The sequence below is a fragment of the Biomphalaria glabrata genome, chromosome 13, assembly GCF_947242115.1.
Source record: "Biomphalaria glabrata chromosome 13, xgBioGlab47.1, whole genome shotgun sequence".
In the NCBI taxonomy this organism is placed as follows: domain Eukaryota; kingdom Metazoa; phylum Mollusca; class Gastropoda; family Planorbidae; genus Biomphalaria; species Biomphalaria glabrata.
The window spans coordinates 30,214,466-30,429,865 of record NC_074723.1 but is presented as its reverse complement, the minus strand read 5'-3'; the positions used below and the strand labels follow the sequence as shown (position 1 = coordinate 30,429,865).

Genomic DNA, 215,400 nt, shown 5'->3' with positions numbered 1-215,400 from the left:
CTGACCAGACGTCTGTCTAGATGTGTGGGTATATCTCCAGAGGTAGAGATGAACAACTCCCACCCCCTTTTATTTGTTTAGTCCATCACATTGAGTTTATTTATAGGCAGGTAACCACAAGTTAAATACGATGGACGTAGGTTTAATGTCAGCGTATTGACACTCTCTAGTAGTCACACCTTTCGAGGGAACTGAGTTTTTTTACTTAGTAGTTAATTTTTATTGGGGGGGGGCTGGACTACAAGAGCCACACCTCTAAGGTGACCAGGTATATTTCTAGATGAACATCTCCCTCCCCCTTTTATTTGTTTAGCCCATCACATTGAGTTCATTGATTGACAGGTGAACCCAAGTCAGATACGATGGACGTAAGCACTCTCTAGAGGTCACACGAGGGAACTAGGTTTGTTATTGGGGGGGTGGACTAGACTTTACATTATAAATTCGTATTACATACGTTACAGCGATGTCTGGCACACTTTAAAAGCTTGTCTTGACCTTTGAGTGGTCTAGTAACCATGTAGTATTTCTTAACTATGTCAAGCTGATTGTCTAGATGTGCGGGTATATCTCCAGAGGTAGAGATGAGCAACCCCCACCTCTTTTTGTTTGTTTAGTCCATAACATTGAGTTCACAGATAGGCAGCTGACCACATTAAGCCAGATGTGACTTTCTAGAAGTCACATCTTATGAGGGAACTGAGTTTGTTTACTTGGAAAAGAATTTTTATTAGGGGCGGGACTACAAGCCAAATCTCCATAAGGTTACTCTGGTATGAGTGTGTTTATTATGAGATAGGTTGTCAATCAAGGGTCTGGACCACAACCCACACCTTTTATACTATTGGCAGGGACAATAAGTTTGTTTACTTATAGTCTCAATTAGGAGGCTGGACTACAAGCCAAACAGACACTGACCAGGGGTATCTTTAATTAAAGGGAGGGCTCAAGAGACTCAACACGCTCAACTTCTTATTTGTTTAATCCATGACAATGTATTGATAGACATTGACCATTCTTAAGCCAGAATGGATTAACGCAGATTGTTGAGAAACATTGACACTGTCTAGAGGTGACTAGATGATGAGACTAAGTTTGTTTACTTGGAGAGAAATGTCATTTAGGGCGCTGAACACACGTTCGTTGCACAATAAAATAAAACAAATATGTGCATGTGTGCGTGTATGTATTTTTTCCCCTTGTATTAAAACTTTTAGAAAGAAAACTAATATCATTGTTTTAATCTATTGACTTAATATATTAAGGAAAACCTTACAGTAACATTTAACATCGCAGAAAAAAAATTGATCTAAAGCACCACAATTAGATCTAGCAAACAAAGAAAAAATATGCTGGAATATTAAGAAACACTTGACCTCTGTAACTAAGGTACAGATATAATTTATCTATATGCTTGACTGACCATACCATTGTGTTATCTTTTTTCGCCTGCACACTAAACACTATTGCGAATGCCCAAGAACAAAAACGCGTGATGGTCAACACCATCATCTATACACACTACACTAGGACTACATGTGTAGGCTCACTACGTCTATCTGACCAGATTGTTACTATCAGTCGAACACAGAGTCTATTTATGTTTTTTTTTTTTGGTACGGAGGGTGTGAATGCGTTTTTTTTTTCTTCTATAGTTGATTTTCCTGATTTTCTTAGATCTATATAACAGTAGATCTAAACATAGATACCAATAATAGGCCTACAGACTACAATTAAATCTATGCTTCGCAACATTTAAGGCTCAGGCTATGAGTAGGTATAATAGATGTTCCTGCTGTTAATAAAATATCGTTTGCCGCAAATGGATTAATAAATATATGACCTACTACGCTTCAGATTCCAACTATTAACTAACAGCTATCAGTATTAAGCCCTTGAAACCAGAACCAGAAGCAGTCTTTGGACTTAAAATTACAAGTCTGATGACCAGTTGTTGGTCAGAAATTCTTGAACACATACATCCAACCACCATACAAGCCAGATGAGAGATTTACATTAGTAACTAGTTAAATATATACTAACATATTTTACATTGACCCTCCAACACACAGCCTTTATGGTTGGTGGCCTCGTACATGCTACACAGATAAATTTTTGTTTATAAATACTGTTAAGCTTGAATAAATCAATCAGTAACAGAGTTTAAAACAATAAGGTATATAAAAGGAAAAAAAATAATACCAACAAATATAGGTATGTTATTTAACAGTTTCGTAAAATGCTCAGCAATACAAGCTATTTACAAGACACTTAGGTATTCGGCTCCGGCTCCGGCCCCGGCCGAATATCAAATTTTACTATCCGGTCATATCCGGCTCCGGCCGGATATCAAAAAGTACTATCCGGTGCACCCCTAATTTTTATCTTCTTATATAATACAGACGTTACTTCAAAAAAGAAGATGATTACGTCCTACGATTCATGCATTTAGTCATGCATATTAACCAATGACTTAAATTCTGCCAAGTCACTGGTTTTCCTGGCTAGCTCAGGCAACCCATTCCATGCTCTAATAGCACTAGGGAAGGAGTATTTGTACAAATTTGTCCTAGCATATGGGTTTCAGGATTTTTAGGGCGCCCCAAGACCACCAAACTCTAATGGGTACCTGACATTAGTTAGGGAAAAGTAAAGACGGTCGGTCATTGTGCTTGCCACATGACATCCTCATTAAATGTCAACCACTAAAACAGATGACCTTTACATCATCTGCCCTAGATTATATAATATTTACAGCAGATTTTTATTGAATTAATACATTTTTACTACCTTTACTGTAAATGGACCTTTGTTTTTGGTGACTTGGCTGTGAGAGATTTGGCTCTTGCGATATGAAGGGAGAATGACCCTTGAGGGTTTATGGGTTCAATATGGCCTAGATTATGCTAATGTGCCAAAAACAAAAAGTATCAATTATCGTTTGCCCTACATCGCAAGGTCTGAGAAGGGAATTAACTTTTTAGGACAAAAGCAAAAAATCTATCTATCTATATATATATATATAATTCTCTTCTTCCCTCAAGAGTTTGGACGAGAAGCAAGAAGTAAAGGAAAGATCACTCTTTTATTTCTGCGGAGTCACCCCACGAAATAACAAGACTGTAAAACCCTGCCCACTCCAATCCACATTCGTCCTTACGGGAGGTTTGGACTTAAAAGTAAACTATCTTCAACTCTGAAGAAACATCCGAAACTTGTAAAACATTTTACAAACACTAAATAGCAGGGCTGGACTTAAGCATCTTGAGGCCCTATTCGAAATGGATTTCGCGGGGCCAAATTTGGGTAGGGAAGAGGACAATAAGTGAAATTTAGGAATTTGAAAATAAATTCGTCTATGCATTTTATTCATTCTTTACTACGTACAGAATTAGGCTACTTTACGCTCGAGCCTTGCGCGTAGCAAGGTCATACAGTATATCATAATAATTCTGTTTCCTACATAGATCCTGCTCAATAGCAAGAATTACCAAATGTTTCAATCTATCTTTGAGAATTGTTGACCTCAAGTAATTCTTCATTAGTTGGAGGCGCGAGAAGCTTATTTCACCTGATTACACAATTTCGGAAGATTTCCAGGAGCTCCTGGTAAATCGACAGGAGGGCGCGGGAAATCTGTTTTAAGTTATAAAATTGTTTAATTTAACAATTTATACACCTTGAATTAGAGCGCGTCCTATGAAAGTGCGGATCCTTTGAAAGTGGGGGTCCACTGCGGTCGCATAGATTGCAGTGGCCTAAGACCGGCCATGCAAAATAGCGGCGTATGCTACGCCGCCGGTCGACTAGTTGTGGTATAATTATATTTCTTTATTTTATTATTACATTCTTAAAGCCCGTATAGACCCCACTATGGGCGCTGGGGTAAGTGGGGCACATGTGAAATTTCTTAATGCTTGGGGGGGGGGGGTGCCACTGGTAAAAGTTTGAGAAACACTGGTATAGCCTGAAAAGGAAAGCCTCAAATTGGAAGCCAACTGTTGGCAATACGAAACAAACGACAACCGTGGCGTGTCATGTACATGGGCAAGTAATTCTAGCAAACAAATTACATTTTTACAAAAGTAGTTACCAGGGGCATAGTTTATGAGTAACAAGATTACAAAGAGAGTTTGTGTTATCACACATGCTCAGAGGCGGCCCTCGTCGGAGTCAGATCCGCCTATTCGCAAGAAATATTCAAGACGTGATTTAATTTTGATGGTCAAAAGTAATAATGTTTCAAAGATTCATTTTCTGTTTTACATGTTTCGGATGATCCTTCGATCTAAGTTAAAAATAATTAGCCTCTCGCTGGACGACGGAGGATGGCAGCGAGCAGGATATGAACCCTGCCTGGTCGTGCAGTTTGCGCGCTGGACTGTCGTTAGGATTTATCGATGGTCCCTGGTTCAAAACCTGCCCTCTCCCATCCCCCGTCGTACTGCGGGAAGTTTAAAAATTGGACTTGGAAGTAAACTATCTTCAACTCTGAAGGTACATCCGAAACATGTAAAACAACAAACAAATAACCCGGGACCGTCGAGATAATCAGTTCAGCACGCTAACTGCATGACCAGGCATTGATCTTAACTTAATAACAAACTGGTTACAAACTAATAGCCTATTATTGATAAAGAGATATATTACACATTACGGCATGACTTCTACCGGATATGCAGGCCTACAATATGTTAGACGAGCGATTTTAAAAAATGTGCGTGATATTTACATACAAAGTGCATTCTTAGCCTTTATTAACAAACATAATCTTTTCTTTTAATTTTAGCAGCTAGTTGACCAGAAAAGGCACCTTTATTTATATTTGTTGTGAACATCTCTTGTACATTATATAAATATATTTGACTTGGTGATTCTGAAAATACACAGGAGGGTGTAGTAGTCTATATTAACATATTGTAACATTGCCTCCATTACATTTACGTAATTGTTTTAGAATTGGTGTATTTTTATGAACAGATCGCTTGCATAATTAATTTTATAAACTAAACGGTTTGCTTTTAGAAAACCTTATTTGCACCTAAACTTTTCAAGCCGCCTCGCAAGGTGAAATAATATTTTTCATTTCTCTTCTTATTTTCGAGATCTGAGTGTGACAGACGGACATTTTGCACAAACCTAATAGCGGCTTTTCCCCTTACGGGGGCCGCTAAGAAACGAGACGATGAGTATAAATATCTACAAGCATGATCATCTTGGTTATTAGAAATTATTTCCATTTCTAAATATAGGCCTATGTATTCAAAGCCAAACCTTTCACCAATTTTTTAAACTAAAAGACTTGAAACGGCCCGACATTAATTAAAAACAATTAATTCGAATTCTAGGTGTACCGTATTTAACTATGCGAAATGGTACGAGGCCCAAAAAAGATGTATAAGCCCCTTCCCCCTAAAAATATAAATAAAAAAAGCAAAAGAAAAAGATTACCCTATTAATAACAAAGCTTTTTAAAGAGGAAAACCGCCAATTACTGCTATTTATCTGAAAATGGCAGAGTTGATCTCCCTTTCTGATAAATAAAACCAAATTAATTAATTAATTCTAATCGATAAACTAATTGGTTAATTTTTGGATTGATTTGTGTATTGAAATAGACTATGAATAATTATACAAATTTCAACTTGATCTGAGAATGGGAAGGGGGTGAAACAATGTGCCAAAACAAAATTAGGGGAATAAATCCATATATACATCAAAATCTCTCATTAAGTACCATTTATCAAACAAAAAAATAATCATCAATAATTAATTGACTAGTTGATATAATATTTTGATTGATTCATGTCTTGTCAAGTTCAAACCCTTCTTTTACCACATACACAAACAGAGTTGATATTAGGCTTTGTAAAAATACATCAAATGTGTAACTGACTTAAATCTCCCTAATATTAATTATGCAATACCGTATAGGTTTGTTGTCCGAAAAGAAGGCGCGGTGGTTGAGCGGTAAAGCGCTTAGCTGCTGAACCGGGGGTCCCGGTTTCGAATCCTGGTGACGACTGGGATTTTTAATTTCGGGATCTTTTGGGGCCTCTAAGTTCACTCAGCTCTAATAGGTGCCTGACATTAGTTGGGGAAAAATAAAGCTGGTCACATGACACCCCCGTTAACCGTAAGCCACAGAAAAAGATTATTAAAAACGTTTTTTATTTCCTTTTTGAATGCATTCAGCACTATTAGAATTTGTCAAGCCGGCGTGTTTTAGCATTGGGCTATGTTCTATCTGAGAACTCGCACAAATAGAATGTTTATTTGTCTGTTGTTAATTTAGAAATAATTGTTACTTTAAAAAAAAAGCTTTTAAGTTGGAGTGTGACTGCGTGATTATTGTCCGTCGCTAAGTTTGAACATTTTCCATCTAAAACAAAATTATAATGAATAACGATTACATATAATTGGTTAAACAATCTTTTTGACTTATGTGTTGTCATCGGCAATGAATAATTGTATAACGTTTTAACTTGAGCCAAGAACTGGGAAGGGGGAGAAATAACGTGTAAAAGATATTTAACAGACAGATAGATGGAGTGAGTCGGAGTTAATATGAGCTTGGTAACAACCAAAATATTCGGTCACTGTTAATCTAGTAGCCTTTTTATATAGATCTATGTTGCTATGAATATTCACATTTGACTAAGAGTAACACCCTTTAGTAAAATCACTAAATTTAGAAAGCCTTCAGGACAAAAGACGCAAAAGTAAAGTAGCAATTATACATAAAATACTGAACCATAATCTTCAAATACAAAAACAAAATTTAATAAAATACTCTGAAAGACACAAAGATAAAGGCACATTGCTTGTCCCATATGCTAGGACAAATTTGTACAAATACTCCTTCTTCCCTATAGTGCTATTAGAGCATGGAATGGGGTTGCCTGAGCTAGCCAGGAAAACCAGTGACTTGGCAGAATTTAAGTCATTGGTTAATATGCATGACTAAATGCATGACGTAATCATCTTCTTTTTTGAAGTAACGTCTGTATTATATAAGATAAGATATCGCTAGAATCAAGTTGTTGTTTTTTACGCTTGAGAAACGATGCTCCATCATGTATAAAATCCTACTCCCCACACCCACCCATTATTTACTAACTGCCCACGGTATATTTTAAAATCAAATTACATATTCCATCCTATTATGACCCTGACCCACTTCAGTACCGCTTCTCCCCCTTTCTGGCTTTCCCCAAAGCCCTCAAATAATTTCCCCCTTCTTTTCTAACCAATCAGAGGTAAGGACAAACTAATGGGATTTCCCGCTAGTGCTCGGGAGGTCACAAAGCGTAATAAGGAATGTGTTTTATTTCGGTACTAAAAAGTGATGCCGTGTCGCTAGGTCACTAAGTATAACATGTTACAGTTTATAATTTTATATAGCTGAAACGAATGGTTCAAAAGACGAACACCGGCTTGAAGTCTTCTAGAAACTAGATCTATCGTAGCGTGAATTTAATTATTGTTCCTTTTGACAAACCGTAATAAGGATTTTGTTTTATTTTGGTACTAAAAAGTGATGCGTAGCGAGGTCACCAAGTATAACATGTTACAGTTTATAAGTTTATATAGCTGAAACGAATGGTTCAAAAGACAAACGACGGCTTGAAGTCTTCTAGAAACTAGATCTATCGTAGTGTGAATTTGATTATTCTTCCTTTTGATCGATTTGCACATAAAATCAATATATCTAAAATAAGGCAAGCTAGATAAGCGTCTACTGCCTACTATTGGTGTATTACCAGACTACAGAACGCTATATCGAGGGCTACAGGACTAAAGAAAGTAAGTGTAGATCAACTTTTTTTTTTTTATTAACATATCTAATCTTTTCTTATCTTAAAATGTACACACAATCTCTCTCTCTCTCTCTCTCTCTCTCTCTCTCTCTCTCTCTATCTATCTACCTACCTACCTACCTACCTACCTACCTACCTATCTATCTATCTATCTATCTATCTATCTATCTATCTATCTATCTATCTATCTATCTATCTATCTATCTATCTATCTATCTATCTATCTATATCTATCTATCTATCTATCTATCTATCTATCTATCTATCTATCTATCTATCTATCTATCTATCTATCTATCTATCTATATGGACAATGGTTATGCTTGCCCTGGGTGTGGCAAAATATGTAGGTCACAGCTAGGGCTGCGCAGCCTTGGGAAATACTGCATTCCTCACTGATCTTCGGACTGGAAGACTAGCCTTATTATATATATATATATATATATATATATATATATATATAGAGAGAGAGAGAGAGAGAGAGAGAGAGAGAAGCTGACCCCAAACTGTATCGGCACTGCCGTTCCTTTGGATACATCAGCTGCGTGGATAAGGGGGGGGGGGAGGAAACTGATGTGTGGGCGACATTCATCTCATTTCCATGAGATGATCCATAGTCGCTTCGCGACTGAAGGAAGCCATTGATTGAAAGAAGCTAATTACATCGCTAATTACATCGCAATTACATTGCATAATATCCTTGTGTTAAATTAGTCTTGTACGTTACTTGGAGACTCTACGAAGTTAGTTGTTTTCCTGTTTCAAGCAACCAGTTGCATGCTCTCAAGGCATAAGGGAAGAAGGAGCACTTGTGAGAATTTGTCCTCGCAAATGGAATAAGAAAAGTGCCTTTATCTTTGTTTCTGAGATTTTTATTATGTTATGTTTTTTTTTTAATTACTTTTGTATAACGAGTCATTCATGCTATAGTGTATTAAGTGCATTATGGTCCAATCTATGTTGTGGATATGTGCGTCTGTACTATACGTGGCGATGAGCTATCGGTCTAAACTGCCCACAGGTTGCGACGTTGCAGATCAGTGTTGAGGGATTCTATAACAAATGGTCTCGCATCAATCATCTCATACATCATTACAGATTATTCATATTTATTCTAACCAAAAAAAAAAATCAAATGTACGCGCGTAGCCTATGTGTTGCACTAGAGCGGCAGGACATATAATCATTTGTGGAGACTGCATAATTATAGCTCATGTCCCGATATTTAATTTTTTGAGGAGATATATCGTTTAGGTGAATGGATAAAAGAAATCCTCGTTACGAAATGAAGTAATTTATTCCTTCAGGTACATCTCATGAAACGATTAAACACTTACTATATGTACCAAGAAATAATACACTTTACAATTTAAATTCACTAATAGATTCACTAAAGTAGACTGTCAGGGGTATGTAGGGATAGATTGAATGTATTGTTTATTCGTTGTCACTTGGGTATGAAAGAGTTATATCCCTTTGTTTATGTACTTCTATGTTACGAATGTGAGAAGTGTTCCATATGGTGTGAACTGAATAGTCGTCCTTGTATGTGAGAGAGTCAGTGTGGTCTTTGTTTTCCGTCCGAGAAGGTTGGAAACTTGTTTGTTGGACTGGTGTTTGTGCAATCCAGTGATGCCCGAAATACGGCCCGCGGGCCAGATCAGGCCCGCGACGTTGTTTTATCCGGCCCGCTGAAACGTCGCTACAAAGAGTATAATATTCTCTCCCTTTTCTTTACCAACCTTAGGGCCCCGACTCAGTCTCTGATGGACTGGTACCGTGACATTTAACATTTGTAGGCTTATGAAACGGGAGAGCCAAAGAAACTAAATGTGATTTCTGAATTTAGAATCTAAAAGGAAAAGAGAACGGATCTTTACATTTTGGTGGAGCATGGTAATAAGCCAACATATTTGTTTTGTTAAAGTGTGGCCGTTTAAAAAAACAACAACATATACACGGATTACAAAACAAATATGACGTCATTCTTGGTTTGAGCCGCCATTAAAAGATTGTTAGACTACGCCTAAAGATTGGAGGATCTTCGGGAATATTTAGCAAATAAAGAGACAAGAAAAATGAGTCGTTGGTAAAGCTAGCTGCAATGCCGCTCACATTTTAAGTTTTCTAAATGAAGCCGGTTTCCGAAGCGTAAAAAAAAAAAAAAGATATAAAATAAAATAGCAATATCCCATTAATGAATGTAAGTACCTGATTCACAAGTTTCCAATAAAATTGTTTCAGGTCAATTTCATTTCGTTTTTTGTACATTTTCGGTCATGTGTCTCGCGACACGAGTGTCGGTCATTAAAATGGCCCTCAGGTCTAATTAGATTGGGCATCACTGGTGTAGTCATTTGTTATCTTAAAGTAGAAGACAAGTGTTTGTTTGCTTATTGGTATTACTGAGTGTTTTCTATATAAAAATAACAAACTTGTAAATTTCATGATAAAGTTCTTCTGGATTTCTTTTGAAATATATTTGTTATCAATAAGTGTTTACTATTGATTTATAGTAATCGTTCGTAAGTAATCCCTAGTGAGCCAAGAAAAGAATCTGAAATATACTTAACATGAAGCTTGAAACTTGCGGACTGAACAGACCCTTATATAAGATTTTATCTTCTATAGGTTTTTTTTTTAAAAACCAAAACCTTCTTTAAGCAAAAGTGAATTTAAAAAATTACTTTCTTATTATGTCCCCCCCACATTTTGTACACTCCTGTGTAGAAACTCGAAGCTACTAGAAGCCAAAATGTAAAAATAAAAAAGAAATATCTTGTTTAAACATCATGTGTCAGTATGATTGTGCAGATTCATCCCAAAAATCTATAAATCTAACCCTAATATATCCGATTTTTTTTCTATTGATTGCGTCTACTTTGCAAAAAATATATAACAAAATCTCCCACTAAAAACTACTATAGATTATGTCTTTTTAACACTATATAACGAGCAATGGTTTACCTTATCAATATAAAAAAATCATATTTACACATTTTTTGTTTATCAGACATCTATAATGCTACTCACCTACGTTGTCATTGGTGCTGTGACTATATTCCTTGTCAAGTATCTGGTGAAATATTTGAAATTCAGACGAGCCTATTTCAAATTGCCATCAAGACCGAACTATCGATACACAACAGGAACACTTCATCAGGTAATTATATAACAATAAGATTTAAAAAAATAAATAAATTCGGAAACCAAGCGCTTTGCCACTCAGCCAAGTGGTTTGTGCTATTTATTCTACACCCTCTCACAAATCATAATCTCGCTTGTTGTTGATTTCTTCAATGTTTTATATGTCATACTTGTATCTGTTTGTTCTTTTGCAAAGTATCCTGGCCACAACGAAGATGGCTTGGCCTTTGACTACAGCAACACCGAGAAGTACATCTACTTTCATGTGGTGTGGCTGGGGCCTCTTGTCCCAGCGATCTTCGCTTTTCACCCAGACGTCATTCGACCAGTGTTGAAATCTTCAGGTAGTGAAACAGTTGATAATATCAGCATATTCACCTTTTCCTCACACCCAATTATGCATTTTTTTTCACCATTATAAAAAATAGCTTTTCAAAACATGTATTTAGATTTATTTAGATTAAACATTGAGGGAAACAATAATATAGCTTCGCAGAGAGTTTACAATCCCAGGTGCACAGTCATTAGTAACTAGAAAATAATTTTAAAATACTTTTTAAAAAAGCCTATAGTAAGTGCAATTGTATTAATTAGTTTCATCACTCGTGTAATTAAAATGTATAAATCTAGAATAACAAAAAAAAAAAAAATTTGTGTGATTAGAAATAATTGTATCACTTGTTTTGGTTTAACAGATTTCTTGCTCGTAGCTATCTCAATAAGCTATAATCCTATCACATATAATCCTATCACCTATAATCCTATCACCTATAATCCTATCGACTATAATCCTATCACCTATGATCCTATCACATATATTCCTATCAGCTATAATCCTATCGACTATAATCCTATCACATATAATCCTATCACCTATAATTCTATCGACTATAATCCTGTCACCTATAATCCTATCACCTATAATCCTATCACATATAATACTATCACATATAATCCTATCACCTATAATCCTATCAACTATAATCCTGTCACCTATATCCTATCACATATAATCCTATCACATATAATCCTATCACCTATAATCCTATCACCTATAATTCTATCACCTATAATCCTATCACCTATAATCCTATCGACTATAATCCTATCGACTATAATCCTATCACCTATGATCCTATCACATATATTCCTATCAGCTATAATCCTATCGACTATAATCCTATCACCTATAATCCTATCACCTATAATTCTATCACCTATAATCCTATCACCTATAATTCTATCACCTATAATCCTATCACCTATAATCCTATCACCTATAATTCTATCGCCTATAATCCTATCACCTATAATCCTATCAGCTATAATCCTATCACCTATAATCATATCACCTATAATCCTATCACCTATAATCCTATCAGCTATAATCCTATCACCTATAATCCTATCACCTATAATCCTATCAGCTATAATCCTATCACCTATAATCATATCAGCTATAATCCTATCGACTATAATCCTATCAACTATAATCCCATCACCTATAATCCTATCACCTATAATCCTATCACCTATAGTCCTATCACCTATAATCCTATAATCCTATCACCTATAATCCTATAATCCTATCACCTATAATCCTATCAATAATCTGGACCAGATGGGAAAATGGGGGAGGGGGATTCTTTTTTGTTGTCACGTACAAGAAATAATTGTGCAAAATTTTAAGGAGCCCTTCTTGTCAGACGCTGGATGGCTGCCTGGTCGTGCGGTTTGCGCGCTGGACTGTCGTTCGGATTTATCGACGGTCGAGGGTTCAAACCCTGTCCGCTCCCATCCCCCGTCGTCCTGCGGGAGGTTTGGACTAGGAAGTAAACTATCTTCAACTCTGAAGGAACATCCGAAACATGTAAAACAGAAACAGCTTTCCAGTTTAGACGCCAGTTACTCGCCTTTGTCCTTTCTCTTGTTTCTGATAGCGGTTTTACCGGACCAATATCTGAGCCACACGTGAAGGCCATGAGTAGCACTGGTTGTCATAGTCCAATGATGCCCGAAATACGGCCCGCGGGCTAGATGGTTCCATCCGGCCCTTTGAAATGTCAGCACAAAATGTAGGAAATCCACCACCCCACTTTAAAAATAAAACGGTATTCTAAAACAAGTTAGACGGTATTTTTTGGTTTTAGGGCGCAAATAAAAGATTGTTAAACTACGCCTACAGATTGGCGGATCGATGAGAATGTTTATCAAAAAGTGACTAGAAAATGAATCTGTTGTAAATCTAGCTACAATGTTGCTCAAATTTTAAGTAGAGAAATGAAGCCATTTTTTGACGAGTGGTAAATGATATACTTGCTAATTTATTTATTAATTAATGTAAGAACTAGATCCACTGATAATCATCTCTAAATTAGTCTATGTAGCATGAGCTACGTCCTTGTCCTTTATATTTCAATCATATATACTTCTAGATCTATACCATTTTTTTTTTCATCTTCAGCACCGAAGTCCCGCAACTCTTACTTTTCAACATCTTATGACATGGGTGTCCGTTGGCTGGGCGAAGGTTTGTTAATAGCCAATGGAGCAAAGTGGGCCAGAAGTCGTCGTCTGCTGACTCCGGCCTTTCATTTTGATATATTGCGCCAATACGTGGACATCTACAATCAATGCGGGGATCTGTTAATTGTAAGTATTTTATTTTCAGTCCATGGTGCGGATGATGTAAAGCTTATCTGATTCTCAGGACGTCTGCTAACGAGGGTGTCATATGGCCAGCACAACTGCTTTCCCCAAATTATTTCAGGCACATTAAATTTGGGTGAACTTATGGGTTCAAAATCCCAGTCTTTCTCAGGATTCGAACTCGTGGTTCTTTGGTTTGAAAGTCAAGCGCTTTACCGCTCGCTTTCCCACTCAGCAACGCCTTCCTAAATTACAAGTTTATCAAGGGTCTATAGACAGACAAACGTTGAGATCATATAAAACCTAAATGTGAAGATGTGATTACGAATTGATCCTCAAATGTGTTTTGTATAAAACTTGGTTTATAATCAGGGCCGGATTTAAGTATGTGGACGCACAGAGGAAGGATTTTTGTGTAGGCCCCTACAATTTTTCAAATTCAACTAAAGATCCACCTATGAATGAACAGACTTGGATCTAAAAGCAAGCTATAGTTAAGTAGAAAGAAATAGAGTTCTTGTAAATTTAATCTCACTTTCCTTTAAAAAATTTAATATGCATATTTTATTTAAAAGTATACATTTTTTAATTTTTGGACCCCCCCCCCAAAAAAAAAAAAAAAAAAAAAACTTAAGTTTCTAACTCGCAGAAAATTCGGATATATTTTTATCTCTTTTGTGGAAGCCCCTTTCTTGTGGAGTCCCCGGGTCTGTAACCCGACTTCCCTCCTTTAAATCCGATCCTATTTATAATATATTATTAATTATACTCGTATCTCATTAATATAGAGCCCAAATTAACCAGTGGTTGCTGGCGTGACGGCATACTTTTAAAGATAAAAGTGTATCTATTTCATGAATAATTTTACTGAAGTAAAATAGGTGTGCCTACTTCTGTTAGTTTTCTATTAGAAAACAAGTAAGTACAAATTATTTGCGTTTGTTTGTTGTAAAATGTTTGACATGTTTCGGATGTTCCTTTAGAGTTGAAGATAGTTTACTTCCTAGTCCAAACCTCCCGCAGGACGACGGGGGATGGGAGCGGGCCGGGTTTGAACCCGGGACTATCGATAAATCCAAACGTGCAAACCGCACGACCAGGCAGCCATACCTAAATCCGACCATTTATTACATAAACATTTTTAATTGTGTTTCAGGCTAGGATGAAAGAAACAGCAAAGAGCAACCAGTCGTTTGACCTGTATCCACTAATCAATCTGGATGCTCTGGACATAATTTTAAGATGTGCCTTCTCTTACAAGTCAAACTGTCAAGTTACAAAGTAATTCTCTTTTCTAAGAAGAGAGAGAGATAGAGAGAGAGAGATAGAGAGAGAGAGAGAAGAAAGAGATAAAATAAAAGAGGGAGAGAGAGAGGGAGGGAGACAGAGGGAATAAAAGGAGGAGGTTGAGGGGAAAAGAAAAAGAGAAAGGAAAGAGAGAGAGAGAGAGAGATGGATGGAGTGAGGGAGAGATGGATGGAGTGAAGGAGAGATGGATGGAGTGAAGGAGAGATGGATGGAGTGAAGGAGAGATGGATTTAAGGAGAGATGGATGGAGTGAAGGAGAGATGGATGGAGTGAAGGAAAGATGGATAGAGTGAAGGAGAGATGGATGGAGTGAAGGAGAGATGGATGGAGTGAGGGAGAGATGGATGGAGTGATTGAGAGATGGATGGAGTGAGGGAGAGATGGATGGAGTGAGGGTTTAATAGAAAAGGAGAGAGGGAGAGAGAAATAATGCAAATCGAGGCCTATGCCTGTACGTAGACTGGGAAGCCCAAAGAAAGGCTGCTGCTAGATATTTGTTTACTTCATCAGCACAAACCCTAGATGAACGGGATACAACCTATGGTGCCCTGGGCCCTGGGCGAGTGCCGTATGATGCCACGAAATATTTGTACAATGGGCTGACGGTCAGTGATGGTGACTAAAGATTCTCTCTATCGGGTGCCCCTTATCTGTTGCTTCACTCTCCACCCCCCTAATTCCACCTCTACCTTGAACTGCTGCTCCCCCCCCCTCCCAATTGAGGTGATTTTGCTCATTCCGAATCGGAGACATTTTTTTTTCATCAAATGGACAGTGTTAAGTATAGATGTACATACAAAAGATTCCTTCAATCCCCAAAGTCTCTAAGCTCTGTGTTAATTTGGCATGTTTCTAATATCTTGTTCACATTCCCTATTCCAAACTAATTTAGCTAATATATTATATTATGTTTAACTAATCAACCAATTACGTCACTTGACAGTGCTGCAAGTGATTATTCGACGGTGATTGGACAACTTCAAACTCTTTGGGCAGAGAGAGCAATGTAAGTAGTGATTATATATATGTATATATATATATATATTCGATTTTTGCAAATCTTTTTTTTTTTATACGTAGAACATATTTAAATGCTTTCTGCTTTTTGCTTGGAGTATTATTATCCTATATTGATTTTACATATCTTTAAATATTTTTTAAATATCTTTCTTTTCCGCAGAAATCCATTTTACTTAAATGAATTCATCTATAGCTTGACGTCAAAGGGGAGAAAGTTTTATCAACTCTGTGACACTGCCCACAAAGTTGCGGAAGAAATTATAAATAAAAGAAAGAAGGAATTGGTACTTTTATTTATACATTCACTTAAGAAAATACATTTTGGGGGGGAGGGAGAAAGGGGTTAAGACAGGAAAAGAAAGGAAAATGTACAGACTTTAAACATTTAAATTTTATATCCATTACCACATTCGGCTATAACAACCAGTAAGTTTCGGGCAGGAGGGGCTCTTAGCCTAGGCTGGCTACACACTTAGGAAAAGGATAACTCTGAATTCAAACCTCTGCTGCCCTGTTCTGACTTCCAGCTAAACCCAATCATTGGAAAAGCTTCAGGAGTCAGCACTGAGGAAAAAATCTGGATCCGGGAACTATTATGCAGCTTGCAGCCTGCTACATCGCTGATCCCAAACCCACCATCTCCGTGGAGTGGGGGGGGGAACTGCTTTGTGGGGCGACATCATTCTAACCATACCTAATGCCAGCAGTCATTTATTTGAGTTGATCCGTAGTCGATTTGCAACTGAAGGAGGCTGTAGATGGACTTTTAAATCTTGAAAGTTCCATAGACATTTCAATCTTTATTGACTATCATTATGAACACACTCTGCCTGTCTGGTATAGTTTTGTACGCGCCATTCTCAGATCAAGTTGAGTTTTTTTTTGCATAATTATTCATAGTCCATGACAGTACACGAATCAATAAAAAATTAACGAACTTAGTAAATTACTCGTAATAACTTGCTTTTGTTTTATATAGTAAAAGGGGAGATTATTTCTACAGTATTGATATATATATATATATATGACTGTCATTTCGCAGCTCTTCCCGTTGGACAAGCTTTTCTAAAGAGTTTTTTTTTTTAATGTATATTTAGTACGCTGCTGGTGTATGATTACTATTTGCTTGAGTGATTACGTGATGATGCTTAAGTAAACTTGTACGGGCGGATTACAGTGCAGTTGATCCTTATATTGGAGTGGACAGCAAGCATAAAAATAAATGGAACTCTTAATGACGAATATACACATGAAGTATGCCTTTAAGACATGTATCTGATCACCGATCTTGTATCTCATCACGGGTCCTGTATCTCGGGTCACGGGTCCTATATCTCTGTCTCTATCAAAATGTAAACCCAATGAAGGCTCTACGCTCATTGTGTTTACTAATAACTAATTAATAGTCCCTTGCGATAGCTACCTTCACATTTATATAGTATACTACGTATAGCCATATTTCTAGATAGTTACTGACGCTTATAAAACTTATAATTACCTTCCCGTGATTCCATTTGTACAAAGCTTATATATCAGCACACTCTGTCCGTCAGTCTGTCTTGTAAAAAAGTGTGTACACGTGATTTCTCCCTCTGATCAAGCTGAAGCTTAATACAATTATTCATTGACATAGACAAGACATGAATCAATAAAATAAAGTAACCAAATAGACAATTAATTACTGGCAATTCATTATTCTGTTTAATAGCAACAAAAAAAAAACCTAATACTTTAGTATTCTTAAGGTATGGCTAAATTTTTTTGGTTTAGTCCCCTTAAATAATTGTTAACGATATTTCTCCCTCACGCATTCTCCGATCAAGTTGATATTTTAAACAATTATTTATTTTCCCTAAATAAATATGACTAAATAAACAAAATACTCAATTAGTCAGTTAATTGTTGGTAGTTAATTATTTTGCTTGATATCGAATAAGGGAAATAGCTTGTACATTATTGGTAGATATAGTTTTAAGACGGAATTCTTCACTTTCAGATAGGCCTTTTTTTTTGTTTGTTTTTTTAATGATTTTAAAAAATATTTTGCTTGTTTAAACCCTAAATCTAGTTTATATATTACATTTATCTTAGGAAAATGATTCTACCCCAGTGCAGCAACACAAAGTGAAAGATTTTCTGGACACACTTCTGACAGCCAGAGACGAGGAAGGGGCAGGACTTAGTCTCCTGGAGATAAGAAATGAAGTGGACACATTCTTATTTGAAGGTAAAACTTTGTTCATCAAATGAAGAACTTTCCTTACCATTTTGTTCAATTATTTAAAACTATGTTAAAACTATAAAAACAATAGCAGTTTTTTTTCTTTTCTGTCAGGCCATGACACAACTGCCAGTGGCATGACGTGGACACTGTATTCACTGGCACAGCATCCTGAAAACCAGGAGAGAGTTTATCAGGAGATTATGGATGTTCTTCAAGGGAGAGAACAACTAGAGTGGTAATATATACAAAATAGCTTTAGCTGAAATCAAACGTTATGTATCATTAAATTGGCGTATTGACGGTATTATAAATTGTAACGATTCTCTCTCCTAATCAGGCCTTCTGCAAACAACGCTCAACACAATACATCAAACACAAGAACTTGAAAACAAGAGTTCCAGAATAATCTGGTACTTTAATTGAGTAAATAAATAAATAACAACCAATGCGACTTAATTAACAAGACAATTAACAAACCATAAATGTTACACTGTACATCACCGTACTGCCGAACTAAACTCTACTGTCTCTCTATCTCATCCTGGACTAGTACTGCTTCACTTGAGGACTCCCCGGACTGACCTCACGACCAACAGTCCCGGTTTCCTCGCTGTCCTGAGCTCCTTACACGCACTGTCTCTCGTCCACTATGACTTTCGATCACATGACCATAACCGAGACCATTCGTTTTAGAAGGCCACAACACGGACCTGCAACGTCACAAACTGTGGGAAGTTTTGACCAATAGATTGTAGCCACGTCACAGGTCTGTACGATGTAGCTATTTGTCTATCTTCCCACAGGTTGTGACTTTACAAGTCATTTTTCATACCCTTTATAACGATTGGTCTCGCCATTACATAGGTCATATTTGTGTGTACTAGTAGTACAGTCCCTTGTCCATTGACAGCCCATGACCTGTGTCATTTGAATGAGTCACATGCGTCAGCAGGTCGCACACACAATAAAACCTATGGCTCCGCCAATACAGCTCCGCGTGCATAGGCGCCACATAATAGGAATATGAAGAAATTCATCTCAGTGTCCCAGCCTTCTGGACCGTAGGACTGCATTACGTACATGGTGTGACCCAACCCAGTAATTATTACATACATTCTTAAACTTCAAACTGGACTAGATGTGAAGAGCTCCCGATCCACGCATGCCAATTGAGAGACATCCTTTTCGACAGTCCTCTCAGCAGCCAATGGGAAATAAGCAAATGTAGCCCATTAAGCTGTCTGATTCCCTAATGCACTTTTCCCAAGGTTCCTTGTGAATATATTTTTTTGTTTCAGGAGTGACCTGCCTAAACTTGAGTTCACGACAATGTGTATTAAAGAGGGGCTTAGACTTCACGCCCCTGTACCCTTCATTGAGAGGACCATCACTGAAGATTGCAATGTCCATGGTCACATCATACCTGCAGGTAGGACTTCTATTTAAATTAGTCTGAGGATTAAAAAATAATAATTTTGTGTTGTGCGTCTATAATTCTATAAGCTTGTTCACTTTCTTATGAGTTTGATAGGGGGAGATGAAGGGAGTATCTTGAAGGAGGTTTCTCTGTTGCCTTCATTGACTCAGAGGCGCGGTGGCTGTGTGGTAACGCACTTGGTTTCCGAGCCGGAGTCTCTGGTTCGAATCCTGGTGAGACTAGGATTTTTAATCTCGGGATCTTTATGGCACCTCTAAGTCTAGCTCTAATGGCCACCTCGTTTCTTTTTCTTTCTCTTGGCTAAGGCCGCTTCGTTTCTTTTGCTCTCGTTCTCGAAAAACAATGGGTGATCCCGGATAACATCGGATAACATCGGATAACTTCGGATAACTTCGGATATCATCGATTAACATCGGATAACATCGGATAACTTCGGATAACATCGGATAACATCGGGACGCATTCCTGGACCTTAGATCATGGGTTCTCTAACGACTTTGTCGTGACAACATTTGAAACGTACTAAAACTATTTTCCCACTAAAACAGTTACTACATGTATTCACAGGAAGCAGAGTTTGTATCCAGATCTATGCCCTCCATCACAACCCCCATGTCTGGGAGGATCCTCACGAATACAGACCTGAACGTTTTCATCCAGACGATCAGAAAAAAATGGATCCTTTTCAGTTTGTGCCATTCTCTGCAGGGTCAAGGTAACTAATAGCCAGGTGCCCAGGTCGATCGTTTTAGCTTTACATTGGCTTTTATTTCTGGAGATATTTGCTTTGATTTGGAAATGTAACAGCCACTTTAATAAAATAACATGACATAACAACAGTAAAAACTACAAAACAATTACTATAATTAATAGTTCAATTTAAAAAAAACAAAACAACTACAAACTCCAAAGATTAGTCTAATACATTTATTTCATATAAGTATTCCCAAACTTCAACACAATAACAGTGGCGTATCTAGGTTGAGGTTAAGGGGGGGGGAAGAATTAGAAAATCCACCCGGGTCCCTACTTGAGGAAGGGGGCCTCAAATGAGTGTTCAATTTTTTGTTATTACATTAAATATTAAATATTATGCAAAACGCAGGAACCCCCAAAGAGGTCGATTCCCCGGACCTCCAAAATGATGACCAATTCCTAGCTACGTCACTGCGCATTATTAAACATTACATATCTACAACCACAATGCCAAATAACAAAGCAAAAGCTGAACTATTCGATATTTTTCTCCAGGAACTGTATAGGACAAAACTTCGCAATGAATGAAATGAAAGTCACGATATGTAAAGTGATTCAAAAGTAAGTGGTTTTTATTGTCAAATTTTTTTTATTCACATAATTCTTTACTTAGTTTAAGACCAAAGAACACCAATTTATTTAGACCAAAAAAAAAAATTCTACTTGCCCTTTTCTCGTTAGGGTAGAGAATTATCTAGTTTGATTTTCATATACCTGTATAATGCTCATGTAGTTTTTCAGAAATAGGGTGTTGGGTGTCAGGGATATCTGATATTGTGTTGATTGTTCTGGAGTAGAGTATACTTGTATCATTTTTCTGTCTTTAGGGGGTTCATTGGTTAGGTAGTATGTCTTTGATATCAAATAATATTTCTATTACTGTTATCATATTTTTAGGTTAATCACTTTTCAATTGTTTATGATTTAATACTTGTGAATTATGATAACTTACAAATAAAAACATATTAAAAAAAAAAAAAAAAAAAGGCCCACAAAAGAGGCAAGATGGCCCATAAAAGAGGCATATAAAGTCCAAAAAAGAGGCAAAGAAAAGAGGCATAAAGCCCAAGGATTCCTATGATGATAAAGCTAAAACTGAATAGCGCAAATTCTGAGGTTTCCTTTTAAAAAAAAAAAAAAAAAAAAAAAAAAAAAAAAAAAAAAGTAAATATACGTACACAAAAAATCAGGCATTCAGTTTTGAAATAAAGATTAAAATATATTTACTTGTATTTTATGACTTGATAATCCTAAAGTACATTGATCTATATGAGTCATAGTTTCCCGTTTTTCTTTGCAATGTAGGCGAATCGGAAAAGGTTTTGGTTGCTACTCTGAATGGCATGGGTTTGAAATAGGAGTTCGTGATTTTCCTAAAAAATAATAAATAAATAGCAACATTATTTCAGAGTAACTGGGATTAGTCAACTCTCTCTCCGCCTTTACCCTTTCCCCTCTCAAAAGTGAAAGTCATCAGTTTATAAGTTCTTTTATGCGGCCATATGGGTGGCTGCCTCGTCGAGTAGTATCCGCTACGAACAGTCATCTCTTTTGCCCCCAGTTCAAATCCAGCTCGCTGCCATCCCTCACCGTTCAACAACAGGTTTGAACAAGTACGTACTAATCTTTTGTTCTGAACGCTTTCGAAATATAGAAATAAAAATGTATCATGTCATTTTAAGGCTATTTTGTTTTTACAAAGCTTTTATCAGCTCACTCTATCTATCTGTCTGTCTGTCTGTCTGTAAAAGTAAAACTAAAGTTTCCCCTTTCAGACCTGGCGATCAATGGGGAAGATGATGTTAAGGTCATCAGTTGCTTTGGCCAACGGTTAAAGAGCAGGATGTCATGTGACCAGCACAAAGACCAACCGCCTTCACTTTTCCCCAACTAAAGTCAGGTACCCATTAGAGTTGGGTGGACTCAGGGGCGCCCTAAAAATCCCGAAATTGAAAATCCCAGTCTTCATCAAGATTTGATCCCAGGTTCGGAAGCCAAGCGCTTAACCCCTCAGCCACCGCGCCCCCTGTCTGTCTGGGAAAAAGCTTGCACACGTTATTTCTTTCCTATCCATTCTCTGATCAAGCTGAAACTTTGCACAATTATTCATTGACATAGACAAGACATGAATCAATGTACAAAAAAAAAAGTAAACAATACGACAGTACTTACTGATAATCCATATTTGTTTCCGCAAGGTTGTCATTGCCGGAAGTGGTAATGGATGTAAGCATTCCACTACCTATAAAATGCTTCCTAATGGCAAAGGTGACTCAAATAGCCTCTGACAACCAGTCCAACTCCTGGCCCTCATGTGTGGCTCAGATATTGAGTCCGACGGAACTGTTATCACTAACAGGAGAAGGGGCAAAAGCGAGTAACTGGCGCCTTAACCAGTAAGCTTCGGGCAGGAGGAGCTCGTTAGCCATGGCTGGCTACCCACCTAGGAGAAGGAAAACTCTGAATTCAAACCTCTGTTGCCTTGCAGCTATACCCAATCATGGGAAAGGCTTCGGGAGTCAACCCTGAGGAAAAATCAGGAGCTGGCGACCCTAAGGCAGTTTGCAGCACCCAGTGCTACACTCTGGCAGAACCTGCGACGCCGCTGACCCCAAACTGTATCGGCACTGCCGTTCCTTTTGGATACATCAGCTGCATGGAGTGGGGGGAACTGATGTGTGGGCGACATCGTTCCGACCACAACTTATGCCCAGGCATTCATCTCATTTCCATGAGATGATCCATAGTCGCTTCGCGACTGAAGGAGGCCATATAATCCATATTTATTTTAACAGCAACAAAGGAAACTAATACTCTAGTATTCACAGATATGGCTATTTTGTGTGTGTGTGGATTTAGTCCCCTTAAATAGTTGTAACGCTATTTCTCCCTCTCGCATTCTCCGATCAAGTTGATACTTCAAACAATTATTTATAGTATCTAACAAAACATGAATCAATAAACAAAAATACTCTATTAGTTAATTAATTATTGATAACTAATTATTTGTTAAATTTCAAATATGGGAAATAATTGTACATTATTTGTAGATATAGTTTTGAGGACGGAGTTCTTCGTGTTTAGCTAAGCTTTTTTAAAATGAATTTTTGTATTTTCCTTGGTAAGGTTATTTGATGCTTTTTAGAGGTCACATGGTGTTATTTACAAGCTTATTGGATGTTTTTATAAAGGTTATTTGATGTTATTTTTGGGTAACTTGTTGTTTTCCTGTTTTACATTTCAGCTTTAAGCTCAGCCTTGACCCTTCCCAGACAGCACGTAGGATGCCCATCGTCACAATGAAGCCAGAGAAAGGAGCCTTTGTCTATGCAACCATTAGAGAATAAATTTATGTTTATAAGTCCTTGTAAAACAAAATTTATGTTTATAAGTCCTTGTAAAACAAAATTTATGTTTATAGGTCCTTGTAAAACAAGATTCATGTTTTTAAGCCCTTGTAAAACAAAATTCTTTTGTTTTTAGGGGCAATGGGAAGGAAGTTTGCTTGTCTCAAAAGACCAGAAACAGTTGTTAAACTTCAGCTTTGATGAAATTCTTATTGCATTTGTATTAATTATAGATTTTATAGGGGCTGGTGCGTTTGGTTAACAAACTAAAATGGGCAATTAAAAAATTTCTTGAAGTCTGGATTTATTTTGAGTCTTATTTCAATATGGCGGACACCTGCACCGCTGATGTGGTACAGAGAAGGAATATGTGTGTGTTTCCCTGGTGTGCTCGGCCCTGGCCTCGCTTCTCATTTGAGCGCCTTGGGATATGAGCCCTCGGTAATAGCGATGTAATAATTTACGGCTGCTTGGGTCTTTCCCAGACAGAAGTTTGTTTAGACAGGCAGATGGAGGCAAGATTTCATAGGCTTAGACAGGGGCGTAGTTAGTAATTTTCCATCATTTAGGGGTTCGGGGTGGGGCTTGACTTCTTTGGAACCCCTTCATTTTGCGTAATATTTAATGTAAAAAAACACTCATTTGCCCTGGGGGATTGTCCAGTTCTCCCCTTCCTCCCCCACCATAGCTACGCCAATGGGCTTAGAGTTATAAGATGTTTAGACTCAACTTATATGACTATTACAAAGAAGAAGATAGCCCTTAAAAAGGTGAGCGAGTTCTTTCCGAATTAACTATTACTGTAGAGTAGAAAAGGATGACGACAAGCGAGTCTCAAATTCTGGACATCGGGTCTAAAGCAAATACAAACGAAGTTATTTGATCACAATCCTCCTGTATGGACATCACTTCTGAATGCGAAAAATATGGAAACTGAGATAAAATGTATAAATACTTTATTTTCTTCTTTACAAATATGAACTGCTTTGAGATCTATTATTTTTATTATTAAGAAGAGCATTTGTATTGACGCTTTTGAAACAGGGTAGTTTATTAAAAAAAATACTGCACAAAGACTCCACATTCTTAGATCCGGCCCTGCTGGAAATTTTTTAAACATGTATATACTTTCTATTCTGTTCTAAATATAATGTCTATACTGTGTTAGATGTGAGATGGTGTGTAAAAAAATAAATTATTTGTCATTTGTAATTGTTGATTTTTTATTTTTGTAAACTAAATACAAACTTTCTATCTATAAATTTTGTCACTGTTATGGAGTGTGCTTGTATAAATTATAAATTTTATAGGGGCTCCTGCGTTTGGTGAACAAAAGAAAATATGGAGTGTGCTTGTGTGTGCGTGTTTGTATTGGCTGAGGATTACTGATGCAATCTTTGAGTTGGATTATTTCAGATGAGTTTATTGCTTAGTCGTTTTTTTGTTTGTTTGTTTGTTTATTTGCGTTAGAATTAGTGACTGATGTTAATACATTATAAGAAAGTTTTGACAGCAGTAGTTTTGAAAAATATCTTATAAATGATCTTCAATCTTCACCTTCAATAAAGTCCAGTAGGGGGAATCGTAACCGAAGCCGCCATTATCCCGTCGATCGTTAGAAAGACTTTTATCCAACGAACAAGCCTGAACATGGGGCTTTTCACCCCTGTCCTGTCTGAGGGCAGTGACGGCCATGAATCGAGTAAGGCGACCTTACCACGTACACGGTGCACCACGCCTTGTTCCTGGGTCCCACTCGCTATAAGTATCCGAGTTCAGCGCTAACCATTCAATGATTGTCTCATATAATTGGATGGTTGCCTGGTGGTGCGGTTTGCGCGCTGGTCTGTTGTTTGGATTTATCGATTGTCCCGGGTTCAAACCCTGCCCGCTCCCATCCCCCGTCGTCCTACGTGAGGTTTGGACTATGAAGTAAACTATCTTCAACTCTGAAGGAACATCCGAAACATGTAAAACATTTTACAAACATTCTTATACTGTAACCGCCACTGTTTCTTGCAGGGACATCCACTCCAGCTAAACGGCGCATTGATGTCGGCCCCCTTTGTGAAACGACGTGGCGGACTTTTTGGACTAGGGTGCTGGCTATTTGTTTCATTCCCACCCCGAGTGAAATTATAAAAAGAAAAAGAGAATATAATTACGTCCAACAGGTATCCCTTTATTAATCTAGTCGTAATTATGCACATTTAGAGCTCTACTATATTTTTTAAGTCATTTAAAAAAAAAAAGATTAACTATAACGTAAATATAATTTTATTCAAACTGTATGAACCAATACATAATAAAATAAAATTTATGTATATTCACGAAAATATAGGATTGTTTTTTTCGATGATACTATGTAACAGAATATAATCTCTTAATAAATTTTCAATGTTTTATTTGTTAAACCTAAATATCGTCGGCACCTGAAGCTGTTGTTTCGATAAAAACTGTTACATTAGTTTAATATTATTTAATAATCTTAAAATTAAATTTCTCAAGACCAGAGGATAAGGGTCCTGTATAAATGACGTTTTTATGAATAACATCAAAAGAAAAAAAACTATATAAATAAAACATAATTTCCGCTTGGGACACAGAACACTAATATGATTCTTTGTGAACATGAACAGGTTGGAAGGAATCTTTAGTTCATCATGTATGTCTGTGCTTTTGTCCAGGCACACTCTAAAAGCGCTTGTAGCATAAGCCACATTCACGGAACCAAAAGTGAGTCTTTAATTTTATAACGCAAAGGTCTACAACAAGAAATTTCCTACAAGAGGATAACAGGTGTACTACAAAAAGGCCATAGCAACTTTTGCGGTCTCGCACTTTCATAGGCCCCGCATTTTTGATAGTTATAAATTATTGAATTAAACCACGCTCTTCTTGCCCTGCTCTCAGAGAGCTCAGACGAAAATGAGTATTTCAGAGAAATAGAACTCATTAAAAAATACTATATAGATAATTTTTCTTATTAAATGTAAAAAAGAAACAAAAAAAAACACAAAAAAAAAACAAAGAAATGATAATCGATTTTCTTAGGGAAATGAAGGAAAATGATATTGTTTCTGTAGCTGGAGAGAACATTGAAATAGTGCAAACTTTTAAATACCTTGGTACTATCCTACACGATAAACTAAATTTTACTGCAAATACTGATTATATCAGCAAAAAAGAGTAGCAAAAAATTACGATTACTGAGAAAACTGTCCTCGTTTAATGTTAGCGAAAAAGCCTTGGCTATGTTTTATCAAGCTCACATCTGCAATATTTTAAGTTTTAGTATCACTGCCTGGTATGGCAATCTGAGCATTAAAAATAAAAATAAACTTCATAAAATCCTAAATGCTGCTGGTAAAATCATTGGCACCCCCCCCCCCATCATTTCGGGCAGCTGATTGAGACAAATATTTATAAAAAAGCTAAAGAGATTCTAGAGATAAAAAATCACCCTTTGGGTCAGGATTTTATGATTTTACCATCACAAAAGAGATACAAGACACCGATAGCAAAAGAAGCAGACTCTTTTGTTCCCCTGGCAATCAAATCAGTAAATAGAAATAATCTGATATAAACTTTTCATATGTGAATTATGAGTGAGTCTGGTGTGAATGTACAATTTGTCTTTTTTTATAGTTAAAAGGTTTTGTTTGGTGTTGTGACGATTTCTGTTTATGTATTTCTTGGTAATACATCTTATTGTTGATTACACAGAATCATCACACACAGAAGATTATATTAATAATATGATAATTCACTGAAGAAGCATCTGTATTCTCTCAAAAGTTCTTTAATAAACTTCTTCAGATTGCATAAACTTCTCAATTCGATAACCACTTGACGTAATTCTTCATAACAAAAAACTTACAGATACAACAAAAACTTCAACTAGCATAACTTCAAATAATGTAACTTCAACTAATGGACCCGCAAATGTTTAAACTCATACCAACACAAGACCGTTACTGAGCAAAGACCGTTACAATGCTAGGACCCCGACTAACTCACTTTCCCCTAATTTATATTTTTCTCAATCGTACTTTCCAGAATCATAGAAACTTCTCCCCTTATTATTTTATTAAATGTGACCTTCTAGAATAAATCTAGTAGCAGACGTAGGCTTTTTTCTCCCTTTATCTTTTTCTCTGATTGGATGACTAAAATTAACTTAATTACACTTGTCAACTTTGCCTTGACCTGGGCTTCTAGAAAATGGTCGAAATAGGTCAGTCTCGACTCGTTACAGGTGTAATGCACTAATTGTTAAACAAATTTCATTACGGACAATAAAAATTATTATTATTATTATTATAACTTATATATAATAACATGGTTTCCGCGGCATCCTGATTGAAAGTGGGAAGCGTGGTTGAGAGGCCAAGTACGCTTGAACTTGGCCTGGCTACCTATAGAGGGGGCTCAAGGTTCGACGCCCGACTCGAGCAGAGTTGTGTTTACTGTGAGCCTAAAGGCAGCACGGAAAACCTTCTCCCAGATACCCCCTTTCCCCACTGGCCCACAAATGAGATTGAACCATAGCGCTCTGAACATGCTATAAGCATGAAAGTAGCGCTACATAAACGCTATTATTATTAATTTTTTTTTTTCCAGGGCCTCCTATAAGGTCCTGGAAATCTCCTGAAATGAGTAAAATCTCTTGACCCACAAATTCCTAGCTACATCACTGAGACGTAGCAGAGACGAGGATTTGCATACATCCCTTCTAAATGGATATTTGTGAGTTAGATATCTACTTCAATGGGCTGCTGATTTGTTCTTTGCCAAATTTCTCCATTCGAGATCTTGTCTGGCCACTCTATATCATGTGTCTTTATTCATTTTCTAATTCCAGCTTTGAATATTAAAGTTTTCCTTCAATTTTAAAATGGAATGTCCGCTAATTAACCACAAGTATCCACTCTGATGATTGGTAATGATTGTGTCGTTGATTGTTTATCTTAAAATAATGATTTTGTTTTGACCACGCAACACACGCGTCACAGAAACAAACAGAGACGGTACAATGACAATGGGATGTGTAGCCAAGAGGCAAAAATCGCTTGGCTAGCAATCAAGGCGACTCGAGTTCGAACCTCAAATCGGGCTCAGATTTCTCGGCTGAGCTCGTCAAGGCAAAATGTAAACTCTGTTCCATATAACTCCTCCACTCACTGGTCGACAAAAAAAAAAGACTGGACATAGCGCACTGGACAGGCTATATGCATGAAAGATGATTTATAAATTAGTGATTAGACCATAGCACACTAAGCAGGTTATATGTATGAAAGATGATTTAAAAATTAGAGATTAGACCATAGCACACTGAGCAGGCTAAATGCATGAAAGATTATCTATAAATTAGAGATTAGACCATAGCGCACTAAGCAGGCTATATGTCTAAAAGATGATTTATAAATTAGAGATTAGACAATAGTTTACTGAGCAGGCTATATGTCTGACAGATGATTTATAAATTAGAAATTAGACCATAGCGCACTGAGCAGGCTATATGCATGAAAGAAGATCTATAAATTAGAAACTAGACCATAGCGCACTGAGCAGGCTATATGCATAAAAGATGATCTATAAATTAGAGATAAGACCATAGCGCACTGAGCAGGCTATATGCATGAAAGATGATCTATAAATTAAAAAATAGACCATAGCGCACTGAGCAAGCTATATGCATGAAAGATGATCTATAAATTAGAAACTAGACCATAGCGCACTGAGTAGGCTATATGCATGAAAGATGATCTATAAATTAGAGATAAGACCATAGCGCACTGAGCAGGCTATATGCATGAAAGATGATCTATAAATTAAAAAATAGACCATAGCGCACTGAGCAAGCAATATGCATTAAGGATGATCTATAAATTAGAAACTAGACCATAGCGCACTGAGCAGGCTATATGCATGAAAGATGATCTATAAATTAAAAACTAGACCATAGCGCACTGAGCAGACTATACGCTTGAGAGATGATTTATAAATTAGAGATAAGACCATTGCGCACTGAGCAGGCTATATGCATGAAAGATGATCTATAAATTAGAAATAAGACCATAGCGCTCTGAGCAGGCTATATGCATGAAAGATGATCTATAAATTAGAGATAAGACCATTGCGCACTGAGCAGGCTATACGCTTGAGAGATGATCTATAAATTAGAAACTAGACCATAGCGAACTGAGCAGACATTACGCTTGAAAGATGATCTATAAATTAGAAACTAGACCATAGCGCACTGAGCAGGTTATATGCATGAAAGAAGATCTAAAAATTAGAAACTAGAACATAGCGCACTGAGCAGGCTATATGCACGAAAGATGATTTATAAATTAGAGATAAGACCATTGCGCACTGAGGAGGCTATACGCTTGAGAGATGATCTATAAATTAGAAACTAGACCATAGCGCACTGAGTGCATGAAAGATGATCTATAAATTAGAGACAAGACCATTGCGCACTGAGCAGGCTATATGCATGAAAGATGATCTATAAATTAAAAAATAGACCATAGCGCACTGAGCAAGCTATATGCATGAAAGATGATCTATAAATTAGAAACTAGACCATAGCGCACATAGTAGGCTATATGCATGAAAGATGATCTATAAATTAGAAACTAGACCATTGCGCACATAGCAGGCTATATGCATGAAAGATGATCTATAAATTAGAAACTAGACCATAGCGCACTGAGTAGGCTATATGCATGAAAGATGATCTATAAATTAGAAATAAGACCATAGCGCACTGAGCAGACATTACGCTTGAAAGATGATCTATAAATTAGAAACTAGACCATAGCGCACTGAGCAGGCTATATGCATGAAAGAAGATCTATAAATTAGAAACTAGACCATAGCGCACTGAGCAGGCTATATGCATGAAAGATGATCTATAAATTAGAGATAAGACCATTGCGCACTGATCATGCTATACGCTTGAGAGATGATCTATAAATTAGAAACTAGACCATAGTGCACTGAGTGCATGAAAGATGATCTATAAATTAGAGATAAGACCATTGCGCACTGAGCAGGCTATATGCATGAAAGATGATCTATAAATTAAAAAATAGACCATAGCGCACTGAGCAAGCAATATGCATTAAAGATGATCTATAAATTAGAAACTAAACCATAGCGCACTGAGTAGGCTATATGCATTAAAGATGATCTATGAATTAGAAACTAGACCATAGCGCACTGAGCAGGCTATATGCATGAAAGATGATCTATAAATTAGAAATAAGACCATAGCGCACTGAGCAGGCTATACGCTTGAGAGATGATCTATAAATTAGAGATAAGACCATTGCGCACTGAGCAGGCTATATGCATGAAAGATGATCTATAAATTAGAAATAAGACCATAGCGCACTGAGCAGGCTATACGCTTGAGAGATGATCTATAAATTAGAGATAAGACCATTGCGCACTGAGCAGGCTATATGCATGAAAGATGATCTATAAATTAGAAATAAGACCATAGCGCTCTGAGCAGGCTATATGCATGAAAGATATTCTATAAATTAGAGATAAGACCATTGCGCACTGAGCAGGCTATACGCTTGAGAGATGATCTATAAATTAGAAACTAGACCATTGCGCACTGAGCAGGCTATACGCTTGAGAGATGATCTATAAATTAGAAACTAGACCATAGCGCACTGAGCAGACATTACGCTTGAAAGATGATCTATAAATTAGAAACTAGACCATAGCGCACTGAGCAGGTTATATGCATGAAAGAAGATCTAAAAATTAGAAACTAGAACATAGCGCACTGAGCAGGCTATATGCACGAAAGATGATTTATAAATTAGAGATAAGACCATTGCGCACTGAGGAGGCTATACGCTTGAGAGATGATCTATAAATTAGAAACTAGACCATAGCGCACTGAGTGCATGAAAGATGATCTATAAATTAGAGACAAGACCATTGCGCACTGAGCAGGCTATATGCATGAAAGATGATCTATAAATTAAAAAATAGACCATAGCGCACTGAGCAAGCTATATGCATGAAAGATGATCTATAAATTAGAAACTAGACCATAACGCACATAGTAGGCTATATGCATGAAAGATGATCTATAAATTAGAAACTAGACCATTGCGCACATAGCAGGCTATATGCATGAAAGATGATCTATAAATTAGAAACTAGACCATAGCGCACTGAGTAGGCTATATGCATGAAAGATGATCTATAAATTAGAAATAAGACCATAGCGCACTGAGCAGGCTATACGCTTGAGAGATGATCTATAAATTAGAGATAAGACCATTGCGCACTGAGCAGGCTATATGCATGAAAGATGATCTATAAATTAGAAATAAGACCATAGCGCACTGAGCAGGCTATACGCTTGAGAGATGATCTATAAATTAGAGATAAGACCATTGCGCACTGAGCAGGCTATATGCATGAAAGATGATCTATAAATTAGAAATAAGACCATAGCGCACTGAGCAGGCTATACGCTTGAGAGATGATCTATAAATTAGAGATAAGACCATTGCGCACTGAGCAGGCTATATGCATGAAAGATGATCTATAAATTAGAAACTAGACCATAGCGCACTGAGTAGGCTATATGCATGAAAGATGATCTATAAATTAGAAATAAGATCATAGCGCACTGAGCAGGCTATATGCATGAAAGATGATCTATAAATTAGAAACTAGACCATAGCGCACTGAGCAGGCTATACGCTTGAGAGATGAGCTGCAGAAATGAAAATGAAAGCTGGAAAGAAAAAGAAATCGGAAGAAAAAAAAAAGAGAAAGTCAAAAGTTGGGAGAACAACAAACAGACATTGTTACAAACAGACATTGTCACGGCAACTCCATAGGAGACACAAACACCTTCCATATTTCTTCTGAAAACGCCAGTGTGACACGTCCTATCTCATAACCTCCTCGCAAAGCCTGCTTTATTTTTCTCCACACTCCTCTCATAGCCTCCTTTATTTTACTCCACACTCCTTTCATAGCCTCCTTTATTTTACTCCACACTCCTCTCATAGCCTCCTTTATTTTACTCCACACTCCTCTCATAGCCTCCTTTATTTTACTCCACACTCCTCTTATAGCCTCCTTTATTTTACTCCACACTCCTCTTATAGCCTCCTTTATTTTACTCCACACTCCTCTTATAGCCTCCTTTATTTTACTCCACACTCCTCTCATAGCCTCTTTTGTTTTACTCCACATTCCTCTCATTGCCTCTTTTGTTTTACTCTACACTCCTCTCATTGCCTCTTTTGTTCTTGTTCACACTCCTTTCATAGCCTCTTTTGTTTGTTCCACACTCCTCTCATAGCCTCTTTTGTTTGTTCCACACTCCTCTCATAGCCTCTTTTGTTTGTTCCACACTCCTCTCATTGCCTCTTTTGTTCTTGTCCACACTCCTCTCATAGCCTCTTTTGTTTGTTCCACACTCCTCTCATAGCCTCTTTTGTTTGTTCCACACTCCTCTCATAGCCTCTTTTGTTTGTTCCACACTCCTCTCATAGCCTCTTTTGTTTGTTCCACACTCCTCTCATAGCCTCTTTTGTTTGTTCCACACTCCTCTCATTGCCTCTTTTGTTCTTGTCCACACTCCTCTCATAGCCTCTTTTGTTTGTTCCACACTCCTCACATAACCTCCTGTGGCGCTTGATGCACTTGTAGACTATCCCCAAACGGGATGCAGACAATCTGTGTTTTATTTTTAGGAAAATATTGTTTCATAGAAACCTACTGACCTATTTAGGATAAAGGGTCATGATGAAACAGTAAACTTTACTTCTGCTAAGCAGCTTATATAAGTGCATGCCTTTTACTTTCAGTTTGACAATGTAAGCACCTTAGAAAGGGACAAAATCAAAGAACTAGAAACCAAAACCAGCTCACCCTTTTTTTGTTTTACTGAACTCTTGTATATAAGTCATTGTCCCAAGTAACGTGTTGTTCCGCAGATCCAGCATCTCTCTACATATTTGTATTGCATTACCATGAAGACCCTGCATCTGGTGCTTGCCCTCTGCGCTTTTACAACAGTGCTCTGTTCAAGTAAGTTTTTACTAAATTTATTAGTGGCCCTAAAGTTGCGCTGTCTGTCTGTCACGCTTGGTTCTTAAAATGTAAAAATGCTAATGAAAATCTATTTGCATCCTATTTTATAGCGTGCAAAGTTTGAAAGTGTGCCGATTTTTTTTTTTTTTTAAATAATTATGCAAGCCCCTTTTTTTTTCATAAAAATAAACCGCTTTTAAAAACAATGCATAAAAGTAAGAGAGTTTATAATTAGGAAGGGAAATAATTATTTATTTTTTAACCTTATTTCATACAATTTTCATATTTAGTAAAATAATGTTTTGAAAATTGTTGAAATAATATAATATGTATAATATTTGTGTGTCACTGTAAGTATAAGCCACTAACAATGAACAGATAACTTTTAAAAAAATAGGAAGCAAGCTATATGTATATATTTTTACTATTTATTCTAAAATTTAGTAGGCATTGATACGTGTTTTTACTTTGATTATATAATTTTTTTATGGTACATAATATTAATTGTGTTGTAATTAAAGCCTTCAGGCCCTCACCTAACGGGAGAATTGTTTTCAGAGTCAAGAAATGACACAACTGCCCTTTGTCACTAGTAACAAAATGATCATTTAATCACATCCGTCTGTCGTACGCACTTACCAGAACTCCACTGTTGACAACAATCTCTCATTCCTTTGTCCTCTAAAAACTCACGCAATTTTCACCCAGTCGAATTCGGGCAGGCGACAAGCAGTGCGTGTGAGTGGGTGCAACTGGTGGCAGGCAATATGACTTAAAATAAACTTTTTGTTTGAAGGTAGGTAGTATTGGGGTGGGCAGTATCTGATAGTGCTGTTGAAAACTGTCTGCATTGCGGACCCTTGTGCGGATCTGTAGGGAGCAGCTTCTTAGTTTGTATGCAAATCTATATATATAATTCTTTTCATGGCTCAAGAGTTTGGGCACGCAAGAAGTAAAGGAAAGATCACTCTTTTATTTCTGCAAGTCGTACTAGAGTTATCCTACGAAAATAAGAAGGGGGGGGGAGGACAAGTAGTATTCACCCGTCAAAAATAGCAGGGCCGGACTTAACCGTTGTGACCAAAAGGTCATGGAAATATCACTCTTTTTTATTTTTACCCCAAGTAGTTTTAGCGGCAAACAAAAGAGGGTGGCAGGAGAACAAATAATCTACTCTGTATTCACCCGTCACTAAATAGCATGGCCGGAATTCATGCAGTTTATCATAAAAATTATATTTCCTACATAGATCACGCTCAATAGCCAGAATTACCAAACGTTTCAATCTATCTACGAGAATTGTTGACCTCAATTAATTCTTCATTAGTTTGAGGCGAAAGCTCCTTTCGCCAGATTTCACAATTACTGGTATTGCATAATGCCTTTTTTTATCACGCGTAGGATTGGCGTTTTCCATTTTGAATGACACCCCAAAATGAGAATTTTTTGACTATATATTTCAGGAGATTTTTTTTATCTGCTTTTCCCTTATTAATTATAAAATTAAACCATTTTATAACTTATAACAGATTTCCCGCGGCCGCCTGATTTACCAGGAGCTCCTTGAAATCTCCTGAAATTGCAAAATTTACGAAAAGTCCAGGAAATTTCCGGAAATTATTAAAATCTTTATAAAATTCATACAAATCGTAAGGTAACTCTAGTCCGTCCGACCTGCAGAAATAAAAGAGTGATCTTTCCTTTACTTATTGCGTGTCCAAAGTCTTGAGCCATGAAGAGAATTATAAATTTAGATAATCAAATAAAAACGATCTCCCAGTGGCTGAATTGATGAATACAAATTATCCTAGGCACACGCATAAGACAGTTTCAAAATCATTGGTTCGATACACGATTTTGAATTATGTTCTTCTTTAACTCTTTCTCTCCGTAATTATTTACCACATTCTGGTGGAATCAACGTTGGTATCGCCATCCCAGTAGTGGAGAGTTAAAATATTATTATTTTTTTTTTATTTTATAGTTGTACAATGGAGGTATATATTGTTTTTTTTTTAAATGCATTTTAAAATGTTTTTCTTGTTTAGTAAAAAAAAAAAAAATATTTATTTAGAGTTTTTGTCAGTGGCGTAAATACGGTGGGGGAGGGGTCGGGAGAATTTGAAAATTCCCCCGGGCCTCTGCTTGAGAGGGGCCCCCAAATGAGTGATGTTGTTTTTTACATTAATTATTAAATATTACGCAAAATGCAGAGGCCCTTGAAAAGGTCAAGCCTCCCCCCTCCAAATGATGGAAAATTCCTAGCTGCGTCCCAGTGTTATGTAATGTTTTGTTACGCGTGATGAGTTAAAATTGTTTTTTTTTTTTATTACTTAAAGGTCCGACAGTAATCTTTACTGCCAACTCTGAGACAGTAAAAGAGCAGTTCCAGCCGTTGATACTGAGTTGTTCAGTTAAGGTAGGCCTATTAGAAACAGGTAACACAAACAAAAGCTGCATCGTCTGCATTGAAATCTTGGCGCCATGTATTTCCAGCATGTTATCTCTTCCTCTTTCCTTGGTGAGCGGGGGGGGGGGTTACATGTCAGGGTTCGTCTTGTAATGTTGGATGCAAGCTTACGAAAGGTGTAACCTATCCATCCCCAGCGTCACTTAAGGATACTGACTTCAGTGGGCTGCTGCTTTGTTTTGTTTTTTGCTACAGTTCTTCCAAACATAATTAACTAGACTTTTTATTGACCAATATATACAGCTTTTAATACCGAGAGCATAAGCTAAATAGTTTTCACTTACGCAGCTTTCGACGCATAATGCTCATCTCCTGGCGGGATCGCTTTTCCACTCAGGACGTTCTGGCATTGGTCAGCATGCACAGTATCTAAGCCCTATTGACATAGAGAAGACTCGGACACGGACACGTTATCCGCATGCTAGATGGAAGAATTCCTAAAGACATCGACAATGCTGAGCTTTTGATGGAAGTCAGACCCAGCGGCCGCACAAGACTAACATACAGAGATGTCTGCAAGCGAAACACGAGAGATACAGACATCAATGAAAGTATGTGGGAGGCAATAGCTCAAGACTGGACAGAATGGAGACAGACTTTGTGTGCTGGAAAGAACTTTGCCGAGTGCAAAAATAACGAAGCTGCCTTAGTCAAGAGAAAGAAAAGAAAGCTGCCATGTCAGCTAGCCCTAAAACATGCATATACATACACAAACTGTGGCTGCTCCAGAATTGGCTTAATTAGCCGCTCCTTAGTCTGCCTCGTCCCAAGGTGAAACTGAAACCAGCGACTCATCTAGGTGCATCCATTTTCTTCCGAGACATAAACCTTATACAGTCAATGCAATAATAGTAAGGCTTTGTCTGAAACATTAATGAGGAATGCAATTTTAACGATGGCTACGCAGCCCCAGCTGTGACCTGCATATTTTGAACACATCCAGGGCACAGTCAATGTAGTTATACGCATAAGCACACATGAAAGAGCAGCATGTTTCACTTCACTTTAAAATCTACAGTCAGTACACGTAGACTACGTTGTCCTGGTTCTTGTCTTTGTCTAACCCAGGGGTTCTCAATCTGTGGGTCGCGACCCCCTTGGGGGTCGATTGACGATTTGCCAGGGGTCGCCTAAGACCATCCAAAATATGGATTGTTATTGTATATTGCTGTATGTGTGTGGGTGGGGGGGGTCGCGGCAGAGTGGGGGATTGTAAAAAGGGGTCGCCGAGCATAAAAGGTTGAGAACCGCTGGTCTAACCCTTCAGCTCCCTTACATCAGCCGTTCACCACCTTTTATGCACTCGATGCATCAATCTTACTTTAAGTTTCATTAGAAATCCTCAGCCAAATTATGTTTGAATCAATCCAAGACTATCTGTGCTAGAATGATGGTCCCCTTCAACTATCCTTTAGCCTTGTGGAACCGTTGGGGAGCCACACATGATCTGTCGATCATCTTTCTCCATTCCTCTCTGTCTTTTGCTTTGAGTACAATCTCTTTCAATGGCAGGCCAAGCCATTCTTATCTTATCTTATATAATAGAGACGTTACTTCAAAAAAGAAGATGATTACGTCCTACGCGTCATGCATTTAGTTATGCAAATTAACCAATGACTTAAATTCTGTCAAGTCACTGGTTTTCCTGGCTAGCTCAGGCAACCCATTCCATGCTCTAATAGCACTAGGGAAGAAGGAGTATTTGTACAAATTTGTCCTAGCATATGGGACGAGGAATGTGCCTTTATCTTTGTGTCTTTCAGAGTATTTCTCTGTCTGCCTCTACTTCTTCTTCCTGGTACTGTTTCCTAGAGGAGGGTCTTTGCTAGCCGTAAGGACCTCGTGATATGCCATGGAGTTTTACTTTCGCCTTTTTTTTGACAGTGGCCAGTAGGTCATCGCAAACCCAAAATAGCATACATAGAATTGTGAAGACAAACTAGTCATATTGATTATACATACCGACTGACTTGATTGTCTACTGGATTGTATCCCTTGTTATATAGTTTACGAATGCTGGTTTTTACAAAGCATATTATCAAAGCTAATACCACAAAGTGTCTACACGCTATTTTTCCCACACCCATTCTCGGGTCAAGTTGAAACTTCGCACAATTATTCATTGGCGTAGACAAGACATGAATCAATAATAAATAAAAGCAAACATATAGTCAATTATTTACTGGTCATTCATTTTTGTTTGTTTGATACCAACAAGGGAAACTATTCCTTCAGTACTCACAGATATGGCTAAATTTGTTGGGTTTAGTCCCCTTAAATAATTGTTAACGCTTTCTTTCCCTCACTTATTCTCCGATCACGTTGATACTTTTGTTACGTGCGCATGTTAATGTAAATGTGAAATGGTGCGAATGCGTGTTGAACGGAGAGGAGAAAAGAAAATGGAGAAAATAGAAACGAAATAGTGTTCTAGTGTTCATGAGAATTAAAATGAGTTCTAAGCGATGACGTTGTTGTTTTAGTGTTAATGTACTGTTTAAAGAGTCTCATGCTAGAAAGGAACGTAACAAGTGGCGCCCAACGTAAAGGTAAAACCTACGTAGTCCTTTATACACAGTTGATCTCCTGTCAACAGATAGTAGAGATATCATATTATATAGTCTAGATCTAGTGATAGGATACTATTCAATTTGATTAATAGTAATAGAAAATGGCGGACAAGGCTGAGGTAGCAGCGTTGAAAGAAGAGGGAAGGTTGTTAGAGCTTGAAGGGGCAGAACTAAGAAAATACGTACAAGAAAGGTTGATGGAGAGGGAGAGATTAGCAATGGAAAGAGAAAAAGAAAAGGAGAGATTAGCAATGGAAAGAGAAAAAGAAAAGGAGAGATTAGACATGGAGGACAAAAGAGAAAGAGAAAAAGAAAAGGAAAGATTAGACAAGGAGGACAAAAGAGAAAGAGAAAAGATAGCCATTGAAAGGGAAAAGAAAAACGAATTAGTTGCCATTGAAAGAGAGAGATTGGCGTTCGAAAAAGAGACGGCCGAGAAAAAGTTAAAAACCACCCAAGAAAAAGAGAGTGATAAAAGAAAAGGGGAAACTACAGGGAACAAACTAGCAAAGTATAAAGGTGCAATATTCGAAGAAGCTAAAATGGACATAGACATTTTTTTGAAGAAATTTGAAATTGAAATGAGGGAACTTGAATACCCCGAAGACAAATGGTCATTCTTATTATCGAAGTCATTCGTAGCAGAGGTCCCATCGAAGATATGCATGAACCAGAGCAGCTATAGCGTGGTGAAAGAACAATTACTACGAACGTACGGAAAAACAGAGGCGTATTACCGTGAACAATTTGTTAACTGTGCGATAGAAACAAATGATGACCCACAGACATTCCTGGACAGAATGACCAGTAGTTTTGAAAATTGGACTGAAACCGCTAAAATAGAAAAGACCTTTGACGGTTTAAAGACATTTCTAATGATAGACAAAGCAATTTATGAGTGTCAGGAGGAATTAAAAATATTTTTGTTGGAGAGGAAACCAAAAGCCATAGAAGACATAGTGAGACTGATAAGGGCTTATAAAGTGGCACATCCCGATAAGAAACTATCCAGAGGCAGTGACATAGAAGAAATAGTTGCATTTAACAGAACAAGAGATACACGTGACAACTACATCAACAATGGAAGACGATTTAGATATGATGAACAAAATAGATTTAGAGGACAAGGAAGGAACCAAATGGGTAGTAGACAAGGACATTTTTATAGTAACCGAGGGCGATACCAAAGAAATGTACAGGGAAGATACGTCGGAGTGAGAGATAGAAGAGATCAAAGCCTTTCAATGTTAACATGTGCAGGAAGCCTTGAGTATTTTGAGACTTTCGTGGGAAACAAAATAGCAAGGACGATACGAGATTCAGGCAGTACAATTGTGGGTGTTAATAAGAAATTAGTAGAAGAACAAGAATATACCGGCAAAACCAGGAATTGTGTGATGTTTGATGGGAAGACTGTACAATTACCAGTTGCTAGAATTAAAATTGATACACCATATTTTACTGTAATTGTGGATGCATGTGTAATAGACCATGCTCATATTGATTTGATTATTGGAAATATTCCAGGTATAAAGAATTGCAATGAAAAGGATATGGGAAATTGGAAGAAGTGTTTCGGAATGAGTATTACTCGATCCAAATGTAAGGACCTGGATGCAGGAGATCTGGAAAAATTATTTCAGTTACCAGATAAGAAAAAAAAAAAGAAGGATTAATAGGAAACTCAGAAACATTAGAACTTAATGATGTAGTATTCAACAAGGAAAGGTTTATTACAGAACAAAAAAATGACCCAGAGATGCGTCAGTTGGCCCAGAAAGGAGGTAGAGGAGGAAGATTTTATATAGAAAGAGGAATTTTGGTAAGAGAAATTGAGTCACAAGGAAGAAAAATTATACAGGTTGTTGTACCAGCTGAATTTAGAAATGTTATATTGAAGAATGGGCATGATGAAACATATGCAGGCCACATGGGAATTCACAAAACAAAACAAAGAATATTTAGGGACTTTTATTGGCCATCTATTAGCAAAGACATCAAAAATTATGTGTTGTCGTGCAAAGTTTGTCAAATGAAAGGCACTAAAAAAATCAGAGCTCCATTACAAAAGGTAGATATACCAGAAAGGCCATTTAGGAAGATTGCGATTGATTTGATTGGACCCATGCCGGTGATATCAAATAGGGGTCATCGATATATTCTAACTGTAATAGACGTTTGCTCAAGATGGCCAGAAGCGATCCCACTAAAAAGAATTGAAGCCAGTGATATAGTTCAAGCGTTATATACACTATTTACACGGTTTGGATTTCCTGAAGAGGTACTGTCAGATAGGGGCACACAGTTCCACTGCCAACTAACGACAACATTTTTGAAAATGTTTGGAATTCGGCAACGGTTTACAGCCCCGTACCACCCGCAGAGCAACGGTATTTGTGAACATTTTAACTGTACGTTAAAGAAGGCGTTGTCGAAAGTAGCAGATGACAATCCCAAAGAATGGGATGTGGCATTACCCTCAATCCTTTTCGCATACAGAGAGAGCCGTAACGAAACCACGGGGTATTCGCCATTTCAGATGATTTATGGAGGAAATCCAAGAGGCCCAATGGCAATCCTAAAAGAACTAATACTCCCACAAGAACATGTTGGAAATAAAGAAAGTTACGATATAGTGACAGAAACTAGAAATAAAGTAATAAAGGCTTGTGAGGAAGCGAGCAAACATGTGCTTGATAAAAATGAACTAACACAGTCTAGGGTGAATGAACACAGGAAATTGACCAAACTAGAAGTAGGTCAAGATGTTTTGGTATTACTAAAGGATAAGGAGAATGTACTATTCACGAAATGGTTGGGTCCTTATAAGGTAACAAGGAAAATTAGTGATGTGGATTATGAAATTAATATTGATTCAAGGCTGAAAATATTTCATGTGGATATGCTAAAAGAATTAAGGTCGAAACAAAAAAGTGAAAAAAGCAGTAAAGAAGATCCATTGGTCATAGGTACATCCGTGAGTGTAGACATTGAGACAGAAGAAAGATTGGGACACATAGAAACAATTTCAACTGATGCCAGTCAAACATGGAAAGATGTGGAAGTGAAGGGAATCTCGTCAGACAGAGCTAAGGAAGTAACAACATTATTGGAAGATTTTAAGAATATTTTTACAGATTTACCAGGAAAAACGAATATCATAGAACATGATATCAAATTAACAGGCAGAGTTCCAAATAAACTACCTCAATATGCTGTACCATTGCATCACAGAGAAGCATTACAGAAAGAAATAAATGAACTACTTCAATTGGGAGTGATAGAACCATCTAATTCGTCATGTGCTGCACCAGTTGTACTGGTTAAAAAAAAATGTGGTAACATTAGACTGTGTGTAGATTACCGCCAACTAAATAAAGTTACAGAATTTGACCCATTCCCAATGCCACAGGCAGAGGAAATGTTTACTAAATTGAAAAAAGCGAAAATTTTCACCACGTTGGACCTTTCTAGAGGATACTGGCAAGTACCTCTAAAGGAAGAAGCTAAACCACTATCCGCATTTAAGACACCATTCGGAGTCTATCAGTGGAATGTGATGAGTTTTGGCTTAGTAAATGCCCCAGCCACTTTTAACAGGATGATGGCAAAGATACTGGGCCACAGAAGAGACACTATTTGCTATTTGGATGACATCTGCATCTTCAGTGAGGACTGGAACGAACACTTACAGAGTCTAAGAGAGATATTTGCTATTATCAAGGAAAACAATCTGACATTGAAACCAACAAAAATAAAAATTGGACTTAGTGAAATTCCTTTTTTGGGATACAAGATAAAAAATGAATCAATTACACCACTGGAAGAAACAGTTGCAAAAATAATGGATATTAGTGTACCAAAAACAAAAAAACAAATTAGAAGCCTTTTAGGTCTATGCAATTTTTATAGAAAATTTGTTCCAAAATTTGCAGAAATGATTGAACCTCTTACAAATCTTACCAAGAAAGGGAAATCTAACATTATAGTTTGGTCTGAACAATGTCAAAGATCGCTAGACAAGATTAAGAGGGTGTTTTCTGAAAACCCAATATTAAAATTGCCCGATAGTACTAGAGAATTTATTTTGGCAACGGATGCTTCATCCATAGCTATAGGGGGCTGTTTGATGCAAGAGTATAGTGGAATTGCACACCCTGTTTTTTATGTAAGCAGGAAACTAACCCTTGCAGAGTTAAACTATGCAACTATTGAAAAAGAGGGGCTGGCAATTGTGTGGTGCATAACAAAGCTAAGTTTTTATCTGATGGGGGCTAAATTCCAATTATGGACTGATCATGCTCCGTTGGCATTTATTAATTTAAATAAATGTGGTAATAATAGAATTGCTAGGTGGGCATTACAACTGATGGACTATAAATTTGAGATCAAGACAATACCAGGGAAAGAAAATGTTGTGGCAGATACATTATCACGATGTACTTAGGTTGGTGAGATTGTGTAGGGTATATAATGATTACTTACATGCTGTTAAGAATTAATCTATTTTATTGTTTACAATTGTAAATTCTGGCACGGAGTGTAGTAGATATTCCACAGAGGATTTTCCAATTGGGAGTATACACAACAATGATTAGTGAACAGATATAGATTTAAATTGAATTATAGGCGGGGAGTGGTATTAACGAAATCTGCATGATTACATAGAGATATGCATAGATATATATATGTGTCAATTGTTCATAATAACAATTAGTATTGTGATTGTTACTGTCACAATGGGTGAATATAAATGCTATATGTTAAATCTAATGTTAGAATTGTATTGGTATTAATATGTCATTGTGTATGATTTTGTTTTGTAGTACATTATGGTTCTCTATGTTACAGAGAATTTAAAGTAGTTTTAACTTGGAATAGGCTGATAAGATATGTGACAATTTATATTTTGGACGTTCGATGTACATCGAACTTGTTAAACAGGGGGGGTGTTACGTGCGCATGTTAATGTAAATGTGAAATGGTGCGAATGCGTGTTGAACGGAGAGGAGAAAAGAAAATGGAGAAAATAGAAACGAAATAGTGTTCTAGTGTTCATGAGAATTAAAATGAGTTCTAAGCGATGACGTTGTTGTTTTAGTGTTAATGTACTGTTTAAAGAGTCTCATGCTAGAAAGGAACGTAACAACTTTAAACATTTATTTATTGTACCTGGCAAAACGTGAATTAAAAAACAACTAGAGAATTAATTATTAGTAATTTATTATTTTGTTTGATATTAAATAAGGGACATAACTTGTACTTTATTGATAAGTTTTAAGTGCGGAGATGTTTCCATTTAGATTTTTTTATACCTTTTCTTATTGTTGGTTAAATCTCGTATAAAATCTTCCCTTCTAGTTCTAATTTTTAGGCTCAATTCTAGAAGTTTTGTCATATTTTCCCATGGAGTCTAAAGACTAGATGAACTCCCTTAGTTCTTGTTATGTTTGTGAAATGTTTACCTATGTTTCAGGTGTCCGGTAATAATCCAATCCAAGATGCAAATGTTCACCTCTTGTACATACTGCACGGTAAGGACATAATAGATCATCATTGACATCTTATAAAGATGTCGCTTTTGTTATACAAGTCAATTACGTAAACATAAACTAATGTGCTAAGACGTGAATATTTTTTTCCCCCTCTCTTTTAATTAGAAACAAAAAGAATCATCGCCCGCATTTCTAAAGACCAACCGGTGGGTACAAGCCAAAACCCTGGCTCTATTCAAGTTCAAGGACAAATCAACGAGAATCAAGCAATGCACTCGTATCTTCAGGTCACTTGGACAAATCCGAAATTCACAGATTCTGGGAAATATTTCTGTCTGGCACATGTCAGGAACTCTACAAGCCAAGATAATGTGCTAGATGCTGATATTACAATAAATGTTGGGAAATTAACTACAGATGACTTGACCATGGTCGTGAGTCGTCTGCTCGAACGTGTGGATGAAGGCAAAGTAAAACAGGAGGAAAACAGGCAAAAAATATTGAGTGTCGAAGAAGACTTAACAGATCGTCTGGTAAATACGACTACAGTAGTGAGTCGTCTGCTAGAACGCGTGAATAATGGCGAAGAAAAACAAGATGAAAACAGTCGAAAACTATTGAAAATGGAAGAAAATGTCTACAATCTTATTGCTAATTTGTCTCGTATTCAAGAAGCGTTGAATCAAAACATTGAAAAGGGTAATTATTATTCTAAATACTACTAATAATAATCTCTATTAGAAATTTATTCAATGAATAAACAAAAATTACAAACATTCAACACACATCTAATCATGCAAACATAAAATTAAAAGTCGGTATAGAAGTCACTATCTCATTGACTTAATTTTGGTAGCAAATAAGTTTGTTCATATTTTTTTTTTGTTCGTATTTATGCACACACACGGCCCACTATAATGATTTCATGCGAGGGGCTATGCCTGGGGATCTTAAAATTTAGTATATTTAGAATAAAAAAATAATAGTTTATTGATGTCAAAATATAGAAACTGTTTGAAATAAATGGTGTTTGGAATCAAATAATGTGTGTCAAATTTGTTTGAATTAAATGAAAACACTGGTCTCTTTGGCCTTAAATATAATAACAAATATAGGTCAGGGGTACAAATATAAGTAGTCATCCTTATTTTCCTTAAACTAAAGAAGATTTTGATACTTCATTTTCTTTTCTATGTCAAACCATTTTCAAATAATGCGCTGTCAAAGTCAAACTTTTAAATTTTGGCCTATAGGTGTTCGAAAAGCATAAACTACTCTCTCTCTCTCCCTCTCCCTCTCTCTCTCTCCCTCTCTCTCTCTCTCTCTCTCTCTCTCTCTCTCTCTATATATATATATATATATATATATATATATATATATATATTTATGTATTCATCTCTATATATAATTCTCTTCATGGCTCAACCATTTCTGACACCACCAAGAAGTCATAGAAAAATCACACTTTTATTTCTGCAAGTCGGAGAAGAGTTACCCCACGGGCAAAAAAAAAAGAGGAGGGGGGGGGGGAGAAAGAACAAATGGTATTTACCCGTCCATAAATAGCAGGGTCGGACTTAACCCTTGTGGGGCCCTATGCGAAACGGAACCAGTTTGGTTAGAAATACGGATAATATGTGACAATTTTGTATTAGAAAATGAATTCGTCTTTGCATTTTATTCATTCTTTACTACGCAAAGAATTACATTACGAGCCTTGCGAGTAGCAAGTAGCGAGTAGCCGAGTCATACAGTATATCATAAAAATTCTGTTTCCTACATAGATCACACTCAGTAGCAAAAATAACCAAAATTTTTCAATTAATCTTTGAGAATCGTTGACCTAATTCTATATTAATTTGAAGCGCGAGAAGCTTCTTTCACCAGATTGCACAATTACGGGTAGGCTATTATATAATGTCATTTTTTTTTTATCGCGCGTAGGATTGGCGTTTTCCATATTGAATGACACCCCAAAATAACAATTTTTGTCTATATATTTCAGGAGATTTTTATGAGTTTTCAAAAAGATTTTAATAATTTCCTGAAATTTAGAGGACTTCTTTTTTTTTATATTTTGCGATTTCATGAAATTTCCAGTATCTCCTGTTAAATCGGTCGCGGGAAATTTGTTATAAGATATAAAATGGTGCCCACTGCATAGTTGCAGTGGCCTAAGGCCGGCCCTGCAAAGTAGCGACGTATGCTAAGCTGTGGTTCGACTGGTTTATATATATTTACCATCAATGTTCGTAATGAATCCTCATTACAAGTTCGTTCTTTTTTTTATTTTTCTTAGAATTAAGCCTTTAGTAGGATAGGCTCATTCTAAAGCAGCGGTTCTCAACCATTTAAGCTCGGCGACCCCTTTTACAATCCCCCTCTTTGCTGCGACCCCTCCACAAACACACACAGCACTAGAAGAAGAGACAAAAACAATCTCTATTTTTTCGATGGTCTTAGGCGACCCCTGGCAAATCGTCAATCGACTCCAAAGAGGGTCGCGACGCACAGGTTGAGAACCCCTTTTCTAAAGGAAGTGAATGACAGCAGATACCTCTTCATTACTGCTAAACGGACCGGGGGTCGCTGCTAGCGAGCGGAGTTTGGACCTTCAAAAAAAAGGTGACTGCAAAGCAATGTCCTGCCATTGTTCTGACGAAAATAAAGTTTATAAATGGAGCCCAGAGGCTGGTAACAAAGCAGCTAAATGTGTAAAATGTTCCCAACTAAAGGGGGTGGGGAATTAATTTTTAGATTGTCTGAAATCATGACGCCCCACTACATATATCTATCTATATATTTCTCTTCTTCCCTCAACAGTTTAAATGAGAAGTAAAGGAAAGATCACTCTCCTATTTCTGCGGATCGTCCACGAGAAAACAAAGGGGGGGGGGGGGGGAGAACACGTAGTCACAACATAGCAGGGCCGGGCCGTTGCAATATCACTTTTTTTTTTTTTCATTTCTACCTCACGTTAAAACAAAAAGGGAGGAGGGAATTAATCTACTCTGTAGTAACTATCGAGGCGACAGAGCACGCTCAAGAGTTTGGACACTATGGAAAGATCACTCTTTTAATTTTGCAACTCGGACATAGGGAGTTATCCTAGGTAATTTTAGAGACAAAAAAAAAAGAGGGGGGGGGAAGTTGTATTCATCCGTCACTAAATAGCAGAACCGGACTAAACCATTGTAGAGCCCTATGCGAAACGGATTTCGCGGGGGCCAAGTTTGGGTAAGGATACGGATGATAAGTGAAAATTAAGAGTTTGTATTAGAAAATAAATTCGTCTTTGCATTTTATTCATTCTTTACTAAGTAAAGAATTACTTTACGAGCCTTGCGTGTAGCGAAGTCAAACAGTACATCATAAAAATTCTATTTCCTACATAGATCACGCTCAATAGCAAGAATTACCAAATGTTTCAATCTATCTACTAGAATTGTTGATCTTAAGTAATTCTTCATTAGTTGGAGGCGCGAGAAGCTTCTTTCACTAGATTCCACAATTGCGGGTATTGCATAATGCCGTTTTTTTTTAATCGCGCGTAGGATTGGTGTTTTCCATATTGAATGACAAGCTAAAATGACAATTTTCGTCTATATATTTCAGGAGATTTGTATGAGTTTTCAAAAGATTTTAATAATTTCCGGATATTTCCAGGACTTTTTCGTATATTTTGCAATTTCAGGAGATTTCCAGGCTCTCTTGTTAAATCGACAGGAGGCCTCGGGAAATCTGTTAAAGTTATAAAATGGTTTAATTTTATAATTAATACACCTAAAATTAGCGCGGGTCCTATAAAAGTGCGGGGCCCACTGCGGTGGCATAGGTTGCAGTGGTCTAAGGTCGGCCCTGCAAAATAGCGGCGTATGCTACGCCGCAGGTCGACTAGTATACTATATTTTTATATATATACTAAATATACAATGATAGTTTTTTAAATACAAATATTATAAAATAAATACTGACACACATACACACTTTTGAAAGAGCACCATTGTTTTATGTAAACGTCAAGTAAGAAAGTGACGGTTTGATGAGCTTTTAAGATTTCACAACTAAAAACTAATTAGCAAAAATCTAACAAACCTTTATTGTATACACAATTACACAGTTGGTCAATTATCCAATATATATATAAACTTCAAATTTCAGCAACACTCAAAATGGAAACCACTACAATTACTACTTCTAGAGGTAATTGCAAGCGTGGCTTTGACAAGATTACATATGGTCAGCTCTTTGCTTGTGTCTGGGTGTCATCTGCTCCGCTGGATTTCTTTGGTGCTAGAGGCAGCTGCAAAGGTTAACTCCCTCTCTCTCTTTATCTATCTATCTATCTATCTATCTATCTATCTATCTATCTATCTATCTATCTATCTATCTATCTATCTATCTATCTATATCTATCTATCTATCTATCTATCTATCTATCTATCTATCTATCTATCTATCTATCTATCTATCTATCTATCTGTATGTCTGTATGTCTGTCTGTCTCTTTATATATATATATGACTTGTTACTAGTACTCTTATTATTAAAATGTTTAATTTTTAAAATATGAATTATATTTATATTTAATCTCATTTTTTAGTTTTGTCTGTGTAAGATTTAATTATAGCACAAACATAAAAGTTGAGGTTGTCAATTGTAGTCAAACTAAATTTTCATTTGATTGGATCAATAAAAATTATCTTTTCTTATCTTTAAAAAAAACACACGAAATTATTGATGAATGTCTATTTAATATATAAAGTAGAAAGTATGTATGTATGCCCCCGCATAGAAATCAAAACCGTTTCACCAATCTTGGCAGAAATGTTCCTTGAGTACTAACTTAGACCGTAGTGTATGTATTGTAGCCCTAAAACTAACTTAAGACCTTCAAAAAAAAAGTTGCCCAACTCTATAAAAGTATTGTATCTTATAAATCTAGGCCATGTTTACATGCTGTGTCTAAAAGAGTGGTCACGCATGCGCAGAGATGAAAATCTCTAGACAAAAATTAGCTCTCATTCAAGAAAACATAATTTTGTTATTTTACACATGAACATACAAATAAGTGTCTATTCATTTCATTATTTGATGCACAATTAAAATTTGAGTTTACAAAACATTTTTTTTTACATAAAATCGTTTGCTCTAAATGCGAATAGCTTTAGCCGCATTGACTCACTTTTCGTAGCTCGCGCGCACCATTACTTGGGCCGCGTAGTGATACGAATGAAATTAACGCCAGAGGTCATAATATTTGGCATCATAAAGGCATATTAATAAACTAATAAACTACTTACATAATACAATTTACTTCCCAATGTGTTTTTTTAAAGCATTTAAGCCTACAGTTACAGATTCGGTTTAATTTTAAGTCTTTATTTTCAATTTACTTTTTTCCTTAAGATTTACTATAGCGCATTTAGACTTCTTGGCAACTTAACAACGAAATGATGAATGAAACACGGCTAATGTATCTAGGTCAACAAAATACACCTAGGTCGACACAAGCTCACATCACAGTGTTTATAGTCTTTTACTAAAATAGGCTCAAAGTTTTTTTTTATTTATTGACTAGACTACTGCGGCATTCAAATTGTTTAGATTCTAAGTCTAGAGCTACATAAACTTAAACTATCAATGTTATATAAACAATTACATTCACGGATTTGATTTGATTATAAAATTTATTTTATTGCTTTTTGTCACCTACACGCCTGCAGTATTCACCAAGGCAACACGTTTTGAGGTCATGAACTTTCGACTATAAATAAATATAAAAACAGATGTTGGCTTTTGACTAATAAATTGAATAAACTCTATTTTGCGTTATATTTAGATCATTGAGAGTTCAATATTTTACTCACTTAAATATACGTTTGACTATACTTTTAAATTTAATTAAGAATACATACACATTTAGATCTAAAATCTACTTCCATTTTATAAAATGTTAACAAGACAGCGAGATTTACCACTAGATCTATATTTTTACTTATTTTAGATCTGCACTATTAAAACTTATACAGAAAACATTTTACCTTCTATTGGTAGGTACTATTTGTCTACGTATAGCTTACATCATGGAAACAAAAAACAAACAAAAACATATTTATTTTATAAGTAGATCTAGGTCTAGAATATAGATCTGTACACAATCATTCTCCGCTTGGGTAAACTATCTCTGTCATTAATGTAGCCTTTAGATGATACTTATCTTACTAGAAATGTCTAGATCTAGAAAGTCTAGATCTACTTATTAACTTACGCTTTATACATAATAATTAAAAAAAATATTACTTACTTATAACATTATTATTTCGTTTAATTGTTTACAAAACACTCTCAGTGACTACATCGAAAGTGATACGCAAATATGGCTAGTTTGATATAATTTGAAACTTTAGTACAATGTAAAACTAGTAAGGTTATTACACATTGAAAAAATAATTAATATTTCTTTCGTTTGTTACTTAAATAGTATGCCAACCATTTGTTTATCTTTGCAGCTTTAGGGGCCCATCTGATGACACTTAAGACTAGAGACAAATTCAACCTGCTAGCAACAAATAATGTTGGAAATAAAGAGTTTTACATTGGTCTAACAGACTTTGTAACGGAGGGTATATTTAGATGGACAGACGACGATTCTATCAGCAATCTGAGTTCTATACAAAGTTTCTTCAGGACTGGTATGTGCTTATTATTATTATTATTTTAAATTTAAAACTGCGAATATTTTTTTTTCATTCAGATGAACATACTGTTCTAACTTTGATTGTCGGTGCGGATAGGGGTAGTAGAAGTGTGTGAGTAGTCAGCCGAAGCCAACCCCCCCCCCCCTGGCCAGAGCAAGACTTGAGGTCAAACGTGATGAATGGTGACAGTCAGCAGCGATGACTGGCGAAATTTCAAGATACACCTAAAATGAACACTTCTCAGTCACCTTAAATAGGTCACGCGATCAACCAGAAGGGTCGAGCGCGGTTCTAGAAAGCCTTCTGGGATCCTATATAAAGAGCGATGGTTTCGCAGTCCAAGAGTTCACTAGACGGCCTGGTTTAGGCTTAGATCAGTGAGGTACAGTGGTGTGCTACCGTGTAGCGCATCACGACGGATCGGTGCGGATTATAGTAAGGACACCTCGCGAGTACAAGACAACATCTTGACCTTCATCTGCGATCAAGTCCGAGACAGCGAGCTTATTGTGTGAAGTTAGGTATGAACAGTGAAACCCAGAGCTAATCCGGAACGAAGCGGAGAGGCCAGTGGTGTTTGATACTGCGGCACAAGAGTTGATACGGCGATACGATTGTTAACGTGAGATATTTGTACAGCCAGTGTTACGTGTTGCCAACTGTACAGTATTGGCTGTGATTTTATTGGACATTAAAGTGTTACGTTACTTTGGCGTCCTGAGTAGTCACGTTCTTTGAACTGGCTGTTTCGTGGTTTGCAGTTTGCAGAGAGCCTGGATAGTGAAAATCGAAACAATACGCTCTCTCTAAGAGATGCTTTTGGCGACTCCGAAGGAAAAAACAGCTTTTAGTTTTATGTGATCAGTCCGGATGTTATCACCGCACCAGTACATGTTATACAGAAGGAGGTAGGATTTAGTTGGATGATGGTCCGTACTCCATAGCTTTTGATATATTTGTGCTGAAAACGTGCCTTGTTATCTGCATTGTTTTCCAAATTTTCCTAAATTTGGACCCTTTTTAGACCGCCCCTGAGTTTGCTTGAAAACACAAACTCTCTTTATAAACTCAATTACATATGTAACACATCCAGTCCTTTGTATTTTACTGTAAAATAGAGCGATTTATAGAGTAAACGTATTTTTTAAAACTGTCTCTTAGCCTCATTACTACTAACAAATATACACTATCTTTGGCTGAGCGTTAAAGCTTTTGGTTTCCGAACTGAGTATTCCGGGTTCGAATCCTGGTGAAGACTGGTATTTTTAATTTCGGGATTTTAGTGCGTCTCAAAGTCCTCTCAGCTCTAATGGGTACCTGACATTATTTAGGGAAATGTAAGGGCGGTTGGTCGTTGTGCTGGCCACATGCCACCCTCGTTAACCGTGGGCCACAAACACAAATGACCTTTACATCATCCGTCCCATAGAGCGCACGGTCTGTAAGGGGGACTTTACTTACTTACTTTTACTTGTAATTATAAGCAAGTGTGTATCTCAGAAACACACATTCTGTTAGGCTTCATAAAACACATTGACTATTCTTGTATGTATCTGTTAATAAAGTAGGTCCTAATATATTTATATTTTTTTTAGTTGTTATTCTTTCATTAAATTTGATACCTTGTTCTAGCTTCTTAATGGCAGTACCGGTACTAATAATTAAGAATTCTCTGGAATGAATTTTAATGCTTACTTTCAACATACATAAAAACATTTTAAATTTTATATTTTTCTATCCAGGCGAACCGAACGACCATGCCGGCAACGAAGATTGTGTCGCCTATTACCCAAACGAAAAGCTATTGAATGACGTCAACTGCTTCGGACAGAGCCATTATATTTGTGAACAGCCAATTTAGGAATCAGAACATTAACAATTTTTTTTTTTGAAATAAAATTATTTAGGTTTTTAAGAAATAGAATTCGCCATTTGTTTTCAAACTTTTTTGATGTAAGGATTAAACTGCGTACACTAAATATTTTGAATAAATTGTAGAAAAAAAAGTTTCCCCTTTCAGACCTTGAGGTCTATAGGTCATCTCTGTCTATGACCCACTTTAACGAGGGTACAATGTGACCGGAACAGCGAACAACCGCCTTTACTTTTCCCCTACTAATGTCAGGTACCCACTGAAGCTAGGTGGACTCAATGGCGCCCTAAAAATCTCGAAATTAAAAATCCCAGTCTTCAGCAGGATTTAAACCCGGGACCATCGCTTTACCACCCAGCCATCTTGCCTCCTTTAAATAAACTGCATTTGTTTAATGATCTTATTTTAAAATGTTGAAGTAGCTCTCCTATTTAGGATTTACATCTACGGCAGATTACTGAACATAGCCACTCTTTCGGGTGTACAGGCTATAGTTTTAATAAGCTATGTATATCACATTGTATATGATAATTAATTTTTTTACACACATAGCAACAGTAAAGTCACATTTCTAAATTATTTCATTTTTAGCACAACAGGATTTATAGCGTTTTTTTTTTTTTTTTTTTTTTTAAGGAAACCTCAGAATTTGCGCTATTCAGTTTTAGCTTTATCATCATAGGAATCCTTGGGCTTTATGCCTCTTTTCTTTGCCTCTTTTTTGGGCTTTATATGCCTCCTTTATGGGCCATCTTGCCTCTTTTGTGGGCTTTTTTTTAATATGTTTTTATTTGTAAGTTACCATAATTCACAAGTATTAAATCATAAACAATTGAAAAGTGATTAACCTAAAAATATAATAACAGTAATAGAAATATTATTTAATATCAAAGACATACTACCTAACCAATGAACCCCCTAAAGACAGAAAAATGATACAAGTATACTCTACTCCAGAACAATCAACACAATATCAGATATCCCTGACCCCCAACACACTATAGCGTTTAAGTTGGCAACAGCTCTTTTTTTTCCCCCCTTATATAATATGACCCATCTATGTTTGAAATTTCGCCCAGTCTTCTTTTTCTTTTTTCTGCTATTCTTTGAGTTCGCTTATTTTGCATGTTTATCATTACTGCCATTGTTTTGTAGAAACACATTGTTGCTTGATGTTTTGAATATAAACATTGTTACGGTCGTAGCGCAGCACGGTGTGCATGAATAATGGTGCAAATTTGTGTAATGAATGGAAGGGATGTTGAAAAGGGGAAGCCGGGAGAAATTGACAGGAAGAGAAATGAAATGTTCGTATTTACATAACTTGTTGTAATATTAAAGTATTTATAGAGTAATAACCTGAGAGTCTATTATTATTTCAAAGAGACTTGTGTTGTAACAAACAAGAATTAATTAGTTTCTTTATTTTTTTTAAAAATCAGAATAAACGCTTATAATCTTGTACCCTCGTTTATTTATTTAGTTATGTTATGAGGGGAAAATGTGCAGGCCGCAACTGTGTGTTGCGTTGCCATGTGAAGCTTTGTACTCATCCTTAATCTTTATTTGCTAGTGAAGAATAGAATGGGTTGCCTGAGTCAGACAAGAAAACAAATGACTTGGTAGAATTTAAGTCATTGGTTAACATGACTACATTCACGGTGTGTGGGACATTAACATCATCTTTTTTTTTTTTTTTGAATTAACGTCTGTAAAGAAACATTTGAGTCGAGTGCGGGGATTCCCCAATGAAATCGTGTTCAAAATAAAAAGATAATTACGTTTTGAAAATTATAATTGTCAAACCAATTTTCACCGTGTGGCCAATAAGGCCGTTATTTTGTTTTCCAATGACATATATAAACTGTCTAATTTCTAGGAAGATCATTGTTAAAACAGCCGTCCACTGAGTGTTCAACCATACTGAACCCATGAACTTGGCTCAACATGGCTTAGCATGGGCAAGGTGTTGAGAAAATGGGGTCTCTATGAAATTATGTCCCTTGAAGGACATGCCTGTGAATTTGTTACTAATATTTCTGATGAAGAGTGAAAGACTTCATGTTTTTTTTTTATCAATATCAAGAAAAATGTATACACATAATAATAATGATTTTGCAAGCCAATAAGAGGATTTGTAACAAACAAAAAATAACTATGCTTGTCAACTCAGTGATAGATAGGCTACTCGAGAACATAAGGTCAGTACTAATGAACAAAGCGAAACCGAAATGAAAGCCAAAGGTCACTTCCTGAAACCAGAAACATTCGCGGTAACGCTTCGCAGCTAAACACCACCAACCCTTTTTTTTTTACTTTCTACGTTTAGTGCGTTTTAATATAAGTTTCTTTTTCTTTTAATTGGTTAGGAAAACACAAAGCTTTACTACTTTACAGTTTGCGGGTCAAGGTTGTTTTTGGAAAGTAGGTCACATGTTAGCAGACTACTTATCCTTTTTTTTTTCCACGTCACCGCGTAATATTGTGATGTATTTCGTAGAAACGCGGAGCTCAAAATAATAATAATAAAAACAAGATTACAAAAAGAGTTTGTGTTATCACACAAACTCAAAGGCGGCCCTCGTCGTATCCCTATCGGATCCGCCTATACGCAAGGAATATTATTAAGAAAGAGATATATTACACACTACGGCGTGACATTTACCGGAAATGTACAATGTCAGACGAGCGATCTTAGATAATCTTTTCTGTTTTCTCTACGTTGTGTAACATTGTTAGTTATCATGACCCCAATTTGTTTTAGACCTATAGCAATAATGTAACGACACAAGACGATGAGCCAAGACGTTATCTCACTATTATCTAAGCAGGATTGCTATATGCGGCCCTCAAACACCTATAGAAACCAGGAGTGCTCACAGATATTATTTAAAAAAAAATACAAATATATTAAAAATAAATAATTCTAATAATCTGTTGATACTTCTGATTCTTCCACTTATGATGAAGAAGCTAAAGAAACATTGTCTATACATGCAATTTTAAAACGTTTGAAGTATACGAGAATTATTTTTATTAGCAATAGCAATATTTCGAAACATTCAGTCAAAGACATAAACTCAGGTCAGTAATTATTCATTACTATAAAGAACTGTGTTGAATGTACAGGGTTGGCTTGAAACAAGATGGTAAGGGTAACGACTGAAAAATTATTCCAACCATAAACTCGACACTGGAAAGTTAGCGTCAAGCTTCATTGAATACCAAACACGTTATTCATTCCATTATCTCAGCGATCAAACTTATCAGAGCTAGGGGTCTTAACCACAGGCATTTCCAAGAAGTACTTGAAGATTTGGAAACAAAACATTTCGAAGTTCGGTAGCACAGTAATGTCCGTTGGCTTAGCATGGGCAAGGTATTGAGAATATGGGATCTTAATGAAATTATGTCCCTTGAAGGACATAACTGTGAATTTGTTACTAATATTTCTAATGAAGAGTGAAAGACGACATGTTTTCTTATCAATTTCTCTCAAAATGTAAACACATAATAATTCTTTTCAAACAAAGTTCTCCCATTACTCTAGCAAGCAAGTGAAAACAGGTTTTGTCATTTTCCTTTGCTGAAACGTGAAACTATTTCTAGTGAAATGGTTGAAAAGTACAATACTTTTTTTGGATTCCTAGATTGCAGACTTTGAAGGCTACTTTTAAGACGTCATTTTTATATACCGTCAGCTCACCATTTAGTGTTGTAGTGCAGAAGCTGATTCAGCTCCAAAGGACATAACTTAGTTCAGAAAGATCCAATGGACCAATTGATTTGGGCCGCAGCCCGCGATCGTGGAAAATAGAATTCATTGTTCTTGCTACGCGTAAAGACCCCTAGCTCTGATAAGTTTGATCACTGAGATAATATGTTTGATATTCAAACTTGCTTAAACTTCTCGTTTAGAGTTTATGGTTGGGATATTGTTATTTAATTTATTAAATAAAACTGTTTTTCTCACTCAAATCATGGGGCCCATCAGTTGTTACACTCGCCATCTTGCTTCAAGGCAATCGAACACTTTCAACACAGTTCTTCACAGCATTGAATAAATACCTACCTGAGAATCAGAAGTTTTAATGGTTTCTATAGATATTTAAATGTATTTATTTTTAATACCTTTGCTTTTTTTATGTGTATAACCTTCGGGCACACTTGATTTCCGTAGATGTCCGCGACCAGCATAAAACACTCCGGCAATGCCCATATATTGCCCACCACTGTCATACAGGTTTATTAAAAATGTATGTTACCTCAGTACTTTAAATTCATTGCACTTGCAAACCTGTTCAGTGAAAACGAAACTAGACCAGGTTGAAGTCAGGCAGGGATGACTCAGCACAAAATGTTCGTATCTGTCGACCTTCTATTGTAAGGTGCCCGAAATTGCGTTGATATAACTCAAGGGTTCTCAACCTGTGGGTCACAACCCCCTTGGATGTCGCCTAAGGCCACCGAAAAAGGAGATTTTTGTCTATATAAAACTTGACATTGTACACAATTGTTCATGGGCAGATACATTTATTTTTACTATTATTGTCACTTGAGAATAGATGTTGCAAATAACGGAATCAGAATCATTCCAAATTTTAATTTTTTAATTGCCCCAGCATCAGTATTTGTAACATTCGAAGTTACTGTTCATCAAACGGTCTGACGAACAGCAATGTGACACACCATTCCGGAATCAGATGTATTATTTCTTTCAGAAGATTTATGCACGCAATTAAAAAATCTGATTTGTTTATAATTAGTAATACGCCATCATTTTATAGACCCTTACTAGCGTTATGGAACACTCCGTGAAAAATAATTGTCAAGAAAAGAAAATATAATGACGATTTGTTAAGATATGGTTTTACTTCAATAGTTAAAGCAGGACTTGAGAAACCTCGATGCGCCCATTGAAACGACGTGTTTTTTTTTTATCAGAATCAATGAATGTGAACAACATGAAACGCCATTTTTATATCAAACATCTGAGATATGCCAACAACGACATATAGTATTTGAAATATAAAGCGAGTCAAGAAGATAAGACTTTACTGCTGGCAACTACAATAAACGAAATATAGCAGTCGTTAACTCTTTCTCTCCGTAATTATTTACCACATTCTGGGGGAATCAACGCTGGTATCGTCAGTTAGGAGAGAAAGAGTTAAAGCTTCTTTTGTGGTGGCCTTTATAATTGTAAAAGCTTTGAAACCTCACATTATTGCTGATGACTTCTAGTTGTTGTGGAAATCTAGGCCGTTCCACTGAAGAAAACACTTGTTTGTGTGTGTGTGTGTCGTGAGGATAGGAGAATAATGAATCGTATATACAGCGCAGGGGGGGGGGGAAAGGAGTGGGGGCATTATAATGCTGGCAATTCGAGATAGCATTTCTTTTCAGGTTGAAAGCTGATGGGCCAAAGAAGTGTGTTTTGAGCCTTTCTATTGTAGGATGAAAAGACAAAGAGATTGGACCTTTGGTTGTTTTCAAATTAATTTTGTACAGTGCCTCTCACTTCATAGTACACTTAGTGTGTTCAGGTCTGATCTCTCTTGTGGACTTGGCAAAGGAAAAAAAAAAGGGGGGGGTATCTTTTGGCACTCAGCGCAAACTTAAACTCAAGCGGGATTCGAACTCATTAAGTCCCCAGTCAACGGGTTTACGCCTCTCACCCCGCACATTTTGTGAAATGAAAAAAAAAAAGTAAAAGTTTCCCTTTCAGACCTTGTGGTCTATAGGGCAGATGATGTAAAGGTCATCTGTTTCTGTAGCCTACGGTTAACGAGGGTGTCATGTGGACAGCACAACGACCAACTGCATTCACTTTTCCAAAACTAATGTCAGGTACCCATTAGAGCTGGGTGGACTCAGAGGCGCCCGAAGATCCCGAAATAAAAAATCCCAGACTTCACCAGGATTCGAACCCCGGACCCCGGTTCGGTAGCCAAGCGCTTTACCGCTCAGCCAAGCGCCTCCTGAAATGACAAATGCCAAAATTAATTGCTGAAGGCAGTTTTCATGGAAACAAAGAGTTGTGGCAGGGATTGAAAAGATCTTATCTTATCTTATAAATCACAGACGTTACTTCAAAAGGGAAGAAAATTACACGTATCGATGTGTCAATCAAGCCGTTCATGTTAGTCAGTGATATAAACTCTACTATGTCGTTGATTTTCCTGGCTAAATTAGGAAGCCCTATCCGATGCTTCAATAGCACTACAGAAGAAGGAGCACTTGTACGAATTTGTCCTAGCATATGAAATAAGAAATGTACCTTTATCTTTGTGTCTTTTTAATAGTTCTCTAGATCTATCTATCTTTCTTTAAACGTATGCCTGAACTTTGTCTGTAGCCAGGGCGGACTGGTTGTCGAAATCGGCCCGGGCATTTCTATACAATTCGGCCCACAAATTGTATACAATATGATGGACTAACTTAACCTGTCCTCCGGATCATTACGTTATGTTATTATGTATCAATAACTGTATCCATGAATACAATTAACTATATATCTTTATAAGCCTTGTGTTGTTGTTTTTTAATCGTTAAGTGCATAGGTCCTAAACGGATGAAGCCTACTAGTAGCCTACCACTTTCTACGGATGTAGGCTATCATATTATTTTCGAAAAGGTGTTAGATTTAATTAGCATTACACTGTTGAGCCAATTTGGGTAACGGCCCAACGGGCATTTGCCTGAATGCCTATATAGTCAGTCCGCCCCTGCCTGCTGCCAACTTAGCAACTGCACTGTCAAATAACTTATCATAAATCTACACATTTCGTAATGCCAGCTTGAACTTTGGTCTTATTTTGTTTCCCAGCTGCTAACGTCCAGCTGAAGGAGAGTACAACGTTCATTTGTTTATAACCTGGCCCTCTCTCTCTCTCTCTCTCTTCTTATCAGCTGTTAACAGCACAGTGCACGCAGGCTAACTCTTGTTTAACTCTTGTGTATGACTCGTTTACATATTTAAGGTAAGTAGCCAATTCGTATCACAGTTTTGCATACGTATGCTTTAAAAGATCGGTTGCTAATTAACATTTGCAAAAAAAATAAACAGAATAACCAGAATCGTAACATTACTGGCAATAAACTAGAACTTGAAATTATATTCGAAAATATAATTCCACATAAAAACTCTCACCTCTTTAATATCAACGAAACAATCTCTTAACTTACGCAGCATGTTTTGGAGGGTGAAGTTCCCATCCAGAAGTTACTATCTGCAGTATTTAGTATTACTTAGATGATACTATTTGACATCTTTCAACAATTAATACTAAAACTCTGTCGTTTCCAAGTTGAGTCAAAATTATAAAGAAGAAAGAAATACGTCTTACATTACACTTTAAATTATTGACAGTGATAGTTCAATGAGTGTATTTTGTATTCCATGAACCATTGCACTGTAATTATAAACACTGTGAAATGAGTGTAGGCCAATGTAAATCTGATCTTATATAATGCAGACGTTACTTCAAGAAAGAAGATAATTCGGTCCTACGCGTCATGCATCTAGTCATGCATGTCCACCAATGACAAACACCACTCAGGTTTTAAATGAAATGTTCTACTTTTCCAAAAAATGAATCAACTTTCTGATATACATCTCGTGTTGTAGTCGTTTCTAGTGACTTGCAAAAGAGAAACTCGTCTTAAAATCATTTCTATACCTAAACCCTAACCCATACCTCTAGTAGTAAAAAGTAAAGCTCCCCTTTCAGACCTTGTGGTCTATAGGGCAGACGATGTAAAGGTCATCTGTTTTTGTGGCCTGCGGTTAACAAGGGTGTCATGTGGCCAGCACAACGACCAACCGCCTTTACTTTTCCCTAACTAATGTAAGGTAGCCATTAGAGCTGGGTGGACTCAGAGGCGCTCGAAGATCCCGAAATTAAAAATCCCAGTCTTCACCAGGATTCGAACCCCGGTCCCCGGTTCGGAAGCCAAGCGCTTTACCGCTCAGCCTCCGCGCCTCTAACCTTCTTCCATTCGGTCTCCATGTCTGCAAAGCTCAGATGTTAAATATCTCTAGAACGTTGCAGCTATTTAGGTCACAGAGATTCTGATTATAGAACTTCCTTACATACTGTAAATAAATCAACGTAATATTTTCTGTTTTTAATTTTTTTGGACTAGTTAAACTATAACCTATTATTAGCTATAATTTCTATTCACTTTCGTCATGACGTTACCATAGAAATTATAACCACAATTCTGCATCGTTGCGCTTTGCTTAAATTCCACATAAAAACTCTCACCTCTTTAATATCAACGAAACAATCTCTTAACTTACGCAGCATTTTTTGGAGGGTGAAGTTCCCATCCAGAAGTTACTATCTGCAGTATTTAGTATTACTTAGATGATACTATTTGACATCTTTCAACAATTAATACTAAAACTCTGTCGTTTCCAAGTTGAGTCAAAATTATAAAGAAGAAAGAAATACGTCTTACATTACACTTTAAATTATTGACAGTGATAGTTCAATGAGTGTATTTTGTATTCCATGAACCATTGCACTGTAATTATAAACACTGTGAAATGAGTGTAGGCCAATGTAAATCTGATCTTATATAATGCAGACGTTACTTCAAGAAAGAAGATAATTTGGTCCTACGCGTCATGCATCTAGTCATGCATGTCCACCAATGACAAACACCACTCAGGTTTTAAATGAAATGTTCTACTTTTCCAAAAAATGAATCAACTTTCTGATATACATCTCGTGTTGTAGTCGTTTCTAGTGACTTGCAAAAGAGAAACTCGTCTTAAAATCATTTCTATACCTAAACCCTAACCCATACCTCTAGTAGTAAAAAGTAAAGCTCCCCTTTCAGACCTTGTGGTCTATAGGGCAGACGATGTAAAGGTCATCTGTTTTTTGTGGCCTGCGGTTAACAAGGGTGTCATGTGGCCAGCACAACGACCAACCGCCTTTACTTTTCCCTAACTAATGTAAGGTAGCCATTAGAGCTGGGTGGACTCAGAGGCGCTCGAAGATCCCGAAATTAAAAATCCCAGTCTTCACCAGGATTCGAACCCCGGTCCCCGGTTCGGAAGCCAAGCGCTTTACCGCTCAGCCTCCGCGCCTCTAACCTTCTTCCAATCGGTCTCCATGTCTGCAAAGCTCAGATGTTAAATATCTCTAGAACGTTGCAGCTATTTAGGTCACAGAGATTCTGATTATAGAACTTCCTTACATACTGTAAATAAATCAACGTAATATTTTCTGTTTTTAATTTTTTTGGACTAGTTAAACTATAACCTATTATTAGCTATAATTTCTATTCACTTTCGTCATGACGTTACCATAGAAATTATAACCACAATTCTGCATCGTTGCGCTTTGCTTAAATTAACATTTATTTAAACTTTAAAAAAAAATTATATATATTCTGCGACAATTAATATGTTTGAAATCATTCGGATTTAGTTACCTATCCTTCAAAAACAAAAACACAAAAATATTAACTTTCAATGGAAAAACTTTGCACAATGTAAAGTTTTACAAGTTAGAATAGAGTCGAGATACACACACTCACACAAAATAATACACAATTTCGATGGTCTTGGGCGACCTCCGGCAAATTGTAATTCGACCCCCCAAGGGGGTCGCGACTCACAGGTTGAGAACCCCCTGATCTAAAAGATGACCCTTCCTTAAATAAATTCAACTTATTTCGTATCCAGAATGTAAGATTGGACTCCACAGCTAGCTTCCTCCGCATTGAGAAGTAATTTTCTTTCTGAATGCTTTGTCTTTGTCATGGTTGACTGCATCTTCAGTCCAGTCATTTTGGTCAAAGAAGTAGGTCAGAAATTATATTATATTTATGACTTTTTGTAAGTCAGGGTTTAGTGTTAAAGTTATAACTAATAATGAAATAACTATTTCTTTGGCTTATTTTAATTGGTGCAAATTAGTTTCTGATTATAGAAGATTTAGAAGATTTAGCTGTGAGGGATATTTTACAGCAATAGCATTTTGTCACGTAAGTGCTACTTAGGTTCTATGCATCATTTCCTATTGTTGATGGATGTCTTCGTTGGTTGGTAGCTCCAAACAGTCCAGCTAAACCTCTAAATAAATTAGCTAGTTCAAAACTCTTGAATAAAGCTTGAAAAGTTATTTGAAAAAACAAACAAACTCGACTTTTATTGGTAAATATGTACAGCATTTAATTTCAATTTAGACATATAAAGAAACATAAGGAAAATAACAAGATGTTGAGCGATTTAAAGTTGAAGGATTTAAAATATATTTCAACTAATCTAGGAAGCTATAATGAACACACAACGTTACACCTTGTTTCTCTTACTTCAAGTGAGCTTAGTCGTTAATAAAGGCCTGAACACTGATCTGCGACGTCGTAACCCGTGGGCTGTGGAAACCAATAGCTTGTTGGCACGTTGTACAGTCCTGTAACGTGGCAACGAGATATTGGTCTCCTCTTCCCACAGGCTGCAACGTTGCAGGTCAGTGTTCAGGCCTTCTGTGACGGTAGGTCCCTCTTCAACTCCCCGTTCATTATCCATTCATTCCCTTTTTATAAAGTCGTCTGCATCAATCCAACTCAAAGGTTACATCAGAAGACATCAGCCAATACGTACATGTAGTTTATAAAGGCCTACTCCCTTCTCATAGATTTATTTTGTTTATATTTACAGCCATCTAGAATGTTTTTCACATACATAGTCCTAGCCCTGGTGACTTTCGTCATTGGCAAGTATCTGAGAAAATTTATACGGATGAGGCAAATATTTTCTAAGCTACCATCTCGTTCTGACTACAGTTATATTACTGGTACACTACACAAGGTAATATTTGCTAATTTCATTCAGCATTCTTTGAACAATAATTATTTTTTACAAAGCTTATATCAACTCTATTTTCGAAAGTTGGCACATAGTGCAAACATATATATATATATATATATATATATATATATATATATATATATATATATATATATATATATATATATATATATATATATATATATATATATATATTATATATATACATATATATTATATATACATTATACACTACATCTACACCAAATTTCGGATTCATTTGAAATTTTGCTTACATATTTCTTTTACCTGACAACAAAAGAATCGATAAATAAAAATAACAGATTAGTTAATTAGCTATTGGTAATTAATTATTTTGTTTGATATCTTGAACAAAGGAAGAAATCGTACTTGACAGATGTGGTGGTATAAGTTGAATTAGTTCCCTTTGAGGACTCTTGAACCCATTGGTGATCATTTTTTTTATGTATTTAAAAAACGATCATGTAAACATTCACCCAGATTCCGCCTTCTTGCCTCTTTCATTCCCAACTGGTCCAGACAAGCGATAGGATCATAGAGCATTGAGAAAGCTAAACGCTAAATAAAAATATTTCTAATCGCACAGATTATTATTATCTATTTAAGTCAGCTGTAAGTGTAGTTTCCTGACCCAAACTAATAGATGCTATTACACTTAATATAAGCTTTGGTTTGTTTTTGTTAAGTATTTTTTTTCTTGTTTTTAATCTGCAATAACGACTTTAATAACCAACCACCTACCATAATGTAATATAAAATAAAACAAGAAACAAGGGAATTCCCTTTTAGTTTCAAGTCTTTCATTTACCCCTATCGAGGTTAAGAGGCTAAGTACGCTTCAACTTCGCTTGGCTGTGAAAGGGGCTCCAGGTTTGACACCCGACTCGGGCAGCGTTGTGTTTACTGAGCGCCTAAAGGCAGCACGGAAAACCAACTCCTAGATACCCCCTCCCCACCCCCCAACTGGTCCACAAATGAGATTGGACCAAAGCGCTCTGTTTGTAAAAAAAAATGTTTTACATGTTTCGGATGTTCCTTCAGAGTTGAAGATAGTTTACTTCCTAGTCCAAACCTCCCGCAGGACGACGGGGGTTGGGAGCGAGCAGTGTTTGAACCCTCGACCGTCGATAAATCCGAACGACAATCCAGCGCGCAAACGGCACGACCAGGCAGCCATCCTGAGTATGCTATAAGCATGAAAGTAGCGCAATATAAAAGCTATAATTTAATATTGATGCTGAGATGATAGATAATATTAAAATTTGCAATTCGGATAGGAACACACCATCTAAATTACAAGTAAAAAATAAATTAGATAATAAATTAGATAGAACTTGAAACTAAAATATACGGCAAAGCTCTGATGACCGGCCACTGTGTCTGGTTCTGAAAAATCAAGTGTGAAGATTAGAGAAAATGACTATGTTAAAAACTTTTAAGGAAAATCCCTAATAGACTTATTGTAGTTATTTCAACCAGAATTTAAAGTCACTGATTAACATGCATGACTAGATTAACGTAGGACGTAATTATCTTCTTTTATGAAGTAACGTCTGCAATCTATAAGATGACTAGATTTAAACATAATACAGGCATTTGAAGAGTAAATTAAGCGAAATATAAACAAGGTTACAAAGACAGTTCGTGTGGAAACACAAACTCAAAATCGGCCCCCGAAGTGGTCCACCAAGGCAGGTAAAAAGGCAGCTTTTAATATTTTTAGAAAGAACATCAGAATGAAATTCTATCAAAGACAAACGACAGAGAAGAATGTGGAAAGAAAGTTGATAGATCTTGTGTGGTGCCCCAACGGTCTAGAAGACCAAGGGATATGTGGAGGTGAAGGTGATGTTAAATGTGAACCTGGCCTAACTGATGTTTTATAATGAATATCTAATTGATCTGTTTTGTAAAGGGTCAATCTCTTATTCAAAGCCTCTATAACTATATAAATTTCCTTCAAAAATAAAATATGAAAAACTACTTATTAATTATTGTTTACCCTATTGCATAAGTCATATGCATGCATACTAAATAGATTTTTTCTCTTTAAAAAAAAGTAAAGAAAAATTATATTGTGTTTTAAATGGAGTAGTTAGTATGACAGAACTTACTTAACTTAGCAATAAAATTTTTACAAAAAATCAGAAACTGTTTGCATAAATGTGTTAAACATATGGTAAATATTTACTTCCCTTACTAAATAGGCTCCCGTGTTTGTTACGATTAATAGTGAATAGTTGTAACAGTGGTGTATTTTTATGAAAAAAACTGCTTGCATAGGTGATTTTAAAAATTAAATTTTTTACTTTTAGAAAGGAAAAAAGTTGTCGTTGCATCAGAACTTTGAATGGTCTAAAATATTATGATTTCGCATTTTCATTATCTTTTCTAGTTTACGAGTTTAAGGTAAAAGTTCCCCCTTTAAGACCTTGTGGTCTATAGGTCAGATGATGTAAAGGTCATCCGTTTCTGTTGCCTATAATTAACGAGAGTGTCATGTGGCCAGCACAACGACCAACCGCCTTTCCCTTTCCCCAACTAATGTCAGGTACCCTTTAGAGCTGAGTGTACTCAGAGACGCCCAGTATTTCGAAATTAAAAATCCCAGTCTTCACCAAGATTCGAACACGGAACCCCCGGCTCAGAAGCCAGCGCTTTACCATATAAGCTTTGAAAACAAAATATTTTTAAACTAAAGCCGAGATGCAAAAGCTAAGAACGCGCTAACAATGTTCTCTATTAGCCTATTAACTCTTTCTCTCCTAACTGACGATACCAGCGTTGATTCCACCAGAATGTGGTAAATAATTACAGAGAGAAAGGGTTAATACAAAGTTATAATAAAATTGAGGCCCACTGTTGATTTAGTTCTTTCACCATTACGGTCAGAATCGTCTGTGTACCCAGGATACACAACTTCGCGATACAAAGACATCTCTCTTCACCTGTATTCACCTATTCAATCTTGAAACTATTCATTCGTCCACCGTCACTATGAACGCTAGCCCAAAGTCTTGTCCCAAATACAGTGCTGTCTATTTAATAGTGTGCATAAAACTGATGATGCCGAAAGTAATAATTATGATCCTTCACCTCAGTGGATATTGGAGATTTTCACGACATACTTTACAATGTCAAGGACGCTTAATTGTACCTTAATGCTGCCGACGATGTAAAAAAAATTGGTCTAGAATTGTAAGTGTAATTTTGTTATGAAATGCACTGGCCTATACTATATCCGAGTGTAGCTGATTTGTCTTACATAAGTATTAAGTTGTGCCCACTGACCTATGAATATTCTACCTAGACTGGAAAACGGAAACAAATTCTTATCCGATTGTGATAAGTTCACAGACCTATATATATATTTATATATTGATATGTACGTTACTCAGTTCAAGCTGAAAGGGAAGTCGCACCGAATCTAGAAAAATGGATCTTTTCTGTCTTAGTAATGATCTTTAGTTTTCAAAGCTTAAAATTAATGCAATACCATTTTGTGGATTTTAAATACAATGGGCTATTATTAATATTAATAACAGAACTATGTATTTATTCTTTACGCAGATCTATGATATAAACCCATTTCCTGTTAGTTTCCATTGAGATGATGTTTTAAAAATCCTAGATCGAAATAACATTATCTCATGAATTTAGATTACACATTGATTACCTAGATCTTTCTAGATCTAGATTATGTATCTAAAATTACAAAATAAAAAATATGAGACGAGAGTGTTCTTATATTCGATGTTCAATTACATAGGTTAGAGTTGAAGAAACAAACAACTTCTTATAGGCCTAACTACTTGACAAAACAACGCTTTGTTTCAGCTTTTTGGAAGTTTTTCACGACATTTGTGTGTAGTGTTAGAGATGTTATGTATGAAATAAAAGAGATATAAAAGTCTTGTTCTATGATAAGCTTGTCATTTTCTGGTGATCTAATAGTCTTGTTCTATGATAAGCTTGTCATGTTCTGGGGTTCTAATAGTCTTGTTCTATGATAAGCTTGTCATGTTCTGGGGTTCTAATAGTCTTGTTCTATGATACGTTTGTCATGTTCTGGGGTTCTAATAGTCTTGTTCTATGATCAGCTTGTCAAGTTCTGGGGATCTAAAAGTCTTGTTCTATGATAAGCTTGTCATGTTCTGGGGTTCTAATAGTCTTGTTCTATGATACGTTTGTCATGTTCTGGGGTTCTAATAGTCTTGTTCTATGATAAGTTTGTCATGTTCTGGGGATCTAATAGTCTTGTTCTATGATCAGCTTGTCATGTTCTGGGGTTCTAATAGTCTTGTTCTATGATCAGTTTGTCATTTTCTGGGGATCTAATTGTCTTGTTCTATGATCAGCTTGTCATGTTCTGGGGATCTAATAGTCTTGTTCTATGACCAACTAATAATGTTCTGGGGATCTCACATTCTTGCTCTTAGAATCTATTTTTGTTGTTCCTGGGATCAGTTAATCACGTTTTAGGAATCTTCTGGAGATCTTTGGATCAGGTTGAAACAATCTACTAGTATTTTTCTATGAATTTATCAATTACTATTTTTCTGAAGATTTATTGCTCTTTCTTATGGATCTCTCAACTTTGACAAAAGCACTACTAGTTTTAGTCTTTAGTCTGAGAATCTATTTATATTGTTCCTTCATATTCACCTATCCCTGTTAAACCACACAAGAGTTGTAGACCGTCTTTCTCTATTCCTCTCTATCTTTTGCCTTTGGTAGAATCTCTTTCAGTGGCAGGAACGTCTATTCTTTTATGTTGTCTTCCCATCGCTTTCTCTGTCTGCCTCTTCTTCTTTTTTTCCTGGAACTGTTCCCTAAAGGAAGGTCTTTGCGAGCCCTGAGGACCTTGTATCTTGTTCTAGGTTTTTGTTTTGTTTTGTTCTGGGGTTCTGGAGATCAACTAGTCGTCTTTTGCGATCTGTTGTTTTATTCAAGGGCTCTATTAGTCTTTGGGCAGACAATTTTATACAAACATTTTCTCGTGAAACGAGCCGAAAACATTTATTGTTTTGTAGCTAAGTTTTTAAAAGATATTATTGTTAGTTTGCCAGGTGTTCCAGCATGTAGATACCAAACTTTAAAAAAAACAACAACCTACAAACATTCAGTTTTTGGTTACTTTTAAGTTGGTACTGACCACTTTTATTTCAGATATGAAAATACTTTTCTCAAAGTTCCAGTGTTTATATTGCTATATCATTGCAAACAAGTTAGAACAAATGATTTAAAATAACAAGTAGGCCTAGTACTTAGAAATATTCAAATTTTAAAGATAAGTTATCTAATTGTTGATTATAACATTGACTCAAGGAGCCTGTTTGCGTTGGGGAATAAGAAAAGCCTTCTTTCAATGTTTTAAGTCTTTCAAGTTTACATTGTATCCATTGATACCCAACATTGCTCCTACTGTGTTATTTAATAAACACTTTCAATAAAACGAATCTTTGGCATATTTATAATGTTGTCATTTTCGTTACCGACTTTTATCGTGGGGCATTAAAGCAATCTAACATATGTGGCAATGAAGCAATCTTTCTTATGTGACAATGGAGCAATCTTTCTAATCTGACATTGTAGCAATTTTTCTTATGTGGCAATGAAGCAATTTTTCTTGTATGACATTGAAGCAATCTTTCTTATGTGGCAATGAGGCAATCTTTCTAAAGTGGCATAGAAATAATTTTTCTTATTTGGCAAGGAACCTAATCTTTCTTATGTGGCAATGAAGCAATCTTTATAAAGTAGTAGTAGTGTGTTTTTTTTTTGTTTCCTGTAAATAAAATAAAATATTCCTCTTCATTTACATGTCCAGAGTCCAGTGCAAACTATAGTTTATATTTCCTTTTTTTTCTTTCGATAATCGAACTCCGGTGTATTTCTCTACTTCACTTTTGCGTTTTTTTTTCTAACGGAATAAGCACTTATGAATTGAATAAGATAAGATAAGATAAGATAATAATAAAATAATTGCATTGGTCCAAACAAATAGAATTCCAGTCGTCCACCTCAGCATTAGGCCTACTTCTATCACTAAAACAATGAAGATGCAAACACGGAAGCTGTTCGTTCGATTCTAGTATTTAAAATATCAAATGGCAACGTTAGCTGTCAATCAAATCCCGACTTAAAGGCCGTACTGATCCACTCAAATGACCCGATCTATCTAAGTCCACCCTAAATCAAAGATGTATTTATTTATTAGGAAGCGTGGTCGAGAGGCTAAGTACGTTTAAGCTAAGCCCCCCCTATAAAGGGGGATCGAGGCTCGAGCAGGGTTGTGTTTACTGAGCGACTAAAGGCAGCACGGAAATCCTTCTCCCAGATACCCCCTCCCCCCTTGGTCCACAAATGAGATGGACCTCATTCACCAATCGTAAACAAACAACATTTAGTCCATTGGACTGTAGCTCTCTGAGCATGCTATTAGCATGAAAGTAGCGCTACATAAAAGCTATATTTTTTTTTTGTGTTACTATTACTTTTTCCCTCGGTAGCTTTAATGTACCAGCGTTTCTCAAACTGTAACACCACAGTTAGGTGCTTCCCCGTTGTCTTAAAGAAAAAAAAAGTTCAGGGGGGGGAGGGTCAAGCTAATCTATTTATTTTTCAAGTAAATTTATATTTGTCTTGTCACTCACATGGCACAATTATTCTACAATTATACATATTCATGATTATTCTTAGTTATAGAATTAGTAGCATGCATTGAATGCTTTTTTAACAATTATAAATGGGGACACAATTACCAAAAAAAAAATTACCTTATTTACAAACATTTACCTTTTTTTATAAGTAAAAACACGTGTGTAATATGTATTTAAATTTTTAACATAACTAATCAAATGTACACTATAAGTTTATAATATATAAAGATTAATTTAAGTAGATTAAAAATAAGATTAAAGAACTGTTTATAAATGAAATGCATTTGTGACCTGTTTTTAGTTCTTGTCAATTATATACTGTTAAACGGCATATTCAATCACTCTATACATAAGGAGATAATAATTTTTACATGATATCGCCTATCAATTAGAAGTGATATGATTACTACCTTGAGGATGAGTAAGAAATTTTCCAGGTCTCAAGGGAGGCAATCCAAAACTATCAAAAGAAGGGAGGGGAAAAAATATTATGACATGAACCTTGTTCTTTCTTTAGGAAGGCTTGCTGCATTCTCATCCACAAACATACCGAAAGTGCTGGAATATAGGTCTTTGAAATGTTTTCTGTTTGTTCATAAGAAAGTGCTTTGTTTTTAGATATATTCATCTAGATTATCATTAGTATCAAATAAGATATGTTAATTTATAGAAATAAAATCTTGCAAGCAAGTGAGGCAAGAGTGAACAGAAAGAATTACCATTGTTGTTAATATTACTCATTATGTTGCATTAATTGATATGTATATCTAATCATGATTTTTACTGTGTTAAAATGTTGAAGTTTGACTAACTACATTTTCTAAAATTAAATATGTAAATGTGTTTAGTTTTTGTCTTTCTTTGGTGTAATAAAAAAAAACAAGCCAAACAAAAAAACAAAACAAAAAGAGGCAGAGAACCCCCCAAAAACAGGCTAAGGAAGCCCACAACAGGCTAAGGAAGCCCACACTAGAGGCTAAGGAAGCCCACACTAGAGGCTAAGGAAGCCCACAATAGAGGCAAGTAAAAGAGGCAAAAGCCCAAGGATGTAACAGCTGGATGTCACAAGCAAAATGTATCATGAGAAAGCAAAAACAACATAAAACTGTTTAAAAAGCATAATCTAACCATACTTATGAAACAATTCTTTAAATATTGAACTAGATATCTAAATGAGTTTAATCGAGACCTTCGTCATAGAATGCCCGAACACTGACCAGCAACGTCGCAACATGAACATGTCACCAGTTTAGACCAATAGCTTGTTACCACGTCACAGGTCTGTACAAAGTGGAGACGAGCCACTGGTCACCACTGGACACAAGTTGCGGGGTCAGCGTTGAAGCCTTCTTTTACGAATATTCTCGGTTAAATCATCATGATAATTGGCCTTAATAGAATGTACCTTGACAGTATCCAGGATTAAACGAGGCTGGCCTTGACTTTGAGGTCAAAAGTTCAGAAGAGTTCAAGTACTTCCATGTGGTATGGTTTGGACCACTGGTGCCAATTGTCAACCTGTTCCACCCAGACTCTGTTCGTCAGGTGGTCAAATCTTCCGGTTAGTCTTCAAGACCTTAACTTCTTTACTTATTTTTTTTAGTATAGCAATTGTTCCAAACCAACCGGAAGGCTGTATCATTTCTGACACGCGTTTCACGAACTACATTATCTCAATTGTTCCAAACCATCCGGAAGGCCGTATCATTTCTGACACGCGTTTCACGAACTACATTAACTCAAATTTTTATAAAAGTCTAATGAAACTGAGCCTCTGTAGTCTTGTTAAACTAATTCGGAAGTTTCAAGTAGCCAGACATTATTTATGATTTTTTTGGTTCAGCAAGAATTAGAATCTTATCTTATAAAATTGACGTTACCCCAAACAATACAATAATTACGTCCTACGCGTCATGCATCTAGTAATGCATGTTAGCCAATGACTTAAATTCTGCCAAGTTATTGGTTTTTCTTTGCTGGTCCAGGCTACTCATTCCAAGCTCTAATAGCATTATATGCAGGGGCGGACTGGCTATATGGGCAGTCAGGTAAATGCCCGGTGGGCCGGTACCCAAATGGCACTTATCAAATTGATATAGGTTTATAAAACGTTATAAAAGTGCCCTCTGAGCGTTCTGTGAACAAAAATTCTTTCACAGCTCCTTCAGTGTAATGCTATATTAATCTAACACATTTTTCGAAATATTGTGATAGTGTACATCCGTAGATAGTGCTACTAGTAGGCTTCATCCTTTTTAGAGCCTACACATTTAGCGATTAAAAAGCAACATAAGGCCTATATTTCTATAAAGATTTAGAGTTCGCTGTATGCATGCATATCGATACATTATTAAACCTAACATAATAAGTTTGAAGATAGGCCTAGAATTGGGTATGGTAAACAAGTTATGGGCCGGAATGTATAGAAATGTCCGGCCGATTTCGACACCCAGTCCAGTCCGACCCTGCATATATGCTATCGCTTTTCAATTTTAGCAATTTACATGTTTAGTACTTTACATTCTAGCACTTTTCACAATTTACATACTAAGCACTGTACTTGTTTAGCACTTTACTTTTTTTTAACACTCTACATGCTTAGCGTTATACATACGTACACATTCATACTGAGCATTTTATTTATTTAAAAGTGTACTCATTTAGCGCCCTACACGATTAACATTACACATACATACACTTTACACACTCAGCACTTTACTTGTTTAGCACTCTACATGTGTAACACTCTACATGTTTAGAACTCTATATGTTTAGCACTCTACATGTTTAGCACTCTACATGTTTAGCACTCTACATATTTAGCACTCTACAAGAGCTATTTTCTTTTAAAGCACCAAAGCCTCGAAGCTCTTACCTAGCATCGGGATACGACATGCTGACTCGTTGGCTGGGTGAAGGTTTGTTGATAGCCAATGGGGCAAAGTGGGCCAGAAGTCGTCGTCTGCTGACTCCCGCCTTTCATTTTGATATATTGAAACAATACGTAGACGTTTACAACCAGAGTGGAGATTTGTTGATCGTAAGTTGTTAGTCTCTAGTTCTATGTTGTTAGACGTTATTCACGAATTATCTTATCTTATAAAACACAGACGTTACTTCAAAAAAAAAAGATAATTACACGACAATTACGTCTTACGAATGAGCCTAGGTCAATCTAATGGTAATAAACGTCTTCTACTGTCTATAACAGGGGTTCTCAACCTGTGGATTGCGACCCCTTTGTGGGTCGATTGACGATTTGCCAGGGGTCGCCTAAGACCATCGAAAAAATGGATATTTGGGCCTATTCTTCTATTGCTGTGTGGGGGGGGGGGGGGGGTCGCGGCAGAGTGGGGGATTGTAAAAAGGGGTCGCCGAGCCTAAAAGGTTGAGAACCGCTGGTCTATAATATAATATATTACATGTACCCTGCGGGCCGCGGCACCACTGCCTTTTCTTTAGAGGAAATTATCCTGAACATTTTCTTTTGAATCTTATCTTTAAAATTACAGAAGTTACTTCAACAAAAAGATCATTTCGTCCCAAGCTGACCCATGACTTAATTAGAGACTAAAACTTATTGGTTTTACTGGCTACATCAGCCAGCCTGTTCCATGCTCCAATGGCACCAGGGAAGTAAGAATTTGTCCCAGCATAGAGAATAAGAAATGTGCCTTAGATCAAATCAAAGTATCATGTTTTTATTCATTCGACCATCATTCGTCTTTAGACCATAGCGTCAGATTTCGTTTTCTGTAGATAAACTTAGTATGCCAGTCATACATAGAACAAATACATTTTTATAAGCATTTTCTCTTCATCAAAGTTTGTCAAATTAATATATTTCCCAAATATCCTATGGATAACTCTTCATTTTGTCATTTCTTTTTCTCTTTCTTTTAGGAAAAGATGAAGAAACTTTCCAAGACAGATCAATCCTTTGACCTGTACCCACTGATTAATCTAGACGCGCTAGATATCATTTTAAGATGTGCTTTCTCTTACAAGTCCAATTGTCAGACCAAAGAGTAAGGTATTTTTTTAAATCTTAATTCTATATTTAGATTTATTAAGCTTCGTTCTGTTAATTGAATTCTAGGACTCAGCGCAGACACCTCGCACCGATTGAAAGTAATGGCTTCTCGTTGTGCTGGCTACATGACACCCTTGTTATCCGACGGTCAAAAAAAACAACAGAAGACCATAACATCATCTGCCCTATAGTTCGCAAGGTCTGAAAGGGGAATTATACTTTCTGATTCCACTCTTCAATTTACCGTCAATGCAATTCTTGAAGAACAAAGGATTAAAAGCGCATCAATAAGCAGAGGGGCCACTTCTTCGCCTGGTCATGCCAGCTTTTACTGCGCTATATTTTCATTCTTCTATTGTTACCTAAATATTTACTTTCGCTTATTAAGCCGGATTTATGACTTCGGGAGTATATTTTCAATAACTGTTATATTTATATGGTAAGGAGTCCCTATATCAGGATCTCAGCAAACTCTACAGAATGATATAACCAAATTGACAAGTCGGTCTCCAAAATAACTTAGCACTATAATGTGTAATATTAATTACTTCACAGCTAATGCTGTACAATTGGCAACACAAAACTCTGACTGATCAATTGCTTCACCGTAGATACTGTACTTAAACAAACTCTACTGGCCTCTCTGTCTTGTCCTGGATTCTACTTTACCGGACCGACTTCATAATGGGCTCACTGTACCAGACTTAATCTGAATCATCCTGCACCTCCGCTCTTTACGCAGCGTTCCCCAGGGCCTTCTCAAATACGCTCGAGCATCGCCAGTTCATTCTAGATGATCACATCACGGGTGATTTACAATGGAAGTGTTCACACGAACAGGCCTGTGTAACACTTGTCAGCTGATAGTACACATGGATGGCTGCCTGGTCTTGCGGTTTGCGCGCTGGACTGTCGTTCGGGTTTATCGATGGTCTCGGGTTTAAACCCAGCCCACTCCCATCCCCCATCTTCCTGCGGGAAGACTTGTTTTCTTGACTCAAGTCACTTTATATACTGTATGTGTCGCTTTATATACTGTATGTGTCACTTTATATACTGTATGTGTCACTTTATATACTGTATGTGTCACTTTATATACTGTATGTGTCGCTTTATATACTGTATGTGTCACTTTATATACTGTATGTGTCGCTTTATATACTGTATGTGTCACTTTATATACTGTATGTGTCGCTTTATATACTGTATGTGTCACTTTATATACTGTATGTGTCACTTTATATACTGTATGTGTCACTTTATATACTGTATGTGTCGCTTTATATACTGTATGTGTCACTTTATATACTGTATGTGTCGCTTTATATACTGTATGTGTCGCTTTATATACTGTATGTCGTTGTCGGCATAGCTCAGATGTTTGATATCAAAATGACGTTTCATGTTGTTCAGATTCATTGATGCTGATAAAAAAAACCACGTCGTTACAAATGACGCATCGAGGTTTCGTAAGTCCTGCTTTAACTTTTGAAGTAAAACCATATCTTAAATAGATTACATAGGTGGCCCCCGTCGGAGTCGGATCTCTATCGGATCCGCCTATTCGCAAGGAATATTATAGACAATATTTTATTTTGATTGTCAAAAGAAATAATGTTTCAAAAATTCATTTTCCTCTGTAAAAACAAAAATGTTTTTTTTTTCTGTATTACATGTTTCGGATGTTTGGATTTAAAATAATTAACTTCTCGTTGGACATCGGAGGATGGCGGCGAGCAGGGTATAACCCAGCCTGGCCGTGCAGTTTGCGTGCTGGACTGTCGTTTGGATTTACCCGCTCCCATCCCCCGTCGTCCTGCGGAAGGTTTGGACTAAGAAATAATCTTCAACTCTTTAGGGAACATCTGAAATATGTAAAACAAAAAAAAAAAAAAAAAAACAATGACTACCCCTACCAGCGTTGCCGCTTCAGAGATAACAATTTTCGTATGTTATATAAATCATAAGAAGCTTGGTTTGAATGTTTTGTATTCACTTTTCTTTATCATAAAAAAAACTTTTTAATTTGTGTTTATTTTTGTCTCAGAAAGTCACCAGACGATTACTCTACAGTCATAGAAAAAATACAGCTCATGGCCGGAGATAGGTTCTTGTGAGTCCCAGATAATCTATTTAAAAATCTCTCGTAGTCTTAAGTATTAAAACATTCATTAATCTCTATAGCACCTATAACATGAAGAAGTCATCCAGGTGATTGAGTAATTTTTTAGGTTGTTGTTTTTTTACTTTTGCATGTTGCGAATATATAATTCATAAACTTTAACATAAGAGAACATAACAATATTACAAAGAGAGTTTGTGTTATTACACAAACTCAGAAGTAGCCTCAGACAGGTCCGGTCATGGATCCGAAGTGAAGGTAGGCAAACAGGTTTCAACATTTTCAGCTAGAATATCAGAAGCTATGAACTAAAATATACCACATAGCTCCCTCTCTAAATACAAAACGCAAGAGGTCCAGCCTGTCGTCTTCCTAAATATGGCCTTTGTATACAACTGATGATTTTCAACATCTAGAACAAGAGAGGAAAAATTTTATGGCGTTATGGTTCTGAAAGGATCATCTCAGTTTTGTTGTCTTATGTGGTAATGTGGTATATATCAGTGGCGTCACTAGGTCAGTGGCCCCCGGTGCGGTTAGCGCAGCATGTCACACCCCCTAAAAACTTAATCGACTTTTCCCAATAGAAATTCATTTTGTTGAACCAATACATAAGCTAATTACCTATTTTCAACGACTTTTGCACAATTGTAAAATTAGTCAATTCTATTTGAAAACCCTACTGTTTATGACAGTTTTGCATATTTTACAATGTATATTTATTAAAATGACCTAAACATGTTTCCTTTGTTGGACTTTTAGACGAAAACGTTATAATATTACACTGACTCATTCAAACTTTTACCGCCATCTAAAGGGGAAAATGTAACTTTGCCGCTACCTTAGTCATCTATTGGTCTCGGGGAGCGCATATAGATCATCTATCAAGGTCCGTTGCGAAGCCCCAGGCACCAAGTATTTTTCAGTATTTCTGAGCTTCAGAAACCCATTTATAAACATCATGTACAATTTCTACTAGAAATAAGTTTGCAGGTCAAACAAAAAATCATTTAGGAAGAGATGAACGTGCCCTATCTGAAGTGTGAGATACATTCGAGGCAGTGTTTCTCAAACTTTTACCGTTGGCTCCCCCGCCCACTAAATTTTTTTTTTCAGAAATAGTGCTATGTACATAATTTTAAACTGTTTTGTATAACCGAAAAAGTTCTTTCTGGAGATAGTATTAGAGAGACATAAGGTTCCCTATCCATTCAGCAAGATGGTCTGTTGAAGCGCCGTTAGCTCCTCCAAGTGTTTTCCTTCGTTCTCAGCTTGTGTCGTCTTCAATGCATTTTTCTTTTCGTAGTAAGAAGAGCCTATGTCAATGTTAAATTATAACATAGTGAGACGTTTCGATAAAGAAATATTTTCTTGGAACCTGATCTCACTATTTATACTAGTTTTAAAAAAAAAGTTGCTCAAATTAAGTCTATTAAAGAAGGAGGCAGCATTGGCCAATACTTTATGCGAGAGATGTTCAAGGTACATTTAGCGCACGCATGTCTTAAGATCATCTTCATGTTCAGTAAGAAGCCTTGCCTCGAACTTTTTAGTTTTTGTCACACGAAGGTCGTCAACATAACGATGTTAAACACTTAAGAGAATTTTGACCATTCTGAAACGAGAATTTTGACCATTCTGAAGAGAGAATTTTGACCATTCTGAAAAGAGAATTTTGACCATTCTGAAAAGAGAATTTTGACCATTCTGACCATTCAAAAAGAATCACGTCATCAGAGACGTTTAGAGATGTCTTCTTCAAAAAGTTTTAAATCGATATTTTTGCAGACGCCTCACACAAAATTGGTAAACATTTTTAAAGATCCTAATTAGTAGATGATACGAAGTGTTTATCTTACACTATTTTAACTTTTTAAACATTGATAATGTCATTTCTCTGGGTTAATAGTCACAATTTGATAGATAACTACAATGAACAGACAACTTGTTAATTTAACCCGTGTAAAATGATTTGAATTTTTTTCACCCCCCCCCCCAACTCTTCCCATTGGTTAAGACGTCGAGCCCTCATGAGAGAACGTTGACACCCATCCCAAGGGGTGCCCCCACCCCCACACCCACCACGGCTTGAGGAACGCTGCAATAGTTCATGCGATTTTGTAATTTGCTTGTTGTCCTCTGTTGAGCGAGGAAGGGAATTGTATATACAGATACAGTTATGTCTAAAATAAAATATATTGATCTAGATTAGTACTAGATATGCCTAGACAAATTTGGGTATATATCTTATGATTTATTTATTATTGAATTTTCTAGTTTTTTGCCGATATTCAATTTTTCCATTCGGGTGTTACCCTCCTAATGGGTGTCACCCGGTGCGGACCGCACCCCATAGTGACGTCACTGGTATATATTTTATTCCGTGACAACTTTTTAAGTCGTAAGAATTAAGAACTAAATGAAACACAAAATGTATGTGTAAAAAGTAATTTTTATTCCTATTCAGAAAACCACATTACTTCAGCGAGTTTATTTATAGCTTCACGTCTCAAGGGAGAGAATTCTATAGGCTGTGTGATGTCGCCCACAAAGTAGCAGAGGAAGTAATAGAAAAAAGAAGGAAAGAACTGGTAAAATGTTTTCTTTATTCACAAAGTAGCTGACAAGACGAACAAACTGGATTTTCCATTTATGAAATAAACTTTCATTACCGTCATTTCCATATGCAATGCATAGAAATACATATACACATGCACGATTTGGTAGCCATTAAAACTGAACTTTATTATTTTCTGCAAAAATATATATTCAATATTATTCAAATTATAAGAAAATTTTACATCATTTAAATCATTCCAGTGATCCGGATTATTCAAATCATTGCATTCATACACATCTTATAGACTTATAAGATCTGAAAAAGTAAACATTGATTTTATACCTTATTGAACTCACAAAGTAAACATTGATTTTATACCTTATTGATCGGTAAAGGACACAGGGGCGGACTGGCTATATGGGCATTCGGGCAAATGCCCGTTGGGTCGGTATCCAAATGGGCCGGTAGGACCACAGTAAGCATGTTCTTTTTTTGAAATCACGTCTGTATTTTATAAGATAAGGGCCGCATGGATGCCCCTGTTAAATGTTTTATAGTATTCCTTTTTCAGGGGAAGGGGCTTCTGAGCGAAGTTTTTTTTAAAAATCTTTTACAGACTCTACTAAGGCCTTCTTATTTAATCTTAACACATTTTCCGAAATAATGTAATAGCCTACATCCAAGAGCTTCATCCTTTTAGGGCGTATAGACTTTGCAATTAAAAAGCAACCTTAAGTCTTTATTCTTTATAAGGACATAGTGTTCACTGTAAGCATGTGTACAGCTATCGATACATTATCAAATTTAACATAATGATTTTGAGGACAGGTAGTCTTAGAACTGGATGTCAATTTTATAAAATATAAATTATGGGCCGGATGGTATAGAAATGCCCGGGACGATTTTTTGATACCCAGTTCACCCCTGGTAAAGGTAAACATTGATTTTATACCTTATTAAACTTATCATGGTTAATAGATCTAAAAATATTTTAGCATTGATTTTAAGCTATTCTCCACTGAAATTCATCGTTAACGTTCCCAGGAAACTGATCCAACTCTAATGCATCAGGGCAAAGTAAGAGACTTTTTAGACACGCTGCTGACAGCTCGAGATGAAGATGGTGCTGGGCTGAGTCTGTTGGAGATACGAAATGAAGTTGACACTTTCTTATTTGAAGGTAATACACACACAAACACACACATCTCTACCATCTGTGTAGTCTAAATTCCTTTGATAATATCATTAAGAGATAATTTATACTAAAAATAGATAATCCCCAAAATAACAATCCATTTTTTTACAAAGCGTATATCAACTCAATATATCTGTCTGTCTGGTAAAAAAGATTTTTTTCTATACTTTGCTTGTTACCTCGCTAATGCTCCGTCAGTCTGTCTGTCTGGTGCGCGTTATTTCTCCCACTTCCCATTCTCGGATGAAGATGAAACTTTGCACAATTATTGATTGTCCAGGTCAGCAGCTGATCTTAGTAGGAAATCACGAGTGAGGCCGGTCCATTTTGTTACGATGTCCAGCCAGCTTTTCTTTGGACGGATCCTTTCTTCGTGCTTCCTCCACTGTACCTTGAAGGATGACATTTGATAGTCATGCCCTTAAATATGAACAAGCCAGCTCAGCTTTCGTCTCTTTTCTTATCTTATAAAATACAGACGTTACTTCAAAAAAAGAAGATGATTACGCCCTTTACGTCATGCATTTAGTCATGCATGTTAACCCATGACTTCAAGTTCAGTACATTTAGGTCTAGTTACAAATTAGTCATGCATGTTAACCCATGACTTCAAGTTCAGTACATTTAGGTCTAGTTACAAATTAGTCATGCATGTTAACCCATGACTTCAAGTTCAGTACATTTAGGTCTAGTTACAAATTAGTCATGCATGTTAACCCATGACTTCAAGCTCAGTACATTTAGGTCTAGTTACAAATTAGTCATGCATGTTAACCCATGACTTCAAGTTCAGTACATTTAGGTCTAGTTACAAATTAGTCATGCATGTTAACCCATGACTTCAAGTTCAGTACATTTAGGTCTAGTTACAAATTAGTCATGCATGTTAACCCATGACTTCAAGCTCAGTACATTTAGGTCTAGTTACAAATTAGTCATGCATGTTAACCCATGACTTCAAGCTCAGTACATTTAGGTCTAGTTACAAATTAGTCATGCATGTTAACCCATGACTTCAAGCTCAGTACATTTAGGTCTAGTTACAAATTAGTCATGCATGTTAACCCATGACTTCAAGCTCAGTACATTTAGGTCTAGTTACAAATTAGTCATGCATGTTAACCCATGACTTCAAGCTCAGTACATTTAGGTCTAGTTACAAATTAGTCATGCATGTTAACCCATGACTTCAAGCTCAGTACATTTAGGTCTAGTTACAAATTAGTCATGCATGTTAACCCATGACTTCAAGCTCAGTACATTTAGGTCTAGTTACAAATTAGTCATGCATGTTAACCCATGACTTCAAGTTCAGTACATTTAGGTCTAGTTACAAATTAGTCATGCATGTTAACCCATGACTTCAAGTTCAGTACATTTAGGTCTAGTTACCAACATTTATTTTCGTATGATTGGTCAAGTTCTCTAATCTTATTTGTACCCTTATTTTTCCATACTCCACCCCCCCCTTAAAATATTTTTTATTAAGCATTAAATAATCTAATTTAAAATAGTTTTTCTCTCGTCATAATGCCAGGGCATGACACAACTGCCAGTGGCATGACATGGACGCTATACTCTTTGGCAAAACATCCTGAATACCAGGAGAGAGTTTATCAAGAAATTATGGATGTACTTCAAGGGAGAGAAAACTTAGAGTGGTATACCATATTCATAATTTTATAACGCTCATTTCATGTTCATTAGTGTAAACATACACAGTGGCGTAGCTAGGACGAATGGGAGGAGGGTCCAAATTTGAAAATCCAACCGGGCCCCCACTTTAGGGTCTCCCCAAATGAGTGTCAAAATTGTGTTATTACTTTAAATATTACACCATTATCTCATGATGTTGAATGTCATAATACAGGGGGCCCATAAATAGGTCAAGCCACCCCATCCCCCAAATCCTTAGCTACGCCACTGAACATACAATTTGATTAAATTCTGACCAGTTTTCTCTCCCATGGTCTGTTTCCAGTAAAAAAAAATCTTACGTTTTTAACGATGGCTCTATATTGTAATCTTTGGATTGGAAGTTGAGAGATCGACATCTCAACCCGCATTACCGTCTCTCTCTCTCTCTCACTCTCTCTCTCTCTCTCTCTCTCTCTCTCTCCAATCACACACACACGCATTATGTCTGATTCACGCAACTTTTCGGTCTTTTTTTTGAAAATTTATTTATTTATCATGAATAGACGTACCGATTATTTTTTTTTTTTAAAAATCATATTTAGCAGTTTCTAAACTTTATTGATGGTCTACAGTGTCGTGAATTGTTTTCTTTAACATGTGGGGCTTAAAGATACTACCGACAGTACCCGGATTTTGGAAGTGCTGGGTTGTTGGAAACAGTTTCCCGTTAGGAAGGGGTGGGGCGAGCATTTCAAACGTATTTACCTCAAACGTTAAACATCGCCACCTGCACAATCAAAGTTTTGAATCTGCCATTGAACAGCCATTTCCTTGGGCCAGTGTTTAACCCTTGAAGTGCTGGGCTATTTTACAATGAGTGCATTCAAAATGGAATTACAATTGTCATGTTTAGAGGCTAAACTACCTCACGCGTTTTAAGGGTTAAACACACACACATACACCAAAGTGACGCTTTCATTGCATTGGGCAAGAAAACATAAAATATATTTATATATATTTTAAAAAGACGATACCCGCATTATACAACTTATAGAGCGATTGTTTTTCTCCAAATAACTAATGAATGTTAGATTAAAAAACGATGGATCATTTCTTACTTCGCTACCTCCTCCCCCCGAGAAAGAATCCTGGTCAAGCGAATGTAGGTCCTATAGATCTACTACACTTAATAATATTCTAATGATATGCCTTTTAGATCTAGACTTACAAAACGATGCGAACAAAAATCCTGAATATTAATTATTAAGCTAAAGAATAAATAATGCATTACATTCGTAAATTCTCGAATGCCATAGTCCTTTCAAGAACGCGATAGTCCTTTCAAAACCGATGTTGGATTTAGACCTAGATCTCGTTCTCTAGCCAAATTTAAATATAATTTATTTTTTTAGTTGTTTTACTTGAAAAAAAAAAGATAACTGTTTTCCCCGTGTGATCAACAAGTTGCTATTTCTTTTCTCAGCGATATATATATATCAACTGTTAACTTTCTAGAAGAAAAAATGTTTCAGATTCTTTTGAAATCAGCGTCCAGTTTCCACCCTTAAGCCATCCACCCTTTATGATGTTCTGACTTGAATAGAGGTATCAGGGGCGGACTGGCTATATGGGCATTCGGGCAAATGCCCGGTGGGCTGGTACCCAAATGGGCCTGTTGGGCCACCGAAACGGCCGCATGGATGCCTCTATGACACGTATAAAATTGTTAAAGGTTTTATACTATTCTCTTATAAAAGTGACTATCTGAACGTCGTGATTAAAGAAATCGTTTACAGACTCTACAATGTTTAGACTAATTAAATCTAACACATTCTCCGATATAATGTAATAGTCTACATCCTACACTTAGCAACTAATTAGCAACATAAGATCTATATTTCTAATTAAGATATAGAAGATGTTTACAAATATCGATACATTATCCAACTTAAAATAATGATTTTGAGGATAGGTAGACCTAGAGCTAGTAGAACTGGATGCCCTGATATCCAATTAGTGGGCCGGATTGTATAGAATCGCCCGGGCCGATTTTTACATCCAGTCCGCCCCTGAAAGGTATTGTAAAAAAAAAAATATGTCACATAAAAAGTGGTAATTAAATTAATTATTAGCCATTTCCATACATTTCGTTTCAGGAGTGACCTGTCTAAACTCGAGTTCACAACCATGTGTATCAAAGAAAGCTTACGTCTAAATGCCACAGTGCCTGTTATAGAAAGGAAACTTGCCGAAGATTGTGTTATTCAAGGCTACACATTGCCTGCAGGTCAAGCCATGACGAATGTCAGATTATCACATTAAACTTAAGCGTAGTTGTGTCAATTAGTTTGGATCAGTCATGTAATCTAATTTGTAATATAATAATAATTTAATACATCTGTGCGACTAGAAATGGGCAATGTTGGACAAGTCCGTTTCGTTTCTTTGATTAAAAAGTATTGGGCCGGAAGTCGCTTTTTTCCTTATATATCTTTGCATTTTTCAGTTCTCTTTTTAAATTAAACTGACATTATTATGCTATAATTTTAAGTGTGCCTGATAGAGAAAAAAATTCTGCACAAAAATACGGGTAGTTGGGATAAAACCCGATACAGGGTTATAAAAATAAAAGACCTGAAACTAGCGCGTGAAATTACACATTTACAGAACTTTATTTGATGAGTATTTTACCCAAAATCTGTGTAGTTTTTTTTAGTACTATCTTATTTCAAGTACCCGGTATTTTCCGATACACAATTTCATACACAAAATAATTGTTGAAAAAAAAATTGTAGTGATTTTAAACTTTAAATGATTACTTAAAAAGGTGATAGCTTTATAAATGTAGGCCTTTAAGATCGTAAGCTTTATGCTCAATATAGCCTGCATTGGGGGATGAGCGTGTTTAAAGAGGTCTTTCCCAAGCATTCATAAGTGCAGTTAAACTCATTAAATACCTTTTATCGATGAAAACCTATTAAATGGGAAAGTTGATCATCTTAAATAACCTATTTAAATCCAATTCTAATAAGCATAATGCATAATCCCCTAATATAGGCCTACTACAGAAGGCTACAGTAACTCAAAAGTATATTCCTCTATTACCAGGCAGCCGAGTAAGTATTCAGATCTATGCCCTCCATCACAATCCCCATGTCTGGGAAGAGCCTTTTGAATACAAGCCAGAAAGATTCCATCCTGACAATCAGAAGAACATGGACCCGTTCCAGTTTCTTCCATTCTCTGCTGGATCAAGGTATACCTACAGTTCTAGCAATGTCTAGATTTACTAAATGCTGCTGACAAATCGGACTATATTTCTCATTGCGTGGACCCTGTACTACTTTTTAAAAAATTGAAGATGCTTAGGAGATCCTTCTGTTCTTGTTTTATTAAGCATTTCTGTGGCCTACGGTTTATGAGGGTGTCATGTGGCCGGCACAACGACTAACCGCCTTTACTTTTCCCCAACTAATGTCAGGTACCCATTAGAGCTGGGTGGACTCAGAGGCGCCAAAAAAATCCCGAAATTGAACAGCCCAGTCTTCGTCGGAATTCGAATCCGGGACTCCAGGTTCTGAAGCCAAGCGCTTAGCCGCTCAGCCACCGCGCCTCTCAATAATTGGTTTCTCCTCTATCAGGCCTTCTGCAAACACTGCTAAACACAACACAGCACATCTAATACAAAAACTTGACAACAAGAGCTTGAAGTAACAAAGTGGCGGTTTAATTACAAATACATCAACAGCCAATTCAACACACAGTAACTTCAAATTGATTAGTTGTACTTAACAGAACTGCCTAACTTAACATTACAAGTCTCTCTCACTCGTACAGCTACATTTTCAAGGACTCACAAGGTATCGCACCGTCCTTACTGCTTGCTGACCTGGACTCCACTCGTCTGTAAAAGCTTTTTGGTCACGTGACCATAACATTGGTCATATTGCGTGCATTAGCAGTAATGTCCCTTGTTGAACAGCCCTTGACCTGTGTGATTGGCCTGAAACGTGACCTCGGTGATGAAGGCGCCGCCTGAATCATGTGTGTCAGTAGGCCGCACACATTAACTCTTGCAGTCCGCCACTAGGGTTATAACAATAATAATAGGTGCCTGCTTAACTTTGATGAAGTAAATCTGGTAGGTCTTGCTAGCCACATGACACCTTCGTTAACCTTTAGCCATTGGAGATTTTCACGATTAACTTGACAACCGTGAGGTCGTTAAATTAAATGTAGCTAATGCAAATTGAATTTAAAAAAAAATTGAGATGTAATTTTAACCATATCTCAATGCGTGGCAGTTAAATCTTCGTCTCGAGCCTCCTTTATTACCACGAGTTAGTTTCCCCTTTTGTTTTTCAATAAGTTGTAAGTCATTGAGTGAATACATACTTTTACATTATTGAAATTATATTATTGTGTGCCTGAAAACTCTTTATCGACTAATTCTATCTTTACCCGAAAACTCTTTATTAGATAATTCTATCTCTATGTTTACCTGTAAACTATTTTATCACCTTTGTGTTTATTTCATATTATTTTGATTTATCTTCAGAAACTGTATTGGCCAAAATTTTGCCATGAACGAGATGAAAGTAACGATAAGTAAAGTAATTCAAAAGTAAGTATTATATAAGATAAGATAAGATAAGTTCTATCAACTGTGTCATGTTTGATTTATCTTACTTCATTGTATTTTATATAAAGACTAGCGGTCACTAGCCGGATATTCCCCGCGGCCTGCGGTCCTTAGTTTGGGTATTACTGATCTAGTGTATTGAATTTAAATCTGTCAAACTTGACGAATAATCATTTTACAATTTTTAAAATCTGCCAAGAAATTAAAAGTAGAGTGTGAAAATGGGTTTACCCGTTAAGCCGACATGTTCACATCTAATATAAAGTACTGTCAAAATGGGTTTATTCGAATAGTTTAAAAGTTTCTTTCTTTAATAGAGATATATTTAGCTATTTTGATGTTATTTTTGGGGTTTCCGGTTGAAGGAGGGACATTAAACATACTTACTATGGTCTCCGCCATGATCTATACAAATTTTATACCAAGTTTTATGAACTTTGTTTATAATTTCGTTTCATTTTGTTTCTAACCTTCTAAGTTGTTATACATTTTTACTTGTAAGTTTGTTTTTTAATAGGTTATCTCATTCCATGTATTAACATGCAACCTTAAGAATAACCACACATTTATAATATATATAGTAGATTAGATCAACATTAATTTTGCGCAACGTAACCGATTTTGATTTCTATGCGGGAACATACATACATAAGCCTACATAGGCTACATATACCTAACTTCCGGATTTATATATTAAATTTATTAGATCAACCTAAATGTGGACTCTAATAGATACGAACTTAAGTATTTAAAAAGAAGTCATTTTGTCGTAGGTAAATATCACACAACTTCTAAGATAAGGTCATCCGCTTCACAAAGAGGGAATTATGTTTCAAAAAAAAATATGTTCCTTTTTCTTATATACAGATTTTTAAAAATTTTGTAATGATCTGGAAATGAACACAAAGCCTAATTAAAGATAATGATAATTCAATGTCAGACATAGTTTTTATTTATTTCAGCTTTCAACTAAGTTTAGATCCTGGCTACGAGGCTCTTAGGTTGCCAGTTGTGACTATGAAGTCAGAGAAGGGAGTTTTTGTTCGCGCCAAAGCAAGACGATAAAGACAGAATTTTTTTCAACTTAAACTCTAAAAGCAATTTATAATGTTTAAACTATTACTATAAGGATGTTATTTAGAGCTAAACATGTTAAATTGTCAAACTTGATCTAATTATTGTAAATAAAAAGCATTTTACATTACTATATAATACATAAAAGACTTTCCTTGTCTTTTCTTCTGGATCACTATGAAGCTTCATGCTAAATATAAACACATTTTACGACATAAGGTAGATAAGTGCACCAGAAAAGACAGAACGCTTTTAAAAATCGAGGGTACAATTTTTTTTTATAAAGAATTCTGGAACTTTGTAAATAATTTCGTTTAATTTTGTTTCTAGCCTTCTAAGTTATAAATTTTTACTTGTAAGTATTTTTTTAAAATAGGTTGTCTCATACCATATATAAATAAGCAACCTTAAGAATAACCACACATTTGTAATATATATAGTAGATTGAATCAACATGAGTACAGTGGGGAAGACAGTAGTGGTAGCATTATATGAATCATTTTATAAAGAAGTTAATATAATTGAAAGTTCTCTTGATAGCCTTTTACCATAGAAAACGATGAAACAAGCTTGATATATGTGTTTCAATGTAACAAAAGGGCTATTAACTTAAATTGTTAAATAGAAAAAATCTACTTTAGTGAGGCATTTAAATCCCTGTAAACTGTGGTTCAGTGCCACCCTCTCCATGATCAGTTGTTCAGCACTGCCGTACAAAGTGTTGGTTATGTTGGGCTGTAGTGGTAGTAGGGTCTGCCTAAGGTGGATTAGGAAAGGGCATTCAAAGAGGATATGGTTTACGGTTTTATAATGGTTGGCGCATTGTTTACAAAGGGTTAGGTGTGTAGAATTTATTTTGTTAAGATGGTAATTTAAGAGGTGTGTCTCCTGTTCTTAGTTGAAAAACCGTTAATTGTTCTTTGCGGGGGAGGAAGTTAATACTGTCCAGTTTTTTTGGCATGGTCATTTCTTTGTATAGTCATCTACACATTATGTGTTCGTAATATTGGATGACTAAAAACTTCCTGCTGTACTTAAAATCTTACAATTATTGATATCTACTGTTTAATATGTAGAAGAAAAGTAAAATCTTAAAAACATGTTAACTTTTGTTGTTGCTTTTTTTTTTCTTTAATGTGTTTGCTAAATAAAATTTGTGTATATTATCTTATTGTCTTGCGCATTGTTTATGTAAATTTCTACTTCCGGGACCATCGAGATAGATAGTACAGAGCTCAAACGACCAGGACGTCATCCAATTATGGTCAAAATATTGGGCTTTGATCAAGCGTTTAGGGCATCTGTATCCAGAAAGGGTAGTTATCCAGAGCACAAACAGTGCAGCCGCGAGAATTATGGCAGCCTGCGTGAGAAATTTTAAAAATGCCACTTATATTTTTCTAGAAAACAATTGCGACTTTACATTATGGACTTTATTATTTGCATATACTTCTGAACACTTATTGCTAATCATTGAATTAAAAAAGTAAAAGTTTCTCTTTCAGACCTTGCAATTTATACGACTCATCTGTTTCTGTGGTCCATGGTTAACAAGGTTGTCATGGGGCCAGCACAACGACACACTGCCTTTATTTTTCCCCAACCAAATGTCAGGTACCTAATATAGAGGCGCCTTAAAGATTCCGAAAATAAAAATCGCTTGTCTTCATTCACTCATTGAAATAGTTCCCCTTTCAGACCTTGCAATTAATAGGACAAATGATGTAAAGTTCATCTGATTCTTTGGTTCATGGTTCACAAGGGTGTCATGTGGCCAGCACAATGACCAACCGCATTTACTCTTCTCCAACTAATGTCAGGCCACCTTTACCACTCGATCACTATGTCAACTGTGTGCTGTGGCTAAGCGCTTGCTATCCGAACCTGTGTTCGTATCTTGGTGAAGACAGATTTTGAATTTCTGGAATTTTAAGGCGCCCACGAGTCCACCCAACTCTAACGGGTGCCCGACTTAAGGTGGGGGAAAATAAAGGCAGTTGGTTGTTTTGCTGGCCACATGGCAGCCTCATTAATCATAGGCCAAAGAAACTGTTGACCTTAACATCATCAGTCTAATTACTCCAATACATCAAATACACCATAAGGAACTTCACTTTTACTACGCTTACTACTACTAATAAACAAAGCAACAAAACTAAAGCAAATTGAGAAATACTTTTAGTTTTCAACAACAACATCAATACAAAAGACTAGAAACATTCTGATTAAATCATACTTAAAATGAGTTGTAATTTATATTTCCATGCCTCGCCTGTAGGATGAAATTCTTGTAAGTTAATACTGGGGAGTGTGGACTGTTAAGTCAACAGCCATCAATGAGTATCATCTCTTTAGAAAAGTCCAAAATCTCACGCTTCAATGGGATCTGAACTCCACATCTTTTGGTCCCGAGACCAAGTCATTTACAAATGAGCCACCACAAATGATACCTCTTAAATTGACTGACCAAAGAATAATCTAAGACCTTTTGGTCTTATAATAAAAGTAATATTTTCCTGTCTAGGAGTGGCAATCATATTCCAGTAGAATACAAATAGTTTGAAGTGGAAAGTACCAGGAATTGACTTCAGATTAAAAGAGATATACCCTTAAAAAAGGGAAACAATTGAATAAAAGTCAAGTAAAAGGCTATGATCTTTTGTATATGAGTTGTGTATTTAATCTTCAAAAAAAAAGTTTTGAGCAACTTGATGCCATTCTAATATAACAATTGAAAGTGAGTATAACACAGTCCAATTGGTCTGGTGCAGGAGAGGGGCTGGGGATGAGACCTCTCTCACTAAACATATCCACTCAGACTAAAATACCATAAGCCCTGCAAACACACAGTAAGATGCTAGAAATCAATCAATAGCAGCGGAATGAAGAGTGAGTACTATAAACCGGCTGGCTTGTTATGGGCATGTGAAAAGGTATAGAGCCCCAGATAATGTTCAATGTTTCTTTTTTATTTAGAGTTATCAGTAACCGGTCTCAACCAAGTTCACTAAGACTAAGACTAAGACTAAGACTGCTTTATTGATCCTTACGGAAATTTGTTGTGATTACAAGGACTCGTTTCTCATATAAAGACAACACAACAGAAAAATACACATAAATACAACAGACAACATAAAGAGTTCATTCAGCGACTACACACAGGTATCTTGGTGCATTTCATGTTCCCTGATCAATGAGTGGCGGTGATAGAGTCTGACCGAGTGAGGTACGAACGAGTTTTTGTAACTAACTACTTTTTCAATAAGAACAAAGAAGAGTATTCAAATCAAGCAATACCACAATTTAAAGTTAAACAAGTTTGCATAATCAGGATTTCAATGTTTTTACCAGGTGCTGTGCTCATACCCGAATGGGTTCCTAATATTTTTAGTATTAAGCTATGCAGTTAGACCTTGAAGGCCTCAAAGCATTAGCATGCAACAAAAACAAGGCGATTTTACCATAAAATTGACATCAAAACAGAATACTTGTATGTAGCTAAATCATTGAAGAATGTGAAAAATGTCATGAATATAACATGAAAAACATAAAAATACTTTTTTTTTTAAAGAGACAATACCTCCTTTATGCATCTTATACAGCTATTATGTTGCTCTTAATAACTATTAAATGCTAGATATAAATAAAAAGAAAATTTTTTACCCCGTCCCATTTCCTTCCCTCCCACCCCAAATCCCCTCTGCCGAGAATAAATTCTTATTAAGCGAAGGTATAAACGTACTAGACTATATTATAATGATAGGCTTTTATATCAAGACTAAGAAGACTCACACAACATGTTCCTGAACATCAACTTATTAAACTCTTGAATTAATGGGGCAGAATTACCCGAAGAGTATAGACTGTTCAAGAAAAAGATTTTCTAGTTTTCCGGCTAAATTTCTATTATTTTTCTATACTTTGAAAACTTATGACAAGCTAGAGTACTCTCATTGTGATCAACGAGATCCTTTTCCTTGTGATATATATAAACTGTCAAATTTCTAGGAAAATCATTAGAGCTGTTTTTGAGAATTGCTCCCACCCACTCTTTGCCCACCTATAGGGTTCACCTCCAAAAGAGTGACTTGAATAGAGGTATTGTAATAATACAATTATTTAAAGATACAATTATTTCAGTAACAAAATTACTTTTATAGTATATTCATAGCTTCAGCTACATACTTGTTATAGTTTGTTTTTTTTTTCAATAAAAATACCTAAAATTAATTTTAGATACGGTTCTTTTCTATGATTTACATTTCTTTAATTGAATTTACAAATTGGAAAAAAAAATAGGCCATTCTTTCTATCGATGTGCTGCGTAGATGAAGGTACCTTTCTCTGCTTTCATAGTGACTGTAGGAGTGCGACGAGCTTTCTGGTCAGGGTCTAATCTCAGTTTGAAACTGGCAAAAGATTTAAAAGAATCTTGTTTATGAGGGAACACTGACATAATCAAATATGAAAGTAATTAAATTTAATTATCTTGTTATCTTATCTCATAAATTGCAGACGCTCCTTCAAAAGATAATTTCATACAAAGGGAAAAAAGCAAAAACATAAAAAATCTTTAAAAACAAAAAAAAAGCTTATCTAAAGGGGAACAACTTCATCCTTAAAACTATATCTACTAATAATATAGAAGTTATTTCCCTTAATTGATATCTACAAAAAAAAAAATTAATAACCAATAATTAATTAACTAATTCAGTATTTTTGTTATTGATTTATGTTCTGATAGGTACAAGAAATAATTGTTTAAAGTATCAACTTGATCACAGAAGTTAATTATATAAGTGGACTAAACCCAAACAAATTTAGCCATATATGTGAATATTGAAGTATTAGTTTCTTTGTTGCTATTAGACAAAATAATTACTAGCAATTAATCGTCTAATTGATTACTTTTTTTTTTACTGATTCATGTCTTGTCAATGTCGAAAAACTTTTGTGCGAAGTTTCAACTTGATACAAGAATGGGTGTGGGAAATATAACATATACACACTTTTTACCAGCCAGAAAAGAGTTGATAGAAGTTTTGTAATGAAGTAAAACTGTCTATACAATAATTAGTATTTTACTTTTATTTTACTTACTTTTTTATAATTCTACCAATTGTGGTTTTCATTTCATTCATTGCAAAGTTCTGACCTATACAATTTCTGGAAATACAAATATAACATCTATTTAGGAAATGATGCTGATTGCATGCTGATTTATTTTCAGTTGTTAAGCAGTGCCATACTGAGTGTTGGATATGTCAGTATAGAAGGAAAGGAGATTTATTAGCCAAGCTAGGTTCCAAACTGGACCAAACTGCTTGAGCAGGCTCAGGTGACTGTTTGCAAATGGATGAGAGAGAAGTGGCAACGGAACTGGGAAAATGGAAGCACAAGCAGGGAGGTATGGAAGAATCTGAAGGGACCCACTAAATCGGACAAATGGTGGCAACTAGACTGGAAAGAACAGGTAATGATTGCCAGGTTCAGAACAGGGCACTGCCCAATCAGAGCATACTTTGCCAAATTCAAGGCAAACTTTGACTTGCACTGTTGACTCTGTCAACTACACAAATAGACGATTGACCATCTGCCATACGAATGTGCAGTAGTACATAAAAACAATGGCAATCTGAGGGGAATATCTGGTATGCATGGTGAGTTAGCTCTGTATGGAGACAGGTCAACTCTACAAAAACGTGCCACCTTCACTGTCCAGGTTGTCAGAGAATAGTGTTCATTACATGGCGCCTCCCATGGATATGTCGTGTGGTTGTGGTAATAGAGTCTATCTAAAATGAATTAAATTGGAGTATTTAATAAGGATGACTGACAGTCCTCTCCAAGATTTAATCTTACAGTTCAACATTACAATCTGTATATTTTTAGTATTATAAATACAACAAAAATCTGTAGAAAAGATTTTTTTTAAATCTCCTTAGTTGCTGCATGAAAACTTAGCAAACAATCTAATCTCATAAAAAAAAAAAAAATTTTGAGGTGCAAGTGTCAAACATTAGTTTTAGGTTAGTTTTCTCAAGTTACAAGATTTTAAGAAACAAGATTTATATATCAATAGAAGGGTGTTATTATTCATTACCTAGGTCCTGCAGAGAATGGCACAAACTGAAATGGGTCCATGTTTTTTTGATTGTCTGGATGAAATCTTTCAGGCTTGTATTCAAGAGGGTCTTCCCATACATGGGGATTATGATGAAGTATCCATATGTGGACAGCAGTTCTAGTTCCTACAAAGTTAATTAAGAAATGTTTTAAGCCAATACAAAAAATTCTGTTTCACCATTAAAAAATAGTACAGTAATTTTTCAGTTGAGAATTCAAGTTTTACAAGCTAGATTTGTTTAAAATCATTTCTTTTTCTGAGTGCAGCTTTCATACTTGTAGCATGCTCAGTGTGCTATGGTCTTATTTCTTTCATGGACATGTGTGGGGATGAGGTATCTGGGGGAGGCGATATCTGGGAGGTTTCCATGCTGCTTTTAGGTGCACAGCTAAAACACCACAGCTCAAGCTGGGATTCAAACTCAAGCCTCCTAGATAAGTATAAGTGGTTTTTACAGCTCGGGCACATATCCTAATGCTTAAACTTATATGACTTCATCTTTAAAATGTGCAGACTTTTCTTCACAATTTTTTATTGTCTTGTGCACACACACATGAATATGTTTTATAACTTTTTTTAAGACCCAAATTACATTCGATTTAACTTTTGTGAGAGGTTCTTCCCTCCCTTTTATAGCATGCACAAATAGAACACATTTTTTTCTACTTAAACTAATCATTCCTTATTAAAAAATAATTTAACTTTTGCAATTTTCTGTTGTACAGAGCTTGTCTACAGAGTGATTTTACTATCTCACTTAAATTACATTTTATTGTAATGATTTTAAATACCTGGATTAGTTAACATATGTCATCAAGCACTAAGCTAACCTGCAGGTATAGTATATCCATTAACCTTCACATCTTCTGTCAGTTTGCGCTCAATGAATGGAACAGCTGCGTGGAGTCGTAACCCTTCCTTTATACACATTGTGGTGAACTCAAGCTTAGGTAGGTCAGACCTGCAGTATCAAAAGTTGCAACGCCGTTAGGATCAATTAGAAATATATAGGCATCTTGTATTACATTTCATGTGTTTGATATCCACAATCTATATATATGGAGTATGTAAAGACATGATTTTCATTCATAATGATGCAAGACCAAACAAAGGATTTCCAATTCTAATTTAGTAAAAACTAGTATCACCTTACAAATAAAAAAAAAACTAAAATATATTGAATTAACTTAAAAATGTAGTTTGTTCCCATCAATATCACATTAATTGTTTAAAACTCCTAGAAGTCATAACTTAAGTGAGTTACTGATTGAGAAGCTACAATGTTGGTGTTAGGATAGGATGACTATATGATGTAGTACTAGATATTCAACTCAAGAAAACATTAAGAAACTGGAACAGACACAAAATAGAGCAGTGCTATTCATAAGAAACGAATATTCACATTTGACTAAAGTAACACCTTTAGAAAAATCACTAAATTTAGAAAGCCTTCAGAGTGGAAGACTCAAAAGTAAAGAAGCAATTATACATAAAACACTGAACCATAATCTTCAAATACCAGAACAAAATTTAATAAAATACTCAGAAAGACACAAAGATAAAGGCACATTCCTTGTTCCATATTATGCTAGGACAAATTTGTACAAAGGCTCCTTCTTCCCTAGTGCTATTAGTGCATGGAATGTTATGCCTGAGCTAGCCAGGAAAACCAGGTACTTGGAAGAATTTAGGTCATTGGTTTATATCCATGACTGAATGCATGACGCGTAGGACGTTATCATCTTCTTTTTTGAAGTAATGTCTGTATTTTATAAGATAAGATAAGATATGCACAGTGGACTGAGAACATGGCGGTGTTTGAGACGTCTAATAATCTGCTAGTGAGGACAGTCTTGAACATTCATTTCAATCTTTTGAGATTTGCCAACTGTTTATTTTGGTGGTACACTGAGATTTTTAATTAAGTTAAGATAGTATTTTAAGAAACACTGTACTTGATCATGCAACTGTTTCTCTCACAAAAAAGAAGTATTGTTTTTCCTCTTTTTTTTCTGATACAAGTAGAAGTAAAGATAATAAACCAATTGTTTTTACAACTATTTTCATATAAAATGACACATGATTTCATAATAGATTTTTGTATACATTTAGGTAAAATATAAATAAAATAAAAAAAAAAGATTTAATACAAAAACTGTTATTCTGGATTGACATCTCAGATGGTTCCAGGTTTGAACCCTGCCCATCCCAAAGCCTGCTGTCCTGCAGGCTTAGGTTAGGATGTAATCTAATAATCTTCCATTCTGAAGAAAAGTCAAACATTTTACAACAACCAAATAAATGTCATAAGAAACTTGATATGCACAAACTGTTGAGGTTAGAAAACAATTGCAAATGCATGATGTGAGACCAAAAGATTAAAAAATAATGATATTGGACTAGAAGATATAGCATTCTTTGCTGCTCATGGCATAATATAAAACCCTTACCATTCTATGTATTCTTTATCTTGTAATACATCCACAATCTCCTCATAAACTTTCTCCTGGTACTCTGGGTGTTCAGCTAGGGCATACAATGTCCAGGTCATACCACTAGCTGTGGTGTCATGACCTTAAGTAAAAAAAAAATAAAAAAATTAAGATGCAGAACTAAATATATATAAAAAAAAGGAAATGATTGATGTACTGCAGAGTAGAAACATTTTAACAGAAAGGGAACCATTACTGAATGCGTTTTATTATATCAGTTGCTGTTCTTATGTAGCTTTAGTCCTAACTATATGTTCACAACATGTTAGATATATATATATATGTAGTATTAACTCATTTGCATTAGAGCTCTACTATGAAGCTCTACTATGTTCACAACATGTTAGATATATATGTAGTGTTAACTCATATGCATTAGAGCCTTACTATAAAGACATGGTTTTTTAATAATAATAAAAAAGTAAAGTTCCTCTTTCAGACCTTGCAATCAATAGGGCAGATGATGTAGCAGTCAGCTGTTTCTTTGGCCCTAAGGTTAACGGGGGTTTTGTGGTCATCACAATGACCTACGGCCTTTACTTTACCCAAAAATGTCTACCCATTAGAGCTGGGTGGAATCAGAGGGGCCCAAAGATCCTGAAATTAAAAATCCCAGTCTTCACCATGATTCAAACATGGAACCCCTAGTTTTGGAAGCCAAGCGCTTCACCGCTCAGCGACCACACCTGGTTTTTAATATAAGTGTTTCAATGTGTATAACAGTTTTCCTCTGAGATCTAGAGGGTTAAATTATTATTATATCATAGTCTATGAGGACCACATTTGTCATCCATGAAACTGAGGACTTGGCTGTGCATTTCTGTGTATCTGCATGTTACTGCTGAGAACTACTGAACCAAAATGCTCATCCACAAAATAGGTTTAATACTGCAGCAAATGATTGAATAAGCAGCTGTTACTTTCCACATTAATTTTTATATTTCCCCACTCATCCACATTACTTATTACACAAAACATAGAAAATTAAAAACTTCTTAGATCTACCATTGCATTTCTTGTTGGTTTATATATGTCTATATTTTTTTTTTAAATTACCTTCAAATAAGAATGTGTCAACCTCATTTCTGATCTCTAATGGACTCAAACCTTGTCCGTCTTCATCTCTGGCAGTCAGTAATGTGTCCAGAAAATCTTTACATTTTTTATTTGACACTAAATCAGGATCTGATGCCTTTCAAAACACACAGAAAATTAAAAAAACAAAACTATTTTAAATTTAATACTGGTACATGATAAAAGTAAAAATGAACAAAATTCTAGTCAATTATTTTGTTATGGAAACTATTTATCTCGAATTTTGTCTTGTAAGTTTTAGAAATGTATTCAGAAATAAACATTATTATATCCTATCCAAAATATCCTACAAGATGGAGATGATGTTAAGATGACTGGTTGCGGGTATGTGCGCTGAACTAACGTTAAGTCATCCTGATGGTCCACATTGATATTATACCTACTGCCATCCCCAGTCATCCTGATGGTCCACATTGATATTATACCCACTGCCATCCCCAGTTATCCTGATGGTCCACATTGATATTATGCCCACTGCCATCCCCAGTCATCCTGATGGTCCACATTGATATTATACCCACTGCCATCCCCAGTTATCCTGATGGTCCACATTGATATTATACCCACTGCCATCCCCAGTTATCCTGATGGACCACATTGATATTATGCCCACTGCCATCCCCAGTGTTCCACAAAACCAGGGGGAGGGGGGCATCTATTTTTGATTTAGACGTAAAAAAATAATACATAAAAAAAAATGTATGTTTAAGTCTAAGTAATTATTAATAGTTAACATCTTCAACCCATTTTGTATTTATTAAAGAGGAAAAAATTAGGTATTCGTAAATCATTTAAAGTTATATTAATTTAACACTTAAATTAACATTTCCTTTTCTATGAAACAAAATATCACAGATTTTATTAATGCTTTATACAAGTAACAAACCAAATGTCTTTTCTATTTCAAAGTTCACTAACCAATTCAAGTTTCCTTTTTTCTATAACTTCCTCTGCTTGCTTGTGCGCAATGTCACACAATTCGTAAAACCGTTTCCCTTGTGCTGTCAGACTGTATATAAACTCTAGATGCAGGTGTGGCTTTCTGTGATTGATTTAAAAATAACCACATAATGGCAATGCCTTTGATTGTAAAGATTAAGGATGACAGCAGTGATATAAAAATAATATTAGTGATAAAGTAAATATTATTTCTTAATTTCTATAGGGACAATGCAATGGCGTCACAATTGCATACAACCTTAATTACTCTGTACAGCAAATTTAAGTGTGATTAGAGCTAAAATAAATTTCTTTATGCCATAAAAAAATGTGTAAACAAGGATTTATATATTCAAAACACTAAGCTATTATTTTTAAAAAAAGATCATTCAATAGAATATGTAGCCTACTTACACTACTGACATCAAAAGAAAATACGAAGGAATATGATCTTAATTTTAAATTGATAATTTCAGGTACAATCATATAGTGAAAAAGTGAAAATATAATGTCATGAAAATAATAAAAGATTAATTGATTCCCTTTAAGTTTCAACTTTGTTTGATTTCATAATTATGTTTGCCCAAAAAATAGAAAAAAAAATGTAATTCAACACATGAATTTAATTTCTATTTCATTTACTAGTTGAGAAAGTAATATAATTTTAACAACTATTATGGCTATAAATGTAGAGCGAAAACAGAACCAAAATAAATGACTATAGGCCTACGTACAAAGCTCTACCTGACCATAACGATTGTAGTTCAGCAATTGCAGTAGTATATTTATTTTTAGACCTGGGAAAAGAAAAGTTAATTTGTATTATTGTTTTTGTTATTAGCTATTTAATGCAACCATCAACCTATCCATTCAACAAGTAATCAACAATATAATATATATATATATACACACACACACACAATCTCAAAGCAAATATCAAAACGCTTACTGGTATAATTACAATACTGTACCAGATGAAAGAAATCAAGGGGAAACAGAAGAAGCCATTGTTTGTTAACATTATTTGTTTGTTTTACACATTTTGGATGTTCCTTCAGATATGAGGGTAATTACATCCTAGCTCAACCCTCCTGCAAGCTGGCGAAGAATGGTGATGAGTAGGGCTAAAACCCTGAACCATAATTGTCATCCAATGACAGCCCAGAGCACTAACCACACAGTCAATCATTACAGAGAGGAACATCCTATAATTTACATTCATAAAAACTGAAAACATAATACCAGAATAGGAGATACCAAAAATTGGTTAAAGAGTTTTGATTGCAGTTGATCAATTAACCCATCCTTATCAGGTCACCATTTAGAAGACACTAAAGAGAGGAAAACTATAACAACCATTTTGTAGTTCCTAGCAAGTGCTTTGATTTAGAAAAACAAAAGAGTCAAGCCTCCAACCCACACCCTAAACATCACTGCTTCTATTGCCTTGTAGCATTACACTTGAGTAAGATTGACTTTTATACTCACCCTCTGGTCTGGCAATCTGACTGATAAGAAAATGCACACCTCAAGATGATGTCCAAGGCATCCAGATTGATCAGATTATACATGTCAAAAGACTGCCCATTTTTTGCAAACTCACCAATTTTGTCCTAAACAATGTTTGTAGTCATATCAAAAATGAGTTAGTCATGTTGAAAGTAAGAAGTCCAATTATTAAAATAATAATGTAGTTATGTTACAACTAAGTACTATTACAAACAAGTTGGTCATGATATGGATAACTTAAGTCATGAATGTGTTAGTCAAGTTACAATTTAGCAGGTAAACTAAAGACCTATTCACTATCAAACAATGGTTTTAACTGGAATGCTATGAACAATTCCTGAGATATAATTCCTTGACCGTAGAAGAAGAATACAAAACAAAGTTTAACAAGAAAACTAATAGTAAAAGAGCATGAAGAAAGGACAGGTCTGTCTCTTCTTTTACATGCCAATGCAGATGGAAATTGATGGTAAGGGATTGGGAACCTAGTTTGTAGCCTATGTATCTGTGATGATTTCTATTTATTTATTTCTTGATATTTCTTCTTATATTAATATGAATTATTGATCAAACAGAATCATCACACTAGAGATTACATGAATGAGTTGATAATACACTAAAGAAACATCTGTGTTCTCTGTTAACTTCTTTAATAAACTTCTTTAAATTACACATATAAGTGAATTCTCAATTCAATAATGTGAATTAAATATCTTCATAAAATGAAACTTTCTAATACTACAACTTAAACTGATATAATTAATTACTGAAATAACTTTATGATACAAATTCAATTAAAGTAACTTTAACTGCTGGACACCCAATCGTGTAAACATAAGACCATTACTATCAAAAAACATTAAAATGCGAGGAACCCAACTGACTAACTTTCTCCTAATTTATACTTTTCTAAATTGTACTTTCCAGATTCATAAAAACTTCTCCCCTAAACATTTTATTAACTGTGACCTTCTAGAAGCTGACGTATGCTATTTTTTTACCTTAACCTCTTTCTCTGATTGGATGACTATAATTAACATGTTTACTCTGGGCTTCTAGAAACTGGTCGAATTAGGTCACAGCAACGACTCGTGACAGTATCCATTTTTTCCAGAATTAATACTGAACTAATAGTTATAAGCTAAAAACACTCACATTAAGGATGTCAGCACACTGATTATACACCTCCACATAAGGCTTTAAAATGTCAAAATGAAAAGCAGGTGTCAGTAGCCTTCGACTACGGGCCCACTTTTCTCCATTGGCAATAAGAAGTCCTTCTCCAAGCCACCGAATCCCCATGTCATAGGGACTAGAGCAATATGGGTTTCTTGTTTTTGGTGCTGAAATGATATATATAAGATAATTTTAGAATGATACATATTTATTTAGTGACTTTTGGGTATTATCAGAAACGATTAGTGCCATTTAATCTAAACAAATTAAAAGAAGAAAATCCAGCAACAATGGAGGATATTATCAGTGGCATAGCTAGGGTGGGGGAGGAGGAGGAAATTTGAAAATCCCCCAGACCCTCACTTGAGGGGGCCCCAAATGAATGTTATTTTCATTAAAAATTAAATATTATGCAAAATGCAGGGGCCCCCAGAAAAGTCAAGCCCCCTGGGCCCCCAAACAATGGAAAATTCCTAGCTACGCCCCTGGATATTATAAAATAGAATATTTTGGTACACAGTTCATGTTTAGATAATCCAAGAATGAACCCTAATCCTTTTGTAAATGAGCAGATAGAACTGTTGAGAATATCTCTAAAAGCTAAGTATTGAGAACAATTACATTAAACTAGTTTATTTTAACTAAAGCCAAACAATAAACAGGATGTTACCACATAGCTACTGAACACTTATGCTGATCTCCCTTTTACAAAATATAACAATAACAAAAATCTCCAAAAAGAAACATAACGTACCTGATGATTTGAGAATGGTCTTTACAACATCTGGATGGTAAGTGATGACTGCTGGGATGAATGGACCTGCCCACACCAAGTGGAAGTAGCAATACTTTTTGGCATTTTCAAAATCAAAATTGAGACCTTCTTCATTATTTCCTGGGAACTAAGCAAAAAAATAAATTTGAAGACCTCTTAAGAAGGCAACTTTGTGAGATTAAAAAAAAAAAGAGGTTATTGTAAACCATGAAAACCATTAGTTTTAACATGTTTTTATTGACATGTTATCCTAATTTACTATCCAATTTATCATGTATACCAAGGCAATTTTCAATCTTTGAAATTGATAAAGGGAGAACACTAGAGAATAAAAAAAACAAAACTTTATAATGTATTTGTGTTGAAAGCTTTTTATACGATTTTTAAAAAAATACATATGCCATTATAATGCCAATACATATGTGTGTTAGTGTATCCTGGAATCTCAAGGCCCTACTTGCTTTGAGGGCTATTTTCTTTCTTTTGAGTAGCATTTTATAGGATTACTTAAAAATATGACAGTAAATATGCTTATTTTCTGCAATGACCCTTTACATTTAGATTCTGATTCAGATCTAGAACTAAGAGACAGTATAGATCACATTTCTTTAATTCCAGAGAATCTAGAAGCCCTAGATTTTGACTTAGATCAAAATCTAGCCTCTAGCTGTTTAGAACCACAAAGACATGTACATGTAAAAATGACATGAAACAATTTCTTATTGATAAACATTTTTGTTTGGATGTTTCTTCAGAACTGAAGATAATCTATAAATACTAGCCCAAAACTCCCGCATGAAAAGGGGGGGGGGGGAGTGGACTGTGTTTGAACCCGGCACCACTGAACAAATAACAGTCCAGAGTTACCACACAAACATCCTATTGGCTACCTATTGGGTCAGTACAAGAGAAAAAGATTCAGGTGTTAGAAAAAGTAAGCATGCATAGCAAGAGGTGTAAAATGATGGGTCTAGACTTATTGGCGACTAGTCATAGTGGAGTTGGATGACAAAATTGTGAACACAACTGCAGCAATACAAGAACTAAAATCTTGACAGGGTGATTTCAATTCAAGGATATAAATAGATATAATACATGACATTTAGGCTTCAGTCTTTTCTGTATAATTGCTACTTTACTTTTGAGTCTTCTCTCCTGAAGGCTTTCTAAATTTAGAGATTTTACTAAAGGTTTTACTCTAGTCAAATGTGAATATTCGTTTGTTATGAATGTCACTGTTCTATTTTGTGACTGTACCAGTTTCTTAATATTTTATTGAGTTGAGGGTCCCGAACAGAGGACGCATATTTTATTATTGGCCTTACCAAGGTTAGATAACATTTTAGTTTTATGTTCTTATTTGATTTATAGACATTTCTTTTAATAAACCCTAATGCTTTGTTTGATTTGTTAATAGTTTCATCAATATGGGAATTCTATGACAGTTTTTCATTTATTATAACACCTAGGTATTTTGCTTTTTTAGTCTGTGTTAATGGTTTACCATGAATAAGATAAATGAAATTTATTTTAGTTTTTTTTGTTACTCTTAATAACTGACATTTATCTGGGTGAAAAGCCAATGCTAAAATTGTATTCCCATTTCTGCAATTCATATAATTCTCTTTGTAAAATTTCTGTAACTTGTTTTGTTTTTATTGTTCTATATATTATGCAATCGTCTGCAAATAATCTGACTTTTTTTCATGAACTAATGCAATTTGGTAAGTCATTTATGTTAATTAATGAAAAGTATATATAGTTGATTTAATAGTCAAAGATTTAAATTTGGTAAACAAAATAGTCTAGTTATAACTTTCGGTAACTTCAAATAAATAAATAAAACCACCACAAACAATCATCCCCTGGCCACACCCAAAAGGTGTCTAGGTAAGGATGTTTTAGAAATGTGATTTTCTGTACAGTTAATGAGAGTCAATCAATTAATACTCATGTTCAAGATGACAATGTATAAGAGTTTACCTACCATGTGCAATGTTCCAGTCAGGTAGCTATAGTTTGGTATAGTTGGCAGCTTGAAGTATGCTTTACGGTAGTAATAGATCTTTAAGGCATACTTGACAACAAAGTATGCCAATATGGCGGATATAATGTAGGTGACTAGCATATTTCACTGAAATCAAATAATAAATAAATAAAAAAATAGAGATTGAAAAAAATAGCAACAATAATATGACAAAAGTTCGTGCAGTCAATCACGTTCTTAGCTTCCGTCAGTCACGAAGCTACTATGTATCTCAAGGAAATCAGGTCTGGGTATTAGAGAACAGGGCAGCCGCGAGGGTTGTGGCCGCCTGCGTGCGAAGTTAAAAAATGCCGCCCCCCTTTTTTTTTAGAAAAAAATTTATTAAGACTGAGTTGGACACTGTACATTAAGCGCTCTTTGATTTAATCCATTTTTGTACCATTTCTTTTTCTTTTCCTATTCGCATCGTTGTCGTATCCCCATTCCCTCTAAGATTTTTTATTTTCAATTTTAACTTTGCATTTTTTTGTAAAGAATGTAATGAAAAAGAAAGTAAACTATGTTTTAAATATAACACACTTTTTAGGTTTTATTTTTCATTTATATGTATAGAATCCAAATTTAGGTAATGAAATTTCACTAAAATGAGTCAGTTTCACAAACCTATATATAATATGTTTATAATCAGTTGTTTTTTCCGAATAGTGTTGCAAAAGTTTCTTCATGGAAATAGAATCGAAGATGCGGCAGGTCTTCGCTCAAGTCGGTAAAGGGTTTGATTCCGGGCGGGACTCGGCGCTAAACGTCTGCTGGCCTTTTTCTCTTAGTAAGAAGAGAGAATTTTTAAAAGGCTAATATTAATGTGTTTTCTTTCAGAACGCACTATTCATCCTAATAAAAAAAAAGTCGAGGGCCATATTAAATCTAATAATAAAGAGGCAGCCCTGGCCAATAGTATTATGCGAGGGACATTCTAGCTAGGCCTAAATATTGCGTACGTACGTCTGTAATGGGCGTGAGCTTTTTAACAATATTCTTCGTGTTAAGTAAGACGTCTCTGTCGCGGAGGTTTTTTTTCACACAAAAGTCGTCACTATTATAAAGTGCAATAGGCGGAAGAAATTCGACTATTCTGAGACAAAATAAAATCCAGAAGAATAGCACTAGCGGAGACGTTTTAAAATGTTTTCTTGAAAACGTTTTGACCCATATTGTTGCTTAAGCGCCTCGCAAAAAGCGGTTTACATTTAAAACAATCTTATTAGAAGATAAAACGCCGTCTCCTACTTAAGAAATTTTATTTTTTGAACATGTAATTTTACTAATATTCAAATAAATTACACTGAAAATAAAACATGTTTTCGCCGCCCCCTCTCTTTGTTGTTAGTTGGTCGTTGACTTGTCGCTACATACAGCTAGCTAGTACAACTGAACCAATGAAGACGTTTTATATAAATAAGCTTTAAATAACTTGAACAAACTTCTTATGTAAACAAAAAACAATATAATTTTTATTACAATTTTCACAGATTTAAATTGAGATAGAGATCTAATATTGATGAAATTTACTGATATTTAAACGAAATCTAGCTCACCACAAAATAACGTCTATATTCTTTCAAGTTTCAAGATTGTCTGCCGTTTTACATTTGAATTATGCTAATTTCATCATCTTAAATGCATAACCACCAATCAATCGCTTAACCTCTTCTTAACGCCGCCTAGGAAACACACACACTCTACAACACCTCTTTTTGTCAGGAAGTTGCGCCCCCTCCCCCCAATTCGAGATACAACGTGACAATGTTTTAAAATTGACTTTCTAAAATTCTAATTACTAGATCTATCTACAGGGCGGGCTATTCAACTCAAAACAAATATTACAAACAACCCACGAAAATTCAAAGTCAGGAAAGAGTCGGCGCTTATGGAAAAACCCGTGGGAAACCCTCGCGTTTTTCTTCTTAAGTTTCCAAAATAACTTCTTATTGTGCAAATGTCGTCTCTACCCCCCTCCTCCTAGTGTTCAAAGGATAATGGAATCAGTAGAATTTAAATAAAATATTTTTTTTTTAAATTATTAAACCAAAAATTTAAAGAAAAATTATTCTTGGAAATGATTTGGCCGCCCCTTACATTCGGCCGCCTGCGTGCAATGCACACCTTGCACAATAGGTAGCGGCGGCTCTGTTAGAGATGGTCGGAACGATTTCACCCACACAGCAGTTTTCCCTCTTCTAAGCAGCTGATGTATGTAAAGGAACGGTAGGTGCCAATAGATTTTAGGATCAGCTATATCATCAATTGCATTGCTAGGGATTTGGAGGGAACTGGGGGGGGGGGCTTGGCCTCTTTAGGGACTTTCGCATTTGGCCTCCCCTCTCTTAGCTATATGGCACTGAATATCATTCAGGATGTATTATAGACCCGTGATCAATCTGTCTTAAGAGTCACCAAGTCCTGATTTTTTCATCAGCCTTGATTTCCGAAGCCTTTGCCGTGTTTGGGTACAGCTGCAAGCAGCAGAGGTTTAAATTCTGAGTTTTCCTTCTTCTAAAGTGGTATCCAGTCCAAGAGAACAGGTTTAGGCTCCTTTGCAGCTACTCGCCTTTGCTCCTTCTCCTGACATTCCGCAGGACCAATATCTAGGCCACACGTGAGGGCCAGGAGCAGGACTGGTTGTTAGATCTAGAAGCATTATAACATATGCAAGTTATTGGAAGAATTTTTTAGGCACCGGTATTGGAGTTCTGATATCCATTACCACTTCCGGCAAAGCAACCTTATGAACCCTAATTTATGAATAATTTACAAATAATCACACACACACACACACACAAATACACATAGAAACCTTATAAAATACTTTGAAAGACAAAATGATTTAGGCTCATGTTTCTTATTCCACATGCTGGGACATAGTGGTACAAGTAGCTATGCGTACTTTCTTTCATATAGTGATTAGTGACTGGAGCGGATAGCCCGAATCAGTACAATCAATGACTTGGAAAGATTTTTCTCTTATAAGCTTGCAAGACTAAGTTTATAATAATGTTATTGTTTATCTTATCTTATAAAATACAGACGTTACTTAAAAAACAACAACAGAAGATTCTAAGCGTCATGCGTCTGTTTGAAGGAACGCCATAACTTAAAAGTTAAGATAAATAACCATCAGCAGTGTAATTCACTTTGCCATCACCTGCTGGTATGATAATACTTCACTAGCACAAAGACTTAGACTAAATAGACTAATTAAAAAAGCATCGTATATCACTCGAACACAGCTACCATCTATTGAGGAGCTTTTTCATACAAGATGCCTTTCCAAAACACTCACGATTCTTAAAGATAACCTGCACCCATTAACCACTGTTGCATAACCACTAATAACCACTGTTACATAAGATCTGAACGAAGTGGTCGTCTCCTTTCCATTAGGACTAAAACAGAAAGATTTAAAAACTCCTTTATCCCACTATCGGTCAGAGTGTTACAAGATCTAATTAGAAGTCTAATTTATAAAGCGCTGGTTATGAGTGTGTATATATTTTCGTGTGTAAATGTTGTTCATATTTGCATCTATATTGTTATTGTTACAGTAGTTACGCTGGGGTTGCCAATTGTAATCAAACTGAATTTCCATTTGATTGGATCAATAAAAATTATCATATCTTATCTTATCTAAATACAAGCCCAAATATTTAAAAGAAACATATTATGGCTGAATGTATTTTTAAACAAGATTACAAAGAGAGTTTGTGTTACACAAACTCAGAGGCGGCCCCCGTCGAAGTCGGATCCCTGTCGGATCTGCCTATTCGCAAAGAATATTCAAGAGGTTATTTAATTTTGATGGTCAAAAGTAATAATGTTTCAAAGATTCATTTGCCGTTGTAAAAAATGTTTTTTTTTGTTTTGTTTTACATGTTTCGGGTGTTCCTCCTAAGTTTAAAATAATTCACTTCTCGCTGGATGATGGAGGATGGCAACAAGCAGCCTGGTCGTACAGTCTGCGTGCTGGATTGTCGTTCGGATTTATCGATGGTCCCTGGTTCAAACCCTGCATGCTCCCACCCCCCGTCGTCCTACTGGAGGTTTGTAATTAAAAAACAAAAAAAGGAAAAGAACAGAGATCAACAGAGATATCGGCATTTTTATTTAAATGGAAATAGAATGAGGATGTAGATCTACCTATATTAAACTTCTGATTTAGCTCTCTACTAGATCTAGATCTAAAATATGAACTTGGAATAATGTAGCTGTAATTTAGATAAGATTTGTGTAAAAAAATATCCTAGATAATCTATCAATAGACTGAATGCAACATTAAATTTAAAAATAGTATATTAGTTTTAGTATATTATAACAATGCATTATTATCAAAACGTTTGGAAATCAAAATCTACACTTTAAGTCTAGAAATTGAAATTCTACATCTTAATTTAGTCTATTTTAGTCTAAACTAGATCTAGAAATCTAAAATAATTTTAATTAGAATATAAATCCAGATCTAGATATACTGTAATAAAAATCTAGATCTAGTTTAAATCAAGATATCATTCCTTTTTTAAATGCGAGTCACATAACGAGGCTTAATAAACATTACTATACCGAGTTCTTTTAGCATTTCATTTAAAGAATTAATTCCATATAACGTCAGAGGGAAAAAAACACTACGTCACACGGCCTAGCTAGACTAAAAATCGCCTTCATCAATACGAGCCATTTATCGAGTGTTTATAGCCATTGGTGCATCGAGTGCGTTCTTTTAGCATTTCATTTAAAGAATTAGTTCCATATGACGTCAAAGGAAAAAAAAACACTACGTCACACGGCCTAGCTAGACTAAAAAAACGCCTTCATCAATACGAGCCATTTATTGAGTGTTCATAGACATTGGTGTACCGAGTGCTTTCTTTAAGCATTTCATTTAAAGAATTAGTTCCATATGACGTCAAAGGAAAAAAAAAACTACGTCACACGGCCTAGCTAGACTAAAAATCGCCTTCATTAATACGAGCCATTTATTGAGTGTTCATAGACATTGGTGCACCGAGTGCGTTCTTTTAGAATTTCATTTAAAGAATTCATTCCATATGACGTCAAAGGAAAAAAAAAACTACGTCACACGGCCTAGCTAGACTAAAAATCGCCTTCATCAATACGAGCCATTTATCGAGTGTTCATAGACATTGGTGCACAGAGTGCGTTCTTTTAGCATTTCACTTAAAGAATTCATTCCATGTGACGTCAAAGGAAAAAAAAACACTACGCCACACGGCTTAGTTAGACTAAAATATGTTTTCATTACTACGAGCAATTTTTCGAGGGTTAATAGACATTGGTGCAACGAGTGCGTTCTTTTAGCATTACATTTAAAGAGTCCATTCATATGACGTCAAAGAAAAAAAATTCCATTACCTCACAATAGGCTAGTATCGGTACCATAAAAAAATGTCTTTATTTACACGAGATATTTAAGGAGGGTTCATAGACATTGGTGCACTGAGTTCTAATAGAATTTATTTAAAGAGGATCAATGCCGCATTGTTTTTGCGTTTTTTGTCTGTCAGTCGGTCTGTCCGTCATCTTAATATAAAAAATCAACAACTAAAAGCTATTAAAAATTGATTAACCTTTATTTTACGTTTCAAAACATCGCAATAATTTTAGGTATAAACACAATTGATTTAAGTTTATATATTAGATTGTTCCGGAATTTTGTATAAATAGTAAAAGAAAAAGAGAATTCCAGATAAATGTAATAGCGTTAATTAAATTTGTTGGATGGTCTCTTATAAAAATTAGAAGAACTACAGCCTTGTACTTTGGTGTTTGGGTGTTGTTTTCCTTAAAAATCGGAACATAATATTAACGATAATTAGATTTTTTTATTTTTTAGGTAGAAAATTAATTAAACTGTGTGAGAGAAGTGAGTTAAAATATTTTTCATAAAAATCCGGAATAACATTATTTCGTAAATGAGAAGATTATTTGTTTATTAATTAGAAGAAGGAGTTCAAACAGTTATTTGGCGTTAGAAGATTTTTAAATAAATTCGGAAATTTTTGGCGACGATTTGTAAGAAAATGTATGTAATGTAAGTTGATTTCTTTTCAAAACATAATCCGGAACATTCTTTATTGATTACAAAACTTTTATGTTATGTTTCAGCAAAAAAATTAAATGTCTAAAAAGTGATTTTCAGTTAAAATTAGAAGAGCGCATGAGGCGCCCTGACCGCACTTCCCCATGGTGGAGGCTGTCCAGGCCTGAGCAAGCTATTATAGCACAGTGCAGGACAGACCACTGTCCTGTTGGCTCATATTTCTCGCGGCTATGGCCAAATTTTGATTCACTCTGCCCCCGCTGTAAGGAAGAAGAGGAAACCGTGCCTCATATTCTGTTTGACTGCCCCAGACTTGCTGATCTCCGTCTCGACAGGTCTGGTAAACCCAAAATTCTCGACCTGTATGGTGACATTAATGCACTACGCAAGACAGCAGGGTTTCTGTCCAGGGCTTTTGCAAGAGAGGATTTGAGCCTCTCAAGCCCTCACTCTAATGGAGTTTGATGGTGATGATAATTCAATGCGTATTTCTTGTTCTTTTATTTTCCTTTTGTTTTCTATTTCATTTGGGGCCACCCTATCTACTTCGTCTATGGCCTCATATTCGCTTTGCCTAGGACCCAAGGCCGGCCCTGAATGTAACAATGTTTTTATAAGACGCAAGTCAAGGCGAATAATTAGAATATCGATTATTTATATACACGAACGAAACCAAATGGCTAAGATCTCTACAGGCTTATTTTTAATATATAGTTATAGAATAACAATCTACAGAAAACAAACACTTCGTTAGCGGTATGGATATAGTAGACTAAAATAAAATAATGAAAGTAAAATAATAATAATAATAGTTAGTAATTAACAAGGTAGGGCCTAAAAATCGTGATCTAAAATTGAAATTAATTAAGGAAATTTAAAAATATAAAATAACGGAACAAAATTCACATTAAATTAAGAATATTAGCTAAAATAAAAGCTAAAAAAATATGTATGAACAGAAATTGAACTAATAATTATCATGAATAGGACAAGCGAGTTTAAAACAGAAAATTATATGTTAGTTTTAATCATTAATCATACTCCATTTTAGTTTTCAACATCCATCTATTTCACTTTGTATTTTTATTTGTTTGTTTATAAGTTTCCTGAAATGATTGAATTTAAAGGTTCTTTAAAACATGCTATGTTGAGTTCAATTAGATTGGGAATGTTTTGGGGGCCCTCTGTATTGTGGAGTGTATGTGCGTGTTTCTGATGCAACAATTAGTAAAGGTGAGCGAAAGGTTTGGTTGTGTAGGCTGAGTAGATTCTGATGAAATCACGATGTCTGTTACATAAACAGAAGAGTGAGGGTTGAAGTGGGAGAACAAGTGAGAGACGGGTTAGAGCAAGACGTGTATACAGTGGTGTAGCTAAGGTGGGGGGAGGTGGGTCCAAATTCAAAATCCACACCGGGCCCCCACTTGATGGATCCATCAAATCAATGTCCTAAGTTTTGTTGACATTTAATATTACACCACTGCCATTTAATCTTGCTGGAGTCAAAAATACTAGACAGTATTGATCTAGAATCTAGATGATATTATAGATGACCTTTGTTGAACAGCAAGCACGACTTGAGGCGATATGAATTGTACCAATTGGAATTTAGACATATTTCATTTACTAAGTACATTATCTCAAGCAATGATGTCGAATGTCAAATTGCAGGGACCCCTAAAAAGGTCAGGTTCCCCCTCCCGTGCCCCCAAATCCCTAGCAACGCCACTGCCCGTATAGGCTACATTTATGTTGAAGTTGATATATATTTTTTTTTCGCCGGGGGGGGGGGGGGAAATCCTGGCAACGCCCATGCCCAAAACACAAAAAAATGCAAAACGTCTAAAGACTTTATCTAGCGTTTGGACGTCTTTGTTTTAGATCCGCCGTTGCCTCTTGTACTCGTAAATGCAAAGCATTCACATTTTGACCTCTAAAATAATCTTTCTTCTGTGCTGTGGTCTACATACCAGCAACTGGAGCTGAGCTTAAGGTCAAAAAGTGTAACTAAAAGTAGTTATCTTGGTGTCTTGAATTCACTGATTGGTTGGATAACAAAAAGACATTGATCAAGTTCAACAACATTGACTAAATATGCATGTTCATCTATACCTCTTCCAAAACCGTTTTCCATATGCATATACAAAAAAAAAAAAACAACAGCTACGATTGCAGTCTCAAAAACAACATACTGACTACATGCATAAATGCAAACTAGTATGTATGTCAGGGGTTCCAAACCTGTGGGTCGCGACCCCCTTGGGGGAGCCGAATGGCAATTGGCCGGGGGTCGCCCAAGACCATTGTGAATATGGATTTTTTTTTTCTCTATTTCGACTCTTGTAAAATTTGACACTGTACAAAGTTTTTCATTGGAAGTTAATATCCTTTTGTTGTTGTTTGTGAAGGAGTGATTCAAATATATTAATTGTCGCAACATACATATTACATATTTTTACTAGTTTAAAGTAATGTAACATTAAGCATAGCGCAACGATGTGGAGTCGTAGTTATTATTTGTATGGTAACATCGTGACGATAGTGAACTGAGATTCTAGCTAATAAATACGTTCTCGATGAAATAGTCCATGAAATAGTTTCATCAGGGAAGAACCCGTGGAAGTTAAACATTAAGAGCAAAAAATATTACGTATATTTATTTACGGTTTGGTTTTACTTCGTAAGCGGGAATTGAAAAATTCCTGTGCATCATTTGTAACAAAGCTTTAAAATGAGAATCCCTGTAACCTAAATAACTGCAGCGTTCTATTGATATTCAACATCTGAGCTTTGCAGACATGGAGACCAAGTAATGTAGAGGTATGTTTAGGCATAGAAATGATTTATAAGACGAGCTTCTCTTTTGCAAACCACTGGAAACGACTACAACACGAGATGTATATCAGAAAGTTGATTCATTTTTTTTGGAAAAAGTAGAATATCTCATTGAAAACTAGTAGTGATGTTTGTATAGATGGCACAGGAAGTTGGCCAGTATGACGGTCTAGATTTCAACGTCTGCTACTGAATGAGTCACCGAAAGTCATCGGAGCTTCCCGAAATCGACGTATAGTAGAAACGAAGACACAGCCCAATGATTACAAGAAGGAATGAAAAACTTCACTACAAGGACCTAAAGCAGCATGTTTCGAGTTGTCTGATAATAGTCCGATACATCACAATGTAACTTCACATTGACAAACAAACTGTGACGGCGGTTCTCCAGGTTTCTGCTCCATGTTGCCAAATGTATCAACTCTCTATGAGGAAAATGACATGAAACAAATCAAATGATAATTGTGAAAGAACATTTGTGAATGCTTGCGGACGATATTTCATCATACTCTCCAAATCTGACACAGCTTGCACTTGCCAGAAGTCCATTCACAGTCAAAAGTTGAAAGTGTTCCGGAGACAGAAAGAGTTTATTGAACTCATTAATAGAGATGTAGCGAAAAATGATTTCATTTAAATGTCAGTAATACAAATCTGGATTTTGTGTTTGCACCCTCCTCTTTCATTTTCAATACTATATTTTTGGGTAACTTGGGTTTACCAGCCGTTTATTAATCAAGTATAGCTAAATACAGAAGAAAAAAAAACTTGATGCAGAAAACATCCTAATTTGGGTGAAACATAAACAATAAGAAACTGTTGCAACAATAGTAGCAATGTAGTTTACTATTACCCTAAGAACTATCCATGCTCCTCCAAGCTTTTGAAATAGTCACCTACGTATGGAACATGGATACGGTGGATACCAAATGGAAAAGTTGATGAATGCACGCCATAACATTGTATTTACTTGGAATTCAACTTTATGAAGAAATATATTTCAAGACTAGATGGCGATGATATATTGTTTTGTCATTAAAGATACACATTTTGAAACTACATTCACATCTGGACTACGTTTTCTACCATTCGCACAAGCACAGTTACTTGGACATAGAAAAACGAAAATAATTTTACTTTTGGGGGGTCGCCGCATAATTGGGTATAGCAAAAAGGGGTCGACGAACTAAAAAGGTTGAGAACCGCTGCACTAGAGCATTGCATGGGTTGCATGAATCAGGCTTAATCATCAAAGAAAACCAATAATTTTGCAGCTTAGTCTCTAATTAATATGCAAGACTAGATTAACAAATGATATGCTTACCGCAGGGCATAATTATATTTTCTTAGGAAGCAGCCTATAGCGTCTGTAATACTGTATTTTATAAGCTACACGACCGCTTACGAATGAAGCGTTTGATAGCCTATTTATCATTTCATTATATATAAGGTCCACATAATTTAGACTAGAGGTAGGAATACACAGAATTAAACCAAAGAAATCATAGCGTTTCAAGCAAAACAAAAAAAGAATTCTTTGTAAACGCTATGAGCGCGCAGACCAAAACATATAAACAAACCTAAACCTAGAAATTTAGATCAAGGCTTAAACCTAGGCACTAGATCAGCGGGTCTCAACCTTTTAAGACCGGCGACCCCTTTTAACAAATACCCCACTCTGCCGCGACCCCCCCCCCCCACACACACACACATACAGAAATAGAAGAGTAGACAATAACAATCCATATTTTTGATGGTCTTAGGCGACCCCTGGCAAATCGTCAATCGACCCCCAAGGGGGTCGCGATCCACAGGTTGAGAACCCCTGCACAAGATCTTTTATTGTTTCATTAACAACTTCCAGGAACCTAGATCTAAAAGTAGTTTTCAAAATGCATGTAGCTAAATCGCAAACAGTAGAGATTTTGCTAGCGGTTTAGTGATAGGCATATATAATGACAATAATGTATCAAACACAAATATCGACTTAGCGGTTGATCTACGTGCTTAGAAGGCGTCGTATGGTAAAACTAAACTTTATTATTTAAACAAACAAACAAAAAATACAATCATTATGCCTAAACACTGATAGGCCCAAATATAAATCACACATGCAATAGATTACAGTTCTGTATGTAGATCTAGATCTTATGAACAAAGGAAACAACTGAATGTATCCAAAAAATCTCAAATGTTACTTTTTCACGTAGGACCAGTAGTTTTATACATTAGGCTACATTTAGATCTCGTCTAGGTATATTTTATAGGGAAACAGAAAAAACAACTTCACTTCTGCTACTCACGGCAATTTTGTTCCCTGTTGCCTTATTGTTGATTAGTCTCTACTCAGAGACCAGGCCAGTGTGTTAATATTGACCTCTGACCTCTTTCTACACGCTACTCTTTTGATATACGTCTACAGAGAAGAAAAAAAAAAACTTGGCCTACTTTTCAAGCCACAGTTACATCGCGTGTAAAAACGGGGGGAAAAATGTACGCTTGACACAAATACGTCCGAGTACCGGGCTGTCTTCAATACGAGACAAATATTGGGGAAAAAAAAAAGTCTTAGTTGTTTGATTCGATGTTTTACGCTTCAGTTCATCGGGTGGAGTAGTTTCCGACTGTCATCAGGATGGGCCCAAGTTCAAACCTTCCCCGCCTCCATCTCATTGTGCGGAAGAAGGTTAGGACTTTGACGTTAATGGTCTTCGCTTCACAAGGAATAGTCGCAAATTTAAAAAAATAAAATACACGTTCTGTTTTAAAACTAAATGTCCAAACTTTCAAATGTCTAGGAAGTAGGCCTACAATTAATTTAAAAAATGAGCTACTAACAGAAATAAAGGAAATAATAGCAGGAGGCAACAGAGCATTTTATAGCACCCACCATTTACTTAAGAGCAAAAAAATATTAAGGAAAACCAAGAAAATGATATAAAAACCCTAATAAGACCAGCAGCAATGTATGCAAGTGAGACCTGGACATTGACAAAGACAACCGAAAATCTACTAAATACTTGGTAAGGAAAAATTCTTAGGAAAATCTATGGAGCTATACAAGATGAAACAGGGCGGAGGACACGCACTAACTATGAGATATATCAATAGTATGAAGACCCAGCGATGGTGACCGAAATAAAGAAGAACAGACGACGTTGGGCAGGTCACCTTGATAGAATGTCAGAAAACAGAGGAGCGAAAATTGTATACAGGCAAAAACCAAAAGGCAGGCGACCCAAAGGCAGACCCCGAATGCGATGGATAAATGATGCGGAGGAAGAACAACAGCTTGGGGTTAAGGAGTGGTGACGAAAGGCCCAGGAGAGATCTGAATGGAGGGATGTGTTGAAGCAAACCAGAGCCCTCCATGGGCTGTAGCGCCACTGGGATGGATGGATGGATTGATGAATGGATGTCTTCAAACCAAACTTATATATCTCTTGAGAAGAAAAACATTTATTTCTATATCACATTATATCGTTTTTCATATTTCTACATCATCCATTGTTTCATTGCCTAGACTTGCTTCACATTTGTATGAATTAGTTTTCTTTATATTAGACTGCCGTCCCAGGCTTAGTGAACACAGAAGTGACATAGAGACATTAGATAACTCTACAATCTTCCATGTCCATAGACTCTTCGCTAGCAGAGTGGTTACCGCGTTGGCTTGAGAAGCCTAATAATGCTTTAGCCCACAAGATCTAATTCAGGTCGTTTACCTTTAAAAAAAATACATTTAAAAAGCGATCAACTAGATACCACGTACTTTCTACTCCTACCTCTTTCCAAATGGTCCAGACAAATTCTTTTTCCTCGTTCACATTTTTATGTTAAAGCGTTCAGATGACTAGACCAATACATGAGATGAACTGCGCAGTGGTTTCCAAATCAGGGAGCTCTCCATATAGTTTTCTTTCTATTGGGGTGTTTTGGGGCCAGTGTCTTTTAGGGGCCTCTTGGTAAAGAGAGCAGTTTTGGAGGACATGGTCAGCATTATCTGGTGGAACTCCACATGGGTAGATTTCCAGACAAATTATAGAATCATAGCGTATTGAGAAAGCTAAAAGCATGAAATTAGTAAAAAAAAATATATTACTAATCTTACACTAGTCAAAGTTTCAACTTGATCTGAGAATGGCTGTAGGAGAAATAACGTGTACACACTTTGTACATAAAACACTGAACCATCTTCAAATACAAAAACAAAATTTAATAAAATACTCTGAAAGACACAAAGATAAAGGCACACTCCTCGTCCCATATGCTAGGACAAATTTGTACAAATACTCCTTCTTCCCTAGTGCTATTAGAGCATGGAATGGGTTGCCTGAGCTAGCCAGGAAAACCAGTGACTTAGCAGAATTTAAGTCATTGGTTAATATGCATGACTAAATGTATGACACGTAGGACGTAATCATCTTCTTTTTTGAAGTAACGTCTGTATTATATAAGTTATATAGTCAGTTGATATAAGCTTTGTAAAAAGATATCGAGTTTTGTTCGGGACCTCACAAGTGATCGTCACACTCACCATTGCTGGTTCTAATGACGTCTGGTTGAGAACCACAGGTTTATGGAGATTTCAGGGGGGGGGGAAGCATTGAAAGGAAGAATAACCAATAATTTTAAAAAATTACATTTACAGTTCAAATAATGAAGTCAACAAAACATCCACGTTTTATTAGTCATAGAAAAAAAAAGGAGATAAAACCCTGTTGTTGTTTTTTTACCCAGGATATTCGTTATTAGCATGACCAGACACTCTAATGAGCCATGCTTTTACCATTTCTAATGGTCCACCCAGTTAGTCAATCTGTCATGAATGCTCCACTCTACAGGTCACATAAGTCAGACGATATACACACCTGCATGATTTACATTTACCACCTACGAGAAATCAAACAAGTGTTTGCTAGATTTTTTTTTTTTTGATTTTTTGAGGTCTGCGTAACAAAGAATGAACTGTAACATGTTACAATTTTAAAACCTTGGTCTCTTCTTTAGATTTATCAGCACAGCGTATTGGGTACAGTTTAAATCTAAAATTAGAAATGTAAATTGTTCTAATTAAAACGTAATATCTTTGTTTAGAAAAATGATTAGCCTACTGTTTATCTGCGAGCGCTTTATTTTTCTCTCCAAAACAGCAAAGAAAATCATAACTCTTTTAAATAAAACGTAATATCTTTGTTTAGAAAAATGATTAGCCTACTGTTTATGTGCGAGCGCTTTATTTCTTCTCTCCAAAACAGCAAAGGAAATCATAACTCTTTATGGAGCTGTACTTGGCGTGGCCAGTCAATTTATTTAATATCTGAAATAAAACTAATTAAGGTCGAGTTTTTTTTTTTTTATTGTACAATCTGGGGGCAGTCAGGACCAGTAGCTCGTTGCCACATCAAAAGTCTGTCCTCAGATTTCGACGTTACAGGTCGATTTTGTGGAAATATTTGGCTGGCGATTTAAAAAAAAAAAAAAGCTACGCTTTAAACGCCAAGAGAAGTTCAAATTGCAGGTCCCGGGGCTTATTTTCTTTTACAAACCTTATATTATTTGTCTGATTAAAAATAATTTAGTGCACGTTATTTCTCTGACATAGATTCTCTGATCAAGTTGAAACTTTGCACAATTATTTATTGCCATAGTCAAGATATAAATCAATTTAAAAAAAGATTAGCCAATTAATTACTAGTAAATATTTTTTTATAGTAAAAAGGGACATTAATCTTTCATTTTTACATATCTGACTAAATATGTAGGGTTTGGTTTCCTTTTAAATAATTGTAGGTACACATTATTTCTCCCACACTCATTCTCCGATCAAACAATTGTGTATTGTACCTAACAATGCATGAATCCATTTACAAAATTAACCAATTAGTCAATTAATGTCCTTAAAAAAATACGTCAAATCAAATCATTAAATAAGAACAATCTGGTATAAACTTTGTCACATGTAAATTATGAATGAGTCTGGTGTGAATGCACACTTTGGTTTCTTATAGTTATAATGTTTTTTGTTTGGTGTAATGCACAAATTGTAAGACATATTTCCATACGGACAGTAAAGATTATTATTATTATTATTATTATTGAATATGGCAAATTAAAGTCTACCTTAGTGAGAGATTTAGTTCTGCCTGGCCGTGGACTGTCGTATGGATCTATCGATGGTCCCGGGTTCAAACTCTGCCCGCTCCCATCCCCCGTCGTCCTGCGGGAGGTTTGTACAATGAAGTAAACTATCTCCAACTCTGAAGGAACATCCGAAACATGTCAAACAAAACAAACATTCTACTTAAATAAGCTCATTTATTTTTGTTGTATCTTCACTATAATTGTATGTTTTTCTCTGGAGATGTGTTTCGTATTAACCAAATTATATTTTATAAAAACTCAACTGACTCCCTTCCCATGAGTCCAATAAATTATATTCTATAAGTCGACAGACATTTTATTCTCCTAGTAAACGCATCTCCAAGGAAGATAACCAAAGAAAATTATAAGGTATTCGAGTTTTTTCCAGTACTCTCCCTTGAGAGTCTCTTTATTCCCTCCCCCTTTATTTTATTTTTATTTCCGCACGATAACTTGATCTATATTTAAAGATCCATACCATAATTATAATGATAGAAACAGTGATTGGAGTATTTAGAGCTATATTTAGATATAGATCTAGATCTAAGTAGGTTTATATAGTCTAGTATTACTAGACAATAGCCATCTACATCTATAAACGATTCTAGATTAAATATATAGGCCTATCTATTAATTAGTCAATTAGAATAAAATATCTGTAATTGTCTAGTAGTGTTGTGCGTCGCACTTGGAACACTAAGGCCAGCCGGCGCCTTCGACGGAGGTCACGGGCCAGCAGAAGCTCCCTTTCACCAGCCTGAATTGGGGGATTGCGGGTTCCCCTTTCCCGCCACCATGTCCGACCGGAGGGGGGGGGGGTGAGACTCGGGGTTAAACTTTGAGTTATGTTTATGCGTTCACTTCCAATGGACACGGACACTCCGGACTCGCGGGCTAGAGACGCGGCTGGAGGCCGTAACACTGCGTTACCCCTTCGTATTCGTATAGGCCTACTGTAGGCCTACCAGGGTAACCGTGCGGGGTACGCCATTGATGTAACGGCCCCTTGATGTTTTACATCCCCGCACAGTGCAATGGCGATGCTCTCGCACCCCCTTAGGCACTCCCCTCAATTGCCTCATACACCCGGGCCGTTTCCACCCGGGCGCCATGAAGAGGCAGGGCATTTAACCGGCGCCTTGGACATTGTCACGGAGGTCACGATTTAACCCGTGAGAATAATATATATATCTTAATCTAAAATTCTAGGCCTATATATTGACTAGATTGTCTAGATCTAGACTATATATATATAATTTTATATTAGGCTAATCATTGTGGACTATGGGCTCTATATTCTATATAGGCCTATAAAGATCTATATATCAAGAATCAATATCAAAATTATTTTAGATCGGATCATAGTAGTTAAATCGTATTTCAAGTTTAGATTATAGATTGTTGAGTGGATCTAGACTAGTGCCTATATTTTAGAGCTAGAATATAGGGAATATATAGATCAAGATCTATCTCCCTTATTCTAAATCTAGGCCTACATAGATTGTCATGCATTCATAGATCTAGTCTAGTAGTAGTAGTAGGCTAATAGGCCTACTAATCTAGTTAGATCTGTAGTGTATTCTAGTTTAGTAGGTATAATTAATTAAATAAGACCTCTATAATATAGCTAGGTCTAGAATCTAGATCTAGACTAGGTAATAAAACAATCTATCTAGATCTAGACTAGATAATTATAGGTATGTCATGGATTTTTTTTTAATAGATGCTATCATCTAGCAGCTAGATAAAGTCTAGAGTTAGAGTCTATTAAAACTATTATAGTCTATAGATCTTGACCTATATAGAATTAGAATTAGACTAATTAGATCTATACTATAGAGAGATAGACTCTATGACTATCTTGTAGAAGTCTAGATTAGGTAAGCCTATATTTTATATCTAGGCACACGCCTAACTACTATCATAACTATCTTAATCTAGATTCTAGATCTGGACTAAGTCTAAACACTAATAGTTAGACTATAAGTTATTGTCTGTTGTTGGTGTTATATAGTCAATAGTTATATTTCTATAGGCCTATAATTATGAAAATTCGTTTAATAGACGTAGATTTAATCTAGGTTTAGAGCTACAAGACCAGATCTAGTCTTGTTCTTATGTTTTCATATAGTTGATGTTCTTGATATATAATATACATCTATCTAGAATCTAGATCTAGACTAGTCTAGACCTAGATCTAGTACTGGAAGTAGGTATAGATCAGTACGCTCTGAAATACGCTATAAATAGCTGTAGTTCTGTTCACCCTGTACTAGTTTTTATGCCGTGTTTCAAATTGCTGAGTTGTTGTAAGGTAGCGTGGCCGAGCGGTCTAAGGCGCTGGTTTTAGGCACCAGTCTCTTCGGAGGCGTGGGTTCGAATCCCACCGCTGCCATGATTTTTTATATTTTTTTTTGTTTTTTTTTAAATAAAAAAAAAACAAACTTGATTGCCTCACATAACATATTTTTCAATCAATCATAGCTTATGCTACTATCACAGTACTTTTCTTCGTGGAGGAGTGGAGCGTCGTTGGATGTAAGGCTTTTCACCCAACATACTGGGATCTACATTCATGTTTAATTACAAAGGAAAAAATTTTTAATAATATGTCCATACCATAGACATTAATAAATATAGACTGCTTGAAGGAAGTAACTTCATGTAACTTGAAAACATGTATATCTATTGCATTCGGATTTCCGAATTATGAAAAATTGCATGATCTTCATTCTTAGAGATTAAGCAAAACTACACTGCCTCCTTATTTACAATATATATATAGTAGATTCTTATATTAGGCACACCGTATTCGGGAACTAGGTCAAATTTTTATTTTATTTTTTTATTTGGTGACGGTTTAACTTACAAAAAAACTGAAAGCAGATTCTTATTCTGCAACTAAAGGACTATAAAAATAGCTGTGTTTCTTTGAATTACCACTCATAGTCAAGATTTTATTTTAAAATAAATCAGGTCACTTCATGCTCCTATAATAAACGCAGTTTTTGTGCTTTCTCCTTCAGCACACATCGAGCACCGTTAAGAAACACCACTATGTTATTGCTAATAAATTATATCTGTGTTAATTAAAAATTATTTAGATTGTATTAAAAGAAGTAGATTCACTTCTGCAATATGTATTTATAGTATATTGCCTCTCTCTCTCTCTCTCTCTATATATATATATATATATATATGCCTACCTATATAATCTATGTGTAGAAACAGAAATAAATCTATATAATTATAGATCTATAAATTAATTATTATAATGTAACAAACATGATATTTTCAACTAGGCTACATGTATTCACTTCTCTTTCTTTTAATTCCCATCCAAGGACCCTCTTCTTTTCATAATTTGGATGTTCGTTTTGTTACATCCCCTCCCTCCCATAGATGCTTATAATTCTTTTCATGACTCTCTCCCCCTTCCCTCCACTGCCTGTATGATAGGTTGTGACACTACACGCTTAGTGTATACCTCTCCTCACCACCAGCGCTCGCCTGGCGTGATCACCTGCAGTGGGCATGGTCTCTGGCTTCAAATTAGCAGCCCGCACTTTTTCTTTCATTCATAAATTATATATTCTAGATATCTCGATCTAGGTCACATTTATTTATTGAAAAAAATCATAGATTTATTAATCCCAATAATATTTCTTATTACGATTTTGCCTTGTGCACTATAGGAGAATGTGTTTAATTCATTATTATTCATTGAAACACCTCCTTTTTTAATTTTATTTAACAGCTAACAGTATGAATGTGATTGGAATGTCTTTCTAAAGATGTTTGGAAGCTTATTTTGATAGATCCACCAGCCTACGATCAAACAGGCTCATAATATAGCCTTCATCCCTTATCTGCGTATGAATTGCCGGGGGAGGTTTAAACAATAGCTTTACATACTTGGTTACCGAGAATCTAAAAAACTGCCATCTGCTTTGGAAAAGCGGAACAAAAATACAGGAACTTATCTTAAATTGGACATGCACTGTCCCGAAACATCGTTTTTAGCTCCAAACATAAAAACAAATTAATTATAAACAAAAAAAGCGACGTGTTTCTAAAAGGAGAATTTGATGAGCTGTGCCGAATATAAGAAGCTACTACATGGATAAAAAAAAAACACTAGTGAAAATATTGTAATACTTATATAGGTTATGGCTGAAATAGATATGAATACTTAACTTTTATACTGCTCATAAATGCTGTATAATAAAGTACACAAAATTGCAAGTCACAAATTTTCGTTTCATAAAACTCTTTAATCGACCAGTGTATATTTATTTATGTCTATGGTCCATACAAATCCGAAACATTTGTGAAAATTATTTTTTTTCCTCTTTTGTTTTTTTGAAACGATTGTTGTGTCGCTGTACATCGATTCAATCTTTCCTTTTAACTCTTTCTCTCCTAACTGACGATACCAACGTTGATTCCACCAGAATGTGGTAAATAATTACGGAGAGAAAGAGTTAACGAAACCCTGATTGGGAGTATAATAGATCAATCTGTTGACTTTATCTTCATCAGGTGACCCTCAGTAAAAAAAAAACAACAAAAAAACTCTCTAGTTTTTAAAGGCTTCTCAGCTCTTTCTTGTCCTCTCAGCTTCATTTAGTTCAGCGATTCTCAAACTGTCGTTCGCGGACTCCCATGGGTCCACGATTTGATCGTGGGATGTCCTTGAAAGATGAAAAATACACACAATTAAAATTATTCGTTTAAAAGCCAGTTTATCTGATCGGATAGTTTTAATAATAATCTGGCTCCTCACTACTGATTAATATCTCTGTTATATTACGTAGTATTCAATGCCGACCTAAACTGTCTTAAACCATATTCATTCTTCACCTCGATATACTCATGATTGGGTGTGGAACTCTTTTGTGTGTGTACAACGTCAGATTTCAAACACAGATGATTCCATGTCAACACAAGACCAGCTTATTGAGGAACAAAAGCCAGTATTTAAACAAGGATAGTGCAAATGCTGGTTTAAAAAATATATACATTTATTTCTGCATTAGTGGGATGCGTGGCAGAGAGGCTAAGTACGCTAGAATCTGGCTTGGTAATGAAGGGGGCGGTTCGACACCCGACTCGAGCAGAGTTGTGTTTAATGAGCGCCTAAAGGCAGCACGGATAAACCTTCTCCCAGATACCCCCTTCCCACACCCGCCCACAAATGAGATTGGACCACAGCGCTCTGAGCATGCTATAAGCATGAAAGTAGCGCTATGTAAATGCTATAATCATTGTATTACAAAAAAAAATTGTTGACAGTTTTCGATATTTTTGTTTCGTAGAGTGTGGGTTCAGTGCCACTACGAAAGTCATCACTATTAAAAAGAAACCGACTAGAAGTTTGTGCTAGTTTAGATTTGTTGTTGCTACTTACAAACATCGAGCCATACATACATACACTCATATCGTTAACCTTATCGAAGTCATTAATTTGTTAACATTTTATTTGAAACAAAAGTTATAATTTTAATAAACACTCCTTTAACATTTTCAATTTATATACTATGCATTTATGTAGCTTTATTCACTTAGGGGTCCGTGGGCAAGTTTTGATTATCTAAAAGGGTTCCCTGGTTAAAAGCGTTTAAGAACCTCTGATCTAGTACACTGCGTCGCCATGTTCCTTTTCAGGGTTTGTGAAAATGTCATTACCTGTACAGTTTCTTAGTGATGTTTTGTGATTTTGTTTTCTTTATGGTTTCTGTAAGTTTTTTTTCCCTCCATGAACAGGTTGTTAGCTTACATGTATTGCACAAATCTTATTTTCCTAGCAAGGGAGGAAATTCATGTTATTTTCGGTATACCACTGTTTAATACAGAGTTGTCTTTCTTGCTATAGCATGTAGAAGTTAAAAATAAAAACTGGTAACAAAACAGTCTCGTATGGAACTATTCACTATCATTATTTCTTCTGGCTTTTATACCTCTCTTGTAGAAAGACATGAACATTTTCTGGGGTTTCGCCCAATTACTTAAACAACTGGAGAAGGGCTTTGTGACTTTGCAATAGAAAAAAAATGGAAATAAAACATCTAAGAGAACATAGGGTATACGGAAACGGTATGAATATTGTTATGACTTTGCCATGCGCACCGCCATCCAAGATAGTGCAGAAAGAAGGTGCGCACTATCAGTGACCAGACAAGTCGGATGTTGACATTTGAGACTAACGATTTCCGCCCAAGTCTAGAGCCAATATGGAGATGCTGTGCTCAAGGCAGATGTCCTTTGTGTTTGTCATGTCTCAGTGTAAATAAACGTCAATGTCCTCGTTGAGTTGCCTCACTTAAGTTATTACAATATGAAAGGGAAAAAAAAGTTCTATAAAAAATGGATTTAAATTAAGTGGTGCCTTTGGTCCAGCTCAAGTGCTATACATTTCTTTTTCTAGAAAAAAAAAAGGGGGGGGGCGTCATTTTTAAAATTTCGCACTCAGGCGGCCACAACCCTCGTTGCGGCCCTGGATGCAGGGGATTACGTTGTTGCATCTGAGGGGTAGCTTATAGATCGGTTTCCGCTAACCCTAACCTTGCTACGCTGTGCATGTTTTAATTGACAAAATAAAGGCCGCAGGATACACAATTGAGACCAAAGGAAAATCCACTATCGAGGACATATACTGCACTTCTCAGTTCTCAATATTATTACTTATTATTACTTTTGGAGTTCATACATTTAAATTTATGCAAATTGTAAAAAAAACCAATAAATATCAAAAATACTAAATGTATAATAATCAAAGTAAATTAACTACTATATATCATAGTTTGGATTATCTTCATCTAGATTCTAGAAGTAGTTAAAAAAATACTATTGTAAAAGTGTTTCCCCCCCCCCCCCCGACTGACCATTTTTTCCACGTGAGAACTTTCTGAATTTTCTTTATGCTTGGAGGCGAAACGGTGTGTTGATGTGTTATGTAGCGCCAGTTATGATTGATGATTTTTCGACTGACTTCTTGAATCTGTTTTTTTTTTGTGTGTGTGAATAGGGATTGTACATTTTATTAGGAGAACTGTGAAATTATTTCTTACTAGTCGACCAGCGAGACGCCGCTAATTTGCAGGGCCGGCTTAGGTCACTGCAACCTATGCGACCGCAGTGGGCCCCGTACTTTCATAGGACCCGCTCTAATTCAATGTGTATAAATTATTAAATTAAACCATTTTATAACTTAAAACATATTTTCCGCGCCCACCTGTCGATTTACCAGGAGCTCCTGGAAATCTCCCGAAATTGCAAAATATACGAAAAAGTCCATAACATATACGGACATATATAGACAAAATTTGTCATTTTGGGGTGTTATTCAATATGGAATCCTACGCGCGATAAATAAAAACGGCATTATGCATTAGCCGTAATTGTGGAATCTGGTGAAAGAAGCTTCTCGCGCCTCAAACTAATGAAGAATTACTTGAGGTCAACAATTCTCAAAGATAGATTGAAACATTTGGTAATTCATGCTATTGAGCGTGATCTATGTAGGAAACATAATTATTATGATATACTGTATGACTTTGCTACACGCAAGGCTCGTAAAGTAATTCTGTACGTAGAATAAATAAAATGCATAAACGAATTTATTTTCTAATACAAACTCTTAAATTTCACTTTTTGTCCGCTTCCCTACCCAAACTTGGCCCCGCAATGGTTAAGTCCGGTGCTGCTATTTAGTGTTTGTAAAATGTTTGCTTGTAAAATGTTTTACATCTTACAGATGTTCATTCAGAGTTGACGATAGTTTACTTCCTAGTCCAAACCTCCCGCAGGACGAAGGGGGATGGGAGCGGGCAGGATTTGACAGTCCAGTGCGCAGCCATCCTTATCGACGTGTGAATACCCACTTGTTCCCCCCATCTCTTGTTTTTTCTTGGGGTGACTATCCGCAGAAATAAGAAAGTGATCTTTCCTTTACTTCTTCTTCTCGTCCAAAAAGTACTAAATATATTGAATGGCTCTCCTGAAAGATTTGCTAGAAGATGTTTAGCCATTTGTTCGATAGACATTGTGTAGGTCAGTGATGCCCAAAGTACGGCCTGCGGGCCAGATCCGGCCCGTGACGTGAGTCCATCCGGCCCGCCGAAATGTCGGCACAAGGTGTAGAAAATCCCCCCTTTTTCCAAAAAAAAAAATTGTAAAAATGTATCTTTACTTACGTTAGGGGCTTAGGGCCCTCAATTTTTCATCTTTTCTTTCTTTTTAGCTTTATCTCTTTATTTTTTTCTTTTGATCTTTTTCTCTCTTTTTTCTTTTATGTTTTTTTCTTTATTTTTTTTCTTTTGATCTTTTTCTCTCTTTTTTCTTTTATGTTTTTTCTTTATTTTTCTCTTTTTTATCTTTCTCGCTTGAATTTTATTTCTTTATCTTGATCTCGCTTTATATTTATAGTCTTAGCTTTTTATCCATCCTGTTCTACTTTGTTACTATTAGGTTCAGTTTGAACATATCGCATCCACCTACACCAGTGATGCCCAACCTAATTCGACCCGCGGGTCATTTTTATTTCCGACACTCGTGTCGCGGGCCACATGAAAAAAAAAGTAGGCCTAAAAAAACGATATTAACTTAAAACCCGTAGATCCTGTGCTTCATTAATTAATGGGATATTTGAAATGTATCTTTTTTTCCCCGCGTCAGAAGATGGCTTTATTTCTCTACTTAAAATATCAACAAGATATGGCTTCATTCCTCTACTTAGAATATGAGCAACATTGTAGCTAGCTTTACATCCGAGTCATTTTCCTGTCTTTTTGGTAAATATTCCCATCGATCCTCCAATTTCTAGGCTTAGTTTAACAATCTTTTATTCGCGGCTAAAACCAAGAATGCCGTCATATTTGTTTCATAATCTGGTTTATATGTTGTTGTTTTATTTTAAATAGCTACACATTCTTTATGAAACAAGTGTGTTGGCTTATTATCATGTTCCACAAAAAAAGTAAAGAACCGTTCACTTTTCCTGGTAGAAAACGTACATTCTACACTCAGACACCTATTTCATAAACGCACAAAAGTTAAATGTCATGGCATTTATTTCAAAGCTTGTGTACTTGTGTTTTGAATGGTCTTCTAAACAGGCTATGAAAAGACTCAATTCATTTTTCTTTACCCTGTATTGCAGTCTTTTTTGCACCACTGATGATTCCTTCACAACCCTCCCTCCATCGCTCATCCGCCCATTCTACATCGTTTCCTCTGTCTGCCTATTCTTCTTTTCACTGGTTCTGTTCTCTGCATAAAAGTCTGCGATCCTGAGAATCTCGTTAAATGGCAGTACAGTCTAATTTTCTTTTTTGGCCCTATCACCATTGTGATCATGTTACGGATTTCCACGTTTGTAGAATGAGAGAATAATCAGAAAACAAAGATGTGTCTCTTTCTACCTTTCACGTGAGCAGTCATCAACTGGCTCTCCTTGCTCGTGTAAACATTCCGTTCATATCGCATGCCGAACAGTGCACCTGGTGAGCACCGTAAGCGTCGGCTCAAGAGGTATTACAATATGAAATTTAATCCCAGCTTAATATTAGCCGGCATTACAATAAAATCTTAGAACTAGTCGTCAGTTACACTTTATCTTTGTATGCCACGGCTCACTGACTTATATACAAACACTAGCTATGTGTTATCTGCGGCTTGAGGCTCTTAATTTGCGTATCACTGTCGATATAGTTACTGAGAGTGTTTTGTAAACAAGTAAACGAAATAATAATGTTATAAGTAAAGCGAATGCATGAATGTAAAAATAGTATGAATGGAGCTATCAAAATAGCTAATCGACCAGAATCCATTTTTTTAAATAAAAACATTTGCTTGTAGGCCTACATATATTTGATTAAAATATGAAATGAAGATTTTGTATTCTGTATGTTCATGTTTTAAAGTATAAAGCAGATCCATCATCTTTGAATTACATCTTGAGTTAGAGATAGATCTAGATCTAGACTAATCTAGTTTCCCTTCAAATATTGGTTTGGATAAAGAGTTCGTTATGCGCGTGTATGGAGGCTCCGCTCTGCCTTATGCGTGACCTTTTTTGATAGATGTACGCGATTTATGAATGGAGTTATTAAAAAGTAGGCCTATGTCAACACAACTTCGCAGCTATATCGAACGAATGTATGGAAAATGCTTTAGAAAAACATATTTAAACGTTAATGTTATTAAAATATAAAATGAATGGACTATAATTAGTATGTTCATGTGTTAAAGTATAAAACTATCTTTGCGAAGCGAATTTCTATCATCTTAGAATTGAATTAGAGTTTAAAATAGAATAAAAAAATGTGTAACATTTCGGGTATTGTCTATTATACGTCAGGAATTGTAAATTCGCAAATATAAGTAATGAATTTATGTAAAAATGCTTTTGAAACACAAATTTAAAGGTTTACTTTATTAAATAATGAAATCAATAGACTATATCTTGTATTTTAATGTGCCAAAGTAAAAAAAAAACTATCTGTGCAAAGTTTAGTTCTTCAAATTAGATCTAGATCTCCTTTCGATTTTTTTCTCATGAAAACATGGTAAACACGGCCTAGTTTCATAAAATACAATACTTTCATAGGTTTTTTTTTGAGGGTCTTAAGTTAAGTTTGTTTTAGGGCTACTATACATACGTCAAGGTTCCAGTTAGCACCCAAAGAACATTTACGCCAAGTTTTATCAAGATTGGTCAAAGAGTTTTGATTTCTATTCGTAACATATACACATACGCCTTTCTACTTTCTAGTATAGAAGATACTGATATTTCATAATGCTATTACCGGTACAGAGAAATCGAAGGGGAGTAACGTGCGATAATTACGTCGCAATTAAGATCAAACACATATGACCCTTTTATTAATGGCTGGCGCGCTCTTTCAAGTCGGAGCTAAGAGGATGATATATTTAACATTAGAGGGAAAAAAAGTGTGTTGAAGATCACAGGACGTCTCTAAGTGAGAGAAAGTTGATGTGTTGTAAACATGAGATGAAAGAAAATTGTAAACAAGATATTAGTTGTCTTCTCTCTGTCTCTCTCTGTCACTCTCACGCACTCTCTCTCTAAATTTAATTCTCTCAACTTTCTATTTCTAAATTTTGTCTTAACGATTTCTGTCTCATTCTTCATCTCTTTATCTTTCACCCCTTCTTTTTAAATCTTTCTCTCATTTTTTCATCTTTTGCTCACATTGATTTAGTTTTCTTTATCTTTCTTTACTTATCTTTCTTTATCTTTCTCTATTTACAATTCTATCTTTGTCTTTCTCTCTACAAATTTCTATCTTTGTCTTTTTCTTTCCTTTTATCTATCTCTCTTTCTCTTTTTATGTTTCTCGTTTTATCTTAATATCATTAGCTCTCTATCCCCCCCCCCTACATTCTTTATTTTTATCTCTTTATCTTTTCTTTTTTAACAGTAAAGTAAAGTTCCCCTTTCAGACCTTGTGGTCTATAGGGCAGATGATGTAAAGGTCATCTGTTTCTGTGGCCTACGGTTAATAAGGGTGTCATGTGGCCAGCACAACGACCAACCGCCTATACTTTTCCCCAACTAATGTCAGGTACCCATTAGAGCTGGGTGGACTCAGAGGCGCCCGAAGATCCCGAAATTAAAAATCCCAGTCTTCACCAGGATTCAAACCCCGGTCCCCGGTTCGGAAGCCAAGCGCTTTACCGCTCAGCCACCGCGCCTCCTCTTCTTGTTTAACAGCCTTTTATTTCCTTTGCTCTCCTCTCTTCTTGTTTTTTTTTTCTGTCAACTTTTTTCTCCCTCACGCTTTTTCTCCTCCTTTTGTCTTTTTCTCTCTATTTCTCTTTCCCCATCTCTCTCTAATTTTTCCCACTCTCTATCTCTCTTTCTATCTTTCGTTATATTTTTCTCTTTAATTGTTTTCTTCTTCTTCCTCTTTTACTTCGCTTACCCTCCCTTCATTCCCATCTCTCTTTCATGTTATCTACTATCCTCCCTTCTCTTTTTTTGCACTCCTGATAGATGAAGAGAACATTTAGAATGAAACTGATAAAGACATATTTCCTCAAGGATAACAAATATATGATTAATAGTTCTATTATTATTATTATTATTATCATTATATTATTATTATTGTTATTACTATTGTTATTATTATCATTATATTATTATTATTGTTATTACTATTGTTATTATTATCATTATATTATTATTATTGTTATTACTATTGTTATTATTATCATTATATTATTATTATTGTTATTACTATTGTTATTATTATCATTATATTATTATTATTGTTATTACTATTGTTATTATTATCATTATTATTGTTATTAATACTATTATTATCATTATTGTTTTTAGTATTATTATTATATTATTAATTACTATTGTTATCACTATTGTTATTACTATTGTTATTATTATTGTTTTTTCTAATATTACTATTATAATTGTTATTATTATTATTATTATTATTATTACTTAAGAAATGAGGAAACAGTCATTCTCTGGCACTGTCGGGGTAAAAGCTCAAGGCAAAGAAAAAAATTCATTGTAGTCCCCTTCACTGTGTCAACAGAAGAATGTATGACTCTGTAGATCTAAATGCGTTTCAACTTTTTGGTCGACAAACACTCCCCTACTTCAGCTGCTCATCATTGCATTAGTCACTTACTGCACTACTGCTCACACCTTTGTATGAACTGGAAACAATGCCCCTCAGCTGTTGTTGTTGACACGAACCAAGCTACTCTAGATTTAGAGGTTTTTTTTGCACTTTTAAGTTTTGACGTATACTCTCTGTCTCTGTCTCTCTTTCACACACACACACATACATGGACACATACACACACTATTAGAAAACTAAAACTGTTGAGCAACGAACTGTGAACAGTCTGGTTCAGGAGGCGAGGTGTTGTTATTTGTTTCTTTTCTTTTTCTCACAGCTGCCTTCGGCCACCAGCAGGCTCACCCCATGGCACTTGGAATACATGGTTTTGATTCAATGATTAATGAGTGATTGTTTCTGTGTAAAAGACTAATGAGTGATTGTCTTTGAGGCAAAGATTAATGAGGGATTGTCATTGAGTCAAGGATTAATGAGTGATTGTTTTTGAGTCAAAAATTAATGAGGGATTGTTTTTGAGTCAAAGATTAATGAGGGATTGTCTTTGAGTCAAGTATTAATGAGTGATTGTCTTTGAGTCAAGGATTGATGAGTGATTGTTTTTGAGTCAAAGATTAATAAAGTGATTTTTTGTGTGTGTTCTCTCAGACGACAAGCTAAAATAAATGGAAATAATTCAGCTTATATCACTACTTCAGTCAAGTACTATTTCTTTTTCTTGTTTGAGATACCAAACAAAACAATTAATTACCAATAGTTAATTAACTAATTTTTTTTATATTGATTCTTGTGTTGTCAGGTAAAAATAATTGAGCTTGATCCGAGATTGGGTGTGCATTTTTTATTTTTTTATGTGTGTTCATCTTATGTGCGTTATATTTGTTGGTATAAACATTATTGTCAGTATAGTGGGAGAAATAACGTGTTCAAAGTTTTAGTCAGACAGACAGAGTGAGTGGATATAAGGTTTGTAAAAAAAAAGGTTTCTTTCTCTACCATCAAAGTAAATTTCACCTTTTCCTTCGTAAATGTTTCATTTCGTTAAAGACTCTTGTGTTCCTAAATGTGGTTGAGGGATATCATGAAAGACTAAAATTTTCATAACAAATTTGATTTTAACTTTTACCACTTAAATGTCTCCACATATGTCGTAATCTTTAAAAAAAAGTAATTTATTCTTGTATATATTTACCACTTAAACGAAACTAAAGTGTGCTTAAAAATAGATTATATTAAGATCATGTGTAATCGCAATTAGTACGACATATAATATGTAAGATAGAAAATAATAATAATACATTTATGTATAATAACAATGTTTTCCTTCTTTAATTCCAAAAGGTAGAAAAAAAAAGCGCTACATCGATCTGAGACTAAGATAATTGGTGTAAATGACAGATTGGTAATTTCTGTCAGACAAGAGAAAACTTAACAGGATATAAAATAGAAGTGATGAGAGAAAACATGAACAAAACACTACGTTTGCCATCATGCGTTTATATGATACAACTTTCACGTCATAAATGTATTTATCGTGACAACACAGCTTGATAGGCCTACAACTAGTGATATAAAGATAACGATTTACCGTTTATTATGTAACCTGACCACATTATTTCTTTTGGCTTAACTCAGATTCAACAGAATCTTTATGGTGTAATATCATCCATTATAAAGAATGGCCTCGTCTCTGCAGTATTGTATATCTCATGAGACAACCTTTTACCGATGCAACTTAAGAGGCCAATCCTTGATACACAGCTGTTGTCACAAAAAAATTGAAATGGTTTGGTCTCTATCAATCAACTTTTGATTATTTTTTTTTATCAAGGATTTCTCGATCAGGTTCATTGGTTGCTTCATTATAAGGCTCACATCACTGCCCCACATCCCCGTAGATGATGTTGTCTACGCTTGGCTGACTATGTAAGAGGACAATTTTTCTGTTTCAGTTGTATCCATTTATTTCAGCTTAGGGTAAGGTGACCAGACAAAGGAACACCCAGAGGAGGACAAAAAGGAGGACACAGCCTGACAAAGGAGGACACACTAAAACAAGACAAAGTGAACTTTAAGAACTAGATCTGGGATGATACTGAACTAAAACATTTCAGCCTATCAAAGGCTGTAAAATTTGATTATATCATAATTCTCAGACACAACACAACCTTTCCCAGTTGTACATCATTAGGGCGCAAACGTACTTGTGGAAATCAATGCATGACATTTTTGTGTGTGTTCCGACTGTACATTGTGAGATAAGTGCCTCTCACTAGAGGATGTGTTTCCCTTTTTGCCCACTGCGTGTTGATTAGCAAAAAAACAACAACAACAACAAAAAAAAAACAACAACAAACAAGCTTTTTAACTTTATTATTATGCTTTGGAGTGTAAAATAAACACTAGCAGATCTTGCTGTATTACGAGTCACTGGTTTCTTTTGAATATTCTTGAAAAAAAACACCTGTTCAAGTGGGAGTTTGTCAAAAAACAAATTATCACCTTACAGCTGTCTAGTGGTAGGTGCAATTCATTCAGAAGGTTAAAAAAAAATAAAGCCGATGGATGGGTAGTACCCAGTTGTTGTGATTTTAGCCGGAAATTTCTATACTTTATGCCAAAGCCTGTCGGGCGAAGGACAGGACCTTAAAACGGAGGACATGGCCTCCTTTTCACGGACGTCTGGTTACCCTAGCCCAGAGGCATATAATTTCCAGACACATTTTTCCAAGGGCAGCATCAATCAATGATTGAAAAAATCATTTCATCATATATCTCTTTTTATGACTCACTGTGACAGAACTGTCAAGGGAAGAAATAGCACCGCGGCACGTACCGGAAATGGTCCGCGGGCCGTAGTTTTTATCATTACTGGTCAATACGAAATAATGGCTATGAGAGAAAAAAATAATGCGCATTGTTTAATTAGATTTAACGATAAGAAGAGAATACAATGGATATTATAAAATAGAACGGATTTTATGATGACAAAAGGGATATCCAGCTCCCCAATCCGCCGCCGAAAAAATGTACAAAATTTTTGAGAGAGAGAGAGAGAGAGAGAGAGAGAGAGAGAGATAGAGAGAGATAGAGAGAGAGAGAGTGAGTGAGTGAGTGAGTGTGTGTGTGTGTGTGTGTCTGTGTGTCTGTGTATCTGTGTGTGTGTGTGTGTCCGTCCGTCCGTCCCCAATTAAGTGCTAATTAAATCCTTCCCCTTCATATTTTTTCCCGTTTTTTTTTTGTGTGCTAAAGTTTAAACTATACCGCATGTTAAAAGAAAACATTTTGGCTGTTTATACCGACGAATAAAACGAACATAAAATGCACAAACATTAAACAAAAAAAATGAAAACAAAGTAAAGAAACACGCATACGCGCACGTACACAGACGAATGCAAACACACACGCAAAACAGACATTTTTTTTTTTTTTGGTTCTTATCTTGGCACTGACCCATATAAGAATGATCAGTCACGCCAGTGTTTAATTAATTTCAGTACAAAACAGCGGCGTGTGGCCTAAGAAAGATCTCGATTGTTTCTAGTGGAAGAAAGAGGAGACAAGAGGCATAAACATGTGAGAAGGTAATCATAGCAATTATAAAAGTCTGTTCTTCCTCAGCTTCAGCAACATTCAGAGAATGGAAGAATGGACGATGGAGGGAGCTTGTGAAAGAGTCATCAGAGGAGCCCGAATGAAAACCATATAGGGTATAAAGAAAAATATTTAGATTTGACATGATTTTAGTATGATTGGTGTGCTGGCCTCATAACATCTGAGTCAACCTCGGGCCATATCGCTTTATCGCCTGTTTATAAGACCATTGAAAACACAAGTACACAAGTATAAAGGTAATCTGTTTCAATGGCCTACGGTTAACAAGGGTGTTATGTGGCCAGCACAACGACCAACCGCCTTTACTTTTCCCCAACTAATGTCAGGTACCCATTAGAGCTGGGTGAACTAAGAGGAACGCAATCTACACCAAGATTCAAACCCGGGACCCTCGATTCGAAAGCCAGGCGCTTTACCGCTCAGCCACCGCGCCTCCTCTCCGTTGCCATACTTGATCTTTATTTTAATTTACCTCCAACTAATGTCAGATTAAAACTGGCACCCAAAGAGCCCGAATTTAATCATCACAGAATTCGAACCCCGGACTTCCGGTTGGAAAGCCAAACGCTTCTATTTCTTTTTATTTTCTTTTCTGCTCCAGCAAATGTGCGAAAATATTCTACAAGAGTAATCAGAAAGTAGTAAGTTATCACTAGAGGAATGTTTCCACTTGGTCAGATTCAGACCCGAGACTTTCACATGAAATGAACACGAAGAGTTCTTAGTGAACACTGAACGCTGCATGTCACAGTGATCCTCAAACAATGCTGTGACAGATCTCTCTTCCTTTTCCTACCTGTCTCATGTCCTCTCTTTCTTTTTCTTTCTCTATCTTCCTTTCTCTTTTTCTTCCTTTTTTTTCTCTCTCTCCTCCACTCCATTCTTTTCCTACCTGTTACGTTTGCTGCCGATCACTTCTGGGAAGTCCTAAAATAAATAAGCCAATCAAATCCATCACACACATATCACGTGTAACAAGCAGTAGAAAGCTCATCAAGAGGCTCGTGGAAAGGTTTTCAGAAGTCAAACTTGCAATAAATTCAATTTAAGTCAATGGCGAGAGAGCCAGGTACGAATAATTAAGAAAGATTTATGATCAGCCTAACTGCTGCTAAAAATCTCCACATGTAGAGCAGATGTCAAGGATAAAGTGCGATAGACCAGGTGCAGCTCCGATGATCTTTCATTAGGCCTAATAACACAACTCATTTACTGAATTTTGAAGTTTTATTTACTCAAGAAAAACATAATAATAATAATAATAATATATCAATTAGTTTTTTTTTTTTTTTTTGTAGAATGTTATCGAGGGATGGGATTTACAGTATGTTACCTAAGTCATGTAGCTATATATGTAATCAAAATAGATAAATAAATCTGTGCTATAGATATAGTTATACCATGTCTGTTTAGCTTTCTCAATGCGCTATGTCTGGACCAGTTGTGAAAACGGGAGGGGGGATAGTTAGTGGTATCTTTGTGAATGTTTACATGATGTTTTTTTTAATGCATAAAAAATGTTCACTCAGGTCTCAACATTTCTCAAGGAGACTAATTCAACTTATAGCACCACATCTGTCAAGTGCGATTTCTTTCCCTTGTTCAAGATACCAGAGAAACAAATTGTTTACTTATAGTTAATTCATTAATTGTTCTTTTTTAATTGATTTTTTTGTATTGTCAGGTAAAAGGCAAAATTTCATCTTGATCCGAGATTGGTTTTGGGAGAAATAACGTGTACAAAGTTTTACCTGACAGAGTGAGCTGATTTAATTTTTGTAAAAAACAACACAAAATCAGAATAGTGGTCCTTTACTGAGCCAGATTTAAATATCTTAGGATATCTTATGGATATAATTATTTTTAAGGGTCCATTTTTCGAAGACTTTAATTAAAATAAACTTAACTTTTAATTTTGGAAAATTAAATTTAGGTACATTGATACAAAGTAGACCTTTACGCATGTATCTTTCTGAAGCTATAAATGGCGCATATACATATTTCAAAATAATATTTTACATATGTAACAAGCATTAAATATATTATTGGTGAATTTTCCATAGTAAATAAATAAACGAAATACTGCTTTGATTGTATCATTTGAATCAAAGTGGCTTCAGCAAGGAATAAGTTATGCTTTTTTAATGACTTCATTTTAGTCATACTGGCATTTAAGAAAAATACAGCAATAGGATCCAGAAAGAAAATCTCGAGAAATGAAAGATTGTAAAAATTAGTATACTAGACTCACTGAGAAGCAACAGTTTAAAAAAAAAAAGCGAAATTAAAATCTTCCCCTTAAATAGTTGTCTTAGTCAAGCTGAAAACAAAATTCATTATTGACCACGGACTTGCAATCATTCGCCTTTTTATTATGACTGGTAATTTTCTTCTCAATTTGATTAGAAGTGAGAATAAAAATGCGAAATAAATAAACTCATTACAAGGCGAACATTGTTGACAATGTAATACTGCTCACTAGGAAACAAATGTTGATATTTCAGCTACAGAAAGCATGAAAGGTAAATTAACCTTCCCCACCCCTATCCCCCTTACTCTCCTTGATGAAAACTAAAAAGTGAAAGTAAACATTGACACATCGATCTATTTACCTGCATACCTGTATGTAACGGGGTGGGGCCTACTAGGGAGCTAGTGGGACGACAGGTGTGTGTTCACATCTGCTAGCCATCATCATATGGCCTGGCCTATGTAAGAGTAAGCACATTTACAAAAACACAAAAAAAAACCCGATTTGTTTATTCAACAGGTATATAAATAAATTCATTAGTCGTGTCATAGTGACACAGTGCTGAACATTTGTTTTCTTAACGTATGAGATAGTTTTTAAAAACAAATGATTTTCATAATATTTAGATATACAAAGAGAGGTCGGGTTAGCTGCCTGGTCGTGTGGTAAGCGCTAAGGACTGTCGTCATTTGGGTCCCGAGTTGGAACACAGCCTACTGCAAGAGACCCCCGAAATGTATAAAACAAGCTTTTTAAGCAAGCTAAATATAAAGAAAAATTGTCATAAGGGAATAACTCCACATTTACACTTACATATCTCAATTCTGTAAAATTATGTCCTTTTTTCGATATCAAGCAAAGTCAATTAATAAATAGTAATTAATTATTTGGTTAATTTTTTTTATTGATTCTTGTGTTGTCTGCGACAGTAAATAATTGTGCAAAGTTTTAACTTGATGCGACAATTTGAAGTGGTAGAGCTAATGTGTTTAAATATTGTATCAGACGGATATGCAGACATCAAGAGTTAATATAATCTCTGTAGCAATCACAGATAGACAGACAGACAAACAGAAAGGCACAGACAGAGAGTTAGTTTATATAAGCTTTGTAATGATATTTAACATAAACTGAAGTGTAGAGGAATGCACTCAAAACTTCACGTTTCTGTCTACAGCAGGGGTTCTCAACCTGTGGGTCGCGACCCCTTTAGGGCTCGATTGACCATTTGCCAGGGGTCGCCTAAGACCATCGAAAATATGGATTGTTTTTGTCTATCCTTCTATTGCTGTATGTATGTGTGTGTCGGGGGGTCGCGGCAGAGTGGAGGATTGTAAAAAGGGGTCGCCGAGCTTAAAAGGTTGGGAACCGCTGGTCTACAGTAACTACTTCTCGCTTGACAGAAAGGTCAAGAGCATTCTATGGAACACATAGATTCGATACACACTCAACACATCAGTACAGCTAAGGACATAGTTTGTACATAACGAATGGTGGTGTTATTATTATAGTGCCTCCTACTGATCAAAAGAACTGTTTATCATTTAGAGAGTTGGTTGAACCAAGACGATGCCTTATAGCAGGCCTAAACACTGACCTGCAACGTCACTACCTGTAGGCAGTTTAGACTAATAGTTTGTTTGTACATAACAGATGGTGGTGTTATTATAATGCCTCTGTACATAACAGATGGTGGTGTTATTATAATGCCTCCTACTGGTACGATGATCAAAGGAAATATTTATCATTTAGAGAGTTGGTTGAACCAAGACAATGCCTTATAGCAGGTCTAAACACTGACCTGCTACGTTACAACTTGTGGGCAGTTTAGACTAATGGCTCGTTTCACGTCTGTACGTCGATACTGTCCACAGGTAGTGACGTTGAAGGTCAGTGTTGAGGTGTTCTCGGTTGAACTATTGGTCCTGAGCAGCGCTGTTGGCGTTGATTCTACACCATATAACATCAATAATAAAAAAAAAAATGTTTGAGAAGGAGCAACGTATTGCGAAGCTTATATCAACTCTCGCGGTCTGTCCGTCTATTTGTCTGTCTGGTAAAAAGTTTGTATTTGAACAAGTTATTTCTCCCACATCCATTCTCGAATCAAGTTGAAACTGTGGACAATTATTCGTTGACATAAACAAGACATGATTAACAAAATGAACCAATTAGTTAATTACTCATTTTTTATACCTACAAGGAAAATTAATCCTTCAGTGTTCACAGATATGGCTAAATATATAGGGTTGCATCCTCTCAGATGATTGAACACTTATTTTTCCAACTTCCATTCTTGGATCAAGTTGAACCTTAAAACTATTATTTATTGCACCTATCCAAACATGAATAAATGTAAAACTTGGGCAATTAGTCAATTAATTATTTCATATAAGTTGTAAGTGTGGAGTGCTTACCCTTACAAAGGCTCTCTTTTTTTTTTTTTTTGATTTTTTTTTAAATATCGTCCTTGTTTCAATGTATAACTAAAAAAAATAAAGTTTCTCCTTTCAAACCTTTCCATCTATAGGTCAGATGTCATTAGTTTCTGTGGTCAACGGTTAACGAGCAAGGTGTTATGTGGCCAGCACAACGATAAACCGCCTTTACTTTCCCCAACTAAAGTTAGATACCCATTAGAGTTGGGTAGACTCAGCCGCGCTCCTAAAAATCCCGAAATTCAAAATCACAGTCTTCACCGAGATTCGAACCCAGGACCCCAGTTTCGTAAATCAAGCACTTCACCAGTCAGCCACCTCACCCCCCAATGTATAACTGATGGCATGTAAATTGTGTTTAGCATGAGAAAGCGCCATTGTCTGTTCTAATGTCGTGTTGACCAGGTGTTGTTTGGTGTTATCTTTTGTGTTATCTTCTGGAACACAGGTGAGCTCATTACATATCTACATTGTTTACCACATAGGCCAGGCGCACACAAGAATTCTTCTGAAGACGCAGGCTTTGTGCGATCATACGTCTACAGACATATAGCTCTATAACTTGTGGTCTATCTGACTCTATCAGATGACGTCTTAAGACAGCTGTCTAACTTTGTTGACGTTTTTATTTGTTCTATGACGTTCTCAAGATATACTCTTTAAAACTTCTCCCTCCAGAGCTTCCATTAAGATGGGAAGACGATGTCAAGGTCACATGTTTCTAATGTCAAAGGTTGACGAGAATGTCGTGTGACAAGCAGAAAAACAAAGATGTTAATTTTTTAAAACAAATATTAGTTACTCATTAGAGTCACGGAGGCTGAGCGGTAAAGCGCTTGGCTTTCGAACCGAGGGTACGGGGTTCAAATCCTGGTGAAGACTGGGATTTTTAATTTCGCCTCTGAGTCCACCCAGCTCTAATGGGTACCTGACATAAGTTGGGGAAAAGTAAAGGCGGTTGGTCGTAGTGATGGGCACATAACATCCTCGTTAACCGTAGGCCACATAAACAGGCGACCTTTACGTCATCTGCCCTATAGACCACAAGGTCTGAAAGGGGAACTCCTTAGAAGCTAAAATCTGTTGGTACTAGAATGTGGAAGTCACCTACAACCGATCTCTGGAGTGAGATTGCCGCCTTAAAAGCCTAACGGCGAGCGACGACTTAAGTGCAAGTTAGACTTCTTAAATTAGGCTCTAACTAAAACCTTTGCGTACATTAAAATCTTCGTCCAGCTTCATTTGAAACTAGCTAACTTAAAAAAAAAATATTAAAATCTTATTATAAAGGAAAGAACTGCACATTTTTAGTCATATATCCCAATACTAAAAGATTTATTTCTCTTTTTGTATATCAAACAAAATTAATTAATTAACACTAATTAATTCCAGGCTAGGTGGCTAGGTGGCTTCCTAATTTCGAGATCTTTAGTTTTTCTCTTAATCCCCCCAGCTCTAATGGGCACCTGACATAAGTTTGGGAAAAGTAAAGGTCGTTGTGCTGGCCAGATGACACCCTCGTCAACCATTGACCACAGAAACAGATGTTCGGTACGTCATTGGCCCTATAGGTCGCAAGGTCTGAAATCGGAACTTCTTTTGTTTTTCAATTAATTAATTAATTGGCTATTTTTTTTATTGACTCAAGCTTTGTTAGGGATAATAAATAATTGTGGGAAAGTTTTAACTTGATCCCAGAACAGGAAGTGGAGAGATGACCTGAAAAAAAAAATTACCAGACCAGGGACGGTGTCGAAATCGGCCTCGGCATAAATATACTGTGCGGTCCACATATCAAGTACCATACTAAGGGCACATATTCGTGTCGGTTCTCCTACATATGTTGGGTTTAAATGCATAAAACTTATATATATAAATGCAACGTGATGTTTTGTGTACATGTTTTAGATTTTATATTCAAGCAGAGAAAAGGGGCGATAACAAATCTCCATGGGTTGCTTTAATTAGAGAGAAATATCAAATCTTTTCAGTCTCTTTGTAAGATTAAAAGCAGCTCAAAAGCGGTCCACTAGGCATCTGCCCGAAAGCCTGTATAGCCATTCCGCCACTGTACCAGACAGTCAGACCGAGTGAGTTGATACAAGCTTTGTAAACATTTTCCTTATTGTCCTATGAGTGTATTTGCATGGCCATGTGTATACTTGAATACATCATTAAGTTATATTCCGATAATGTTTAAAGTTTCTGAACTATTTGCACTCCTCTGAGTGACCCTATGGCTAATCAGAATTTAGGCAGAAACGAAATTTAAAAACCAATTGCTTATTGGATGATAACAGTGTTTACATTGGATGTCTGTTCCATATAATCCGCAGGCTACATCGCTCATTCTTATGACGTCATATTCTAGGCAGGAAAGTCGCAGAAGAAACCCGAAGTTATGTTTAAAAAAAACAACAACAGTTTTGGCTGACTTATAAATCTAGAACTGTGGTTGGCAACCTTTTTGTATCGAGGGCCGCATTAAAAATATTTTGGAAATGGTGAGGGGCCGCATATATATATTTTCGGTCTGGAAGACAAGGTTTCCAAGCAAACAGCGAAACGATAAGTTGTTTTTTTCTCTGCATAATATTCCCTAGGTATGCATCATAGCCAACTATGGGGATACTACCATGATGTAGCGGGCTGAATAGGAAAGGCAGAAAGAATTTTCCAAAGGCTGCAGCCTGTTTAAACAAGCCAAACCATTTGACTTGACACGATAAAACATCTACTTAACATAATCGTCATACCAACAGAAACATATTCATACGATACAAGGAAGTCGTCTGCCAAAATTGAGAAAAGACCAAAATGGCTAAGACGGATTTTAGTACTCAGATATAGAGATCGAGCCTCAAACACGGAAACTCTATGGCCTCCTGTGAGTCGACCACTTAATGAGGAAGTGATAGAGCGTCTCCGACAAAATGAACTACGCATACCAAGAGTTGCGATGACATGGAGGCCAATACGAGGAAAGCGCAAAAAAAGGACGTCCTCGTTCAACTTTGGCCACACGTTCATGGAGGTCCTTAGAGCGATGGACTCCAGGTTGGAAGAGGCTTCAGGTATTGCCAGTGACAGATCATTTATGGAGATAGAACATCCCGCATTGGACGGCAAGCTAAGTCTAAGTCTGTATAATATTTTAGATGTTTTTAGTTTTTACTGGTTAGGGCGATACTCTTTTCTAACTTCGCCAAAATAATGGACATTTTAGTAAGTAGTACAATATATGTAACTCTTTTTCTACCTTGGGATCTTTGCAGGTAAAACTCATCTGTTTCTGTGGCCGATGGTTAACGAGGGTATTATGCTTCCTGCACAACGACCCAGCGAAAATCAGGTATAACTTCTCAACATTGCGAAAAGACAAAAGCAGAGCTGGTTCAGCCATATTGTGAGACTCACTGTCAAAAGTCGTCCTTCAAGGTACAGTGGAGCGAGCAAGAAGAACGGGCCATCCGAAGAAAAGCTGGCTGGACAACTTGAAAGAATGGACCGGCCTCAATCTGCTAGGGAGAACTGCTTACCGGGAAAAGTACAGAGATTTGGTTACGCAAATTGTGACAGCACAACTGCGAAGCAAGGCAAAGTGACTTATGATGATGACAATAATGATGATAATGTTTATGTAGAATTGTAGATGATGGTGATAATGAAAATGATGATAATGATGATGATGATGATGATGATGATGATGATCATGATGATGATGATAATGATTACAGACACACAGACGGACACACAGTAAAATAACAACTATTACACATCTCAGTCAAGCTTGTCTCTCTATTAAATTCCTCTCCTCACTCCTCTCTCTCTCTCTCTCTCTCTGTCTCTTCTCAAGGTCTCTTTCTTGTACTCTGGCCTTACTTCATCTTGTAGTGACCTTTATGTCCGTTTCTCTTAATGACCACTTCTCTGTTCATCCGTTCGTCTTAATGACACATTCTGCGTTCTGTCCATCCGTATCTTCGAAGTGATCTTCTGTCCATTAAAATCTACAAATACAAAAAAAAAACTACGTGCTTCTAGGTGACTGTATTTTATTTTGTCTGAGCGTTCTTCCTGTCTTTCACTAAACTACAAATCACGGCAAATGGATTCAGGCTATATTTAGCTCAAAGATCAAGGGATGTAACTTTTGATGTGTGTCTTGTAGTTTTTAATGGACCCGCACTGCAATTGTGACCCCTTTGTGACCGATTTAATTCAATCTAATCGGCAAAGAGAGTTTTTTTTCCTATTGCAATGTCCTTGAATAGTTTTATTTTAATCAACATTTTCTTTTTTTTTTAATTTCATTTTTTTAAGAAAGAAAAAATAAGCTAATTAACTCTATTTACAGGTTTTATGAAGACATTAATTCTATATCTGTCAATCATTCTGACGTCCCTAAAAAAGATATTCAAATAAGGTTACCTCTAATTCTCTGTCAGTTGGCAGGATAAGGTAAATATAAACAAAATTTATCATTAAATACACATATGACGCGCTGAATTTCGCATTTAAAAACACGTGTGTAACTTTAGGTCACGTAGTGCACAAGGCAAGCTCTCAAGAGAAGTGTAAACAAGAAGGTTTACTTACACCTTGGCTTCTAGAAAGTTCAAGATGCTGCACAACATCTACCTAGAGATTTAGAAATTTACTTTTAAAACTAAATGGATATATTTTTTTCTCTTAATTTTATTAAACGGTGGTCAATGATTTTCTATTCTTTATTATTTCTTAACATACTTAGCAAGACATCGTGGGGTCCAATCTACAAACTATTAAAAAAAAAACGCAAAAATAAAACTCTATGACCATATTATAATGTCTTCGGGGCTCGCATAGACCTTCCTTCAGAGAACAGTACCAGGAAAAAGAAGACGAGGCAGAGAAAGCGATGAGAAGACAACATAAAAGAATGAATGGGTCTGTCATTGAAGGAGATTCTGAGACAAAAGAAAGAGAAGAAGGGAGAAAGACGGTCGACATATCAAGTGTGGTGCCCCTTTCAGACTTTACACGATCAATGTGAGGAATAATGTAAGTTAGTGTCATCTTTCTCTGTGGCCCACGTTTAAATGAGGCCGACGGAGAAAGCGATAGGAGGACAACATAAAAGAATGAACGGGCCTGCCATTGAAATAGGTTCTAACCAAGGCATAAGACAGAGAGAAATGGAGAAAGACGGCCGAAGAGCTTTGCATGGTGCCGCAACGGTCCAATAGACACAATAAAGGTAAAAAAAAAATCTGAAAACATTCTAATGTTCTGACCAAAGTTTTCACGTTAACTGTGTTCTACATAAACTGACAAATGTCAGTGAAAATCGCTAGAGCCGCTTTCTAATTATAATAACATTGTCTTTCTAACTTTTGGAACCCACGAAGAGAGAGAAAGTCTTTAGAAACTAATTATACACAAAATACTATGTAATTAAGACGTATTTAAAATAATGATCGGAGGCGCGGTGGTGAGCGGTAAAGCGCTTGGCTCCCGAACCAGGGCTTCCGGGTTCGAGTCCTGGTAAAGACTGGGATTTTCAATTTCGGGATTTTTAAGTTTAGAACCTTTAGGCGCCTCTGAGTCAACCCAGCTCTCATGGATACCTGACATTAGTTGTGGAAAAGTAAAGGCGGGGAACTTGACTTAAATAATGATCAATTATACAATAACTGTATAAGTCATTTAAAATCTAAATAATGAAACATGACAGTAAATTTCTTGGCTATAAAATTACAACACTAAGAAAAGTATTTTTCAGACGAAGCGAATTTTTCTTTTCAAAGTAGCTCGTGAGAACGAAAAACTCAATGGAGTCAATTGATTGTTGCTTATATTTTTTTTTGTTTAGTCTCGACTATGCGTTGGTCATAAAGGAATAAAAATAAAAAAACACTAAAAATTACATCTAAAAATGACTTATTTTAAGCGTCGTTGCGTCAATTTATTTGGATCAGTCATGTAATGAAATTTGTAATTGATGTAAACAATAATAAATCTGTGCGATTACAAATATTTGTTACCAAATGTTTTTGTTTAGCGCAATTTTATGCTTTTAACTTTCTCAATACGCTATGATCCTATCACGTGTCTGGACCAGTTGGGAAAAGGGTGGAGGAAATAGGAGTTTGGGGTGATCACTTTTTAAATGCATTTATTTTAAAAAAAAAAGGTGAAGGACCTGAATTCGAACACAAGAGCTAAAGCCCCCACAGCCTGTTCAAGCCCATACACAAACCGTTGTGCCGCTGTGGGTGAATGTCTGTGTTGAACACTAAAACTATTAAGAACTGAATTCGAGTGGCCATATAAATGGGTCCACCTGCCCACAAAAATCTACCAAGTAGTGGTTCTCTCAACCTTTCTACTTGAGAAATGGATAATAAACAGAAGACAACTACAACGTCTTGTACGCTTTCACCAAAGTTGTCCGCGCTCCATCAAGGACATACGATGGTAAGAAAGCATCACAAATAGCGCTGTTCTTGCGAATACAGGCATGGACAGTTTAGAGGGTTCCACGACAATTCGTTCACCAGACATTTCGTTCACCCGACAATTCGTTAACGCGACTATTCGCTCACGGACTATTCGCTCACAGACAACTTGTTCACCGACAGTTGGTTCACGACAAATCGTTCACGCGACAAATCGTTCACTAACAATTCGGTGAACAATGTCTGGTGAACGAATAGTCGCGTGAACGAAAAGTCGTGAATGATTTGTCGGTGAACGAAATGTCAGCGAACGAATTGTCGTGTCCCCAGTTTAGAGGGACTGCTTTGGTGAACAGGCCACGTATACCGTTTGGGGGACGACCGTATGCCAAAGGAAATCTTTTTTGGTGAGATGAAAGGTGGTCGGCGTAACAGAGGTGACCCAAGAAATGATTTGAAGACCAGCTTAGGCACCAACTTGCTTTAACGGACATAGAAGAGAGCACCTGACATCCGGCTTCCGAAGGAGACAGCTGGCCTCGGGATACACATTTGAAACTAAAAGAAAATCCGCTGCCGATGACAGAAAAAGACGAAAAAAAGAGAACCCAAATCGACCATCGTTGGACAACGGTTTTGTGTGCGCTGGAAGTGGCAAAATATTTAGGTCGAAGCTGGGACTGAGTGCAACGTGAAACTCCGTACATCTCATTAATCTTCGGGCTTGGAGAAAATCTTTATTTTTATAGTAACCGTAATATTTCAAGAGGAGATAATTGGCTTACACTGTAACCCAATAGGCCAAGTGCCAAACCTATTCATGTGATAACACTCTCAAATCAAAGAAATCTATTTTTGCGATATGTCATTTCAATCAAAAATCACTTGTGCAAATGTCAATGTCAGTAGTGAGCTGTGTATGGTTGTATGTGTGCGTGTGTGTGGTCTGTCGTCTGCAAAGTAAAATTAATTTGAAAAACAATAAAGACATAAAAAAACACAAAATAAAATAACTATTTTAAAAAAGCTGATATTTAGCATTCATGTGTGATAACCTAGATATAAATCTGTGCGACAGAAATGATCCTATCACTTGTCTAAACCAGTTGGGAAAGGGGAAGGGAAGAAGAGGGTATCTGGGTGAATGTTTATTTGTGTATTGTCAGGTTAAAGAAATAATTGTGCGAAATTTCCGCTTAATCCGAGATAGGGTGTGGTAGAAATAACGTGTAATTTTTTTTTACCAGACAGACAAACAGACAGAGTGAGTTGATATAAGATTTGTAATAAAAAAAAAATAATAATAAAAATTATAAAGAATGTCCGGGCCTCGCCTCTGAATGGATGTTTACTAAAATCTTACTTATCATCTATTGACCAAAACCAGGCTATCGGCACTACGCCTTGTCAGCGAGTTGAAAACCTCACAAAGCCTTGACAGACATCTTTCAAATAAATTTAATAACACAATCTGTCTCTGAGAATCTCTAGACCGCAACTTTCCCCACACACACACACTCACACACACACCACACACGCACACATCCCTCTGAGCGTAAGAGTGCGAAGTAATCGTGTGGTCAGACAAAGCAGAGAGATGACGACTTAAGATTGTAACATCCAATCATTCAACATGCGATGTTATCGACATCCGAGATGTTTGCTCTAAAGAAAGAGCCAGGTAATTGGAAACAAAAACAAATCTCTAGTCGCAGAAACACTTTTATTTACGACACTGAATTCTTTGTGCCCGTAAACATAGAACTATATAGACTGGCTGTCAGGAATTGATTTCATTGGATGAAAGACACATTTTTCTGTGTATAAAAATATGATCTTCAATTTTGAAAATGAATTTATTCACTCAATCTTGATATAGATCTATTTTTGTAGAACAGTTTCCCAGATCTATGTCCGACGTTTCATCACTTCCAATTGTTGGAGATTCTAGGAATACTCCTTTTTATTAGAACACCTAAATAAGCTTAACTCAAAACAATTTTACAACAAAAATGGTTATAATGACCGCCTGCCATAATAGTAAATTTTAGATCTACAGAAAAAATATTGAGCTTAAAATATAGATGTAGGCAATGACTATTTTATACTACTGGTAGTCGTTGTATAATACAAAACTCTATCTGCCAAAACTTTGAGAGAGACAAAATCTATACTTTGGACCTGTCTGTAGGCATTTTTATTTTAAGTTCCCCTTTTCAGACACTGTGGTCTATGGGGGCAGATGATGTAAAGGTCATCTGTTTCAGTGGCCTACGGTTAATGAGGGTGTCGCGTGGCCATCACAACGACCTTTACTTTTTCCCAAGTAAAATGTCAGGTACCCATTAGAGCTAGGTAGATTTAGAGGCGCCCAAAGATCCCGAAATTAAAAATCCCAGTCTTCACTAGAATTCGAACCCGGGATCCATGGTTCGGAAGCCAAGCGCTTTACCAGTCAGCCACCGCGCCTCATAGTCTATATATAGGTCTATGTTTATATTATAAGGAACAAAAAATAATATGATTACTACTTCCTAGCTGAAACGTCCCGCAAGACGTCAGGATGTTTGGGTTTGAATAAGGGAGCCTTTTGAAATGCTCTTTCAGACAACAAGGCACCCGTGCATTTTGTTTGGGCCAGAAGTTATTTTGTACAAGTTTGGATTTATGATTTCTGTAATTTTGTAAATTATAAGTTTTTATTGAAACATTTCAAATGAAACAAAAGTCTTAAACGAGGCTTTAAGCTTGAGGAAAGAGATAAAGAGAGAGAAAGTAAGAGAAACAAAGAGAGAGAGAGAAAGAGAGAGACAGAAAGAGAGAGAGAGAGAGAGAAAGAGAGAGAGAAAGAGAGAGAGAGAGACAAAGCGAGAGAGACGAGACAAAGAGAGAGAGAAAGAGAGAGAAAGAAAGAAAGAGAGAGAAACAGAGAAAGAGAGATAGAGAAAGAGAGAGAGAAAGAGAGAAAGAAAGAAAGAGAGAAAAATAGAGAGGAAAATAGAGAGAAAGAGTGAGAAAGTGAGAAAGAGAGTGATAGAGAGAGAAAGAGAGAAAAGCGAGAGGAAGTGACAAAAAGAACAGAAAATGAGCACAACTATCCAAGTAATCACTTTTAATATAAATTTAATTTACCTAATCCAACGTAACAAAAAATGAAGCCATTGATTTTTTCGATTGATTTTTTAAATAGGCCTCTAAAAAAAATCTTTTTATAAGAACATTTTTATATTTTTAATTCGATTAGGCCAGAATTTGGGTAAGTTGCTTTTTTTTTCCTTTCTGTTAATTTGCCTTGACCTAAATTCATCTTTTCTTTTGCCCAGGATTTTTACAAATCTTTCCTTGACCTTCACACGCACACACCCTCCCCCTTTATGCTGTACTGGCAGTGAAACGGGAATGTCTATAGGGATTAATATTAACAAGTACATTTGTATCGTTATCTGACATGATGAATTGAAAGTATTTGACAATGACAGTAAGCCAGTTGGCTCGATGGCAACTCTTTTAGTCCAGGACAACGTCAAACGCTGTTGTTTTTTTTTTGGTAAAGTGACATCGAAAAGAGGCTGGAAGCGGAGGGGCGCAAGGGGGCTAGGTGTAGGTAAAGGTAGCTCTGTTAGACGTTGCGATCTTTGGGAGTAGACGGTTTGAATCTCAACTGTTTATTTGGAAAACGGTTAACAAGGGTTTCTTGTGAGAAGCACAACGACAGACAGCCTGTATTTCCCCCAACGCTTCAGATTCTCTTTAGAGTTGGGGCGTCTTAGAAAAGTATGTCAGATTGTCTTTAGATTTGGGGTGTCTTAGAAAAGTATGTCAGATTGTCTTTAGATTTGGGGCGTCTTAGAAAAGTATGTCAGATTCTCTTTAAAGTTGGGGCGTCTTAGAAAAGTATGTCAGATTCTCTTTAGAGTTGGGGCGTCTTAGAAAAGTATGTCAGATTGTCTTTAGATTTGGGGCGTCTTAGAAAAGTATGTCAGATTCTCTTTAGATTTTTGGCGTCTTAGAAAAGTCAAAGTCCAATATTTTAGCTTTCAACGAAACTCGAAATGGAACTACTCGGAGCAAAACTAAAGAAAATCCTAACAATGGATTAGAGATTCTATAGAACAGTGATTCCCAACCTAATTCAACCTGCGGGCCAATTTAATTTCCAACATTCGTGTCGAGGGCCACATGACCGAAAAGGTAGAAAAACGAAATGAAATAGACCTAAAACAATTTTATTCGCGGCTCAAACCAAGAATGCGTAATAGGCCTATTTGTTTTATAAAGCCGTTTATATGTGATTTAAAAAAGAAAACAGTCTCTTTTCTTTACATATCAAATATGTTGACTTATTATCTTCCAAAAGACCTGTTCACTATTTCTGGTAGATTCTAAATTCCACTTGAAGTTGATTCAACTCTCCCATTTCATAAACGTACAAATGGCCCGCGGGCCGTATTTTGGGCATCACTGCTATAGAAGGTATCACTTACAAAGACTGCATCACAAACGAGGAGATCACAACTGCTATTGGGCCCTATGTTGACCTGCTGACCACTGGAACAAAAAGCAAACGAAAACTTTAAGGCCATATGACGAAGTTCTCAGGGCTAGAATGACCTTCCTTTGGGGAACAGTACCAAAAAAAAAGAAGTAGAGGCTGACGGAGCGATGAGAAGACAACAACAAAAAAAACGGATTGAAAAAGATTCTAACTAGGGCAAAAGACAGAGAAGAATGGTGAAAGAATGTTGACAGATCACGTGTGTTGCCCCAACGGACTTAAAGGATAGGTGAAGTTAGTAAAGGTAAAACTAAATTTCAATGTAGAACACAATGAAATAGCAAGATGTCGAACGGTTTAAAATAAAGTTCACATCAATTTAAAATCTTGCTACAATCAATGTAAAGCATAATGTAAGTAAATGTTATCTTTCTCTGTGGCCCACGTTTAATGAAGGTATGATGTAGCCAGCCCTACAACTAACCACCTTAACGTTTTCACATTGGGTTAGGGGGGACTCAGGGGAGCCCTAAATATAACAAAATTCAAAACCCCAGTCTCAGGGACTGCATAATGCACCTTGTGCAGAAGTTTCGAGGACAAATATTACCGTTTTACGTTCCGGAATCGGTCCGCGGGCCGTAATTTGTGCGTCACTGACCTACCAAGAATGCTCATAATATCTGTTTAAAAACACGTTCGCTCTTATTGCTTTGACCTGCTCTTATATAAACGGGTTAAGCCTAGTGTATAAATCATAATACAAGTCATTCTAGTGTTCAGAAAAATTAAAAAATAGAAACGCACTATAGAGGCTTGTTATAAGATTTATCTAAGCCATGGGAGATATGCCAATGAAAAACAACGTGGCAATACAAAAGAGTTGATTGTGTTAGGAGACATTGCCTGGTAAATATATTGCGACAATGATTTTCTTTATTAAATTTGTTAGCATGAGACAAAGGCTAAAAAAACATTTATTTATATTAATGCGTCGATGGAGGCGCGGTGGCTGAGAGGTAAAGCGCTTGGCTTCCGAACCGAAATCCCGGCTTCGAATCCTGGTGAAGATAGGGATTTTTAATTTCGGGATCTTTGGGCACCTCTGAGTCCACCCAGCTCTAATATGTACCTGACATTAGTTAGGAAAAAGTAAAGGCGGTTGGTCGTTGTGCTGGCCACATGACACCCTCGTTAACCGTTGGCCACAGAAACAGATGACCTTTACATCATCTGCCCTATAGACCACAAGGAATAAAAGGGGAACTTTACTTTTTTATAATGCTTCGACAACTGTACGTTTGTTCTATATCTTTAAAGAAATATGGCCCTTATGTTGATATAGCCTTTATGTTGATACAGCCCTTATGTTGATACAGCCCTTATGTTGATATAGCCCTTATGTTGATACAGCCCTTATGTTGATACAACCCTTATGTTGATATAGCCCTTATGTTGATACAGCCCTTATGTTGATATAGCCCTTTAGTTGATATAGCCCTTATGTTGTTATAGCCCTTATGTTGAAATAGCCTTTATGTTGATATAGTCCTTATGTTGATATAGCCCTTATGTTGATATAGCCCTTATGTTGATATAGCCCCTATGTTGATATAGCCCCTATGTTGATATAGCCCCTATGTTGATATAGCCCCTATGTTGATATAGCCCTTATGTTGATATAGCCCCTATGTTGATATAGTCCCTATGTTGATATAGCCCCTATGTTGATATAGCCCCTATGTTGATATAGCCCCTATGTTGATATAGCCCCTATGTTGATATAGCCCTTATGTTGATATAGCCCCTATGTTGATATAGTCCCTATGTTGATATAGCCCCTATGTTGATATAGCCCCTATGTTGATATAGCCCCTATGTTGATTTAGCCCCTATGTTGATATAGCCCTTATGTTGCTTTTTTATCGCCTTTTCATCGCTAATAGGACGAAGCCTGCTGGTAGCACTGTCTACGGATGAAGACTGTTACATATCCTCCTTGATTGCCCCAGATACCAGGATATCAGAGGGAACTATTTTGGAGCAGATGACTTAAAAACACTGATCATGCTGATCTTCGGAAAATACTGAGCTTTATCCAGGAGGTGGGGTTGACTACAAAAATTTGATTTGAGATTGGGCAAAGTAATTGTAAATATATACATATTTACAAGACCTTTTTATTAAATTATATAAATTTTGACTATCGAAGTCGTAAAACGTTTAGCACTTGAGCTATAAAGGGGGAAGTAACCCATGAGGGATTATGGGCACGACATGACCTAAATTGTGCCGATGTACCAAAAAAAAAAAAAAAATCAAATATATCAGATTAAATAAGTATCACACAGTAGAGTCTGTAAAAGATTTTTTTTTTTACATGACGCTCAGATCGCTGCTTACATGAGAGAATATCATAAAGCCTTTAACGTGGTGTCATTCATGAAGATCTTTAGGTGGTCCTACCAGCCCATTTTGGGTACCGGACCTCCGGGCATTAGACCGAATGCCCTTATAGCCAGTCCGCCACTTGCCATTAATATATCACCTTTGATAATTGTGTAACAGTATTTAGAATTGCATTTTTTTTAGAAATCAGATATTTCTATTTCGATACATACCTTTCTCGTCATGAAGTGGAATATATATATATATAAAGAAGAAGAGGATCTATGAAAGAGAGAATAGGTTTTAGTATAAGAATGGACATTAAATTTTTAATATATTATGGGCTGAAAGTGTGTTAGGAAATTAATCAATGAGTGGCCGTTTCATTGGCACTAAAAGAAAAGAAGCTTAAAGGTTTCCATCGTAAATAAACAAGCGAAAGATAAAAAAAAAATCCTTTTTAAAATAAACAAAGCTTATCTAAGGGAAAGAACTTCGCAATTACAACTACATCGCTCAATAATGTAGAAGTTATTTTCATTTTTTGATATTAAACAAAATAATTAATTACTAATTATTAATTGACAAATTGGTGACTTTGTTTTTCGTTAATGTCTTGTCTATGTCAATAAATAGTTGTTCAAAGTTTCTGTATCTTCCCAGATAGGGTTTGAGAGATATAACGTGTACAAACTTTTACCAGACAGACAGACAGGCAGACAGACTATAGACAGTCAGACAGATAGAAAGACAGACAGACAGATAGACAGATAGACAGAGAGAAAGACAGAAAGACAGAGTGAGTTAATATAAGCTTTGTAAAAATATATACATGGGATAAAATCAAAGGGCCTAGACGGTGCTTTCAATCTGTGTACATTTACCATCAATACAGCAGAAGTAAAAAAAGAAACAAGTAAAATATTAAAATACTAAAAAAAAAAACTTATGTAAAGGAAAGTAACGCAAAAACACTGCCATACTTCTCAATACTGCAAGATTGAATTCCCTTTTGATACATAAATATTAAAAATTAACGACTTAGTGATAAAATAATTGATAATTTTTTGTATTGCCTCATACGTCGTTAGGGACAATGAATAATGGCGCAAAGTTTCAACTTGATCCGAGAACGGAAAGATGGGAAAATAGTGTGTATAGCATTTGTATCAGACCGGACAGACAGATGGAGTGAGTTTGATATAAGCTTGGTAAAAAGACTGACCCTACCAAAGAATCAGATAAAATAATAAAACTTCCAGATCAATGATTGCTGGGTGCATGGATCATAAACTCAGATAATGAAAATGGTCTAAATCTAAAGAATAAAAAAATATTCTAAATTTGATTTTGTGTCATGAAAACTCAAAGCCTTGTTAACTCCTGGTTAATTCTGGATTGTCTCTAGCCGTCGAAGGGAAGATAATATCTTTACTGTGCATGAAGATAACATCCTACAGCTTTAAGTCTAAGCTTTTTAATAGAAGACATAAGTAAAATAAATATAGACAGTCAGTTATACAGATTGAGATTCTATTTATTGAAAGGAAATACGGAGGCGCGGTGGCTGAGCGGTAAAGCGATTGACTTCCAAGCCGAGGTCCGGAATCTTCGGGCGCCTCTGAGTCCACCCAGCTCTAATGGTTACCTGGAATTAGTTGGGGAAAAGTATAGGCGGTTGGTCGTTGTGCTGGCCACATGACACCCTCGTCAACCGTAGGCCAAATAAAGAGATGAACTTAACATCATCTACCATATAGATCTCAAGGCCTGAAAAGAGAATTTTAATATTTAAGTTTAATTTAGCTTCAGTGACATTGTTTATTTATTGCCTAAAAAATCTCCAATAACAATTTAGAAATCCGCAAATTCAATCCGCCTAGGAACTTCCTTTTTTTTTTCAGTCTTTAGAAGCTCATGCAAACTAAGCGCTTGGCTACCGAATCTGGGATCCTGGGTTCGAATCTCGGTGAAGACTGGGACTTTGAATTTCGTGATTTTTATGGCACCCTTGAGTCCACCCAACACTACATTCAACCTGACTTTAGTTGGGGAAAGTAAAGGCAGTTGGTCGTTGGGCTTGCAACTTGACAGAATGTTCGGTAACCGTTGGTTATAGAAACAGATGACCTTATCATCATTCCCGTAAATTGCAAGATCTGAAAGGGAAACTTTTACTTCTTTTTTTAAGCTAGAAGCTACACATTTTTTTTTGTTAACCCAAAGTAACTGCTTTTTGCGTGTTTCGATATTGTCTTAGGACTAGAGAAACAAGAGAAGCTAACAGACATGAGCGATTAGTCTTTAATACGTTGTCTGCTTGATGGGGAAAGTGTCAAGGATTTTCTCTTATTACTAACTAAGATTACGAGAAAGACTCTTCGATCACAGGAGTAGGAAGGAGAGAGGGGGGGGGGAAGAAAGGAGAGAAGGAGGTGTCGACCACGGAGAAGGAGGATTTAGTCCAAACCAGCAGGAGGGTAATTTACAAGAAGACTTGTAAACAAAATTCTGTTGAAGTTTGCTTCATTTCAAACACAAACTGGGTCGTTAGACCTGCACAGTTCGTTAGACCCGCACAGTTCGTTAGACCTGCACAGTTCGTTCACCTGTAAAAAACTAAAACATTTATTCTCGGGCTGAGCTGTCGTCCAGAATAATTACAAGCAACCGTGGGGGGGGGGGGGGGAGGGGTGTATTTAGAGTATTTACTGAGGTTTATAGAGCATGTCCTCCCCCATTCGAGTTTTATGAAGTTCTAAACCGCTTATAGTTGGCATCAACTTCACACTTGGTTATTGACGCATTCACCAATAAAAGCAGCGATGTTTACTGAAGCACTAAAGTAATAATTACCACACTGTGGCATTTTAAGTCTCGAGAGACGATTTTTTTCCCCCGCGCAATTCCCATGTGGCTTAGGAGGCGGATTGAGACAAAAGCACGGTCATAAGTTCTGCATTTAAAATCACTTGAGATATGAGCTCCAATCGGGAACAGAGCCTTCTCTCAGAAGAAACGCATTAGTCAGCGCCTATTTGTTGATGGTAGCATTAGAACGCCAGTAGATAACTAAACCGCTGTAGGTATATTATATTTTAACTTCTAAAACTTGAACTCACTTGAATAACGTATTTTCTGAACAATGCTAAAGATAAATTTTATGAAAATATAGATAAAAGCAACTTGTAATGAAATGCAGTAAATATATTAGACTTTAATAATAATATAAAATGGTATTTTGAACAAAATCTAATAGCTCGTTGCCACGTAGTACAGATCTGTACACATTTAATTACATGACTGATACAAGTACGATTAATATAATTTTTTTTTCTAAAAAAATATTTTTAATGTTTTTTTTTTAATTTTTGTTTTGTAAGTCTAAAGACCGAAACTCTTTAAATTGTAACAAGGATGAGTTACATTTTTTTTGTTAAGTTTTGAAGGAAAAGTGCACAGTTCTCATTTCGCAATGTGAAGTAGAACAACACTCTAGAAGACGCTAATTGACCACATGCGTGAATAGTGTCAAGAATGTGAAATGGAAATCACATGCTGATGCCGAGATGTAACTCATTAACCTGCTAGAATTCAAACGTTTCGTTTTGAAGCAGAGATGTACACAGAAAGTTGTAGTTGTGTACGTACTAAGAGGTCTCTCTCACTGTCAGTAGCGTTTTTTTTTTGTTTTTTTTTTTTTGTTTTTCTAAAGCATTTTTACATAGATCTACATTCGTTCGCCAATGTTTTCATAAAAAAATTGAATTCAGGTCAATTAGCTATTTTTAGCTCCATTCATAATATTTTTTTATGCATGAATTCATACATTCGCTTTAATTCTAACATTATTTTCTTTAATTGTTTCTAATGCACTATATCAGTGGCCCCGCTGGCAGTGTATGACAGATTTCATGGGCATGCAAGAAATGTCAAAATGTTAAGTCGTTCAAGCCCAGTTTCATAGTTTTCATTTCAGGTTGCAAACGACAGAGTTGGATGACGTCAGCATGCTTCTAGTCTCATCTGGCCCAGATGATATTACGATAGAACATTGTTCAGAGATGCAGTCCTAAAAAAAGAAGCCTCATCTCATCTGACCCAGATGATATTGCGATAGAACATTGTTCAGAGATGCAGTCCTAAAAAAAGAAGCCTCATCTCATCTGACCCAGATGATATTGCGATAGAACATTGTTCAGAGATGCAGTCCTAAAAAAAGAAGCCTCATCTCATCTGGCCCAGATGATATTATTACGATAGAACATTGTTCAGAGATGTAATCCTAAAAAAGAAGCCTCATCTCATATGGCCCAGATGATATCATTACGAAAGAACATTGTCCAGAGATGCAGTCCTAAAAAAGAAGCCTCATCTCATATGGCCCAGATGATATCATTACGATAGAACATTGTTCAGAGATGCAGTCCTAAAAAAGAAGCCTCATCTCATTTGGCCCAGATGATATTGCGATAGAACATTGTTCAGAGATGCAGTCCTAAAAAAAGAAGCCTCATCTCATATGGCCCAGATGATATCATTACGATAGAACATTGTTCAGAGATGCAGTCCTAAAAAAGAAGCCTCATCTCATCTGGCCCAGATGATATTATTACGATAGAACATTGTTCAGAGATGTAATCCTAAAAAAGAAGCCTCATCTCATATGGCCCAGATGATATCATTACGATAGAACATTGTTCAGAGATGCAGTCCTAAAAAAAGAAGCCTTATCTCATCTGACCCAGATGATATTGCGATAGAACATTGTTCAGAGATGCAGTCCTAAAAAATAAGCCTCATCTCATCTGGCCCAGATGATATTATTACGATAGAACATTGTTCAGAGATGTAATCCTAAAAAAGAAGCCTCATCTCATCTGGCCTAGATGATATCATTACGATAGAACATTGTTCAGAGATGTAATCCTAAAAAAGAAGCCTCATCTCATATGGCGCAGATGATATCATTATGATAGAACATTGTTCAGAGATGTAATCCTAAAAAAGAAGCCTCATCTCATCTGGCCTAGATGATATTGCGATAGAACATTGTTCAGAGATGTAATCCTAAAAAAGAAGCCTCATCTCATATGGCCCAGATGATATCATTACGATAGAACATTGTTCAGAGATGCCATCCTAAAAAAAGAAGCCTCAATACATCTGACCCAGATGATATTGCGATAGAAAATTGTTCAGAGATGCCTTCCTAAAAAAGAAGCCTCATCTCATCTGGCCCAGATGACATTGCGATAGAACATTGTTCAGAGATGCCATCCTAAAAAAGAAGCCTCATCTCATCTGGCCCAGATGATATTGCGATAGAACATTGTTCAGAGATGCCTTCCTAAAAAAGAAGCCTCATCTCATCTGATCCAGATGATATTGCGATAGAACATTGTTCAGAGATGCCTTCCTAAAAAAGAAGCCTCATCTCATCTGGCCCAGATGATATTGCGATAGAACATTGTTCAGAGATGTAATCCTAAAAAAGAAGCCTCATCTCATCTGGCCTAGATGATATCATTACGATATAACATTGTTCAGAGATGTAATCCTAAAAAAGAAGCCTCATCTCATCTGGCCTAGATGATATTGCGATAGAACATTGTTCAGAGATGTAATCCTAAAAAAGAAGCCTCATCTCATATGGCCCAGATGATATCATTACGATAGAACATTGTTCAGAGATGCCATCCTAAAAAAAAAGCCTCATCTCATCTGGCCCAGATGATATTGCGATAGAAAATTGTTCAGAGATGCAATCCTAAAAAAGAAGCCTCATCCTATCTGGCCCAGATGATATTGCGATAAAACATTGTTCAGAGATGCCTTCCTAAAAAGAAGCCTCATCTCATCTGGCCCAGATGACATTGCGATAGAACATTGTTCAGAGATGCCATCCTAAAAAAGAAGCCTCATCTCATCTGGCCCAGATGATATTGCGATAGAACATTGTTTAGAGTTGCCTTCCTAAAAAAGAAGCCTCATCTCATCTGGCCCAGATGACATTGCGATAGAACATTGTTCAGAGATGCCATCCTAAAAAAGAAGCCTCATCTCATCTGGCCCAGATGATATTGCGATAGAACATTGTTCAGAGATGCAATCCTAAAAAAGAAGCCTCATCCTATCTGGCCCAGATGATATTGCGATAAAACATTGTTCAGAGATGCCTTCCTAAAAAGAAGCCTCATCTCATCTGGCCCAGATGACATTGCGATAGAACATTGTTCAGAGATGCCATCCTAAAAAAGAAGCCTCATCTCATCTGGCCCAGATGATATTGCGATAGAACATTGTTTAGAGAAGCCTTCCTAAAAAAGAAGCCTCATCTCATCTGGCCCAGATGATATTGCGATAGAACATTGTTAAGAGATGCCTTCCTTAAAAAGAAGCCTCATCTCATCTGGCCCAGATGATATTGCGATAGAACATTGTTCAGAGATGCCTTCCTAAAAAAGAAGCCTCATCTCATCTGGCCTAGATGATATTGCGATAGAACATTGTTCAGAGATGTAATCCTAAAAAAGAAGCCTCATCTCATATGGCCCAGATGATATCATTACGATAGAACATTGTTCAGAGATGCCATCCTAAAAAAGAAGCCTCATCTCATCTGGCCCAGATGATATTGCGATAGAAAATTGTTCAGAGATGCAATCCTAAAAAATAAGCCTCATCTCATCTGGCCCAGATGATATTATTACGATAGAACATTGTTCAGAGATGTAATCCTAAAAAAGAAGCCTCATCTCATCTGGCCTAGATGATATCATTACGATAGAACATTGTTCAGAGATGTAATCCTAAAAAAGAAGCCTCATCTCATATGGCGCAGATGATATCATTATGATAGAACATTGTTCAGAGATGTAATCCTAAAAAAGAAGCCTCATCTCATCTGGCCTAGATGATATTGCGATAGAACATTGTTCAGAGATGTAATCCTAAAAAAGAAGCCTCATCTCATATGGCCCAGATGATATCATTACGATAGAACATTGTTCAGAGATGCCATCCTAAAAAAAGAAGCCTCAATACATCTGACCCAGATGATATTGCGATAGAAAATTGTTCAGAGATGCCTTCCTAAAAAAGAAGCCTCATCTCATCTGGCCCAGATGACATTGCGATAGAACATTGTTCAGAGATGCCATCCTAAAAAAGAAGCCTCATCTCATCTGGCCCAGATGATATTGCGATAGAACATTGTTCAGAGATGCCTTCCTAAAAAAGAAGCCTCATCTCATCTGATCCAGATGATATTGCGATAGAACATTGTTCAGAGATGCCTTCCTAAAAAAGAAGCCTCATCTCATCTGGCCCAGATGATATTGCGATAGAACATTGTTCAGAGATGCCTTCCTAAAAAAGAAGCCTCATCTCATCTGGCCCAGATGATATTGCGATAGAACATTGTTCAGAGATGCCTTCCTAAAAAAGAAGCCTCATCTCATCTGGCCTAGATGATATTGCGATAGAACATTGTTCAGAGATGTAATCCTAAAAAAGAAGCCTCATCTCATATGGCCCAGATGATATCATTACGATAGAACATTGTTCAGAGATGCCATCCTAAAAAAGAAGCCTCATCTCATCTGGCCCAGATGATATTGCGATAGAAAATTGTTCAGAGATGCAATCCTAAAAAAGAAGCCTCATCCTATCTGGCCCAGATGATATTGCGATAAAACATTGTTCAGAGATGCCTTCCTAAAAAGAAGCCTCATCTCATCTGGCCCAGATGACATTGCGATAGAACATTGTTCAGAGATGCCATCCTAAAAAAGAAGCCTCATCTCATCTGGCCCAGATGATATTGCGATAGAACATTGTTTAGAGATGCCTTCCTAAAAAAGAAGCCTCATCTCATCTGGCCCAGATGACATTGCGATAGAACATTGTTCAGAGATGCCTTCCTAAAAAAGAAGCCTCATCTCATCTGGCCCAAATGATATTGCGATAGAACATTGTTCAGAGATGTAATCCTAAAAAAGAAGCCTCATCTCATCTGGCCCAGATGATATTGCGATAGAACATTGTTCAGAGATGCCTTCCTAAAAAAGAAGCCTCATCTCATCTGGCCCAGATGATATTGCGATAGAACATTGTTAAGAGATGCCTTCCTTAAAAAGAAGCCTCATCTCATCTGGCCCAGATGATATTGCGATAGAACATTGTTCAGAGTTGCCTTCCTAAAAAAGAAGCCTCATCTCATCTGGCCTAGATGATATTGCGATAGAACATTGTTCAGAGATGTAATCCTAAAAAAGAAGCCTCATCTCATATGGCCCAGATGATATCATTACGATAGAACATTGTTCAGAGATGCCATCCTAAAAAAGAAGCCTCATCTCATCTGGCCCAGATGATATTGCGATAGAAAATTGTTCAGAGATGCAATCCTAAAAAAGAAGCCTCATCCTATCTGGCCCAGATGATATTGCGATAAAACATTGTTCAGAGATGCCTTCCTAAAAAGAAGCCTCATCTCATCTGGCTCAGATGACATTGCGATAGAACATTGTTCAGAGATGCCTTCCTAAAAAAGAAGCCTCATCTCATCTGGCCCAGATGATATTGCGATAGAACATTGTTTAGAGATGCCTTCCTAAAAAAGAAGCCTCATCTCATCTGGCCCAGATGACATTGCGATAGAACATTGTTCAGAGATGCCATCCCAAAAAAAGAAGCCTCATCTCATCTGGCCCAGATGATATTGCGATAGAACATTGTTCAGAGATGCCTTCCTAAAAAAGAAGCCTCATCTCATCTGGCCCAGATGATATTGCGATACAACATTGTTCAGAGATGCCATCCTAAAAAAGAAGCCTCATCTCATCTGGCCCAGATGATATTGCGATAGAACATTGTTCAGAGATGTAATCCTAAAAAAGAAGCCTCATCTCATCTGGTCCAGATGATATTGCGATAGAACATTGTTCAGAGATGCCTTCCTAAAAAAGAAGCCTCATCTCATCTGGCCCAGATGATATTGCGATAGAACATTGTTAAGAGATGCCTTCCTTAAAAAGAAGCCTCATCTCATCTGGCCCAGATGATATTGCGATAGAACATTGTTCAGAGATGCCTTCCTAAAAAAGAAGCCTCATCTCATCTGACCCAGATGATATTGCGATACAACATTGTTCCTTTAAAGATGCAATCCTAAAAAGAAGCATTTCATAACGACGTTTCAAGTCTGTGTTCAATGCGACATTTGACTGCTTATTTTAAATGGACTACTACCTGGGATTTGGTTGTTGGTTTTTTGTTGGTGTTGTTTTTATTTTCCATTTTATCATCAAGTTTTCCAAACATTTTATTGACATGCACGTCATTTCTCACTTCGTCTGTATCAATTTGTTCAGCATAGAGGTCATTTTTTAAATTTTGATTGATCAAAAATCATTGTACAATTGATATGAAACAGAGCAGGTTGGCTTCACTTGGTATTCTTGCCATTGGGAAACAGACAAACGTTTAGACTGACTTGTTACTGACTTTCTACTTAGAGGGCAAGAAAAATGTTTGTAAATAAATGTTGGGTCTATTTTCTGTTCAATAATGAACGTAGAATCAGACAAGAGTTTGTATCAATGTTTGATATATTACACCTACAAGTGTTTTCGTAATGAAAATGTGTACAGTGGGAAATAGAAAAAAAATTATTATAATAAAAATAAAATATTGCTTTTATATAGCGCTACTTTCATACTTAAAGCATGCTCAGAGCGCTTTGGTCCAATCTCGTTTGTGGACCAGTTGGGGAACGGGGCATCTAGGAGAAGGTTTTCCGTGCTGCCTTTAGGCGCTAAGTAAACGCAACTCTGCCCGAGTCGGGTGTCGAACCTCGAGCCCCCTTCTAGGTAGCCAAGACAAGCCAAGTTCAAGCGCACTTAGCCTCTCGACCACGCTTCCCACTATCACATATTTAATTTGTACAAATGTACACATGTTTGTCAAAATGTTGTATATGCTTCAGATGTTTCGAGTCCAACCTCGAGGCCCCTTCATAGGTCGCCAATCCAAGCCAAGTTCAATCGTACTTAGCTTTCCAGTAATAGAACTCATAAAACATTTCTTTATTTATTTGAAACACCTTTAGGTTGTTTAAATTCTGCTAAGAAAATTGTACAAATACGACTTTAAATACACATAACTTGTTGAAGTCTTAACTGAATCAAACGTAGTGACATAATAAGGCCTACGTATTAAAAAAAAGGCTACACTAGGGTTCGGAAAGTCTTTTGGTAAATGTGCCAATAGTTCATATTACTCAATTGTTTTGTCACAAACCACATTCGTCTTATTATGGGAAAAAAGGGGCCCCACGGATACCCTGATACGCCACAGAACAGTATTGCAGCACGTTGACTCGGGAACTTGAGAGAGACCAATACATAGAATGTCAGGAGAAAACCTCCCTCTAGATATATTTAAACACAAAAAACATATAAAGACTTTAAAACTTTAACTTATCTATATCAAAATTGTTAGAAACATTTCCTAGTTTTATAAGTTTGTATATATTTGTAATTATGAGAAATTATGCAACACATTAAAGAGTCGAACAAGAAATCTATATATATATAGTCAAAGTCAAAGTCAAAGAGCTAGCTAGTACTACTGTGAAGTACATATTTTGTACGCAACTTTTTAAAACATATTTCAGAATATAAATAATTAAAAAACTTTTTTTGCTCAAACCAGGTATCGAACTCTTGATTTCGACACCGTCAGCTCTTTGTACGAATGGTGATACTCAGCAGGAAATGTATAATTAAGCACTAATGTATTAGTAGCTTGCTTAAATTATATAGAAATATAGAACTAGATCTAGACTTCTGATTTAGAGCTCTTAAGATCTAGTCTAGATCTAGATCTACTTCTACACTAGTTAATTTTGTCCTGGGCTTTATACAGTTTATCGTGACTGGATTACACTGGCGGATACAGAGGGGGGGGGGGGGCGGTACTAATGTTGATAATATATACTGCGTAAATGAAAAAACAACATAGAGTTAAGACCTATTACGCAGTCAAATGTGTCTGCTGACCAGGTGCCTACTGACCAGGTGTTTACCTTATCGCAATGAGGGCGAAATGACGCCTGCTTTGATCTTTATAGCGCTTACGGAGGATTTCTCTTTTGCGCCATTTACCTTTAAGTTAAATAAGTAAAGTTCCCCTTTCAGACCTTACGATGTATAGGGCAGTTGAGTAAATGTCGTCTGATTCTGCGGCCCACATTTAACGAGGGTTTCACGTGGCCAACACAAAGACTAACTTACTTTTTGTCTTTACACAGAGGCATCCTAAAGATCTCGAAATTAAAATCCTAGCCTTCATCAGGATTCGAACCCGAGACACCCTATTCAGAATCCAAGCCCCTTACCACCTAGCCACTGAGCCCCGTCCCTCACTAATCTCGCCCCCCCCCCCAAAAAAAAAAGATCGCTTTTGGCATGTGGTCCATATATATATTAAGTAATGTCACAGGTACAACGGTAACCTAATTGTAATGTACATATTTTAATGGTGCAACTAAGCTGAAATTTCAATTGTTTTTATTTTCGATTTGTCATTATCTTTGATGGAAGACAGAAAATTCTGAAATGTGTCACACCATTCAGTTCATTTTCTTGAGAGACCAAATGAGAACTTGTGTCAGTGCGCAACTTGTTCGGTCTGAACAATCTATCCATTGCAGAATAATAAATTTCAATTTCAACATTAATCCAAACACGTAATCTTAAAAATTACATATCACATTCGCTTTGCATGGTAATCAATGATGCGTCGTCCTATTTGATGACCAGAGACACACTCCAGGCTACTTATATTAATGGAAAGAATAACATTTTTACTAGTCATTTGGTTTCTACATGTAAACAGCAATCTGGCAAAACGTTTCATGGAGACACCATTGTAACTGGTCTAGTATTCAACACTACTAGAAGATGGGTACTGGAAAAGACAATCTCACTCTACAAAGAATCTCAGACGAGGCTAGAATGTTAGAAACGGCTACGGCATGCCTTAACTTACAATTCAACAAGTACGCTAATTTCACATCTACAAACAACCATATTTAGCCTTGAGACAACATGGGGTAGTCCATCGTATTACAGTAATTGCGATAACTGAGTAAATTTTTTAGTTGCTTCAATTTTATGAATATTTACATATATTGCTTTTATTTGTGCGTAAATCTAAAATAGATTACATCTAGATTCTTGTTCTAGACTAGAGTTTAATCCGAACTTTAGCTTTATTATTGAATCTAATAATATACACACCAATAACTAATCACAGAAGTATTATTTCCTCACTTCTCGAATCAGAAAATGCGTATAATCTAGCAGAAGACGGGTTCGATTTCCGAGTTCAATAAAATTTTTATTTTTTATTTTTAAAAGTATTTTATTACACTTGAAGCTTTAAAATGGTGGTATTGTCTTTTTTAAAAATACATTTTTAAAAAATGTTTTACTTTTTACTATGTAGTTTAAATTTTAATTGGTATTCTTTAGTTTGGAAAATACTTTGATTATTCTGGCTTTAACATTTTCTCTTTTCTGTCCACAATGATGTTGTTATGACACAAGACTCTTCAAAATAATAATACACTCTCAGGTTTTATTCTAGCAATACTTTAATATTATAATAATGTAAGTAAACATCAGCATTTCATCTCTCTTCCTGTCACTTTTTCCCGGCTTCCTCTTTTTTGTACATCCCTTCCATTCATTACACCAATTCGCACCTTTATTCATGCACACCATGCTGCGCTACGACCGTAACAGATGTGTATACCAAGGCTTATGATATGTATAGCAAGGCTTATGATATGTATAGCAAGGCTTATGATATGTATAGCAAGTCTTATGATATGTATAGCAAGGCTTATGATATGTATACCAAGGCTTATGATATGTATAGCAAGGCTTATGATATGTATAGCAAGGCTTATGATATGTATAGCAAGGCTTATGATATGTATACCAAGGCTTATGATATGTATAGCAAGGCTTATGATATGTATAGCAAGGCTTATGATATGTATAGCAAGGCTTATGATATGTATAGCAAGGCTTATGATATGTATACCAAGGCTTATGATATGTATACCAAGGCTTATGATATGTATAGCAAGGCTTATGATATGTATAGCAAGGCTTATGATATGTATAGCAAGGCTTATGATATGTATAGCAAGGCTTATGATATGTATACCAAGGCTTATGATATGAATAGCAAGGCTTATGATATGTATACCAAGGCTTATGATATGTATAGCAAGGCTTATGATTCTTTGTTTTTATTCGGCTATTTGATATAATTGTTTTTATTGCGAACGTTTGAACAGCTGCTTGTATTTTCTATCTGTATTATTTATCTCTTCCACTATATCTGTATTATTTATCTCTACCACTATAACTGTATTATTTATCTCTACCACTATAACTGTATTATTTATCTCTACCACTATAACTGTATTATTTATCTCTACCACTATAACTGTATTATTTATCTCTTCCACTATATCTCTATTATTTATCTCTTCCACTATATCTCTATTATTTATCTCTACCACTATAACTGTATTATTTATCTCTTCCACTATAACTGTATTATTTATCTCTTCCACTATAACTGTATTATTTATCTCTACCACTATAACTGTATTATTTATCTCTACCACTATAACTGTATTATTTATCTCTACCACTATAACTGTATTATTTATCTCTACCACTATAACTGTATTATTTATCTCTACCACTATAACTGTATTATTTATCTCTACCACTATAACTGTATTATTTATCTCTACCACTATAACTGTATTATTTATCTCTACCACTATAACTGTATTATTTATCTCTACCACTATAACTGTATTATTTATCTCTACCACTATAACTGTATTATTTATCTCTACCACTATAACGAACATCTAAACTACGAAAGCGAAAAGAAAGAACTATTATAACTGACAAACATTAATCAAACCACCCTGACCCTAACATTGTAACTATAGAAAACAAAATATGCGCCAACTAATATTAAGGTAGTCAGTAGGGGTGATGATGCAACTACTTCTACACATTTTGTGCACTAGACACACATCTATTGTGTATGGGATGAGGTAAGGTTAGGGCTGTTGATAACTTGTATTACAGAGCTTTTGTTATTCGTTTTTGAAATGATTGAAGCTTGCATTTTTACTTGCATTGCTCGCCAAACAGATGGGCACCTTTTCGGGGGGCCGCATCGGAGTTTCTGTGAAAACATAAACTCTCTCTTTATTTTTTTCGATTTATGATTCTCTTAAAGGACGGGAAGATGTAAGAAAGAATATGATAAGTACAATCTGGGGAACGATATTTTTTGTTTTTCAATAATTCAAACTATGCAAACAATATACTCAAGGGACATAATAAATAAAAATAGTAAGCATATAGACTCAGGGGAGATAATCAAACTGTCGTAGCAGGGTGTTTATTGTTTTTGAAGCCTTAACTCAGGGCGTGGTGTCCTCTCTCCCCTCCATTCGCCGCAACTTCATTAAATGTAAACACAAATACCATGAAGCTGCCAGGAGGCTGATGATGAACTCATCCATGAAGAGTGTTCAATCATCGATTTGAATTCCAACACGCATCCTTGGGGCGAACGTAACAACCGCATGTCTGCCCGCACCGGGTAAATTGTTTACAGAACTTCTTTTCATAAATAACTATGTGTACATCGTTTTCATCCTCTCGCTAGAAAAAAAAGTTCCATAAATTTGACATAATTTTCACACTACGGAACGTAGACCTGATTGGAAGGATGAGGGTGGAAGTCTAGAAGAGATGAACACTGGGAGTTATCTCACTTGGGCTGTAAGGCGAAAGTTATCAAAATCAATATCACTTTAGAAAAACATTAAAGGAATGTAGCATGTCTGACAAAGAGAGAGAGAGAGAGAGAGAGAGAAAGGGAGGCGAAAGGTAAAAAAAAAAAGAGAGAAAACGAGAGTTAAAGAGTGAGAGAAAGAGGGAGAGAGATGAATTGTTGGATGGATTGATGGATAGATAGATAGATAGATAGATAGATAGATAGATAGATAGATAGATAGATAGATAGATAAAAGATAGACGGACAGACAGACAGACAGACAGATAGACAGATAGATAGATAGATAGATAGATAGATAGATAGATAGATAGATAGATAGATAGATAGATAGAAAGACAAACAGACAGACAGACGGACAGACGGACAGATAGAACTGGAGAGAGAGTGAGAGAGCTAAAGAGTAGGAAGAGAAAAATCAAGATAGAAAAACATACATACAAACATTCATACATACATACATACATACATACATAGATGTACACATTTTAAAGGAAGCAAACATTCACTCCCTATCTCTCTCTCTCTCTCACGCACATGAGACACACACACACACAGACAGAGAGAAGAGTTGTGTATGCAAATCATAATGGGAAAAGATCGCTCAAACCTGAGGGGAGTCACGCCAATCAAAATCTAAATTTAGAATTGTTTGGGGGAAGTAACTCTCACCAACAGCTGATGAAGTTAGAAACAAAATAGTAAAATAAATCAGTCTATAGTTCAGGAACTCTTGCGCTTTGACAGCCGTCAATATGAAACTCATAGTAATCAGTCATGACTCGTGGTCATCTTCATAGACTGCTGGTAATCAGACTTGTTAGCGTCCTGGACTGTCTTTTGGTCTCTTTCTCTCTTACTCTGCTCAGCTCTATGAATTGTTTACTTGGACCAAGTCTTTTTCTTGACATAATGTATGTACTTGATAGCCTGGTTCTTCGTTCTGACTTTCTCTCTTATTCTCTCCCTTTATCTCTCTCTCTCTCTCTCACTTTACAATTCCCCTCCCTCTCTCTTGTTTTCTATTTCTTTCTTTCTCTCCCTCACTCTTCTTATCGCTTCCTTCATTCCTCTTTTTCTCTTTGCCTATCCCACTACCTTACACTCCCTGCCTCAGTGGTTCGGTCTCTCACTCTCTCTTGCATTATCTTTAAATCTTTCTCTCTCTTGTTCTCTTTTCTCTCTGTCTCCCGCACAGTCATTCTCTTGATTACTTTCTCTCTTATCTCTATTTATACATTCCTCACTCACATTCATTCTCTCTTTCTCTCTTTTTCATCTCTCTGTTTCTCTCTCTCTTTCATCTCTCTGTTTCTCTCTCTCTTTCATCTCTCTGTTTCTCTCTCTCTTTCATCTCTCTCTCTCTTTCTCTCTCTCTTTCTCTCTTTCATCTCTCTCTCTCTTTCATCACTCTCTCTCTCTCTTTCATCACTCTCTCTCTCTTTCATCACTCTCTCTCTCTTTCATCACTCTCTCTCTCTCTTTCATCTCTCTCTCTTTCATCTCTCTCTCTTTCATCTCTCTCTCTTTCATCACTCTCTCTCTCTCTTTCATCTCTCTCTTTCATCTCTCTCTCTCTCTTTCATCACTCTCTCTCTCTTTCATCACTCTCTCTCTCTCTCTTTCATCTCTCTCTCTTTCATCTCTCTCTCTTTCATCACTCTCTCTCTCTCACTTTTATCTCTCTCTCTCTCTTTCATCACTCTCTCTCTTTCATCTCTCTCTCTCTCTTCCATCTCTCTCTCTCTCTCTCTCTCACTTTCATCACTCTCTCTCTCTTTCATCTCTCTCTCTCTTTGATCACTCTCTCTCTCTTTCATCACTCTCTCTCTTTCATCTCTCTCTCTCTTCCATCTCTCTCTCTCTCTCTCTCTCACTTTCATCACTCTCTCTCTCTTTCATCACTCTCTCTCTTTCATCTCTTTCTCTCTCTTTTTCATCACTCTCTCTCTCTCTTTCATCTGTCTCTCTCTCTTCTTCATCACTCTCTCTCTCTCTCAAGTTCATCTCTATCTCTCTCTCTCTCTCTCTTTCATCACTCTCTCTCTCTTTCATCTCTATCTCTCTCTTTCATCTCTCTCTCTCTCTCGCTTTCATCACTCTCTCTCTTTCATCACTCTTTCTCTCTCCCTCTTTCATCTCTCTCTCTCTCTCTCTCTCTTTCATCTCTCTCTCTCTCTTTCATCTCTCTCTCTCACTTCCATCTCTCACTCTCTCACTTTCATCTCTCTCTCTCTCTCTTTCATCTCTCTCTCTTTCATCTCTCTCTTTCATCACTCTCTCTTTCATCTCTCTCTCTTTCACCTCTCTCTCTCTCTTTCATCTCTTTCTCTTTCATCTCTCTCTCTTTCATCTCTCTCTCTCTCTCTTTCATCTATTTCATCTCTCTCTCTTTCATCTCTCTCTCTCTTTCATCTCTCTCTTTCATCTCTCTCTCTTTCATCACTCTGTTTTATTCACTTTCTCTGGTAAAAATGAATTTTCGTCTCTTTTAAACAATTAAAATTAAAGGTTTCTCTTCTTTCAATGTGCTCATTTTTAACAGTTAGAAGCTAGTTGGTCTAGGTTCTAGAGCTTTCTCTGTCTAGCGCAGACTTTGCAGTATACATTTCTTCGGCATCTCCCGTTTGTTTCCAAGTCTTATACCTTGACCTTCAGGTGACCTCAGGTTATCCATCTCATTCTGTCCTTGCACGAGTGTCTCAAGTGTCCTGTGCTGTCAGTGTACTTTCAGACTAACACGCTGGACGTTTTGTCATTGCATTTCCAGATTGGTCTGATTTCAACATTCATTTTGTTTTTCTTATAAAGCCGTTGTGCTGGCAACAGAGTGCGCTCGTCAACTGCTAAACAATGAAAAATTGTCTAATTAATCTTCTATAAACCAATTTTATAATCTTCCTTGTCTGATTCGCTACCCATGAACTCATTAATACTTTAGAAACAAGTACAGATATACATATATATATATTGGGGTGATAGGTGTATCAGAAATAAATACTACAATTTAAATATAGTAATACTATTATAACTTTTGTGTGCCAGATCTGTCCGTCAGTCAATCATGTTTAGATATCAAAAACTGAAACAAAGAAAAAATAAAGTTACGAATCTCCCTATAAATCTATGATCTAGATGTAATCTGTATTAGATTTACGTAAAAATATAAGTCAGGTTTATAGTATGACCCCATAAACTTGAAGGAACTTTAAATTTAATATAAAAAAAAACTCAATTATCGCACAATATGGGTACACCACGGCTGACTACGCAATGTTTTTTTTTTTCATTGAATAATTCCAATGATAGGCCTGTGAATCTAGACTTGGAAGACGATGCGCGAAATGTTCCTGAACATTAATTTATTAAACTCTTAAATTAAAAAAAAAAAAAAGATTTTGTAATCCGAAAATTCCCGATAGCGATAGTCCTTTAAAAACCCAGATCTAGATCTCAAGCCAAATTTAAATATCAATATATGACTCAACTGTTTAGACACCAAGAAGTAAGGGAAAGATAACTCTTTAATTTCAGCAAGTCGGACTAGAGTTACCCCATGAAAAAAAGAGAGGGGAGGAGAATAAGTTGTATTCAACCGTCACTAAATAGCAGGGCCGGACTTAACCATTGTGACCAAGAAGTCATGGAAATATCACTCTTTTAATCATTTCTAGCCCACGTAACTTTAGCGGCGAAAAAAAAGAGGGGGGGGGGGACATGTAATCTACTCTGTATTGACCCGTCACTAAATAGCAGGGCCAACTCAACCGTTGTTGGGCCCTATGCGAAACGGATTTCACGAAGCCAAGTTTGGGTAGGATACGGATAATAAGTGAAAATTAAGAGTTTGTAATAGAGAATAAATTCGTCTTTGTATTTTATTCATTTTTTACTACGTACAGAATTACTTGACGGGCCTTGCGTGTAGCGAATTCATACGGTATATCATAAAAATTCTATTTCCTACGTAGCAAGAATTACCAAATGTTTCAACCATCTTTGAGAATTGTTGACCTCAAGTAATCTCGTGGTCTCGAGAAACATACTTTACAAGATTACACAATTACGGTTATTGGACAATGCCGTTTTTTTTTATTGCGCGAATGATTTTGTGTTTACCATTTTTAATAACACCCAAAAATGACAGTTTTGTCTATATTTCAGGAGATTTTAATGAGTTTTCAAATGATTTTCATAATTTCCGAAGATTTCCAAGTCTTTTTCGTACATTTTGCTATTTCAGGAGATTTCCAGGAGCTCCTGGTAAATCAGGCGGCCGCGGGAAAGTTATAGAAATGTTTAATTTAATAATTTACACGTTAAATTAACGCGGGTCCTATGAAAAAGTGGGACCCACTGGTTGCAGTGGCCTAAGGCCGGCCCTGAAAAATAGCGGCGTATGCTACGCTATGGGTTGACTAATTTATTTTATTTTTTACTTGAGAAATGATAACAGTGAAACTAGAGTTTTTCACGTGTGGTCAACGAGCTAGTAATTTTTTTTTTCGTAAAGCCATTTTTGAGCTCAGCGTTTAGGTTCCTCAGCCCTCCATCAAGTTCTTGCTGGAATAGAGGTATTTAAGTAAATATTTTAAAATCATTCGGTTTTCTTCGGCGGCGGTAAGTGCCGACCCACCTGTTCTTTCGGAATGCCTATAATGTCAGTCGGCCTCTCGGTTTGGGGGGGGGGGGGGGGTCAGCGAGAAAAAAAAAATGTCAACAAAAACAAAAGCTGTTATTTAGGCCGAAACGAAATATCACGTGACTGCTTCAACCAATGAGCGCCATCCGTCATACCGCCCAAAAAAATCTATTCGGAAAGAACTGAAGTGTGCAAAGAAAACAAAATAAGATTCACGAAATGTGGACTCTATCAAAGTGTAATCATAGTCATCTCCTCCCTACTCCCCCCCTAACCACACACACACACACACACACACATACACTCTCACACCTCTTCCGCTCTTGTCACTTCCTCCCTCCCCCGCACTCTTTCTGTCCGCCACGAGTATGATTGAGTCAAAGATTTCGCCCCGAGATCTCGTGCTCCGCTGATGGCGTCGGTCGATACGAGTTCACTTAGGAAACAAACAAGGCCTGATTTGTCAAAGTTGAAACTTTATTTCCCTTCTCATTAAAACAAACAGCTTTCTGGTGAGCCATATTCGATACATGTAGGTTAATTGAAAGCGTCCGCGTATTACCCTACAAAATTGTCACCTTTTCAATAATAATAATAATAATCTTTATTGTCCGTGAGGAAATTTGTCTTATAGTGTGTGTGTTACAATACAAACAAACATTAATTTAAATAAATAAATTAGATTGGACCATACAGCTCTGAGCATTCTATAAGCTATATAAAAGCCGTAGCCAAAAGAAAATCCGCTGCCGAGGACAGACGTAGACGGCAAAAAGAAAATCTTAATCGACCACCGGTGGACAATGGTTAGGCTTGTTCTGTAGTGGCAAAATATGTAGGTGACATCTGGGGCTGCGTAGCCACGGGAAATAATGCATTCCTTATTAATCTTCGGACAAGCCTTATTATTAATACTAGTCTTAGGCCACTGCAACTTATGCGGCCGAAGGATCCGCACTTTCATGTGACCAGAGCTAATTCAATGTGTATATATTATTAAATTAAACCATTTTATTACTTAAAACAGATTTCCCTCGCTCTCCTGTCGATTTACCAGGAGCTCCTAGAAATCTCCCGAAATCGCAAAATAAAAGAAAAATTCCTTAAAATATACGGAAATATATAAATAAATATTGTCATTTTGGGGTGTCTGAACTACTGAATGCGTGCAGGGTAATTTAATATATAGTTAGAATGTCAGGAGATTAAATCCTCCCTCTAGATAAAAATGATAACAAAACAGCGTTGTTTCATACAAAAAAAAATTAAATATTTTAAGTATATATATATTAAATGTATTCACAATTTTATAGTTCTTAGTAGTCTGAATAAACTTGTAATGATAATAAATTAACCATTGTGGGGCCCTATGCGAAATGGATTTCGTGGAGCCAAGTTTGGGTAGGGATACGGATAATAAGTGAAAATTAAGAGTTTGTATTAGAAAATAAATTTATCTTTGCATTATATTTATTCTTTACTACTTACAGAATTACTTTACGAGCCTTGAGTGTATTGAAGTCATATAGTATATATGACTAGTCGACCGGCGGCGTAGCATACGCAGCTATCTTGCAGGGCCGGCCTTAGGTCACTGCAACCTATACGAACCTTGAGGATCTTGTGATATGCATATCTTATCTTATATAATACAGACGTTACTTCAAAAAAGAAGATGATTACGTCCTACGCGTCATGCATTTAGTCATGCATATTAACCAATGACTTAAATTCTGCCAAGTCACTGGTTTTCCTGGATAGCTCAGGCAACCCATTCCATGCTCTAATAGCACTAGGGAAGAAGGAGTATTTGTACAAATTTGTCCTAGCATATGGCTATAGAGTTTGAGTTTTAGGGCATTGTGGGTTCCAATCATTGTGCCATTCATGTCTCTAATCTCGTTGAATGTGTTTGTTCCTAGTTCCTCTCACTGGTTAGTCAACACTTGAGGGGTTTCTAGACGGATTGTACTTTTGGGTTGTCATTCAATATGGAAAACGCTAATCCTACTAGCGATTAAAAAATAAGGCATTGTGAGCTTTCATGTAATAAAAATAATAGTGCGAATGTTAACCAAAACAGTAAGTTCCAATACTTAATTTAATGTAATAGTCAAATCATAGTCAAATGCATTTAAATATAGATCTAAATCTACCTCAATATCTTTAAAAAAAAAATCAAAAGCGATATTTTGCTAGTCGATAGTAAATCTAAAAGGCAGGTCTGAATATTTGTGTTCTCTCTAGCTCATTAGTAACTTCTATTGTAGATGGCTAATAAAGTTAATTTGATCGTTATTTTGTAACTTAGTAAAGGTTGAATAAAATGCGAAGACCAATTTTTTTTCTAACAATATATCGTCATTTTCACTGATTATCCATATCCCTACCCAGACTAGGCCCCGCGCAATTCGTTTCGCATAGGGCCCCGCAATCTGTAGGACCGGCCCAGTTTCTAGTGGTCACTTCGGACAGGACAAGAGTGAGAGAGATTCCTGTATAGTTTCGCGAGAGCAAATACTCCCAGAATGACCGCTGAATCAAATACCTGCTTCAATGATTTGACACGTCAAATGCGAGCTATTTGTGACAAACTAGTTAGGGCAATAGCTAATGTCCATATTTTGACCCTTTTCTTTGAAATAATCCATGGTCGTTCTACAACTGAAGGAGGCCATAGTAACTGTAGCTCCGCCCCGTCCAACAAGCACGTGCCTATCAAATTAAAACATAGCTTTTTTTTTTTGTATGTGCCCAGAATAAACTCATGTTGGTGTGGAGCCTCTTCGTTGTGAAAAGATCAAGCTTGATCTGTCGAATATATTAAGAAGTTGAGACCTTCAAGTATCGGTTGCATTGTAACCTTTATTCCATGATTCGGCATTAATATCTAATGCCGCCAACGTTTAATTGTTCCATTGTTCGTCTCTATTTTATAGCTAAATTTTTCATGATTGCTAATGTATTCAGACTATTAACAAGGCTTGTCTTTAAGTCCAAAGATTACTGAGGAATGCAGTATTTTCCGTGGCTGCGAAGCCCCAGCTGTAACCTACATATTTTGCCACAAGCAGTGCAAGTATAACCATTGTCCGCAGGTGGTCAATTTAGATTTTCTTTTCGCCGTCTGTGTTTTTCCTCGGCAGCAGATTTTCTTTTGGTCTCAAATGCGGTCTTCGTGAGTGACCTCCAGCTGTCTCGTTCTGAGGCCGCATGCAATCAAGGTGCTCTCTAATATGTCAGCTAAGGCAAGTTTACACCTAAACTGATCTTCGAAGCGTTTCCGTGGGGTGCCTCTGTTACGTCGACCACCTTTTAGCTTACCAAAAAAGACTGCTTTTGGCATACGTTCGTCTCCCATACGGGGTATTTAGACTATTAAATCCGAGGAAAAAGTAAGTACAAATATATATATACTTAAAAACATTAAATCTTATTTGCGTGAGATGAATACAGTAATTGGATATTTATTGCGATGTTAGATTCCATTCGAAATGTCTCTAGCAGACAATGGTTGATATGTAGATGTCGAGAAAGAACGCATGTTGGTATAAAATCATTGAGTAGCATTTAACGTCTTGTGAGGTTATGTTTTTCCTTTGCCATCTCTTCTGTGACTAAATAGTCCAATCCTTGATACACATCTGCGATCGCAGGTTGAGCATAAGTAATCACCAGGCGCCGTTGCATTTTCACCTTCTTTTTACTATATTTGTGTATTTGCATCTGCAACATCAAATTCTGTCAAAACATGTGTATCAGCACTAAGAGTATCAGATATACCCCAACAATAAACCTTGGGTCACTGCAAAAATAAAACGGGAAATCATCAAAAAGAAAAGAGCATATATGAGTGGCGATGGACAGACAAGGAAAAGAGCTCAACGAAATCTTAACGTCGTTCTTGAGGAAGGGAGGAGAAACTACCGCACCAAGCTGGAAGACACGATTAAGACAAGTGACATGAGAAAGGCGTGGGGCATCATGAACAAAATGGCAGTAGCACAAGTCAAAAGTAAAAATAATCTTGCTACAAGAGACGAAGAAACAGCCAACGAGTTAACTGATTTCAATTGTCGCTTCGACACGAAAGATTTTAATTCGAAACTACTGTTCCTGGTTTCCACTTAGAATTAAGTTGCATTCTGACTGCCGTTCCGTCTTGTAGTGGATTATGACTCTTCACCCCTTTCCTCTAGTCATAATAATGTTTCTGAGACTATTTCTCGGAGTCAAAGTGTTTCTTCACCACCTTGAGAACAGGTGTCTTAGGTGTGAGTATTTCCTCGCTCGAAGGTAACATATTTCTGGGTCGGCGTCCCATGAGTAATTGTGATGGCGACAAACACAAAATCCTGACACAAAGGGTGATTTTTTATTTCGAAGATCTTGTTAGCTTTTTTTATAGATGTTTGTCTCAAACAACGGCCCAAATGGGGTTTGTTTTTTGCCAATGATTTTACCAGCAACATTTAGGGTTCTATAAAGTTTATTTTTATTTTTAATGCTCAGATTGCCATACCAGGCAGTGATATTGATACTTAAAATATTTCAGATGTGAGCGTGATAAAACATAGCCAAGGCCTTTTCGCTAAAATTAAACGAGGACAGTTTTTTTTAGTAATCGTAGTCTTTGCTGCCCATTTTTTGCTCATATAATCAGTATTTGCAGTAAAATTTAGTTTATTGTCTAGCACTTACTTCCATTGTGTCTAAATGTTTAGAAAAATTGGTTAAAATGTTTCTTGTGAATGATCTTTGTACCAAAAGGGTAAAGGTGTAGATGATGCCTTCCTAAATATTTTAAATTGTGTCTACAAACATCTGGACTTACCGAACACTTATGTAAGATTGCTCTTTATTGATTTCTCATCAGCTTTTAACACTATACAACTTCATTTACTCATTGAAAAGATGAAAGCGTTGAAGATTAGTCCATACATAATACTATGGGTTAATGGAACATTCTGATATAAACTTTGTCACACGTAAATTATGAGTGAGTCTGGTGTGAATGTACATTTTGGTTTCTTATAGTTATAATGTTTATTGTTTGGTGTAATAAATAAATTGTAAGACAAATTTTCATACGGCCAATAAAAATTATTATTATTATTATGTTAGAAATGAACGAGTAGTCATTCTCTGGCGCTGCCAGGGTCGAGTTTCGCTAAAGAGAAACAAAATTCATCGTAGTCCCTTTAACAGTTTCCACTGAGGAATTTTCTGGTGATGTGGCAGGTCTGCAGCAGTACTGCCCTCTGACAGGCAACGAAGATGTTCCTAGGAATGTTAAGGGCCTTGAAGGTGTCTGTGAGGTCAGTTGTTATTATCCCCTCGGTTGATATAACAATGGGGTATATTGTTATTTTGGACAATTTCCATAGACGCTTAATCTCCAAGCCTAGGTTCCCATATTTTCTTTGTTTTTCTATCTCAGTTTTTCGTAAATTATGAGACAGTGGTACGGCGATATCGATAAAGGTAGCGGTTTTTTCTTTTTTATCGATGAACAGCAGATCCGGGCGATTGAAATCTACCGTTTTGTCGGTGAGAATAGGCCTATCCCAGTACAGCAGATGTTCAGTAGACTCGAGAACCTCTTGCGGAGAGTATTTATAATAAGGGGGAGTGTCCTTACCGATCAATTTGTACGTCAAAGACAGGTGTTGGTGTATTAACTTTGCAACTTGGTTATGGCGACCTAGGTAGGCTGATTCTGATAGGGCTGGACATCCTGCCATAATGTGTTCAATCGACTCGCCCACATTTCCACATTTTCGGCATTTGTCGACAACATTATTATTATTATTATTATTAATCTGGGATCCTTCTTTTATGTTTGCTCTCCATGTGAATCTATCCAGTAACTTTTGTTCCCAGCTGCTTGTGTCGATTTTGAAGAGCTCCATTTTTGGTTTGGAATCACTTCGTTGTCAAAGGACCAAGTTTGATCTATCGCATATATTAAGAAATTTGGGCCCTGAAGTATCGGTTAAATTGCAACTCATAGCCCATGATTCGACCTTGGAATCTCCGCCACAAATAGCGCTGATACCGGGGAAGCTTTTATTTCATTTAAATAGTTGCCCATCTATGTAAAAGTCTAGCCATTGTGTCCCTGTGACGCTAGTAACAAGTCCCTTAGAAATATTTCTAACACTTGAAATTTCTCGCAGCGAAGGACAGTTTTGACTTCTGCTTTTCCATCCCCCCCTGGGAATTTTTTAAAAGTCCAACTAAACAATGAGATTCCAGTCCGATTTGTAGATGACTGGCATTAAAGTGAATAGATAGAGCTCTATAATTTGTAAGGCGTGCCCATAAGGTTTTCGTAAGTAGATTTCCAACAATCCAACAAGCTTCTCGATGTCCTCGTCTTTCAAGTGTTGAGAGAACAAGAACCCAGACAATGACTTCGTTCGGTTTTACAGGTAAGTGCGGCAGCAATACGAAGGAATGCTCCGTAAGCAAACATGTTCTGGGTAGGATGCACGATTCTAATCAATAAAGAAACCTGTAACTGCGGCATAACTAGGGTATTTCATGTCTAGGGCCGTTGCTCCCACCAAGAAAAAAAAACGAATTAAAACACTGTCTATGAGGCTAAAGGGTAAGCTTTAATTTAACACGCAATGAGATTGTTGATAATGGTCGTTGACTTGTATCACCAAACTGCTGGTAAAAAAACTAAACCGTTGTAAGCGTAATATATTTTAATAAATAAAACTAAAATAGATTGAGTAACTTCTGTTTGTGAACAAACTAAAATCACTTTATTTATAATATTAATTTATAATCGTCAACTCTGAAGGAACATCCGAAACATTAAAACAAACATCAGACTAGTGCACACATGAAATGACAGTAGTAAACTTTAGTTGTAACATTTGTTAACAAAATCAAAAGCAAACTACAATAACAACCATTCAGACTCAGGTTCTGGAGTCGTCTGTCCTAAGACTAAGTGACGATAATGCCACCTATGTTGCATCATTGTGACGAGATGTTTAATTAGTTATTATTTGGGCTTGTTTGTTTAAGTCTAGGGGAAATTTTATTAATTTTATCCCGCTCACATATAAGATTTTGTACAGGCACACCGCAACTAACAGTAAGAACAGACCAATATTATACGTTTATAAATAAATATAATTTAATAAATGAAAGTTTACAAAAGAAAATGATCAAATAAAATTATAATTAAGAAATGAAATGAAGGTGCTAATATCTAACATAACTGCCCATCATGGATTGCTAATTGGTGAGTGATTGTAAGAGAAGAGTGTTCCTATGTCTGCTACTTATTTTCTTAGCTGCTTGCCCGTGGGTCGTCTTCTGGCGGTCGAAGGACTGGCACTCAGAAGGATGAGTCATCCGGCTCTGTCTTAGGACGTAAGCTCGGGATGTTCTCTATGCTGTAGGTAAGCTGGCTCTAGGGTGAGGCCGCTGCCTATTTAGCAGTAGAGAGGGTTGGTGCTGCAGACTAAGTTGTAGTTGGACGATCTTCTCAGCTGTGATCTCTAGCTCGTAGAGAGCCGCCCTAACTCAACACCAGTTTATCTTCTGCTGCGAAGGTTGCTCTAATCTGTCGGCATTAGGCAATAGCTATTGGGCAGTGGACAGTTTGGGCCGGGTACTGGGCAGATGATACTGGGCAGTATAGGGCACTGTGGACACTGGGCAATATATTAAGGCTAAGGACAGTAGGCAATGCCTTCTTGCTAACAGGTATATAATTGGGGGGGGGGGTATCTGGTGTGGTCTGCTCGGGTTACAGCTTTGGGTGGAGATCTGGTAGTTATAGCAGTCGGGTGTAGCAATCATGTGTAGCAATCGGAGGTAGCAACCAGGCTGGGGATAAGACAGACAATTAGGAACCTCCTAAAGACATTGAGTAGGGATTCCCATATGCCTTGCAATCAATCAGATGTAGGCATTGGTATCAATCCCAATAAGGCATTTAAGAAAATTAAGTATAAAATCTTAAAGCATGCATATAACTCAATAACAACAAAATTCAAGTAAGATAACCACAATAAAAGTGTTATCATACAATGTAGGATGATACTAGTCAAGATTCATCCATTAAATTTGATTACGACGATAAGTAATCAGTTATAGTACAATGGGGAATGAGCATATTATGTACTAAAGGATAAGATGAAAATAAAATACTAGGGATCGAGATACAGTATGAGGGTTTGATATAATTGATCAAAATTATTTTCATCCAAGGAACTATAAGTTCACAAGCGTGTGAGACATAATAATATGTATGAGGGATATAATAGAAATGTGAAATGATTAATTTCACATGGGCTCTGTAAGTTTAGAGCACTGTGATCTAGGTTCTTAGACAGTACTTAGATTCACGAAAGGTTATTGTTTACATCAATCACTAAAATACAGGAATGGATGAAACATAACAAATCAAATATAATAACTATGGCTTCAAACGTAGACAACCGTAGCGGCATTAATAATACTATATGAAGATATAGCATTGACATAGAATAGCACAATGTACATACATAATAAAGTCATAATGTAATGACGGGGAACGTTGTTGTGTACTAATGTGTACTCACACATTCCTATAACATAAAATAAGTATAGTACAATGTTTACACTTACCCGTTTGTCCCTAATGAAACCTCACAACTAAACTTCCTAACAGAGGAGACTGTATGAATCCTAGCGGGCCTAACTTGGAATGCTTTGGTCCCTCTTTATATATAGATGGGACTTTTCGTTTAACGGGTGGGGAAGAAAGCTAGCTGATTTCCTCACATGTATCGATGTACCGGAGATGTCAGGCGTCAGGTCAGATTTATGGTCAATATTCGTTGCCTACTGTGAGAGTAAAGTCTTAAGCGAATATGTATCTGTCCAGCCCGAGTGCAATGCTATTCTTAGAGCGATGCGTATCCTGCGGGGGGGGGGGGGGGAATAGGTGTGAAAAGTTATTAGGCCGCTGCGTGCAGCGACTATTGTGTGCTGGTGACCTGATGAACAGCGGTCAAAATTAAAAGTTAGCCCTAGAGAGGCTAGTTGATGTTTTATGTCGAGATTCGTCCCGTGAGAAACAGTGCGAGGGGAGATAAATCCTAAAAGAAATTAGTTAGGGGTGGACAAGAAAATAATTGTTTTAAGTTAAAAATAAAAGTTTCCCACGATTTGCTGGGAAAAACTCAAATGAACTTTTGCATGCAAGTTTCGTATCGTCACAATCATTTACAACCAATCCCTAACCTATTCCCACCGTCAATATATAAACACGCGCACACACTCCATAACACCAATAAATCAGAATCTCCGGTTCACTGGATGCCCTTTACCGCATGATAACCAGTGCACACCACCCAGACATTGCTAGATGCGCCTCTGAACTAGTGAATGCGTGCAGTTTAATATACTATAATGTTAACATGTCAGGAGAATAAATCCTCCCTCTAGATAAATATGAAAACAAAACAGCGTAGTTTCAGATAAAAAAGTTTTAATATTTTAAGTATATATATATTAAATGTTTTCACAATTTCATAGTTCTTAGTTGTCTGAATAAACTTTTAATGATTAGAAATTAAGCCAAAAAAATAGACACAAAAAAAAAACACAAAAAAACATTAAGATAAAAACATAATACTATTAAAATTTCATCTCTTAATAATTTATCTTCCTTTTTCGATAATTATATAATTATTTTTTTGCTAATAAGATTTTGCATATCAAACAAAATAGTTGATTGCCAATATATTGATTAGTAATCGTTTATGTTTTTCTTTCTATTGATAATTTTTGAACCGAACCGAATCCGAACTTAAAAACTGATTGGTACTAACCTACTCTCTCTCTCTCTATCTCTCTTTCTCTCTATCCCTTAGTCTGTTGGACCGTTGAGGCACCAAGCAAGACACGTCGAACATACTGGCCGATTCCTTTGGGGAGGGGGGAGGGCGATAAGGGCGATAAATACAGGCGTATTGAACAAATTTAACAACCTACATATGTCTTTTTTCGGCTGCTAACTTCAAAGGCTCAATCTAAATTTGTAGAGTTATCTTTTCTTTTCAAGAAACACATCTGTTTTAATTGCAATGTATATGGTCTATAAAATGACATAATATATTTTAAAAGGAAAACGTGATTCAAATGGTTTTTAAATATCGGACACTTTGTGCACGTCAAAAGAGTTGAATATCTAAACAGCGTTGAGCCATTGTTCTATTGGTGTTTAATTCTGACCAAAAAAGCTTACTGCAAGAGGTCTCGTTTAACATCAAGAAAATATGAAGATAAATACGCGTAATAAAAATATACTTACACTACATGTATCTCAATTGTCACTCTTCAATATCAGCCTTGCCCCCACGTACTTTATTTTACTAAATCTGCCTTTTTCAATAGCTGTGAATGTCGGGAGAATGCGCTTCTGGTAGTAAAGAACGCAAGAAAACGCTTGGCGTCGGGACTCCGCCCCAAACCTTGCAGGGGGAGTACAGCACTCCCCAAGACCCACTAGCTGACAAGTGAAGGGCCACCAACTTGACTTTTTGCCGAAGTTTGAGAAACACTGATTTAGTTGTAATATCTCCACTTTTTTTTTCTTCTATATAAATATGCGGCCAGCATTTATAAAGCGAGGATTGGACTTAACAGTCATTTTTGAGTTCATAGGATATGAGAAATGTGTTCGCCTTCGATCACGAAGGTTTATATACATATATATATATATATATATATATATATATATATATATATATATATATATATATATATATATATATATATATATATATATATATATATATATATATATTTCAAGGTCTACATATATATAGGGAACACTTTGACAGTTATTTTTCATTTTTGGAAAATTCAGCTGGATCATCTTCTTTTGATTCACAGCGAATGATACCATAGCATTTAATATTTGTGTGTTAATGAAATATGAGAGTCGAAGAAACGAAAAGTCGACTCTGAATGTAGAAACTACCAGGAAAAGTTGAACAGAGCTTTGCCTTTTTATAGAGCACGAAAATAAGCCAAATCTTTATTGGTATAGAGATGTTTATGGCTGTTTATAAATAACGTAACTTTAACAAGATTCCAAAGAGAGTTTGTGTTATAACACAAACTCAGAGGCGGCCCCTGTCGGATCCGCCTATTCGCAATGAATATTCAATACGATATTTAATTTTTATTTTGTCAAAATAATAATGTTTCAAAGAATCATTTGCCTGTGTAAAAAATGTTCTTTCCGTTTTACATGTTTCAGATGTTTGGTTTTAAAAATAATTAACTTCTCGCTGGACGACGGAGGATGGCGACGAGCAGGGTATAACCCATCCTGGTCATGCAGTTTGGGCGCTGGACTGTCGTTCGGATTTATCGATGGTCCCTGATTCAAACCCTGCCCGCTCCCATCCCCCATCGTCCTGCTAAAGGTTTCGACTAGGAAGTAAACTATCTTCAACTCTGAAGGAACATCCGAAACTTTAAAACAAACAAACAAACAACCCGGGACTGTTGACATAATCAGTTCAGCACGCTAACTGCTCGACGGCATTGCTTTTAACTTAATAACAAACTGGTTATAAACTAATATCCTATTATCCGTAAAGAGATATACTACACATTTAATTTTTTAATTCTTTATACTTTACTATTTGTGTAATGTGAGAACTTAATATAGTAATTTTAAAAATCCCACAAAAAAGGCAGGAGGGCCCAAAGAGGCATATAAAGCCCAAAAAAGAGGCAAAGAAAAGAGGCCTAAGGCCCAATGATTAATATGATGAATAGCGCAAATACTGAGGTTTCCTTTAAAGAAAAATCTAGAGGGAGGATTTATTCTCCTGACATTCTAACAAATTATTAAATTACCCTTGCACGAACATAGGGTGGGCTGAAGCTTGCGAACACCCCATTAGTGGGTGCCTCGGATGCATAATGAAGATAAATTATTTAGAGATAAAATTGTAATATTATTATCATAATTGTTATATTTCTAATTTTCTCTCTTTATTCGGCTTAATTTGTTATTATTACAAGTTTATTCAGACTACTAAGAACTATGAAATTGTGAAAACATTTAATATATATATACGCGCTATCCCCTACCTACGAACCTGCAATAATACTACAATCAATGTAGTGTTGGTGATTGTATTACAAGTATATGATAGGGAATGTTCCAAAGAAACAGACATTTCTTAACACGAGTTTATCGTCTCAGAAAATACAAGAAGCTGACCTGTTTCCATCTTTAAGACACTATTGCCTGCCTTCTGTATTTCATATGTCTTCATATTTGTTTTGTTATTCGTTTGTTATCTCAAAGGAATAGGATTTTTTTTCTCGTTTTCATTTCAACTTGATCAGAAAATGGCAACTGCTGAAGTTACCAACAAGGAAAAGAAGCTAGAGCCTAGAGCCCCCAAATAGCTTTGGCTCCCCAAAAATGACTCCACAGATTCTTCTTCTTCTTCGTTCTTTCGGTGATTATTTCAATCATTTCGAAGAAAGAAGTGGGAACTTATGTTGATTACAAGGGGCCCCATATCTCAAAAATTCTAAATCCAGCCCTGGAAAAAACCCTGTAATGTCGATGATTATTGCCAATTTCTTTGCCTTTAAATAATTTATTTATTACTATTAATAATAATATCTTTTTAAAAAAGGAGGATTTATTCTCCTGACATTCTAATAAATATTTAGATTACCCTATAGACATCTGTGGAGAATTTTAATTTAGCTGTTAGATATTTATTGAGTAGTCAGCAGCCGAAAAAAAAACCATATGTAAGTTGTTAATTTCGTTCAATACGCCTGTATTTATCGCCCTTATCGCCCCCCCCCCCCCACACCTTTTGGATCCGCCAGTATGTTCGACGTGTCTTGCTTGGTGCCTCAACGGTCCAACAGACTAAGGGATAGAGATAGAGAAAGAAAGAGAGAGAGAGAAGGTTTGTACCAATCGGAAGTAAAGTTCGGATTCGGTTCGGTTCTGTCGTAAGTGAGTTTGAGTTCGGTTCGTGCTCGGTTCGTTTCCCATCACTAATTTAATAAACCTAAGAAAAAAATGTAATCAATAAAAAAAAAAACATAAACAATTACTAATCAATTTCTTGGTAACTAACTATTTTGTTTGATATAGATAATCATATTATTGGCAATTTTTTTTTTAATTATCGAAAAACAGAGGATAAATTATTGAGAGATGAAATTGTATTATCTTCATTGTTCTATTATTTCGTAACTCTTTTTTTTTTTTTGGCTTAATTTCTTTCCATTACAAGTTTATTCAGACTACTAAAAACTATGAAATTGTGAAGACATTTAATATATATATATATATATATATATATATATATATATATATATATATATATATATATATATATATATATACATATAATAATAAATATATCACACTAGGCAATGTGGCTGGAAGATAAATTCTCCTGACATTCATACATTTTATTTAATAACTCTTGCACGCACGTAAGGCGGGCTGAAGCTTGCGACCACAACAAAAAAAGGGGGCGGGGGCCTTGGAGTCGAGGGCTGCGTAAGCGCTATCCCCTACCTACGAACTTGTGAGCATATCACTGTAAATGTAGTGTTGTGATTGTATTACAGGTATATGCTAGGGAATGTTCCAAAGAAACAGACATTTCTTAACACGAGTTTATCGTCTCACAAAATACAAGCAGCTGACCTGTTTCTTTAAGAGACACTATTGCCTATTTCAATTTAAAAAAAAATAAATCTGTCACTAATATAAATTCGTAATATATGCTATAAATTAAATTCTTATATTCTTTGATGTCCTATGAAATCCTAAGCAATAATTATAAAAAGGAGACAGGACTTATACCTGCATAGTCGTAGTAACCAAAACGTGCCCCCGGTGCAAGAAACCTTAGTGGAGGCCCTCCCCCCCAACCCTACCCCTATTGTCCAGTCCTAATTCGAAAAGTTGCTTTCGTGTTCTCCTAGTTCTAAATGTCAGTGGACATGGCGAATAGAAAGTCTCTAAAGTCCCCCATACAGAACAGGCGTAGAACGTAATCATCTTATATATATATATCATGGGCGTAGCCAGGATTTTTTTCGGGGGGGGGGGGGTTGGGGGGATTTTTTTCTCCCCCTCCTGCGCTAAAAAAAATATTTATATCTATGTATGTGTGTGTGTATATAATCTTTATTACATTCTGACCCATCATTCTTTCGGAAGTCGCTTATTGTGTCCTAGAATAGGTTCTTCCTGGAGTTAGTGGGTACATTCAACTACATTGTAGACTCCCCGCCAATTCATCAAGCACTATTTCTGATATTGAAAGCCAACAAAATGCATATTCTGAGGTATCTACAGCGCATTTTCCTGCTATTAAAAAGTTTTATTTCAAAAACCTAATGTGCTATTCTTACTGACTTTGACCCTCCCGCGTCGTTCAGCGCATTTGCCGTCAAGTTGTTTCCACAAAAATCTGTCACTGGAAATGTCTGAAGCCTCTTCCCACATGCTTCGCGGACCTCCATGAATGAGTGGCGCCAAGTTGTACTAGGATGTCATCGCAATACTTCTTATGCGTAATTCAGTTTGTCGGAGAACATGTCCCGCAAACCTCATGCGACGCTCTGTCACAACCTCACTATGGGGTCGACTCCCAGTTCGGCATAGGATTTCCTTAGATTACACCCAATCTCTATAACTGACTTCTAAAATCTGTCTTTGTTGAGCCAAATTTAGTGGTTTTCAATTTCGGCCGATGAATATTCACTGCACTTTATTAATTGAGCCCCAACACTGAAATCTGTAACCTCTCTTGAATTTGCTCTTGGAATTAAGTGACTGTAGTTTAGATTTTATATCGAAAAAGGAAGTTTTATCGTCAAAATCATCTGTTGGGGGTTTTAAACAAAAATATCTCTGGAGTTTTTTTTTTTTATTCAAAACCCCTTTTAGCTACGGTCATAGAATTTGGTGACTGTAGTTTGCTTTAGATCACAATTTAGATCAATGCAACTTCAAAAATAACCTAACATACACATCCATAACATTAAAGAAGATTACCCATCACAAATGGAAGTTCTCAATCAGACACAGCAGAAATAAATACCTATCACTGTTAATATTAATAGCTGGAGATGTAGAGTCAAATCCAGGGCCTAGATCAAAAGATAGATGCAACATCTGCAAAAAAGTATGCACCATGAAACAGAAAGCCATTCAATGTGACACCTGGGATGAATGGTACCATGCATCATGTCTCCATATGAATACACCTGTGTATTATGCCTTAGGCAACAAAAACGCATCATGGCACTGTGTACCGTGTGGGTTACCTCAGTTTACATCAGGACTGTTTGATTCCTTTGATGCGGACACTTCTAACCCATACAACATCCTAAACACCATCCCAAACCAAACTAACCGACCACTAGCCAGATCCACTCCTGTCAAACCTAAATCTACTAAAATTAATACAACAGCCTCACTAAACAAACCTACTAAAGAAGTAATACCAAAATACCTTAAAACTTTAGTAAAAAATTTTCAAAGCATTAGGAACAAAACAGCAGACTTAGAAATTTTATTAGAATGTCAGAAACCAGACATAATTTCAGGAACAGAAACTTAGCTACATCTTGAAATTTATAATGCAGAAATGTTCAATAGTAATTGTGAAATTTTTAGAAAAGATAGGGCTGATAATCATGGAGGAGTTATTTTAGCAATAAAAAACACTCTTATAGCAGAAGAAATTACCTTACCTAACTCAAAAAATATATAATCAACATTTTGTAAAATTAATACCACCTCAACATCCCTAATAATAGGCAGCATTTACAGACCACCAAATTCTAGTTTAGAATACATGCAGAAACTATGTAATCAGATTACTACACTTAAAGAGACAAATAAAAATGCAGTTTCTTGGATTATGGGTGATTTCAACCTGCCTAACATAAATTGGAAAACACTAACCATAGATAAACACCAAAACCTTAAGGACATAAATGAGCTTTTCATAGAAACTTTACACAACCTAAGTTTAGATCAAATCATTAAAAAGCCAACTAGATTAAACCGCACATTAGATCTCTTCTTAACCAACAGACCTGGATTAGTAGTTAGTAGTTGATTATGATATTATCCCTGGTCTATCAGACCATGAGATCATAAAAATACACAGTCAGATAAAAGCAGTAGCCAAAACAAAACCCAAAAGAAAAATCTTACTCTGGAATAAATGTAACCTAACACAACTACACCAAGCTGCATTAAACTTTCAACAAACATTCTTATTAGAAAAAGACATTAACCAACCAGTCGATGACCTCTGGAATTTCATTAAAAACCATCTTAAAAGCATTATAGAAAATCATATACCAACAAAATAAGAACGAAACAAGATAAATAAATGCTGGTTTAATAATAGACTAAAGAAGCTTTGTAAACAGAAGGAAAACCTATATAGAAAATTTAAAGAAATTAAGACAGAAAGAGTTTACAAAAAGTATATACAAATTAAACACTTAACCCAAAAAGTAAGCCGACAGCTGCAGAGTGAATACATAAACAATGTAATATCTAAAGATAACAACAAAAACCTATGTTCATACATCAGGTCTAAGAAAATGGAAACAACAGGCATAGCGCCATTAAAAAATGAACATAACATAATACATAATGATAATGAAACTAAAGCAAACATTCTAAACAAATACTTTGCATCAGCATTCTCAGCCCCAGGAGACAAAGACATATTACTGAATTTGAACCAAGTAGACAACATAGAAGATATAGTAGTACAAGAAAATGGAATTCAAAAACTATTAGCCAACACCAAACCAAATAAAGCGTCTGGTCCTGATGGTATTCCAGCTAGATTACTCAAAGAACTAAGCAATGAGCTAGCCCCAGTGTTCAAAATACTCTTTCAGGCATCGCTTAACCAGGGCAGAGTACCAAAGGACTGGAAAGAAGCTAATGTCACCCCCTTATTTAAAAAAGGAGAAAAATCTGACCCAGGAAACTACAGAGCAGTATCACTTACCACATGTAAAAATCCTAGTACAAATAATATGTAACATCATAAACCACTTAGACAAACATAATGTCCTCACCTCATACCAACATGGCTTTAGGAAATATAGATCATGTGAAACACAACTAATAGGACTAATTGATGATTTTTCAAAAGGTTTAGATAATAGTGAACAAATAGATGCTATCTTACTAGATTTTTCAAAGGCTTTTGACAAAGTTCACCACCATAGTTTGCTTAGAAAATTAAAATATTTCGGCATTAATGGTCCACTGCATCAGTGGATTAAAGATTTTCTGATAGGGAAAGAACAAACTGTAATAATAAATGGCTCTAAATCAACACCGATAACAGTAAACTCAGGTGTACCTCAAGGAACAGTCTTGGGTCCACTACTATTTTAATTTACATAAATGATTTACCAAATTGCATTACTTCAGGAACAAAAGTCAGATTATTTGCAGACGATTGCATAATATATAGAAGAATAAAAACAACACACTATATTAGATGAATTACAGAAATGGGAATCAAATTGGAGCATGTCTTTCCACCCAGAAAAATGTCAGTTGTTAAGAGTAACAAAAAAAACTAAAACAAATTAATTCCACTTATCTTATTCATGGCAAACCAGTAACACAGACTAAAAACGCAAAATACCTAGGTGTTATAATAAATAAAAAAAAATGTCATGGAATCCACATATTGATGAAACTATAAAAAAAAATCAAACAAAGCATTAGGGTTTATTAAAAGAAATTTCTATAAATCAAATAAGAACATAAAACTAAAATGTTATTTAACCTTGGTTATGCCAATAATAGAATATGCATCCTCCGTTTGGGACCCCTCAACTCAAGAAAACATTAAGAAACAGACACAAAATAGACCATTGAGATTCATAACAAACGAATATTCACATTTGACTAGAGTAACACCTTTAGTAAAATCACTAAATTTAGAAAGCCTTCAGGATAGAAGACTCAAAAGTAAAGTAGCAATTATACATAAAACACTGAACCATCTTCAAATACAAAAACAAAATTTAATAAAATACTCTGAAAGACACAAAGATAAAGGCACACTCCTCGTCCCATATGCTAGGACAAATTTGTACAAATACTCCTTCTTCCCTAGTGCTATTAGAGCATGGAATGGGTTGCCTGAGCTAGCCAGGAAAACCAGTGACTTGGCAGAATTTAAGTCATTGATTAATAAGCATGACTAAATGTATGACGCGTAGGACGTAATCATCTTCTTTTTTGAAGTAACGTCTGTATTATATAAGATAAGATAAGATTAGAATAATATTGAAGAGAGAGGATTTCCACCTCAAAAGGCTCTGTAGGGGAATTTTAAAACTTAAAACCATCTGGATAGGGTTTTAAACTTTAAAAAAAGCAATCTGTTTAAAACTTAAAACCATCTGGATAGGGTTTTAAACTTTAAAAAAAGCAATCTGTAGGAGAGAGATTTAAACTCAAAACCCCCAATTGGCTTGGCTACGCTCAAATAATTTTAGTGTGTAATTTGCTTTTTTTTATATTGAAGAGGTATTTTTTAGCATCAAACCACTCTGAAGGAGGTTTAAACTCATAACTTCTCAACGTTCATAGCATTTTGAGTGTGTAATTTGCCTTTTTCTTACATTGAAGAATTATTTTTTAGCTTCAAACACCCCTTAGAAGTCTAAACCCCTTTGGCTACGCTCATAGATTTCTGAGTTAGTAATTTTATTTATTTTTATATTGAAGAGGTACTTTTTAGCTTCAAACTCTACTGGAGTGGAGTTTAAACTCAAAACCCCTTTGAATACACTCATAACATTTTGAATATAAAATTATTTGTTTTTAATATTAAAGAGTTATTTTTTTACCTTCAAACCACTCTTGGGGGGGGGGGTTAAACTCAAAACTTGAGTCAAATTCCATTTAGCTACACTCATAACATTTTGTGCGTAATTCGCTTTTTTATACCGGGTATTAAAGAGGTATTTTTTAGCTTTTTAGCGAAGTTTTTAGAAGGCCACCTCGGGAACTAGGGAACCGATTCAAGCAGCTCGTGTGTCAGGAGAAGACCTCCCTCTAGATATATTACAACAAAAGAACACTAGAAAGGATATAAACCTTACTGAAGATGGTGTGGGGGTTAACTCAAAACCGCTTTGGCTACACTCATAGAATTTTGAGTGTGTAATTTTCTTTTTTTATATTGAAGAGGGGATTTATCGTAAATTTTGGAGGGGGTTTAAAAATCAAAATCTTCCTTAACTGTGTTCGTGAAATTTGGGGATTGTCGTTTGCAATTTTTTTTGTTTTGTTTTATAGAAGAGGGGAATTAAACTGCAAAAAACCCTTTTAGGGGTGTTTTTAACTCAAATCCCCCTGGTAGGGGGGTTTTAAACTCAAGCCTTTCTGTTAGGGGTTTTTAAACTCAAACCCACATGGTAGGGGTTTTTAAACTCAAACCCCCTGGTAGGGTTTTTTAAACTCAAGGCCCCCTGGTAGGGGTTTTTAAACTCAAGGCCCCCTGGTAGGGGGTTTTAAACTCAAAACCTCATTTGCTGTGCTAGGGTAAGTGATGGTTTAGTTTTAAAATCTCACCTAAAATAAACAAAATCACGTGGGGGGGGGAGATTTCATTTGGGAGGGGGAGTTGAACCCCAAACCCCCTTGCTACGCCCATGATATATATATATAATAAGAATTGCTCGCTTTAGTGTATAGGATGGTTATTTTAAGAAAGATTTGGATTTGAAAATGTTTTATTCATAAGAAATAAGCATAAGAGTAGCGATTAACATGAGTTCTGAAACCAAATATTTTTTTCCAGACATTTAGAGTAGAATCAGGGCGTTGCATTATTGTTCTGAATCAGAACGAATTTACAAACAAGTGTTTTGAGCACATTTTATCACCTACAAATATTTTTTTAATATTAGTTTTTGAAGACATTGTTTCGACGGCGACACTTAAAGCCTTAATCTAAAGCTGCGGGGTATCTTATCTATTCAAGAAACAATTCGATTGGGCGAGTCTCTCAAGCCTGCTGCTAAATCGTGGGTTTTTATCGTATAAAATATCGTAGGGGTTTTAAAATCAAAATTCCTTTTGGGATTGTCTTTTGCATTTCACTTCGCCCATGATGGCGATATCCATATCACAAGATACTCAAGGCTAGCACAAGATTTCAGGAAAAACAGAAAGTCAGAGAAAGCGATGGGAAGATAACCTAAAAGAATGGATGGAAGGACCTGTCATTGAAGGAGATTCTCACCAAGGCACAAGACGGAGAATGGAACTTTTGTGGTGCCTCAACGGACAAGGGGATGGGTAAGGATGAAGATGAGTTGGTGGGTTCAGTCGAATGTGTGGATGTTTAGAATTAAATGGCATGCCCAATAAGCGTCGCGAAGTTTTGGGAAGGCCACCTCGGGAACTAGGGAACCAATTCAAGCAGCTCGTGTGTCAGGAGAAGTCCTCCCTCTAGATATATCACAACAACAGAACACTTTAAAGGATTTAAAACTTTAGTATTTATATATCATAATTGTTTTAACTATTTTCTAGTTTTTAAAAGTTTGAATAAATTTGTACTTATGAGAAATTAAGCTACACAATAACGAATCGAACAAGAAAAACTATTATAAAGAACATATTTTTAAAAAGAAGTTACCTCATTTACGCAACTTTTGAAAAGAAAAAAATATTTAAAAAAATTGATTAAAAAAAACTTTTTTTGCTCATACCGGGTATCGAACTTCCGCTTTCGACACCGTCAGCTCTTTGTACGAATGATGATACTCAGCAGGAAATGTATAATTAAAGCACAAATGTATTAGTAGCTTGCTTAAATTAGATAGAACTAGATCTAGACTACTGATTTAGAACTCTTAGATCTAGTCTAGATCTAGATCTACTGCTACGCTCGTCAATTTTTTTCCCAGGCTTGCCTAAAAGTATTGGGCTATTATTCACTTGGACGAAAGTCTTTGTAGTGTTACGTTTCAAAATGTTACGTTCAGACATTAATATTGCAATTAGTATATACATTTAGTTTATAGTACGAAACATCAAGTGAAGCAAAATCTCTAAGTTAAAAGGTTAAACATGCAATTTGTAACAAGGTAAAATGGCAAATTTTTTTCCAAAGAGACTTAAAAAACATTGATTTAGTATTAGAAGCGTTTCCGTGGGGCATCTCTGTTACACCGACCACCTTTGAGCTCACTAAAAAAGATTGCCTTTGGCATATGTTCGTCACTGCCCAGCGTGACTGTCGGACTCTATGAAGCTCATGCCGTGGTTTTACCGAGGTTTATAGTTAAACTAAGAGAGGCGGCAGAGTACACAAAGTCGTTGACAGCGATTTAGAAATATCATGTTCAGTGTGAGCAAGTAAGGCGTTCAGAAGCTGTGTCAAGAACATTTCCTTTGTTTTGGTATGGGACAGTAGACTTCTAAGCTTGAACATATTGTAATAATTCACCAGTATTAACAGGAATTTATAGGCTCCTACCACATTGCATATACAACCGATTTGTTTCTTGAAAAGATAAGATAACCTACAAGACTAGATTACGGAATTAAGCATAACAACCAAAAAAGAAATACAGTAGTTGGTGTTATAGAATGTCTTCGTTTTTTTGATGGTGTAGAATGATGAAACCATGAGCAAATCTGTCCTAATTTATGTGGGTGAGAGACAGTTCAGAGACGTACAGACGTGTATTTGTAGAGAGTTAAAATACTTAAAATATCATTTAATTGTGTTACTATTAGATCTAGATCTCATCTCAAGTTGAATCTGTCTATATTGTTAGTAAAAGTTCTATTAAGACTAAGACTAAGACTGCTTTATTGATCCTTACGGAAATTTGTTGTGATTACAAGGACTCGTTTCTCATATAAAGACAACACAACAGAAAAATACACATAAATACAACAGACAACATAAAGAGTTCATTCAGCGACTACACACAGGTATCTTGGTGCATTTCATGTTCCCTGATCAATGAGTGGCGGTGATAGAGTCTGACCGAGTGAGGTACGAACGAGTTTTTGTACCGCTCCGTTCTTGTTTTGATTGACAGCAGTCGCCCACTTCGCGACGACCTGGCGTAGTTCTGATGGAGCGGGTGGCCGTTGTCTTCCAAGATTTTTTCGATTTTTCTTAGGCACGTTTGTTCAAAAAGTTCCTTTAAATGTGGTAATGTTGTGAGTGTAATTTTTGATGCTTTTTTAATGATGTTTTCTAGACGTTGCAACAGTTTAGATGAGGCGTTGCCTTGCCAACAACTTATTCCGTATGTTAGCAGATTTTGTACTGTCGCGCCGTAAAATGTCTCAAGGATCTTCTTGTTTAATTTAAAACTGTTGAGTTTGTATAGAAAAAAGAGTCGCTGGGCTGTTTTCTTTGTCAGAGTTCCAAGGTGGTCTTCCCATGAAAGCTTGTTGTTGATGATAATGCCTAGATATTTATATGCCTTTACTTGTTCTATAGATGTAGTGTTTATTTGCAGTTCACGTATAGTTTGTTTTTTCTTTCTAAAATCTATTATAAGTTCTTTAGTTTTTGTTACATTCAGTTCTAGAAAGTTGTCGGTGCACCAGTTTGTAAACTCTTCTATCGAGCTTCGATACTGAGTTTCGTCTCCTGAAATAAGACCGACTATCGCAGTATCATCAGCGAATTTAATGAGTTTAACTGAGTCATAGATGCTAATATTGAGTATTTGTTCACATACGAAGTTTGTTCAAGTTATTTAAGTTCCACAATAAAAAAAAAAAACAGCAAAACAGTTTTAAAAATTTTGTAAATTTATCTAAAGGGAAGAGCTTCAATATCTCTACCATAAATTTCAATAGTGCTAGAATAAACTTCCTTCTTTTTTATTATTATAAAACAACATTAAAAATGGCCACTAATTGATTCGTATTGTATTGTCATCCACTTTGAATAATTTTGCAAAATGTCAACATGATCTGAGAATGGAAGGTAGGAGGGAAAAAACTATTATAAAACCTAATAAGCGGCATAAATGAATAAATCCACACAATAAATACAGTCACATGCCTCAATAAGTAGCATTTATTTACCTTAATCGATATAAAACAAAAATATAACCCAAAATTGATGAACTAATTTAAATATTTCGATTGACCCAATAAATAACTGTGTAATGTTTCAACTTCATTACAGAATGAATGTGGGAGAAATAACGCGAACAAAATAAAAGTGTACCAGACAGAGTGTGAGTTGCTATACACTTTGTAAAACTATAATAGGCCCACATTGGCTTATTTATACTAGCTGAACGGAGCTACACCGAGTGAGTTTTAAAAGAGGGGAAAACATTAGCAAAGAGACATGAAACGATAGAGAATGATTGACGAGAAAGAGACAGAGAATGATTGACATAAAGAGGAAAGAGATTGAGAATGATTGACAGATAGAGGAAAGAGATTGAGAATGATTGATAGAGGAAAGAGACAGAGAATGATTGACAAATAAAGGAAAGAGAGAATGATTGACAGATAGAGGAAAGAGATAAAGATTGTTTGACAAATAGAGGAAAGAGATAAAGAATAATTGACAGATAGAGGAAAGAGAGAATGATTGACAGATAGAGGAAAGAGATAAAGATTGATTGACAGATAGAGGAAAGGGAGAATGATTGACAGATAAGGAAAGAGATAAAGAATGATTGACAGATAGAGGAAAGAGAGAATGATTGACAGATAGAGGAAAGAGATAAAGAATGATTGACAGATAGAGGAAAGGCAGAATGATTGACAGATAGAGGAAAGAGATAAAGAATGTTTGACAGATAGAGGAAAGAGAGAATGATTGACAGATAGAGGAAAGAGATAAAGAATGATTGACAGATACAGGAAAGGGAGAATGATTGACAGATTGAGGAAAGAGATAAAGAATGATTGACAGATACAGGAAAGAGATAAAGAGCGATTGACAGATAGAGGAAAGAGAGAATGATTGACAGATAGAGGAAAGAGAGAATGATTGACAGATAGAGGAAAGAGAGAATGATTGACAGACAGAGGAAAAGGACAGAGAATGAGCAATATATATATAGAGAGAGAAAAGTCAGAAAATTAAAATAGATGGAAGAGTGTGGTAAAGAGACAGATGGGAAAATATAGGAAAGAGTGAAAGAGAAGAAAAAGATTGAGAGAAGTCATTGTGGTAACACAAGGGAAATAATTTTTATGAAAATGAACGGAAAAAAAACAGAGTTCTGGTTCCTTATCTGTCCAAACAATAACGTTTAATGCATGCAAATTTAAATATGTCCTGCCTGGCAAGAACTTTTCAATATCAACGTGAACTGGCAAGCACGCATATTGGCTTGCAAATGATTGCACTTTACTTGACATGGGAGAAAACAATCTGGCCCTATGTTGGCAGTGTAATGGACCTTTGTTTTTTTACATCACCCAAACTTGATCGACTGATGTACAGGAGGAACGTGTTTACAGAACAGACAATATTAAATGTTAGAGATAGATGTTATTAATATCAACTTGTGTATAAATAATAAGAGAAGTGAATTTATTTTTACAACATTATTGGATGTATTCTACTTCCTTGTCCAAGTAAGTTGACAGTAACATATTGCCTGTCCAGGTAAGTTGTCAGTAACATATTGCCTGTCCAGTTAAGTAGTCAGTAACATATTGCCTGTCCAAGTAAGTTGACAGTAACATATTGCCTGTCCAGGTAAGTTGTCAGTAACATATTCCCTGTCCAGGTAAGTTGTCAGTAACATATTGCCTGTCCAAGTAAGTTGTCAGTAACATATTCCCTGTCCAGGTAAGTTGTCAGTAACATATTCCCTGTCAAGGTAAGTTGTCAGTAACATATTGCCTGTCCAAGTAAAAAGACAGTAACATATTGCCTGTCCAAGTAAGTTGTCAGTAACATATTGCCTGTCCAAGTAAGTTGACAGTAACATATTGCCTGTCCAGGTAAGTTGTCAGTAACATATTGCCTGTCCAAGTAAAAAGACAGTAACATATTGCCTGTCCAGGTAAGTTGTCAGTAACATATTGCCTGTCCAAGTAAGTTGACAGTAACATATTGCCTGTCCAAGTAAGTTGTCAGTAACATATTGCCTGTCCAAGTAAGTTGACAGTAAGATATTCCTTGTCCAAGTAAAAAGACAGTAACATATTGCCTGTCCAAGTAAGTTGACAGTAACATATTGCCTGTCCAGGTAAGTTGTCAGTAACATATTGCCTGTCCAAGTAAGTTGACAGTAACATATTGCCTGTCCAAGTAAGTTGACAGTAACATATTGCCTGTCCAAGTAAGTTGTCAGTAACATATTGCCTGTCCAAGTAAGTTGGCAGTAACATATTGCCTGTCCAAGTAAGTTGGCAGTAACATATTGCCTGTCCAAGTAAGTTGACAGTAGCATATTGCCTTTCTAAGAAGGTTGATAATAACCTACTTCCTGTTAAATTAAATTGTCATTAACATTACTACCAGTTCAAGTGAATAACATTATTGTCTGTCCAAATAAATTTACGGTAACCTACTTCCTGTTCAACTAAGTTGACAGTAACATAATTTTGAAATCTCGAGTTAAATATAATTTACATGTACGTCAAATACTCCCGCAGGACGACTGGGGCGGCAGTGCAGGGGACAGAGTTTAAACCCGGAACCATATAGAAGACTGAACGACAGTCCAAAGTGCATACCGCACCAGGGGCGGACTGGGTATCAAAATCGGCCCGGGCATTACCATATAAACCGGCCCACAAATAGTATGTCATATATTTTCGGTGTGGAGGGATTTTTACCCCACTCCGCAATTTATATATAATATACATATTAGTGTGTGTGTATATATAATTAATCTTTATTACATTCTGATCTTTCATTCTTTCAAACGTTTTTTCTACCCTAGAATACTCTCTTCCTATAATTAGTGGAGAGACAGTACAGGACAGCTAGGGAGTCTGGGGGAGCGCTGTGAGCTCCCCTAGTGGGGTCCGGGCGAAGCCCCGGAACCAAGCATCATTTCCGTTATTTTAAGCTTTAAAAAATTCATATTCTGAGGTATGTACAGTGCAATTAGCCGGCTACTCTTCCGCTAAAAAAAAAATTAAAAACTATATTTGCTGGAGTTCAGCGACTGTTAGAAAATGGCAAAATGCTTTAGTTTTTGTATTGGAGAGGGGAGGGTAACCACAAAACCCCTTTTGGCTACGCTCATGAAATTTGGTAACTGCAGTTTGCTTAAGTTGGCTGCACTGGGGCAGTAAGTAAAGTTTCCCTTTCAGACAATTAGGTCTGAAGCAAGTGATGGTTTGAACCCCTCCCATCCGACTACGCCCATGTGTTATATTATAGGTGTAAGCCTAATTCTCTACAAAATATATAAAGTTTGAAAACGCATCGAAAACTGAATGGATGCATTCTTAGGATTACATAATGTATTGTATTTATAAATGTAGGCCTATGTAGTCTGGAAACTATAAACAATACAATAGCAGACTAATGAGTTTGAACCTTTGGTATTACTTATAGATCAAAAATGTCATTCTTTACCATAATATAAGTAGTCTTGAGTGTTTCTATGGCCATCGAATAGGACGATACATCACTGATGAGCATATAAACCGTAGCAGATACGTGATTCTTCAACAACTTTAGTTTAAAGTCTTCGTTAATATCCTTGATGGACGAAAGAAAATTCTGAAATGTGTCATACCAGTGAGTCCATTTTTCTGAGGCCAGAGGAGCATTAGGATCAATGTCCAACTCTTTCGGTCTGAGTAATTTATCCATTGTAGATTAAGGAATCCAACACTAATCCAGCTACATAATTTCGTCGAATAAATTGTAATGAAACAACAAATACTAGTATACCAATACCATGGCTTTATTCGACAAAATTAGACTCTACAGTAAACAGTGAATGAAACCAGCACGTCTCGCATAACACTGATGCAGTCTATACATACACACACACACACTGGACATGAAACACACACACTGGGTATGACCTTCTGACACACTGGACGCACGGAGAAAATCAACCCAGTTACACTACACTGACGTTTCTTAAAAAAATAAGATAGTTACGTCCTACGCATTTCATATGTCAATCTAGTCATGCATCTGTGACTTAAAATATGTTAAATCATTTGTTTCCTGGCTGACTCAGGCTACCCATTCCATTAAAAGATAAGAGAAAGCAGAACGGTTTAAGAGGTACTTACTTATTGTGAAAAGCTCTTGCTTCGTCCTAGTACATTCTCAAAAACGCGATTTGTATATATATGAATATACCAAACCCATTATTTAAAATATAAATTACATCTCCTTTCATTAAATATCGGATGTGACAGCGCTATATAAATTATTGTAATAATTTTTATCATTAATGACTTCCTACTTTCATACTAAGCATAAATTTGCCATTTATTATAATATTATAAAAATTTATTTAGATCTAGATTTATTTTTTAATTAAATGATATTTTTTTGTGAGCCTTAAGTGTAGTATTTTTAGATCTATATTATTAAAAATAAACAAAAACAAACTTACTTTTTGTTTTCAAATCGCAGAAACTAGAGCTTTATGCCCATATTGAGCTGTGATTAAGTTGGGTGGTTTGCAATTTCGCGGCTGTGTGTATGTGTTCAGGTTAATTTCTATTAAGTATTGTTAAAGAGCTAATTGTAGCGCCTATTGTTTTTTGTTGTTTTTTTTTTGCTGAGTTATATCAATGTTTTCTAACATATCCTCTCTCATCCCTCTTTTTTCGTTAACTGACAATGGAACCATCAGAAGACAGGGGGAGGGAAGGAGAAAAAAAATGGGAGCGCCATCGTGGAGGTCCATGCCGACCAGCCAAATGATTAGGCCAAACACAGCCTCGAAGACATCAAAGAAGTCCATGCCGCTTGTGCATAGCAAAAAGTACAGTCTAACGTTTTGCAAATGATAATACGTACAGTGTATAGTGTATTTTTCTATATTCTTGTTTAATTTCAAACAAAATTAATTGCAATAATAATTAAAAAAAAACAACAAGAAAACGTGTTCGGGCTTTTGTGTCTTGCTGCTGTCACTTTTTTTTAAATTTTGTCTGCATTGAAATTTTTTTTTCTTTGGTCGCGTCCAGACCGGCCCATTTGGGACCGGACCACCGGGCATTTGCCCGTTTGCCTATATAGCCAGTCCGCCCCTGTACCGCGCGACTACGTAGCGACCCTAACTGTGCTCGAAGTAAATGATGATGTGTATTAGGGGACAGGATTTTTTAACTCAGTGTCAGCATCGATGAGATTAGATTTATAGATTAAAAGATCAATTGCTTTTTTTATGAGGTCAGTGACTTGGTGGCAAGAATTTTACAAACAAATATTGGAACATGCGAAACGAGTTGTGGTTCTTAGGAATAGTTGAATATGGTCTTAAAATGACATTTTCGGTATCGAGATGTTCATCAGTTTCAGTAAAGACAGCATCTTATGACCTGTATATTCTAAGCGGCTGTTACCTTTTAACAGTTCACCTTGTCATAAAAACAAACACGTGGCTGGACGCTACCAATCAAATCGTTTATTTCGTATATAAAGAGTCATACAGTTATGTTGTTTCGCATTTCGGTATAAATTGATACGTATACAATCAATATACTGTTACATTAGTCCGGGACAATCGAGTCGACCGAACAAAATATCAGCGCGCATACGGAACGGCCGTGCAACCATCTATACTTATAAGCATGTGTCAGCGTAGTTGGATTAAGCTCTGAGAATGTCCAATGGTAACGCAATGGATAACTTGAAGCTGGAGCAAATTAAACAAGATTACAAAGAGAGTTTGTGTTACACAAACTCAGAGGCGGCCCCCGTCGAAGTCGGATCCCTGTCGGATCTGCATATTCGCAAATAATATTCAAGAGGTGATTTAATTTTGATGGTCAAAAGTAATAATGTTTCAAAGATTCATTTGCCGTAAATTTAAATTTAAATTAAATAAAAATTTTTAGATTAGTTTTAGTATATTAAAACATTGCAATATTGATCAAAACGTTTGGAAATGAAAATCTACACTTTTTTTTTACACTTTAAGTTTAGAAATTGAAATTCTATATCTTAATCTAGTCTATTTTAGTCTAAACTAGATCTAGAAATTCTAGATCTAGACTCTAAAATAATTTTAATTAGAATATAAATCCAGATCTAGATATAGCCTACTGTAGGCCTAATAAAAATCTAGATCTAGTTTAAAAAATCTAGAATAGATCTAAATCAAGATATTCCTTTTTAAAACGCGAGTTACATAAAGAGGCTTAATAAACATTACTATACCGAGTTCTTTTTTCATTTCATTTGAAGAATTAATTCCATATAACGTCAGAGGGAAAAAAAACACTACGTCACACGGCCTAGCTAGACTAAAAATCGCCTTCATCATTACGAGCCATTTATCGAGTGTTCATAGACATTGGTGCACCGAGTGCGTTCTTTTAGCATTTCTTTTAAAGAATTCATTCCATATGACGTCAAAGGAAAAAAAAACACTACGTCACACGGCCTAGCTAGAATAAAAATCGCCTTCATCATTACGAGCCATTTATCGAGTGTTCATAGACATTGGTGCACCGAGTGCGTTCTTTTAACATTACATTTAAAGAGTCCATTCATATGACGTCAAAGAAAAAAAATTCCATTACCTCACAATAGGCTAGTACCGGTACCCTAAAAAAATGTCTTTATTTACACGAGATATTTGACGAGGGTTCATATACATTGGTGCACTGAGTTCTAATATAATTTATTTAAAGAGGATCAAAGCCGCATTGTTTTTGCGTTTTGTCTGTCAGTCGGTCTGTCCGTCATCTTGATATAAAAAAAACAACAACTAAAAGTTATTAAAAATTGATTAACCTTTATTTTACGTTTCAAAACATCGCAATAATTTTTAGGTATGAACACAATTGAAAAGATTATATAATAGATTGTTCCGGATGTTTGTATAAATAGTAAAAGAAAAAGAGAATTTCAGATAAATGTAATACCGTTAATTAAATTTTTTGGATGGTCTCGTATAAAAATTAGATGTACTACAGCCATGTGGAGAGATTTTCATACCTTACTTTGGTGTTTGGATTCTGTTTTCCTTAAAAATCGGAACATAATATTAACGATAATTAGATTTTTTAATGTTTTAGGTAGAAAGTTAAATGTACTGTAAGAGAGTAGTGAGTTAAAATATTTTTCATAAAAATCCGAAAAAACACTATTTCGTAAATGAGAAGATTATTTATTTGTTAATTAGAAGAGAGGAGTTGAAACAATTATTTGGCGTTAGTAGATTTTTAAATAAATTCGGAAATTTCTGGCGACGATTTGTAAGAAACAAAATCCGGATCATTCTTTATCGATTACAAAACTTCTATGTTATGTTTCAGCAAGAAAATTAAATGTCTAAAAAGTAATTTTCAGTAATCAATTCTAGTAAATTACTTTTTTTTAAAGCCCTGAACAACATATTGTCGATATTTTTAAAATTTGTTTAAAGATGAAAATACGGAACAATTTGATATTGATAACCAAATAATAGTGACGCATTGTCAAATAATATAAGTGTAATATTAGTAAATTATGCGATTTCAAACAATCATTAGGCATAATTCATGTTTTATAAAACAATATCCGGAACATTTTTACACTTAATGAAATATAAGTCAGTATAGAGATTTTGATTTAGCATTAATATGCTATTTACATAAAAAACGGATCAACATATTATTGATAATGTGTTTTTGCAACGTTTAAGAATGGAAATTGAATGTAATATAAATTAGAAGAGCAAACAAACATTTGATGGGGTTGATTAGTTTTGCAAAAAAAAAAAATCCGGAACAATCAATTTTTAGATACTTAAAACTATTGAGATGTTACGGGAGGAACATTAAAGGGTAAATCAGATTTTCAATAGCTTTTAGAGTTCTAGTTTTTTTAATCTAATCGTGACGGACAGACCGACCAACAGACAAAACGCACAAAAATAATATTCTTTTATTCGGGTAGGGGCACTAAACAAAAAATAAATAAATAAGGAATTGGTCTAGTACCTGATTATGTTGCGACGTTACGCTACTGCACGAAGATCGCTGCATAAAAAGTCCATTAAAAAAAATGTGCATGATATTTACATACAAAGTGCATTATTAGCCTTTATAAACAAAGAGAAATGTTTTCTTTTAATTTTAGCAGCTAGTTGACCAGAAAAAACATCTTTAACTATTATTTATATTTGTTGTAAACATTTCCTGAACATTTTTAAAATATATTTGACTTTGAGATACTGAAAATACACAAAAATTGTCTATCTTTGTTAGCATACTGTAACATTGCCTCCCTTACATTTACGTAATTGTTTTAGAATTGGTGTATTTTTATGAAAAAATCGCTTGCATAATTAATTTTATAAATTAAACGGTTTGCTTTTAGAAAACCAAAAGTAGCCGTTGCACCTTAACTTTTCAAGCCGCATTTAATGATGAAATAATATTTTTCATATCTCTTCTAGTTTTCGAGATCTGAGTGTGACAGACGGACAGACGGACAGACGGACATTTTGCACAAACCTAATAGCGGCTTTTTCCCCTTACGGGGGTCGCTAAAAAAGAAAAAAAAAACTGCATTGGCGCGCAAGAAATCTGGCGATCGTTCAGTACCTTGCCAAAAAAATAATTCGCGTATTTCGTGGGAGAACAGAGAAAATGTACGTGCCAAACAAAGATCAGTTGTTAGGCTTGGTTGAGATGCTTGACGAATTTGACCCAACATTGCAACATGATGCAAGAACATCGGCAAAGTAAGAACGCGCGATGCTCACGACCAGTACCTGGGATATAGGACTCAAAAACGAGCTTCTAGACCTTGGTGGCATATTTTCCAGTCATCCTTGACTGCACGCTTGATGTCAGCCACAAAGAACACATCTTTTTACATAGCGTTAAGGTGGAGACCACTTTGAGTTTATGTCGTTCAAATGCCAATAGTACAGTACTTACGCCAGATAGTGTTTTGTAACAACAGTAAGGCCTTCATCATTATTGGCGGACGTGGTATAATATATATATATATAGTCTTCTCTTAGGCCCAGGGCCCTGCGCACTGCTAAGGCCGCCTCTGGCAGCACGTAAAACCTTTTCCCAGATACCCCCTCCCCCACTGATCCGGAAACTAGATTTGACCAAAGCGCTTTGGGCATGCTATAAGCACGAAAATTGCGTTATATAAAATCTATTTAAAAAAATAAATTGGCCAAAAAAGTAGCCTGAAGCTATCTTTATTATTTCCAAGTTGTTGTTTTTTGACAGTAAATTTCACCTGGTGAAATGTGACAAGTCATTTAAACTACTACTTGACACTTGACAGGCAAAAAGAACAGAATGCCGTTTGAAACATCGAAGGTTGCAAAATATCGTGAGTTCATTGTCCTTGTAAGTTCACGTTAAACTTGGTCAAATGACAAAGGATTACTGAAAAGGGATAGCACTATGGTGACTCTTCAAATGTTTCACTAATCAATTTTTCTATTGGAAGAAAGATACTACGTTACTTAGTCTTTAAAACTCGCTCGAAGACTTCTCCTTCAGTACGCCTTATTACTTATGTTATCTAAATGACCAATTTTTTTCTAGATTAATTTACGGTTTCAAAACAAATTTTCTTATCCGAACATACTGTGATGATTGTATCTGTATATAGCATTGTCGTTAGTTAGCAGTTGCTTGGTCGTAATTTAGGGCGAATTCTATGTTTATTTGTTATGATTTCATTACATCCCTTTCAAGTGTTATTATTGTTGTCAATGACCTGAGTTTTAGACTTATAGTAGAAGTACTACCGAAGGCAGATTCATAGTTTGTTGTATGTTTAATAGTTCCACATTGGATGGTGTTATTTACATTTACAGCTCATTCTGATTCATTTGATTAAATTGATATTTCTGTTAATTAAACTCCTGGCGTTTCTTTGAATTATTATACGGCGTACAATTTGTATGTCCATGTCAGAGCCATACCAGTTCACAACTCATACTTTGTCCATGTCAGAGCCATACCAGTTCACAACTCATATTTTGTCCATGTCAGAGCCTTACCAGTTCACAACTCATACTTTGTCCTTGTCAGAGCCATACCAGTTCACAACTCATACTTTGTCCTTGTCAGAGCCATACCAGTTCACAACTCATATTTATGTCCATGTCAGAGCCATACCAGTTCACAACTCATATTTTTGTCCTTGTCAGAGCCATACCAGTTCACAACTCATACTTTGTCCTTGTCAGAGCCATACCAGTTCACAACTCATATTTATGTCCATGTCAGAGCCATACCAGTTCACAACTCATATTTTTGTCCATGTCAGAGCCATACCAGTTCACAACTCATATTTTTGTCCATGTCAGAGCCATACAAGTTCACAACTCATATTTTTGTCCATGTCAGAGCCATACCAGTTCACAACTCATACTTTGTCCTTGTCAGAGCCATACCAGTTCACAACTCATATTTATGTCCATGTCAGAGTCACACCAGTTCACAACTCATATTTTTGTCCTTGTCAGAGCCATACCAGTTCACAACTCATACTTTGTCCTTGTCAGAGCCATACCAGTTCACAACTCATATTTTTGTCCATGTCAGAGCCATACCAGTTCACAACTCATATTTTTGTCCATGTCAGAGCCATACAAGTTCACAACTCATATTTTTGTCCATGTCAGAGCCATACCAGTTCACAACTCATACTTTGTCCTTGTCAGAGCCATACCAGTTCACAACTCATATTTATGTCCATGTCAGAGCCATACCAGTTCACAACTCATATTTTTGTCCATGTCAGAGCCATACCAGTTCACAACTCATACTTTGTCCATGTCAGAGCCATACCAGTTCACAACTCATATTTTTGTCCATGTCAGAGCCATACCAGTTCACAACTCATATTTTTGTCCATGTCAGAGCCATACCCGTTCACAACTCATATTTTTGTCCATGTCAGAGCCTAACCAGTTCACAACTCATATTTTTGTCCATGTCAGAGACATACCAGTTCACAACTCATATTTTCACAAAGTTAAACCCTTCACACAATTGTTCATTGACATATACAACACGTGAATCAATAAAAAAATACTTTACCAATTACTGCTACTTTTTTTATAATACCAACAAGTGAATATAATCCTGCAGTATTCACAGAAACCGCAAAGAGTTTCGTCCCCTTAGATAATTGTGCACGTACTTTCTCCCTCACCCATTCTCGAATCAAGTTGAACCTTGAAATAATTATTTATTGTAGCTAACAAAACATGAGTCAGTACAAAACAATTAACCAGTCAATTAATTACTGGCAATAAAATATTTAGTTTGATATAAAAAAAAGGAAATAACTTCTACATTATTAAGAGGTATAGTTGTTAGTGCAGAGTTCTTTCCCTTACATAAGTTTTGTTGTTGTTTTTTTGTTGTTTTTATTATTGTATGTAATTGGTTCCAGCCACACGCTGCTTTGTTAGCGAAACCTTTTAGAGTCTCTTATTTCCTGATCCCAGAACTATTTCAATTCTTTTATACCCGTACTATTTCTGTAGCTTGACTCCAAACACATCTCTTTGTGTTCAACACAGCTACTGGTCGCTTCAACCAAAGGGAGTTAGAATACAACTGTTAGGAAGTTGTGGAGGATCCATTGAACGAGATCTAGTTCGCGATAACAACTTCGCTAAGTGTGATTTGTTTGATTGCTAGAGTCAACAAGACGGATTGGGATATGTCGGTCGAAATCACCGGTCCAAACTTCCTACGTCCTTATTTTGGGGAGTTATTTTTAAACAGAAGAAGGAAAGCTATTTTTGAACAAACACACGCGTTATATATATTTTATAAGTTGTAATTTTTTCCTTTCTCACTAGAAACAATGTCACGTAATTTAAGACTACCTGATTTTGCGTCAATAATTATACAGATTTCCAAACCTTGTCTTAAAAAAGGTTAACAATCATTTCCACTAGCAGCCTATAAATTCTCTCTGGTGGCTTGGTTTCGCTGGGTTCGACTCTTGGGTCTTGAATTTCGTTGTTTGTAAAAGGCGCCTTGAATCCATACAAGTCTAATGAGTGTATTACATTATTTTGAGAAAGCAAAAGTAGTTGGTCGTTGTGCTAGCCACTTGATATTCTCGCACACCTTTCTGAAGTGTATAAGTTCCCCTTCTAGACAATGTGATGTAAACGTCATTTGTTTCTGTGGCCCACGGCCCAAAGATCCCGAAATCAAAATCCCAGTAGTAACAGGATTCAAACCCAGGACCCCGGTTCGGGAGCCAAGCGCGCCTCCATCTGAAATGCATACTTTACTTTTTACTTTTTTTTTTATAGAGGGGCTGCGCATGCGTGTTTTGAGGCTGGATCGCTCGTGATTTGTAAAATCCCTGTGTTATTGGGTGTGTGTGTGTGTGTGTGTGGGTGGGTGTGGGTGTGTGTATGTGTTTAAAAGGTGATTAGGAAGAGAGCAAGTAATTGTGTTAGTTGTAGACAGCATTAATTTAATGTTAGTTTTGTGGAATGATGCAAGATAAACGGCGATGTCGTAAGCTGTGCTAAGTACGTCAGACGACTGCAGTGTGCTAGGGTGTAAAGACGTGTTTTTATTGTGAGATTTGTTTTAGTCTAGCGCTATTTCATACTTTTAGCTTTCTCAATACGCTATAATCAGATTACTTATCTGGACCAGTAGGGAAAAAAAAGGGGGGGGGGAGTGAGTGTCACTAAAGGGAAAAATAGGGATTATATATCCTTCTGCCTCAAAGGCCGATATATGAAGATGGCCCAGGCTAGTATTTTATTTAATTCTATTCAAACTGTGACGCATATACACACGTAGACCATCCAATCAACTACAACGTCCAACATTGGCTATCTAGCAGAGGAAGAAGACTTTCCTACTAAACAGCTCTCCACTACCTCATACGATACTATAGTCTTCAGTTACAACTCCCCCCCCCTCTCTCTCTCTCTCTTCGCTCCTTGGAACCTCCAATTATAATTATTTTTTTTTAGACAAAGACATTTGACTTCATTTAAGCGACACCGACACATACACGCACACACACCGACACATACACGCGCACACACACCGACACATACACGCACACACACCGACACATACACGCACACACACCGACACATACACGCACACACGCACACCGACACATACACACACACACACACTGACACATACACGCACACACACCGACACATACACACACCGACACATACACACACACACACCGACACATACACACACCGACACATACACACACACACCGACACATACGCACGCACACACACCGACACATACGCACGCACACACCGACACATACACGCACACACACCGACACATACACACACCGACACATACACGCGCACACACCGACACATACACGCACACATCGACACATACACGCACACACCTAGACACACACACACCGACACATACACGCACGCACACAGACACATACATACACACAGACACTTACCGACACATACACGCACACACCGAGACACACACATACACACACACACGCACGCACACACTGACACATACACGCATCATATTCTCTTCACGTTATTTCTAAAGTTCCTATTTCAGACCTTGTGGTCTACAGGGCAGATGGTGCAAAGGTCATTTGTTTTTCTGGCCTACGTTAAACGAGAGTGTCAAGTGGCCAGCACAACGACCAGCCGCCTTTACTTTTTTCCCAAGTAATGTCAGGTACCCATTAGACCGGGTCTCAGAGGAGCCCGAATATCCCAAAATTAAAAATCTCAGACTTAACCGGGATTCGAACCCCCCGACCCCGGTTCGGAAGCAAAGCGCTTTGCCTCTCAGCTACCGCACCGCCTCCCGTTATTTCTAGTATCATTTTTACTTATCCTCCACCCCCCCCCCCACATTCGTACACTTTATAACTTTTCTTCGTCTTCTCAGTTCAAGTTTTATTTCGACCGTACCTCCAAACTACTGGCCCGAATAGCACAGTCCACAGCAGCCCTTTCAAAACTGAAAATAATTTGGAAAGACAAGGGCTTGGCCCTTGGCACCAAAATCATACTGATGCGCCCCATGGTCATGGCCACATTTTTATATGCTTGCGAGTTTTGGACGCTGACTGCAGAGCTAGAGAGGAGGATCCTAGCAATGGAACTGAGATGCTACAGAAAGATCCTAGGCATCACTTTCAAAGACAGCATCACAAACCAAGAGATTAAAGACAGGGTTACTGAAGCGATCGGACCCCATGATGACCTGCTAACTATTGTAAAGAAACGCACGCTTAAAATATATGGCCATATTACAAGATCCACTGGGCTTGCAAAGACCTTCCTTCAGGGAACAGTACCAGGAAAAAGAAGAATAGGCAGACAGAGAAAGCGATGGGAGGACAACATAAAAGAATGGACGGGCCTGCCATTGAAAGAGGTTTTAAACAAGGCAAAAGACAGAGTGGAATGAAGAAAGACGGTCGACTAATCTTGCAACGGTCCAACAGACTAAGGGAGCGGTAAAGGTACAGGTACTTCCCCCCCCCCCACGAACACAAATATATAACAGTGACACGCACATACACACAGTGGCACACACACAGTGGCACATACACATACAAACACTTTAAAACTTCTCGGCCCATTTTATACCAATCACAACTTGTAACGTTTTAAGCATCCTCCGATTGATGGACTGTTAAACACGTGTCACGCCTAAAGAAAAAAAAAAAAAACATTACATAGCATCCGGCCTTTTGGGGAAATAACAAAAATAAAATACAAAGGTTTGATAGAAAGCTTGCGGTATTTCGCGAAACGCGGTCCTCAAGTTAGAATATGTCAAAACTAATACTTAGCAAGTGTCTAGGAGGTTAAAGAAACCTGTGTACGAAATTCCATACAAATCCGTACTTCAGATTTCTTGATCAATAGTCAGTCAGTGGTATTTTACGAATATATTATAGATTAGTAACAGTCCTTACAGCAGTCTATGGCATTTTACGTCTTGTGTGACTAAAGAGGCCAATTCTTGATACACAGCTGCGGTCGCAGGTCGGACATATTTAATCACCAGGCGCCGTTGCATTTTCACCCTTCATTCTGCTTCTGTGAGTCCTTGCAGCACTATTTCATACTCGTGTCATCTCCTTGTCTCTGAGATCCATAGCATGTGGGCCTACCTGTGCCATGAGATGATGAGACGTATATCTCAATACTTACAGCAGGGTGTCAGAAGTTGGGTCGTGGCTTTGTGTCTTCCAGTTGCAAATCTAAAGCCCCCCCCCCCCCCAAACTATCCACCTTTCACCCACCTCCTGTCAGGCCATCACTGCAAGACCGATAACTCAATATTTGAAGTTCAGAAGGACTGTTTTGTATGGGAGTCCTGGTGATAATCTCCCGTAAAAATGTCATCAATTAGATGCGTTGCATTAATTTCACGCTTAACGCGTGACCTGCCACGCCCCCTTTCCCGCCTCATTTTCATGGAGAGACTTTTAAAAAATTCGTTTTTTTTTAAGCTTTTTAAGTGCGTTATAATTATCCATTTATGCAGCGTGTAAACAGGCGTGTAAATCAGACATGTTGAAATGTTCAGCTGACTAGGCTAATGGAACATAGCGTTTGATTGGGTTTGAAGTTCAGATAGTCTGTTAAAAAAAGACTTCACTTTCTCTCTCAGCTTTCTCTCTAACTACCTCTCTCTCTCTCTTTCTCTCTCTCTCCCTTCTCTCTCCCTCCCTCCCACTTTCTCTCTCCCTCACCACTCTCTCTTTCTCTCTCTTTGGACGCGTGTTTGCGTTGACACTTCGATTAATTCAGATATACTGAAATTTAGATTCTATATTTGCAATGTCAGTGCAAAGATCGTAGTTTTTTTTTCCTGTTTATTTTTGTTGTTGTTGTTTTGTAAGTAATAATGTCAACAGGTTTGATTCCGTTATAACTCTCTACAAGTCTTAAAAGTCAATGTTTGTACAACGTCTTCACAGAATCAAGCGACCTTTTTTTTCTTAAATCGGTTTTTACAAAAGTACACTTATATTTTCACTCTGGTGTCAACCTACGTGCTCGTGTGGACCCCAATTGGCCATGAGTCATGGGCTCTAGCACAATGAACACCTTCGTGCAATGGTTGTTACACCACGGGGCTGTGGGTCCCTAATGGCCGTGGGCCCGGGTTCATCGAACCCATTCGCGCCATGAATGCTACGCCGCTGAGCTAATGGCTGAACCACTGAGCCCCCCTATACTCCCACGCTCTATTGGAAAACTGACCGGCATAAAAACGATTGCTTTGAAAAACAAAATGGACGTAGCCATGTTATTTATGTCTCTGTTTAAACTATCCCAGTCGACGATTCGGTCATTGATTAATGGTCTGTAGAATGGCCAATGGTCGGCGTGGGAGTCTAACAATACACATCATGTCAACACACACCTAGTTAACAAGTGCAAAGGTTAACGACATCCCTCACATGTGTGTGTGTTTGTGTGTGTGTGTTGTAGATGAATACAATTTAGTTCTAATATGAGATATTTAGAGATGTAACAGGTTCATGAGGTGTGCAGATTAATAATGACCTAATCCTCTGTTTAATGTCTTTTTGTTACCGATGTAGCAAAACTTTAGCACTTATCTAACACCTATTCTAGCATGTTATCATCTATCTAGCATGCTAGCACAAATTGAATACGTTAGCACCTATCTTGCACCTATCCAGCATCTTTATAGCGCCTTAGTAGTAACTAGCAATTCTCTAGCACCTATATACCTCTTTTGCACTATTTAGCACCAATGTAATGCGTTGGCATCAATCTAGCACCTATTTAGCAAATTATCATCTATCTAGCACCTGTCAATGATCTACTAACTATGGCTAGTGCGATAGCACCTAAAGTAATGAAAATTTTGTCTTTCCTTGCGATCTATAGGTCAGATGATGTAAAGGTCATCCTTATCTGTGGTGTTATGTGGCCAGCACAATGACCACCCGCCCTTTACTTTCCCCCAACTAATGTCAGATGTCCATTAGAGCTGGCTGGACTAGTGGGCCCATAAGATCCCGAAATTAAAAATCCTAGTCGTCACTGAGATTCGAACCCAGGACCCTTCGAAAAGCCAAATGTTTCACCACTCAGCCACCGCGCCTCCGCGTAAGCTCCTACCTAGCACCAATCTAACATGACAGCATCACTCTACTCCTTTTTTAGCACTTGAGCACCAATACAACAACAATCTAGCTTGATAGCACCCAGTACATATACAACACCCAATTAGCACTTATCTAGCACCTATTTAGCACTCTATACAGCAGTGCCTGTCTGTCACCCGTAGATTGAAGATTATTATATCCTGGCCTATGGCAGGATGGCGGCGGATGAAATTGAGACCACCGTCCAGAGAGCGCATACCAAAACGAATCAGGCCAGTTTCCAGCTTGGAAAATGCTCTGGTGATTTAACTCCAGGATTATTGCATGCGCTCTATCATTGATATAATGTGCAAGACCGCACTACAAACAGCGATGTCTTTGCGAACGACGGTATGGACAGTATAGGGGGATTTCTTATGGTCCGGCAGTTACATTTATCAGGACATGTATCCCGTATTGGGGACGAAAGTATGCCAATGACAGTCTTTTATTTTTTGGTGAGCTAAAAAGTAGCCGTCGTTACAGAGGTTCCCAGCGGAAACGATTTAAAGAACAACTTAGGCGCTAACTTGCTTTAGCTGTCCTAGAAAAGAGCATCTTGTTGAATGCGGCCTCAGAACGAGAAAGCTGAAGGTCACTCACAAAGGCCGCGGGAAACACATTTGAGACCAAAAGAAAATCCGCTGCCGAGGACACATGCAGAAGACGAAAAGAAAATCTTAATCGACCACCGGCGGACAATGGTTAAGCTTGCCATGGATGTGGCAAAATATGTAGGTCACAGCTGGGCTGCGTAGCCACGTTAAATAAAGACAAGCTTTCTTTTTATTGCCTACAATATTTACACCATTGTTGTCTCCTTGGACATGACATTTTTTAAATATTTAATTAATGTGTTTAAGTTCTGCAAGTATTGCGTTAAATATTCTTTAGTTGTATTAGTGTGTGTGTTTCTATGTTGATGGTTACTAGCGACTGGGTAGTGGATATGCGGTGTGAATGATGCAAGATAAAACATAAAACGCTGAACCATAATCTTCAAATACAAAAACAAAACCTAATAAAATACTCAGAAAGACATAATATATAGGCACATTCCTCGTCCCATATGCTTGAAAACGTTTGTAAAAGTCTCCTTCTATTCTTGTGCTATTAGAGCTTGAAAGGAGTTGCCTAAGTCAGCCACGAAAACCATTCAATTTTAGTAATTGTTTAACATGCCTGACTAGTATAGTCACTGAATGAACTCTTATGTTGTCTCTGTTGTATTTATGTCTATTTTTCTGTTGTGTTGTCTTTATATGAGAAAAGAGTCCTTGTAATCACAACAAATTTCTGTAAGGATCAATAAAGCAGTCTTAGTCTTAGATTGACCTAGGAACACGCGTAGGACGTAATCTTCTTTTTTGAAGTAACTTCTGTATTTCATTAGATAAGATAATCGGCACTGTCGTAATCTGTCCTGGGTTGACCAGACAAGTCCTGGGTTGACCAGACAAGTCCAGAATGCATGAGGGAAAAGACGAGTTTGCAGTGGTTAGATTTAGCTCAATATATCATTTTCAAAGTTCACTACATTTATTTCATTATATCTCAAGTTGTCAATGTTCTAATTGAAGTTATATAAGTTATATATATATATATTCTTCAAAAAGAAGTTACTCAAGTTATTTCAAGTTAACCAAGTTAAGAAATAATACGCCTACAGCGGTTTAGCTGTCTACCAGCAGTTTGGTACTACAAGTCAACGACCGTCAACAGCACTAGGGCAGGGAGAAGTCAAATACGATTCTTTCCTTTACAGTGTTACACAATCATACGCAGAGGAGGTCCGATTTGTGCGATAATTTGTTCTATTTAATGTTCGGGACAGCCGAGCTGCTGCAGAACACGCTCCACCAGAAGACGCTCCTCCAGAAGACGCTCCACCAGAAGACGCTCCTCCAGAACACGCTCCACCAGAAGACGCTCCTCCAGAAGACGCTCCACCAGAACACGCAACTCCAGAAGACGCTCCACCAGAAGACGCTCCTCCAGAAGACGCTCCTCCAGAACACGCTCCACCAGAACACGCTCCTCCAGAACACGCTCCACCAGAAGACGCTCCTCCAGAAGACGCTCCACCAGAACACGCAACTCCAGAAGACGCTCCACCAGAAGACGCTCCTCCAGAAGACGCTCCACCAGAAGACGCTCCTCCAGAACACGCTCCACCAGAACACGCTCCTCCAGAAGACGCTCCACCAGAACACGCTCCTCCAGAAGACGCTCCACCAGAACACGCTCCACCAGAAGACGCTCCTCCAGAAGACGCTCCACCAGAACACGCTCCACCAGAAGACGCTCCTCCAGAAGACGCTCCACCAGAAGACGCTC

General features: G+C 36.3%; 5 protein-coding genes and 1 non-coding gene across 14 annotated transcripts; 5 read left to right on the top strand and 1 right to left on the bottom strand.

The window, feature by feature from the left end:
* The first annotated feature begins 7,292 nt into the window (after nucleotides 1-7,292).
* LOC106052234 (ultra-long-chain fatty acid omega-hydroxylase-like) lies at nucleotides 7,293-25,956 on the top strand. The gene is made up of 13 exons (XM_056008985.1): nucleotides 7,293-7,806; nucleotides 10,834-10,983; nucleotides 11,164-11,311; nucleotides 13,432-13,619; nucleotides 14,773-14,897; nucleotides 15,868-15,930; nucleotides 16,105-16,228; nucleotides 18,036-18,171; nucleotides 18,280-18,403; nucleotides 19,467-19,597; nucleotides 20,174-20,321; nucleotides 20,858-20,923; nucleotides 23,607-25,956. The coding sequence occupies exons 2-13, from the start codon at nucleotides 10,843-10,845 to the stop codon at nucleotides 23,707-23,709; spliced, it is 1,497 nt and encodes a 498-aa protein (XP_055864960.1). The 5' UTR covers nucleotides 7,293-7,806; nucleotides 10,834-10,842; the 3' UTR covers nucleotides 23,710-25,956.
* A 7,595-nt stretch (nucleotides 25,957-33,551) lies between these two features.
* LOC106057394 (C-type lectin domain family 4 member M-like) lies at nucleotides 33,552-54,369 on the top strand. The gene is made up of 7 exons (XM_056008578.1): nucleotides 33,552-33,795; nucleotides 36,138-36,217; nucleotides 44,315-44,372; nucleotides 44,499-45,032; nucleotides 48,495-48,644; nucleotides 50,846-51,028; nucleotides 52,777-54,369. The coding sequence occupies exons 1-7, from the start codon at nucleotides 33,738-33,740 to the stop codon at nucleotides 52,893-52,895; spliced, it is 1,182 nt and encodes a 393-aa protein (XP_055864553.1). The 5' UTR covers nucleotides 33,552-33,737; the 3' UTR covers nucleotides 52,896-54,369.
* A 5,363-nt stretch (nucleotides 54,370-59,732) lies between these two features.
* On the top strand, nucleotides 59,733-88,787 carry LOC106057390 (ultra-long-chain fatty acid omega-hydroxylase-like). 3 transcript variants are annotated; one of them, XM_056007701.1, is made up of 13 exons: nucleotides 59,733-59,890; nucleotides 63,589-63,738; nucleotides 71,835-71,982; nucleotides 73,274-73,461; nucleotides 74,325-74,449; nucleotides 76,502-76,567; nucleotides 79,044-79,167; nucleotides 80,181-80,316; nucleotides 81,869-81,992; nucleotides 84,126-84,256; nucleotides 85,078-85,225; nucleotides 86,528-86,593; nucleotides 87,574-88,787. In XM_056007701.1, exons 2-13 carry the CDS (start codon nucleotides 63,598-63,600, stop codon nucleotides 87,674-87,676), a joined length of 1,500 nt encoding a protein of 499 aa, XP_055863676.1. In that variant the 5' UTR covers nucleotides 59,733-59,890; nucleotides 63,589-63,597; the 3' UTR covers nucleotides 87,677-88,787. The 3 variants fall into 3 exon arrangements, with proteins under 3 accessions (XP_055863676.1, XP_055863678.1, XP_055863677.1); XM_056007703.1 differs by lacking the exon at nucleotides 59,733-59,890 and adding an exon at nucleotides 63,294-63,396; XM_056007702.1 differs by lacking the exon at nucleotides 59,733-59,890 and adding an exon at nucleotides 63,300-63,421.
* Nucleotides 88,788-89,848: 1,061 nt separating this feature from the next.
* LOC106057391 (cytochrome P450 4F4-like) lies at nucleotides 89,849-115,158 on the bottom strand. Of its 7 annotated transcripts, none has more exons than XM_056007704.1 (13): nucleotides 115,036-115,158; nucleotides 103,786-103,932; nucleotides 101,778-101,925; nucleotides 101,003-101,190; nucleotides 99,827-99,951; nucleotides 99,073-99,135; nucleotides 98,318-98,441; nucleotides 97,361-97,496; nucleotides 96,263-96,386; nucleotides 94,643-94,773; nucleotides 93,789-93,936; nucleotides 92,786-92,851; nucleotides 89,849-92,094 (listed from the first exon to the last, which is right to left on the bottom strand). In XM_056007704.1, exons 2-13 carry the CDS (start codon nucleotides 103,924-103,926, stop codon nucleotides 91,995-91,997), a joined length of 1,494 nt encoding a protein of 497 aa, XP_055863679.1. In that variant the 5' UTR covers nucleotides 103,927-103,932; nucleotides 115,036-115,158; the 3' UTR covers nucleotides 89,849-91,994. The 7 variants fall into 7 exon arrangements, with proteins under 7 accessions (XP_055863679.1, XP_055863681.1, XP_055863680.1 ...); XM_056007706.1 differs by having other exon boundaries at nucleotides 114,931-115,043; XM_056007705.1 differs by lacking the exon at nucleotides 115,036-115,158 and adding an exon at nucleotides 114,858-115,005.
* A 6,031-nt stretch (nucleotides 115,159-121,189) lies between these two features.
* Nucleotides 121,190-121,271, top strand: Trnal-uag (transfer RNA leucine (anticodon UAG)). Its single transcript has one exon. It is a non-coding gene; the product is annotated as a tRNA-Leu (tRNA).
* A 44,699-nt stretch (nucleotides 121,272-165,970) lies between these two features.
* Nucleotides 165,971-166,483, top strand: LOC129922556 (uncharacterized). The gene has a single exon (XM_056009195.1). It carries the CDS (start codon nucleotides 165,971-165,973, stop codon nucleotides 166,481-166,483), a length of 513 nt encoding a protein of 170 aa, XP_055865170.1.
* The last annotated feature ends 48,917 nt before the right edge of the window (nucleotides 166,484-215,400 follow it).

Excerpts from the sequence above, each read along its gene's own strand:
- LOC129922556 (XM_056009195.1), top strand. The coding sequence starts at position 165,971 with ATGTATAGCAAGGCTTATGATATGTATAGCAAGGCTTATGATATGTAT.
- LOC106057391 (XM_056007704.1), bottom strand. The coding sequence starts at position 103,926 with ATGCTAGTCACCTACATTATATCCGCCATATTGGCATACTTTGTTGTC. Across the intron at positions 99,136-99,826 it reads TCAGATTGCCAGACCAGAGG|GTCTAAAAATAAATATACTA; the intron begins GTGAGTATAAAA and ends TTCTTTTCCCAG. Across the intron at positions 96,387-97,360 it reads TGACACATTCTTATTTGAAG|GTCATGACACCACAGCTAGT; the intron begins GTAATTTAAAAA and ends TTTTTACTTAAG.
- LOC106057390 (XM_056007701.1), top strand. The coding sequence starts at position 63,598 with ATGTTTTTCACATACATAGTCCTAGCCCTGGTGACTTTCGTCATTGGC. Across the intron at positions 81,993-84,125 it reads GGGAGAGAAAACTTAGAGTG|GAGTGACCTGTCTAAACTCG; the intron begins GTATACCATATT and ends ATTTCGTTTCAG. Across the intron at positions 86,594-87,573 it reads ATAAGTAAAGTAATTCAAAA|CTTTCAACTAAGTTTAGATC; the intron begins GTAAGTATTATA and ends TATTTATTTCAG.
- LOC106052234 (XM_056008985.1), top strand. The coding sequence starts at position 10,843 with ATGCTACTCACCTACGTTGTCATTGGTGCTGTGACTATATTCCTTGTC. Across the intron at positions 15,931-16,104 it reads CTTTGGGCAGAGAGAGCAAT|AAATCCATTTTACTTAAATG; the intron begins GTAAGTAGTGAT and ends TCTTTTCCGCAG. Across the intron at positions 19,598-20,173 it reads TGGTCACATCATACCTGCAG|GAAGCAGAGTTTGTATCCAG; the intron begins GTAGGACTTCTA and ends ATGTATTCACAG.
- LOC106057394 (XM_056008578.1), top strand. The coding sequence starts at position 33,738 with ATGAAGACCCTGCATCTGGTGCTTGCCCTCTGCGCTTTTACAACAGTG. Across the intron at positions 36,218-44,314 it reads TACTGAGTTGTTCAGTTAAG|GTGTCCGGTAATAATCCAAT; the intron begins GTAGGCCTATTA and ends CCTATGTTTCAG. Across the intron at positions 48,645-50,845 it reads TGCTAGAGGCAGCTGCAAAG|CTTTAGGGGCCCATCTGATG; the intron begins GTTAACTCCCTC and ends TTATCTTTGCAG.